Below are 265,460 nucleotides of genomic sequence, written 5' to 3'. Positions count from 1 at the left end.
GACTGGGCGATCACCACTAGTACGAAGTCTGGCCAAGACCAGTGCTGGATTCTGCACCCGGGACAGAGCAACCCTGGATGTATGGACAGACTTGGAAACAGGCTGGACAGCAGCACTGCAGGAAGGGACCTGGGGCCTTGGTCCATGGCAACTTGACTATGAGTCAGTTCTGCCCTGGCAGCCTAGAGAAATTTTAGAGCTAGATTATGCAAGTCTTTCTTTTTAATTTCAGATTGAGGCAATTAATTAGCTCCTGCTATGAAGCCCATGATTACCAAAGTGAATACTGTTCCACCAAGGTCAGATAAAATTAGCATTAAGCTGCTGGTTTTGAATTCAGCAGATAGTTTACTACAACTTTGTTATAAGAAGACTTTTTCAGATACATTCCAGAGACTGCACTATTGTTAACAAGCTCCTATTTCTAACACCATATTTGCTGTTTCCCAATTTGTAGTGAATGATGGAAAATTCTTGATAAAATAGAATTTACTTTGCTTATTCATATTCAAGCTTTTTCAAATATAAAAATCAATGAAAATCTATTTGTCAAATTGCAGAGGGCATGAGTAGATTAAAAACATGAGGAAAAATAGGCAGATGTTGCTACATCTAGAGGCTTATTTTAGACAAAATTCAGATCTTGATTTGTATCAAGATGACAGGCAGCCAGATATACACTCATAAATTTCAAAGTGCAGAATTCTTCCACAGCTTGGCGTTACCTTCGGCGTTATGTCCAACAGCATCCATTTTAAACAAGGTACTTTGGGACACTTCTCACTTGAGAGCCAAGTAAACATTTCAATTTTATGTATTTATTTTCAAACTGAACAGCTGGTCTTCTTTTCATACAATTATGCTATCAAATATTGATTAGGGCAATAAATAAAATAAAAATAGGAGAGAAAGAGGTGAGTTCAAACATCTGGATACACCTCTTCAGTACCAGCACAGGGCTGTTCACCTCCATACCTTGCTGGATGCTGATGCAAACTTGTAGATGGGGGACAGGATTCAGTTTGTGTATCAGAATGCAGATGAAAACACCATGGAAATTACAGACTTTCTATTCTTCTGAATCCCCTTTCCTATACTTACTGGACAGAGAAAATACTATGGAAGAGTATCTATGAAACGTACATATAAATGTAAGAGGCAATTATGAAAGTTTTGATAGTAGGAAAACTACTTTCTTGAAAGAAGGAAAACTTTTCCTTCTTGAGGGAGAAAAGCTTCCTTCTCCTTTTCCTTCTTGAAAATTTCCATCTTGAGGTGACCAATGAAATTTGCAGCATCCCAGCAAATAAAACTTTCATATTAAACTTCTGTGAAAGACAACATAAAGGTAACTGAAGTTTGAGTGCCTGGGGTGGTGGAGGAGGAAGAGCACAAATCAGAAAAGCATAATCAAGTACAGAGGCTTTAATTCTTTGCTCTGTTAAATGATAATTACTACATAGGAAATTCAGAATGGACCTGACCTTTACCATACAATCCTACAGTAAGTTTGTTTGCTAAGTGATGGCATTAAAAGAATGTATCTATGTGCTTTGTGAAGGAAAAACAAGATCTCAAGTTTAACATCCATCAAGTTACATCTCTTTATTTATGCAAGAAGTTCATTTAGAATTCCATAACCTAACAGCAATGACAAGGACAGCTTGTTTGGAAAGAGAAATTAATCTGAATTTCAAACAAGCTAGTTTTCTAACTGGCAAAGAATTTCTAAGGTCACATCGGCTGTTTCACTGCCCTAATGTCTCAAGCCATGAAGTATATCTGACAGACATTCCCTGAAGGGAAGAAATTGTTAAGGTTGAGGCAGCTGGCAGAAAATGTGGAATAAATGCACAAGACAACAAAGCAAGTGTAAGGAACTCATTGAGATGTCACTAAACAAATACTAAGGCAGCACGTACTGATTAGCAATGGATGGATGACCTTCTGGTCATCATTCTTCTAAGGTACCATTCAAAAGACCAGCTTCTTTGTTTTTCCCTGAAAGCATCACAGCAACAGCTACAGCACATACAAATCACTTACAGGAAAACAGCCTTTCAATCTTAACTATTTTGTATTTTTTTTATTGCAACACATAGTAGCTGGAGAGAGTAGAAAGAGAATAACTATGAACAGCAACACTACCAAAAGCCCTCAGGGGTTTTGGAGCTCAGACTTAAGTCTCCTCTGATTTTACAGAGGGCACAAGGACTTCAGAACAAGAGAGTAAAAGTTTTTGCCTTAAGGAGTGTGGGACTGGGGCAAAGCAGAACGTGTAGAATAAGTGATGAGTAGGCTAAAGACACTCATTCTTCTCAGACATGCCAAGTGACAGGATTAGAATCAATGTGAGAATTTAAATATGAGAAATTCCTCTTTAAAATAAAATTTTATTTTATTTTTAATTACTGTCAAGCTGGTCAAACACCAGAACAGGTTTCCCAGCAAGACTGTGGAGTTTTTTATCAAACTGGGCATGACCATGAGCAACCTGCTCAAGGTCTGAGCAGAGGTGTAGGACTACACAGTCTTTCAAGGCCACTTCTAACCTTACCCATTCTGTGGTTCTGGGAAGACTTCTGTGAAAAAATGGGTTAAGGTCAAAAGCACCTAGAGGCTTCTGTAAGAAGAGATGCTTCATTTTCAAGCATGAGGTTGCAACAGTCACAAGATTAAAGGATTTTTTGTGTTGTGTTTTTGAGACTTTTTTCCCATGTATTTTTATCAAATGATAGGAAAATCTAGGTTCTGAAATTAATGCTTTTAACAGATTAAAAAAACCCCATTGCCCTTTAACTTCCAATACTCTCTTTTATCTGTTTGCTAAGTGAAAGAGTGGGTGGAAGAGTTGTAAGAAAGGTACAGGTCAGTGGGAAATAATGAACAGAGGAGGACAGTGCAGACAGTGAAGGATCAGGAAAAGAGTGAAGGGTGATCAAAAAAAGAGCAATTGTGAGTGGTGAACAGTAACGCCTGAGAAAATGAAAACACTGCAGTATGTGATAAAGCCTGGGAGGAGCAGTCTGTGCACTGTGTCAGGAACAGTCAGTCACTGAGGTGACATAGGCCAGGGAACAGAATTTGAGCAAAACCATCCTCAAACAGATGGACTGAAACCATGCACAGGCAGCCCTAGTCTGTTAACTCTTAATGTGAGGCTAGGGAGTAAAGGGGATTAGGAGAGTTTTCTTGGGTAAACTGATGGAATAAGACAAGATAGGGGGAAATATGCAAGATAGCCCGGTGCATAATAGAAAATAGTGTTTGCCTAAGCACAGGACTTCACTGCCATTTCAAAAATATCTATGGTAAAACACATCTCATCTGATTTCGTCAGGGACATGATTTTTCCAACATTCCAGCCTCTCTTGAATTTGACACACTGCCAGAAAGGTGGGGGTCATCAGAGTCCTATATTACTATTTCCACTTACCCTTTTTTTTTCTTTATTTGCTAGAGCACGTTCTATCACATTCTCATGCTATAATCTCATTTTGGAGAAAACACAGACCCAAAACACTCCACTAAATATCAAGCAACTGTTTAAGTCCAATTTAAATACAGCAATACCATCAAGTCCCATGGGAATGCTCAGGGTACTAAAGTATGTAAAAGTGTGAACTGAGGCCCACCACAACTTTGATCATCTCTCCACTCTAATATAGGGATAAAACATTATCCCTATGTATTATCCCTATGTATGTCCAAGAGCAGGCAGCAGAGGAAAATCAAAGTAGCTCACAGAATCATATAGAGCCATTGCCTTTCTTTTGCAAATTTACATTCAATGATACAGGAATATCTTTCTATGTCAAAAGGAAAGGCTTTCTGGGTTTGATACAGTGTGAAAACCCTATCTGAAATCTGGAGTTAAATAAGACAACTGTGATTCTCTAACTATTGGAACTGTTAAAAAATTCAGATATGGACAGAAGAAGTAGTATTACCTCTTTAAAAAATTCTAGATATTTGACTAAAAAGATACAATGAAATTGTGACAGTAGCCTGAAGGACAGAAGGGTATTTTTTTTTAATTGAGAATACACAGTCTTAATGAAGTGTAAACTACAGAACTGCAGAACCTATTAAATCTCTTAGTACAGTTTTACTTTAGTATTTTTGTTTTAACTTTTTTTTTTAATAATTAAGAATATAACCTTTTTTGCAGGGGATTTAAAAAGTTAAGTCTTCTTGTTTTAAGTAAAGGCATACAGCAGATCACAGCAAATCCTTTTTAACAGTGATTAACTTCAGTGTGTTTTAATTGCGGCTGCAGTTGTATATGCAGGCTAAAAGCAAAAAGCTGTACTATCTGAAAAATGCAAAATGTAAGATTGCTGCATAAATATGTTTTAATAGAAATGTGATTAACATTCTTCATGAAAAGTTAGAAACAAGACCATAAGCTGATGTAAGATGTCTTCTAACTTGTTTTAACCAAATAAAAATATATCGTCTTCTCTAAATAATAAAAAAATCTACAACAGTTTACATTCTCTAACTTCTGAAACTCATAAAAATTACATAAATTATTGTCACACTTATGCCATCATCCATATGCCATGTGCCAGAGCTCTAGCCATTTGAGCTCCACATTGTCTGATATAATTGTGCTTAAAACAATAACCCAATGAAATGAAATAGCATCCTGGTGGACAATCTGACAGAATGTTCTTGCTCCTTAAGCTATTAAATAAAAGAAAGCAGTGATTTTGGGGATCTTGTGGCAAAGTGCCATCGAAAACAACAATTCTTTAAGTTTCAAGCAAAGTAGTTTCCTTGTGTGGTGGGTTGACCCTGGCTGGAGAGCAGGTGCCAACCAAAGCCACTGTATCACTCCCATCCCAGCTAGATGGAAGAAAGGAAATATAACAAAAGGCTCATGGGTTGAGGTAAGAGGCAGCGATCACTCACAATTGCTCTCATGGGTAAACAGACTTGATTGAGGTAAATTAGTTTAGCTTACCACAAATCAAATTAGATTAGGATAATGAGAAATAAAAACTAAATACTAAAAACACCTTTTCCATCCTCTGCTTTTTTCTTGAGCTTAACTTGACTCACAGTTTCCTCTACCTCCTCCACCCAGTGGGACAGGGGGATGGGAAATAGGGGTTTGCAGCCAGTTCATCACATACTGTCTCTGCTGCTCCTTCCTTCTCAGGGGAGGACTCACATTTCTCCTGCTCCAGCATGGGGCTTAGGAGGATCATCCAGAAACTTCTTCAATGTGAGTTCTTCCCCTGGGCTCCTTGAACTGCTACTGTGTAGGTTCCTTCCATGGGGTGCAGTCCTTCAGAACTGACTTCAGCTCCAGCATAGACTCCCCCCAGGGTCCCAAGACCTGTCAGAAAACCTGCTCTATCATGGGCCCATCAGATACATCAGAATACATCAGAAAATTATATACATCAGAAATATACATCAGAAAATTCTATACTGAAAAAGTCACTGTTTGTGTCTGTTTTCCACATATTTTTCCAATCAAAGGTTTTGGGTTAATTAGAATAGAGTTTCATGACTAGTTTAACTAACCTATACACTTCTGCATGAACTGCAGTCCCATTTCCCTCAACCAGGGAGACACTACCATTTCCTTCCTCAGGCCAGTCTTTTCTTAGTTTTCTTGTTCTGCCTGGATCAGCTTTCCTAATGCACCTGCTCAGTTTTAAATATCACAATGCTCCCTTCTCCACAGAGGGATAGTGAGAATGTAGTTTGTAGCACAAAGCAAGACTAGCATTCTATTTAAGCACCAATTCTTTTCCTCAGACAAGTGACAGAAGATTTAAAAAAAAAGACTACATCCTGCAGGTAATTTCATACTACTGGCCTCAGTAGTAACAACCTGTATCTAAACCAGTACCATTCTACCAGTTTTAGAGTCATGTTCTTCCTACATTCATGCAGAGGTTTAGAAGATGTTATGTGCAAAATAAGGAAAGTGCTTAAATATAGCAACAGTAACTCTTCAAGAAAAAGTTTAGACATTCTTGAAAATAACCTGCAATAATATAGGATTATATTATCAGTGACAGGACCCAGATGAGATTCATGCAGTCATGAGATTCAGGCAGTCATGAGTTTGGTCTCCATTTTGCTGTTGAATCTAAACACTAAAGCAAAAAACAAAAAATCCACAATCCACTACAACTGGGGAAACTTTCTGTGGAAGTAAAGTTGGTATTAACATTTGTGCAGCTTTAATTAAAGTTGAAACAAAGACAGTACAGCAGAGATTAAACATTGGAAGTGAGTTTACAGTAAAAATGGAGTTGTTCAAGTGATTGAATAGGAAGATTGTGATAGTTTCAACTCTCAAGGAAAGTTAAGCATTGAAACAACTTTCCCAGGGCCATACAGTCTCCATGGCTTGAGGTTAAGACCACACCACATGAACACCTAAGCACTGTGCTATGACCTTGCTTGGAGAAAGACACTGCTTAGAAGACGTCCTAAGATTCCTTTCATCTGAATTATTTTAGGATTCTAAGCTTAATAAACTCAGTTTTGGTTTATGCCAAGCCTTGCTGTGGTAACTTTAATTCTTTAATATAGCACACACTAGAAGATAAAGTTGTTTTCAAATGTCAATGGAAGTATTTGAGTATAGGGTGGAACATATGAGAGGATTCATGTTCTCAAAAGCATACACCAACACACAAAAGATGCCCAAATATATTTATTTGACTCTTAAAAAGTATGTTACTCTTTAGAAAAAAAGACAGCCTAAGAAATCTCAATACAGATTAAAGTATGTCAAATCCTGCATATACCTAGTTCTGATGTTTACTTAAACATCAGCACCATCAAACCCAGCAAGGTAAGACTTCTGAAGTAATGAGGTACCAGGACAGAAGAAACCCTTAAAATAAAGAGGAGGTTCAAAGCCTTTGAGCCAATCAGAGCCAGAGTTCCAGAACACATTCAAGAACCATGAAATATCTCTAATCCTTTTGAACTTCATTTGCTGCCAAAAATACATGAGTGTTATAACAAAGAAACATAAGTATCTCAGTATACAGTTACAAACTGGTAAGCCAGTTCCTTAGTTCAAAGCAGTCAAAAGAGTTCTAAAACTGACAAAGACAGAGCTTGGGACAGAAAGCTTGACAGACTAGCATGAACCAATTAAGCTATTTCCCTCAAGACCTCTCTCCTTGCTCATGGTATTCAGAACCATCTCTAGACAGAAGAAAAAGTTCATCATCACAGGCCAGTAAGATACTTTTTGTACTCTTGGAAAAGTTTTCAGTGTTAGTGCATGAAAAAGTTACTAGATGCTTATTTCTGGATGCGCATGGGGTGAGGTTACTACAACTATGTGCCAGCAGTACAACTGTATTCATTAATGTGTTTCATATGTAAAGTATTAGCTGAAAATATTCAGCCTTAAATTGCTGAAGATGCATTTTTATTAGTATCTCTATAACAATGTCTTTCCCTTGTTAAACACAATAACAACCATCTTGCTTTTACTCAGTGGTAAAAGCCATCTACTTCACTCAATCTTAGTGATCACACTAGGAAAGATACCTCCCATCTGTCATTGGCCCCTTCAAGATTTCTGGGAGGTCTTGATCCAGGAGAACTAGCAAAGAAACAGATCCTCATGGTGGGGATAATAAATAGGGACAATTGTGCTGGTGAGAAGGCTCACGTGGGACATAAATGGTGACAAAGGAAAAGTTTACTTTAAAGGTGCAAGAGTCGAGTCACCTAAAAGTGAGTCCTATTTGGAATGTAGCATATGTCCTAGAAACAAACTAGACACTGAATGTTGTCTTTGTTCCTTTTAGGAGTGTAAACACTACCTTATGTTCTCAAGTAAGAAGACACTAATCAGACTTAGATGCAGACACTCAAGCAAGTGGAATGATAACTCACAAGCTACTCAGTTTCATGCTAAACAAGAATATGTAAACACCCAAATGAGTCACCAATTCAGATAGTACCAGACACCCCATATGGATTGTCACATCGCAGCACCATAGCAGCATTTTGATTTAAAGCAAAGTCCTGCTGCTCATCCCATCACATATACTGAACGGTGGTAGCATTAGCAGCACTGTGATTTACTCTCTGCTTTCAATGGGTCTAGGTCCAGTTTTGGTTTCCCCACATCATTCTCTTCATTAGGAAAGGTTTTGTAATTGGCAAGGATGTTTTCCACCAAGAATCGAGCAGCTTCATCTATGTTGATGTTGTCCTAAAAATGTTGAAAGCAAGGAAGTCAGTGATCTTTTTGAAACAGTCACACATTCCTATTAACAGTCACACTTTCCTAAAGCTATCCAAAAAGAAAATAATTCTTCAGTCTCATCAGTAGAACACAAACAGTTTAGGTGCAAGAAGTCATCGCTCACCCTTTTTTTTCTGAAAAAGTTAGCAGAAAGGTTGGACACAAAATTATTCATCCATATTACAAGCTGAAATCTGATTCGAACCTAGTAGGCAGTCAGGGGAATAAGTGTCACCTGCATTTGGAAGACTGACAAATGCCTAAGTGCATTTCTTCATCAGGAAAGATCCTAGGCAATTACATCATCTGCAGTATTGTCCTACCTTTTAGACCCTTTTTCTGTTTTGGATGGAATTTGGATGCACTTATCTTTTCCATGATCCTCAAAATCACAACAATTTCCTGGTGCCCTATCTAGCTACTCTACATATTCTTGTGCATACTTTGAAAAGTCCCTTGCCATACACCCTAAAGAATGTATGTGTGCAGGACACTTAGAGATGTACTTTGCCAGAATATCCCAGTTTCTGAGGGTCCAAGCTGGCCTAGTGCCAAGGGGCCTCTGGCCACAGGTTTACCTGGCTGGGCCATCTGGTAGCACAGGGCTGCCATGTTTGGAATTGCTCATCTTTGCTTCCAAAGGAATTACCAGCCCAGTATATTACTTATGACTGAAGATCCAATTATCAGTTCCAAGAGAAAGGCAAAAGCAGATTAATAGAATATCCAAGTAAGCAGGACTTAAAGCCATAAGCTGTTTTGGTATACTTAGAAAACAAGATAGTTATCCTAAATTTTTGCAATTTCAACTACAATTCTTCAGAGTTCTAAACAAGTCAATTAATACCTAAGCCAGAACTTATTGCCTGGATTTTTCTCTGCAGCAAGAACCTTGTTTTACACTGTCTCATCTTAAATGCCACCTAAAATACAAGTTGCGACTAGTATTTCACATTAGATTTTTCCCCAATATTACTGGCATTTATTTTTTATGCCATAATGCAGTTTATACATAGCAGTATTACAGGCAGGTAAAGGTTTGGGGAAGACTTTTACCAAAGCAAAAACTTGATTTTTTTTTTGAGTACAAAGAGCCTCAAAAAAGCCTCAAAGAGCTTTTAGCAGCAGATGGGTGAGTTTGAAAATACTTTTCCAAACGCAAACAAATTGTTAGCTAATTTAACTAATTCCTTTAACTGTGTATCCTTCTCTTAAAGTAAACAAAGAACAACTTGTTACTTTGTTTCCTAAAGTCTTCTTAGAGACTCTTTAAGAGTTGTCTAAACATCACTGTGTAACACTTCAGCAGCAGCAGCTGAAGGAAGTAGGCCAGACAAGGGAAAAGCAGGACCTTGAGACCTATCTTACTTTATAAAGGATTTATCAGCCAGACCAGTAAACTGGTCTGTCAGCCACACAGTCCTCATCTAGAGGAGTCCTTCATTTTAAGAATCAGTTGGGCTTTAAGGAAATATTGAATTTCACTTCCAACTAAGCTGCTGCCAGTTTAATCTGTGCATTGACAAAACATCTGTAGACTAAAATTGTATAACACATTAAATTACTCCAAGTTAACTGACTAAAGCAGCTGTCTTTCTTAACTTAAATTACTATACAAAACAATTTTTTTTTCTCCAGTTCAATCTTGACATTGCCTGATAAAATAGAAAAGTGCTTTAGCAACACTGTGGGTAGGTAATAATGAGTAAACAAATAGCTTCTTCACTTCAAATCTTGCTGTTTCTTATATAAAACAGTGACAACAGAAAATGCAATTTAAAAACCTGCACCTAAAGATGACCTGAATTTTTTGGGGAGCTTGATCAGCATTTAGTAGTGTTAACGTCTAAAGAATGACTGATCCTCAGGCATGCAAGATGAAAAAACTTATCAAACTCAGATAATCAAGGTTTCCAGATAGTTTCAAGATGTTCTGAATTTGAGATACCTTTTCATCTAAACCAAATATGCCTCATCTTCAGGAATGAAGCTAGCCAAAACATGAGTTCAAATTTTGCTGAATTTGACTGCCACTTCCTATACTTGATAAATTTATTTCCTACATGATTATATTCACCCTTCTCATGCCAATATTCAAGAGACTAAAAATATTTTTTTATTAAGCTTACCTTGGCAGATGTTTCAAACCATCCAACAAAGCCACCTTCTCTACAGAACTGGTCCATTTGAGAGGGATTCTGGCTGCCATCTTTCTTCTGGTCACACTTGTTTGCAAGGAGAACAGCAGGGATGGGGCTGCCATTGGGAAGTAGTACTTTACTGTCCAAATCATGCTTCCATTTTGAAACAGCCTCAAAAGTGGAGCCTCTTGTGACATCAAAGACCACAAAAGCACCAACTGCCTCTTTGTAGTATACTCTGGTCATATTTCCAAAGCGCTCCTGGCCTGAAAGAGAGGACAGTCACAGAGTACATTTATATCGAAGCACAAACTGTATTCAGTGTAAACAGATTAGTGTAACAGCTTAATCCACAGAAGTTTGGCATTTGGGTCTAGTCACCTAGAGCATAAAACATTGCCTTCTCTATCTCACCTAAGTTCATTGTAACAGCTATTATTTACACTATACATGACAAGTCAGACGCTTAAAGTAGTTTGCAGTCCCAACTATGACTTCAAGTTTTTCTTAAAAAACCCCTCAACTTCTACACTTCTACACTTATATAGTCAACTTATTTGTTGAGTAGAGTTCTTTGACAAGCAATGCCTAAAAACACTACCAACACAGCTATACACAAATCATTATTTCATCAAAGAATATTAAGGCTTGTATTTTAATCTAGTTGCTTCAGCTAAAGACTTAAACTCAGCCTTTTGCTGAATGGTGAGCAACAAGGGGTTTTGCAAGCTCCTAGGCTAACAATCTTCAAAGTATCTTCTGAAGAAGTCACCTATATTATAGATTTTTCCTTAGGGACAAGTTCAAAAGAAGCTGCTAGCTTAACAGTTCTGGCTAAATCTGTTAACTTTGACTTCATTTTTTCAAGTCTAAGATTTACTCTGGATTAATTTTCAACTATAGAAGTTCTACAGCAATCCCAGGATTTAAAGCACGAACAGTTAAAGTACAATTATTCACAACAAAAATCCAAGGGGAAAAAAAAATCAATTGCCCATAAAGCAGAGAAAACGCAAAAAAAGCCTTTTCTTATAAAGTACAACTACTTTAGCCAGAATACTTGAAATACAGAATTAGAGTGTGCCAGTTCACTTTTTCTTCTGTTTGAAAGGCCAGACTATCATGGTGTGTTAACATTTGAGTGTGTCTAGCAGTATCAAGTCCTAGCACATTGTTTGGAAAGTCCAGGCTACTAAAATAGCTTTCTGCTTTGTTTGGAAGTCTTCACTGGGAAAAGCAGTCCCTGAACTCTATGATTTAGTTTTACAGTGTGTCATCACTTGAGCTTTTATCTTTTCATGCATATGAGGTTTAAAAACAGATAAAGGAAGAGCTGTATTTGGAAATCTAGCTGTCCTCTGTTTATAAACATTCAAGTCCACCTTTGATTAGCAAGGACAAACAGATACAAGGAGAATTGGGTGTGTTATCACCTTCTCAGAAAGAGACCAAAATTCAATAAATGAAGGTGACAAGAGATCCTGTTCAGCCATGTTCTTTTCCAGCTCATTTGCCTCATTTTAACGTTAGTAATTCAGAGTAAGATTAGCTCATTCCCTACAGACAGTTTCAGAAAAGGTTGCCTAAGCAGCTACTAGAATGACCTGAAAACAGCAACAGCCACATTAAGGATCCAAAGAACTATAAAGAAGTGGACTTTATTTCTGGCTGTTCACTTTAAACTATGATGCTGCAGAAAGCAGCATCACTACCCAGCATATTCTTCAGAACAGAGCTTATACATTTTTTTTTCCCCACTACAACTTGTGTAAGAACAAGCATGATCCAAGAAGAATCTCTTAACTCCATACTCAAAAGTCAAGTTTTAAAGCAGCATTAATGCCATGGACTTTAAGACCATGCAACAAGCCAGGCACCAAGCCTGCATCTGTGACTGCCTCTGGAAAAGCCACACTGCTAATGGAATTCTCCTAAACAGAGTACACAAGTAATTCACATTGTCTCCCTAGGCTGGACTGTTATGCCTAAAGAGGTTTTTAGAATAGCCTTACTAGAAACCATACCACTGACTACTGTTTCCACTAATCAAGTACCATAGAGGAAGAGTTAGATCAGAAGGCTTTTACTCCTTCTGCATGTCAATAATGTCACATTAAAAGAAACTCCCCCTGTAGAATGTAGGGATTTTGGTTTTGGGAGTTTTGGTTTTTTTAATGGAGTTCCACACAGTCAAATTTAGTTACATTAAGCCAGTCACTGCCCAGGGCACCACACAAGTTTTGAGGAGCTCCTTCTCAGCTTCCTCATTTGTTGAGCTGTCAGCTTCACCACCAATTCCTGCCACATGGGAATACCTTGGACTATGCTAAAGCACTGACCCCAGTATCCAATACAGGGAGATATCCCTTCACATCAAAGGACAGCCCCACAAAACAAACTGTGTAATCTACAATGCCCTCCATCAACCTCAGTCTTCTACAGAAAAAGAGTTCTTCAATTCAGCCCTGAAATGGTCCAGAATTGAGCACCACTTGCTGTTATTTACATGAGACTGAGCATGAATCTGAAGCAGCAAGGAAAATGGTCCCATGAGTCCTCGCTATTCAGTTGCCGGAGAGCTGGGAGGCTTCCAGGCTTTACTTAAGGCTGTTTTTCCAAATATTTGATGAACACTTACATAATAAAATTAAGCTGTATTGATTAGTTGCAGGAAGGGTTACTAGATTGTTACCAGAAGGAATAGACAGAGCATGATTACTACATAGGAAAACTAAGTTATTTAGGAATTGCAGAAAAGATCATCAGTCAGTTACCCTTTCTCAGATAGCTGTGTATGCTGTACATAAACAAGGCTGCAATCACTGAGTACAGTGAAGGACATTACCATCGACTGAATCCCTTCCTACCTACTGCTCTTCCATCCTGTAGCAGTAAAGACAGAAGCAGCTGACAAGGTGGCCAGATGAGCCTCCTATAGCAATAACCATTCCTGAAACATGCACAACACCACATATAAGGTGTACAAAAAGGTGAAATTAGTACAATGCTACATATGGCTTCCAAAGCAACAAAGTTACAAAGCAGAACCAAACCTGAGGAGTCTGCCAAAGGCAGCCTTGTACAGTGGCTGCTCACAATGTAAGAAGACAGCAGTCCTGCTAGGAATGGAAGTCAGCATGGAACTGTATGTTGCTTGATATTCTATAGCAGCCACAGTATAAACCAAGGGCTTTGGCTGTCCACAACAATCACTTAACTCTTATTTCCAACAACTCTTACCTCTCTTGTAGTATGAGTTTTGGAGAAACATCAATACAGATTGTTCCACAGTTTTAATTTGGGTGAAAGTAGAAAACTGATGTGCCTATCAGCAAGAAAGCTTCTATTTTTACTTACTAGATTAAAGCTTTATATTAGGAAGATTTGCTATCTCCTACCCTTAACCACACACAAGCCCAACAGCCTTGGATTCTTAGAGATTAATGCCTTTTAATATGTCAAATATCACCCAATGAGTGCTTCCCTTTTCTAGAGTAACCCAAACCAGGTTGTTATAGAGCTGTTTTCACCTCTAGAATTCACATCCACTAACAATAAACCTGACCTGAACACTACCTTGCAACTGCTCTTTCATCCTGTCTGGAGTCTAATGAAGATGGATATACTGTATTTCATACAAAGACAGAAGCAATAAAACATGGCCTGCCCAGGAGGTAAGAGTTTTGTTTGGTAAAAGGTATACAGCATGAGGTGGGAAAAGAATTGAGTTTAAACTGAGTGGACTTCCTTTATAATCATGTCATTACTGAAAAAACACATGCTGACCTTCCTGTCTAGGATGCAGAACATTCTAGACAGCAATTTGAAAATTTAACAGGAATTTCAGACACAGCTTCTGCAAGGCAAAAAAAAAACCAACTACAAAACAACAACAACAAAAAAAAACCAACAAAAAACAAAAAAACAACAAAACAAACCTCAAACAAATCCACAAACTCTCATATAGAAAAATCAAACTACAAAACGCTAATCCTCCAAATTCTAAAGGCTGAACATAATTCTTTGTTCTTAAAACTAAACGTCTCAGCTTCTGCCATGCACAGTTCAGAGATCTGTCATGCCCCTTCCTCTGTCCAGCAAGATATTTGCTATAATCATTTCTCCATATGTGACAATAGTGTTGAGCAGTACAGAAAGTGGATCATAGCCCCAGAGAAGAAAAAGGCTAAAAGTGATCAGATTAAACTAGACTTAAAATCCCCAGTGTGTATAATGTCAGAAAGAAAAGAGCAGGAAGATAACTAATTGCTTAGTACAGCAGTATAGAAAGGACAGCCCAAGATTAATCATTCTGGTAGGTCCAGTGACTAGGCATAAATCTGAGGCCACTAAATTACAGTTTTTAGTAGTTCAGGTGTAAATGAGGAGCTAAGATACAGGACAGTCACAGGAATCAGAAGTTTAATTTGGGGGTACGGAAGTGACTTCATGTAATGCAAACTTCTGCTTTCTCTAACGATAGTTGCCATATCAAAATGACTCAGCACCTATTGCCACCATATTTTCCAGTAATTGCAACAACCTTAAGTGAAATATTTGCACAATGACACGCATCAGGAACTAATTCACCTCCCTACAGCAGCAACACAGGAATAAAGTTGACTTTAAAACTGCATTAGAACTTGGGAGCTATTCTCACTCCCCAGTTTATATTGTAATGGGGTTGGAATGTAAGTTATAAACTACATGAAATAAATTATGGGCTGTAATTTAAGATTGAACATTAGAAGCTTTATATTTGTCCTTTACTGCAAAAGGTAAGTTATCATTGTAGCCTTGCCTTGAAGTACACTTTAAAGAGTTTCTAGAGCAGTCTTTCTCAGTATAAGGGAGAAACACTAGTGTCCTGTTTATTACAGCAGTGTGACCTACCATTGTAGCAGTTCTTGTGAATATTTAGCAAAAAAGTTACCCTAGACTCCTATTATTTCACTCATAATTTCAACTTGGAACTCCTACATGATGGGAATTGGAGCCAGAAAAAGCAATTTAAATGTACAAATCACTGCTGGACATGCACAATAATGAGTTTGTCAAGCTTCCTTCCTCCAGACTACTTATTATATTAATGTGTTAATAGGCAATATCAACTAGTTAATAGTTTATATCAACTAATGAGTGAAAGCTTCTTTTTTCAGGAACACCTGAGTGACAATTCCAACTCTCAGTAAAGTTACTGTCATCCAGTGTGATAGATTTAAACTAAATCCCCATCCAAAATGGCTGGGAACATAGTTCAATCCTCTAATTGAGTTAGAACTACTGTCACTTTCAAAACAAGCCCTTCAAGAGCCACAGGCAGGAAAAGACCAGACTCTGGATGCCAGCTGGATGTTGGGCAAAGTACCGCAAATACCCAGAACTGCCCTGAGGATGAATCTCCCAGTTCTCCAGACAGCTAATGTACATTTTAGCATTACCAGGGTCAGGTGTGAGTTGACTGAAGTTCCTTTTTAGAGAGGTATATAAACATGTTACTGGCAAGTTACCACTGCTGACAGCTATCCCCCATCTCCCCAAACCAGCACATCTTGTCCCAGAACTGTCCTACCTAATTAGATTGGATCTGTTATTCTGCAAGAAGTAGGTTAACCAAACCACTGTCAATATTACAGCTCACATTCAAGTGTGTCTGCCTGCTGTTTCCCACAGATAGTAGCCATAGATTGAGAGTAGACAGACTCCAAGACTGTTAATACCAGATGGCTCCCCACTCCCCAGTCTTACCCATTTCAGCTAAAAGTGTAAAGTTGCCAGAAGTGAAAACCATGGAAGTGTTGAGCTATGCATTTATTTAAGGACAGACAAATTTGCAGATGACATCAAGGTGAGTGGTGCAGCTGACATATCTGAAAGATGGGATGCCATCCAGAGGGACCTGAACAAACTTGAGAAGTGAGTCCATGGGAATCTCAAGAGGTTTAAGAACATAAAGTGCAAGGTGCTGCAACTGGGTTGGGGTCCCAACACAGGCAGGGGAATGAACAGACTGAGAGCAGCTGGGGCAAGAAGTACTTATGGGTGCTGATAGATGAGAAGCTGGACATGAGCCAGCAATGTGCACTTGGAGCGCAGGAAAATCACATGTATCCTGGGCTACATCCAAAGCAGCATGGCCAGCAAGGCAATGGAGGTCGATTCTGCCCCTCTGCTCTGCCTTTGTGAGACCCCAACTGGAGTCTGGTATCCAGCTCTGGGATCCCCAACGTAAGGACATGGACCTGTTGGAGCGAGTCCAGAGGCAGGCCATGAAGATCAGAGGGCTGGAGTACCTCTCTGGTGAAGACAGGCTGAGAAAGTTGGGATTGTTCAGCCTGAAGAAAAGGCTTCAGGATGACTTGAGGCCTTCCATCACCTAAAGGGAGCCCTTCAAGAAAGACACAGACGGGCTATTTACAAGAGCATGTACTGAGAGAACACAGGGAAATGGTTTTAAATTAAGAGCAGGTTTAGAACAGATATTAGGAAGAAATTCTTCACTGTCATGGTGGTGAGGCACCAGAATAAGTTGCCCAGAGAAGCTGTGGATGTCCCATCCCTGGAAATGCTCAAAGTCCAGGTTGGGTGGAGCAACCTATGGTCAAGTCCCATGGCAGCATATTTGGACCTGGATGACCTTTAAGGCTCCTTACAGCCAAAGCCATTCTGTGATTCTATGACATTAGCAACTCTAGCAGATGTTAGAAACCTGTAAGTGTTAAGGAAGATCCAGCTTGACTTTTACTTTCCACCACTGTGAAAAAGTGTTATTTGTGGTTCTGGTGACAAACACAGGCTAGGAAGTGAGAATTACTAGAATATTATATCTTCCTGTATGAGACAAGTACTAGAAATAACCTCACCGACTGCAGTACTTCGTTTCTGACAGACAAAAGCAGCCTCAGACAATTACAACTGCTAGTGCCCTTTCTTTCTAAGGTCGGTATGGGTAAGTTAACTGACCACTGGATAGACTCTTCCCAACACTAACCCTTTCCCAAATGCTTCAGAACAATCTTCAGGGCAAAAGCCAGTTAATCCCTGTTCAACTGACTCACACTTTATTGTAAGAGACAACCTTTGATCCCCTGATTGTGTCTATATTAGAAAGCTGCAGGATGCAGTTGAAGCAGTTCTGTTTAACAATGCAGTATCAGAGGCTTGACACTGACAATATATACTGTACAGAGTCAGTATGTATGAGAGACCCTGTAGCCATTGAAAAGTTACTGATGAATATCAGCTTAAGTGCAGCAGTATTTTGATTATTTAGATCATATCACAAAGTATTTCCACATGTTCGCAGAAGTCACTATTTCATTCTGAAATGTTAGGAAGCAGTTTGCTTTGAAGTTCCATTTCCCAATACAGCCAGTTTCTAAACTAACAATTTGTTAACTACATGAAACTGCAAAATCAATGACCAGTCCTTCCATTCACTGCTTGCTATCATTGCACTTTAACACAGGACAGTCCTGTTCACTACCCGTGAAACAGCAAGAGCACAGGGATGGCAAGTGCTGGAAGCTAGACACCAGATTTGCACCAGGAGCTATGATCACTTCTACCAACCTAATAGAAAAGGCATGCCATTCTCTCCCACAAAGACAAAGTTTTCCCTCAAATAATTGCACAGCCCTCACTGGGAATTTTACAGCAAGACCGAGACTTTTCATTGCTGGCTGTAGTCTTGGGCTAATCTAATTACTTAATTGTCCAAACTGACTTCAACAGCTTACTTGTGTCTTTAAGAAGTTGAGAGGCAACACTTGCACCTAGAGTTCAGTGGGTTTTATCCAACATTGTGTTTATTTTATGCAGCAGTATGACAGTCATGTTTGTATAAGAATCCATCCTTTTTTTTTTTGCATCTTTGCTAAACAGTGAGAGACAAAGTCACCATTTAAGCACTAGATTTCAATCCCCAGAAAATCAAAATGCAACCAAGCTAAACAATTTCTAACTAGCTGTCAAATGCAGCATGTATAGAACAGTTCCCCTGCATTAGTATTCAAAGGAGTTGACATAGTCCAATTAGTGCCAGCAACAGCATGAATTGGTACTGCCTACCTTGCTTGAACAAGACTTACCCAAACAAGTAATCTGCCAGAGTTCAGCTATTTCATGCCTGCCACCCTCCGATCCATACCCTTTGGTGTGCTGCCCTGCAGCCAGAGCTGCACAGTGTGCTTCACAGTGATGCTGCATGGCACTACAGCATTTCACAGCACACAGGAGAACAATTCTAAAGTCAGTTTGTCTCCAGAACAACTTTATCACGGGACTGAAAAAATGTTAATCTCTAAAATGGTCAATGTGTCATAGCACATTGTGTGTGATTGGAATTTTGTATCAAATTGCTGCCACTTTGCTCTACCCAGCACTCTTAGCCTGGAAGCACTTAAAGAACAAGTTCCCATAAGCTGTTTGCAGTGACATTCAGAGACTACCTCTCAACCTATTATTTGAAAAGCTGCTAAAATCCATACAATAAGGAATATTTGTTTTCATTACCTGCTAATGCAGAACCCACTGCTAGTGAGAGTTTGCCAGACTTCTCTAGACAGTTAAGACATTTATTTCTAAGCAAGCTCTATAAAGCCCTAAAATCCCTCCATTTCTCAAAGCATAATCACACTCCGTTTATCCTCTTTTTGTGTCTCCATAGCCAGAAGAGATCTTTGAATATTGAACACTTGCCACAGTAGCTTGAGAAGCATGCTGTGCTTTGTAGTCACTGCTTACTGCTGGTCATGCTAGCTTTAACATCTGCAGGAATTTCACAAGAGGTATCCCTATATTTCCATGCACAAACATAAACAGACATTCCCTTCCTGCAAATCACGTCTTTCTAACATGGCATATCACACTTCTGAACCTCTGAAGTATTTGGAGGGAACCATTTACAGCAGACTACAAAAGCAAAGCAATGGTTACCACTGGAATTCATGGAGGGTATGTCTGACAGCCGTGAGACTGAATCCACTCACCACTGAGAGGAAGACTTTTATTTTTTACAGAATGCTAATACCTTTTCTGGAACCAGTCAGCTAAGATTATTTTCTTTGCTTTATGACATAAGTTGAGAATTACCCCTTTATAGCAAATTACCCCTTTATAGCACTTGCCAACTCAAATTGTACTTGTGGATATGCACTTTGGTAACACCCTGTCCTAATGTGCACCCAAAGGAAACCAAACCAGTAAGAGGCAAAGTGGAGATGTAAATAAGGTTAAGCACCAAGACTCTGAAGCTGCAACTTCTGAAGATGAAAGGAGAGTTGATAAAGCTCGATTTACATTCATGTGAATGCCATACATTAAGAGAAAAGTGTATATTCAACATTGCCCTCAGAGACAAACTGGTGCAGACAACGTGCTTGACTTGTCAAACCAGCTTAATTTCTGACTACTTGAGTCAGTATTATATGAAGGGCAGGAATTTAATACTTGCCTTCAGAAAAGTGGGTGACCCACGTGAGATTATTACTTCTGCAAAGAACTCCAGTTTTATAAACTAATCCAAAAATTAGTTATGTTGAGCTCTACATACTATTCTTCCTTCTGTCTACTGCATTGCATGTAAAAATTTAGGTATTGTTTGCCTTTAAGGTAGATTTCCCCTATTTGACGTATATCCATTCAGCCATCTCTACTCTCTGTATCAGAGTACTGGGAAAGAGTTTTTATTGTGATCTTGTAGGAAGCACAAAACTTCTGACCAACTGCTGTGCGACATCTGTTTGAAAATAAGGCTGAAGCACCATCTATTCCATAGTGAATAGACAACCAAGCACAAAGTGCTTTTCCATTTTTGAAATGGAAAAATTAGAAGTACCTGTAAGATAAATACACTGAGCTTTATTTTAAGCCTGTACTAGATCAGGTGGTCTTTTAGGATCACATCTTTAACCCCACTTCTCATAGAACACCTTGAAATGTCTTATGAGGAAATTCTAAGCTCATTTCCAAGACAATCAAAGAACATCTGTCTCAATTCTCCCATTTAACTGAACTGTCCTGTCTTGCATAATCAAAATTACCACACTAGACTATCTTACAAAACCAATACCAAGACAGTAGCATTTCCCATACACTTATGGAATTAAATCAGCACAATTGGTATAGGTTTAGTCCAAAATAACATATACAGCACTTTGAGTGGCTACATAACATAGTACTAAGCAAAAGAACCTTTGCCATTATGAAAGCTTTGGTACCCCACTGGTAAGACGTGGAAATTCCTTCATTAGACCAACAAACATACCTCATACCTTAATAACATTTTATTAAAAGTGTATTTAGACAGGACTGCCAAAAAAGAAAACATGCAGAATCTATTTGTATTCAGAGATGTCTGAAAGTTGGAAAAACACCAAAACCCCAAGTTTAACACATTCAGAACTTATTTTGATATTTAGCTGTAGAGCTCCAAGCACAGCAAGTCATTCTGAAGTGAAAGCTCATAACCCAAATCCAGCTATTCCAGAAAAGTCATAAGAAAGGACACCCACACAAGATTTCCCACAGATGGATGGTTTCTAGAAGGAAACAAAATGCACCTTCAGTGCTGTTTCTTGCCTCTATGTTCAAAATCTATGTGAGCAGGCCTTCTACTTCCCATCCCCAAACTTTATCTGCTAGTCTTGCATATTTCCAGTAAGCATAACCCTTAAGCAAATTTTCTCTCATGAGATTTATATTTAAACATGTGTGAGCAGGAAGCAGTCAGAAATTAAGTCTTTCACATCTCCATGAGTCTGAAGACATAATCACATAGAAGATTCCCCAGCCCTGACTGGGAGCTTTGTGACCTGCCTCAGCTATAGGCAAAATGATAGCACTCCTAATCTCTACCTGAAGGCTCCTCCTGGAACCTCCATCACTATATAAACTAGGAAACAACCTCGGAAACTTACAAGTTTCTGAAAAAACTCTGAGCTCCAAGTTCTCCATCCATTTCTGATACAGTTATTCATGTGCACATCCTTCACTCATTAAGACTATTTACAGTGGTGAGAAAAAAACCTCCACATTTGAGGGAAGGTCACACCTGGATTGTCTCGCCTCCACCTTATGCTCACTTGTACCAGGCACATAGTGAAGCAATTTTCTCATGTTTCTTTTTTTTTTCTGCAAGAGTTGCCATTTTAATCCCTTCAACACATGTTGTAGCTAAGGACAAGTTGCAACAAGAATACCTTAACTACTTTAAGAGACTGCTGCCTTCAAATTCTCCATACTTAGGAGAGACTTCCCCACAAAGCAAACGAAGCATACATGCCTCTGGCACAGAGCCAGGTCTGGATACAAACAGCAGAAGTTTTCTGTTTGTTTTCCTATAGACTTTCAGGGATGCAGTAGCATCACTTAACACTTGCTTTAGACCTTATTTTAAAAAAATAAAATCAGTCCATAATTCAAGACACAAGCTAATGCCCCAGTACACAGAAGCAACTTGGCAGCCTCTATGACATGCCAATGGCACAAGTGCAGACCAGCAGGAATACAGAGCTGCTTGAAATAGGGTTTTCATATGGAAGAAAGCTATCTCACGTACTGTAACTGCCTGGATGCCTTTGAAAGTCAACCACATCCATGGTTTCCTGTACTCACTCCCATTTCTCATGGCTTCCTATAGAAAAGTCTAACAGTTACTTAAAAAGTTAACTTGCTCTTAACATCCACTCACATATCTTAACACTTACTTTGTCTTCATACAAGAGATGGGTTATTCCGACTCTTCCTCAATTTAGTATTTAACCAAAATACTTGGTCTGATATCTCCATCCTTTTGGGGTCCTGTGTATACTTATAACAATTTACAGTTCGGTTCCTCTCAAGGAGGCATGCAAGATTTTAGTAACAAATTTACATGCTACATGCTGCTTTTCATTCAGCTCTTGAAAGCCTGTAGAGCATGTTTACAGTACCAAAGTACAATGATTTCTCTTCTGTTTGGCCAACTTCATAGCCATACTCTGCCATTTAAAGCATTATTTCAGTTTCAATAAATATTTATACAAAGAATTTTTAATAAAATCCTGGAAGCAGAATGCTATTACATAAAAGTTAATTTAGAATTCCTCAAAAAAAGCTTTAAAATCAAATTCATCTAAAAGTTGCCCTTAGTGACATTCTTCACAAGAAGCCAACCTCAAGCCACTATCTATGATCTTTACCACACCTGCTCTCAGCAAACTGCACTTCATACAGGCTGATGGGAGTGACAGTGATAGTCAACATGAGCACAAAAGCAACAACTAACACAGTTGCTGGTTTTACTAGATTAGCTCAAATTTTTTTATGATACTGAAAATGCTTTAAGTGCTCTTTCAATATCACCTGACAGCTTCATCAATATGCCACACACACCTAAGCACGCTGTGGTCAGTGCAGTGCAGCACGTCTGTCAAATAGGAATCTCTACTGTTTTGAAATAGATTATAAAAACACTTCCCTATCATTAAGATTTCTTTGGTTTGCATCTCTTGACTACAATGACTCATTCCTACATCCTATTTATTTTGCCAACCATTTATGTCCTTTGATCAATCCTTTAACACTTTCAGAATTTATCCAGAAAGATAATTTTTCATTACTTCATGCATCAAAATAAAAAAAAAAAAAGGCAACAAAACACAAAAGCCAACTAAACAAAAGAACCCGAGAATAATGCCTAAGGGCAGCTAAAGTTCCTGCATGAACACACATATAATCTGTTCACCTCCTTTCAGATGCTTCTTTCTTTATGCTGTAACCAAGATAATTTGACAGTGACTGATCAGTCTTACTCTGAAGCTTTTTTATCACCTTTATTTAAGAAGTTACAACCTGTGTCTAAAAACTAAAGCACCTGACTATCTCTACAATACAAATGTCTAGGTACAACAGTAACCTTCCTCCCTCTTCATTATTTTACATCCCTTCCCCTTTGATGCTGCTGCAAGAGTTTGCACTACTTTGTGCCTTACAACAAGAGGGCTATTTTCAGCAGAAAAAAGAAAAAGCATAAGCAGTGTAACGTGGTCATGCTCTATTTGACAGAATTATCTAATCACAAAAAAAAAAAGACCCAAAACCAAAACAACCTCAGCTAGCACAAGAATTTGAAGTTATCCAGTAACCTACTGCATTGCAATAAACAGCACAACATCCATCACTTTTCCTACAATCAAATCAGAAGCCAGCATTATGATCAGTATCTGCATTATAATCTTTAGCTGATGCATGAACTACAGGGTCAGTTCTTATCATTGACTTAGGTACAAAACCTTAGCTTGCATCACCCAGCTCTTTAAAGAAAGCTTCTTACGATGAACTGTTACGCACAAGCTTTGATCTAGGGAAAATAACATCCCTTTCTATGCTTAAGGGGTAGACTTTAATTCAACAGCCTTTTTAAATGCATCAAAATAAATTCAGAATGCCAGCAGTATATTGCTTGCAGGGAAGTCACATGTAACATTACTTACCATAAGATTCAGATCTCTTCAAGAGATCTAAAGCCGTTTGTCTGCACACACCAGCAGGCAAAATTATCTACAAGCTGTTGAAAGCCAGAAGACAGCTGGGCTGATGAGTTAAAAAGGAATGACTATCACATGCTCAGACACTGCTACACTTCAATAAAGCACTTTAGAGAATGTTGTCTATGATTATAGAAGCCATCTTCAACCTGGTTCTTTAACTAATAACTTCAATATAAATCTGTTAACATCCTCAAGTATTTAGAAATATTCCTGATTGTATACATAAGGAGCTGCAGAACACAATCCCAAGTTGAGGACTACTTCAACAGCTTTAAGACCATCAAATACCCGTACAGACACTAAAATACTCTTTATTTCACTAATTAACTCTCAGATGTCAAGGGCTATAGAAGTCCAAATTGCTGCTGTCACACTGGCTCAGCACAACCCAGTCAAAAATAACCAAGATTACTTCTCTTCTTTGTCTTGTTTTTTTTTCCATTGGGCAAGCTTTCCCTAGCCCTGTGGAAACAGAATACCCTAAACTAGCAGATTAGACTAAGAGTTTGGAGTGCAAACTGAAGAACAGTTGTATCTTCCTTGTTAATTACTGCTAGGGAAAGACTAGTCAGGGGTTTCATACAAAAGTCTTATAAAACAGGAAAAATATTTCAGTGACAGGAAAAATTTTAATTCTTCAATAAATTTAATTCTTCAACTAATTTACCACAAGCTTCCAAGGATTTGTCAGCAGCTCTTAACTTAGTCTTCAGCTAGCTATGTCAAAAATACTCCAAGGGCAATAATCAAGAATGAGAAATACTGTCTTCTGGATGATGACACTAATGCATGGATGTATTGATAGAACTTCCCAAGCTGTAAATAGGTTCTGTCCAAACTTTGTGACAAGTTAAAGCTAAGTTTCTGCCTATGCTGTTGAAACAGATTGCTTTGGCAAAGCACACAGCCTACCCAAGTCTGAGCAATGAAGGGCTGAGAAGTCAAACACAAGGATGGCAGCCTGCCAAACCCCAGGATGCCAAGAGCCTCCCCTCTTCAATCTTTGGAACCCCAGGCTCGCTAAATATACCCAGAGGACTGCAATAGCTTGTGCTGATACTGATAATTGAGTCACAGAAAGTTAAAACTGACTCACAAGAGGAACACATCAGAAGAGAAAGCTTGCCAACATCTTACTCGCTCTTCAAAACAGCAATTAGAAAATATTTTCATTTGCCCTGCAGGCCAGCAACAGAAAGATCCATGGTGTATTTCAGCATATGGCAGTACGAAGGCTTCTCAGTTTGAGGAATCACATTTGAAGCATTTTAGAGCAAAAAGACCAGGAGCTGATGTACAGCTGGTCTGTCACAGGGTTACAGCAGCCACATGTCACACTTCCTCATTTTTGAGCTTCCACTGACAAGCATAAAGTTAATGGAAACAGTAACTACCAGCTTTTTTCCCCTTGTGTCTTCCAGCAGTGTAAGTTTAAACACTAGCATTTGAAATAAAATCTGCTTTTTCAGATACAAGGAGATATTCTGAGAGTGGTAGACAGAGATGAGGGGAGTTGCAGGGTAACACCTGGGTTGCACACAAAACTAGAAATGCAGTACCAACTAAAGTGATTACAGAGGTGAGGGACAGACTTCTTATGAGACCACGTCAAAACAGAGATTGTTCTGTGGCATTTGACTCCACAGCATAAGCAAAGTTAACCATGGTAGGTACACAGTAGGAGTCTTGGAAACAAGAGAGATGCTGAAGAACAGGTTTAAATCATATATAGAAAAGGAATAATGCATGTTTGGACAAGTAGACAGGACTTTTCTGCTTCCATGTGCTCATAGTATGCTTCTAACACACAAATTTGTGACTTGAATATAGCAGGGATGAAAACTACTTTAAAATTAACCAGGTGACTCCAAGCATGCAAAGTTTAAGCATTCTTCCTTTGAGGACAATTTTAGCTGTTTGAATTACCTTTAACCTGTAAAGCATGGTGCATTAAATGCATTACAGATTCAGAACCCTGAATTTATTTCAGCAGCAGCCATAATCAAGGCCACCACCACGCAGACAAGCAGTTCAGGCAGAGCAGTATGAGCAGGAACACTTCAGGAGCCCTGGATCGAGCAGCGAGAGCAAAGCAGCTGCTCGAGGACTGCTGTAAAACCCTGGGCCAAGCCAAGAGCCCCACAAAGTATGCTAACGAGAGAGGGCAAAGCCCGTAAAAAGTGAAAAACTTCACTCCCACGTCAAGACCTCCTTCTACTTACATCTCAAAGGCAAGAATGAGAGGTTGCTTATAAGGGGTAAGACAAAAAACCAAGAAGAGACATTTCCTAGCCAAAACACGCTTTTCTCCGCAGAGGCCGTGTGCCAGGCCCCCGACAGCCGGGCTCCCAGCGCCGCCCGACGCACCCTGCGGGGAGCAGCCCGCCCATCCTGCCCCGTACCTGCGATATCCCAGAGCTGCAGCCGCACCAGGGTCTTGCTGTCCCAGTTGATGACTTTGAGCGCGAAATCCACGCCGATGGTGGCCCGGTAGTGCTGGGAGAAGAGCTGGTGCACGTAGCGCTTGATAATGCTGGTTTTGCCCACGCCCAGCTCCCCGATCACCAGCACCTTGAAGAGGTGCTCCCGGCACTCCGGCACGCCGCTGCCCGCTCCTTCCCCGCCGGCCATCCCTCCCTCCCTCCCGTGGAGTGCGGCGGAGAGGCCGGGCTGCCGGGGCCGCGGCTCTCCCACTTCTGAACTTTCCCAGGCAGCAACTTTCCCCCAACTTTCCCTGGCCGGCTCCCCACAGGGCCGGCCCTCGCCGGGCGGGGGAAGACGAAGCGGGACAGAGGGTGGGAGGGAGCGGGGAGCCTCAGCCACCACCTGACTGCAGTCACAGGACGCGGAAACTCCGCGGGCTTATAGCGGCCCGGGGGAGGGCGGCGGGAGGGGCGGGGAGAGGGAGCGGCCCGCCCGCCCCGCCGCTCTGGGACACCGGGTGGGAGGTGGGACCGGGAAAGGGTCGGGGCGGGAGGAGTTCCCCCGCAGCCGCTTGGGGCGGGCCGGGCTGGGAGCGGCAGGGCAGCGCGGGGTGAGCCTCAGAAGAGGGCTTGGGTTGGGGACGTGTCAGCTCTCTGTTCGTACCTTTCTTTGGTACTTTGCTTCCAGCGGTGGTGGCGGTAGCGGTAGCGAAGTTTTCTCCCGGTGAACTCTCTGAAAGCACCCGGGTTCTCTCCCCACCGTCCGGCAAAGAGTTTTACGGCAGAGAGGTCCATGGGACAGAGGGCCTTGTCAGGATGCGTGCCGATGGCAGGCTTCCAGTGGCCCTGCTCCCTCCCAGCCTGCATTCCCAGGAGCCAGCTTGGGGAGCTATAGGTGCGGGGTGCTGCGCCCCGGCCCCCTCCCCGCCCTCGCAGGCCCTGCAGTGCGGCCTAGGGCTGCGTGTGGGCTAGGCTGGGCTGGGCCCGGCCGGGCAAACAGGGCCGGCAGTGCGGGCTGCGCTGAGACACCGGGGCAAACAAACAGGGCCGGCAGTGCGGGCTGTGCTGAGACACCGGGGCAAACAAACAGGGCCGGCAGTGCGGGCTGTGCTGAGACACCGGGGCAAACAAACAGGGCCGGCAGTGCGGGCTGTGCTGAGACACCGGGGCAAACAGGGCCGGCAGTGCGGGCTGTGCTGAGACACCGGGGTAAATAGGCCCGTGCCCAGGCGGCAGCTGTGACACAGCGATGGCCGCTCTGAGGAAAGGCTCGGGTGAGCAGGGCAGACATCATCTCCTCATCTGCCGGATTGCTATCAAACACCTACAGCTAAATTTGGTTCCCTCCTGTTGCTAAATTGATCTAATAAAATATTTTTATTCTTTTCTGGTTGTTTTAAAAATTATCCAAGGCACTCATAGAACATGGCATGGTTTGGGTTGGAAGGAGCCTTACAGATCATCCAGTCCCTGACATGGGCGGGGACACCTCCCGCTAGACCACATTGTTCAAAGTCAGGTCCAGGGATGGGGAATTCACAGCCTCTCTGAAACAGACACCTTGTTAGAAATCAACATAAAACAAGTTTCCTGACCGTAGGACCGTGTAGTACCATGGGTGCTGATTAGAGGTGCTGGGGAAAAAAATCTTTGCTAACATACTCTTCAAATTAAACCCACAACCCCTGGTGTCTGTGCCAGTAACAAGAGGATGAAATTGTGTGGTAGTGTCTCCATGCTGTAAGGTTTGTTTCTCATGTAAATACCTAAACAGAACTATTTTGTGCCGCAGAGCAATGGCAACCACCCCAAAAAGGAAATGTTACCTGGTTGTCTGGACAGCCTGTGTGTACAGAGGCAGGTAACCCAAGGGAAGATCTAACTAGGACTGAAGGGATGCCCCCAGTGGGAAAGAAAGTAGCGCTTCAAATACATGGTAACATCTGTCAAACAATCATCAGTTGTTCCTGATACTATAATAGTTCTTTGCACATACTAATTTCTTTGCAATGCTTTAAATTAATGGCCTCAGTAAAATGATCCAGATATCCTTAGGTGGCTTTGGAGAATGTGTATTTCCATGTCACACAAAGATGGGGCATGCAGTATAGATGGGAGTAGGTGAATAGAAAAGCTGTTTGGCAAAATAAGGCAAGAAAAGACAGCATTCTTGAAGAAAAAATGTGTTTGGGGATTTTGGTTTCGTAAATTTGTTAATTTGTCATGCTATATTAACTCCATGACAATTTCTGTAATTAGTATTTTCTTGCCCAGCAATAATGATACCAGAATATAAACTGGGGGAAGAATATAACTTAGAAACAAGATTTTTTCTTTTCTTGATGGGAGGAGGCCCGGGGCAGTCCAGGTACCTGCCAATAGATGAGACAAGCAAGTAACACTGTCTTTATCTGGGAGGTTGGAGGCAGATGTGAGACAATATTATTTCAGGTACAGGTACTTTAACCACTATGGGGTCTGGTAAACCTCTGTAGCTATATCTAGACTGAGGTCTTTTTCATCACAATGGTCCATTCAGACAGGGAATTTGGCTGGCATGCACTGAAATTTCTCCCCAGATAGGTGCCAAAGTTTTTCTTTGTCTTGCAAAAACCAAAGTGGGTTGGAAATGAATTGTCACATGCTCATGTAAGGGTGGCTGGGTTTTAGGATGGATGCAGAAGCCTTGTTCCACAGGCTGAGATGGAGTCTTGGGGCCTTTATTCCTCAGCTGTGAGACAGTAATTACATTACTTTCCTACCTTCTGGGAGACTTGTATTAATTGATTACTAGGCACATTCTGTAATTATATACCAGGGTGTGGAATGCTTGCATGTTGACTGCAGGTCTTTCATGACATTAGATAAATTGTTTTCCCTTGCATAGACAGGAGCAAAATTGTATGTATTTCCTACCATTTGTTAGGCCTGCCTACTACCATTTTTGTTTTACATGTCATAAAAATTCATTGATGCCAGAGAAATTAATTTCTCCCATTACTTCCTCCATTCCTGCTACTTTTATTTTTTTCAAGCAAGGCAAGACAGATATTCTGGTTTTGGTAGGGATAGAGTTATATCAACTAAGTGAAATATTATTAACTGTACTACTAGTAGTAAACTGAATACAAGTGCTTCTGGATACTTGAGTTTCATATCAACAGTTCAAAAGAAGGCTGTAATTTAATTTTTTTTCACACATACTGATTTGGAGTGATAAGAACCAATATTAAAACCAAAGAAGTCAATAAAAGTCTGTGACAGTGGTCACAGGGGTTCTTGAATGAGGGGAGAGACGAGAATGTTGACTCCAGGTTCAGAAGGCTCAATTGTTTTATGATGTACATATATTACATTATAACTATACTAAGAAGAAATAGAATTTCCTCAGCAGGCTAGCTGAGAATAGAATAGAAAAGAATGATAACAAAATGCAGCTCTCTCGGACTCTGTCCGAGATAGCTCGGTCTTGATTGGCCATTAATTATAAACATTCAAGATGGCCCAATCAAAAATCCACCTGTTGCATTCCACAGCAGCAGATAACTATTGCTTACATTCTTTTTCTGAGGCCTCAGCTTCTCAGAAGGGAAAATCCTAAAGAAAGGATTTTTAGTTAAAAAGATGTCTGCGACAAAAGTCATCATCTGTTCACAGAGGTGTCAGTATAAAAAAACAAGGGCAAAATATGACTGATAATTTTCCATGATTAATAGTTTAATCAGTACTAATTACATTACATAATGCCAAACATATAGCAGTACATCTTGCCTGAACTAATAATTTGCCTTAATTTCATTAATATTAATTTTCATCAAGCTGGCTGATACCTGTGTGAAACAGCTTGGAAAAATTCAGTGATTTGTAGTCCTGTGTCTCTGGGGCAGTGCAATCAATCGTGCATGAGGTTATAGAGTAAAATATAATCAACACCCACCTAATCTTCATATTGTGAGCTTAATTTCTGTGTCACTTGGTCTTTTACATGTAATTCTACTTTTTAATTGACTTTTCTTTGTCACTTGAATGTCAACTAAAAAGTTCTATTGAACAAGGGCTATTGACATTATGGTACAGTAATTGGGATAAAACCATTATATTTTACCTTCAGTTGCCTGCACTGGGAGACCAGGAAAGGGTTATTTTTGGCCATATTACTTAGCTTATCTGGTTGGTTGCCTTTAAATAGGATGTGTGCTTCATATTTCAAATACAAAATAAAAAGCTCTTTGGTTTTGGTGGGTTTTGTTTTTTTTCCCCTTCTCTACACTGGAGGTCTCAGGAATGAGGAAGAGAAATGTGTATCTTACAAAACAGGCTTTTGGTACCCTCTCATCCTAAAGGCTGAAGTTTGGTCTGAATTTATTTTTTTTTACCGTTGCTCTTTGTTGCAACCAGTGGCTGCCCAGCCACTGGGTTCCTCTTCTAAATTATGTTTATCCACATGTCAGAACACTGGCTTCCAACAGCAGTTGGATTTAAGGAACTGTCTGGCCACTGGAAATGCTACAGAAATTTTAATAGCCTCATGATTGTTACACAATAAATTGGTGAAATAGTTTAGCTTGTAAGACAGCACTTTAGCTTCCTTTTTTTCTGATCCGTAATGGCTTTTGTATCTCTCTTCCTTCAAGACTACTTCTTCTAATCTTTCCCATGTTAGTCTCTCCTCCACTTCCTCTACACACCATTTTGCCTTATCTCCTTTCTATTTTCATCATAACAGCTGCCAATCTTGTAATTCTTTAACAACTTTTCTTTTTGCCTTCTTTTTCTTTGATTTTTTTTTCTGCTCTATTTTTATTTCCTTTTCCCATGAATGTTATTTTTTCCCTGACCTCAGTTTAGGCCTTTCACTTTTTACCTTTTTTTTTTTATGATTGCTTTCTTTCATACTCACTTTCCTATTCTTCTGAGCTTTTTCCTCTCTGAAGGGAATGAGAGATTTTTCATGTTTCTACTTGTCAGCCAGTGCTGAGAAAGAGACCAGCAGCAGGTTCAGCCAGTTAGACCAGGAAAGATGTAGGAGGCACATTCTTGCCTGAAGCAGAGGGATGGATTTAACTTACTCTGCAGTTACATCAGAAGTCAAATTCATAGCTGAAAGGATGGTGTGAGTGGCTGAAAAAATGTATGTACAGCACACGGACAATTTCCCTGTGCATATGAGGATGCAGAGCTGCTTGGAGACTATGACTGAGCAGGTTTGCACACTGTGTTATCTGTGTGCCTCCTTGATCTGTTGGGGGATGCACAGAGCACTTCCTCTGCTTCACAGAGTGTTTCCCAGAAGTCAAGGGCAACATAAATCTGCATTGTGCAGAAATACCATGGTCACAGCCAGAGTGTTCTGCTGGAGCAGCACAGGTGACTGAATGCTTTCATTTAACAGTGGGGATTGAGGGAAATGTCCCAAAGTGCTGTGATAGTAGCATACAAACAGTGGAGACCAAGGCAGGAATAGAAGGCTGGGGATATTTTGGAAAAGTGCTTCTATGGTCAAGTAAACCACTGGACAACAAAGCATATACACAAAAGCACTGAATTAATATTAATTGAAGGTTATATGTGAGCTTACAGTCTACAAATGCATGCCTAGTTTTTGCCCACTGTATGCCATCAGCTGTATGAGAGCACCCATGACCAGAAAGCTAAGATTATGTGATAGTATTAAGCCTGCCTGGGGCTTTGCTTCCTGCCATGCACTATGACACACTCTTGTCTCCTGACCACAAATTTAACTGAGTGATGCAGGCTTGAACTTGTAAAACATTCTCAGCATATAGGAGAGTTCTATTCATACTCAAACTGATATAGTTGGAGAAATACTGGTGCTGCTGTAAAATATATCTTGGGTGCATGCATACAAAACTATTATTAGACAACCATAAATATATATTGGACAATCCAGAAAAATAAATACTAATTTTTATTAAAGCCTGTAAAATAATAGTGCAAAAAGTGTAGTAATGGAAGGATCTTTCTGTCCAGAAGAGTAAGAGAAACCAGCCATGAAGAGGTCATGTCAACAGTGACATTTGCTGGCAAACTCCTGGAGAGGGTCCCTGATGATCACAGGCAGAAGTCTCCTTAAGGAGCCTGATGGTCCTGCACAGAGGATGGGATAGTCTTTCTCACTGTAATCTATACAAGTAAATGATTGACTTGGAATACCATTTTCACGTGGCTATCAAGCTTGCTTGTTCCCCACTTGCAGGCTTCCAAATTCTGTTACCCAAATTCTGGGCTATATCCATTTTATTTTTACTTCTGTTCTTTTGGAAAGTCTTTTGTGGCTTTTCTGTTATCCAGAGGTGAATGTACACCATACTGCTGAGGCACTGAGTGAAGTGACTGAGAGACTCTCTCATCATCTGTGACTGCAACACTTAAAGCAGGAGGAAGCTGTAGCGAAAGTGCAACAGATTTGCTGATTCCTTCCCTGACTTATTTTGGTAAATCTCCATCTGCATGGACGACAGACTGAGAGAAACAGCTTTTGAATTGTCTCCATGCAAATATTTATTTTTTTTCCTCTTTATGCATGAGAATGGTAAACTCTTTGCCTTCATTATGAGCACTCTGAAGAAGATAGTTCGATACTCTAGTATTGAACCAGTACAATGAGCCCCCAGTGTGTTGTTGGCAGGCAGATTTGTGGCTACATAGGTAAATACTTATAGAGCATTGTTGCAAGTGTGAAGACAGGCCAGGAGGGAGGACAGCCATTGACTGGGATTCGGATAAGCAAGATGGAATAGTTATTGAAATACCGAGGGGATTGTTATGATAAGCTTTCTTCCTTTGCTAGCTGCTCACTCTAGCTTCTCTGTGGACATTTATACCCTCAACAACTTTTCCCACATTCAGTAGCCATGCCCTCAATTCTTCTCAGTACTCCCAAGCGATGTGCTAGGAAGGAAACAGAAGTTTTTCCATGCAAGGCCCTTACTTTCCATCCACAGTGACTCCACCTGATCTCTTCCATAAAGTCTGGATCATTTTGATCCCTCATCAGCATAGAAGATGAGGCAATTATCTGTGTGGTGATGATTAACTCTTACATCTACAGCACAAGATAGAGGCCGTGAGGATCTGAAGGTGAGGAGAGATGAGAGGATTTACTCAGCAGCAAACTGTAGCATCTCCAGCTGGGCATGGGTGGGCTCTGCAGTAGGCACCACACAGACATAAGCTGCCCTAGGAAAGCATTTTTTGTGTGGTTTTTTAAATGGTTCTAAGACTGAAGTACTGAAAGGCTCTAGAAATTCCTTTTTATGTTTATGTTGATAACTCATCATAGTGTTTTGTATCCCTCTTAACTAAAAATCCTTATCATTCTTAGCTTATCTTGTTTAAAAAATGTACTTTTCATGTATCACACTGAATAATATCTGCAGCTACAGAAATATGACTGAAGATATGACTTGGAAACATAGATACCAAACTACATAGATGCTTAGAGTGATGAGTGACAACCAGACACTATTGTAAATAAATCCATGTTAATTGACCCATTTAATTTTAAATAATTAAAATTTATTTAATCTGTATCAACCCTTTAAAGCAACAGCATTTATTGCATCTTTCATGGGGAGCAAAGTAGGAAAACTGAAACAAAAGGCATTCTGTGACATTTTGTAAACTTTTGTAGTAAGTTCCCGTTCTGCTTACACACTTAAGCAAGAGAAATTCAGTCATCATGACTCATCCATCCTCTGCACTTTCTTGAGTTCACTCCTATGCATGAACTTCATCACATGCAGCCAGCTTCTTATTTTTTGTGGTGGGACACAGAATGGAAAAGATAACTATTACAGCAGACCTGGAAATACAGCTAATATGCATGTAGACTTAAATACACATCATGGTTATTCACTCATTACACATTCAGTTGAAAATATAGATGTTTTCCATTGCCTTCTTTGCTGCACAATTTCACAGCAATCACAGAAGACATGGAAATGCCCTTTTCTCTCTCTCTTCACATTCAAAAGGGCAAGCTTCTCTAACAAAATAAACTAACCATACTTATGCATTTTTTGTCAACCTCAGTGCTGCTGTGTGGCTTGAACCTGAAGCCATATAATGGAGCAAGCTGCATTATGATAAAAACATATAACAATTTCAGTCTTATTTATGTGCAGTTGTGTCGGAATTTACATTGCAACTGAGTGTCTTTCTTACAACTGGCTTTAACTGTGAGTTGCTAAAATTAATGTTTGAACTGAGGTGTCCAAAACCTGACCAATTTGAAGGGTTTTTTATGGATGCATGAAATTTGATGCACGCTACCCTTTGTCAGTTTTCAAGATCCTACTGCCAAGGACAGGAATTACAACCTTTCCAGTCTAGAGGCTTTTGATCTTTGATTTGGGACAGTCATTTCCCCCCTTTCCCCGCCCCACAATTAGTTTATTATGAGAAATGGTTGAACAGGTCTTGTTTACAGGTTTTAGAGCTTTTCAGCCTGAGGCAGACACCTGGCATGGATAAGGTTTTCTTGGGTTTCAAGCAGGCTAAAGAACAATAATGGAGATTCCCAGTCTTCATTACTGAGAAAGCTAGTAGCTTCTTCTGCAATACTGTATTGTCTTATCCTCATTGCTCCTCTTTTCTGTAGGTATTTGGACCATGGTTTTATAGCCCTGCTCTCAACCATACAAAAACCCAAACAAAACAAACCAAATAAACAAACAAAAACCCAAGCCAAACAAACAAACAAACAAACATCACAAAAAAAAATCTATCAGTCTCAGTCTGTATCAAATTGTATTTGATAAATAATAAATGAGAATGTTTTTGTCTAAACAAAATAGTGGGTTTTTTCAGTCATCATTTCTTAAGGAAAAGTATGGAAATAACATATTTGGAAGACAGTGTGTGACAACTGTGAGCGTGTGAGAATGAAGCTGGGTTTAATGGCCAATCACTTTACCTGTATTTGCGGACAAAAAAATCTTTAGATTTATCATTCACTGAGCAAAACACTGCTTTTTAATTTTTTTTTTATTTTTTAATTGGTTTGTAAGCAGGATTAGAATGCCATTGAAGCCATTTTCTTTCTTCCATGTGTATCCCATCACAGTGTTCCAGTTCTTAACCTGCCCCTGGCTGTATGTGCCTCTTTTGCTGGATCCTTCCTGAGGAGCAGCACCACTCAGCCCACAAAGAGCTGGCAGCCAGGCAGTGGGGTCTGAGCACTTTTGCCAGCTGGCTGATCAGCTGAGGGACAAAGACAATAGTTTATCTATGCTTGCTCTGGTCAGCTCCCAAGACATTCTTGTCCTTCAAACTGGCATGACTCCTGGCTCAGTGCCAGTTTCCATCACTGTACTGCTGTTCTACATGCACACAGCTTCTTTTTGCTAGTTATTTATCATTTTTTGCATAATTTTTACTTTTTTTTTTTTTTTTGTTGGCCATCTAAACAACCCCTGCCTGTTTTCTGCATTGTTAGCAACAGTCAAAGGCTGCTGTCAGGTGGATCTTGTTAAGCTGCAGCTTTATTCCATCAGCCTCTATTCTATGGAGCCTACACACCTCTAAACTATCTGAATATAAAAAGAAATAAAGACCTCACTCCAGGCATAAATCCCAGCAACTGAACATCTGTGTTTAATGCTTTTGAAATACCCTTCTAAAAGGTAGCTGCAGGTGGTTTTATCAGTAAATAATTTTGCACTTGTCCATACATAATATTACAAAAGCCCAGTTTTGCTGGTTTTTGCTTGTTTTTTGTAATCCATTAGGCTCCATAGCTAGTTAGAGAGGTGAGCTAATTAAAGAAAATAATGAGCCATACCCATATCAGATCAATATATTTGGAATTTTTTTTGCAAGCTGAATAACAATCAAGCTGAAAATTAGAATATAAATGTTGCTAATTCCATGAGCAAGGAAAGGGGCATCTGGTTTAATGTCTGCTATCAAGATTATTATTAGATATTTTCAAAGTACTGCCAAGAGAGTACATAAAACTGCCACTGAGTTGCATATTTAGGTTCAGTATTGTTCTTCCAACTGGAGTACTTGGAGCACAGTTACAATCCTTATCTTGCTTTCCATCTCACCATGGTAACATGAGTTATGTACCAAATCTTTCTACTTCCAAGTACCTTGTTTTGTGAGCAGTCTGTTTATGTCAGAGATATATTTTCAGGCTTTCAGTACACTTTATATCATTCACAAGCAACTAATTCAGCACAGACATCTTGCAGTCCAGTCATGATGAAAATTGTTGTAGCCTAAAATTAAGTGCTGATTTTCTATCAGTACCTATTTTTGTTTCTTCAATGTCTCTTTTTTATTTTTTTCTCCTACTTTTTCCTGGTAAGACATTCTATTGAAGAAATGTAACTTCTGTAAACATCTTTTTAAGATACCTTTTAAGTTTACAAACCAAACACTATTTGTTAGTCTGTATTTTAATTTATAGAAACAAAGAGTACCTGAATATTTCAGAAATTATATTGTCTGCAGTTTGTTCCCTTGTTTGTTTAATCTAATCCTGTAACTAATGGTGATGATATCAACAAATTTAAGGGTGTCTATTTGCTTTTGTCATAGAGATAGTTCTCAAATATTAACCCTGCCTCAAGTATCTGCACAGCAAGTTCAGTGGGATGAAGTATTGTGGATGACAAAAGCAAAGCCACTCCTTTTCAAAGCTGTGGCAGCTCTGAGTCAGTGATTTGTTTCTGTGAAAGACATACTAAAGTTCTTCACTCCTAACTTCCAGATGAAGGACATCTTCTTCCTAACAACAAGCTGGCTGGTCACAGAGCTCAGGACTCATATCTTCTGAGCTACTTTTACAGTTGCTTCCTGTCATAGATGCAAAACACCAAAGAATGCAGTTCTTGTCAGAAGGAAAATCACTTACAGAACAGAGAGTCACAGACTGCATATAAAGAAGTTCAATTTAGAACTGAAGGTGTTTTTTTAAAATGTCCCAAAGCTACAGTTGACATTACTTCCTTTTGCTGGGCCTAGCAAACAGTTTCTGTCTTACATGTGATTGCATGTGTGGTAGAGATCAGAGAGCTTTTTTATCAAAATTGGTTCTCAGATGCGTATAAAGTTTTAACAACCATAAGCAGCCTTTTCAAAAAGCAGCTTGTCACATGACATATGTGGATACCAACCGAGTTTTCTTTCTTTTTGTTCTTTTTCTCCTAAATGAAAAAATTTCTTCCAGCAGTCTCCTGTAAACTACTTCAAAGAAGTCTCAAGTCCTTTTTTTTCCCCAAGATGACCTACTATTCTGTGTCTTCTCAGAAAATTACTCAAGGTGTTTGAAATTTGAGGAGTGTGCAAAACAGCAAACTTGAATTTTTTTAAACCAACAATGTATTTCAAGAGTCCTGATTTTATTTTCAATGGTTTTTCAGTTTATATCCCTCCAATTACAGTGAAAACATCTATAAAATGGCCTGCAGAAACTTCAGTAGTTTAGGGAAACTACAAGGCTGGCAAAAAACAGACTCAATCCAACACACTGCTTAAATTATGCTTAGTGTCAAATATATGAGTTTAGTGTAGGAAAGCTGAGAGTCATGCCTCAGAGCTAACGTGTTCCAGTGCTCTCTCAAATGACTGCTGAGAGAGCAAAGACTACAGGTTACCTGCACGGATTTGGCACACCCAAAAGTGGGAGTTTCTTCCATGCCCCTCATTTGCTGGATTTAAACACATATCAGCCAGTGGTCTCTTAACCTCTTTGTTTAATATGCCAGAAACCACTGCCCATTCTAGATAGTGTGAATTCTATTTTTAGAACAGAATATTTTCTATTTTTCAGTGGACTTTTTTGCGCAGTACAAGTGACTGAAACCATTTTTTTGCTTAGTTAGGAAATAATGTTCTACTTGAAAAGTCAAGCATTCAAAATGATGAAATTTCAGAAATGAGGCAGTCCATCCAACTTTAATTTGGCACCATATAAGTGCCAGTCCTTAGTGGCACAACTATATTCTTTCACCTGTTCCCAGCTCCATTCATTGTAGTGCAGTATGCTTAGAGAATCCAACATCTGTTCACTCTTTTTATCCTTGTTGCTTAACTGATGGCTACACCATGGAGTGTAGAATTGTTTCTTTCCTCATGATCCTTTCCAGAGCATACTAGAGTGCAACGGTGTCCAAATGAATCATGAACTTTAATGATCATATGGCTGCTATGAGATGAAATGCATGATTATCTCCATTTGATGTCCGTGAAAGTGGAACAAAATCCTCTCTGGAGGCCACACAGGGAGCTGATGGCAGAGCTGGAATTTGGGACCCAATCCAGTGCTCATTCTCCTGGATGAAACCATTTTCCTCCGGGAAGTGCTGAGCAGCCTTGGCTCTCATTGGCTCTGCAGTTTTGATCATTCATCATGCCTGTTCACCATCACAGCAATGGTAATCTTAAAAAGCTCAACCAGAAGATAAAAGCCCGAATACTTACAGTGGCTCTATGCCTGAAGCAACAAAAGCAAATTCCTCATTTACACAGACTTTTCAGTGGAATGATGAAACTGAATGAAATTGTGTAATTTCACTTTCCTAATGCTTTCTTATTCTCACTTGGAAAACCACATTTCTTCCTTGTGACTTCTTCAGTGTACCCACTGGGGAAGACACCACTCGTGCTGGGGATGGCAGGGAGCTGCACTCGGGACAACTGTCAGGCCAGAACTGGGGTGACCACTCATGAGCTGGAACACTGCTGCCCAGCTGAATGTGGGATGGACCCTTCCATCTGATTCCTGTGGTGGGATTTGGACACATAGCATAAATCTGGTTCCTTACTTCTCTGAAAGTTATGAGGACTTAATTAAGGCTGGAAGCCTCCTACATATGACTGAAATGAATGAACTTCCAATGCCTGGTATTTGAAGGATGGATGGGCAGATGAACATGAAGTCCTTGTAAACACATAGACTATCCTTGGCAAACGACGAGCAATTTCTATTTCCTACAAAAGAAAAAAAAATGTTCAATAAGAGAATATTTCTAGTTCTAGGAAGGCAAAAATACCCACAGATATATACGAGGTTTTGTGCTTTCAATCTCTTTTAGAGGAAGGCTGCTCAGATATTTGCAGGGATAATAGCAGGAGAAAATGTTTGCAAAGGTAAATCAAAATAATTTTCTTTCAACTGTCATGTTCTTAAACTAGACAATACAATGCTAATATATTTCAGACACAAAAAAGTACATAAATTGGTTTGAAAAATCTGGAAACTAAAAGCTGTGCACTTTCATACCAGTGCCTGAGGTCCATGCAATTTCTTTAGATTTTCTGACAAAATATGCCTCTTGGTTAACAGAATTTAGCTCAGTTAAACTTGTTAAAGAATAAAGGTAGCATATCCTATGATAATTGCTGTATGATGAATGCATGCTGATTGTCCATTCTTTTGCTAAAATACCCTCCTCAGTATGTTGTGGAGGGCATATATTTTAAAGGAATTTCAGAAAATAGACCCATTTCCTGGGTTTGTCTAGAATGTGCATTTATCACTAATTATCCAAACCTTCATCTTTTTGGAAGCAGTTTATTGGGCTTGATGTGGTATATGCCCCATAGAATTTTCAGATTAGTTTTAAAACTAAATCCTGTGTGCTCTGATCTGTGGGTATTTGGGGTAATGCAGAGAAACTGGCCTTTGGTGGAGGTTGGCAAACGCCAGAACAAGTCCTTGTGAAACACACGCAGTCAAGTCTGGTGGATCTCCTCCCACTTCAGCACTGACTAGCATGTGCATTTGCTGTCTCTATGTTCATTTCAAATAGTTCATGATGATCAAAACATGCCACTGAATTGTCCAGAGAATTCATTATTTCTTGTGCCATTAGAGACTGCTCAAAGTTTGGATGACAGCTTACCTACTCTGCCTGCCCTAAGTTATCACTGTATTACACCAGGGTTTTCCATTTTGCATCCCCACTCCATGAGAACTCTGAACAGCTGTGAGAAAAATTATCTGGGAGCTTCTGGTAACTGGTACAGTACTTTAAAGAGTCCCAAAATGAAATACTAAATAGCTGGATTTTAAGTTCATGCAGCCCATGTATAAAGACAGAAAGCAGAGATGTTAGCATATGTGTGGCATGTGATTAAACCTCTTTAATGACACACACAGTTCACAGAGTGGAGAAGCACCTCACAGCACTGGAAATATCTGCAGTCACAAAGGGAAATTACTGTAATTGTGAACCCCAACAACTTGCAGCTCACTTGCACATAAAGACACCAAGGAAGGCAATTCTCCTACGCTTTGAACTTCACAACTTAAACAAGGCTAATAGGCAAGCTGAACAGAATTATAAAATTATTCTAACCTGAAGAACATTGTCTATTAATCTCTTTTGTTTTGGTCTGTATTTCACAAATGAATAAAACCTCACTTCCTTGAGTGAATTGGCCTCGTGGATATATTATTAACAAGGGAAAAGACAAACTGTTCCCAAATAATTTAGGGAGCATATTGTTTCAAGAAAAATCATACGATAGGCATGGAAGCATTTGAGAACATTTCCACGCAGCATGACATGCTCCTAGGTTGTTCCAGGACAGCTCTCCCCATTTGCAGTGAAACAAATCCATTCTACAGATGATGCACAGGACATGACTGTCCTTTCTTTTTTGTTCCCCTTTCTGCTTGGAAGGACAAGCATGACTAGGAATGACTTCTCTTGTTGAGCTGCAAACATTGCTTAATGTATTCTTAGTTGCTTGACAATGAGTTTCTTGAATTGTAGGGTTGCTGTGAAATGTAATGAGCAGACTGTGCAGATAAGAAACTTCACACCAGTGGATCTGGTTTCATTATGCAATCATTCATTTCTACTCTGCAAGCTCTTGCTTGTATACCATGTTCCTCAGTTTTGACACCCTTAAATTAAAAACAGGCCTGCAAGGACCTACTTATATTTAATAATGATCCCAATAAGATGAGTCTTCTGAGGCACAAGAAGTATACAGAAGTGTAAATTTTTTCTCACATTCCAGTTCTTCTCTGTAAACCAATCACATTTCCTCATTTAACTTGTTAGAATGTGTAGTTATTAGAATGAATTCATTGCTTCCTGAAGTCCAAAGAGTGTAATCATTATTATTTTAAAACTACGTATGCTACAATTTTCACCAAACATAAGGATACCATGTCTAATTGCAGAGGCATAAATTATTACTTTTATGGCTCAAGGCCCCTGTTCTCAAGGGGGTTTTTTTCGCCCTTTTTGAAGTTCACTGTAAGGCTATGGGTTATGGTATTTTTTCATTCACAATGTTACATTTCTTTCCAGTAATCTGACATCTTCTCACTATGACCTGACTCACAGAAGACTGAAGCACCAATGGCATACCTAATTATCATTTGCATTATCATAGCACGTTGTCACTTCACTACTTGTGTTCGAAGTTTATGTGCACATGTCTAGCTGTTGAATTGTAGTCAAGAGACAGATGAGAAAAGCCATATTATTACTAATTGGTTTTAATGTTAGAACTGTCAGGCAGTGATAATTTTTCAAAATTCTGAAAGAGGTGAAAGCAAACTTGTGCCTAAGAATTATGAAATATAGGAAATTGGATAGTATTTTATAAACCTCTCATTCCTGTGACTTTTTTCCCCCAGGAGCAAAATGATGTTCACATGAAAAGCAATTGTTACTGTAATCACACTCCAGTTGTCTCCTATCTTTTCCATCCTTTTCTCCTGAAAGTATTATGACAGTTTTATCTTTTTTAGACAATTTTGAGATATTTTAAGTAGAAAGTTCAGATACTTTTTCCAATTTACTGACAATTTAGACAAAGAGATATCTCCTCCACCCACACTAAAAAAGACACAAGATCTCCAGAGAGGAGGAATATTCTGCTTTTATGATCAACTATAGCAAAACCAAATCATTAGCAAAATCAACACATTTATAATTTCCTACTGTACACGTCAGACAAAAAGTGTTCCTTGTCCTGTGTTTTCTTCCTATTGCTATTCTGACTCTATTTGCACAGCAGCTTTCCTGAGAAAGGGAAGACACCAACACTTCTGTTTGATTAATGGAGATCTTTCCTATTATTGTGGCTCCCTGACATTCTTGTCATTGACTAAAATGGAACAAGGATCTTCTGTTGATGCAAGGTCAGCCATTGCTGGGCTAAACAGCTCTCAGGTGGAAGTGCCTGAGCAGAGCATTTGAACACATCATTTGACTTCTTAAGGGATAAGGCCTAGTTTCATAGCTGTCAGGACAAATACTTTACAATTATTCTGAAAATGACTGATCAACTATGTTTGCTGTTTTTACAGGCTGACTTAGCTTTTATAGGGTACTACTAAGGTTAAAGCTGGATCTGAATCCTGAGGATGTGTTCAGACTGAACACTGCTCCTTTGGGGAGTAGTGTAGCATGAGCTGTGCAGGGCAGCAGTGTCAGCTGGTGCTGCAGAGCTGTGTCACCTTACTGGGTAATGCTGTGCAACCAGGCCCCCTTGGCAGGTGCAACTGTAGAGAAGGAAGGCAGCTTTTGTCAGCTCCACTTATGTTATCTGTGTGGCTGACACAACCAGACCCACAGGGAAACTATTCATATATGCTAAGTTTCCACCCAGGAATTTTGCAGAAAAAACCTTGTTCACAATTCAAAAATTTTGGTATGACTTCTGCCATCAAAATCTGGGTGTGTGAAACAATAAGGATTGTCACATCCAATCACGTGTTCACTAAGTATTTTTGGTATGCATCAAGCCATCTGTTCTGATAAGCTTTTTCTCACCTATTTCTCAATTCTGAGCAAAGCACTGTGATTATTCTTATTTATAATATTAGCCCAGTTCTCTCTAGCCTGCTGACATCTACAATGTAAATTAGTTACAGCAGCAGAGTCTCTGTAGTGTGAGCAGGAGATCTTTGCCACACCACTCCCAAGGGTGTGCAAAGCAGCTCAGCTGACTCTGCCCTGCATCCCTGGAGGGGAGCTCTGAGGAGCCAAAGCAATGGGAATGAGGCAGGAGCTGGAGTCAGTGCAGCAGAGAGCTCTGAACCTCAGGAAAGCATTTCTCCAGTGGGGCTGTGCCACACAAGGTGAGAGCCAGAGAGCTGTATCAGGTCATTCATTGCCTTCGGTTTCGACTCTAGGATTACTTCAACTTTTTTAATAAAACTGCATACCACTTACAGTGAGAATAAGTATTTGGGCCTTTTTTAATTTTAAAATATCTCCTGGACTCAGAAGACACAAGAATATTTTATTAAGAGCATAAGGAGACAACGTGCCACAGGCACTTCAAAAGGGGAGCTAAGACACGACAAGAAACAAGTATCAGATAAATGAAGCTGAGATTGTATGAAAGAGAGGAGTGGCTGAAAGGATTTAATGGAGATGCAGACAATAATCTAAATCCTCTGTAGGCAGTCTTTGCACTGAGCACTGAGCTAAATAAGTTTTGGATCATGACCAAAAAAAATTGTGTACCAAGTAACCCTCATCAGAAGTTTTACACAGGCATATTGATCCACTTAATGATTAAGGTCATCCAGCAGCATCCCTTCCATTTTTGGAGTTTATTTTGCAGCACACTGTGCATACCCTACTGAGAACTCACAAAATGCATTTTAGTCTAAAAATGATCAGGAAATTGCAATGGACATCTTGAAGAGCTGGAACTCAGGAATAGTCAACAAATACAGCACTTACAGCCGAGATGTTATCAGTCTGACCCTTTCACATAGGAATGGATGAGTTTTCAAAAAACTGCAGAGATGTAAAAAAGTTTGCAGTGCAGGTCTGACAAAAATTTAGGAGCAGGACACAGCCATGTGTTGTAGCCATGGGATGCTCACAATGTTCATGGGTAGGCAGCCCTCATGTATCTTCAGGTGAGTACCATGTATAAATGCATTCTGGTGCTTTTGGAATGTTGCTGGTTTTATTTTTAAGAAGTTGAATGCTAAATCTAAGAAACTGGATTTTTTATCACAGGAAAGAAGTTTAAAATTATTAAATAATACAGCTCTGAGCAAAAAGAAGTCAGTTCAATATGGAAATATTTGCATGCCATTTCATTCCTCTCCTCTAACCTGAGGGAATCACAGTTTAATAAAGTGAAGACTTAATTCAGTTTAATGAAAGTGAATATGACAAAACCTTAATGTAATTATGAAAATAAGATCAAAATAAAGTAGTTTCAATGTGGAATGAGCCTCATAAGAGCAAAATTAAAGCTAGACTCAATTTTAAACATATAGAGAAATGCTCTGAAAATAATTGATCATGCTTGTGAATATTAGGCAAGAGAAAGACTGTTTGGTTCCACTTCAGTGTTATTAAATTTTATTATTATATTAAGTCCAACAGCACTTGGAGGATGGACATTCCATGGGATCCCTGAGCACAGTGGAGTCTCTCCACCCAAGAGACAGAAAGAGAAATGGGATTATGAAGGATTCTTGTTCTCATTTGATAGAAGATAAACTGAACACCAGGTGATGTTACTTGCATAAAGTCAGTTATCAACAGAGCAAACAGTACTAAACAGGATTTTCAATTCATTTCAGGTTGGATAAATTGAAATTTTTTTTTTCTGGAAAAATACTAATATAAAAAATACTTTTAAAATCCCATTTTGAGGGTTCTGAGTACGTAGAAAATTAATTAGAAGGAAATTTAGATAAAAGACATTTACATCAGAAAGTCAAAGGATTTAACCATCAGAATGTTCAAAAAAGTACTAGTATTTAGAGGATTTGGAGTTTCCTGAAAAAGACTACATAAAATGCTTTGGGGTTGGGTTTGTTTGGCTTTTTTTTATCCCCTAAGTATTTCCACTTGCTTTTCTCTCTTGGAACAAAAGGCAAAATAATTAAACCTGTATGTGTGTATAACATGGATATGAACTCCAATCAAATATATTTGAAGAAAAGGCAGGCTTATTTGTAAAGAGGATATAAACTTCAGAGCTAGGAGCTAAATGCCATACTGACCCTGTGCTCCAAGGCTGTCTTACAACCCTGGTTTTCCTGCAAATTTTAAGACTTATACATTCACCTGAAACTCAGTAATATTAATTTTTAGATAGGAATGACTGAGAAGGTATTTTAGTTTTGGCTGGAAAATAATAAGTTAAAAGAATAAGAAATCAATATTTCTGTTTTGATTAAACTTTCATGAGAAAGTAGTAGCACCTACAATGTTTTTTCTGTTCATAATCAGTATAATATTGTCAGGCAATATAAGTATATGCAACATAATAGAATGGAGAACCTCTTGATTCAGAACAGCACCTTAAATGAAGGTTTCTTGTATTATTTTGTAGTGCAAGGTGAGTCACAGCCGAGGACTGATCAGGACACTGATATTTTGTATTTAAAAAAATCAAATGTTCACTTGCTGAGTGACTAGAGTTGAGAAATAGAGAGATTTCTCTACCTATTGTTATTGGTCTTCTTGAACTTGTCCTGCACTGAGTCACATAGCCTGGTGCATCATATGGCTCAGGAGGAAGGAGGTAGCCAGAGTTATGCAGTGGATGCTGTGTTATTCACCCATGTACCTCATGGAGTTCATTCAACATGAAAACCTCTCTGGCAATGCTTTGTGAGCAGCTCCTAGCACCCACTGAAGAGGAAACCTTGAATACACTGCAGTGTCTGTTTGTATTTGGTCTTCACCTTTAGGAAAAGCAATAGAGCACTATGGAAAGCAGTACTAGTAGTTACTCTAAGTAGTATAAAATAAGTAGTAGTATTTTATAGTACTCTAAGTAGTATAAAATAAAAATACCACTGGCAGTGCTCCTTCTAGCTGAAAATTCACAGCTCCTTATGCAGGAGGGTATAAAAATCTCCAGTCTCCCCCCTAACCTCACCTGCTGGGATGCTTACAGGAACAGGGCAGGGTGTTGATGGCTCTGTTTCCCAGGAGGACAAAACAAATTCCAATCCAGTCACTTCTTGATAATGTTGCTGTGTACCTGCCTCCAAGTGCAATCCCGGGCATAGGCTAAAGTCTCACCATCACACCCAGCACAGAAGCTGGCTGTGATTTCTTGTGTGGACTGAAAACTACATTGTGCTGATAAGAACTCTGGGGAGTTAAAGGGCAGGGGTGTGGATTCTTTGCTTCTTTCTAGCCAAGGTCAGGATTAAATGAGCGAGATGGTATTTCTTTTTTGGAGTCAGATATTTATTAGTTCTTATCTATATTACAGTCTCACAAACCGTGACTTCTACAGCACTCACTCTAACAAACTAAAAATGGAGCTGTATCTCTCTCTCTACAAGGCCTTTCAAGGATAAACTGTACAATTAAGAAATGACACCTAAATTATTTTTACTTTTAATCCAGTAACCCATGGCCTGCAATGCAGACTTTTTTATCCAATTACACAATACCACCCAAACCATGAAGAAGAAAGTGAAGAGAAAGGACCAGCCACCACCCTAAAACCTCCATCTTGCTGTATATATATTACTATAATCTAAAACCTTAAACTCTTAAATTTTCCACAATGTGATATTACACACTTCTATTCAAACTACACACCCACAATCCCAGTTCTGTCATTCAATTTTGGAAGCCTTCTCCACGGCCTCAGGTCAAAAGCAGTGTTCTCTTGGAGGTCAATGCCTGTCAGCACAGAAAGTCTAAAATTCTCAGTAACCAGGGTTCCAAAAACAGGGGGAAAACAGACAGAGAAGTATTTTTTTCTGCACTAACCCCAAGGAGGGCCAATGATGAGCATTTCATCCAAGCCCAAGGGAAATCAGGAGTTTCTGAGAACTGGTTTTGCTCAACAGCAGGTTGATGCAGGCTGGCCTGTGCATAGCCCATCCACATCTGCTGGGTGCTGCTGCTCTCTTGGCGCTGCCATTCTCTGTCCTTGCCACATGTGATGGATAATCTGTCATGCCAAGCTTTGTTTCCTGCACCTGCCTCCCTCTTTAATATCCAATGTCTCTTGAGCCCAGGAGCTTCATATCAAACTGGCCACAATTTCTAGGACTTCAGCCTCCTGGCAGACTTTGAAATCCTGTAGTGTCAACAAAAATAAATCAGCATAATAGGCTCCATAAAGAAAAATATTTTAAGATTCTCAGTGTAGAAGAGTGTTTCTGGTGAACAAGACTGGTCCTGTGTGGTGCAGGTACAGCACCCATTGAGTACCAAGATCAGTAGCCCAATTCCTCCTGACTGAGAAAGTAATCAGCTTTGGTCTTGCCAGCAGTGGCTCAGAAGCATGGAAGTGCACTGAAATATGTACCTCCCCTGGGGAGAGAAGAGAGTTTTAAACCAGAGAGGACTGGAAATCTGGAGCTTGAGTAAGAATAATCTATAGCACTTCCAGATTCTGTCTATATTTTTCTCCAGATGTCTGCCACTATCCAAGTCATTCTGGCACCTTTGAGCTTGAAAACATTGTGAAATTTAAAGACTATTGTTTTAAATTAAAATGATGCAAATGAGACAAGGCATGGATAGTGCCTGAAACTAGGGCCAGTGCCTGAAAAGAGCAGGCACTAGGCAAACCACCATCTGCACAGCCTGAAGGATAATAACACTGAAATGCTGATCTATGGATTGGTGTTTCTATCTGCTGTGGCTTCCAGCAAGCTTTCATTGAATTTTTCACTGCAGCTGATACCTATTGTCCTGTATGCTCTAAAAAATGCCAGTGATTGAGCAGAATAAATTTTTATTTTTTGCGTGGCACTAAAATACACAGAAAATTAAAGGGAATCATGCTGCCACCACCATTCAAGTGCAGTTCTGTGTTTCTCTAACATATAAATTTTTGCATTTCTTAAGTTTGTCAATTTCAAACCAACCAATTTCAAGGACTAAGGAACTACATAACTGTTCATATTTTTTCTTGTAAAAGTAAAATTAGGGAAGATGCTGTCTTTTTTGGTATATGCTGTTAAGAGCTCCCCAAGTATGGTGACCTCATTGTTGGTCAAATAGCATCATGGGACAGGATGTATCCCCAAATGTAATCCAAGTATGACGAGCCTGTGTTGCAGAATAAGGAATTTTAACTGCAGATGTTTGAGCTGTGCTGTTCCAGTATGATTCAGGGCCAGGTGTTAAATCTGATTTATTTTCTTTAGCATCCCTGTAGCTCCTGGGGCTTCTGTGTACAGCAGCACACGTCGAGCTGGAGCTGCAGAAGCCTCACCCCTTCCTGCTGCTGCCTGGCACTTGGACCCAATAATTGTCTTTGTCACATTTGGTGCATTCTGCAAACACCTCTGACCTGCTCCACATGAAGCGAATTTGAAAGGTCACGCACTACCAGGTACCCTGGAAGCAAATTCCCTGGTATTGGTAAATTGTGTGCACCTGGGAAGAAACAAGATCAAGCCCCCAGCAATGTCTCAACCTCCCATCAGAGAGGCTTATCTGCAAGGAGAGCTCTGTAATGCTGACCTGCCTTCTTACCTGCAAAAGCCTTTGTCCTTACTGGAATGTTGGTGTGATTCTGAAAAGCCAGCTTCCAAAGTCCAGAAGAAATTGTCCTTTGGGGTAACACAAATGAAACATCATTAAGAACATTAGCATGGACAAACTCAGACCGTGGATTTCTCCAAGAAGTCTTATCAAAGCAGATTGTGTGCAAAAACTAATGGCTTTCTTTGTATTAAAAAAAATCATGATTTACCACCCTGTGCTTTAAAATCATGTCTTAAATTATTCCTGGGCCTATGTTTGGAGTTGCCTTTCAAAGAATACCATTAATGATGCCATTAATAAAAATGGCGCTTCAAATGCCACTGTAATTGTATCCTTTGATCTCTGACTTTTGCTTATTAGTACTGCAGTCTGTTGAACTGACATCAGAAGGACAAAAGCTTTTGATAGCTTCTTTTTTCAGCTTAGATTTAAATGATATTGTTCTTTATAAACAACCCAGTGAGATCTCTGCCTTTGTCCATCCTTCTGTGAAGAACTGTCTATCTAACAGAAGTTAATTTCTTTTTTGTTTGTTTTGTTTTGTTTTGTGGCTTTTTTGGTTGTTTTGTTGAGGGGTTTTTTTGCTTGTTTTAATCTAAACCAAAATAGTGGAGTGGCTAAATTAAAAACGGAATTATTTAATTATGGTCCAAATTACAGAACATAATTAAAGCACACTTGCCTTCACTTAATCTAGCATTAAAATATATAGTGGTAATATTTTTTTTCTTTTGACGAAAGGGTTTTTGTATTATTTCATCCAAATGATATAAATAACTTTAAAGTTCACTTTTTACTCTAAAAAGAGAATAAAAAATTATTTCTTTCTACTATTATGCAACCTTTAGGCTCAGTATCTCACCATCAGGTTCACATAGCAATTTGGAAATACAATGAACAGTAGCTGGGTGTTTCAGCAGTTCTAAGCTAATCTCCAAAAGCAGCAACATCATCTCTCATTTTTGCAACACCCTCCTCTTCAGTCTAGGCTAGCCATTTGTCTTGTTCTCAACAGGTGTTTTAGATAATACCCTGTCAATCGTGTCATTATAAATCCCAATTGCCAAATGTTTACACAAAGATTATTAACATCCTACAGTTTCTCATGTCTCATAGTTTTTATTGGAATGTTTCCTTCTGCAAAACCCAGACAGGCACCCTGACCTCAGCACCAGCAGTGCAATCATAAATGTATAAATTGCAAACTGCTGCTGCAGATGGTGAGAGAGGTATATCAGATGCTGCCTTTGCTCTGACTGAAAATGTGGAGGAAGGAAACCCTGGCACAGTGGGAAGATACAGGGCTTGGTGCAAGGCTTTGCCGACAGATGATAAAGGAAACTCAAAGCTTTCAAACTACAGCTTTCATCAGGCACAGGCAGATGCAGATTAGCAGCCAAACCACCCTAAAATAAAGCACTCCTGTGGTTTCTTCATGCAAAATGATGGTAGCTCCTCAGTACTGAGGAATACTCCATGTGGACAATTTTAAATGTGCTGAATGCTCATCTTCCTCAGATTAAGCAAGATGCACAATTCTGAGCTGTTTTACCTGGATAAACAAGGCTGTGTGCATTCATATTCTGGATAAATGTATGAAGCTTCACAATTAGATATTTTAATGGATCAGCCAGTGCTCTACTTGGCCTGGAGGCATGGAGAATTCTCTAGTTTAGTTATCCTCTCATGTAATTTTTCAAGTTATGATGTGTCCTGTGATATAAAAAAGTGGTGATGTATCTCTCTAGGCAAGACACTTAACTACTTATTACAGAATTCCTCCCTATCTCATGCAGAATTACAAGTGGCTGACTGGCATGGAGCTTTTAATGAAATATTTATTCAGAAGAAAAACATATTGCTTTGTCAGTTCCAGGTCCCACCTACCTTCATTAAACCCCTGTTCTCTCTCCTAGGTTCAGGAGAGAGACATTTAATAAACACTGAGGAGGTGTGAAGTTTATGGTCATGACCACGTGGCCATTTGCAAAGCTTCTGGGCTTGTTGCATGTTGCTACCAGAGACTGATTTTATTAGTTCCCACATTTACAGTCAGACTTGCTATTTAGCTTCTTGTTTATCAAGAGAAGAACCATTAGAACCATGTGCTTGATGGTGTCTTTAGAACTTTAGGACTGTGCCTTTGGACAGGATTCCTTTGCCAGAAATTTATGGTATTCATTCCCTTTTTGGGAAAAGAGGATTTTTCAGTGGTGTCATAGTAGAACGGTACTGGAAACAGGGCAGTGGTAAAAGCAGCAGTTGCCATCAAGAAAAATTTAGCAAATAAATATTAATTAATAAATGAACTCAGAGCAAGTTTCCAGAATTATTAAAAACTAATAGTGAAAAACATTATCACCTGTGTTTGCAGTCTCCCTATTAGTATGGGAGGAAATGTGTTGCAGGGTACATTGTGCCCTAAATTTAAAAGAAGCTGCAAAACTTTTTGGAAGAGATGCCTCCTGTGCTGTGGCAGTAAGGCAGGAGATGTGCTTGGAGCTTGGATCTTTTATAGAATTTCGCTCTGGCAAAGTTTCTGTGGACAAGGCAACAGTTACTGAAGGGATTGCCATATTCTCTGCAGGCTTCATGCTTGTGCCAGTTTGAATCATTTAATATTATTTGAATAGGTTTTTAGATGCATATTGGATGTGTGTGTGTGTGTATGAACAGATATTTTTATCTTACTGGAGATTTAATACTTTGGCAGTCAGCTCTCAAGTGCTTGGGAGCAGAGCCAAGATAATACTTTCTGAAATCTTTTTGAAGTTTTTCTTTTTTGAACCATGAAAATGCTTCATTTTTTTCACCTCAGACTTTTTGTTTTTTTTTAAGAGGGTACTGCCAGCTTTGTCAGCTTTGTCAGCCTCACATTATGTATCACCAACCACACTTTGTGAACAACCCCAGATGAAAAGAGGTCTGGCATTCAGCTGCATGTGTACATTGGCATCCTATGGAGAGAATGTGCTCAAGGACTCCCTGTGGATGTCTGGAGTCTCAGTGCATCACTGTGGAATAATAAAATCCTGCCTTCTTCCTGATGTTATGAGACCACAGGGACTGATCAATGACCTTTTATGAATTCCACTGACTATGAGTGATTTACCTGTATATTCCACTGACCCTGTAGGTGAGATACAGCAGTCAAAATGGATTCATACAAATGAATCTGGTTTTCTGTCTTCCAATAACAGAAACATTATTTATTTATTTATTCAGAAATAATGAGCTCTGCATTCATGGAATCCTAAAATGTGCCAGATTCCCCATCTATAGGATAAAATCTGCAATTCTGAGAGAATCAGAAAATGAGAGAAAAAGGGAAGGAGCATCCAAGCAAACAGATAAAACCACATCTACTGTTTCTTCCTGATTGCCCCCAGTACCACTTGCTGCATACTTGGAAATTACATAAAATCCCATTTGATTTATTTATCTATTTATTTAACTTTCCTATTGGCTGATATATACATTCCTTTTAAGTTCAGGTGAGTGAAAGGGGCAAGAGATGTACTCTTTTAAAGCTAATAGAATGTTTAATTAAAATTTTAAAAATCCCAATCTTTTTGACTCTTACTTCTTACATGTTGCTAAAGCTATGAGGAAATTGCCTAAGTAATGAGAGTTTACAACATTTTCTCTTTTTTCTCTCACTGTTTTTCTTCACTGAGATGCTTGTCTATCTTAATGAACATGGGATTTCTTCTATTCCATTTTAGACACATAGTACTATTTGATTTTTCTTCCTTTTCAGATTACAGATTAGAAGGCTTTTCCCTTGCCATAGAGAAGTTTACTGAGTTTATTTTAGATGTGAGAAAAGAAGAAGTTGGCAATACCAATTACTTGTTATTTGTTAATCATCCATCAGAGACGATTATCTCATGTTACATCTGTCTGCGCTAGGTAAGCAGCATTCCTACCAATACTGTAGATTATGAAGTAAACTTTTTTGGTATTCTCATATGTCTGTCATTTATTTCACCAAAACAGAGACACCAGAGATCTTATGGCTCCTCTGTGGCTTCTTACATCATTCCCCAGCAGGTCCCTTCCACTGGAAGTGTCTGATGAAATACCAGGGCCCCACTGCACATACACAGAACTAAACCAAAGGGAAATGGGTGGGAATGCTGTCAGGTGGAACAGGCTGGATGTGCCTGCACATGGAACTAGCCATGGGGGAAAGGAGCTTTATCAGTCTTTGCAGTATTTTTTACATCCTTCATTTTATGTCTTGCCCATTAAGCCTGAGCATGTGACACTATTAAAAGCTGCTGCAGAGTCCTTCTTGCTAAATTGATAAAAACTGGCTTTTAACGGGACTGAATACAAAAGCTAGCACTACTTAGCAAAGGAAGTTGCCAGATTTCTTAAATAAACTGTAGAATAAGCAAAAAAGAAAAGAAAAGAAAAAAGCAAACCACCAAACTGATTGCCTCTTGATTAATTGTAGTGGCAACAAAAGCTCAAAATAGCACCATTTATATTGTCAAGTGATTCCCAGATGAATAACTTTTCTTTCATCATAATAGCACACTGTCACAATAAACGTCAGGGGATAATGGATGCATCTAGATTTTCATCCAGAAAGACTGCTTGACAGTAGATTGGGACCGAAAAAGATATGCCACTGAGCAGGAATTACAGCAGGAAAGGAGCTTTCCTTTACTTCTGAATTTGGCTGATGGTCTACTCTGACATGTGTTGCTGAGGAATGCTACTTGGCATTACCTTAAAGCTTTAGAGCATCTCCTGCTGTAAGATTTTTCTTGAAGCTGCTGGAAACATCATTAAAGTATTTGGGCTGTGATTTTCCAAGAGTTCAACCAACCCGAATTTTAAATGTTCAAATAAAAGACTTCCTTTTGTTCACTTAAAAAAAAAAACCAAAACATCCAACATTTCTTTAACAAGCACTGAAATTCAGTCTGAGTTTACTATGGAGATTAGGCCTGAGCTGTGTCTGCCAGAGGGATATGAGGTACTTGGCATGGAGACTGGGAACTTCTCCCTGGAGCAGAGAAGTTCTAGGAGATCAGTGGGGAAGCAGACCCATCTGACACAAAGCACTTCTCCCAGGGTGAGCCAGAGATCCCAACACATGCTGTAAACTCCCTGGCAAAAGCACCCCACCATCCTGTAAGGCTGGGCTGTGCTGGGGTGAGGATCCCTTGTCACCACTCAGGTGCTGCAAGGACTGAGCAGTGAATCAACACAGCCCAAGCCATGAACAGCAGCCATGAGGCTGGACCTGCTCTGCTGGTGAGTGCAAGCCCAGGCCATGTCACAGCTTGAAAAAGATGGTCAAAATGGTCAAAAGATGCTCCCCATATAAATAGTTTATGATTAAATAGCATAACCTTGTTTTGTTCCTTTTGTATAGACAAGTGAAGACAGCTTTTAAAGATGGGAGCAAACACCATTTTCCTATGGGCTATTTTTCTATTCAGTAGCAGGATTAACTTGTTTTGGGAGTGAATCACGTTCATGTAGTAAATAAAAATTATGTAGTAAGTGAAAATCATGTAGTAAATGAAGAGGGGAATTGAAAGACATTAGACAACTATCTTTCATCAAGTTAAAACATTAGGCTTTATTTCCATCTCTGGGCAGCCATATGTGGTACCAAAATAGCAAAGCTGTGATCTTATTTATGACTTCCTTATACTATTATAAGATTATGTAAATTGAAGTAGCTTAGCCAGAATGGGGACCCACAGTTAATGGTGTGACCCTTCTCTCTCTGTCTCAGTTTTATATGCATCTTTGTGTGACTAAGCCCCATGCCTCACAGGAGAGTTATGGCACAAAATTAGTTCGATTAATTTGAAAGAATTTGAATAAAGAAAGCTTGCTCCCCTTCTCATCACATGTTGGTGGAAACCAACAAAGCATTGGGAATCTGCTCACTATCTGAGCACATTCCCTGCACTGCAAGAGAGGGAGAGATCCTATAAATGGCAGATGGTTTTGTGGTGACAAAATTAAAGTCTTTGACCTAAGCCATGTCAAAAAAGAAATCTGAACTACAGAATAATAATCAATCTTATTTTGGACATGCCCTGTTCCAGAATTCTAGGTCTGGAACTAGATCATACCAAGGGACATTAGTGTAGGCTTTAATGTTCAAGATGAGTATAGATAAAAAATCGTAGGGTAGAAAGAGAAGAATCTCTTCTCTTTTTGCTCAGTGCCATCAGTCCTCATTTGTGCTACAGGATCCTTGCCTTGAAGCAATAGTTTGAAACATTTTTGCAGAAGAGTACCTAAAACCATTAGAAGTGAGACCAACAGGTCACATTTTATATATATGTGCTTAATATCTGTAGCTGCCATTAATTTCAGGAGAAGATAAGAACTGAAACAGGCTATTTTTTTTTTCTTTAAATGTCAAAATGAGAACTTACTGCTTAGCTTTAGGAAAATATTTGCAAATGTTGGTGTTAGTATACGATGTGTCAGCCTCCTCACCTGCCAAATGGGGAGGACAGTGCTACATCCCACACAAACACACTGCATTACAGACAGACTGAATCCATAACTATTTATGCTCTGTAAAGCTCTAGGAAAGGAATGCTCGTAGCCTTCCAGATGCCTTTGAAGAGTTGGAGTGTCTTGTACTGGGATGAATAAAGACATGAATATCAGAGGCAGAAAGGACCTGGGGCGTAGCTGCTCAAGTGTAAACACATATTCTGTAAGATGCCATGCCATCAGTTTAAAAAATCTCAGAGGCAATTGTGACAGAAAATGCAGAGGTTCATGAGGCTTAAATCTCTCTTGACTAACTTCAGTGTTTCAGTTCAGGCATGGGAAGGTAAATTTGTTTAGTTCCTGTTTTCAAATTAAAGTTCTGATTATCGACAATTGAAAGGTGGATTCATGTCTCTTAATTACTGGATTAAAACCAGTAAGTACCTTTTCACCATGGCTTGATGTGAGTGTCAATGATGAAGACAAATGTAGTTCAATCGTTTTGCAAAGATATGGTGTAAAGTGTAATTTTTTATGGTTTTATGCAGAGCTTTCCTCTCAAAATAAAGGAAGTGCCCAGCCTTCTATTGAGGACTCTTTTTCTTTTTCTTAACCTTGACAACTGCATGTTAGCCACTCATGGCAGGTATGAGTTCCCTGCAAGAGAGAGAGCTTTTGGAAAAGTTAGCAAAACTGGCCTGACTGGATGACTCAGCATCAGGCTTTAGCTGAACATATCGTGTGTTAGGCAACGTGGAAGGCCTGCATACTGAATCTTTACATGTAGTTGCTTTTGTAGAGAAGAAAACATGACCAAGTGTGTTTGGAAAAATACTCCTTACTGGAGAATCCTCTCCCTTTTCTTCTTGAGATCAGGTAGGACATAACGTGCTCCCCAGCTGATATGACACAATTTCTATACATACTCAATGTAGGAGGCTAATTTTTTACATTATGGTAAACTAAAAAAATAAAATTAATATTTTACTGCTTGAGTGAACCTTTCCTGGTTGGAAATAATACAGGTTTCCTTTGAATTACTCTACAGATGCAGTTATACTTTCAAATACGGATTAAAGGAGAAGAATACTTTTTATCAATCTCCTGTAACTTTAATATTAAGAGCTGGATCCTAATTCCTCTGTCTTGGTCATTTGACATTAATCATCCTCGTGAAACTTGGGTGTTAGAGTTCCACTTAAAAATTTTTAAAGGGTTCAGATTGTCTCAGAAAAGCAGAAGATGGAGAAATTCTTGTCATGGTGTTACTACAACAGGACTATGAGTATTTTAGTTTCTTGATACTCTGCTAAGAATTACTCCTAGCCTTTGGCTGGACTGAGCCTAACACAGTGGTAGAAGAATAACTTGTAACATCTCAGCTATTAAGTCCAATATCTCTTTTAAGAATTAGCTCTTCTTGCTGACAGATGCACTTGTTGCCTAATTGGGCTCCTTCTCTTCTGTGTTTTCCTTCTGTTGTCTTTGCCACTGTGACAGTGAGTACAAACTCGGAGAGAATCCACTGCTGACAGGGATGTCTGAGCTTGGGCCATAAGGAGCAAAATATAAAGGTCTAATGGACAGCATGCACCACTTCTCTCATCCAGCCCAGTCAGAACTCTGGATTTTCATGATTTAGCCAGGATTTCATGGACATCAGAGTGAAACAACTCACAGAGGCCTTTCATGCAGCTCCTCTCCCTTTGTTTCTATCATGTGCTTTGTGTGGAATACTTGCATGGTTGGGAATTGCTCTCCCTTCCCAGCCAGGACAGGGACAGCAGACCTACCCCTGCTACTTGTGCCCACAGGGACAAACACTTGTTCCCATTTCAGCTTGCATTTTGCTTAGAAGCCAGATGAAAATGCATCAGCAGAGACCTCTGGAGCAAGCAAACAAAACAGCCAGAGTCTTGCAACTCCCTACAGGCATCTTCCCCTGTGGAAGGAGAGAAACAAGTGTGAAGAGCTAGGGCTGGAGCTCAGGAGGGTCTGAAGGTGAGGAGAGGCTGAGCCTTGGTGGGCTGTAGGCCATCCCAGACACAGCAGGAAGAAGTCCTACACTCACACAGACCCTGTGACCTGAGTCCCTTGAAGGAGGATGTCAAGGGGGAACTTCCCATCCTTGTCCTTTTCAAAGCTCTTTGTCCCAAACTGGTCACACATAGATCTTGATTGTCTTGGTGAACAGCACCTGTAAAATTCCCTGTGGTCTCAAGGAGCCTGAGAGGGCTCCATGTGCCCTGTCTCTCATCCTCAGCCAGTGACAGTGTGGGCACCTTGTCTCCTGTGCATGTGGGGGACTCTCCTGTGGGACATGCCTGATCTCTGTAAATCAGTGTTCCCTGCCTTTAGCACCAAGAGGCCTGGCATAAAAAGTGTTTGTCTCCCCTGTTTCTTCAGTCAGGCTTGCCCTTTTGTGTCACAGGTGACAAGCTGTTTGTGACAGCAAGATGGAGCACATAGATAAGGGAAAGTCCCAGCAACAGAGCGAGTAAATACTGCTTGCTGTGCTGTTTTTGCCAGCTGTGTGTTGTTCATGCTGCTATGAACAGAGGTGCTGGGGCTCAGAGAGCTCTAAATGCAGACAGGAAACACAAACACAAATGTCTAAAACAAGAACACTGTGCAAGAAAGCTTTTGCTACCCGGGTCCTGATCCTGCTTCCAGCACTGCCCCATGCCCAGCCTGCCATGGACAGGGTATGCCTCACACAGAAGCTGATAACATCTATCTTAAAAAAACAGCTTTAAGGAGAGAAAGGCTTTGAATGTTTTGTAAGTGCTGGGGAAAGGTCTGTGCACAGCAGCCACTGAAGATGATGATATCTACCTTAAACAAAACAACCCAGCACTAAGGAGGAAAAGGCTCTGAGTGTTTTTCAAATGGTGGTATTGCAATCTGACGACACAGCTTTATTCTGGAGCTGAGACTCAAAGCCTGGATTTTGCTGGGAAAATTAGACCTTAGACCTGCTAGCATTTCTGTCCTCCTGAGGATTAACTGTGTTGTAGACTATAGTCTTATTTGATGACTTTTATGGCTGCAGCATCTAAGCTTGCCCCAGCTGATGTGACTGTTGTGCCTTCTCATTTTGTGCTCTTTTTTATTCCTTAAGCTTTCACAGACATCACAAATCTTCCTTTAACACTGATCATGACGTAACTGTAAATACAGAAAATGATTCAAAATTATTGAACTGCATGGTGCCACTTCCACAGTTATGCCATGTATGCTATAAAAAGAGGCTGAGTAAGAATGAGCTGGAGTAAACTGGCATTGAGATCAAGGTGAGAAAGAGAGTAAAAGGACTGTGAAAATTTTCTTTTATTTATACACCCTTCTCCTGTGTTCAGGCCTGAGTTGAAAGGAAAGACCAGCTGAGTTTTTAAACATATCTAAAGGTTTCTAAGCTCAGTTTTCACTTGTGTCCATTGTAAGGGAACACAGTTCCCTTATGCAGCTTTGAAATACCCTTGAGTAGATGAACATGCCGAAGTCATTGAAAGAATCAAGAGCTGAACTGGGGTCAGAGCTGAGGGCCAGGCTGTGATGCACCACATTCATGCCCAGCAGTATGACATGTGCCAGATTGCCCCAGAAGAGCACAAAAAACACATTGGAGGGCATGCAGCATAGCCACCTCTCAAAAAGAGAAATGGAACTCAGAAGGAAAATCTCTTGGCACTGTTGTGGAGCTGCAGCCTGACGGGCACTTCCCCCTGTAATTGTGCCAAGGCTGGTGCAAAGGCATCGCATCAAATGACAAGAACAATGAGCAACAGCAGCCTCAAAAACAGAGATAAGAACAACATCTTCACAACTGCAAAATGGAGCTTGGGGTGGGAAATGAATCTTGAAGAAACTCAAAAGTTAACAGCACAGGTACTCAGCCAGCTTCTCAAGGAAAATGACATAATTCAGGACTTAACGCTGATTCACACACATTGAGGATCTTGGCACTGAGAGGCTTCAGTTTCTAAATTAGCATCACACAGATGCCCATGAAAATCCTGGCACAGTTAATAACCTTGCTAAGTATTCTAGGCATTATTTTTAAGCAGAAAAGAAAAAACATCAATCCAATGCCCCCCCCCCCCCCCAAAAAAAAAGAAACAAACCAGCAAAAAATCAAAATAATTACCAAGGTGCCTGCCAAATTAAAATACAGTTTAATTGTTCTGTTTAAGTGTTCAAACAAAACATGTATAACACATCCCAGGAAAACACACTCATTTTTGCTTCCTTCCCTAAATAAAAAGACATTGATTTGTCAGTGCATTTTCAAGTCTAAGATATATTAAAAAACTCCTATAGCATACATTTTTGAAAACATTGCTCAGATTCAGCTTCCATGAGAGACATCACTCCCAGCAGTGGTATTTAAGCATTTTGCCTTGATAATTTTGCAGTTTGTCTATTATAGTGTTACCTAACAAGAGTAGCTAAAGAATGAAGAGCCAACTCCATATGTCTGTTGAGATGCAAACCACAGGAGCTGTCAGGACTTTGTCAGAAGCCATAAGGGACACCCTGCTGGCTCCACGGCACAGTCCTGCCTGCCTTTCTTGCGAGGTCAAGTTGTTGCCTTTCTTTTTGCTCCATCACTTTCCCTGTGTTATTGGGAACAGTGAAGGCCACAGTGGGCCCTCAGTGCCACTCAGACCTCTGAGTGCCAGCAGCTCGGGGAGCAGCAGCGTGAAGCTCCCCCCAGGCACCTGCTCAGGGCTGTATGTACAGCACCGGCAGGGCAGCACGGGCTGCTGGGCACGCGGAGAGTGATGGACCATCACAGCCTGGATTATGGCTGTGGGACTGACAGTCTGTTCAGCTGTGGGGCACACCTCACCAGGGGCTGCTGGAGGGCAGCTGGGGAAACAGCTCCTTTTAAACTATTGACTTATTTTGAGGCATTCCAAGGCACCGAACTTCCCCATCTCTAGGTGACACTTGCAAGGAAAATACACTCTTGGTGCACTGCAAAGATACCCTGTGTTAGAAAAGCAGGGACCTGACCAGAGACTGGTCTGCCCTGAGCCAGTCCTTCAGGCACACCATCTTTCCAGGAGGGAGGTCCTGCAGATCTGTTCCTGGTTCAGGCTCAGAGCAGCACGGGGAGGTAGGAGTCCCACACACCATACCGTGGCGTAGGTGGGGGAATGGATCTCATGCCACCTACACATTGAACGGTGTGCAATAAATAAAGTGGGTGGATTAAATGTCATAGATACATACCACTCCTAAACTCTTATCTGTCTGCACTGGTATCTGTGCCAGCTGCTTCTCCACCTACCTAGAGGCCTTTTGGTTATGGAAACCCACAACTCACGACGATATTTTACTTCTGTAGAGATACATTGCTTACGCCCACAGTGAAACCAAGTAGAAAACAAATGCTCTTGCTTGGTGCCAAAGAGTGACCTGCTTTCTTGGGGGAGCAGTCCTGTTTTGTGTGATTTACTGAGATCTGGATGTTAAATTAAAGGCAAAGAATAGTTTGCTTGTTTTTTTAGTAGGATACAATTTACCTGTAGTACTGGAAATGGCAACCAGTCACTCCTGCTCTCTTCTACCATCTCTGCTTGGGAGCTTGCAGGGTTTGCCAAAATTTGAGTCCAGGTCCAGATATGGGGCCTGTGGTCGTACCACACACTTGGCAGTGTGGCATTCCTTATCTTCTTCGTTGCTAATATCCCTGTTGGGAATCTTACACAGATAAAAATAGGCTACAGTGTCTGCTTCTCCTTCCCAATGATTTGCAGACAGATACTTGCCAAGTGTCTAGTGACTCATTTATTTGGTAAAAAAAAACCGACCACAACAATGCAATCTGCACTCTTTTCCCACTTCCATATAAGAAGCATTTTTAACAGTCACTCAGACTTGTGTAGTATAGATATTAGCAACCTGTTCCCGTTTTTGTCTAAAGAGTGATGGATACAAGCCCAGGGGCCAAATTTCCACTGCCTTCTTTTGATAGCCACTTACTCCATGCACAGTGTACCTGACAGCAGTCTGGAGACCCAAGTTATTGAGCAGAGGTTGGGTGGAGGGGCATGGGCTGGGCTGGTGGAGCTGCCAACACTCTGTCCTTGACAGAAGGATGGAGACTAAATCTCATTTGTGCTTTTCTTCTCTGTGGTTCTGGTCCAGCCATCCATTTAGCCAGTGAAAAATTGCTCTAGATTTTTTTTTCACCAGCTTGTGCAGCATTGCACTGGGTGCTCTGGAGGTGAGTAAGTGCTGTGTTTCTCTGAAGATGTTTTTGTAACTGAATACACTTGGTCAGCAGAACTCTTACTAAGACATAGACAGAAAAGATTTTGCAAACAAAAAGAAAAAGGGATAAAAAAGGAGAAAACCTCTATGAACAAACAGACCAAACTTTTGGCACTTACCACAGAATGAAATGTTACTGTCTGTACTCCTACATTGCAGTAGTTGTAGGTAGACTGACTCCTCAGACATGGGCTCTTGCAAGGCCAGATCCAAACAAAGGAGCCACAGGCCTATTCACAAGTGTAAAGATGAAAAGATCTAGGTTTTCTATGTTTAGTGCCACTTGTTTCTGAAAAACCCAGCAGCCCTCCAAGAAGCATCTTGCTGAGGCACAGAGCAGTTCAGGAGACACCAAAAAGCCACAGTGCCTGTGAGTTGCAGAGCAGGAGCCAGGAGTCCCAGTACTTTGCTCTATCCAGAAGCAGTAAAGGTAGGACACAAAATGCCAGGGTGGATCAATGCCTATCATTTATAGCTGTCAAGAAAACATATTGCAATTTCCCTGATGGGAGAAGCAGACATCTCAAAGACGATTTTTAGAGAAGGGCTGGTGTTTTCCCATGTCCTTGGGAAGCAAAGTTTTCTGTAATTTCCTATTGAATTCTCTTCCACTACTTGTCTGCCTGAACCCATAGTTACAGTGCTTCTGAATTTTATTAGGAAGCCAAAACACTGAGGATTATTACCTAAGCAAAAGTCCTCCAACCCTCCACCATCTCACCTTCATGACACAATTTAATCAATACCTACCTCCATTTAAATATCCCACTGTCTCTTATTCATGATGCTGAAAAGCCCTGGAACAATGAACTACTATACATGACTACTTCCTACTCAAGAAACAAAAAATTAAAAATTGTGGCATTCTATTTTTAAATAATAAATAGAAAATATTTATTTTACAGCATTTTCAAGATCATTTTGACAAAAAGGCAGTTTTCATCAAGCATTTGACAGACCAAAAGAAAGAACTTCTACAGAAAGCTTTGTAGCTCATACAGCTGCATACACAAGGTGAGTTCTTGTTCTTTAGATATATTTACGTATGTGTATGTTTCCAGTTTTAACAATTACAAACTAAAAGCTAATATACTGAATTTCAAGAAAACTCCTACTCATGATATAATTACATTGCAGTAATAAAATCAGTGCTTAATATGCTCAAAGCAGACAGATATGAAAACAGTATAGTACCTTGCCACATTGCCATCTCCTTGTCTATACAAATCTGCTGAATTTCTTTTTCTTATCTCTCTCAGATCTTTAAAGACTGGCTTCTTAGTATCTGTGCTACTGACAATGTATGTTTTTGGAAACAGCACAGCAGATCTTATAGTACAATTGTTAGCAGATAGAATTCATTGCCAGTGCAGTGATCAGGAAAGATGGCATTTTTCTCACTGCTTTAAGGAGTAATCAGCATTTTAAATAAAAGAAACAGCAACAGAAAATATCCCCCTAAAAGCCCCAAGCAGAGCAAAAAAATCAGCTGACTAACCCTCAGGTGTCTTCAATTCATTATAGAGACATCAGTATACTGACAAAAACTTGTCTTTGGGCAAAGTCATTTCATGCTTTCCACATCAGGACAATGATAGCAATTGGCCACAAGTAATATTGAAAGGACCAAATATTGTGAAAAGAGGATGAGAAAAAAAGACTGTCTCTGGTTTTGAATATGAGACAAACATTCCAAAACCAGTACTGCATAATTAGGGAAAAACTATGAGATTTGGATCTTCAGAGATGAATTGATAACAAGAGGGACTTTTTAAAATTCAAGTGAAAAGAAAAAAAAATACTCGAATTATGATTAATTCAGAAAAGCTCTGGTAGAATATTCAAAAGAAACATGGTTAAAATCAAGGTTTGCAACTATATTAACAGGAAGACATTCCTTTAAAATATTTTTTGAAATAAAGTGTGGAACTGTGGGACAGATCGTCGTCCTCAGCTGAATTCAGCAGCACTAGCAAAGATCATAGCAGCTAAAATCCTGATCTGTGTATGTATAATAAACACATTTATAAATAGGTAATCATCATTATAATTAAGTTCAGATCGCAGCAATTAGACCTGGACTTCTATCACGCCAGTCATTAGGGAGCTTTAGATTAGGACCATCTCTAGGAAACACATGAAAGATAGAGGAGGAAGAGGAATAAATGACAGAACTACAAATGCCCAGAAGTGACCTTTAAGCTATATTGTATATTAAACACAAGAAGTGAATGCATAAGAGAAGAACATGCAACCAAACATCATAAAGGGCTTAAAAGAACTGTCAATAGCAAAACCTGGGAATTTATGCACACATTAAGCACTGATGAAATTTCCTGTCCTGATATGATTTCATTTTAAATTATCAGTGAAATAGTTGGTTTACTTTCCTGTCTCTCACCTGCAAGTTCTAAAACAGCTTTCTTTTTGTTTGTTTTTTTTTTTTTTTTGTTAGCCACACTTGCTGCAAAACATGTAAAATAACAAGTTCTCAATGCACTGGTTATTAATATCATATATCTACTTCATAAAATATCTGCAAAACAAAGCACCCTATTATAAGGGTAACGACTGTCTCAGCTTGTATATGAAAAAAAGGATGTGTTAGCACAGCATACAAACCTTCAAAGATCTATTGAATATTTGTACCAACGCGATATAAAAACATGATTTAAACATAAAAATATTCATAGTATATAAGACAATCTTCCAGTGGTAGTTATTGGATGTTACTCTTCACACACACCATACCCACGCATACAGATACACAAACGTACGCTCACTCTGCTGCCTGGAGGCTCCATAACCCCCAGCGTGGAATTGCCCTTTCTCCAGACTAACAGTTGTTGCTCTAAGTAAACAGCTATTTCTCAATGCATTTTTTTCCAAAGTAACACAAAGGAATGATGCAATGGCATGGCAAAATATGTTGTTTTATGAAAAGATAGTCAATAAATATTGTTCTGCTACAGGAAATGTTGTGTAACAGTTTAGCCACGTGGTTTGCAACCTTTTACAAAAGGGCAGTTTTTCTAGTCCTTATCATGTTACAAGTACTATGGCAAGGCTTTCTTCAGAAACCTCTTGAGTCTTAACTTGATCATATTTCTTGCTCTGTTCACAATCAGCATTAAAAGAAGCCCAAATCCCCCAAAAAGCAGCCTAGTATGAAGAACAAATCGTTCAGATAGGAGTCAGTAAGATCCATGTGCTTTCACATTATCTCATCTCCTCTCCCCAAAATTAAGTTCCACAGTTATACCACCTGTAGAAAGTTCCACAGTTATACTACCTGTAGAAACCAGGAAAAAAGTATTTATGCATATATGTCTCATATACAAGTAGCTTTGTTCCCCCGCACCACACTCTGCCCGTACAGCTCCTGGGGGTGTTACCCCCATAGCAGACAAACAGCAGTCATGAGGTGTGCTAATGACTTCTCCAGGTCACACTTACCAGAGTCCTTTTCAAGCATTGCCAAGAAAGGGTGTGACTAAGTGTGATTATATTTTTTTTTCCTGCGTGTTTATTCTTTTTATTTATTTTTTTTTTGCTATAGAAGTTGTTCCTTTAGTTTGTGCTTTGTTGTGGTTTCCTAACATTTTCCCAAAGTACTTTTATTTTTAACAGATAGATAATCTTGAGCCCTCAGAATGGATTTTTTATTATCTTTTTGCCTCATTTTAGTTATTTAAGTGCAGGATGAAATTTTTGCCCTGTCATTTGTCACTTTGTTCTCTGCTCTCTCTCCTGCAGCCCTGGGAGGCTTGTCTCCACAAGTCCTCCCAGTGGGCAGCTGCCAAAGTCCTTCCTGTCTTGTCTCTTGCAGCATCTAGAGGGTGGACGAGCTTTGCTTATAATCCCTCAGGATGACAGAGGCGTAGGTCACATCTGGGGGTGTGCAGAGCACCGACTCCGACACGGGGGAGCTGGGCACGGAGCTGCCCGAAGCCACTGAATCCCGGAAAGGGGATGGGGGCGTCAGCGCGGGAGAGTCTTCGAGAGTCAGTTTGCTGGTTGCCGGCTCCTCGTCCTCCTCCTCCTCTGTGCTCTTCTCATACACATATCCCTGAATGAGCTTTACCTTCTCACTCTCGGCTTCCTCAGCCGGGGGAGACAGGGGCTCCTGGCTGAAGGCAGCCACCTGGAAAGGCTGCAGGGGCGGCTGCTGCGGTGGCGGGGGTGGGCAGGGGGGCCGCATGCCGTTCCCTGAGCCGGGAGTGGGGAGGACAGCGTTGAAGTCGGGGATGCCGGTGGCAAACTTGTTGACCACTCCTTGCAGCTGGTTCATGAGAGACTGTGGCTGCAGGGGCAGGGTCTTGGGGGACTGCTCAGGCAAGAAGAGTTGAGTTTCCTCCGCCGTGGCCTGCAGCGGGGGGGTCGTTGCCACCCGCCTGTGCACTACCATGGAAGGGCTGTTGGACTGGTTGAGGTGAACGGGCTCTCTGTCTTCTTCCTCCACCACATTGTACAGAGTCTTAGTGCTGATGTCGGTAAAAGTCAGACTTTGGCCGTGGCAGTCTTTAGTGAGGGGTTTGATCACCGCTGTCTGATTGCACCCTGTCTCCTGGTTCTTCACATGCACTGAGAGTCTGTGCCATGTATGTTCCCCCTTTGGATCTTGTCTTCCACCTGGTTCAGACCATGACACAGACTTTCCATTAGAACTATGAATAAAATAAAGATGGTTTATTTGCATTTACATTACGAAGACACAGGCAGTATAACAAACAAGCCTACAAAAATACTAATTGCTTTGCCTCATTAGTAAGCCTCCCCCTCCAGTTTTTCATGTCCTCCCAGAAATACTACATGAGAAAACACTACGATTTTCATCCAAAAGTGATGCTGGTTATCCATCCTACAGCCAACCTGGAAAGGCTAGCCTGCGGGAAGGGCTCTGGGAGGGCCATCTGTGGTTTGAGGACTTGAGCTGTCATTTGGTACCTAGGTTTGCTCACCATTTTGCAGGGGAGAAGAAAAAAAAACACAGGAAAAAGGTCACAGGAAAAGATTTAATTAAGCCTGATTTGCAGCTATTAGGAAATATTTTCAAGCTGTTGGAAGAAAAACAATCCACAGTCATAGCCTTTGGCAAACTGAGTAGAGAGATAAATTGTTTCTAACCCCCTCTTTCCCTTTTACTCCCTCTTCCCCTTAGAAACAGATTAGCTAACAGAGAAATGAAGGACTCCCAGGGCTTCTATCAGGTGGGAGGTAAATGCACTTCTTCCCGGGTGACTGTTTATTTACAATCCAGGCTAAAATTCTGGGACTGAAAACAGTTGGTTTGTGTGGGAGGAGGAACCAGCAGCAGCATGACCATGGTGAGTCAAATCCTCTTACTCCTCATAGGGGCTGTGTCCCACCAAAACGCTGGGCAGTTTGGCTGAGTGAAGATCTGAGGGTCAGGTCCCACTCTGAGGAGCTGTAGGTTTTTGCATTTCCCTGTACCCTTGAAGTGAGCAGCGCTCAAAGCTAAGTGGCAGCTTGTGAGCAGCTGGTGGGACAGGGAGCTGAGCAGTGCTTTAGAGAACCAAGCAACTGTTTAATTGCAGGTCAGGCAGTAGAGATGGTTCACAAATTCTAAAATACATAATCTGGGTGCAAACCAGAGATGGAGAGAAATTCTGACATGATTTATTCGAATCAACCTTATCTCGGGGTTTCATCCCTCAGGGACCAGAAGCAAACAAAGAATTACATTTCAGACCCTGAGACTGTCATGCAGATGGGAGACAAAGTGAGTGGGAGGCTGGCACAGCAGCCTCACCTCCTGCTACTGCACACACTAGAGGAGATCGTTTCCCCTACAGTATTGCAGTATTGTTGTAAGCATTTTGCTTCCCTTGCTCAGACTCTCATGGTTCTCTTTTTTAAGGAGTAAATAATTGCCATTTGTATTTTATAAAAAAAAACCCCCATATTGACTGACTTTGTCATAGCTGGAAGAGACTGGTACAAGACATACAGCGTTGTAAATCTGTCAAAACAGAAAAGAAATATACATGACAATGTGTCATTTTTCTGTCAAGCAGTAAGTACTCCTGGAGGAAAAAAAAAGAATTTTAGGTGGATCCAAGCTGGGAAACTCATCTCCAACTCCAGACTCCAAATGCTGGACTTGTGACTCACCACCTCTGTTGGAACTGGGGCATATGAAAGGGCCAAACTAAAAAAATCATAACTCCCCAAAGCGTGTAGTTGGTTGCACCTGGAGTTGTTTTGATTTAGAGCTTTAACCTAAGAGATAAGAAAGTCATGTTCACAACTGAAGAAGGAAACATCTATATTATAGTGATCAATGAAAAGATAAGAATGAAGGCTTAGAACTATTCCTGTTTTGATCAAATAAGCTATGGTATTACTTTTTTTTTTTTTTTAATGTGCTATAAAGATAAGCAAATGAGTGTAACTCTTGGGTGTGAAAGTTTTTTAAAGTAATGTTTAACATGCCAAGAACTGCAAACTCTTCACACAGAAACACATTTGGTCTACTTTAACTTCAAAACAAGTATCTTCTTCTAGTGAGGAAAATAAGTCAAGCGCTCTTGTATTTTGCTGATGCTGTAGCTTACAATAACTGCAAACAAAAAAAAAAGTTATGATTATCTGCTGCCTTTTGTGCTAAGTCCACTTCTGCATCACTTATTTCTTCACATCTAGTTCTGGTGCATCACCTCACTTTTGAATCCTTCCTCACACCATCTGTTTTTTCTCTATCTCATTTTATTTCCAAGATTTTGTATTTTACATCAAAGGCAAGCACAGCTATTTCAAGGAGCTCACTACCTCTATCTTCAAGTCTTGCTCCTATTTACTTCATTTCCTTCTCCCTCACTCTCAAATTCTGCTCTTACTTCTTTCTTCTGTAGCACTCTCCATAGTCTCAAGTCAATGGCCATGCTTAAACTGTGCTGGGACTGCAATGTCCAAATGTGAGCTGACCATTTCATCTAAATTTGTCTGGTAGCAACTTGCTCGCCAGGGAGAGCTGGTCCTGCTTGCCTCTGCTCGCCAGACCTTACTGCTCATGGCTCCAATGGCCTCATGACAAAGAGCTTTAGGGCTGCAGTGGCTCTCTGTGGGATCCATTTGACAAGATCCATGGATTATTTGCCTCAGATTATTGTTCCAGCTCTTTCTCTCTAGTTCCTCTGTCCAGGCACTGCTAGCCTGTTAATTAGTCACATTTTGAGATGGAGTCCCAAGACTGCCATAGAAATACCTGGGCTCTGTCTTGCTGGATGGCTGGCAGGGGGTCACATCGAGTTTGACACTTTCTGGAAGAATTAATCATTAAAATGCAAGAAGAGCACTTGTTATGCTGGAACAAAGAGCAGCCATCTTGAATATCATTAATTCACATTTAGACAAAAACAAAGATGGGTCTGGAGAAGCTCAGACCTGAACTGAGTCTCTGTGAGAGAAGGAGCTGTCTCACTTGTGCAAAGCAATGATGACAATCCTGACTGTGTGGTCATCACTTGCTAAGTGATTGCCATCTCCTTTTTTGAAGGAAACACCCATTGGAGAAGGCCAAGATCAAAATAATCTGCCTGGGTTAATGGTAGAAGGGATGGTTTAACACAAAAAGGCAAGAGAGGGTACCAAGCCAGGTCACAGTGGGGGTATTGAAAACTTGATGTTCATTGGCACAGTGACGAGACGGCACCAAGTGGTGGTTTCTTCATTTTATCAGTAGGGTGATTACCCAGTTCGTGTCCACCATGTGTTCATTTATCTTTCCTAACTCTGTCCTTTCTCCTGTCAATTTCTCATAGGATTTAGACTTCACACTTTCTGCACAGAAGTGAACTTCTTGGAGTCTCAAGGGATCTTAAGGTTTGTACTTGAGTATACCCAGTGTAACACTCCACTTACTATTTCTCCAAATCCTCCCACCTAGTCTACATGTACAGGCAGACTCCTGGGTATCCTATCAGCACATAGGGGGGGTTTGCTTTTGCTTATAGGAAAGAACATGCTTTGAATTTAGATGCTTTTTCTCAATTTTCACCACAACTTTATCTATGTGTTTTGTATTTTAGGGGAAATAGAAGTAAGTATATTTTTGGTGTGAGTTATTAATTTCATGAGCAGAGGTTTTGCTATTTTTGGTAATTCAAAATTTTGCTTCTAATGCATGCATTGATCTTTATAACATACTCTCTGTATGACTCTGGGGCACTTTCAGCTTTCTTTCTTTATTGTAGACACTAAACAAGATGCAAAACAACTTCAGATCCTAATAGTTACTTCCTGAAATTCTTTGAAAGAACTGATGCACCCAAGTCTGAGACTATGGTTCAAAATGGTTCAAAATGCCTGCCCAACAGGAGGACATGCCTATAACTTGTTAGACAGCTCACTGTTCATAGTTAAGTATCTCCAGATGACCAAAATCTGGTCCCTCCTTGTGACCAGGAGTTCCCCAGACCCAAGTCCAATCTCAGGCCAAGAACAGAGTCCTGCTCTTGTCACTTCCTGGAGGATCTGACCTTTCTGGCTTTCTTGGAGCAGTGTCAAGTCTGAGTAGTCCACAACAGTTGGCTTCTCTCCATACTTCAGGATTCTGAGGATGACTTATGTTAGATGTTGGATAGAAAAGGTTTCTTTACATCTCAGAGGCCGAATGCTTCTGAGATGAAAAATTATTGTCACATTGGTCTAAGGTAAGTTAGACCTCTGATCCTTTTACCAGAAAAGTTATAACCTGATATCAAGCATAGAGAATTAAATCACCTTTGAGTCCTGTGGGCCTGAAACTTTGTGTCCTTTTTTTTTTCCTTGAGTGTTTTATGCATAACAACCCCTAATTGATAGCACATGAAATAGTTAAGCAGGGTAGTATGTTTTCTGATGAGGTTAACTCCAGGAACCCACAGGCTGGAAAATGGCTTCAGGTCTGGCTTCAGATGCAGTCAGGAAAAGTGTTTGTGAAAGAGCCCTTTCTGTTAAAACAGGAAGGGACATTCCTTGATCTGTTAAGAGTTTATACCCTGTTTTGTCCTTTCAGGATGCCAGAGTTTTGGTCTGCTACCTTCTTCAAGTGGCCATGAGCTGAGGAAGAACCTTAATTAAGATTCTTAATCTTGCTGAGATGAGTGATGCAGTCATTTGAGCCAGCTTGGTGGTGTTAGACAAGACACAGAGCACAGATTTAATATATTCAGCTGTTTGTGTTTTTTTTAAACAACAATGGTAATTACCCAGAGGAAGAGGAGAATATTATGGGAGAAATAATAAACATTACCCATCTTTCATTGCCAGCCCAATGTTTTGGCCCAACCTACCTCCCTGTAGTCACTGTGGTAACTGAAATGCCACAGCCAGTAGGAAGCACTGGGATAACCTGGCAGTCCCTTCTATTACAATAAAATTTTAGGAATGAACATAAAATGTGAACTGAGAAGCCTATCAACTTTGTCAGGAAAAATTAAGTCTGAAACAAATCCTGAACTGTCTTACCAGCAGCCAGAGGAGGTCAGTGTCAGGTATTGCCCAGTGACCAAATGCTGCTCCTCCCTTCAGAGAGCCCAGGTACAGCCATTGGCAGCTGGCTCTGGAGCGTAGCACATGCAGAGCTGTCCCTGAGCACTGACACAGAGGTGACCAGCATTTGGAGGCATTGGTGTGCAGAACAAAAAGAAATGCCCTGTTCAAAAGCTGTGCATTGGACAAAACCTTTCTCATCCCTACACAACACTTGCTGATGGATGCCATCCTAGGGAAACCAGTGGAGGAATTTCTGCCCTGCCCAGAGAGAGGCAGTCAGTAAACTACAAACTTTCTCCAGCCCTGCAGTCAGGTAAGTGGTAATGAGCTTGACTAAAGCTCTGTCCCACTGCTGCCTCACAGTTCCCAGGGCCTAAGCTAACAAGCTGAAAATTTAAGGCTAATACCTGCACTGCAGCACACTGCAGGTGCTTTGTTGGTATCCCCAAGGTCTCTTCTGTTATTGTCTCCATTTCAGTAAGGCCACTGGGGCATGAAATGTGATTAAGGGAGTGAGCAGGTTTTAATCCAGGGTAGTGATACCTCCCTGCACTGAGCAGCCACTCTCAGAGCTGCCACAGCCAGCTCTGCTGCTCATTAGCAAAGCAAGCTGTGCTGGTCTGCGTGTGCCTGCAAGTCTAACCTCTAGAGCACTGGTTCTAGGGACCCATCTCTTAAACCTGGGTTGGTAAAATTTCTCGGCACTCTCTCATCAGTGAGGGAGCCATCACCAACCTCAGTCCCTATCTGGTGTATACTCAGGATTTTTGCCTCATATAATCACATAAATGAAAAAAGAAATCACAAACCAATTTCAGCCTTAGCTCGTTTACACTATAATCTCTATCTTGGTGACAAGAGGAACTTAAAACTGTTCTCACAGCATGGCTCCAATGCTTTTGTTAGTGCTGTATAATTAGAGCAATGTTTAACCTCCCACTTGTGTTTCTGGAAATTTAAATTACTTAACTAACTTTTCCTTGTTGCTCCCCTCCTCCCTTTACCTGCCTGCCCTCGTCCCTCCCTCCCCCTTTTTTTTTTTGGACAAAATTGCCTTGAGCATTGGACACAATATTCTATGTTAATTAGAGCACTGCTTTAAATGTACGATGCAAACAGCTACAAAAAATACAGGAAAACATAATGATGTCATACTGTCTTGCCAGGGCAGAACCTGATGATACTTAGAGATGTTGTGAGTGAGCTCAAGTCCAGAGCTGCCTTTCCAACTCTCTGTCTGGCCACTGGTTTATGTAAAACTAAATGTAACCAAATAATTTCCTTCATAAGCTACTCTAATGCAGAAGTTAAGCATTACTTTATGTGAGTTGCAGATAGGCTTTCTAATGTATATTCACCCTATTGATAATTGGGATATTTTTCTCTTTTTTAAATTGAAATCTTAATATTATACAGTCTGTAATGTGGATGCAGTAGCTGTGCCTAGGCTGAGTACCCTGTGATGAGATCCTGGTTTCCATCCACGGGGTCTCCAGGTTGGGATCAGACCCTCGGGCAGGATCAGAGGTTGGCAGCCCCCCTCACCTCTCTGCTCTGGTCACCCAGACAGGGAAAGCTGGAACCAGGGTTGGGGTCACTCACTTTACATTTGTGCTACCATAGAAGTGGGTTGCTGCTAGGCTTATACCTGGCCCTAGGGGTAGGGAATTACTTCCAAATCAAACAGCTCAGATCTAGCCAAATGTCCCAAAATAAGTAGATTTATTTACTTTGAGACGTAACAATAATTTTTATGTACACAAGCTTTCGTAGAGTTGTGAATATGGGGAGAGTGGGAGGTGGTGAGAGAAATGGTCAGTGCATTGCTTCAGTGTAGTTGAAGTCCCACAAGTTCAGCATGTATCACAAATCTACCTAGCTCAACAGAGGTGTGAGACTATTATGCTGATAATGTGTATGAAGGTCTGACTACTCATGATAATTACTACTAGAAATTTGTAGTCTCATCTGAAATAAAGAAGCTGTGTTATATTTCAGTCATCCAATATTAGTGAAAAAATTTTCTTCATTAGGTGCTTTGGAAAAAAAAATCAAATAACTACTAAAGTGTTGCTTTGAGAAAACAATCTAATAGATAATAGAGAGTTCAGGATAATAAACAATTTGTCAGAAACAGCAAGAAAATTCATCCAGTGCTCAAGAAATGAAGATGAGAAACCTGCAAATCAAAGTGAAATTAAAAAGTGCTCTTAGTAGTTAATAGCTTTTGAATCTGTTTATTTCGTTCTTATTAACAAGTAAAGCCCACTGAATATTCAGAATGAATTCATCCTACTGAATTGTTTTTGTAATTTTTTTAAGGATAATAAAGTTAATGCATGGGAAAACATGGTGTAAGCCATCATAGGTCCTCAGGAATCAACAGAGAAGCTCATTTGGGTTATCTGAAGGTGTGTTTCATGCTGCAAATTCAAATAAATGTTTATGACAGTGCAGCCAATGCCAATGCCTGACCTGAAGCATTTATTCTTACAGGCTCAGAAGGGAGCACAGTTGATAGAACCTGAAAACTGAAAAGTACAATGTTTTGAGCAAAGGAACCTAGAAAGCTTAGGAACATACAAAGAAAATGCTACAATTAAGTTCATTTACAAAAAGTGTAGGTGGGTGCAACTAAGGCAAAATAATCTGTAGGACTGGGAGGCTGTGAAGATCAACAACCTTCAAAAAATATTACATCAAAAGAAATGCCATGGAGTTGCTGTTGAATAAGAAATACTAATTAATGAACTTGAATAGAATAAAACCACAAAAATTGCCCATGAATTCTGTATTCCCCACTGAAAAGCACCACACCATGGTGCAGAGATCAGCAGATCTTTCCTATGAATGCAGTTTAATAGTAATTAGGACAGCTGGAGGTTTTTCCTTGCTTTCTGTAATCCTCTGTGGTTCTGATGGAAAATTATTTGGGCCACAATGTTTTTTACCAAAAAGATATTGACAAGCTGAAAGCTGTATAGTGAACAGCAATAATAAAACACTGGGGACATAAGACAGAGTGCATGAGATAAAACTAAAATATGCGAATATATTCAGGATTTTTTCAAGCATCTCGAAGGCATTAACACCAAGGCTGAAAAGTATTTCACATGGCATAGAGATGCCCAACTGAGAGCTCTAAATGAAGCTAAAAAAGGGCCAAATTATACTGCATGGCCAGAATATTTCCTAGTCTATAGCTGTATCAGAAAAGGAGCAATTCCTTATGAACAGAAAAACCTGTTTCCCTGGATATTTCCTGCCAAAAAGTGTGCAACCCTTGCAGGGGTAGTGGTCAATGATGTCATTCTTCCACAATAACTTGTCAAACTCTCTGGTATACTTGAGAATAAAATAAATTCCCAACAGTTTAAATGGGGCTTAAAGAGCCATCATAATTGCCTTAACATGCCAGCATTTGGAGTGCTTAACCCTGTGGCAAACTTAGCCAAGTTGCCACCGGAAGCTTAGTCATGAGGCCTCCTGTTTGTGGTGTACAGCTCTCCCTAATATGCTGCAGTAGATAAAGCAGCCTGTAAAGCCTGTGGGTTTTTGGGTGTATCTGAAAGTTTCCATGGTAACAAATGTGCAGCTTCAAAAGAAAAAAGCCCTGAAACTCCAAGCTGATGCTTCTGGGTTTAATATGATAATAAAATGTTATGATTCTATATTTTGATGATTCTGCATTTCTAACCATCTCCAGCATTGCACAGAGAATGGAGATGAAGATTGGTGAAACAAATGATACTAAGTATTATATGCATCAAAACACAGGACAGTTTCAAGAGTTTACATCTACTTGCTTGTAGGTGGGAGCAGAGGGAAACCATAGCACATGTGGTGATTTCCAGCATGTTGGGGTGATGAAGCAGGGCCTCCTAAGGAAATTCTGGACTTACAAATTGCTGGAGTTCTGGTGGATGAGACTGAGGCTTGAGACCAGGTGGTGGTGATGGGCAGCTGGTGATATGATGGACAATTGTCTACTGCTCAGACTGGGCTGTGTGGCCACAGGGAGCTCAGACTGCAGATGGAGGACGTGCCCTTCCTTGAGCCATAGTGCAGCCCTGCCAGGCCTCTGAACACATCAGTCCTGGCTGGAGGGAGGGGGAAGCCTGAGGGGCAGAGGCAGGCAGAAAAGCCAAAATAGCAAGCTTCATGCTCAGCAGATCTGAAAAACTCCCCTGCTTCTTGAAGGTGTTCTTATCTGGGCATTTGCAGACCCATTGACAGGTTGTAGTCCCACCAGAGGTGTTTCTCAGAAGCGGATAAGGATATTTTTTCAAAACTGAAAAAAAATATCCAAGCAAAGTGGTCATGCAAAAAGCAAGAGGTTCAGCTTTCCCTATGCTCAGGAGTTTCACAGCTTGTGTTCATGCTTTTTTGAATAGAATCTGTTGTTGCAATTGCTTTTACATCCTAATGGTATGCCTGCGTTGGACTCCCATTTGAATTTCCAGACAGACAATTGGTGATCTGTACCCTGAGAATCTGCAGCACTTGTTCCAGTTCAGAAAAAAAGAGGCATATTGTTCTGACTACAAGATAGAAACAAATAGTTTGTGCTGCTCCCTACACTGCCTATGTACAGTTCACTTTTCAGGGTGCCAAATCTGGTTGCTGCACAAGCCCCATAAAAGCCATCACAACTGCTCCAAATGTATGATGCATTTGTGGATTTCTTCTGATCTGCAAATCAGAGAGGCAGGTTGGATTGAATTAACATCGTTGCTACATGCCCACAGATTGCATAGACTCTCAGAGACATACACATACTCAGAGCAGTGCAACGGCATCTCTGGTCGCAGCTGGGAACACTGCCCAAAATGCTGTGTCAGTGGATCACAAGCATCCTTCCACCGAGTCACTGCACAATCTTCCCTGGGGCAGGGAGCAAGACTGTTACACATCTGCTGCTTATCAGATGGAAAAGAGCATAGATCTGGGAGAAATGAGGTGAAGTCTTTCTGTTTTTGCAACAGCTTGCTTGTTTTCTGCACTGTGTTTGTGTTTGCTCAGAGAGGGCAGTATTTGCACTTCTTGCTTCTGAAGAGCAGAACTTCGCTATTGTTTGCTGAATGCACAATCTGAACATCTTTCAGAAATTACAACAGAAAAAAGATTCACTGCTGTTATTTTGAGATGCTGTTTGTTTCTATACAAAATCCTGCTGGTTTTATTTACATGTGCCTTTTTGTGATTTCCCTGTTTTCTGCAAATCCCACCAAAATAAATGTTTTCTGTGCTCCCTCAGCTGGGTCTGCAGCCTCAGTTTGCTAACAAGCATGGGTTAGCAAGAGCTGTGCACAGCAGAGGTGTCTTGCCATGTAAAGCACACAGGATAATGTCATCTCTATGCAAAACTACAAAAAGGAGAAAAATGTTGGCTGAATGGAAAAAAGAAGATAAAATTAGTACAAGAAAGAGGACATATTTGCAAAGTTGTAGGCATTTAGAAATAAATGTAAAAGGTTCAAAAAAATTATTTAATGTCCTCTTCATCACATCTGGACAATGTTTAAAGTATTGTGTGAAACAAGGGGACATAAGCAAATTTCCCATATTTAATGGCATGCACCACATTTGTCCCATCATTAGACATGATAAACCAATGAGAAAAAGAAAGCAAGGGGTAAAACCACTCTTTGTCATGCAGCTTCTCTTACACATTCACTGCAGGGATTTTTCAAAGCTGCACATGTGCCGACGGACACTGGCTGGTGGGCGAGAATTCTGGCTGCCTCTTCCTGAAGATTGAAAAGAAAAACACACCCAGTGAGTGGCTATACACATGTGCACACATGGTGGCTATACCACTCAATAGGTGCCTGTCCCTGACCTATGTCTCTGGGATTTCCCATCTTTCATCCTCTTGTCACCTCAACTTCCACACAGCTATCTCCTTGGCTCCAGCACAATACTGGTTAAAACAGATTTCCATGATGTTCATTCTGCTTCCTGTGCTGAGCCTTGATGCACTTTACATACCAGATGGCAAGGGCTGCTGTGCATCTAGCTGTCAGAGGAACTTCTCCCCTGGTATTCTCAACTTAGGATGAAATGATGAAAAAAGGAGCATCTGCCCCTCACATCTTATTTACAAAAGAATTACCAGATGTTTTTGTTGGTGGAGTTTTTAATATATACTCAGCTGCTGCTTTTTCCTCTGTCTCTCTTCCCCTAATATGTTTTTCTAAATGTTTCTTTTACTTTGGAATTCTGGCTGAATAGTCACTAGCTTTCATTATATGTGATTTCACTGCTGTGCTTCTTTTTTTTTTAAAGGAAGCATTGGGTTTATTGAGGTAGACACAAAATGAATAGTCTCCTAAGCACTCTATCTGCAATGGTAATTCAATACAGAATTGCAGATTGCAGTTTGGGCTGTTAATATAGGATGATTTCTATTTAATTTTTTTTTCTTCCTTGCCCTGTCAAGCAGATGCAAATTCTCATTTGTCTTCCCCAGTATCAATAAAAATAATATACACACAAGCACGTGCTTTGACAAAAATCTCAGGTATTTTTGCAACTGAAATGTATCACTGAATTTCTGAAAAAAAACCAAAAAAACAAACCCAAAAATCATTGTATTGCAAATAAAATGCAAATAGAAATTCAGCATTTCTCCCCATCAAACAGTCATAGTGCATGCTTGCCAGACCAGACTTCTGTGTACCTCCAAATGACAGATTCATGGATGGTGTGTGCATGTAATACGTACTCAGCACATGAGCCCAACAAGCCATTCCTCTCACCATGTAGGAAAGCACAGGAGCACAGCATGATGTACACAGAACACATGCATACCCATTTGGGAGCAGTAGATGCCTTGAGATGACTTCTGAACTATTATGAATAAAACACAAATAAGACATTCTGCTGAGCAATTTTGCCAACCTGATTACTTTGAAGCCTCTAGAAAAATTTAATTCCTTACCAGGTTGTAATGGAATCACTGAGATTTGGAAATTTAAATGTGATCATGACTAGGAACATATCTAGCATGCTCTCTCCTCCACCCTATTAAAGTCGCAGGGATTATTAGGCTTCTGATTGGACAGAATATTCAGCATTTCTACAGTCTTCCAGTTTTCTTAATCAATTGAGAGAATAAGAGCTTTCTACTTCCTGTGCTTTTTGTTCAGTCACAGGAGCTGATTTTACAAAACAAGTAGTGACACACAGTTGATTATCTGAGAGAAAAACCCAGAGCTAAGTGTGCTTCACACACGTTTTGCTATGCACTCAATGGAGGGCACACAGCCACAGACAGCCCTGCTAGGACCATGGAAAAGGTTTTGTTTCAGAACATGGCTTGGAACTTGGATCCCTCTGAGTCAACAGGCTTTGGCAGCCATCATTCCTCAGCTGCTGCCATTTGCTGTCACTTATGGGTTACTTAGCTGCACCCCCTTTGTGCTTCTTCTTACTCATCTATATCCCTGTAGTGAGCTCAGAGCAGTTTGCTCTCCAAGCTTTGGGCATTTGTTGGTCTTTTTATGAAATCCTCCTAAACTGAAAGGAAGAAAGAAGCCTGCTTCTTCAAGCAGTTCAAAATGCCTCAAAATATGTTCAAAATACAGCAAACTTCTCTCTTACTGGGATTTCAGTTGAGCTGCTCAGCTAAAATCAGACACAGATATTGCATCTAATAGAGTTTGCAACCCCCAGATGCCTGGCCAGGTTTGCATTCTGGAAATTGGTTTGCATTGTTGTTGTTAAAATACTGCCAAGCTCCATCAAAGCAGTGGTCTGACTTTTGATCAAGGTCAAGGGTGATCCCCACACGGTGATGCACAGCATATACCTAGCAGAAATCACCTAAATCTCAGGGTTCATGCTTCAGTAGAATTTGAATTTACAGTGAAATTTATATTTATAAAGTGGGAAATGTAGTACATGTGTTGATAATATTTCAGTGAATTATTTTCCAATTATCAAATCAATGTCAAGTGTGTAAATATTAATAAACACTTTTGATGCATTGAATAAGAAATATCCTTGTAGGCCTTCTTTTATCTTCCTAGTAGTGTGTGCTAATATTACAGAGCTGTGATTCAGAATTAATGCCCACATCTATATACCTTTATTTTTTTTTCTTTTATTTTTAATGATGGCAATGTATCCCTGCTTCTTTCTCCTAGCCTTGCAGGCAGTAACAGCACTTATACATTTCTCTGGTTATAAAACACTAGATACTCTACCCATCTTTACTATATGAGGATTAATGAGTCATTTTGGGGGCAATCTTCTCAAGGGTAATTCCTGCTGAGTAGTTATCTGTATCCTGAGCCCAGAGGCAGGATGGATCTTCTGTGCATTTGAACAAGGAGCTGGCATACCATCATGAAAGTGTCTGAGTTGCTTTATAAGGAACCCCTGGGTGCAATAAAAGGGAGTCTGGCAGAGGAAGCAGGGTGGCAGTGCAGAGGGTCCCTGAAAGAAGTGGCTTAATTGCTTTACTTTATGTTCTTTGAAGCAGAAAAATGCTTCTGGCTAGTCATTCAGAACAGGGTAGGTAACAAGCCTGTTGAAATCTGCAGTGAGGAATATAAAGCATCAGAGGGAAGAGTCAGTCTTGCCACCATTTTTCCTCTTAAGTGTAAATGAATCATCCCACGAGGCAAACAGCTGTGTCAGGTCTATAGGAAGTGTAAATTCCTATCTGCAATGTTTTATATCTGTGCAGCTGTGAAACTAGAAACATTCATCTTCTGCTCTGGAATTATCCCCTCTGTTCAATCAGACTCTCGAAACAGAATGAATCTATCTGGTGCCCAAGAAAACTGAGATGCAGTACACTGTGCTACTTATCATTTGAAGTTGTGGTCAGAGATCCCCCTCCCTTGGTGTACTTCAAGCTGTAAAAAATCTTTCTCATTCCCCATGTGAAAAAAGTACAGAATAGCATATCACCAGAATTTGCACAATCTCATTTGAAACAACTGACCATCAACAACATCAGGAAAAAAAAGTAAAGTGGGGAGGATATTCAAGGGAAGTTGAGTGATAGCCCTGAATAAACTCGTTTTTAAGAACTTATATATAACCCCTAGCTTTAGTACAGGAAAGGAGAAACCTTGTACCATAAACTCTTGGCACACTGCCTCACATTCAAGAGTGGTTCCTGCTCCAACACTCAGACTGGCTGCCCTCTGCACTCCCAAGAAATATCTCAGCAACACCAGAAACTTTCTGGCCTGCATTTCACCTCCTCAGTGCTCCAGCAGTCTGCAAGGTGACTGGGAAGGTAAGCAAACCTCACGTGATGAACCAGACCACTGAAATGTTCAACTAAACTCTCATCCCAGAGCCTCATGCCTCTCCAGTTCTAGCATCTTCCTAGGAAGAAGCATGTTCCTCTTCAGATGTTTGTGTATGTGAAAGGTCAGGTTTTATGTACAGTTGTCATGGCTGGATTAAAAGATATCTACAAAAAAAGAAGCAAGGTCAGGTCCTTTTCCTGTAGGATGAGAAGCTGAATTTTCAATGCCTTTCGTATGACCTAGGACCTGATAAAAGATTTCTAAGCCAATAGAAGTTGGGAGGATGGAGAGATTCTTGGTACAATTTAGTTTTTTAAACACAAGGCCTGAGTTCCAGTCTAAGTGATGTCTGGAAATAATTGCTCTGGGTTTAAAATTAATTATGCTAATCAATGGCACAGCGACAAGTTTTGGAGAGAAATGAAGAGCTGTGGAGCAAAGAGCAGTACAAGTCTATAGGGTTATTCACCCTCACCCAGCAGAGTGAGGTATATGGGTAATTATCAACCACAGAGGACTGAGAAGCAGGAGGGATTTCATGGCACATGCTCTCTGTTGAGGTGTGAACATCTGCTGAAAAGGACAGAAGGGTCAAGATCACCAAGGAGAACATAATCTCAGAAGGATGCTCAGAAAGACCTGGCACTGAGCTGGATAGTGAAGATGGAGCATAGGCTGTGTGTACTTCAGGTCACCCCAGGGCAGCAGGAGCCAGCTGTGTGCTGGGGGCATGCTCTGGCCCTCCCCAGTTGCTCCCTTCTGCTGCTCCACCTTCTCCTCTGTGTCAGCACAACCCTTGGTGCAATTATTCAATCATCTGGCAGGGAATGACAGGGACAACTAATCTAGGTCACAATCACGCCAGAAAAAGAAAGGAGAAAAAAAACCTCTCTTATTTCCCAAATTGATTTCACAGCATGGCTGTCCAGATTCTTGTCCCTGTGTTGGCAAAGTGATGGCATAGGATAAAGGAAGGCTTTGAGTATCAGTTCTGGCTTAGGGCAGCTTAAAGCATTTGTGGATTTACAGGCTATGATAGCCCAAAGTAGCTGCATGAAAATCTCTTGGTTGTCTGGGATGGTGGCAGGAGAGATTTTTGAGATAACTTATATAACACTAAGGATTAAGAAATGTATACAGCCTTATGTTTCAGAGCATATGGGAAAGCAAAGGAGGAAGGACTGCTCCCTGGCTGGGGAGCACAGAGATGCCTGGGGCCACACTTTGTGCTCCACCAGAGCCTGTAGCGCCCAGGCACAGGAGCTGTGACTGCCCACCCACGCAGTCCCTGCTGAGCCCACAAAGGAAGCTGCCAGCTGGGCACGGGAGCCCGCGGCTCAGCGGGGCTGGTGCCACCCACACCCTCATCAGCTCGCCGGGCACTGTCTGCACGGGGCTGTGCTGCCCTGGCTGCACTTTCAGGTGTAGCTCCCTGCCAGTCTCTGTCAGCCTGCCCGAGGTAGATAATCCCTCTGTAGGGGTTTCCACAGACTGTGGGATTTGCTTTCTTTGGTTTGATTGGTTTTTTCCTGGGTGTGCTGGCTATCTGGTTAGTCAACTTGTCTGGGGGGCTTTGAGATGCAAAAAATATGAGAAATGTGAAATACGACCCAATTTCCAGACAATCCTTTCTCTGGGAAGGCACGGCTTGCAAGCCAGCCAAAACAGGCTGAATGGAACCATCTGAAAATTTGGGTTGTGCCAGGAAAATAAATGGCCAGAAGATAACATTAAAAAAAAAATCCATTCAAGTAGAGGGGAAGACTAACAAGAACTCTAAGTAAGTGCGTGAAGATCCTGGCTTTAATGCACCAAGGATGAGGAAAGATGAACAGTGTTGGGTCAAGAGAAGGAGGATCTACTAACTAGAAGGTGGCTTGTAGGTAGTTATTTAAACTGAACCTGGGATTCTCTGGGGCTGATCAGACTGAAATTGCAAACACCAGCAAACAATTTACTAGCAAGGAGTTGCTATAATCAGATCAAGGGGCACTTGTTTTGATAGAGTTTATGATCAGCTTTGACATCTCTGGCTGTGGTGCTGCAGCACAGCTGTGCTAAACTAATAATTTGCTGCTGAAGGGGACAACTCTCACCCTTGTTCCCCAAACCATGGGCATCAGGCACAGTTTCCCTGGTGCTGACATTAGTGTCTATCTGACCTTGAAATCTGGCTCGAGGAATCCAGCAGACAGTAATTCATTTTCTTTTCTTTTTTCCTCTTTGTAAGGATAGTTTTATAGGGTGGAAGAAAGCCACATCCTGCACACCACAAAAGAAGAACCAGAGAGAGCAGAGAAGGGGAAGCAGCTTAAGAAGAGATAAACTGAAGCAGTAAGCTAGAAATGGTAAATTATCTATAATGAACTAACAAGAAACCTGGTTTTAGTTGTCAAGTGGGCTTGAAAGTGACAAATTGTGTGATTGCTTTCAGCCTGCACAATTGTTTGCTGTTTACAGTGATAATGACTTTTAACCTGTGCTTCTCAGGTGTGGGAGGCTGAATGCCAGAGCACATATATGCTCTGAAGAATTAGTTGACTTGTTATTTCAAAATTAAATAGTCTCTTAACAACTTTAGTGTGGAGGCAGATGTTATATTGATACAATATATTTTCAACCCACACTGAAGGTGGTTTCTTAGAGTCCTTTTGCACAGGAGAGAACCTAGCTTCTCATGCTGGCCATGTTTATTACTGACTCTTTGACAGTCTATTTCTTCTGTATGGTGGAGTCTGTTCTACAGCTATATCTTGGTCTGAAAACCCTAAAAGAGATCTGACAATGAAAGACAATAACATTCAGAGTCCTTGAAGCACAGAGGTAAGAACACACAGAAGAGAGGGCAATGTGCTCAGATCTCTGCTCTGGGTGTGAATAGTTTTCAGTGTGTTTGGGACAGAGGGAAAACAGAAGACAAGTAAAAAAAAGCATCACTCCATACTAGCTAAAACAAAAACAAAAACAAAGCAAAAAAGAAGTCAAGCAGAAAGCCAATAAAGAGATTTTTAAATTTGTCACTCTTCCCTTTACGAACTCTTAAAACCCCAAGAAAAAAAATATAAGAAAGCAAGTTGCCCATTACACATGTCTGAGGGATAGATATTTAGCAAAGACTACATCCAGATTTTGGACTGAGTAGTGCACCAGAAGTTAGTCTTTGCTTTGCCTTATCCATAATATCTATACAGAGGTATTTGTAAATGAACATGTCTGAATGTGCAGATTTTATTTCTAAGAGGATGTAGAACCATACTCACCCTACATTCCCTTAACAGAGACAGACTACCTTCTCTCTCTGGGGATAGGATTCATTTGTGAATTACAGAGTCTGGATAAAAATCAGATGCTTTTTTGGCATGTGATCATAATATCTGCAGTTTTTCTTGTGGTGTTTTGCTTTATGAGGCATCCCTGAACAAAGGGGTGAGCACATCACAAGAAGGGATAAACTCAGTGGACAAGCCAGAATGCAAAATGCCTTTCACATCAGTGAAAGAGAAGACATGCAATTTTTTTCCCCTTCTTGGGCTCCTATGTGCCTCTTATGTGCCCCTAAGCAAGGAAAAGGATTAAATAAATAAGCAGTAGTTCTGCATTTTCCATTAGTAACTTTGCACTGAATTGCTGGGATGAATCAAAAGTATTTTTCAGATGTCTTAACTTGAGGAAAAAACACTCCAGTATTAACTGTATATAGATGTGTATAATACTTCTGCTGTTTTACAGTCTTGTTCTTATTTATAAAGAATATCAGGGATCCACATGATACCCTTCAGTACCCAAATTTTTTCACCCCTAAACTAGTTCAATGATGTATGAAATCACAAGGTGGCTCAGAGACCCCTGCAGAATAAATGCTTGCAGAACAGCCTGCATGTTTATTCTAGCAAGTATTTTTACATGAATTATCACATGTTTGTGCAATGTCACAGCTCTCTCTTAGTTTCTGCTGAGGTGAGGTGAGCACCAGTGGCATGGGCTGAAACATCACACTTTGAGAATAGAAAGGAGGTAAATTGCATTCTTCTCTTAAAAATTGTTAAATTGACCTCTAGAAGACTTGTATGTTCTTCATTCCATTTCCATTTTACATTTCAGAGCAACACACACACAACATGGGTATGGAGATTGGTTTTTTCAAGAAGGGTATGCTTATGAGAGTTGGAATCTGATTTCTATATGAAATATAAAGAACTATCCAGGGGTTTAGGTGCTTAACTGGATGTAACCTTCAACACCTATTTATGTATCTGACACTCTTTAAAGGTGAAGTTTTCTTCCTTATTTCTCTCACAGAGACAATTGTAACCAAAACAACATGTGAGTGTGTAACAACAACATGTAACACTTGCTTATCCCTACATGGGAACACAATTGTTTGTATCACTCACTAATGAGCTGATGCACTTTTGCAGCATCTTAACTGGATATGAATAATGTATACAAGTACCAAAATACAAGGAAATGTAATAAGTGATCCAGTCAAGCAAGAAATTAAATTACGAGTGGTGTCCTTATTCCTGTAGTTTATGCCAAGATAGATACTAGCTTTCCCCAGGATTTCTGTAGTGCTACCTTTGCTTCCCCTCAGTCAGAAAGCAGAGATTGTGGTAGATAACTGCAAAGCTCCCCTCTGATGTGACTCTGTATCTTTCTGTCATTGTGCTTAAGTATTAAGATTCATTAAACAAAGCTGCCTGGTGCTACTGCAGTGCCCCCAAGCAGAAAAACATTTTGTGATTCAGCATCTTGAGAGCTGTAAAACAAGAGGAGGAGTAGTAAAGTGAAGTTCTCCAGCAGTCCTTTGGCAAGAACCAGGATAGATTTGGAGACTGTGCCTTAGATATATGTCCTGTCAAAATCTCCTGGGAGAACAAAGTTGTGCCCATCCCTGAGAAGACTGTGGTAAAACTGCCATAGACTGGGAACTTCTGAGAAAAGGAGGAAACTGCATAGTACCTTACACAACAGCCCTCTCATTTAAAGTACCCTGGACATAAAATGTGACTGGTGATAAAGAAGCAGAAGTCTGGATGGGAGCTCAGGGTGTAGGCAATGTATCCTGTAAATTTATTCAGTATATGGGTTTTGTCTTAGGGGGGTTTATCCCCACTCTTCTTTCTGGGAAGTCACTGCAGAACTTCATAGCTTTTTCCAAGTTATTTCTCCCAAATGTAGTCTCAGACAGCTTCTGTTTGGCTGTGCAAGCAAGCCCAGAGGACTGAAATTAAATTGCCAGGCCTTTTGGTTTTGCAAACATCCCAATCATAGCATGTCTTTTTGTCCACTTCTTCTCCTCATTTTGTTTTAGGAATGGCATGTAATCAGCTATGCATGAGCTGGGACTCTCTTCAGCTGGTATAATTTGCAAGGAAACCTTTTACAGTGCTTTATGCAGCTATGCCCCTTATTTCTCATTAGAAGGATTAAAAAACCCACTATCACCAGACTGGTTATTTTGCACTGGTTATTTTGTAGATAGACACATTGTCTATCTACACCCAGATAGACAATTTGGTGTATAATTTGATATATACATATGCCATGCCTGGTTTTTAAATAAGTATGGGTTTTAGTAGTTATTTAAATGAGAAACTCTTTTATCCCTTATTCTGTATTTTATTTTTGGTCTGTGGGCCAGAACTAGAATATATGTGTATCATAATCCAATGCGAATTCAAGGCTATGGAAGACAATATTAGATATAATTAATAGATCAAATTTAACAGAGAAACCCTGCAGCAGGGCTGGAAAAGATTGTTATTGGAATCTTAAGTTTCACACTCCCCCGTTATTTTTTCTTTCTTCCCAGTTCTTTAACGTTGGTCGTAAGAGTCTCTTTGGAACCATGTAACTGTCCTCTGGGAGTTTTAAATCAATCTGGGAGTTTCACTTAAATCAATATACTGACAAGGACAGAACAGCTTGACTGGGTTTGTTGTATTTTCTTACATGAAATTCACATCACATTCACAAGAGAACTGGGTAAGAGCTGTTACATGTCACAGTGCTATGTGCCTGCAAAATCTTTCATGGTTTAAGACCAGTAAAGAGCCCAGCATAGCCAGCAAACATACCAGCTGCTGAGAGAGAGATGTTTGGCATTAAAACCTACAGCTATCCTTTGTGAGCATGCAAGAGGCTTTCCCAAAAAGGCACTGCAACCTCAGAAAAGGGTGGAGGACTACACTAAATATAGAAGCTGGGTAAATATCAGGGAGGGCTGAAATAGGAAGATGAATCAGGCCAGGACAGGGTGCCCCCTGCCTTCCCTGTGACAGCTGGGTCACCAGGAGCCCTTCTAGAGCTGCCACATCTGCAACAACCTGTGAAGGAAGCAGACTCCTCCTGAGTGTGATGCAAAGGTGAACCAAATGTTCAGTGGTTTTGGAGCCCTATGCCCTGGTTGGGAGCTGGGAGCCTCAAAGCCATGGACCAGGACAGCACCTTGTGCCCCATGGTGCCTTTGCCCCAAAAACAGGGTGTGGCTGTCAGCATTTTATCGGAGGTTAATGGAGAGATCAGATATACAGCAACAAATTGTTTAAATAAATGACCTTCTCTGTCCTGTACAATTTTGCCAATTTATTTTTTCTTTTCAATCTCTGTGTAAACTTCCCACTGGCAGAAGCTCACATCTTTTCTGCTGTTCCAAAATTCTCTTTCATAATATGCCATTTCCCTCTGGGGTAAGCTTCAGTAGGATGGCTGTGCAGGCAAAGCAGGCTTAAGGGTCTTCTTGAAAATCCCTTGGAATATGGTGTTTTCCAAGGCCTGTAATGGTAAAAATTAGGGTCTGTCTTATTGTGTCTGCAATACTAGTGCAGGACACAAGAAGTTTACCCGCTGCATCAGGTTTCTAAATTGCAAAGCAAGGTAGTCTACCATCTCCTATCAGATTCAGCAATTGTCTCTATACTGGTTTGGCACTGTTGTAGGAAGGTAAAACTACACGAGATGCTAATTTGTGTAAGAAGCATTTAAAGATAATTCTTGTGTGCTTCAGGCTAGATGACACGCTTCAGGACCAAAAAAAAATACTTCTCACATTGGGCCTGTCCTGAAGCACAGGATTTAATATATCACTTTTACAAGAGAAGGTACAATGGCAACCAGTTTTTATTAATCCTGCTTGCACTTTCCACTAAACCTACTCCGAAGTTTGGATACATTTTAGCCAGACTGAGTGAAAAATTACCTCTGTGGCTGTTGCCAGGTTAAAATAGATTGGTTTGTTTCCATTTCACCTACTTTAGCCTGTAGAGATCAGGACAAAAGGCATTGTTTTACTTACATTGCAAGTGCTTTCATGTATTCTGTTCACACTTTTCTCTCTCCCTCCTTGCCTCTGTAACCCCTGCTTAAAGACAGAATATTGACTGTGCAGAATAATAGCATAATAGTGAGAAGATGGAGTACTCCTGAACACTATTTCTGTGACAGGGCTGTTAGGTTGGATTAAGTGACAGGCTGTAAAATATCTACATTTGAGCAACTGCAGCAGAGCATGCTGAACATTTACTCTCTGTGTCTGGAAGCTACAAGCCTTGCCATGCTTCGTTGTGCACTTTCCTCCTCCCACACCATAAAAACCAGTGAAACAAAATCTTCTGGACATACTTGTGCTAAGATTCCCCTCACCACGTGTCTGTGGGAAGCTTTGAAAATGAAGGAGGTGAAGAGCCCAAAAGCCTTTATGGACTGTCAATGGCCAAGGGAAATGAGCCCAGAAAAGCACAGCTTGTAAGTACAGTTTGCTCAAGATGAAATGGCAACTCATCAAGTCAATGTAAAGAGAAACATCAACTTCATAATACCTGGAGATAATTTTATAACTGGCAAGACAAAAAAGTAGGTGGTTCCCTAAGCCATGTTAAGGAAGAGACATGTTACTAGACGTCAGTGAGACCATGATTCTCAGTTAAAAAACTCTGTAGGAAGCCAGCACACAGGAAGAAAGGATAAAGGGAGGCAGGAAGAAGTTACTAGGGGATGTTGGGTTGTCTGCAAATTTTTTTTGGAATAAAATAAATACATTTGAGATTTCTGTGGCCCAGGTGACTGGATGCCTGTGACAGCAGTCTAGAAGCATGGACTGCTGAAATGTGTGAAAAAGATAAATTACATGTTTAGAAGTACTTTAAATCAGCTATTCATTCCTAAAGGCAGACAGCTGGATGAAAAATAATTAAATGTAAATATACTAAAATTACAAGGTGTTGCAGTGTGATGTAATACCCTGTTTCAGCTATCCCAGTTCCTCCCTCAGGTGTGCCAACAACCTCTCCCTTCCCCTCTCCCTTGCCCCCTTGCTAAGTGCTGTCTGTCAATCTTAATGTTCCAGCAAGGGGCATCGTTTGATTGGCAAAGTTCTAAAGATGTCTCTTTGAGCATCTGGCAACATTGGGCTATCCAGGTGTCACTTGTCCCCTGAGACTTCCCCCCTCCCACCTGGTTGGTGGCATACCTACCCCTTCCCTCCCCCTCTCCCCGGGCTTAAAAGACATGGCGACCACATGGTTTGTGGTTCTGTTGGAGATGTTGCTGGATTCAGAGGTCTGTGTGCTACGAATAAAGCTCTGGATCAAAACCCTCCAGCAGGACCCATCTCCTTTTCCTTCACTTCACCTAAAGCCTTTCCACCAGAGGTAAACCTGAGTTCCTGCTTGCCTGGACTTGTTCCAAGTGCCAGCTGAAACATCCAGCCAGCCAAAGGTGTCTCTGAGGTGAGACCACCACAGCTGCCACCTCTGGTCAAGCAGCAAGGGCCAGACGAGCCCAGGCACCTTCCATCTGCCAATATTGGGATCTAACTCCAATAATATGGGAAAAGCAGATAGCCTATGCATTAATGGGGAGTCCTGGCTATTCAGTAAGTCTTGCTAGTTGGCTTCCTTTTAACTCAGATTTTGCTACATAATGCATGTCAACAATAAAATGCTTACTAACTCTGATTCAAAATGCACTAAAATTGTGTTCAGACCTGGGGTCTCAACCATAAATTTTAAAATAATTTAGATATGAAGACTGAGGAAGCAGATAAGTATCACTGCCAGACCTGGAACTTATTATCCAAAGACAAAAAATGAGCTTTCTCTCTGTGGCAACCCCCTACAGCACTCCTGGAGAAGCCACTTCCTGAACCCTCAGCAGAATCAGCATCTGAAGTGTCACTGTTTTGTTTTTTTCTTCATCTAGTACAGAAGGGAGCATTCAGGCACTGTAGAAGTGTCTTTCTTTTCAAGCTCATTGACCTCCTCATAGACCAAAATAACTTTTGAGACCAAGAAGAAGGATAAAAATCACAGCAAGATCCATACACAAATGTTTCCCTCTCACATCTGGAAAAAATAAAAAATAGATGCAAAAGGCTCTCCTAACAAATGCTGCTATGCCATCATCCTATAACAGCCAGGATCTTGTAATACCTTCAAGCAGCAAACGAACAATAAATGTCCCCACAAAGCTTCAATACAAGCAGCAGATATCCCTCTCTCTTCATCTCTCCTGATGGAGCTGCTCCATTTTTTTATACATATTTAAGTATTCATTTGACAAGAGGGAAAGAATGACAGTTGCTTGGTACTGAGGACACTCACAAGGGATCCCTCAGACCCAGATTCAAGCTCTCTCACAGAATTATACCAAGTATTTCCCAGGGGTCTGCACCACAATATTTTTATCTCTGTTCCAAAGTACTGCTGGACAAGAACACACAGAAAAGAGACTTGCCCTGGACAGTGCACAATCCAGTTATAAATCATCTACCTGGGAAATGAAGGAGATACTCTTAGCCTAAGTGAGCACTTTAACTATTGGGGTAAGATTCCCTCATAATTTCCCAATGTCTTCCTCTCTCCTTGGGAAAAAATGTCCCCCCGGCCCAGGGTAAATACTTATCAGCAAAGCCCAATTCTATGAAGTGTTTTGAAGGGCCAGAATTTTCTGGTAGAAAACATATATTCCACTGGAAAATTCCCAACCAGCTCTATGGAAAACAGTGCTGGTTGTAATTGCTCCTGGTTTAACTCAACCAAAGTAAGAGCAAGATCAAACCCCCAAGACTGCACGTAACATCTTGAGAGTGCAACAGATCAGTAAAGGCAGTGTGCTCTGTTATTTATGTGAACACCAGTGTTACTAAGAAATTTATTTTCACTGAAACTCTGTTGGCAATGCAGCTGGGAGAGATATTTTTCAAGATGACTTTTCTGACCACTACGTCAGCACCAGAGGCAGCTGAAGGGTTTGAATTGATTAATTGATCCTGTGTTAGGAGACTTCCCTGGGGTCTGTCTTAATTCTTTTGCTCTACTTTAGGAAGGAGAAAGTAAGAATGTCTCATCTTGCTCTAGTCTCCAAGCTATACTAGTTAAACTAACAGCACAACATTGCATGAAAATGCTTTATGAAGGCTTATATAAGTTTTATCTGTCCTTGTAAATGTAAAACAGTTTCCATTTTTAAAACTAATTAAATTTAACCCTGTATCTCCACACCAATTTAATTTAGATAGATGCCACTTTTCTGTTTAGGAATTGGAATTCAATAGATTAAGCAGAGAAGAGATTTGATACAGACAGGAAAAGAGATGAAAACTGAAAAGCAGAAAAAGAAAAACAAACTAGGAAGAGGAAGAAGGCATAACAAGAAGATAGATTAATACATCTAGAAGAGAAATCTTCTGAGTGCAGAACTGCTGGCCACTTATAGACAGAAAAATGTGGCCACAGTGAGACACTACTGAAGATTCTAGAAACAGAGCAACATACTTACAGAATTACTGAAAACATCACAAATAAATCCCAGATTTTGGTGTTTGACAAACAAACCAAACATAAAAGAAACCCACCCAAACCAAACAAAATCAAAACCATCAACAAACAAACCAAACCAAAACCAAACCACAAACAAAACCATTGAAAATCAGTCTGAGATCATTCCTGTGGGCATTGAGCATGTACCAGCAGCTTTAAGTCCTGTTTCAGGAAGGACCTGATTACACATTTGAGTTATCTAAGTGCTCCCAAGGCTGCAGCAAATTCTACTTTTTCCTTCTTGATTCCCACAGCGACTCACTTTTTTATTTGTGTTGTCACAGTGTCCTCAGAAACTTTGCAATGGACTCAGCAAGGAGCTAAAAAACCCATCCAAAGCCCTGAAATTACTTCTTGTTTTGCCTTGTGACTTTATTTCCAAAGCTTCATGTTTATCTATTAAACTTCTTTCAGTTCTGCATGCCCATGAACAGAGCTGTCCTTTTCCATCAGCAATCCCAGGGTGCCTCTGCACCTGAGCTGGTTTAGGTGAACAACATGCAGTAACTGCACAAGAGCTTTAGGACAGAGGTGGGAATTTGGCTGTATAAAAGACACAGATGCTTAACCTGAGGGAAAAAAAGGCATATTAGCTAGGTATTGAGCTTTTAGTTTAGAAAAGCAACTTAAAACTCTGTAGACCTTTTTTTGCTTCATAACACTCATGCAGGCTTAACATAGAGGTCAAGAAAATCTTACTAAAATGATGTAACAAATAGCTAAAAAACTCAGGTAAGCCCTGTTGAGTTTTAAAGGTGACAATGATGAGGAAGAAGCTTAACTTTTGAACAAGATATAATATTCTCTCATAATAAGATCCGTGTTCTAAGTATATCACATTTGGATCTTTTAAATTACTTTTTTTTTTTTTAAATAAAGGTAGAAGAAGAATAAGCAGAACAGAGAATTAGTTATTAAGTCTGTCACGACCTAAAATATTCAAAAGTCCTCTTTTTTTGACAGGCATAACTTAAAGAAACCAACACTGTTAGCCAAAAACCACACTGCAGGGACACCACACTAGTTTCTTACAGATGTCTGAGTCCCTAGATAACTATAACTAAATAACTACCATAGAGTCAGAGGAAGGTGGATCAGGCTCCATCTTTCTATTTGCATGGAATTCATGCTCTTGGGCTACAGAGAGTTTTGGCCACCTCCCTGTAGGTGGTGGCTGTTAGGGCTGCTCCCTGCTCTCTCTCTGGCTAGCTCAGGAGTCAGCAGCCTTGCCTTGATGTGGCCTCTGTGGCACACTGAGCTGTGTATTTGGGTCACTTTTGTCTCCATTCCCTTCCCTTCTGACCCCCTGTCTAGCAAAAAAAAAAAAAATAAAAAAAAATGTACTGAAGTAGCATAAAGACAGAATTGATCACAGCATGGGTTTTCTACAGCATTACCTCTATCACCAGGACAGATCAAAATAGTTCTTATGAAAACTGAATCAAAACCAACCTGAGTGACTCAGAAAACTACAGATCCCAAAAAACTGGAAATTAACTGAATTTTCGTTCTATTGGGAAGCTCAGAAATGTAGGTTTCACTGGTGCTTTTTAATTTTTATTTTTTTTTAATTGAGACAAAAAACATCTAAGCTCATATGTACCCCTATAGTGCTTCTTTAAAGATTAAAAAACAGTAAGATAATAAAGAATGCAAATTTTCAGACGGGTCCTCACAGGGAGATGCTGTTTGAAGTAACAGTTCTACCTCCTGCTCTGCTGCATCTGGGTTGCTTTTAATTATTAGCAAGGAAAATAACGAGTTCCACAGATGTGAATGCAAGTTCATTTTCACCATCAGTTGACTTCTGCAACTTTCACACCAACGCTGAGTTTGAGAACATGGAGAGATTTACACAAATGATGAGTAAGAGTATTGCTCATAATACTGAGTATTAAATAGAGCACAGGGATAGTATGGAGGATGGTTTTGAATCACAGTCATGAGGACTGTCACAATACACTACCTTAAAAACTTATGTTCAGTCCTCAGCTTTCACACACATTCCAGTGGCCTTAGGCAAGTACATGTGATTTATAAACATTTAGACAGAGATTTCTTTTCTAAAAGGCTACAGTAGCACTTCAGTTTGAACATAGTGCAGAGAGACTGCACATCAGGGCGTGAGATCCCTGTACACAGGCACATGTGACAGGGAGATGCAAGAAGCTGCTATGGAGCTTGGTCACTCTGCCACTGCCTGACCTGCCCCAGCAGTACAGGGAGCTGAGCACAGGGCTCCTTCAGAGTAGGAGAGAAGATAATGAGCCACATACCAATATCCATCTGAGGCTTAGAAATAAAGGGTCATTTCCACCTTCTCTGCTACACATGAAATGAAAAACTATTACATACCTTACTATTCAGCAGACTACAGTCAACCAAGAGAGGATGGCAAAGAGAGGGACATATATAGATAGATGTGTACCTGCAGTCAATCTACTTACTTTGGATTTCCAGCCCCTGGCTTCTTTCTCCGGAATATGTTGAGGAAAGTGTTGGACTTGCAAGGTGCCTTGCCATCCCCGACATGCATACGCACCACATCTGAGGTGGTGAAGGCACTGCGGACATTCCTCTCGGGCTTGGCTATAATGATATACATCTTGGGAGTGAACATGCACCCCAGAGCCACTGTCACGCTCAGGCTCACTGCGAAACAGGTGGTGATGATCTTGTAGTTGCTCCCAAAATAGATGGGCACAAAGGCCAGCCAGATGATACAAGTGGTGTACATGGTGAATGCAATGTACTTGGCCTCGTTGAAATTGGCAGGCACGTTGCGAGTCTTGAAGGCGTAGTACGTGCAGCTCATGATGAGGAGTCCATTGTAGCCCACAGGAGCCACGACGCCCAGGTTGCTGGTGTTGCAGATAAGGTAAACTTCCTTAATGCTGGGGTAGGAGAGGATGGGCATGGGGGGCTCCAGGATGATCAGCGTGATCACCAGTGTCAGCTGCACACTGATCAGGATGGAAGCGATGACCACCTGGGCCCAGGCGCTCATGAAGCGGGGCTTGCGGGTGCAGATCTTCTTCTTGCTGCCCGCCAGGATGCGCGCGATGCGGTTGGTTTTGGTCACCAGGGCGGAATAGCACATGGCGGAGGAGAGGCCCACCAGGAGGCGCTGGAGGTAGCAGGAGGTCGTGGTGGGTTTAGCTATAAGGGTGAAAGGGCAGACGTAACCCAGAAAGATGCCAGCCAGGATTATATAGCAGAGCTCGCGGCTGGAGGACTTGACAACAGGGGTGTCTCTGTAGAGCACAAAGATAAGGGTGACAAACATGGTGACCAGGATCCCCAGGCAGGAAAAGACCACAGCCACAATAGACTCTATATTGCTCCACTGGAGATACTTTACAGGGATGGGTTCGCAGCCTGCAGTGTACAGAAGAGAAACAGAGTGTTAGAAAGGCAGCTCCTGGAAGAACCCTTTTTTGCTGGATCTCAGTATAATCCAAGCGTTAGCATATGTCTATGTGATGTGGATTATTAAAACTGTTTTACAAAGGAGTGAACTGCATGAGGGAAAATTTTGGATTAATATGTTCAAAAAACAGCCATCCATTTAAGGTGTCCCAAACATTTTCTCACGATGCTGCAACAGGAAATTAGATTTGGAAATATCTACTTTTAGAGGTACCTGATTACAAGCACAGAAGACCAAAGGTACAGCTGAGAACAGAACACAGACAAAGTCACCATCATCTCTTCATTTCAGCAGGGAAAGCATTGTTGCAAACAGGTAGTTTTTTTTTACCTTCTCAGATTAATTTATTCAATCATTACCACAATCATTATAGTTTGATCTACTCCATTTTTTTGAGAGTGATTTTATAAATGCCATAAATTAATCAGAGGTCTGTGGATGGAAAAGTGGTAATAAAGCCAAAATTTTAACGGAACTATATCATAGATACTACACCTTAGCACACTTCTGCTTTTTTTCTCTTCACAGTATCTCATTCTTATTTTGTCATTGTTTTCCCTCTAAATAATATAATTTAATTCTCTTGGAAGAGTCAAACCCACAGAATATGCATGCCTTTAGATAAAAACTGGAAAGACTCTCCTTTCTAACTAGTACAGATGTGCAAATATATGTATCTGTTAAGACAGTACTTAACTGCTCTCTCCCACACTCAAGTTAAAGGAATCTCTGGATATCTTCCTCACTGTGCTGAAGTTATACCAGCAATAAACACTACAGAGAAAATAAAATCCTTGTGTAACAAGATGTTATGGTTGAGAGGCTGTTATGGACATCTTTCATTACGGCATTTTCTAATTTCTGTTCTTGACTTAGTAGTTCTAAAATGCTTTAAACGTGTTCCTTTATCCCAAGGGAAGTATCCACAGCCTCTTCTACTTCTTGTTTCTGTCCTCCTCCAGTTTCCCTTTGACACAACTCAACTTTTCTGCCTTTCCCCCAACTCTCAAGTATCTTTCCTCCCAGTCCCTCACCATCCTGTCTCTGTTCACCTAACAGTTCAGGTTTTTTAGCCACCTCTCCACCCAGATATCTTCATTACAAACTGCTGCTGCTCCAGCTTTTCTGGTCCTGGACTGGCTGCTCACAAACTCTGCCTGAGTTCTTGGACATGGCCAAAAAGAGCAGGGAATAGATGGTAATGTCAGCAAGCTTGTGAGAGAAGCATATTTTCCTCTAATTTTTGCTACTAGATCTTAACAGGGGCCCTGATGTTGTGATGGGCAAAAGTTGTGCTCAGTCCCTTCCTCCTCAGTGTGGAGTGTATTTGGAGAAACCATCTATGAAAAAAAAGTTTCTGAGTCCCACAGTTTTGCCTAATTTATATGCATTTTCCATATGGTGACAAAAAGTACCACTAGATATTTCTACTCTAATGTAGATACCTGTATTGTAATGTAAAGTCCTTCCTTCCAAATAATTGAGAAGTAAGATAAGGTATGGATGAGGGTTGAACAGTTTTACTGTAACCTCATTTTGAGAAACAGGAGAGAATTTTTTTTTTGTTTAAATTAAAAAAAAAAAATTAGCCCAAGGCAAAGTCCTGACATGGAAAATTTCTGCTTGAACTTTTAATGTCTGCCAATGTCATGTGAACTGAAAGAAGGTTTTGTAATTCTGTCCACTGTCTTCAAGCTGACTTAACTACAGGTGCTGTTCTCACATACGCCCGTAACATGAAAAACATTAGAAATTATAGCAATGGCTACCAGAGGTCTTATTTTATAAAGAAAATATTATAAAACAAAGAGAAAATTTTATAAAGAAAATTAATTTGCTCAATATGGTCTGTTCAAGACTCAGGAAATCCGTACTTCTAACCAATACTCTTGTGGTGAAATAGGAAGGAAAACCTCTTTATTAGAAGTGTGAACCTTTGGCCATTGGCTTTGGCAGGCCTGACTGGAAGCTGGCTCCTCTATGATTTAATAAAAGACTAAGGATCAGAAGCTCCTGCTTATTGATTAGTACATGTGAACTCTTCTCATACAAGAATCTGGTCAGTCATTGTTGGAAGGGTTAAGTTTTAATATGGACTTTAAACTTAACAACATCAAGACATACTCGCATTACTCCATTTTAAACTATATTTTCAGGGGCTTAACCCAGATCCAACATGGTAGTTAAGCCTATCATTTACTCTAAGCTTATCCCATGTAAGATTTGCTTAGAAATGTTTCATTAAACCAGTGTAATTCCTGTGTACCAGCAAGCCCAAGAACCACATATTGTACAAACTGCAAAAAGTTCCCTAGGCTGCTTATTACCAGCTAACAGTTGTTGGTTGTCAGCACCTGTGAAGGTGGGTCATTTCCCAGCTAGGAGAAAGTGGGCTCTGGATGCCCACTGAGACTGGGGGAGGACACTCAGGAAATTGTGCATGCATTTACAAAACAAAACAAAACAGCCCCCTCAACAATTAAACCAAACCACAAAAAAATCAGAGCAAAAGCTTCACAGTTAAAATTTTCTGGTAAAAGCTATCTGGTAGTTTTCATGTACTATTTTCCCTGCATTTTAACTGTGAATAATTTCCAAGATCAGAAGGCTAATAATTTTTTTTTTATTACTATATTCATAGCACAAGGACGATAAGAGATACTATGATCTTTTGTGAGGTCATTAACCCATCCCAGGGAACTGTTGGCTCCAAAAACTTATGATTCTTTTCATAAGACTATAAAACTTCATTTCCTATCTTGTTTTATTGCTTATTTAAGATTTATGTAAACTGAGTTTACTAGTTTGACATTCATCCATCTTATATTCTGGTACTATAAAAGATTTCTCTTGGCACAAGGTCTAAGGTACTGGCTTTAGTGACTATTTCTCAGGTCAGGTTTTCATCATCTATGGTGAGAAATCCTTTGTGTCCACTGAGTCCATTTCACTGCATTCATATTTAAGGGAAGCAATCTAAAAAAGTTGTGTACATTCAAAAATAAAATTAAAATGTCATGAAATGATTGCTGAGCCACAGAGACTGATTTCAAATGGAGAAAATGAGCACCTTGAAAAGCATGTCTTACAAAATAGGTTAGTATGTGCATCACATTTCTTAAAAGGATTAAGGATTTTAGAGCCTCCATCTGGGATGGAAAATGAGTCTAAAACCACATACATGTTTAGCATTTAAGATTTAAGGCAAAGGGAAAAACAATCTGCACTGTGATATGTTACTGCCTGTGTCTAGATGCTATGGTGACTGTCAGGGTATGAATACAACACATAAAATCAAGCTATAAAAACACATTTGATGGGAGTCCTGGCAAGAAAAGAGAATTCCAGATTAAATCATACCAATGGTGACTCCCACAAGGTTCAAGAGACAGAGTTTATCTAGATAAATCCCCTTCTTCTAAAGATTAGGATAGCATCAGCTTCCTTTCACAGCTTTGTACTTTGTAGTATAGTTCAAGTAAATCAATTTTAGGGGTTAAAAAAGAAGGTTTTTTTCTTCAATTAGACAGACTGAAGAAGCTGTGCAGGAGCAGACTGCCATTTCAGTGTTCTCTAGGAAATAAGTCGATGGCTATGCTGTCATTTGGCTGAGGTTACTGTGATTTCAGAACAGCAGCAGTCCAGTCTCCTTGCTGAGAAGAAACACAAATCAGCAGGTCATCTACTGATTTCATTAAAAGTTAATAGATTGCAACATGCCCTGGAGACTTTTTCCAGCACTGATTCTTTCCGCAGCTCTTTTCAGCAGTGCCTGTCATTTTGACATGACCCCTTTTGAGCAACTCTGAGCAGCTGGTAGCTCTGAACCATATTCTTTCAAGTGCATATTGATCTCTCACCAGGTTTTTGTTCTGGCTTCTTTTTAATCAATAAATCCCTTTTTCTTCCCTGAAGAGTTGGTACAAGCAATTCTGTGAACCTCCAAGACCAGCAAAACCTGATTGTGTATGGATATGTCCTAGGAGCAGGAATTAAATATGGGCTTTTCAAATAGTCAGGCCATGTATGAAAGGTTCTGTGGATTTTTTTGTGTCTATTAATACCAGATGTGTTTCTGTGATTTGGGCCCTTACAGAATATATTTTTCATTAACTCCTCTCCTTACAACCCACTGACCTGAAACCTGAAGAGTCTGAGAAGATTTCTGTATCCTGACAAATCTGTTTGTTTAGCTGCATACCAGAGCACGGGCAGAGCAGGGTGGTGGGAGTGGGAGTTATGGAAAATAGACATTTACACACACACATCTGGGACACAACCATAACTTATTTTCCATGGAAAACCAAGTCAGACAATGGGTCACATTTACTGATCTCTTGTGATTAATACTGTATTTTTACCTGGAGAAGTAGATAGTTTCCCTCTCAAAATACATGCTCTGAGAGCTCATTTGGCTTCAATTACTAGCTTGAAGTATCTTATAGAAGAAAATAACTGAAGTTTGAGGATTTTGTCTATGTGCTAAAAGTTGCAGCAATATCTGTCAGCCAGTCATGGTAAAGGACAAAGACGTGTTAAGTTGCACATTTGATCTTTGGCTAGGTGTTTAGATTGTTTCTGTGACTAGAAATAATGTCCTGCTGAATGCTGACATCCAAGATTTGCAGAGGTGACATGGGGCAGAGGTGACTCTAATCTTTCATAGTGATACAAAGCAAATGTTAAGGTCAGGGTGATGCTTCTCAATGTGTTGTAGCTTTTTTTGGGGGTAGTGGCTGCTGCAAAGCCCAGAGCAGAAGTGGAGGTTGACCTTGATAGGTAAAAAATAAACAGAAGGGTGCCAAAGCATGCAACTCATTTAAGGCATATACACAAGGGCAACTTAACTTATTCCAGACAGCTTTTCTCAGGATTTTGTTAAAAGTCCTCTTGCTGGTGGGTCCAGTGAGAACGATCTTTATACCAAACAAGAGTCCAGTAATCAGTTACTGAAGGTCCTGAAATCCCAGATAAAGTGCTACTAATTGCATGGTAAAATGGTCAGAAAAGAGTATCAAGTCAATATGACAAGAATGCACTGAACTCTTGCAACAGTCACTGCTAAATTGCAGCAAATGCTGCTGAGGTCACTAGAGTCTTAACAGCTTTATAAATACTTGTGCCGAATGAAGGAAAGGAACAGACTATAACATTTCTTTTTGGCAGAAATTTTGCTGTCTTTATTGTCTCTGCTGTTGCACTAAGCTGAAAGACAGTCACCCTAAACTGCAGTGGAACATGTGTCCAAATATGTACCTTTAATATCTCTGCGTGCTGCCACCTTACTGTCCAGCACACAGCACTCTCCTCTTGTCCTGCAGGAAAAGAATGTGTTTGGAGGGACACATGCCTACCTGTCAGGTCAGCATTTGGCCACCAGCCGAGCTCACAGGCTTTACAGGTGAATTCATCCTGAACAAATTCATTCTCCTTGCAAGCAGTGCAAATCCAGCAGCAGCTCACTTCTCCTTTCCTGATCACCTGCAATACAAAATACATCCTCGGTTCTGATCCTCTATCAGAAAACAAAGAGGCACACACCATCACCCCCCAGCAAACACATAACACAATACAGTGTTTAAAACAAGACAGGATTCCTGGGTATGGCACATTTCAAACAGCTAGAAAACACCAATCACGTTTTTGTATTGATCCCTGTATTAAAATCTGTGATAAGGATTTCAAGGATAACCTCTAGGGCCAATTTTATTTTGTTTTGAGGAGAGCTGTTCTGAGTTAAAAGTACAAAACCATTTTCCCTCTCTACAGAGGCATGGTGAATGTCATATTTTCAATCAAACTTGAGGCTTAATCTGTGAGATGGCAGAGGTCAGGACAAGCAGCTCAGCCCATGCTTAATATCTATTGCATAGTAAAAAGCAGTAAACAAATTAAAAGGTTAGAATCAGGAGTAATTAATGCATATAAATACATGTCTATACATGTACACACAAGCACATTCACATAAACATACATTCCAATTGATTTGGAAGTCTCCTTGGGGTTCATTACACAAGCGAAAATAGAAATTAAAATAAGAACAAATTAAAAAACATCCTGCTAAAAGGATCTATTGGGTTTTAGCAGAAAAAAAAATAAAAAGCAAGCAGTGACCAACCTCATGCTTCACAGCAGCTCTTTTAGGGACAAATGTCCCTGAAAACTTTCTTTCTTTGCTGTGAGGGCTGCTAAATGTCATGATCCAATGCTGAAAAGATTATTTCTTTGTCTTGATTCCTAGTTTCATTACCCTGAGGCTGAAAGAAAGATTAAGGATATCTCTGGCTCCTAGGGCTCTGACAAAATTCTGTCCTTGTTTGCCAGGAAGGAGGAATCCAGTCTTTTCTTCCAGGTCTTCCTATCCATCTATATGCAGAGATGAGTACAGTAATGAAATGCAAAATTTTGTTTTATTGAATACTAGCTTTCTGGGCTTTTTTTGTTTGTTTAACATTTCCTCATGCAGTCTGTGGAGAGAGTCCAATAGGCTTCAAGAAGAGCTGAAGCTGGCATTTTTTATGCATAGTGTTTACATATACACACATACACAAACTGCACAACCTCAAAAACAGAAAAAAGATGTTTTGGAGGGTGGTAAATACCAATAATGTTTCTCCTCCAAGATGTTGGAGATTGTCACTGTGCCTTTGCCAAATCATCAGTTGCTTATTCTTTAGAGTAGCAATATAGAAATAAAAAGCAGCAAATGTGCTTATTAAATGAAAATAGAAAGGGAAGTCTACTCTAAGGAGATTTTGCTGAATGGCTTCATGCCATTTTAAACTTAATGCATCCATACCATTCTGAGAGTGGTGAAACATGTCTTTATATCATCCAGACATGACTGGTAACAAATTATTTGTAGCCTGATGCAAGTGCTACTGTTTGGTGAAAACAGAGTTATTTCATTTGTGTTTCCATACATCCTGTTGTGAACATGAGATATAAATAGGCATGGGGCTTGTTGGAATTTTTTTTTCAACTTTTCCTTGCAGGTGTAACTGCTGGAACAAAATACTGGACTCCCGTGGGTCACAATATTTTCAAGATCAGCCCCCAGGTGAATCACAGCCACTGAATGTTGTAGGCAATGACTAAGTGAAAATCTTTCTCACATAAGGTGAAACTCAAATTCTGTCACACTAGAAGATTCTGCATCTGTACAACGGGTAATTTTAGAAAACATGGGCCTGTATATGCTGTTGTTAAAGAAAGATATTAGTCTAGGATTCTATCATTTTGGCATTCCTGAAGGAAAGGAAGTCCTACCCATTGGCTGGAAAGGAGCTTGCTTGGGTTTAGGAAAAAAACACTGACTGGATATTCCTATTTCTACAGCAGAAAGTAAGTGTCTGAGGCACACCTTGATCTGGCCCTTCAGGCAAGGCTCGCTGCACACTGACCGGACCATTCCGCTCTTATTCATCTGAATCCTGTAGTCATCAATGTTGAGCACGCCCTCGTGCCAGGTCCCAACGAGGACATAGTCGTAGCGGTTGGGCTCTATGTACTGCAGGTTCATGATGTCATATCTGCAAGGAAAAAACAATGAGTCACCGTTCTGCAACATAAAGGACATAAATTTACCTTGCTCTTCTTCTTCTGCCTCTAAATATTCAAGTTATCCCCTAATTCCAGGGACTTCTGTTTCACAAAAACCCAAAATCCTTTAGGACTTGCAGCAGAATCACAGGAAGTGTCAGCTCTGATTTGCACACAAATGCTGATTGCCTGCCTTCCTTGCATAAAATTATAGCTAAAAAGTTGCATGTCCAGGAAGGACTGTACACCAAAGACAGTAAACTCTGCTGAAGATGCATGTGTAGGCAATGTCTGGGTGCTGCTAGTTCAAATAATTTGTGAAAACTTCTTTAACCTTCACTTTGTGTCTCTGTGCAGGCTGGTTGTAAAATATAGCCCCTGCTGGGAGCTCTTAAGCAGAAATGCTCAGACCAATTGAACTGGTTTGCCGTAAGTTAGCTGTAAGCTCTAAGTTCGACCATTCATTTCATGCAGCCCAGTGATGCTGTCAGGAAAAGTTAGCACCTCAGTCTCAACATTTACTTCTCACCCTAGGCAAGGAGGAGAGCACTTCCCAAGGCTAAGGTAAGGGAAGCATAAAAAACTGCTACAATAAACATCCAGCTTGCCCCATTGCCTTCGGTGTGTTGGACCCGAGGTGTGTGCATCCCTTCTTGATATTTATCATATTCATTCTTTTACCCACAGAATGTAACTTGATTCTTAGTAGAAAATAAGCAAGAATGGAAGAATGAATGTTGGAGCGTGTACAGAGAGGAAGAACCACAAAAGAGGCTAAACCCACATCCTGGTCTCTTAAGATGGGAAGGGGGAGGACTTTGTTTAATAAATGACAAGAGAAAGAGCACTGAGAACAAGAAATCACCATTAAAGCTGAAAATAAAGCATCTTATATTTTCCAAGCCTGGGATTTACTGCCTTGCTCTTCTGTACTGGATTGTCTCAGTCTCTGGAGAAAAAAAAGTCTTTTGTTTATAAACGGGCGTTGCTAATCTGTACATGCATTAAGAATGAAAGGTAAGGTAAGCAATGTACAAGCCATAAATAAAATTGGGATGTTTGGTTGTGAGCAAAGAGAGACATCCATTTGTTTCTTTTCCATTTTGAGGTTCAAATATGCAAAATTTCAACTCTCTCTGCACTTCACAGAGGGAAGAGGTGCTAGAATTATTCTCTAGAGTAGAACAGAGTAATTTTCCTAACTAAGTCTTTGTTGAAGATGATTTAAAGAAATGCTTATTTACAGCTGTAATTAGACCTCAGTTTTGCAAATACGCATGCTCAGATAATGCCAGTGACACTGCAGAGCTCCACTGAATCACGTGTGAAAAGGAACCCTGCCACTGAGTTCAATGGAGCTCCAAGCAGGAGGCAGCTCCATTGGTTGGGAATTGGCCACTAATCAAGGCATTGCTTAGGAAACGGGTAAATTTCAAATTCATTGGAGAACAATTGCTTCTCATATCCCAGCTCTAACACTAAAGGAAGTGCCTAAAAAAAGAAATGCTGTTTCCAGGCTTGTGAAGAATCAGGATAACAAGAAGCAGTGAAAGTCAGGCATTTCATAATGGATGCTCAACAGACAGGAGTAAAGCTCAGTAGAAATGAGCATTCCTCTTCCTAGCAAGGAAAATGTACTTGGATTTCAGTTTGACCTTATATTAAACTGACACAAAATCAGTTACTCTGGGCTGGAAAATTAATTCGGGAAGGGGAATAAAAGATTGCTAAAACCTCACATTCCCTTAATGGAATTTTTGAGCCCACATACTTTTTTCATTTTTACAAAAATACATCACAAGGCACAGAGTGACATTAATGCAATATCAATTAAGAGGTTCTCCTGTGTTCTTGTAAACTATTCCCTTTCCTATAGGTTACCTGTCAAAGAATAAAGTATGTAGATTAAAAGCTCTTACACAGCCTTGCGTTATGACAAGTTGTAGTACAATGTTTGCAGCTTTGATATGCAGCTTGAATTTTAAGTAGAAAAATGTGGTCTAGCAAATACACTTGGTATATGGAGATGCGCTTAAGTTCTTTATCCTTTCCTTCTTTTTCTTAATGAAAAATCTGTGCTTTGAGCAAAGACAAATTCAGTGCTGGAATACCTCTCCCCATCCCCTTTCTCACATATGTACAACTTGAACAACTTTGGGCTGTGTCCATGCTAATAATTATGACCCCAAAAGAAGATTTGAGAGTTGTGAGGCTTTCAGAGAGTAAGACTTCTTGGAGGCAGTTGTATTTCACACACATGGCAGCATTTAAAGAAGCCATTGACACATCCAGCAGGTAAAAAAATTAATCCTTCTTTTAACATAAGAGCAAGCTCTCTGGTATATTGGGAAATGATGTGACCCAGTAGGTGGCGTCTTATGAGCAAGTTACTTGTAAGGCAAGCCAGAATATAAATCAGCTGGTCACAGGCACACTCTTATTCCAGTTAATGTGAGATAGCTGAAGTTACCTTTTCCCACAGCCGTAATACCTGACTGATACTGATGTTTGCTATCCTGAAAGACAGGAGGGAAAAGAGATGCTGAGCAATGCTGGGATGTAAATGGATGAAATAACCACCCATTAATCCAGATTCTGAAATAAAAATGCATATTTGAAAAAAAATTGTTTACATGCAAGTTTGAAGGCCTTGAATAAGGCAAAATTTGATTATTCATTCAAAGCACTGGGGTAGGTAGCGTTTTCATGACTGAAGCCTGAACAGCTGTTGGAAATTTTTAACTAAATAGACTTACATGGTTCTAAGTCCAAGTCTAGTTAAGATGAAATGTTAGTTAGGTGAAACTTTTGTCTTAGTTTGTGAACCTCAGCATTTCTCCATATATCAAAGGTTCATTGTTGAGGCTGAAAGTTCTCCTGCCTGTTGTCACAAAGCATTTTATGGTCAGAGGTCTATGCAAATCATTTGCTCTAGAGAGGAAAGGTTCTTCATACCAACCACAAGATAAAAGGAGGCAATTACCTAAAATAGACCAGAGCTAAAAGATATGTCTTATTCCAGAGAAGGATGTTGTGTTGACTATTGCATCCTTCACACCTTCTCCAGCCATTTCTGGAAATTTGAGTGATGGGATTGCTACAGAGGAAGTAAATGGGAGCTACTCAATGAAAGTAAAAAGTGCAGTAAATTTACCAGCATGTTTTTAATGACAGTATAGAGAGCACAGACAGCTGAGTTTCCAGAGTTATATCCACATCATTTTTTCCCAGAGGCAGTGCAGCCAGCTAAATGACTGCATTTGTGCCCTTCCGATAAAAGTTTCCTTTGTATTTCTGCATAAGAGATATTCAAAGAAAAGATTCTTCACAGAAGAAATACACACTTTGTGTTTTCCAATCTCATTTTGATAAAAACCTTGAAACAATGAATTGAGCCCGAGATAGAAAAAGAGTTGCGTCTAAACAAATGGTTAAGGTTTCATGAAGCTGTATGGGTTTCAAAACAGAAGATTATGGGAGCGCCACACTAACATAATTATAGGCAACTCTATCTTCTCTGCTCATCATGATGACAATTAAGATTTTGTGGGAGTCAACTGCTCAAAGAACCTCACAGATTTTGAAAATTATGAGAAAGTTTGCTGCCTTCTAAGAGGAATATTATTTCACCTTGGGAAGTTGATTTGTTCACATGATTTGAGGACAAGATGTGTAAAAACATTTTACACATTTGTGTGACATTCTTGCACTTGCATAGAGAAGCCAAAAAACAAAGAAATTTCATAGCAGACTGACTTTGCTATATTTAGGTTTTGTATGTGGTCCGTTTTGCTAAGGTACAAAAACTCCTGGGAATTGACACAGTGCTATGGTCTGTTCACTGATGCATGAAGAGACTTTCCACACAAAGCTGTGGAAGCACTACAGCCATCTGAAGCTACAGATGATTATATTAAACTGCTGCTGCCATACAAGGATCTGACGGACTGTGCAGGTCACAGTTCATATACACACAGCAATTCTCTGATACAATATTGCCCATGTTATAAATGCCACAGATTGATTCAAGGATTACAGAATGAATAACAAAAAGGTTAATTGAATTTCCTTGCCCAAACTTGCTAGCTACAACTGTGAAAATATAAATGAGGATCAATAACAAAAAAATTCCCTACCTAAAATAACCTATCAAATTCTAAGTAGGCCAGGGAATCAAGAAAAATGAACTTTGCTATAGACAAAAATGATGGATGGAATAAATTCTATCACTCTGGCATACTCAGAGGAATATCCTGGTATAAACTCTCTTATGTTTTAAATTCAGCAACTGTTCAATCTAATTTTATGCTTGGTACTGATGAGAGTTGTGGAAATGCTCTTGGGTGACAAAATAATAAATCAGAATTAGGCTAAAATTGGAAAATTACATCTAAACATCAAATCAAATAGCTAACAGACAGAAAACGTAGCATGTGCAAAGCTGGAGTAATGCTTTTATGGACACAAATAGCGTTCAAAAAGCATAAAGCTACACTAAGCAGTAATTTCTCTGTATTATCTAAATTATATGTGCAAAGACTTGATTTATGCATTTATGATGATAAGTATGTGGTCAAATGTAAGGGAATTTCTTGCTTTACTTTCAAAGTCTAACCTCAACTCATCTGTATCTTCAACTAAAAAATTCTGAAGTCAATGCTCAACAAGACCAAACTGACTAGTTTTTTATTACTAATTAAATGTAACAAACTGTTTAAATGTATATATGTTGTCATTATATTGCAAAAGTTCCATATTGTTTTCTCCTTCGTGCAAGAGTTTCATACCTCCTTGATATTTCCTATGAGCAGCTCCTCTAAGCACTGACTCTTCCTTCTTCTCACAGTAGCCAATGGACTCCAGCTCCCCCTTAACCAACCGATCCACTCTTTTAAAGCACTCTTCTTCTTATTGGTTACAGCTGTGGCCTGTTAAAGTCAGGCCTGCTCCTAATCTTTAATAATTGGCCCAGCTACAACTCTTTAGGGGTAAGGTTACTTTATATACAACCTTTATTTTCTTATAGTCTATGCCCCTACCTATATACTGTTTAAATATGACAATAGAAAAAAACCATAACAATCTAGAAAATAGAAAAATATTGGCCAGTTTTGCTAATAAAACCTAGTAATAGAGATAAGAGTTGCTTTAAGACCACTGTGTCTTATGAATACTCATTGGAGGCATGGAAAGACATGAAAACTCTTGTTTGCTCCAGAGCCCTTCCTTTGTGTGGTGCTGGCACTCAGATGCACTTATGCAATAAGCCCAAAGATGGAGTGAGAGAGCCTTTTATAGCACTTCAACAACTCAGTAGGAAAACAAACTTCAGTGAAGCAATCCCTGGGTAGGTTTCAATTAATAATGGACTTTGTACTTCAGCAGCTGAATTAAATGTATTTGTAAAAAAGAAAACAAAGAAAAAAAATCCCTGTGTTAAAATGGAACGCACAAAACTAAATGAAAGGAAAGATCTCTGCCAGTTCACTACCATAAGAGAAACAAAGGTGACATCCAAGTCCACAAAGGTGCTGCCTTACCCACTGCTGGGGTACATCCTGTGTCTGCTGGGGGGGCTAAACAATAGCAGCTGCCACAGCTGGGACCAGACCCCAAATGAGTGAAACACAGAAACTTCTGCCAAAAGCCCCCTATTATTTGTCCTGCTCTACACAGACCTATCTTTAAATTCAAGGACTTATCTGATTCTATTTGGAGTGAAACAAATTAAGGAGATCATAAAGGATCTTACCAATCAACACTAGTCTCTGGCAAGGTTTCAGCAGAGCTCCAGTTGGAACAGATGAGCTCTACAGCCCTCTCTTCAAAAACATGTCAGGTAAATTCTTCATTAAATTCCAATCATTTGTAATAGGCTTTATACATGCTAAAACCCTGGTACTGAGACCCAATAGTACCTTGCACACCAGAAGTCTGTGAGTTACAAGGTTTTTCATCTCCTGTAGCACCAGAAATTTATAAGCTCTACTGGAGTTCCTGTCCCAATATAAGATACCATGTGTTACCAATGTTATTCCTGGCTGTTGGAAAGAATGGTCCATGCTTCAGGAAAAAAAGCCAAAGAAATCTACATCTCCAAGCACAGTAACATTCCCACTTCCCACCCTCTGGTTTAATAGCTGAGATGAAACCTCTTTACCTTCCAGGGGCATCTCCCTTTTCATCAAACCAAACTTCTTCTCCAGAAACACCAATGAATGAGGATTTGAGGAGGAACTCCAGGAGCTTGCTGCCATCAATTGGCTTCATAGCATCACACAGTCCAACGTGTCCGGGGCAAAGGGAATGATGCATGTTCTGCAGCCCATAAGCCATAGCATATATTGCATTGATGACAAATCCCATTTTACTGTCCTGCACATAATTTTCTTCTAAGCTCTCATTGCCTACAATGGTAAGAAAAAGAGGGTTGTTATAAAGAAAGATCAAATTACATGAAGATATGAAATAACAACGATATCTAAAAAGGATTTCCTTCTTTCTCTTACAAAGCTTTAGAGGCATAAACAAGGTGCCAGTCGAGGATTTTTAAATAAACAAACAAACAAATAAATAAAATACATAAATACATAAATAAATAAAACACATGCCCACCACCACCCCAGAGATCTTGAATTCATTAAAAGTGAAATGCTTCATGAGAAATCAACTATTTAATCAAGTTGTCAGCTTTTGATTATATTTTGTAATTTTTTAAAATTTTTCCTTGTCATTCCACAATATTATTTATTTTAGGAAAGGTTAATCAAGAAGATAGATTTCCACTGAAATAATTTTTAAAGTGATTTCTTTGAAAAATTGACTTTTTTTTTACATTTGAAGTTTTTATTTTTTAATCTCCTGTTTTTGAGGGTCAAGACAGCAATGTCCCTTTCAGTGTTAATAACTAAACAATGTAAATCAACATCACTTCTCCAGTTACCAGAAACAATCCTTTTAGTTAAAAGTGGTACTAGATATGCCAGTATGGGGTTGCAAAAAAAAGTCAGCCAAAGTTTGAAACACTAAGTTTTTGTGCAAATGCAGCAGGAGCAGACACTGAAGTCTCCTTCCTCTGATCAGAAACAACATGGCAGCAGTGGTTTTCTCCCCACATAGGTTTTCCCTCTGATCTGCAGCTGGGCCAGCACTGTCAGAAGGTGCTGTTTTTGGGCTGCACTTCACATCAGAGACCCTGCTGGGTCCTGGGCTGCTCCCTGCTTGCCTCCTGCCAGCTGAGCTGCTGCAGGGCACTGCCAGTGCTGACCCCAAGGGACTGCAGACCTGTGCTGCAGGGCCCAAGGCAGCTTGGAAGTAAGAAACCTTCCAGTTTTGCTTGTTTCCCCTTGAGTCATTCAATGACAATATGCTCCAGACTGCAAGTTGCTTTTATCTGCAGGCCTCCCACGTTACTCGATGTTTAACAGGCAGTGGCAATCCAGCCTCTGTTATTTTGTCTCAGGAACACCTTGTGTACACCAGGGAAGTAGGATGTGTGAGAGACTAGCTGTTAACTGGCACTTCTTGAATCCAGGCTGGAGAAGATGTTTGCCATTTTAATATGATGGAAGGAGGTAAAAATCTGCAAGTTCACCAAAACTTTCAAGTTGAAAAATAGTTCCTTACCCCAATGCAGCTATTATATGGCTCTCAAATCAAACCATGAAGACTGTCCTTACATTTATCATTGGAAAAGGCTCTGATTTGGTAGGTCTTTTCAGCTTGCTTGCCCTAAAACTCAGAAATTTCAGTTGAGAATTCATAGGACAGAGAGAGTGCAAATGCAGGCATGTCTATCTTGCTTTCCCTGGGTTGCATTGCAGCTGGGCAAGAAAATTTTGCCTCAGTAACTATTTCACAGATGAGCTTAACATAGCAAACAGACATGATGGTGAATTTAAAAAGCTTTGTGAATATAGCATAATCTGACTGAATGAGTTCATGTGCTCCTCACTACCATACATTCACCACCAGCATCACCAAGCAAGGAGCAGCTTGAAAGAAAGCAGAAAAAAATTCTTTCCAGAGGCAACGTATCTGTAACTTTCTTTGTGAGAAAAGGTTCACAGCTCCCATTCAAATCACATGAAACAAACACCACTCAGATTCATGCTGAGAAACACAGAAAAAATAAAAAATTCTTGTATGCAAGATGACAGAACATTCACCCAGGGAAGCAGAGAGCATGCCAGTGCTTGTGCACCCTCACTTATGTACAGCATGGCTTGACATTTGTATGCCTGTATATGCTAATATATAGTCTCAAAAAATTATCTGCCAGGGTGTTCTATCAGCTGATTAGTCCCATAGGACTAGCAGACAGTGAATTTATCAATGATTCTGCTTTCTTCTAGCTAGAAAATGAAATTGTTCTCAGTCCCTAAGTGAATGAGACACAGGAAGAACCTGGGCTTGGCACAGCATTCCTCTTGTGAAGCTTCTAAGCAGCGAGTTATGGAAGAGATCACAAAAATCAGATAGTGCACAGCACCCACTATATACCCTTTCCTACATGAAATTTTATCTCAGATCTTCCTCATTTTTTAAAATTAGTTTAAAAAATGAAGCATAAACATCAGTAATGCTGGCAGGAGATAATGGTAGCATCCATGTGTTTCCTGAGGCAAGCCTTCATGTGGGTGATGGAGGTAGAAAATGAAATGTAAAAGGATTTGCCAATGTTTAAAAACAGGCCACTCCCTTAAGTGTGTATTGACTCAGTAAAACCTGCTTTGGATTATCATATTTCAATATGATATGCACACCTCCAAAGAGAATAAATAGTTGTTGATTGAAGAATTTCCTTTTGACTATTTTGGAATGAAAACCTAAATTAAGGTTGCAAGCATATAGTCTGACACTACAGAGGTGACTGCCTCAATGTCACCTATCGAAATAATTGTATTGTAGTGGAAAGCAACATGTAAATTGTCTGAATGAATTGTCTCCAGATCAGTAATATAAAAATCCTTATATGTAAATAAGATATTTTTCAGTAAATCCAGAATGAGAAGTCATGTTTTCCCTAAACTTAACTTCCCAGAGTCAAAATCCACTCTATTTCATTTTCATCATTATAAATTATTGATACATTTATGCATTTGAATTTGTAAAATTCACTTAGGACAATCAGTTAGAAATGTGTGGAGTTTTAAAACAAAAGAAATCATGTAATTGTGTTCAGCCAGAGATAAAACAGTGTTCAATTAAGTTTTCATAGGGCAAGTTTATATAAATGCAAAAGTATAACAATATTTGTCATTGGCCATCTCTATAAAGTTGTATTTTTCTTCAGTAAGTCTTTGAAATATAACAAAAAGCAAAGCAGAACCCTGAACAGTGAAACTTCTTTTTTTTTCTTTGTTTCTCAGCCCTTGGAAGAAAATATCATTGATCTACAGAGACTAATAGAAAAATATTTTGTTAGCTTTCTTACTTTTTTTTTTTAATTTTAGAGACCTTAGCTTTCACTAAGCAAAGAAAAGCTGTAAGTCATAAGTCCTGTGAATATTGGATTAATTGAAGTCACTCAAATTAGACCATTAATTTTTGAATGACCTTGAAGAATTCAGGTGTCCTAAATATCATACTTAATTTTCTATTGGGCGTAATGCAAATCTTCCTTTAATAATTTAAGTTTAACAGCTTCTCAGTACTCTTGGTCATTTTTTTTATCACAGCTTTGATTTTAGTCTCTGTGTCTGTCAGTAAATCTTAGAGGATGAGGGCACGTACACACATACACTACTAACCAGCAAGGAAAAGAAGAAAAAAACAGCAAACAAATCCCAACAAAAAAACCAAACACCACATCCTAGCTGCACACTGCTGAAAAATCTCCCAATAGTGCTGAAAGATACTGAAGGACAGGTAGAGAAGGAAGAGAAAAGAGTCCAAATTTTCATGAAAATCACTATTAATTTTTCCATTTACTGTAATGCATCTCACAGCAAAATAATCCCAGCTTCAGCTAAGTCCTTAGAAGGATGTGACTGTGAAGCAGCCATGAAATTAATTTAGTGCCTTTATTGTGAATTCAGTGTGGAGCTAACAGTGCTCTCAAGAACAGAGAGTGTATTTTGCAAATCCCACTTGAAAAACTGAAATAAAGAAAAAATGGGCTATTGGAATTATGGCAAGCCATGAGTTAACTATCATGTAAAAGTAAAGATAGGAGGTGTCTCTTCTCTTGATATTCAATATAAAACTCAGCACCAAATATTACTTGTTTGCAGTCCTCAGAAAGGTTAGGGCAGGAGGGAATTTGTGATGGAAATAAATGTAAAAACATTTTGGTTGGGGAATCTAGCCAGTTGGCAAATTTTGAGCAAACATAGACATTTGATAAAGAACACAGTCTGTTCATAGATGACTCTTGATTAGCTTAAAAAGCCAAAATCTGTTCAGCAAAATTGTTATAAAGGACAATATTTCATCTGGAATAGGCAGATAGTTTTATCATTTGCTATGGTCATCTGCTGAATATTTAGGGTGAAATAAAAAAATTACCAGCTGTCATAAAAACTGTCTTCATTTCTGGTGACAGAGGTATGAAGGTATTAAAAATTGTATAGACTGCTTTCTCAATTTCCAGTTGTCCTTTACAGGACTGCCATGCTTCATAGGAAGGCCAAATGAGATTTTTGCTTTGTTGTAAGTTACAGCATGGGTGATGGCTGCATTGAATATGAGTGCTAATTTATGCAAAAAATAAATAAATCTGGAAGGACAATTGGGGCAAAATTTTATTGGGAAAATGAAATGAAATGAAACAAAATGAAATGAAATGAGATTAAAAAATCTGCCATACTTGGGTTGCATAACCCAAATATGGGTTATGCAAGTATAACAAGGAGTAAAGAGGGCTCCCCTCCAAAAATACTGGGTATGAACTGGTAGAGCAGCACTCAGGCTGCTAGCATATCCATTGGACAAATTGTGGAGGCAGGTTTCTTATTCTCCCCTTCAGTCCCAACAAACACTGCCTTTACCATAGGGTGGCCAAACACTGGAAGAGGCTTCCTACAGAGATGGCCAATGCTTCAAGCCTGTCAGCAGTTGGAGCCATTTGAACAAAGCCCTTAACAATCTGCTTTAACTCTGGTCAGGCTCCACAGAGTTGAAATTAAAAAGCTCCATTGAAACCAAAGAGCCCCCAGTGGCTCTGAGAAAATTTGCTCATCTTCCTCTGTGCAGGTTTGTGTAGAGAGGTGCTAGGGTAATAGCATGTCCTTGGAAAGCACTGGATGTCACATATGTTGCAGTGTCTCATGCTAGAGAAGACCTGACAGACTTCAACCACAACAAATTTGTGTCATAGGATCTTGCAAGGAGCAGGGCAGAAGGTCAGCATTTTGACCTGACCAGTCATTTTAAATCTGGGACTCTAAAGGTAAGAATTAAAGATTATTCTAGAAACCAAATGGCATGTTAATGGTGATGAAAAAACTTAGTTAATGGTGATTTTTGTAAAATTTTAGGGTATTTGGCTACTTAGAAAAGTTGGAACAGTTTTAGTTAGATGCTTAAATATTTAATTATGGTTTTATCTTTGTACACATAGGAAAGAAAATGTGCTCCAGATTGTGCTCCAGTTGGGCTTTGGCCCCTCTAATTTTCTCCCTGTATAACCTAATGAAATCCTTGTAGTCTTGCTGAGTTGGTTTCCCCTTTACTCAAATGCCATAAACTCTCCTTTACTATCTTGAGTTCCAGCCAAAGGTATTTGTTCAGACAGGTCAGTCTCCTTCCCTGGCTTATCTTTCTGCACATGGGAACATTCAATAATGGCTAATCCTCTAACAACCATGCCAAACTATGATTGTATAAAATATTTTTTCATTTGTTTTAACTCATTTGCCATTATTGATTCAGATGTTTTAGAAACACTGCCAGCTCACTCCCTCTTATATTCTATTTGTAACATCTTTTTACATTATCTAACTTCAAAGATAACAACAAAATTATTTAACAAATTTCACTTCAAGGCACTGCAAAATGAGTAACAGAGGTTATAATTTCTCTAGATATGATAAGTACAATGATGGTGTGCTTAAAACCTGTGCATCTTTTGTTTTTTTCTCTTTGCATCGCCTTGTTGATAAAAAATACATTCTGTTCATTATTATTGTATGGCTGAATGAAATCTGCACATCTTAAGAATAAAAATGAACTTTTGTTCCTGCTACCGTACTCACTATGTCCAAAACCAAGTCACAGGCAACAAGTCATTTATTCTATATGAAAACATCCAAACACTTTTTCCAGCCCACAGTCAAATATGGAGTAAGAAGAATTCCTGAAGTTTTATTTCCTATGTAACCGCCTGCTTTCCAAGACAGTTCAAGCTGTAGCTCACTACCTATGAGGAAGAGGCCAGGATTTGGTGACTAGAACAAGCAATTGTGGATCAGGAGCACAGGTTCCACTTGTTGTGGGCTGTCTCAATGACTTTGCTGTCTCTATGTGCAAGATATAATGTGACCACCAATAATTTGTGGAAAAATTATCTTGGGGGAGCATATTTTCCCAGCCAAAATATGTTCAGAAAAAAACAAGGCTTTGCTTTGTTCTCAATTAAAAAGAACTTTTGCAATTTTCATGAGAGAGAATTGATAGGCTGAAAAATTTCACACAGACCATAATATGTGTTTCATTCAACCTACCACAAATGATCCCATCATGGTAAGTTATTGTTTTTTTATGGTTTCTGTTCCCAGAAAAACAGTTACTATTCTGTTTTCAGACAGAACAGGATATGTGCAATGGTTGCCACTTTACTTCTCACTTTGGTGTCTGTATTCTAGCAGCAGGGAAGCAAGTCCAAGAGGCAGCTAAATACAGTGAAAGAGAGGAGAGATCCCTTACAGGGATCCTATGCACAGAGGATAGAGCTATCAGAAAGGCAGGAGATGAAACAGGTAACTCAATTTCCTTTGTATGTGAACTATTTGTTTGTCTGGACAGAGCTCCTGTATTTGTAAGGTAAGGCTGAGGAAGGATGAGTATTTTTATATACATTAAGGAAAAGATCTTTCCTTAATGTCCCCCGGAGCATCATGTTGCCACTCTAAAGGAAGCAATGCATTTCTCTAGAGCTGCAAGTTCTTCCCCCTTTTGGCAAGAGAGGAAGCAGAGCTTTCACAGGAGAAGCTAAAAGGAAAGAATATCTTACAAAATGCAGGTTCTACACCAGATTTTGAAACATGCTGATAAACATTTGACATCTTACAGTACTCATGAAGCAGTAAATGAAGTGCACGGGGTTTCAGACTTTGTTTTCAGAATGTCATTAAATCGGAAAGGTTTTGCTTCTATTCTTCAAATGGTTTTTATTTCCCCAAGCAAAGAGATTAAATTCATGCAATTACATTTGATGTATTTTTCCCTGAAAAGCTAGGATACAATTACAGTTACCAGTTGAGACACCCTGCTATTTTCTTTCTGAGCGTGGTAAAATCTATGAGACTCTTAGATACTACTGCTTTGTTACATCTGGTGAATGCTGTTTTTTAATTGGGATTACTGTATTTCTATTCTTCTATATAAAACTAGAGAGAAGAGAATAGAAACACCCATTTGAAAGCTGGGTATTCAGCAAAAGCTCCTCAAAAATTTGCACTAGAATTCTCTAAGGCATTAACAAGATGGTAACTGCAGCAGTATTTGTATGGAGGGTTTTTCTTTTTATCATTAGCAAAGTTATTCAAATCACTGATGAAATGTCTTCTCTTGAAATAAAGTTGATATTGAATTTAAAAGGATTTGGGGGTTTTAGATTTATTTTTACCAGCATATCTTTTACAGATGTCAACTGCATGGCTAAAAGAAACCAGAATGTGAATTCAGCCATCAAGGTACAGGTTCTCCTTCATTTCAGATATCTAACACCTAAACCTTTGAAGATTAGTACCCATTGTATATATATAGTATACACCACCAGTGTCTTCAATTTCCTTACTGCTTTTGTGAGTATGCCACGTTATTCCCCAGTGTTCTAGAAGAAGTTCCTTTTGTCTCTTCCTGTGTGTCAGAAGAAGTGGGGAAAGATTTAATTAAATTTACTTTCGTGGTTCTCCATATCATGTTATGTAAGCACATTAGGGCTTTAAGAGCTTAGTGTCAAAGACTCTGGAACAAGTCTGGCATACACAAATACAACAGTGCCACAGTGAAGCTGAAACATTGTGAGGAGAAATGACTGTACTAGTCGCTGACTCACTCATTAGTCAGATGTAGAGCAAGTGTCAGAGTCTCTAAGCACAGGGCAGGAGAAAGGGGACCCAGCAGTGCTGCCAGCCCTATGCCAAGTCTGAATTCACCACATGACTTGGGAGAAAACAGAAGGAAACTGATCTAACTCCTCCTTCATCTCCCAGTCTACAGACTTTGCTAAACAGATACAAGAGTCTGAAGTTTGCTCCCCCCTCTGCTCCTTCTGCCTCTTTGCATGGGCATTCAGACTCTCACACAACTATATGATTCCAGGAGCAGCAGCAAGTGACAACGCACATAGCTCATGCTTATACTGAGGAAAATGATGAAGATGTGTTGTAGTGTGCCTTTGTCCAGGAGAGTAGACAGACTCCTTTCTGTGACCCAGAGAAGCCAAGCAGGGGATGAGAAGACTGTCACCTTCCTAGGGCTGTCCTGCCTGCAAAATCAAGTGAATGTGAGGACTGGGCATGCCTGATGCCACAGGACAATGCAGGGATGAGCAGACAGGGCATGTCTGAATGAGATATTACGTATTCACCAGCACTTACAGCTGATGTGCAATGCTGCTGCCCCTGTCTGCCTTCAGGAGAGGCTGGAGGAAGACTGGAGGCCTTTGCAGTAATTGCCAGTATGGCTTTGTCACAACTGCATCAGTGGAATGGGAAGCTGTGTTGGAGAAAAATATTCCTCTTCCCCTTCTCCATGAATCTGCATTTCCTACTCTGTCTCTCATGTTGTTTAGCAGTGAAAGAAAGGACTTGAAGGCAAATATAATGCACCACCTGAGGGCTATGCTAACAGCACATCTGTCTGCATGCCAGGAGCCCCAGGAGAGTGCTGTCTCTTCCTTCATTAGGCTGCCCCTGGCAAGGTGTAGCTTTCCAACACCACGGGCTTTGCAATCTACACAGATTGTTCCCGTGTGTTTATAACTCCTGTCACTGAGAGCTGAAGAAACTGATCACAGAGTTGAAAAGTTGCAAGATGTAAGTCCACAAAAGCAAGAGGGAAAGGAGAAAGAAACTAGGTAACAAGCAGAGAAATTCCACAAGTTCATGTACAGGGGGACATGCTGTTAAGTGCAGGTCTGGAGAAACTGACTTAGAGCAGATGGCTTGACAGAAGCTCATCAGCCTAATAAAGCTTCTGTAAGGGATGACATGGCCTGAAGCCTCTGAGTTTCTTCCCATTAGGATAAAGTTCCTCATAAGAAATTTTTCTTACCAAAAAATATAGGATTTATCACCCTATGAGGATGATATGCTGAGATTCCTTCTTCTCTAAACAAGCCTGCAAGCTGGCATTTGAAACCCCTTCTGTATACATCCATTGCTATGGACTGTTAAAGGTTTGGCAGGACATTTTTGCATTGCTTCCCCTTGTTCCTAGCTTTCAGTGGAATGATCTTGATGAAATAGCTCTGCAGCAAGGACTAGTTTTTAATGAAATAGAAATAGAAGGATCTACAAAGTACAGCTCAGTGCAACGTGAAAAAACTCAGCCCACTTCAAAGAATAATAAAAAAAAAGATTCATACTTGTGATGTTTGTGTGTGAACTTCAATGAAATCAGCTTGAGAAGTACAATTCACAGAATGTTCAACAGTGAAGCAAGATAACAAAAACCTACCAAAAATGCTAAGTTTTGAAGTTATTGTTTGCCTCATTTTGGCTATTATCTTAATTCCTGTTGTTTGGAATTAATACACTGGGAAACAACAAAAGAAAATAATTGCCCCTATTTAAAAGAAATCACTTCCTGTATCTTATACTCCCAAGTAAGCATCAGTACAAATGGTTTGAAAAGAAGCATGACTTTGTATTGATGTGCCATCGTTTTCGTGGCTGCAGTCATGTGCCAAACCAGAAGTATACTTAAGATGCCATAATGAAATAAAGTTATGGACATTCATTTTTATGCACACTCTAATAAAAATGTTTGGAATCAACTCCATCATGAAGCAAGTATGCTGTAAAAATATTTCATCTACTTGCAGATCATAAAAATAATCAATATTCAGCCATTCTAGCTTATGGAAGTTCATCCCTGATTAAAATATTGTGATCACATATTGGAAGGCTCATGGAAATGACCAGGAAATCACATGGAAATACAGTGGCTTATGATGGTCAAATACTCAAACATGATACTCAAGGCTTTAAACTGGAAATCAATAAAATATTGATTCTGAACTTGGGATTCCATCAAGTCAGAAGCAGTTTAGGCTTAAAAGAAATCTACACTAATTCAGATAGTTAGGACATAACATTAAATTACATATTCATTCTAGAAAAAAATAACCAACATAGAAGAGAATATGACGTGATTACAGCATCTTTTTTTTTGAAACAGAGAGCAATTACTATGAGAGCTTAACAAATAATTATTATGATTGTTTTCCTCAAATGCTGGACTGTGTACAGTCTGCCTGTAAAATGACCACAATATGTTCTTTTACTTATTTGAAATTATTATTCACCTTCTGCAGCAACATATTATTTCTCAGTTCCTATTTTAATTGGAAATTAATATCTCATCCTATAATCAGGAATAAAATATGCCAGATGATCTTTTTCTTTGATTGAATGGTTTGTATATGTAATCAACAAAGATGCTGATTTCAAATTCTAATATAGCATTTGATATCCATCTTGTTATTTCATTAACTGGCTAAAATTTAATGCCAACAAAGGCATTTGAACAGTCAGGCTCAGCCTTTGCATTTAAAGGACATAGGCAGCAGCACAGTTACTTTAATGGAAGATTCGCAAGCAGTGGAATGGAATGGAATGGAATGGAATGGAATGGAATGGAACGGAACGGAACGGAACGGAATGGAATGGAATGGAATGGAACGGAATGGAATGGAATGGCTTTTGATCTGTCTCAGCCTGTTCAGAGGCCGTATTCTCATCTGGTGTCATGGGTTTTGTTGGGTGGTTGTTTTGGGGTGGTGGTATACTTATTATTATTATTATTTTCTCTTATTTTCTTCTGTCCCCTTCCTTGGGAATATGAAAGCAGAGGATTTAATTTGTTGCTATTACAGTGTGTTACATAGCTACCTCTGTCAGTTAGAGCTCAACAATAAACTGTCTCTGAGCCTCTCTCAAACTCTGCAGGGTCCCACAAGTGTCCATGCTCCCAAGGCCTCAGGCACCAATTTAATCCTAATATTATTTAATCTAGTTATTATCACAGAGACCTTGGATCTGCCTTCATCTTTTGCTTTCTTCACAGCCTTCTCCCAGTGCCATGTGGATCCTGACCAAGATTCCCTAAGAACAGGATCCCACAGAGACCATTTTCTACATGACCTGAACTCCTGGGGAGAAACAATTAAAAGAAAGAAATCCCAATCATGAGTCTTCCCCTCTCCCTTAGGTAGCTATATAACCTTGCTGCCTTACTCGCATGCTCAATTAAAGACATATTTAGAACTACTATTCTTAGCAGATCAGTTATTTGGAACAAGCCTAGCAGATAATAAGTTGCTGCTATTCTTACATGAGACAGGAATGAACACACTTAAAATCAAATTCATTTACAAATGTAAAAGAATGTGTACAGATTTTTATGCTATTTGGCTAATTTTAATCAAGTTTTCACTCTTAATAAAAAGAAAAAAAAATTGAGTTAAATACTCTTGTAGATGTTCCATTGTAACACACTACAATAGAAAAATAGAAAGTTCAGGAAATAGGACTGATTATATTTCAGGTGTCATGCTTTTTATATGAAGCCTGAGACCTTATCTGAAAGAAGGAGATGGAACTCAGTAATTGTACTGCAGCTTTCAGAACATTATCCACCATGCAATACTTAAATTAAGAACCTGAATTCAGGCACCTAATTAATTGACTTGATTAATGCCTGAACTTCTCTAGCTGCTGTTGACTTTCATAGAAATTATGGGAGAACAGTACCCTTAAAAATCAGGCCAATTTTTCTAGGTCTCAGAACATGCACTTGAGGAGCCTAATTTTGAGCATCTTCATCAGAAAATGCTGGTTCAGAGCTGAAAATAAGCAACTTTCATATGAACCACAGAATGTATTACCCCCAAATGGGGCAAAGGAATTTACAAGAGAACTATTCTCAGTATATGTTAAATATATGGCACCAGCACAAAACCCAAAACAAAAGTCAGGGTCTTTAGATTGGAAAGTGGAAAAATATGATGATTGTAATAAAATACACATATTCATCTCTGCCCTATGTGGCATGGAGACAGAAAATGGAACAAATCACAAAATCTCTTCCCTCCATTGATATAGATTTGTAAATGTCTAAGTAGTGCCAGTTGTGGTCAGTGTATGGGCATGAGATTCTGAGGACTTCAAAAGTGTGAGTCAAAATCTCATGGTAATAGACCAAGTACTCCCCTTATGGTAGGACACAGACTAGCTGGCATAATTGATCTTTTCCTATCTTAAATTCCAGTGGTTCTGCATAAGTACAAAGAGTAGCCAGGAAAGATACCCTCTATTTACTGTGGATATCTTTAAATCACTATTGATTTTAGAAGGGCTTCAGAATTCATGTCTGTACTACCCATCAGCCAGTACTACTGGTTTTTTCTTTCTTTTAATGTTTTTTTATTATTATTCTTAGAGTACAAACCTTCTTCCTCAGTTCTGTTTTTAATGCTAAGGTGCTATTAAAACCACCAGCATTAGCTGTCAGAATACAAATGAACACAAACACCAATGTGCTTTACTTCTGCAGAAATATAGCTTACTCCAAATTTCTCCTTTGCCAAGTTTGCTGTTGGTTTTGGGTTTTGTTTTGTCTTTAATAGTCCATATCCTGACAAAGACAGCCTCTGTGTGAAGGGCTGGATCCTGGAGCCACATGAATATCCAATATGCAAGGACCAGGCTACACAGCAGTCCTGCAAACATGCAGATTCTTACAGAAAAGCCCCTGGCTTCCCAGGACCAAAGCCAGATGATGCAGCTGCTCTGGAGCTGCAAAGTGGTCTTGGCCACCCTAACCAGCTGGGCTATGTTATAAATTAGCAGAGTACACTCACAGTTTTTGGTGAAATTAAGCATCGTTTTGAAATGATTGTTAGGAGCATCCATGGGTTCCCTTTAAACCTTGCAAAATGTAATCATTTAATCACAAATACACAGATCACAAAGACCTACTTTATTTTCCCTTCACCCAGACACCTGCCCAGGGCTGTGTTCAGTAACACAGAAATGATCCTTCTTAAAGCTAAACTAAGATTAGGAGTTTCTGAAAAATGTCTGCAGAAGGACAATGCATCAATGACTAGCAGCAAAGTAGAGCTAAGCAAATCAGAAGATAAAATAAGTGGCCCTAATCTGTAGTCACATGTCGGATTCAACAGAAAAACAGAAGCAGAATTCTTTCTGATCTGAAAGAATTTTAAAAGCATCCATTTTAGCCCACCTCTTGTTTTCCTGGGTGTAGCCAAATGTGACACTGCAGAAAACACTCAGGTACTTGGGATCTCACAAGAAAACAGGCCCTGTAGTATGAATTTTTACACAAAATAAGCCTAGAAAAAGCTGAAGATTAAGCTGGCCTCTGCAGAAAGTGAAGAGTTCACTGCCTAGCATGATATGTACAGTGCTACTGCTTCGAAGAAAACAGCTCTGCTTTCTCATTCCTACAGAGCTGAGCCTGAATCCAGAGCTAAATGGAAGCTTTGAACTTGTGGGTTCCTCCAAAGCTACTTTCTACTGTATGAATCTCAAAAATCTCAGCTAGAGGAAACATTTTGACATCATCTGGTCTAGTGCCTTGCTGTGCTACAGTGGATTTCTGGCTCAGCCAGCAATGCAGTGTCAAGGCAGTATCTTATCATTTTTCCCTAACTCTGTCCACACAAGCAGACTTCTGCACTTCCCCAGACATCCCAGGATGAATGGGAAAACAGAGATTTATTCTAGCAGCACTGCTTTTCAGACCACACACCTTCCATCAGATTATTCTCCCTGTGGATACCAACACAGCATATTCTGAATAGGAAATTCTGTGGTTTTCATGGTTTAGATTTTACCACTCAGGCTCATAATTTATTGTTCTTTATGCCACTACTTGCCCACAATCTTTTAAGAGGCACCCATTTATTTTAAGAACACTACTGACTATTTTTCAGAAAATATCCTTGTGTGCAAAGAGTATCTCTAATCTGCAGCTAGACAGGTGTGAGTATGTGGGACTGTGCCTACGTGTGTTAGCCTCCACTGCTTCTCCTTTGCACCTGTATTTATGGGGTAACGCGGCCAGTAATGACAACCTGTAAAATTGCAAGCTGAGTTTAAAACTTTCCACCTACAGGTAAATGAGAAAATGGAAGATATAATCTAATAAAAGACATGGAGGGCTGACAGAAAGCAGCTTGCTTTGTATTCAGATCAGTTACTTGTGCTATTTCATCTGACTGACTTCCTGGTTTGGTTAAAAGTTTATATCTCTGCTAATTGTTCTGATGCACAACCTGCACAAACAATTGATTTCTAGGAACAAGTCAATTTTTGTTTTAATTGTGTGCTTTTGTCCTCACTGTGCTCCTGATAAAAGTTTAAATCATCTATGGCAATCTGAGCAGTCAGGAGTGGCCCTGTCTCTCTCTAGGCACAGGAGACCAAAGCCCTAAGGAGGCACAAGAGAGCATGATTCAGGTATCCTCTTCCTTAGTAGCACCATCAGTTTATCCATATAATGGAGAAGGCTCAGTGTTACACGCCCACATGAGGACTTTTTAATCCCAGAAATGCAAAATTTTACTGTTAAAATTCAGAATGGAAAATGGAAAACTTTTGTCATATGCTGCTGTAATATGCATGGTTCTGTAAACTGTCTTCTATGCTGTTTACAAAGGCACATGTATATTGTGCCTCTCCTTTATTTCACGATGATGTCATTTTTTTGTTATGGGTCCCAAAAGAAGAAAGATATTTATTTTTATTGGATACTTGTAGACAGCCTGGTTTAAAAGTGTTTTTGGAAATAGAAAATGTAAGAAAAATATAACTGCTTTTTTTTCCAAACATGGACACAAAAATGGAGAACCAAATGAACAAAAACCTGGCCATTATCTCTTTTCTGACTAATTCACATGATTTATCACAGTAAGCACATTATTAATCCTCCTCATCTTTAATCCTTAAAAGCTGCCTGTAACATTGGGAAACAAAATGAAACTACAACTCTCCTGTCTTATCTGCTGTAAAAAAGACTTGACTAAGAAAAGTAGCAACTAGAACATTTTCAGACAAGTTGTCCCCAGTAGGCTTTGTTCTAGGTGCCAATGAAATTGCTATCAGTTTTGATCACTCCTGGGATCACTAGGATGTTCTGCCTCATACTGAGGAAAAAAGAGTGTGATACACAACCTAAATATGTAATGAGAATGCAAAGCAGAGGTGAGCATGGACAAGTCACAGGATACTTGATGTAAAATATATTTTGAAGAAATTATGGCATGTCAATAACTTGATTCCTTCTTCAAGAGCTTAAAAATATGTCTCCTATACACAACAAAGTTGATTTACCAGCAGTGGCTGACTTGGAAGAGTGTACACCAGGCTGTTATCTTATAATTACTTTTTCTGAATTATTGTAGTGGCAGTAATTCCTACTGTAGGTGCTTCTGCTGATGAAGAATCTCATGGGAGAGGTGCTCCGTGGGGGAGCCCAGCAGATGTTGAGATAAAAAGAATGTTCTTAGAGAAACACCTGCACACTTGTCTGACACAGCAGGATGAGTCCTAATATAGTCTGCTGGATCTAATTTGTTCATCTCTGGAAACAACTCAGATCAGCTCTCACTGGAAATGCATTCTCTCCTTCAGAAAAGTGTAGAAAAATCAAGTAGATATCTGGAGTGCATTGTCCACTGAGATGAGAAAAGGAGAACCTCATGTCATCTCATATAGATTTATTAAAAGTAGGGTGGGTCTTGAGAAAAAAGTTCTTGATTAAGAGAAGCTCTGAACTCCATTACTGGTGGCCTGGATGTAATCCAGATACATTGGCCAAGTACAACTGTGTCTCAGGATGGGAATAGGCAGCCATCAGTCTTCTGTCTCCCCATCTGGTGCAATAAATGCAATCAAGGAGAACATCTCAAACAAAAACAGAAAAACAAACATCATGACATGAGTAGGGGTCCTGTAGATCTTCTAAAAAATGTGTTATTATCCTTGTCCTTTTTCAGCCAAAATCATTGGGAGGGGCTGTAGCCAAGACTGTAATGTTATTTGATACCATCTTACATCATTGCCAAGGTGAGGGGAAGCAACTTTCTCTTCTGTTCCCCTCCCATGGGAGAAAAGGTGGTGTGGTGGGGAAGAGTTGGTTGGTATTTGTTGCAGTTTTTCATGTAAATCATCTCTTTGTTCCTTTGTCTTATACCTTCCATTGCTATCATTGTACTGCTTTTGTTCGCTTTCTTATTTCATTTTTGTTTCCAGTAAATTTTTTCTTATCTTGAACCATGACTTTCACCTTTTGTGCCTCTAATTCTCAACTCCATTCCTGGACCAAGAAGGGGAAGGGGTGAATAAGTGAGTGGCATCTGGTTTGGGAGAATCTTGGTGGGGGCACTGAACTGGGGAGTACCATTTTTAAACCACAGATATCCTATGTCAGGAAAAAAACCCAAAACTTTTCACTAAAATTATAAGAACTGTGAGTATGGATAGGATAAAACTAGTTACTTTTTAATGAGTAGGTGATAATGGTGGCAAACACTTAGGGATGCTTTTCAGAGAAATCTTAACTAGAGGCTAACAACCCCACCTGACTTCAGAACCAATTGTTGAAATGACTGGATAATATTCCACTATATAAATATTAGATATTTATATAAATATAAATATAGATATAAATACACTATTTGAGCTGGTATGTCCATGTAACACTGCACTGCTTTTTGTATTGCTGTGTGGGTCACTAATACCTAAACCACCTCTGCCCTGTGTTCCACATCTCTTTCAGATTATGGCCATACCAAATGTAGCCCAAGGTCTTTACAGTCACAAAATAATCTATATTCACTGACATTTACATCTCAAGAAGTATGACTCTGTTTTATTCATACCAAAGCATAAATTCCTCTTCTAGCCTTCTTCCCAAGCTTCTTCTGCTATCATTATGTTCTGCGCATGATTTAATATGCTATGACAATTTGTGGTGGTCTTTCAGAACTGGCCAGGTGTGGTGAAAGCTTATGTCTGCTGCAGAGAGGAGATGGGAAAAGATACACCTTCTTAGGTCCAATTTTGACACAAGAATAAGGTGGACATAAAGATTTGTGGCAGGAGTGATGGCAAGCAGCATCCTGTAAGCAGGATGGTAACAACAGCACAACCAGTGACTGAGGCATGTGATTATCTAACCACTACCACCATCCTTAACTTGGCACTCATCAGGCTGCACCTAGAACCCTGCATGTGGTTTGTGAATCCCTAGTACAGAAAGACACTGTGAACCTGGAGTACCTGCAGCAGAGAGCCATCAGGATGACCTGGAGCTGCAATCCTTGCCTTTGAGGGCAGGCTGAAGGGCCTGGGCTTGTTCAGCCTGAAGAAGAGATGGCTGCAGGGGAACCTTACAACAGCACCTCATACACATGGAGTGGTTGTGAAGAAGAGAGGGGCAGGTTTTTCATATTGAGGCCTGGTGGAAGAATGAGATGATAGGCATATCTTGAAACGAGAGAGGTTTAGACTCTTTCTTTAGATATGAGGCCAAACTTTTTCACAGTCAGGTAGTGGAACAGATTGCCCAGACACACTGCCAACTGGTTTTCAAGGCCTGATCAACCTGGTCTGTACTGATGACTTACCATGCTTTTACAGGGAGTTGGACTACAGTCTTCCTGAGCTACCTACTACACTGAGTGATCCTATGATCCTTGTGACTCTGGATGCACTCAGACTGATTGCTTGCAGTTCTCTTGGGCCAAGACAGGAATTAGCAGATAAAGAAATCCTTATGGCATGACCAAAGTATGAGTAAGCATCCTGAAGGGAACTTGGACTATGACTTCCTTTGGAACAAAAAATATCTACAATTCTTGTTCTTATCTGCAACAAATACATTCACTGACAAATAACCCTTCATCACAAAGATCAATTGAATCGATGAATGAATCATGAATTGCCCACTTTGTTCCACTTTGCTCTATTGAAAAATGTTTGTGCTGATTGCCTGCCAATGTATTTTGTTGTCCCGGCAGATGAACTGCTGTGAGCATAATCTGTTATTTGCATCAGTTCCATTACCAATTTCATAACTGTCTCTTGTGGTGCAGAGGAGGACTCAGCCCACCTGGTTTACATAAACTCCAGCCACTGTATTATCTGCCAGGAGGAGGATAAGGCATTTTGTAAAAGAGCTTTCAGACATCCCTACAAGTGTTTGCACTGCAATGAGTTTTATATCATTTCTGTGTGAGTATGACTTGTATTTAATTTTGACCTATGTGGGCTCACCACATGCAACAGAGAAAGATTAGCCAGTGTATTTTTGTGTGGAAAGAAAACCCCCACCTTCGTTTGGGCTATCAGATCTGGGAAAACATCCTACAAGTCTGTTGGAAAAATATCTGAACTCTGTTGACTGGCATACACAGTCTATCATCTGTGTACAATCTACAAAATGCAGAAAAGGGTGTTTTCTAATGAACTGAGATAAGTAGGGACTGTTCCTTGGGGCAGTGCTTAAGGCTGTGTGCTAAGGGAACTTTCTGTCAGGTCCATCCTGAGTCAGATACTGTCTTAGTACCTCAAATTCAGAAACAGCCTTTTTTATTACAGTTGAAACACTCTGTTCTGTTCTGACTTCTTATCTGAAGGGCATGAAGAATGGTGTGAATTTCTGAATTCTGCTGTGTGTCAGGGGTCCATGCAGAGTTGTAAGATGTTTCCTACAGAGTGTAGCAGCTACATGGGATACATTACAAGTACCTTAGGGGCACAGACAATTTAAGAACAACTTTGTACTGGAAGTGGTTATGGCCTGCTAGATATCCAGAAAACTCTAGGAGAATATCCACATACAAATGTGTGTTTTCTGCTGTGGTACATTGACTTCAGCTGGCTAGCAGGTGCCCACCAAGAATTTTCTCACTCCTCCTCCTCAGCAGGACAGGGGAGAAAAATACATTAAATAAAAATTAAAACCGCATAAGTAAAAATAAAGTTAGTTTCATTAAAAAACCCCAAAGAACATGTGTGGTAGAAAAGGAGAATGTATTCTCTAACTGTGTCAGCAGATGGTGTCCAGTTTCTTCCTGGGAAATAGGGCCTCAGTGTGTTGCTTTGCAAGACAAATGCCTTAATAACAAACACTCTCCCACCTTCTCATCCTTTATTGCTGACCATAACATCATATGGTGTGGAAATTTCAGTCAGTTTGGGTCAACTGGTTTTTCCCCCTCCTGCTGTCTTGCTCACTCCCAGCCTACCAGACTCTGAGGGTGGGGGTGTGGGATGGGAGAGAGCTTCAATGCTGTGTGAACGCTGCTCAGCAGCGCCCTAAAAAACTGTGTGCTACCAACACTCTTCTAGCTACCAATACAAAGTACAGCACTCTGAGGGCTGATGTGGGGAAAGTTAAGCCAACCTCAGCCAGATCCAATACATCTACATGTAATAAAATTTCTATACTTGAATCCTATTGAGGAAGAATATTTCCTATAGCAGCAGGAGAAAGAGGGAAGGAGAGAAGGATAGGGAAAGGCATTCTGTTACAAGAGGCACTTGGCTAAAACATTGCAAAGAATGAGTCAAAAAGAGCTCCCACTCATTTGGCTGCCACCCAAGTGGGAAAAGTAAGTTGTTTAATTTTTGCAAGAAGGGATGATCTAAATGAGCAGTAACTGCAATAGTCTTGATGGATTTCTTCTCTTCCCAAGAATTTTTGCTACTATTACTTAGTTCTAGTAATCCAGATGAGCTATTGTGAAATTGTGGTAAACTGTTAGGCATCCTACAGCCTTCACGGAGTAGAGCACCCTCAGACTTGCTTCTTTCCAATGGCGCTTAGAGCAGATATACTTTTTTTTCTTTTCCCCAAAATATGCATGTGCACTCAGGGCTCAGTGCAATATGAGAATTTCTGAAGAACAACATCAGTCTTCTCAGAGACTGAATGAGGGAATTCCAGCAGTAATTCCTGTCATCAGAGAAGGGAGATTTCTAGGAACTAGCTTTCCCTTGCTTCATAGGGAGTATGCAATCCTGAGCTAATGCTGACTCAACAGTAATAGGGTGTGAGAAATTGCAGATGCAGCAGCTGTAATTGCTCGAGGAGAAGTCCTTGCCTATCCATGAATGATAAAAATTGAACCTCACATGCCAGTGGCAATTTTCAATAAATTACTCAGTAAACTGATTATATTGTATGCGAGTAAATTATAATGGGCAGGCAGTAACTGAAAAATCTCAACAGATACAAACTTTGCTATTAATCTCTTTTTCAAAACATAGGTTGAAATATTGTGAATATATTTTAATAAGGTATTCAAAGAACAAAACCGTCTTTTCTATTTTTTTTCTTGCTTCTGTCTGCTCCTAGGAAACCCCTTGCTGTGTAAATACAATTACACTATGCTTGCCTATCACAAGAACTTTTGCACATAGTTCTTTTTTTCATGATATAGTTTCCTGAGATGTTAGCTCACTAGACATGGAAAACAAACTTGAGCAGTATTGCCTTCGATAATTGCTGTCTGTGTTAAAGTATGGGTGTGTTTTGTTCTGAGTAAGGACTAACAGAGCACTTCTGTAATACAAAAGAGGTCATGACCCAGAGATAGTCAGAACACCTGTTAATAATGTGCATGGACTCCTGGGACCACAGGGGACTTAACTTTTTCCATGATGCATGGCCCTACATTCCTTTTCATAGGAATATTGAGGTTGGAGAAAAAGCTCTTAGATATACTGGAGATAAGGTGCTTGATACCAGTACTGGTTACTGATTGTTTTCCTAGGGTGATATAGGAGTGGCAGCAGTACTTAAATTTGTAGTACCACAAAAATTCACATCATCTATTGGCACTTTTAATGGGTTTCAAATAATAGTGCTTATTGTTTATTGAGCACTATATTGAAGGATTTTCTCCTTCAAATTTGTGTACATAGATACTTTGTGAAGGAGGAGAGAGGCAAGAGACTCTTTTTTTTTTTAACAGAGAGTTTGTGAAAAGTCCTGCCTCCAAATCTGTGAGAGATGAAGAAGGCGGTTTCTTGGCACTGTCATACTAGACCTCCTTGGAGATAGTGCCTCCACCAAACAGCTTTTAAGCTGCTAGTATTTAAAGTGACATTCTTAACCTTCCAGAAATGTCAGATAAAGATATGTTCACAGAAAGCTTTGGTGGTGCCAGACAGTCAGCAGTCAGATCTGTGTAGTTAAGTAAAAATAAGTATTGTATTGCCCACAGATTTGCTGGGGACATGGAGATCTCTTGATTCTGTAGGTATGTCATTACTGGGAAAGATACATTGTGATGCTTCCCTTTGGTGACTTGAGACATTTACGGATTATTTTAGTTGTGTGTGATAAGCCTGAGGGTTGTCTGTGGTACACGACCAAATTTAAGAGCTGATTGCTTTTCAGCAAAGCCTAAGAAGTATCGCATATTTTGAGGTTTCATGCAAAAATTGACAGCTTTCTAGAGGAGAGAAAGATATCTGAATGCCTGACTTGACACTATTAACTGTCAGAGTCTACCAATGTAGATAAATGATTTTGTGTTTCACTAGTATTGTCAGAATTTAGTGGTCCCTGACACCTTGAGAACCCAGAACACTGGGCAGGCATGTGATGATACCTCTTCAGAACTCCTCCAATGTCCAGAGACTTCAAACCTGGGATATCCTGAAAAGTTTGGAGTAAGACATTTTCTTAATAAAATTGCCTCCACTACTTTTCTTCCATGATATTCTTTTCTTTTTTTTTGGCTTAAGTACAATTTTAGGGTCTACAGCAATCACTGTCTGAAAGCTCACCTATGCATACTGTGCAGAAATACCCCACGCTCATCATTTTGAAGTCACCATGTGGGGAGTTCCTTTGCTTTTGATCCACCAGATAAAAGGTGACTTTTATCACCTTTTAGTGATATCAAGTTTTTAGTTTCATAACCAAAGAGAGGCTGGATTACAAACTACCCATGTTTATAACAGCTGCTGAGATGTCTTGAAATGGAACCTTTGTTCATCAGCATGAAATTTATTTGTGAAAATGGAATGAACAAAACCATGCAATTTTAAATTTCTTTTCTTACAAAAGAAGTCTGTGCATTTGCACTGTGCATAAATCACTCAACTCTCCTTAGCAATTTTTGCCCCTGTTGGCCTATATCAACTTCTTTGTCTGAGTTGAAGCATTTCTAAAGCAGACTAAATATTTACACAAAAAAAAAAAAAAAATCAACATTTTGTAAAGACTAAAGTTAGTAACTCATTGAGGAAAAATTATCACTATAAACTCAATATGGATTTAGCCTGTCTGGCCTGCTATTAGTCCCTCAGCGCCCAGACAGGCCAGCCTGGCTACCAGTCAGCACATCAGGCCTATTTAAAGTCAGTTGGTGACGTGCCTCAATGGTGAATAGAACAGGGGAGAAACAAAAGGTACTGTGGAAGTCCTTATTAGGAAGTATTTCTGATGGAAAAGGGAAGAACTAGAAACTATGGGAATGCAGCTCAGAGAGCATGAGACCAACTGAAATTTCTGCTGGGCGATACAGGAGGTCAAAATGTAAAGAATATGAAAGAAATGGATGAAAAGTAAGGCTACATTAGTTTTCTTTCTAAGGAAATAACTTCCTTACCATCAAGTATATATTTTCGACTACAAATTAAATATTTGCAAACTACAAACAAAATATTTGCAAGAATAATTCAGGAAATATTTCATCAAAATGTAATTATCTCTCACTTAATTTACTAATAAATTTAATCTTACTGAAATATTTTAGCTCATTTTCTCAGATTCTGAACGGAAGAGAAAAATTATCTATGCAGAGGCACACTTCTCTTGCTATGAGGTAAGACTTACTTCCATGTGTAAAACATGTTTTTTATGTGAATGCTATATAGTAGAAACAAACTGTGTATGTTTTAATAGGTTAAAAAGAAAAAAAAAGGTAAAGCAGATGACCGGACAAATTTAAAATTAATAAATTTTCTCTAAAATTGGTTTTCTGCTGTAATATTTTCTGTGAATTTCCTGCTTCCTCAGTTATCAGAAAAGCTGCTTTTGAGGAAAGAAAGTATAAATTTGTTCATATTTTTGTTGAAATTTCATGTCTCTATTTTTTACAAGCCATATTACAGACTTGGGCACTCAGACTTAGCATAGCCCTAAAACATAAAATGGTAGCAAGTCGCTCTATAACAGAGCAGAACTAAATTGAGAGAAGGCTGTGCAACAAGCACCAGATATACTCCCACCAGAGCTGGGATTATTATCTGTACAATTTGAGGTCACCATCTTTCTTTTCACAAATTAAACAAAAAAAAAAACCAAACCCCCAACAACAAACATTTAATGAAAAACCAACCAACCAACCAACCAAAAAAAACAACCTCAAAAAACCAAACAAAAAGCCAATAAAACAACAAGAAGAAAAACCCAAACCAAGATCCAAGGAAATTTTTTTTGCCAGAGCACAGATTCAAAAACTGGAAAAAAATATTTGAAATGTTTGACAAGTTACCAGTGCAATTCTTCTGGAAGTTGAGATTCTCTAGCGGGTGCCCTGGGATGCGGCACTGGAATCTGTGCTGCCAGAACTCAGGAAACCAGGGGTTGCGGGTGTTGGTGTCCAGCCGCAGCTTCAGGTAGTAATCATCGAATGCCAGCACCTCAGGAGACTGCAGCTTGATAGTGATGCCTCCATTTGCTTCGGGTTCATAGCCTTCAATGACCTCATCTCTGTCTGCCCAGCCGTCACTGAAAAGAGGCAAAAAGCCGCTTATTACACAAAGACAGAAAGCTGGTTTTGGAAAAGCTACCAGCCAAAGGCAGGCCGGCACCCTTGGAAGGAAGTGATTAATGGGGAATCTAAAGATGAAAAATCCAGGCAGAGAAAGCAGAGTGATAGCGACTTGTAATGAACAGTCTGACTGATTTCGTGCAGAGTCCTCATTAACTCATCCAGAATAATGAGGTTTTATCCTTGTCCTTCTGGAAAGGTTATTTAGGCATAGCTTGTGCTGTGATATCCCTGTGACTGAAGAGATTCTGCCTAATTTCTGCTGTCCTGTAAGAGGTGGAAACTGAGAAAATTATTGTTGTTGAAAAGGAAAACAAGCTAGAATCCTGGATTTTTTTTTCAAAATAGACCTCAGCATGCATGGATCATACAGGTGGAAGAGCAATTCAAATAAAACATGACATGAGAATTGCATTCTGTTGGAAGAGAATGAAGTAAGACTACTTGACCAAAACAGAAAGAAAACCAAATGCTATCCTCCCACTGCATGGGATTTGTGATAAAATGCCTTTTTTTTTCCCCCACATCCTTCTTCTTTTTGTTTTTTTTTTTTTTTAATATTTTCTTTTTTATTAAGAAAAATGGCTTTCTGCTTTACTTCCCTGTTTTTCATATATGAGATGCTTTTTAAAACCTGAAGATAAAGCTCTTTCTTGACAACATTATTTCATGGAAAGTCTATCTTAACAGGTTTGAATAAAGTCCATTGGGCTTAGCATCTGAGCTTCAGTTTAGTTCTTTAGTTTTTTTCTCTCCTTCTTTAAGTGCCCATTGATTTAGTGTCATTCTGCAGTTCTTATTAGCATCCCCTAAGAACAGTGCTTTTACAGTCTAATTTAAGTGCAAATATAAGTCTGACATTGCTTAATCTTAAAATGCTGGGCATGTAATGAGAGAAATAGATTATTCTGGCACCTCAGATCCAGGTCTATTGCATTCAGAATCAAATCAGCTGCACTGCTTCTGTGAATAGCAGACAGATGAAGCACTTCCAGTAGGAAAGAGCTCAAGAGAAAAAATGCAATTCACCACTGAGAGAAGTCTCAGATTCACCCAAAAGAGAGTTGCATCCTGAATTCCAGACAGACTGAAAGAACGTCTTTGTTAGAAGCCTTTTACACACAGCCTTTAGAAGAGTGTTGTGGTGCAGACCATTACCAGTTGAGGGCATTTATGAGACACTCAGCACAGGTGTGCCTGGATTGCCACAAAAGAAAATATAGATGATTTGAAGTAGCAAGCTCTGTCACAGTCCTGGTCAAACAGTTGTAAAGTGACTGTGTACTGGACATATGTGAGCTTTTGGTCCTCAGCCACCAGACTAAACAGCTGCATGGTTTAGTTGGCATTCACATTAACTGCTGCATTTCTGCTCTAAGCACCCAGAAAGGAAATGGCAATTTTCCATGAAAATACAGGAAAACCCATGTAGTAAATTCTTTCCACATCTGAAACACAACACATGCCTCTATTATGGAAGTTATTTGAGACATGCGGCATCTGGCAGTGCAGAGTAATCAATGCATTCCTTTCAACCTAGTCTCAGTATCTCAAAATCTATATTTTGAGATGGCACTCCGTGGCATCTTCGAGGCAGGATTTCTCCTCTGTTTCCCCCTTTGCCAAGGCCTTGCAGTAGAACCACCCAAAATTTCTGAGTTTACAAACTGCTGACAAATACCTTCATACAGCATGAGATACACGTGTGTGCCTGTTGCATTTCAAACACATTATAAAAGCAAAGAGCTGGGGGAGATGCAGGGTGTGGGTCACAGGAGGGAGACAGAGATTTTGGAAGTGTCCCAAAGGGACTCTCTCTGTCAAGCTGAACCTGTCAGAAGCTGCTGGTCACTTCTTCCCACAGCCTGAGGTGCAGGTTACTCAGTGTCTTGTACCAATACAGCCCAAGTGACACCCACCTGGCTCAGCCTTGGCCTGACAGCTGCACTTGAATTGCCTCAGGGGTGCACAGAGTTAAAAACCTACCATTTGTCCATCCCTGCTCCCTGCCCCAGCAGACTGCCTGAAATTCTGGAGAGGGAAAGATGCCATGGTTCAGCTTCTCTGCATCACCCTACTCTCCACTTGTCCATATGCTGAGGACAAACAATAAAATGTACCATGCTCCCCTGACTACTTCATGACAGACCATGGTCTAGGTGATCCTAGTCTAGATAACCTATACAAAGGTAAAACCAAGAAAATTAACTTTCTGTATTTCACATAATTCAAGATGGAAATTTTCACCAGAGAGGAGAAAAAGGCACAATACTTATTTTTTTCTTATGTGGGGGAAAAGTAAGAAAGAGATCACTCTTACAGTATGAGTAATTAGCTCCTAATTACTTAATTAACTCACTATTTGTCACAATGTTTTTGGCTTTCAACAGTAGACTCAAGCAGAAACATTAGCAAGACATAGGAATTAAGTAAATTGAGCCGTTTTTTACAAGACCTTGTTGAAATGAGGTAGTTTTGCTACTGCTTGGATTCCTACCAGCCAAAAAATAGCTATTTATTTTCCTCTCCCCTTCCCCACTATGTTTAGCTTGGAAAATGGCCACATAAATTCTGAAGACAAAATGGAGCAAATCTCCCAAACAAGAGAAAGTGTATTTTGAGTTCTCTGAGGGCAGCTCATTGAAAAGTTCCCCTAAACTGGAACACAGATTGTCACCTAATGTTTCTTTGTCTCTTTCTGGCTCCAAATATTTTTTATTCTCTTTTCAACTTCCTCAAATTGTTAAATCTGTCTGCTAAGTCTCATCCTCAGTAAAATGTGAAGAAAAATCATTGGAATCAGAGAAAAAATGGTTCATGGGTATTGAAGTTCATATGGGAGCTTAGTTCTACTTTCAGTAAAATCAAGGAAGCAAAGAAGAATCCTCTGGTTTCTTAGGGGATCCATGCCATCCTGGCAGCTGCAGGCTGACTGAGGTGAAATTTGCTCGAAGTGGGATGTGCAGCCCTCCCTGCAGCTGTGGGAGGATTATTAGAGATCCAAGATCCCGTTATAACACCTTTCTGGATTCCTTTTTGCTGTTTATACACATTTTAAAAAGATTGTCTGGAAGCACTGCACCCCTGGCGTCATATGAATAAATGGATAGTGGTCTAGAAGGTAGTGGGGAAAGAAATTATATTTTTTTTGCTTGGTGACAGCATGATACTGATGGTCAGATGACAGTGACAGAATCACAAGACCAATAGTTGAGTAGTTGAGTCAACAAAAAAAATGAAATTTCATTTTAAATAGGAAGCACATACTATTCTTTTGTTGTCAGAACAAGTACATTCCACCTACTATCCTCCTTTCATCCTGCTGAATAGCAAGTAGCACTACACATAGCACTTTGTGCTAGCCTGTTTTTCTGTGCCTTTGCTACAGATTTCAGGAGGTGGCCCAATATCCATTACCCAAACTGCCATCCCTGGTAAGTGTCCATGTGTGTGACAATCTAGCCTTGAAAGGTGCTGGGTGCCTTGTGCAACTGTTGATCTGAAGCACTGTGAGGGAGTTTCAAGAGTGATGACAGAAACAGTGAGGGAGGGAAAAGCATGTGGGTGTCAAACTAGCAACCTCTTTTTGCTCTTAGGAGAGAAAGAACAGCTTTTGTTGTGGTTTTCTGGTGTTCATCACAGTAAAAACGGTCACTGATACTCTGCAAGCTGCTCTTGGTCCAAGTCCCAGTCTGGTGGCTGACATTAATAATACCAAATCCAAATTTCAATGTTCACTCACAAACAAAAATCAGGTGGAAAGGGAAAAAGCTCAAAGCTACCCCAGAGGATCAGAAGTCCTAGTTACCACTAGCACTGGTGAGATTTGAAGAAAGAAAGCTTTTTTTTTTTCCAATCAGTTTACTGTTCTGTTAATATGTGACAATGGACATTACTGAATTGTGGCTTAAGCATCTTAGCCTCTCTATATTTTCTGAACTGCAGTCACATATATTCTTGTGACTGAAACACTGGGAGAAATGGAATGGATTTCCAATTTCCTCTCCTCTTCCAAACATGAATACTGTCAGCTGCTTTTCACAAGGGCTGATGAGACAACCAGCAATCAGCCTTTCTATTTTCATCTCTTCAGGGCTTAACTCTTAAGTGATGCAGCAGCAGCTCTTCTCTGCTTCTCAGCACAGTGCTCAGAGAGTTACTCATCCAGATGCTTTTTCCAAACAGGAAAACCCACAAAAGTAAACACACTGTTTATGAGGACTGCTTTCCCTGTGATTATTGTTGAGTTAGCATCCTTTCACAGGTAAAGAAAATTAAACGCATTTGTTAGTCACGGATACTGACTGGCAATTTGATCCCTGCACCCTTGAATTGTTTGATCTGACTGACCAAAGCTATAGAGGACAATTGATTTAGAGTCCTCTGACTGGAGAGCTGCAACTCCCTTTTGAATTAGCTGAGGTTATGTTTTCTTAAGAAGTTTTTTTCATTATGAGATATTTTCTTTCTCTATGGACAAGTTATAAAAGAGAAGAAATTAAGAGCAGGAAGCCCTTTTAAATGCTAAATGAATTATTTCTGCAATAATCCTTCTGCCTACAGCAGATATTCTTGTCATTATAAAACCAAATAAGTCAATCATATTAACACGATTTCTATCTCTTTAGTTTCAAGTATTCAACCTTCACAGCAGCTCCCTGCAGTTATCCCATTCAAACAGGGTGGCAGGGAACTACGTGACCGTAACTGTCACACAAAAGGCTCAGAATCTACATTAGTGCCTTGCCTCCTTTCCACAAAACTAAAGTCCATGGCAGTACACCTCCCCTGTCATGTTGATATATGTCCCTGCAGAGCCCAGGGCTGAGTGCCTTCTTGCCACACTCTCAAGGTCGCCAGCTGGCCTGCTGTTCTGTCAAACCTCTATTGCATTTAAGTATGAGGACAGCACCACTCAGAGAATTCAACATTCAATCAAGTGCCAAGACATTTTGTTGATATGTTAATAGCTGTATTTTTAAAAACAAATCTTATATGCTGGCTTATATACATATGTTTTTAAAAGGCTGGACATTTTCATTGCAAATACTTTTTGCAAAACCATTCTTCTGTGGTGTAGTCAGACACTTTTTTAGGGGCTCAGACACTGCTTACGTAGAGGTATTTCAAAATGCTACAAAACCCAAAATAGTGCTAAGGAGCATTTAAATAATTTGTTATTTGATTCTGGCAAATACCAGTGGTCTCAATTTCTAGAGCTGGTCAGACATGGAAGCCTGCAAATTTCACTTTCTCATTTTACAGAAGTCTTTTCTGACAACATCCCACTGGAAAAGTCTGCACACATTCTCCTGTCTGCATGCAAGCATTGTATAACTCCTTTTCTTTACTGGCAGAATGGATGGAAACAGAGCTCAGCATAAGGCCAACCCAAAAAGTAGCAGTGTGGCAAGTGGAATAATTTCATAGGAAAAAGAAAAAAAAACAGTGTTGCCACTTGCTATGATCACAGGTGGTAGAATCAGGCCCAGAGTTACTCATGAACAGCTCTGTAGCTGACTGCTCAGCTGCCTTCTTCTGGAATAGATTTTTTTTTAAAAGAATCCTTTATTTCACCAGCCTGATGCAAAGAAAAAACACAACTACCTTATTGTGAAGGACGATGAGCCTATTTTCTGGCAATAGGAGCACTACCAAAGATACTCAGTGTCTGTGTAAAACATGCCTTAAACAGAAGATGCCATGTAAAGGAAATTGAGACTGTCCAATACTCACAAGTCAGCAACTCAGAAAGTGACTTTCCTCCTTAGGCATGTGCATTGTCAGTCAATCCCAGCAGTCAGCAATGTCAGCTAAAGGGTGCTGATCATTATTGCTAATGAGTATTGTTGCAAACATGAGAAACAAAAGGTCATTTTTTGCACTTACTCATTTGGCTAATTCACCAGAATGACACACTTGCATTGAAGAGTGTGAGACCGTTCTTTAGTTGCCAACCAGGAATTTTTTAAAAAGCATAGTTTTACTTTCACCTGTGTTATAATCCTAGCAATACTAGGAAATTAACCCCATGGCTACAGATAAGCCTGTATGTCACTGCTGACAACAGCAGGCTGTGTATAGTCGGTCTGTAACCTGAGCCCTGCTGGCAACTGACTGACCTCCTCAAAACCAGAAGAATCAAGTTCACTAAATTTTCTCAGCTGAAAGGAAGACAAATAAGTGATAACATACAATCATAGAATAGCTTGTATTGTAAGGGACCTTAAAAGTCATCTAGTTCCAGCCCTCCTGCCATGGGCAGGGACACCTTTCACTAGACTAGGTTATTCAAAGCCACGTCCAGTCTAGCCTGAAAGATTTTGAGGAATAGGGTATCCCCAGGTTCTCTGGGAAACCTGTTTCAGTGTTTCACCACTTTCACAATAAATAACTTACTCCTAATATCCTATCTAAACCCACCCTTTTTCAGTTTAAAACCAATCCTGCCTGTCCTATCACTACAAGCCCTTGTAAAAATTTTCTCTACATTTTCTTGCAGGCCCTCTTTAGGTGCTAAAAGGGGCAATAGGCTCTGTAGTCTTCTCCAGGTTTAATAACTCTCAACCCGTCTTCACAGGGGTGGAGCTCCATCCCTCTGATCATCTTGGTGGCCTCCTCTGAACTTGCTTCAACAGGCCCAAAACCTTCTGGGTCCCCAGAGGTGGACACAGTACTCCAGGTGAGGTCTCACAAAAGCAGAAAGCTGGAAAAGTCTCCTATGATGTAGGCCTCAATATAGTCCAGTAGTTTGGCTCCTGCATGTAGAGATGGAAATAGGTAGGAGTCATCACCTTCCCTAGCTCCCTGTCTTTCTCAACCAGTGTCATACTTTGGGATTCATATCTGTTTCCTTTTTCCACAAACTCTGCTGGGGTCAAATGTATCCTGAATTCCAGCCTTTAGATTTCTCCAGTTTGCTCACCTCCATAGATCACTCTTGACTAAAGTGAGCTGAAAGCATGGGAATATCAGTTCTGCACACTAGAAGCATAAGAAGAAAAGCACTGAAGCTCCTTCTGGGAAAGCTTTAGAAAGCAAAAAGTAATCAGAAGACTGCTGCCTTGATGTCATGCATACATAAAAGAAGGTACAAGAGGAGCATTTGGTGCCAGACTGCACAGATTTTAGACTGAGACTGGAGAGCATGTCAAGGATCAGAATGACTGAAGAAGAGACCAGTATGATTTACCAGTTAACCCTGCTCCATTTGAGACAGCTCTGTGTACCCATTATGGTTTCAATTCTAATGTCCTACAGGAGGCGCTATTTCTTGAGAGAAATTGATATAAGAAATTTTAAAAGTTTAAAAGTAATTCCAAGGCCATTTCCTGGAAGTGATTTGCCACATTTCTTAGTAAAATTTCTGTCCTTGTCAGGTTCTGCTTTGTGACATTGCACACAACAGTTTTCACTTCCCATTCATCATTACTGAAAGCTCACAGTCAGAGTAGCACATTAGTTATTATATTTCACACAAACAAAAAATGTTGGTAGGGCTTGAATCTTTTATTTAATCAATGAGATTTTTTTTTTTTGAATGAATGACACTCTGTAAAGAACCTAAAGTTGGTAAATGATAGTTCACAATGTTTCAAATTATCATTCACTTTCATGTGAATGTTCAAAGTTTTTGCACTGCTCATTTAAGAATGTAGATTATAACCTTGTGGACCATGATGGATTGTATTTTGCAAATATGTATTTACAAAGGTTTTAATTATCATATGTTGTGAATATATTTGCATGCAATTTGCATAATGTAATTTCACTGCCTATCATGCAGGCACTATCTTGGAGAGTCTTTACTGTAAAGACTCTTGATACGTTTGGCATTTTTAAATGTAGTTGCTGCTTTTATGCAGGAAAGGTTTTACTGTTCTCAAGGGTGCACAATGCCGTATATCTTGGAAAATCAGCAACCATTCATGCATTCCCTAAGGCAACGGCTGATTTTTCAAAAGGGATGCACATGCTTTCACCACAGACTGACAAGTGGATTAAATCCTTGCTCTGCATGTTTGAAATTCATAACATGAGGCATCACTAAAGCATGGTATCTTTTCCAAATGGAAGCATGTGTGTAGAGAAAACTATCTAATTTTAAACAAACACGCACAAATTGGAAACTTTAATCTTAGCATCGTGCCTCATCTAAGGTGCTCCTGGGCTTCAATATCACAGAAATACAGAACCACAGAATAAGCTGAATTGGAAGGGACCCACAAGAGTCATCAAAGTCCAACTCCTGATCCTTCACAGGACACCCCAAGAGTCACACCATGTGTCTGAGAGCATTGTCCAAACACTTGAATTCTGTCAGTCTGGTGCTGTGACCACTTCACCCAGAAAGTGTTTGGGCACGCACTGGAACAGGTGCCCCAGGGAAGAATCTTTTCCTGGTATCCAACCTAAACCTCCCCTGACAGAACTTCAGTCACATCCAGTGAAATCCAAGATTTTTATCATCTTATTAATACACATAAATGTAAAAACAGATTTTTTTTGTGCATCTCTGTACCAGTTCCTGGTGATTTTTTGCATCCCCTTGCTGCTGCTTTGCTTTGATATATGTGCAAGAATACTCCACCAAAAAATGAACATGGATAGTAAGGATATGATGGTCATTCCTGCTATAAAGAGCCCAACTGTAATCCCTTTTCAGGATGGATAATTAGGAAGAAATATTCCTGCTGGTTCTTCCAACCAGCCTGAAAGTTAGAGACTGAAGTCTTTTCTGTGCAACCATGTAAAGGCATCAAAGGGAATGGAATCATTCGTGCCTCTACTCTGGCCAGCTACAGTCTTGGGGCTGGATCCGAAGGACTGGAAAAAGAGAGAACATATGGAGGGGGACAGACTGGAAATACATGGAAATAACAGACTGGAAATACATGGAAATATATGTGTATATATATATAAATACAGGAAAGTGATCAGGTAAACACAAGTCCCTCTTTGCTCCATGTCACTCCATCAGATCTTGCTGGGTGCTTGAATATTAATTTTTTGCACTTTTGAAAATACTAAATCATAGATGTCTTCCCTAACCACAAGCATAAAAAGTGGAAGCATAGTTCCTTTCTTCCCTCCTTGCTTTGTTTTTTCTTGCCAAGGAACAGGAAAATAGAGAAACATCTTAGAATCCCATTTCCATACAAATCATACTTTCAAAATAGCATGAATTGCAGCCTTCAGATCTCTCCATGATAGCTGTTTACTTTCACAGGATAAAAATCCAAATTTTCCGTTTAGGGTTTATGTTTTTAGCTGATTCCCTCAAGCCATCACTTACTGTAACCATCTCATATTACAAGAGTTAAGAGAAATACACAGAATTTATAGGCCTTTTCTCAATATAAATCAAATTTCAAATATGAAGACCTAAAGAGTACATCACATATCTTACATTAGCTTCCTCCATGGTTGGCATGTAAACTATTTTTCATAGCTGCACAAGGTTTCTGGAATGCCTTTTCCACACTCATTCTTTGTTTAGGAATTGCTTTTTTCTTTGCTAGCCCTTTAATGAAGCTGTGTCTGCAGAGGACCTGGCAGCTGTCAGTGAGAGCCCATTATCCATTCGTACCAACATGTACTAAAGTGGACTTTGAAAATCAGATTGAATAAAATGAAGAACAAAAGAAGTATGATTGAACCCATGATAAAAATCACAAAACCCATGAAGATATTAATCAAAGTTATCACATCTCCCTAAATGACTGTTTTTACCAAAACTATTTTAAATTTATCTTCATCTTCCATTCTCTCTTTTTCACATTCTGTGCATAATTGAACATCCAGATTACTATGAATGTTTATGAATAATGTAATCTCCACTCAAATATTTATGAGTCATTCATTTGAAATAACATATTGATATGGGAAATATCAAATTCATATTATGCTAGTGAGTCTCCTAAGCACCTAAACCATTCCAGTGAGAGAATCAAGTAATACTTTAAGGCTTGAATAAATAAATGCAGAATAAATAAAATTATTATACTTCAATAACCTACTAGCACAGCATTGTATTGTGTCAGTAAAGAAAAGCTCATGAACTGCTAGGAGACCAAGAAACCAATGAATTATTTGAATAATTAATTCACCTGAAAATTAACCAATTGTTTAATGAACAATTGCTGAACATTAAACCTGTGTAATAGCTTGAATTTCTTTTATAATACACTTTGTTCAGACAATTCTATTATATTTGACCTGAAGCAAATGTTACAGAGCATTTAAAAATGTAGAAAAATATTGTTGATTTACCTTTCTGCAATTACTGATGTCTTAAAGTTGTAAGTGTCTATTCCTGTATCTATACACTTATGAAATAAGAAATTTAAGAACACTTCTATGCTTGTCTAACCAAATTTAGTTCAATACTGCCTGGCTAACCTCTATGCCTTAGAGTCCCTGCTGCAGCAAGCAGAGCTAGAGTAGGACAGTAGCAGTCTTTTAGGCACTTAGGTCCCACATATCCAGTCCCTATTAAAACCAAAAAGGTTCTAAATATAACTGGAAATTATCAGATATCTTTCTCAGAGGAACCACTGAAACATGACATCTTGTTTAAATGCACTTATTAAAGACTAGATCACAAGTTTATCATTCAGATTGTTCAAGTGGTATTCCTTCCATGTGTTGTGCTGGTATCACTTGGAAAGCTAAGGTTGCAGATACTCACTGACATTAGGAAAAGGTTCACACAGGCTCCTGCTAGCATGCAGAAGGATGTTATAATATATCCCACAGTAACCTCATTTTGTAGCATGTGGGACATGGAATAGCCATAGTGAGGTGCATATTTAAAAGCTGAGTTTGCATGCAGCAATACCTGCCTACCCTCCTGACTATCTAGGGATAGGAAAAGGTGGCTATTAAAGCATTTGCTTTAAAAAAAAAAAAAAAAAAATTAATATGCAGACTTACTCAAGTGTAAATGTAAGTGAAGATCCACTAAAAGTGATGGGTTTCATTTTAAGTTATGCTAATCAGAAATTTATATTGAAGATTTTATTTAAAAATATTTAAAACCTACTTATTGGCTATAAGGATTAATGAAAATCATGAACAGCTGTATATTTAGAAAGAGTAGAATGATTTGCCAAAATCTTGCTCACACTAGATGTATCTGTACTTTAACATGCTTAAAACTACAGGAGTAAGAGAGTTTCATATATTTTTTATATGGCCAAGCCAAAGTGAAATTAAGTAAATGTACTTTGAGGAAACTACTGACATTTCATTAGACTAAATAAAATACAGAAATGCATCAAAGTCACATCTGAGAAGGCCTCCATTCTTCAAAGTGCCTAATTTACCCAATCACCAAATTAATGCACAATATAATCAGATTCATTTCAAAATGGACAAAACAAATATCAATTCTTGTTAGTTCTGTACTGGAGATTGAGAAAGCTTTTTTTTTCCTTCTAAATCCCAAGTTGTATGTGAGTGAATTGGAAGATTTCTTCAGGGCAATATGTCTGGATATCTTTTCTGATATCAGATATTTTCCTGGTGGAAACTTGTCTCAATGACCATCTGTCCCAAAAAAGATGGAGGTTTCGCTTCTTATGTAGAAGCTATGTATGTTTGTACTCTTTATTTATGCAGTCATGGAATAATTTATGTTGAAAGAGATCCCTGGAGATCTTATAGCTTGGGAAGATCTACGGTCCATGCAATATCCCTTTAAGTAATTTGTCTCATTCCTGTCATTTTCTTTGGATCATTAGAGTCATGTAACTTGGGAGACAACAAATGTGCTACTATAAATTAAGTTTTACACTTTTACTTACGAAGATAAAGCTTCTTTTGTATTTCATTAATCTATTGACCCCTAGTAATCAAAGTGTTCCTAGGATCAAATTCTATTAATTAGTGATGATGTTACAACTTAGTAACGGAAAACTGAAGCAACCTTCTTAAAAATAGTACCTGACTTTGTCTGGCTTTTGAACAAAGGTGCAACTGTGAAAGATTAACCTGACTTTCCTCCTACAAGATACAATGAGAGCTCTTTCCTCTTCCTTTCATGAATCTAGCCAGAGAAGAAGAATGTGCATGGAGCAACAGAAAACACGTACTTGTCGGCTGCTTCATGCAGTATTGGAATATGCAAAGAAAATCTGAAAGGCAATGTGCAGAAACTTCTCTCGAGTAAAAAGGCTGCATTTATGGACAAGGAAAAGTGTGAGAGTAAAAGCCAAATGGAATCAAGTAAAGGCTACTGTCAGGATGGCATGGGCCAGCTGCTCCTTGAGGGCTGGGGAGATGGGAGCTGAGGGGGAGCCCTAGGCAGGGCCATGCCAGCCAGGGCTCAGTCCAGCTGTGCCAAGGCCAGGAGAGCCAGGGACACCCAGGTGCCGTGGCCAGGTTCAGCATCCATTCGGCTTTCACCCTTTTGAATGATTTTTAAAATCTCTTAAATAGAGATAGGAAACAATGCCTGCTTAATGTTTCTGTCCCACAAGTACAACTGCTACAATCATCACAAACATGCAACATGTCCAGGCAGAAGAGTGAATGACCCTCAAGACAACAAACTGGACCATTGCCATTTCCTGAAGGTAAGAAAGAAAAGGAAATTCAAAACCATGGAGAAGGGGACAAGTCCCCAGTGCTGTTATTTCCTTTTACTCTATGGCTGAATGATATGCAAAAGGTTTAGAATTGATCTCAAAGAAACCACTCACAGAAATCTACTCTACCGCTATCAACAAGCTCTGAAAGCAAATTTTTAAATCCATGTTTACATGAAAATAAGAAAAAAACCAGTTACTTCTAGGGAAGCATTCAAAATAAAAAATACTTGCTGGTATTCATCCATTGAAATACCAACAAAACCTACAGAATTTAAGGTTAAGTCACATGCAAGTTAAGAGAAAAGAAACAAAAAAATCCCCAAGCAGAACAATAACAATAAGAAAAACAAAATCCCTAACAGAATAATGTGAGGGGGAGAAGGAAAATAGCCTTTTCAATAAAATTACTCCTGCGGGACTCTGTTGTAAGAATAGCAGTCTGAAACTTTGAATACAAGGACTGTTCCTCACAAAAAGGTAGAAGGGATAAAGAAGGAAAAATTGATTAAAGCAGAGAGAGCCAGATAAAGAGCTCTAGATTTTCTGTATTTTGTCCTATGAGTCGTAAGTAAGGGAAGACTGCACAGTTGGTACTACCTCAGGAGAAACCTGGGATGTGATTAAAAGCTAGACAGGCAGAGTATTTTCATCTGCTCCCTGCTGTCTTAGAAAGGACAAATGTTTGAGTTTCCCAAGACCCCTTTGACCTTTTACTGGTGGCCACCTGTGCTTAGTTCTATACCTTCCTCTCTATTTGATTTCAGGTGCATTAAAACTCCTTCTTTCCCATCTCAGTGAGAACTAAAGCATGGGGAATTTTAATGGGTCCAGTCAGGAAGAATGGGCACAAAGGACAGTTCTATAGAAGCCTGAGCCTTGATAGACCAGCAATTCTACATGCAGCTAATTACTTATCCCTTGTGAATACCATGGGGTTAATTCTGGATCCTCTAACTATGGTCTGGCAACACCTACTTATCTGAGGGATACAAAAGGAATAATAAATGAGATTGCTCAGGATTAGTAAACTTCAGTCAGTTAGAGAAATGAAGGAATATGAGGGCAATATCAGGATCACTTCAATCATGGTGCTTTTCAGAAAGTCCATGGCAGGCGGAGCACACAACAGTAAGGAAAGAATGCAGGTACGTCAGTATTTTGAGGGTTTTAAAGAAGAGTGTATAAATACAGAAGTATAAAGCCATTGGCAAGAAAATAATTTTCTGAGTGAATTAAAAGAGAGAAGTCAGAGAGGGAAAGGAAATGTAGCAAATTCCTACATTGCAGTCAATGTAATTTGAAATATAAATACTTCATAACCTACCCGATACATATTAATCATATTTCCAGTTGTAGGAAAGGGAAAATATTTAACCTAATGATCCATTTGACAATACTAATGGAAACAATACTAATGGAAAGTATTGATACTGTATCTTTATGAAATAACATGTTGTTTTTACTTAAGAGGGAATAAAAATATAAATACTCACCACATTAACCATTACTGAAAATCAAAAACTGTTTATTAATTAATTAGAGTAATTTTTTTTTAAATTGTGCAGTGAAATCCCCTCTGCAGTTGTTATTGGGGGAAGAAGGAGGAGATGAGACAACTCTGCAGATGTGAAACCTATGTATCATCTAGATAGCAACCACAGATAAAAGCTAAAAGGGAATTTACATGAACAGGAATGAACTCTGTTTGCCAATGAGTTTTCACCTGTCCTCTAAGTCTTCTTTGTTGTGATATAGGGCCACACACTCTGTCCTGGACATTGACACCCCCTATGACCAAGCAATTCTTTACAACCCCACCCTTTTCTCTTTTTCATTTGCTTGTCTGTTATTTCCCCAGTTATTCTTCCTTTCTACACTACACAACCTTCACCCTTTCACACTAGATAATGGAAGTCTTCCATGAAAGCCTCTAGATATTGCTGTGATTTAAGTGACAGAGGAACAGCCACTATTTTGTGCACAAGAGGCAGTATCTCTGCAGGGACAGCCAGTGATTGCACACTGAAAACTACATTTTAATCCCTACTGAAATGCCACTAAGTAGAAGGATGCTGCATCAGTTGAAAGAATTAGCTGTGAAAGACTGGCATTGTATTAGTGGGAACTATTCAGTTTTGGCAGAGGAAAAACAGAACTATCCCTGGAAGTCTGACTTAGTAAAAGAAATGAAATTACTATAAAAATGTTATTTAGTTCCATCAGACATTCCATAATCAAGTTTAACTGTGCTACAAGACACAGAAATACCACTAAACTATAAATTCATGTTTGTATTCTGAGTAGCAATTTCAAAAAATAAATCTGTTTTACAAAATTAGAACTTGAACCAATATTTGTCACAGAGCTGCTTGAACTGTCTAAAATGTAAGTGGTAAAACACAATAACACTCTTACTGTGAATTCAATTATGACTTGGAAACTATAATTTTGCATAGAAAACAGAAGGGAAACAGAAACTATATCTTGATTATAGAAGTAAAATATCACTCCCAAAATAAGATAGCACTCTGTCATATTCTAGTCAGGTACATATATATGTTATATGTGTTATTTATGCGCACCACATAATTCTGGTAGTCAAGAAAACAGGAAGGCAATAAACGATTCTGGGGAAAAATAATATAATTAACAGACAATTAAAGTAACATTTACTAGGCCAGGTTTTACTACCTTGTCAGGGAAATCTCTACCTTAGGACTCAAAACCTGTGGACATAAATGGATTCCAGCTTAGGTCTGTGTTGTCTGATATCCAAAGAGATCAGAGGAATTACTTTTTTTGTGCATCTGTCTAATCAATGTCCAGAAATAGCAAAGATTATTTTTCAGGGCAGGTTTTGCAGAGAAGTAGGTGGTGGGAATTGGTTTGATAAGACAACATTCTATAATGCTATATTCAGGAAATCCTTAGAGAAGCTCATACCAACATTCATTTGACAGCCTTCTCTGTAAAAAAATCTTTTTTCTCTTTAAAGAAAATAAAAGACACAAAGCTTAGTAAGCACAGATTTGATTCCCTCCTTTTTTTCTATTTGTTTTTTTTTTCCTTGAAATCAAAAGTCTAATTTACCAAGCCTAGAGGTTTTTTTATATTGAAACAGAAGCTCATTTAAAACCAACGAGCCCATTCAACAATAATGGAAATAGATACTGCTGCTCCATTGTCCTCTCTGACGCCACCTTTACTACATACCATCTTATCACCATAAACCAACTAACATCAGCCCACATTGGTTATTAGCTGCTTTACAAAGAACCTTCTGTTTAATCAGTTACAAACAGAAAAAACAATACTGAGAAAAATTAACTCTTTTCACTGCCTCAGAAAAAGAGGTGAGCAAAACCACCTATCATACAATGTTGTCATTATAATACAAGAGTTCTAATATCATTATGCTGCAAGGGTTCCATATTACTAGCTTTGTACCTCCTTGATGCTTCTTGTACACAGCCCTTCTAGGCACTGACTCTTCCTTGTCCTTGCAGTAGCCAACTGACTCCCATGTCTACCAATCCACTCTTTTATAACACTCTTCTTATTGGCTACAGGTGTGGCCTGTTAACATCAGGCCTGCTCCTAATCTTTAGTAATTGGCTCAGCTGCAACTCTTTAGGGGGTAGGATTATATTCTATACCACCTTCATTTACACATACTGTATCCCCCTACAATACAACAGTAATTTATTCTGTGTCCCAACTAAAGCACAGTACCCAAAACCAAGATGCTTCACCCTCAGAAGTGTTGCCATGTTGAAGCATTTATTATTGACTGTTCACATCTTCTTCAAATAGGTTGTTGTAGGGGGATACAGTATGTGTAAATGAAGGTGGTGTAGAATATAATCCTACCCCCTAAAGAGTTGCAGCTGAGCCAATTACTAAAGATTAGGAGCAGGCCTGATGTTAACAGGCCACACCTGTAGCCAATAAGAAGAGTGTTATAAAAGAGTAGATTGGTAGACATGGGAGTCAGTTAGCTACTGCAAGGACGAGTCAGTGCCTAGAGGAGCTACCTGCAAGGGGCATCAAGGAGGTACAAAACTCTAGTAATATGGAACACTTGCAATGTAATGGTATTGGAACTTTTGTAATATAATGACAACAAGTTGTCCCTGCCATTTTTACATTACAAATAAACCAAACACCTGATGATTACAGGCTATACAATTGTAAGACATGTAAAAATTGTGATATATTAATATACATAGTGTTTTCAGAGACTATTTAGAACCTTTATTGTTTATGCATTTCCTTCATTGAGGTGTTCTTTGAAATCATGAGAGTTAAGCAATTGCTTTATATTAAATGAAATTGAAGATTCTTGTGTTAATGTATACCTTCAGTAACTAAAATAGAGCAGTAATACTAGAGAATTCAAAAAATTTAAAAAAAAAAAAGGCTGCTCTGTCCCACCCCTCCAAGCACAGTGATGCATAGTTAGTAACTGAAGTGCACATGTAACTCTAGGGCTAGGAGAAACCATTGTGTTTTATTCCACAGTTTGCTCAAGTTAATTTCCCAGAAAATCTATTCACTAATATCAGAAAGTACTTATGCAAGATATACCTGCTGCATGGTACTCCACTGACAATATTAAGTAATTCAAAATCCATCTTAACTTTGCATCTTCATAGTACAAAACTCCTTGAGTCCTTTGACTGATCCTACAGACAGGTTTGTAGCCCAGAAAGATGGACACCAGCTACTCCTTTGTGTGATACTAAATTCCTAGCTATTTAACTTCTTAATGTCTTCTCTTCTGGGTTCTGAAACAGCCACTGCTATCCTGGCATTACAGAAAAAAATCAGTTTACAGCATCCTGAGAATGTCTGGGATAATTATGGGTATAATGTCTGAGTTAAAAAAGAGTAAAGAGTATTTTTTTTTTCCCCAAGTTGAAAAGAAAACAAAGGGTTTATGTTCTCTTGATTCAAAAAGTCTTTGGAACAAAGAGTGCATCTGAGATCTAATATCTAAAATAAGATGGAACAAAATAAAAGGAGATGGAAATATTATTAGCGATTGGGTTCACGCTTCAGACTACTGGGACTTGCTCACTGCTGTATGATGGAAAGTTTGAAAGTTTACTTCTAGTTTCAAAATTCACATCTACATAGCAATACACCCAGAATTCATCTCCCCCTTTTACATGTACTTGTCAGAATTTTATACATATAACAGTCTTCTTCAGCGTGATTTTACACTAATTTCTTTACATGCAAAACATAAATTTTAATCCTTCTTCTGCCTGTTTACATCCTTGGCATTATTTGCCTCATTTCTTTCTCTTATCTCAGCAGCTATATGTGCAATGTCCTTTAATACTTTTGCCTGTGTGTCTCATCTTCATTTGTCTTGAGAAAGATTAAAGCAGGAGCTAATTTAGTCATTTTAAGCTCATTACCTATCTTTATTTATGAGTTTACTTCCTTCCTGCTATTTATTTTTTCTCGTTGTATTTGAATAAGTCTCTCCAATTTTTCTTAACAAACCAGCTATCTCCTTTTATATAGGTTGCAATTTCTTTTCTTCACATATGGTTCTTGTTTGGCTTACTATTATATCCCTCCACTTGGAAGAAAACAGGAATGCTCAAATAGCCAGGCTGAAAAAATCATATTCTTCTTTATTGATATATATTGCTTATATACCTTTTTCAAAAGTTGTTCTTGTAATTTATACTGCAAGTTCCTTGAAGAAAAAGAAAAATAATCTGCCTTTGGAAATTCATTATATAATTTGAAATAATGCAAATCAGAAGCAGGGCTTTTAATACATATCTGACTTAATCTTCGGGCATATGTATATTACTTACTACTTGAGGGGATAAGAACCCTTTCTTTTGGTAAGCAATCTTTCAAACCCCTTTTAGCCTTTAGAGAATCTAACAATTTTAATATTGCTATTTCTCTATATGGTTATGTATGTGTTTGAACACATATTCCTATGTGCCTGTACTTAATGAAAAATATCAAAAACTGGTTACCTATTTACTGTAGTAATTTCTTTCTTTACAGACCCTCTGCTCCCCAGCTACACAGATATCTCACTGCTCAGCTCTGTTCCTGTTAGCTTTCCCAAAATCTGTCTTGGACTTGGCAGGAAAATCACTATGCCTCAGCATGTGCCGCCACATATGCCTCTCCTGTGTTCAAATGGATTTGCTCTCAAATGGGAGGTGGCTAAAGGACATTACCTCTGTTAGTGCATCTCCAAAACACCACATGCCACAGCCAAAGCTGCAGACTTTAACCCAGCTCAGTTCCCATCTCTGTCAACTCAAAATGTATATTAAACTCTCATCATGAGTGCAGAAAGGTCTGGGCTCATAGGGAAATGGGTAGGGGAAGGTGGAAAAGACCTGAACATTTGCATCTTAGAACTTTTGCATACCTGGTTGAAGAAGAATTGCACATGGGAACTGGAAGATCACTACCTTAAATGCCTGGGGTTTGTGAATCCAGGTCTTTGCCAGTGTTAATGGCCTCAAAAAATGATTTGGAATATTTTTGCTTCAGAACTTTGATCGAAGAGATGAAAAGAACCCATTAGGATAGTGCTGTGCTCAGGAGGAAGCCCAAAGCCTCTCACTCACAGTCAATTTCTCTTTCCTAAGAGAGACAGAAAGCAAGCTTGTGGGGCTTTGTGGAGTTGTTGGCTACTTGGCATTTTCACAGCACTTAGGCAGTGCAATTCAGAGATTAAGAGAAATTGGGAGGTCAGAAGGTAGTGGCAAGGGAGACAATCTTGGGTGAAGTGATGACCCAAATAAAGTCCATTTCTGTTTACCTTATCTCTAACTAAGAGTTTGTGCCCTTGTGCATGCCTAGTTGTGGACAACACAGTCCCTTTATAAACAACAACAAAAATGGAGTACATCTGGCTGTTCTGGCTTCTGCCACGAAGCTGGCAAGGTGTGTGAGACCAAGTAAGCAGCAGCCATCAGTGACAGTTACCAAGATTATTATTATTATTATTAGGACCTGGAAGCACAGGGCATTGGTTACGTTGGCCTCCTACAACTGAGGACTGGCATCTCCAGCTCTGATGAGGTTGGCTGCTGGGCAGATGTGTGTATAGCACAAAGTTAAATCAGTGGAACTCCAATATATTATAGGACTAACAGCGTCTTGTCAGTGTGTCTAATGGAACATGTGTTGCTTATCTGATATGACTTTTGTCTGGGTTATTCTTACATGTGTGTTTCCAAGCCTTCCCTGTGCATACGAAGTCCTGTTGCTTTCCAAATTTGCATCTGTTCCCAAGGTCTGGGTATGTAACTTTGAAGATGCTTGTATGGACTTTGAAGTGGGACAGAATCTTTGGGTCAGTTTGTAACAGCAGAATATGAGGGGCACTCCAAACAATGGAATCAGAAACAGAAATACCTAATGGAAAATTCAGTACAATTGAGATCTTATCATGTGAAGCTGAAGACTTCAATTGAAAACAAAAATTGAAACAATTCACTTAAAATAAGTAGGAAGAAATAATTCTGCCCAAACTCTATTTAAAACCTGCTGTAGCCAACATGAGATGCAGAGGTTGTATGTCATGAAAGAGTCCAGAAAGGGTAATGTAGAAGACTAGCTGTCCTTAATGAAATGTGTATACAGGCCATAGATCCTGTTGGTTCACAGATCTCTAAGCTAGAAACAGAAACTCAACCATTTAGTTAGCAACTGACAAGAGATATTAGAAATGGATTCTCAATAGGTGCTATTAACACAGAAAGGAAATCTGCCTTATCTGTTTTTGTTTAGATCTAAGAGAACTAAATAGATTGAAAAAAAGTTTCATGAATTGAGGTATTATTCTTTCACTAATTTAAATGTATATCTGCTTTGCTTTTACAAGTCTTCCCCAATAAGAGGAATTCAAGGCAAGCCACATTCAATGCACTACACAGGAGGAAGTAGTTTCATGGGCTTCCTCTGGCTTAAAATGTATTCCTGAGAATTTTCACTAAGTGCTACATATTTCTTGAAGGAACTGAATCTATTGAAATGCACAGAGATGATGTTCTGACTTTTGAGAGTACAGCAACAGAACATCACAAAAGACTAAGAAGTGTGTTTGACAGGGCTATGAAATAGGACCCAAATTATACAATAAATGTAAAGCTTCAAGCTCCAGAGATATTTGAAAGAAGCCCTAAAGAAGGCAGTCAATTCCTAGGTATTCTAGACTTCAAAGAAGAAAAGACAAATGAGTGCAAAGTGGGAGGGATGGTAAAATCTGTGGGAAAATTCATGCCAAGCTTGACAGTCTTTATTAGTAGTTGTCAAGCACTTAGAAAGAAGAGCACAATAGCATTCAAGCTTGGACAGAGACTTTCGAAGTTATAGGGTTAATAAAGTTCCTGTTTTGAATTATTTTGATAACAGTACACAGACCTAGGTATTTTCAGATGTTTTGGAAAATTGAAGGATAGGATGCTTACAGAACAGGCTGAATACAGGGCACCTATGATATCAGAATGCCCCTATGCTTTAGCAGAGGAAGAGGATATGTGAAAGAAATTTTACATATTCACTTACAGAAAGCTGCCAATAGCAACAACTAGTCACATGACATTGGTGTTCAGCGAAGGTGTCACTGGTTAAATATAACTGCAAAATAGAATGGGGTTTTACTGACTGCAATTATACTGTTTGAAAATATATAATGAATCTGGAATAATGCAGATAGAGACAAGATGAATTCTTACAAATAAAGGTGTATTGTTGCACATTGGAATAGTAAAAAAAACCCAAACACTATTTCAGAAGCTATATTGCTGAACTATTATTTGTGTTACTATAAGGCTACATGAAGAAATTTGTTGCAATTTTTTCATGGGAAGAATTAAATCTGCATTTTCCAGATATGTCCTAGAAACTGCTAGATCTTGTCCTGGTCTACCACCTGATAGGCAGAAATCTCCCCAGCACCCATGTACAGCAAATCTGCATTGGTTACATTGACCAAGCTTTGTGGATGTGTTGTAATTGACAGGGATCAGGCAGCTGTGGAAATGTGAATCTGGTTGGATTCAAACAACTCTACAATTATTATACAGTCAGTTCTCATTCAAAAATACTGGGAGATGAAAAATTCCCATAATCTGTGCAATCATTTTAACTTTTTACCCAACATATAAGCTGATTTCTCATGTTGCTGGGACTAGAGTCAATCAGAACCAACTGAAGCTAATAGAGTTATAGTACCATGTACTAGAAAAAATTGTATCAGAACTTATATTTATGTCCAAAATTGGATTTTTTTTAAATTTAGAGTTCCAAACGCTTCTTGACATGAGGCTTTACACGAAACAATGCACCAGGATGGTATTAGCTCCCAGCACACAGCTGCACTCAGCATTAACCTGCTGTCTAGTCTGTCTCAGCTCAGGTTAACCCAGATCCAAGGGGTGTAGTGGGATAGAATATAAGAAAGTAAAGATAGTGTAGAAAGTAATCTTACCCCTAAGGAGTTGCAGCTGGGCCAATTATCAAAGATTAGGAACAGGCCTGACTTTAACAGGCCACAGCTGTAACCAATGAGAAGAAGAGTGCTATAAAGGAGTGGGGTGGCTGGTTGAGAAGGGAACTGGAGTCAGTTGGCTGCTTTGGGAAGAAGAAAGAGTCAGTGCTCTGAGGAGCTGCCCCTGAGAAAACACCAAGAAGGTATGAAACTTCTGTAATAGGAGACAACAGTATGGAACCCCTGCAATAAGATGACAACAAAAGGGTAGCACAATGCAGGACACTTTGGGCCCTATCAAGCTTTTAAAAGTCCTTTCTTTCCCATATGCATAAAATTTCCTTTGTGGAGAATATATGCTTAGGTAACCCGGAGGATACTGTGGCAATGCAAATATGTGTAGAAGAGGTGAGATATAATGATGTATTTTGAGAAAATGTATATCCCTATCCTAAGAACTACATCATTTCTTGAAGTAGAAAGCAATAAAACTGAGGTGATAAAACCAGCAAGAACTCATAATTTAAAAGAATGTGTTGTCTTTAAAAACCAAGAGAAGAATCTAGGTCAGTGTTACTTGCAGCATAATGGAAAATAGCAGCCAGACACACAAAAAAGGAAAGAGGGGAATAAAGGTTTATTGGGCAGTGTCAGGACAATTAAATGTCGAAAAACACCCAGTCTTCATAAAAGATCAGTGATAAAAATACCATCCCATAAAAGTTGAAAATAGCAGAATAACCTTACAGGAATAAGTGTCCCATTTTTATGAATGTGACCTATAGGATGAATTACTAAAATCTTAGCATGGGTAACAGAAGATTAGAAGGACAGCATGTAGATATAAGTTGAGTATGTACTGGACTAATAACCTTAAAATATGTGACTAAGGAAACTCACAGAATAAGCCATAATCCATTTAAAAAGCTTTAGATGTAAAAGGACAGTAGTAACAGGTAGAATATCCATAGTGATGCTATATTTAAAGACAGATGACATATACAGCAAATTAAGAGAAAGTAACTCTTCCAACAGTTTTTACCCTTATGAAATAAAAATCAAAGGCAGTTTGTGACACTTGAAGATATCCAGTGAAGGTTGTAATGAAGCATGCAAAAAGAAGCATACTAAAAAAAAGTCAACTGAGGTAGTGGATCAAAACCAAATTAACTTCATTTCATGAATTCATCATTTGAGCCATTCCATAGCTGTACTTCCATACCTTTCGGAGATGTGCATATTTCTTCTAATCCAAGGCTTTTATACTCCTCTAGAGTGAGACAACCTAATCATTTCCATTCTCTATTTCAGCTGAATCTTTGAAAGCTTTTTTATACATGAAAGACTCTGCCTAATTTACTTCTGCTGCTTTTCAGGGGGTGGTGCTGAGTTCACTGTCTTAGAGGTGTCTGTGGTCCTATCAGAAAACCAAAAGTTTTTCCTGCAAACTGTCAGGAGTTTGAAAAGACTAACCAAACTTCCAGTTGTTGTGATGAGGAGGCAAAGCCTTGTATTTTTAAACTGAAGATGAACACAGATTACCGAGACTAAATCCAGAATTAAGGAATTTAAACCTCGGTTTATTTATGTTTTCTCAACAGAGACAGGAAGATAAAACACCCTCTGAGAAAAGAAAAAATTACAGTGTGTAAGGATCTACTGTGCTTTGACCCGAACTAAGAAGCATTACCTTAGGTTAAAAGGTACTGCATAGGTACCTAAATCTAGTCAATGAAATGTGAAATTGAAGAGAAAACATGCTTCAGATGAAGAGATTCCTGAAAGACACATTAGAACAGTCTGGAGTAAGTACGGAGTGTGTGCATGTTAACAGTTACATATGTCTAGTGAAATGAATTTAAAACACATAGATCACCCACACAAGTTTATCCAAGATGCTGGGGCACCATATGATTATTCATTTACTCATCTTTAAATGGAACTAAGTTCCCAGAAAGCAAAAGTGTGAGGTCTTGTTGGAGACAGCTTTAGAGTTCCTTCTATCCCCTTCTTTCATTTATTGCCAGATAAAGTCTTATGCTGAACCCTCTTCTGAACTGTAGTAATCACTTTGCTGAGGGGCGCAGGGAATCACTATGAGTTTTCAAGACTGCACTAATTTGCTGTCAAGGCTAAAGCCCTGTCTGACACATCAAGGACCAAGCAGCAAATAGCTGACATACATGGCAGTTCACTAAAACCTCTGTTAGCTGTATGAAAGAAAGCCCCCAAATTTTGGAAAGATGCTGGCAGTAGAGTTTGAGGGTACAGGTATACAGTACTTCCTTGGATTAAAGTCTACCAAAATAATGTAAACATTATTATTATTAATGTAAATATTATTAAAGCCCTACTGAAGGAAAAGAGACGTCCCAGAATCTATTCGCATGTTTGTTTGAAAATATAGCAAAAGGAGTGCTCTTTTCTTACAAATTATAAGCAGATTTGCAGAGACATGCAAATAATACTTCAGTTAAACTTACTAACCACTTCCATTTGAGAATGATTAAAATATGTAACAGTCATTTAAACTGAACTACTTTACCAGCTACTACTCAAAAATCAACCACAAATGCATCTTTGAACTGCTTGTGTAGAAAAAAACCCTGTCTGTATCTAAGATGGTAGCACAGCACAGCTGAGAAACTGTTATTTTGCAAAAAAAAAAAAGACCATATAGAAAACATATACTGGTCTAAGGTGATGAAGGCCAGTCAGCAACTTGGAGCACAACCATGCAAGACCTGTTTCTTATGCCTGGAAGTTTTTAAGGGGAATATGACATTCATATCAAGCCAAGGTGAAGATTTTAAAATTGTGCTAATGTGTTGAGACAGTCAAGTATCACTGAGATTTTTCAGACATTGCCATTTTGTATAAAGAGGGTTTTGTAAACAAAATGACCACAAAGACCACATCAAGACAAATTTGCCTGGATCTTTCCTTGAAAAAAACAGTTGTATTAACTGACTCAGGGTGCCATTTAAACCACCAGGAATCTTGCATTCAACTCTACATATCACAGAGATTAGTAAAATAGGACTGGTAGACCCAAGTCTACCAAGATTAGACTAATAATATGTGAAGAAGAAATCTTGCATAGACAGAGATTCTGGAGGAAAAGCCTCACATATACTTAGAAATTAGTTAGGTTATTTCTGTTTTAATATTATAAAACTACGGGACACCCACAACTTAACAAAATGAAAGCTTGCCATCTGAAACCATCATAATAAACACAGGATGTGACAGAGTTAGAGAAATTGTGACATTAATGCTAATTTTAATGCTGCATAACTCAACCTGATAGCATCATCAAGGAGCAAAGGAGAGGGACATAACATAATATAGTGTTCTTGGCAAGCTGCAAATTAGAGCAGGGATCTCAGAACCTGAGACTCATCCAACCTATTTCAATACACAAAACACAAGGGATGCAAATAAACCGTAATAATAGTGGATTATAAAAATAATGGTCTATAGATATATCAAAAAGATACAACCTGTGAACAGGGAAAACAGGTGATTTAAGTAATTTTTCATCACATTAAGTACTCAAGGAAAAAAGGATCCAAAGAAAAACCATATTGTCCTTTCCAGACCATAAAAATGCATTTTCAATTTACAGAAAAAAACCCAACATCCTTTATGCTTTGACGCTTTTGTTTGTCTTTGATGGTCATTTCAACAAGGGTTTATGAAAAAATGTATTTTCTGTTCACCATGCTTGCCTGGGTATGAGTGCCTGGGGATTTCATGCACTGTGGTGCATGCATAGATATGCAGTAGCCACTATGTATGAAGATATCTAATGAGTGGAACATTATATAAAACATTTGTAAAAGCATTTACTGAATTTATCAAGCTGTAATCACAGCAAAGTTCCTGTGATTACACATTTCAAATGGCTTCCTGTCTGCACCAACTTAAAATTCACCAGATCACATGTGCATTAGTACTAAGAACCACACTTTACTTAACCCTTTGCTTTTTATTCCGACTAATTTCTGACACTTAAAAACCAATTTTGCTTTCTCTCTGAATCAGCCACTGGTAATCTCCCCAGTCATCAAGGTGTCACTTTAAGCAAGTTTAAATCAAAAATATGGCAAATTGTACAGATAAATAAATGGAATAAAATGAATAAATTAAATAAATTGAATAAAAAATGAGTAAATAAACTAAACACAAGAGACCAGGCTTGAGATAAGAAAACCCTACTGAATTGGTCACCACTGAAGAATACAGATTGTTTGAATTATCTCACACTTTTGAAGCCCACTGGTAACAGCTTCCAATGAACATTTTTGCCTAGCTGGCATTTACTAAAACTTGGGCTGATATTGCTGTTTATTACTAAAATTGCCTGTGACTTCCTAGGGTAAGATTTTGTTCACAGTAATTTGTAACTTGGAAAAATACCTGTCTCTTTGCCTACTGTTTACCTCAGGCTCTCTTTTTCTATTGATATTTTTTTTAAATATCCAGAACAATTTTGTAATTCCTATTATCACAGCTGCAGCAAAAGATTGTTTTGCCCTTGTAAAAATTCTCTTGTGATCTTCCTTTGAAAAGTTCATGCATACTCCATCTTGAAATTTGTGAGGGCATACAGAATTTTTATTAGACTCTCCTTTGAAAATACACATTTAGTCAATGCTCATCCCCCTTTTAAGTGTTCAGAGCCCAGGGAAGGGCAATGATCAACCTTCTGCTCAAAAGAGGATAAGCTCAGAGGTTAGACCAGGCTGAGATCCATGATAAAAAGTGTTGGAATTAGGGTCAGAGCAAAGAGATCAAACAAGAGAGTCCTGTGGCAGCTTGAAAATCTCCTTTGCCCCAAAGGTCACTTCCAAAAGTTTTTACCTAGATGGTATTGTTGCTTGTAGAGATTGTTGGTATAGATACCTGAGACCTACACTTCATTTTCCCAGAAAAAGAATTTTTACAAGAACAGCAAAATCAAGACATCTAAAGACAAAATGGTGAATTTTCCAATGGTTAGGCACAGGCAAAAATATTCACTTTTCATTTATGTCTAAAACTTAAAACTATGCCATCCTCCCCTCTGAGATCTCTGTATTTTTAGGCTGCCAAAAAGACCAAAATTCTTATATCAAATAAACTTAAAATACTGTTAAAATTGAAATTATTTGTTTCAGTATTGGGTTAACATTTTCATTCTTTTTCTTTTCTAACATGGTTCATTTTTTAAATGCAAATTCCTCTCAGATAGAGGACAGAATTTTCATTTATAGGAATCTGAATTAAAATATTTCAGTTTTTCATAGAGAAAATATTTCAGCTAGGAAAGTAAAAAAAAAAAAACTTTTATGTGTTCAAAACAAACATCTAATATTGTTCACTCTCAAATTTCTGTATATTTTTGGTTCCTTCAAAATGTCAGTTACATTATTAAAAATTAGAAAAAACTTTTCACCACCACTTATGCATTTTCTTGCACAGCTTCAGAATATGGATTTCTTTACAATGAACTTAACTTCAGAACACACTTGCAAGATGGGAGAAGAGGGTTAGTTATTTCTTTTTCACAGAAACTGAACTGAGACATGAGAGAAAACTAGTAAGTATAAACTAATTTGGGAATCTAATAAGGACACCTACTAACCCATCTTTCAGACTACTACTCCAGAAATATTTTATTTAATCGATTCTGTATGTGTTTTACATTAATTTTTATGACAGATTAATACACTCAGCAGTTTTGCAAATCATACCTCAATGCTCTAAAGCCTGGCCACCGTCTAAAACCTTGTGCTACATGACTTTGTCAGCATTACACAGAAATGTGATGTAAGCAGGGTGTTGTGGCAGAGACAGGTTTTTTTAAAAAAAATTATCACAAATGGGGACGTTAAACTGTTTTATAATAGACACTTTCTCCTTAGGAAGGGACCCATCAGGATCATGAAGCCAAATTCCTGGCCCCACACAGTGCCATCTCCAGGAGTGACACCATGTGTCCGAGTCCATTCTTGAACTCAGGTTCAAGAACTCAGGACAGGCTGGTGCTGTGACCACTTCCCTGGGGAGCCTGTTCCAGTGCCCAAACACCTTCTGGGTGAAGAACTTTTCCTGATATTCATCCTAAACCTCCTTCCCCTGACACAACTTCAGGCCATTCCCTCAGGTCACTGGTCCCCACAGAGAAGAGATCAGTGCTTGTCCCTCCTCTTCCTGCACAAGGAGATTGCAGGCTGCAGTCAGGTCTCCCCTCAGTCTCCTCTTCTCCAGGCTAGGCAGACCAAGTCACCTCAGGTGCTCCTCACATGGCTTCAATTCCAATCCTTCAACATCTTTGTTGCCCTCCTTTGACACTCTCTAATAGTTTAATGTCTCCTTTATGTTGTGGCACCCAAAATTGCCCCCAGCACTCAAGGTGAGGCTGCCCCAGTGCAGAGCAGAGCAGGACAATCCCCTCCCTTGCCTGGCTGTGATGCTGTGCCTGATGTGCCCCAGGACAAGTTTGACCCTCCTGGCTGCCAGGGCAGAGCTGACTCAGAGTCAACTTGCCATAGACCAGGACCCCTGGGTCACTTTATGAGGTGCTGCTCTTCAGTCCTTCATTCTCCAGTTTGTACACACAACCAGGGTTGCTCCATCCCAGGTGCAGAATCTGACACCTGCCCTTGTTAAACTACATATAGCTGGTGATTGCCCAGCCTTTCAATTTTTTGAGGTCTCTGCCTTTAAGAGAATAAACAACTTCCAATTTAGTGTCATTGGCAAGCTTAGTATTCCTTCAAGTCCTGCATCCAAGTAATTAAAAGAACTGAAAAACTCTAAGAGATTTTGAAGCACACAGGGCCAATGATGGAGCCCTGTATAACCCTACTGGTGACAGGTCACCAGTCTGATGTCACCTCACTCACTGTAACCCTTTACACCTGACACATGAGCCAGTTGTTCACCCACTGTGCAACTTGGTTTTCCAGGTGTGTGCTGGACATTTTGCCCAGAAGGAGAGATATTGAGAGATTGTATCAAAAGCTTTACTGAAATCCAAATAGATTATATCAACTGGCTTCCCTGGATCAACCAGGTGGGTTACCCTTATTGTAGGAAGAAATCAGGTTCAACAAGCAGGACTTTCTCCTCACAAAGCCATGCTGGTTGTGACCCTTGGCTGAGCTGTTTTCCTCCAGGTGTTTTTCAGTACTTCCCACAATAATCCTTTCCATGATTTTAACAGAGGTGACTGAAGTGAGACTGACAGGCCTGTAGTTTCTGGGATCCTCCTTCTTGTCCTTCTTGAAAACTGGGACAACATTCACAAGCTTCCAGTCAACTAGAACCTCTCTGGGTTCCCAAGATCACTCAAAAATCATTGACAGAATCTCTGTGATGGCATTACCTAGGTTCTTGAGGATTGTCTGATGAATCTTTTGAGATCCCATTGATTTGTAGGGATCCAGCTGGAGTAGCAGATCCCAAAAAAATTGAGAGTTGCCTGCAACTTGATCATTCTTGCAGTCTTGGTCCTTCAGCTTGATCCTCCTTGTCCTCTTGCCCTGTGATTTGTTTATTATATGTGTGATATTTCAGTATTCCCTGAGGCAGAGTTACTCCAAATGGCAGTTGCCTTCTGACACAGCCTTGCCTGTACCCAGAGGAGGTCTGCAGCACGTACTGAATAAAGCAGTGTCTTATGGAGAAGGAACCTTACAGTTAATTAATTAAGGAGTGCTTCATGACATTCTTAAATGCCAAGTGATTTACTTCATAACTTTAGGAATAAAGTCAAGAAGCAGTTCTCTGTGTGTGAATGCATATCCTCATCACAAATGTCTTCTTCCTCCAATTATTTATTCTCTTTTTAAGAATGTATTTTCCCAGCAATCTCTTGCAAAAGTATATAAGCTGTATGTTATCTCCTCTCGTGAAATGATATCAGGCAAGAAATAAATTAAGGATCTGAACACAAGTTTGATGATACATGCATCATTCTATTCCTCCACAGTTATGTTCCAGATCCTTTTCATGCTATCATTATTTTTATACCAACAAGGGTCCTCCTAACAAGAAATTAGGCCAAGTACATGCAGACTGGCATAAATAAGTATACAACATTGAACATGTAGATTTTGTCCCATATTTCATGATGAAAGCATTTGATCTGTACATATAAAAATTTGGTGAACAACATGAATTTTGAGAGATCAGAAAAATAAATGGAAAGCCTGTGTTCAATTAAAATGTCTTTGAGGACAAAATAATGATGATATCTGTTCTTTTCTCAAGTTTTCTCTTCAATGAAATGTCTCCAGGAGTGCCAACAGGTACTGACATGCTTGGGGAAAGGTGAAGGGCATAGCTAATCCCTACCCTAGACAGATAGCATCTGCCCACTGACTAGCAAGCAGTCTTGGGTTTGGTTTCAATTTATTTTGGTATTTATTGGGCAGAGAGATGGCTCCATGCCAGCATTTTTAACTGAGTATTCTTACATATAAGTGTATTGATTCGGTCATGTGTAACATTGTCATATGCTGCCTTATAAAGGTTCTTTCCAGCCTTGAACACATAGACAGCCTCCAGGTCCCCACAGGAAGTGAGGTTCTACCTAAATACATGTTCCCTTAGTGCCCTCTTCAGTGTTTCACCTCACTGAAGGACATCTATTACCTTCAGTTCTATTCATATTTTTTAATTCTTTCCTTGTACATGAGACATTTTCAAATCATTCAACACTGCAGTGTGGAAGAAAAGTTCAGTGCTGACTGCCACAGTTGACAAGAATAAGCTTGAAAGTATAAGTGAAATTAAATGGGAAAACAGTACTGTGCAAAACCAAAATGCTGGTCTTAAGCTCAGGAGATTTAGTTTTGTGTTCTGAGTTAGACATCAAAATTCTCAAGAAATCTTTTTTTTCCTGAAAATCCACCTAGTTTAGGAAAATGTTGGTTCTTATAATCCATATGAGAAATGCATTATAAAGAAATTATTGCTTAGTGTAGAGCAATTACAAAAAGAATTGCATTGGGTTTTATTTGTTTTCCTCTTTTGACTTCCTTTTTCATGGTTGAGATTTGATTATCATTTAAAAAATAAGCAAATGTTTTGTTCAAAGTGCAGTAAGGGAGAAAAAAGGAAACACTATTTTAATCTTTATGTAGCTTACAGGGTTTTTTTAATCACCTTAGAGCTGACAGTGCAATTGGGGCCTATCTCATTCAGATCAAATCTGACTACTGTAGATGTTAATGAACAGATTCTTTGTTTTTAATAGGACATATCTATTGGAATAGTCCATGAGATTAGGAAGTTTGCTTTCAGATTTTTCTGTACAGCATCTGCTGACACCCTACCCCTATTTTCTGCTGCTTTGTTTGTCCTTAATTTTTTCAATGAACGAGTAAAATATTTGCTGTAGTAAATGACAACAAAACTGATGTCATGCCTCAGCTGAAAATTTTGTATGATAATTTGGAAAACTCATACCAAATAATTAATAATTAGCAATGTCCAGAAATAAAATCCTGATTCTTGTATTGACTGCTACAGGCTGTTAGCATGACATTGTTGCTATGTACTTCCACCTCCTCAGCACAAATTTAAAGTTGCTAGGCTTGACTCAGTCATATTGTGAAAAGAATATTGAATTCCACAGCTCCTTTCCTCAATAGAGGGATATTTAGGGAAAGGATCTAGCAGGAAATTACAACTGATAAATACACACCTCGGACTTGCTTTTGGCTATGATAAAGAAACAGATTCTCAGGTGAGATGTGTAAGTGAAATAATTAAAAACCCACAGAATTTATTGTGCTTTTTTTCTGTTTGTTATCAGTCAAAAAAAAATCCAAGGAGTTTCTGCAAGTTAAATGGTGACTGTGCCAGTTTCCAGACATGATATTCAGCTTCAGAACTTTTTCCTAAGCAAAAATATTGACCCTATCCAACAGTACATTCAATGCCTAGCACGGAAAATATTCACATATTTTTTATATATTTAGGAAACACTTGAAGTGGATAAAAGTCAGGCAAGGATATGATTATGAGGCTAAAATGCTTATGTTTCACTCAGAACAGAGTTTAAGTTTTTGTTCTTTCACAGTGACCTTTTCTTTTTTACATGGTAATGACTACAAACCCATTCCTGCTAACAAGAGTAACAATATCCAGTACTTTGAGTAACCTATTATCTGGCAAATAGGGTTCATCCTACATTTACCATTCAGTCTACAGGGGCAGATTTTCAAAAGCCACATAGAAAATAAAGAGAAATTAAGCAATTGTACTTCAATCAAATTCAGCAGGAGTCAAGGAGCTAATGCCTTGGACACAGCTTTAAAAATGTTGAGATGAGCACCAATTGACTGGGCAGCACTGGTATCTGGCAAAGGATCTGGATTTCAAGGTTTTTTAGACAGCATGAGTTCTCACAACACTAAATTAGAATGGGCAAAACTGGAGTTAAGCCACTGCAATGGCCATCCCACAAAATTTGCTCTCAGGATGACCCCCACTACGGGAACTCTTTCCTCTATGAACTGCCCTTGCCACTCAGCAATCAAATGACTAAATCATGTTACACTGCTGTAGTCTTTGCAGTGGTCTTTGTAAGCCAGAATCATTTGATGAATGTGATAAATGTACAGAATTTTCTAGCACATTGAAATGATTTCTGGATAATACCAGTACAGAGAAACTTATTGCTAGCCATTCTTTCTTTATCTGGGAAAAGAATAAACTGAAGTCCCAGCAACAGAGTGATTTCCAGGGAGGACTTAGCCTTGAGATCTGTTGTTACATGAAAAACTGGAGATCACTTCTTTTTGTGCAGGAGAGAGAAGCCTGAAGCATCTGCTTCTGCTTGGACATATCAAAAACTGATCAGGTCCTACAGCTGTAGGGATATTGCTCCTCCCTTGGAATACTCTCACTGTATATGCTGGCAAACACTATAATGCACAAAGAACAAAAAATAGCGAGCAATGGTGAAATTCTAGAGCAGGACCAAAATACACTTTACACAAGGTTTGAAAATGCCATATACCAAAAATAAATCATTCATCTGGGTGAAGTCCTGCAGTATAATTATATTATAGAGAATAAGTTTGCCTAACCTATCTGCAGCACAAAGAACTTAATCTATCAGCTGTTTTAAAACATTCTTCATAGAAATGCTAGAAGTATTCTATTTCAATTATGAAGTACTTGGCTTAAATAGCCAGTTCCTAGACAAATCTCATGGACAGAATATCTAATTAGATATCTCTTTTGGACAGATGTTCTCCCCTACTTTATACAAATCATGATTTTTTAAAATTGATTAGCAATAACCCACAGTAGAGGAAATCTGAACTGGACAGAAACATATAATCATGAGCAAATGTTAAAGAGCATGACAATGTTGGATTGGATTCAAATTTTGCATGACTTTCTCTATTCACTTGAGAGAGGTTTGGATCAGCCTGAGCAGCAACCTAGAACTAATGAATAGAAAGTGATATTCAGATTACATAGCTACTGGTAAAGTGCAGGGAATGAAGTAAAAGAAAATAAAACCAAGCAAAGTTGGAAATTAGGATAAAAATATCTACCAAAAACTGTAGCTTAAAAAAAGATGTATTTATGTCGCATTCCATCTTTTGAGAACTGTTGAATGCAAAAAAATAAAAGCTGAGTAGTAAACTTGAGAGGAGATCTGCTGAATGATTGTGTATCACAGCTGCAACTGGAATCTGACCCTGTATCAACAAATTTAAGAGTTAAAAAAATTAGAATCTGTGTATATTTCTAAGGAACCCAGTTGCAGAATTTTCTCCAAGTCTAGTTTGTATTATTACAGGAAATTTTCAATATATTTCAAACTATGAATATTAAAACATCTTTGAATTTAATTTGAGGCTGAATACTTGTATTGGTACCTGGTATTGGTCTAATCTCACAAATAACCTCCTCAGAGACAGGCTTTTACAGCCCTTCAGGAACTCGCTGATTTCAGTGGTTTCTCTGCTACCTATTCAATAGATCACTATTGCGTTACAAGCTCAGGTCTGTGCTCAGCAGAATATTTAAGAGCACACTTAAATCCATACTTACTCATCGGAGCACTCAACTATAAGCACATACTCAAACCCCTCCAGTATCAATATCACTTAAATATTTTACAGACTATGGGTAGATATTTCAACTGGGACACTGGCTGGGTGTGCCAGCACATATACACTTCCTTTCTCTTCTCCAGCAAGGAATATGGAATATTTGTTGTGACTTACACTACTATTAAATTGCTGGATGTGGTTAAAAAATTGTCAAATTGCGTTTGACCTGACACATCGATATTTTTACCTTTAAAAACATTTGTTGGAAACATAAGTCTTATACACCATTTCTGTGATATTTTTCAAAATACTCAAGTTTGATAAAGTTTATTGTTGCATTGCTGCGTTGGACAAATTTGATAGAAACAGATGGAAAGATAACCCACCTATTTTCACTGCCCACTTCAAAACAAACACCAACTCTCAAAATGTACATGGAAATATTTTATAATTAATAAAAACCTGGATGTTTTAAGCTGATTTAATAGTAATTTACACTTTTTTAAGCTAGAGTAATTGTTTTGAAACTGCAGAATATCTGGAACTGTAAATAAAGTACAGTTAGGATTGTTAGCCTGAAAGTGTTTCCTATGTCTTGATAGTAACTAAATTAAAAAAAGGTGAAATATTGCATTTTAGTTTTTCACGTGACCTCTTTTAAATAGACTGCTAAATAAATAATTACCCACAAATTGTCTTTAAAATAAGATTTGTGCCTCAAATCTAGAGGTTGAAAGAGGACTGCATTATTTCTACTTGTAAGGGAAGTGGAAGATACATAGCATACTGCAAAATTTTCAAAACAAATAATCCACAAATCACTAAAAATGAAAGATATTATAATTCTGTTATAAATTAAAACCAACTGTTGAAGAAAGTAAAATAACTATCCTTTGTGCATAATAAATGTCAAAAGTAATTATCCTCTTGTATGCAACCAGCTGAAGTCTCTAGAAAAATTAGTTGTGTCAGTCACAGCCCAAAACAAATGCCAATTTTACCTCTCTTTGATCTAAAACCTTTCCCATTAAAGAGTTGGCATTTCTAAAATCCAGTTTGGCATTTCAATGCCTCTTTTAAATTCTGTACATTTAGAATTGTTAGTGTTTGGATTGTGTTTTGATAATCTGACAGCTGCAATAGTATTTGGAGTAGTAAATTGTACACACAGAACTACAAGTTGTCTGATACTACTACAACCCCCTAACACAAATATCTGGGACAGTTGAAATAACTAGAAAGAAAACCATTTTGAAACAACTAAGGCCCATAACTAGTTAAAATAGGTTGAAGTTCTCATATTCTTGTGTATACTGCTAGTGCTGTAGCAAGCTGGTGTGACAGTCTCATCTGAGTGAGACATATGGGGTCTGTACTGAAGGCACTTAGCAGCAGCCAGAAGAAAACCCCACCACCATCTCAATGCATGTTCCTCTGTGGGTATCTGCAATTGCTGTTTCACATTCCACAGAACAAAAGGGTAACTTTGGGTGAAATATTTACAAAATATTATGATGATGGAAAAACCTTTTCCATTTTATTTTTTGTTTTAGGTTAGTAGATTGCATTTACACATATGGGCAGCAGACTTTGCACAGTGTTTTCAAAACAATAAGCATTTTGCAGACTGTGAAGAATAAAATGCCTGTGATTAGCTTCTTACATCTGCAAGCTTAAATTGAGTTAATAATCAGCTTTGCAGTCTGCAGGTATAGTTGAAAAGGCATGAAGAAATCTGTATTCTAGCCAATATTGTACTTACAGAAGAACAGAAAACCTGAGTTTACCTTAAATAATGTTAATAGCAAAAGCAGTTTGAAGTTCAGGCTCTGTTCTCTGAAGCAGTAGCCAGGTGTTTATGAAGGCCACCAAAGCTAACAGTAATACTCCAGTCCTTATGGTACCTTACCAGAACTGTAGAAAAACTAATCACTATTACAAATAGTTTCGGTGGTTGAGTAATTTGATAATAACATTTGGTTTAATGTCAAAAAGACAGACCCTATCTTCATGTTATTTTTAATGTAGAACTGGCAACACTGAAGGCCTTTTAAAAAACCAAAACACTATTTAAATTTATTTTCAGCTTTCTATAAATGCATCATTTTAGAAAAGTAATGTTACAGGAACAAAGGAAACACATTTTTATAAAATTAATACTAATCTATTTGTCTTAACTATGTCACGTAACTTCCCAGAAGACATTTCTTATATTTTTGTAAATATTGTTATAAAATATAGGAAGAAAATAAATATTTCATGAAGGAAATTCTTAGAGGCTGTCCTTAATTCCAAGCCTTTGCATTAGCAAGACTATATAGTTGGTCAAGGTGCCATTCAAAAGTTTTTATCACTGGGTTGTCCTCTTCACCACTGAGTTCAGCCAGCCCTAACACAGGTTGCCTGGAGTTTCCATCATTGCAGATACTCAAAAGCCATCTGGATGGTCCTGGGCAATCAACTTTAGGTGGCACTGCTTGAGCAAGGGATTTGGACCAATTGACCTCCAGTGGTCAGACCTTCCAACCTCAGGCACTCTGCAATTCTGTGCCAACTATAAATTTATCATCTTTCCTATTCTCTTCCTTAACTGTGAATATTCCACTAAGCTTTCCTGAAAAGTTCTTGGACAAAACCCTAGTCATACAATACAAGTTCATTTTTTGGGTACTACTTTATGTCCCCCTTCTTCCCCTGAGCAGAAGGCAGGGGAAGCCTACAGACACTATGAAGAACGTGGGACACTCAAACCCTTAAATGGCTTTTGTGCTGCTGACACTGGCAGGCAAGCAAGCACAGCGCTTTTGGGTGCTCGAAGGGAACTCACTGACAGATTGCCAGGTAAGCTCAAATATTTTATCAGGCCAATGTCTTGATCCATCCCATTGTTATTTGCTGTGCATAGAAAAAGTCATTTGGAGAAGGCATCAAAGACATTGCAAGGCTTTAAAATTCTGTGCAAAATGCAGTTCAACTGGAAGTGACTGCAAAAACAAAAATCTTCATGGTTGCTGACACAAACACAAGGAGACACCAATACAGAAATGTGCTTTTGCTTCTTGTATTCTACAGACCAAAACCTGTCTCAAAAAAAAAAAAAAGAGTTCAATGAGCTATGTCCATCTGGTCCCTCCTGCCCAAGGTATTGTTAATCTTAAAATATGCCAAATGGAGGCCATGAGCCTCTCGGCTCCAATGCTGAGCCACATGGCAAAAGTGATCCAACAAAGCACTAAAATCTGTGCAGTTCTGTGTGCCTTTCCCTCGTGGAAAAGGGAGCAAAGTGAAGTGAATAAAATGAAATTAAGGGATTAGCACTCAGCAGCCAAGGACCCCTACAATCTTTGTATTTAATTGTCTTTTTCCTGGTAGTATGAACACACTCAAAAGGCATTCAAAACCATTATCTTTAGAGAGCTCACTTCTCAGTAAGCCCTGCATGGCTAAGAATCCGTCAGGAGCCGTAATAAACTCCCTCCCAACTGAAATGTACCTCTAGAATGCAACAGACAGGTTTGTACACAAAAGCACTATACAGCACTATACAGTTTGAAAGAGAAAACTAAGAAGGAAACTTACAATTAATGACAAAATTCCAAAGGAGGATAATAGAGCTATGCAAAATGTTGTGATTCACACAGAGGCTCGAAGAAGAGTTTGTGGGCTCTGTACAGGCTTATTCCACTCTGCATAGGATAGCAGAGACATGGAAAATTTGGTTTATAAATCCATGAAACTTAAAATTCTACCTGAACCTAAAGCTCTATCCTGAAACATCTTCACATTCCAGGGCTCAGGTGAGTGCTCTCCTTGTGGTTGACTCTGAAGCGGTGGCAATGCCTAGAATTGACCTTAACAACTCTCCTTAGTCCTTCTGATTTGACTCTTGGAAAAGAAAAATCCCACATAATAACATTTGTTGCTCATATTGTGATGTCTCAGTGATGCACAGATTTGAATCACTAGAATTACAGGACTGGATACAGCAATTTTGTACATGCACCTCTATCTTAACAATTTCTGTGTTAGAGCACAGGGGTTCTTTGGCAGTTCCACAGTCTGACACTCTTCTCACGTAATTCACATATCTGTTTGTATTTCCATTGAAAACTTCACCAAAAATATTTCACATACCAAAAAAGCACGTGAAGCAGTGGGAGAAGCCATTCCCTACCACAGGTTGCCCCCAGCCATCTCCCTGGTAGCAGCCTAGAACATGAAAGGTGTTTAGATTCTCTCTTGGGGAAAAATGTGTGCACCTATACCCATAGAAACAGTTGTGATTCACACCATTCCTTGAGGATCAGGGTGAAATTTTCTTCTCAGTGTTTGATTGGAAAATTATCAACAATTCTTCTGCATTCCTTCTCAAACTTGTGGTAAACAAGTGCATTTCAGAAGAAAAAAATAATCCTCCTTCGTTTACCTGAATGTAAGGTTACCTACCTAACCTAGTAGATTGCTCCATTCTGAATATCACTGTAAAAAAGACATTTTGTGGTACCAAAAACATTTTGAGCACTAGAATAGTGGGTCTTCTGTATGTCTGTTATTTCAATTTTATTTTATTTTGGGGGCTGGAAAGGGAAGGTTCTTTGCTGTTCAGAGTTTAGTGCAAAACTGTAAATGTAGGTTGCCTGGCAACTGCTTTTAAAGAGTGTTATTTGCTCTCCAAGAGACAAGCTGTTATTTCTTGCCTTTTAAAACAAAAACATAAAAGAAGAAAAAAATTGAATAAAAGCAAAAAAAAGGAAAAAGGTAATTTCTTCACCAGCCATTAATATAAATGGCTCCTTTATATGCATATAGTGGCGACATGCAAGGTCTTCATCCTCCCCACCACACGATTTCCAACATGTAGCAAAGAAGAACCTGTAGCAAAGAAGTGGTTTTCTACAAGTGCAGCCAAGTGGAACTGACATCTCATACTAACTCAGAAAAATAAATTACATGCAAGACAATGCACAGTGGGGGAAAAAGCTATTAGATGCCAAGGTCAAAGCAGCTCAAAATTTTCTTTTTTAGAAGTTCCTGCCAGCAGCCTCTTGGGGAAAAACTGTACAGACCCCTGTGCATATCCCCCCATCCAGCTGTTTAATCCTCTGTTTAGAAGAGGCTGTGACGGGGCAGAGGCTCAGCAACACCAAGCCCACAGAACTCACAGAGCAGAATTAGGGAAAGCCAGCTGAAAGAGACAGGATCACTGGGCTCACTGGGGATACCCCCCATCTAGAAAGCTTTCACACCTTTTCAAGAGTTGATGCCCAGAAAAACAAACTAGCAATGGCTGCTCAAGAAAAAAATGCAATGGGTCCATAAATTCCACCGCTTCCATCAGCCTCCCTTTTCTTCCTTATTGAGTATGCAAATCTTAAAACTGCTTTTGCTGAATTTTGCATGTTTTGGTTTTGTGAATGTTATGTCACGTCATTAATATCAGCTATTATTTAGCTGCAAAAAGACAGCTTCCAAAAACACATTGAAGAACACAGAAAGTGATTCAAATTTATTTGGTATGTGCAGTTAGGGTTGCAACTTCACATGACAGAATGTGTGGCTTATAAAACAAGCATACTTATCTTGGAGGAAAATTTATACAGGGCAGAGATCCAATTCAGACTACAGAGGCTAAACACTTCAAAAGAGAGCATTTAAGGTACACATATGTCCTCAACAGTCCTTTAGCTCAAGGAATATATATATATATATATATATATATTTTTTTTTTTTTTTCCACTCTAAGCAAGTAAGTCAGCTACCTTAGGGGTAAGAGTCAACTATATGAATGTCTCTGCAGGACAAATAGAAAGGAGAAGAATTGGTAATAAAAATTAATCTGAGTAAATACAGTAGAAAACTTTAAAATTGCAGGCCACAAATCAAATATACTATCAAGATGGACTATGCAGCAGTTTAATATTTTTCTAATACTGACAGATGAATAGAGGCTAATAATAATCTGGTTTCTGTCAAGAGTACCTTGCAGATGGTGAAAGTTCCCAAGTCAAAACAACAGCTAGGTAGTCTTCAGAAATATTAATTCTCCTGAAAGCATTATATGACTGGAGTTAGCAGGTTTCATTTCATTGGCCTGGAAGCCTTTGTGCCCTGTGCATTTCAATACCTGCTAGCTGGCGAAAAAAAAAAAAAAAAAAAAAAAAAAAAAAAAAAAAAAAAAAAAAAAAGACAGAGACTTATGTATGAATTGATTAAGAGGCCAAAACTCACCAATTAGGCCTGATTAGTTTTCTTCTTCTTCAAGCATGCCAATTGTGTTGCACCAGAAAAAATTTGTATTCAAGTGATGGACCTATATCTCTTTCAAGTCCAAGCCTGAGCTACAGCAGCACAACTCTTTGACTGCATGTGGATTTAACTTTTCTTACCTTTTTTTAAAGTAATTTTCGTGTGTAAAAATACAGTTCTAGCTATAATTGCTTAAGAATTTTGCAGTTTCTTTGATGGTCACCAAAACAGTTTCTGATTTCAATATCTTATATTCTCATTTTCAGATGACGTTTTAGGATAAAATTTGCTTCTGCAGAGGGGAACTAAAATACATTCACCTCAGAAAATGGATTAAGTGAAATCCCTTTCCTGGTGTGGTTCCAACACTAAAAGAAGAAACATCTTTTCTGATATAAAAGCTGTTCTTAAATGAATGGCCCTAGGAATCTGTATCTAGATTCTGTTTGAAAAAAATATAAAGAATGCTTAACAGCACTATGAAAATGAAACACATGTAGAAAATGCAACTTTATTCTGAAAGGGTGGAAATTATTTTTTCTTTTGCTTTTCATTCAGAAATTACTTTTAGTAACTCGCTGTACAGACAAATGTGACTCGTGACTTCAAGAGACAGCAGAGAAGGTAAATTCCTGGAGTTATACAGCTGTGATCCTATTCAATTTTGTCATTGCCCCAGCAGTGGAACCAGCAGTAGCAGCACTACAAAACACTTTTCATGGATACTGTTAATAGAGCAGAACCTGTAATCATCTTGGCCAACTTTTAATTTGTTGGGTGTTGTGCAAGACCTTAATGATTGTAGCAGACATTAGGAAAATGGGGTGCCAGATACATTTTAGATGGGCAACTGAGGAGCTTGGCTCTGCCAGACCTCTCAACACAGCAATGGAAAAGTTGTAACCATGTCTCAATTCAATTTTCATTTAATCTAAAACAATATACAGGGGAATATGGTGAGAAGTAATGAGCTTTTTTTGCTTCTGTAGAAGTCATAATTGACTGCAATAAAGCCCGAAATGTTTCTCCAGTGTGGTCCTAGTGCCAGTCAACCGGGTACCAAGCACCTTAGTCCCCAGATATGCATTTTCCCCAGGAAACTTTCAATATCATTCAGAAGCATGTAATATGTGCAGTGGTTACTTTTTCAAGAAGCAATCTATTGACTCATTTCAGGCTGCAATTATTGTCAGAGTCAGCTTGAACAAGTTGAAGTTTTTTTCCCAGAGCTGGAATTAGAGTAAATATGCATCTCTTTAGACTGCTCAGCCCTTTATAGCCCATGTGCAATATAATAAGGGCCAGATTCAGAGTAATGATAGTGGTCATTCAAATTCTGTACTGCAGAAGAACAGAAAAAAGGAATGAAAACCATCAAAAGACTGATTTCGAGTTCTAAATTTAGTATCTGAGCATTGTCAACTGTGGTGTAACAATCTCTATTGGGTGGTTGAAGGTCCTTGATTCCCAAGCCATTAGACTAGGAATAGACAATCTGGTCTTCTCAGAGGACACCTACTTTGGGCCTCTCAAGGCAGGCAGCAGCAACGTGGTTGGCAGAATCTGATTAAGTAGGGGCATTGCTCACTTTGCACATTAACTCAGTGCTAAAGCTGTTAACACAGACAGAAACTTGGGTTCACATTCTTTGTCTAAGCAATTTGAAAGGCTCATATTTCTTCCCAGGTGTCTCAAGGCATTGGTCAATCTAAAGGGAACTCTTAATTTTTTTTGCAGCAATTAGGCTGAAGTGTAGAAAAGAAGCTAAAAGAAGAACATGCAATGGAGTCCATTTCTGTAGCTTGGAAGCAGGCTACAAGGTCAGGGGGAAGATTGTAGCTTTCACTCACTGTTTCCTGGATTGTTTACACATTGGCACATCTTTTTTCTTTCTTTTTCTATTTTTTTTTCCCAAAAAAAGACTGAAACAAGCCAGAAAATTCTTAGAACTATTCAGCATGGTACATTCCAATTGCATATTCACTAAAGTGGAACAAGAAAATCAGGAAAATGATGGAACTCTCTGAGACACCTTTTCAGGAGGTAGAAAATATATCTGGATATAAGATTTATTTTTTGTCAGAACTTTAACCAAAAAGTATTACAGAATGGTGGTCACTTGATGTTCCATAACATAGGTACTGGAACTCTGGTTTGGTGCTTTTTGCATTCTCATTGAGGGAGTGTTTTTTGTCTGCTTAAAAAAACTGCAATCACCTCTCAAACAGCATCCCAAATCAACATTTGGGGCTTCCATTGATCTAAGCATTGCAGCTAAATTGTAGCAATAAAATTACAAAAGACCATTTTTGACATTATAATGTGACATTATAATGTGACATCAATACACACTACATGTGGAAACATTAACATTTACATAAAAATAATTATTACTTTCATTTAACTTAGCCTTCTTTCAATCAGAGGCACATCTATTAGCAAACAGACTCTGCATTAGCTCAGCAATTCCATCTGAGGTTTAAATAAAGAACTTGAATTTTGATACTCTTTTGATATTTGGATAACATTCAGACTTTATATTAGATTTTTTAGTGAAGTGCGATCCTTGCCTGTAAACTGGCTGTAAAATTTATCCTTCCAGTAACAGCCAATACTGAACACAGGTTTGTACTTCAGTAAAAACTGAAAGGTAGGAATTAGCATTCTCTCTTGATTATGAAAAAATACATGTGCTGAAAAAAGATGCTTGAGCCAACAAAATGAATGAGTAATGCAGTGGGGAGGGAGAGGCCTGAGCTGATCTGACCCATTGAAATGGGCCAGCTCTGTTTGTCTTGTCAAATTAAGCTGTTTCCAGTCTCCCAGGCTAGTGTTTCATCAGACCACAGAAAGATACTGGCACAGGAACACTTCCTCCACAACAGATAAGACTTCTAAGGGATAGACCAGACTGGGCAGCACCCCTAGAGGAAATTTTTCCTTCTCCCTCTCTCTTTCATGAATGTTTTTTTCTTTTCTGCAGTCCTCCTCTCTACATCAGAAACTTCCACTGGTTTTCTAACATGAAATGAGCTGTGTGAACCCTCTCCAGCCTTCCTATAGTAAAGTGAATAACAGTGCGATTGAGTAAAAGCACCTAGGTTTGGAAAGTGTATTTAAAGAAATTTAAATCAAAATTAAAAACTCAGCAAACTACAAGCCACTGATCAGCCTGAAGTGTCCTTCACAAAAAAACAGTTAATGCAATTTTTCTGTCCCTGCCTGGAAAAGGTAGTTGCTGAAGTGCTCAGAGAAAGAGAATTTCTCCTGTTTCAGGCCCCCACTGTAAAGCTAATTGCTTGAAATACTGTTAGATGATACAGCAAAAGGACCATATTAGTTTTTCTTTACTGTACTTTTTGCCTTTTCAGGATGAGCCATTAGAAAACATTCTACTTCTCTTTCTCTTTTCAAGGATTTCTCCTGATGACAGGAACATTTACATGAAAATACAGAACACGCACTGACTGACACTGTGTTGAAGCTCATAAAACTATCAAATTATGTTAGGTTAGAAAAAATGTCATTGGCATGCAGGAACATAGCATGCTCACTAAAGCTTCTGCATTATTAACTTTGAATATTTACTTAAAACTAATTAAAGATAGTGTAACAGTCTGTTCAAAAATAGGGAGTTCAGTTTGGGTTTTTTTAGAGAAAGAGAAACTACAATTTAATTAAACTACTATGACAGGTGATAGCTGATTAGTTTTGTCACACCTCACATTTCTAATGGAGACAGGTTTGAGATTAAGCTGAAAAATGTATTCCAGTAATGAGTTATTTCCCATTCTGTGTTATTACATCATGTAAACAAATACATCTATATATATGGACATTATAATGTGAGTCAAATTTAAAAATAATGGATCAAATTCTAATAAAAGTCTCAACTTTTTTGAACTACTTATAGTTAAGATGTAGGATGGCTGAATCTCAAAACTTGTTACAGGAATGATTTGCAAATCTCACAGCAACAAACAATTCCTATTTCAGGAAGGCTGAGAATGGTATGTAAAATGCAGGATGCAATGAGAGAAAGGCTTGTCCAATATTTTGCATAGATGTAAAAGGAACTGGAGCAATACAGATACAGCCTACTGACCACAAACAATTTGAACCAGATAGAGTGGCTGAGGCACTCTTGGAGGGTGAAGGCACAGGTACCAGTAGTATTCTTTCCTTGGGAAGGTGGATGAAGTCACCTTTAAATGACATTTTAAAGTTGCTTCCAGCTAAAAATGAAGAATTTTTTTGAGAATTCAGGGATATAAATTTGGGACCAAGCATTCATGAACTGATACAGAGCACTCTAATAACATAAAGAAAGAATGAGAGCTGCCTCTCTCATCCAGTGAGCCCCATTCAATTCAGGGAGCAGGTGGGTATATCAGTAAGGGGATGTAATGCACAGATGTGTGTGAAAAGTGTCATTTACTGAGAGACACAGCATCAAACACTGAATGGCACTACCTCCTGGCACTGTGGAAACTGGTAAAACCAGACAAATGGCAGGTGTCTAATATGGAAATATAAAGAGGAGTGCAGATATGAAGGGGAAAAAAAGATATTTTAAAAAATAATTTGGGAACTTTTGGGAAATGTCACATATTATGAACATTTGATGGGCATGATTTTTCCTTACTTTAGATCATTACAAGAGAGAAAAATAAGAACATTTACCTGAAAAAACAAAATCTTCATGCAATACAGACCATAAGAATAAAATAACATATCAATGTTGCTGTAAGTGTTTTAACCCAAAATTCTGAAACACTCATAAGCTGAAGCAATTTACATTGGTATAATAATCTTTAATTTACCAACTGGGTTAGCTCTGCTCTAAGTTACAACAACACTGATGTATCTGACTGCACAGAGAAAATTGTGGCACAGGTCAAAAAGTCCAGTCTCTAGATGATCCATTTTTCTTCAGAGCAGGGCTGACTTGTAAGATATTAATGTGCCAATGAACATTTCCAACTACAGAAAACTTACATAATTTGAATTTTTGCTCCAATTCATTAAACCTTTGAACTGGAATTTCTAGGATAACATGCCACTTGAAGAAAGACAAAGGTTCAGCATCCTAAGAATAGATATTCACAGTGAGGGAGAACATATATCAGTATCTCCCCTTGTATCTCATGGAGACAAATGCATAAAGCCTCTGCTAAAAGACAAGCAATATCTTTAGCTGAAACTGTGAAAATTATACAGATAATTCATGCTTTGGCTATCTAATACTAAAGACACATTTAGCTCTAGCCTCAAAATCACAGTTCACTTAACAGTTGGCTGTGGTGCTTAGGCAGAAAAATGTTTGTTTAACTCACTGAAGCAATTATGAGGAATAATATGCTTCTTACCTATTTTCTTCTTAAGGTAAGAGCAGCTGCACTGGATTTTATCCAGGGAAAACACCCAGTTTCAAATAAAAACTATGTGGAAGAAAGTAGAAAGCAGGAAATGAACTGTAAGGGGTGAAATACTAATGGCATTTGAGCTGCCTGGTCTAGTGGAAGGTGTTGGGAGAAAGTAGCAGGAGAGACTGGATGAGATAATCTTTAGGGTTCCCTTCTAGCCCAAACCATTCTATGATTTTATGATTACATGTTATTCTGTGTCTTGGTCAGGGACACGCTGTACGAAGCAGTTCTTGGGACTTTGAGAGGCCAAAGCAATGTTATAATTCAGACTTTGAGAACAAAATGTATTTACAATTTCAACATTTCTTTGCTGCCCTAGTCCCCAGTCTATGTTTATTTTCTACCCTCACTTTTATTTTTCTACTCACACACCATTCCAAAGGATTCATTTCGCATCTGCTCACAAAGCTGAAGTCCTGATCCACCTGCTGCTTAACTTTTTTATTTAGGTCTGTTTTCACAAAAGCCCTTGGCTTGGCAATTGCACAGGTCAAATCACAGCATTCTCAGGATACAGAAAATAAGGCAGCTCTCTCCCTATGCTGTGAGTTAGATAAACAAAATAATTTTGCAGATATCTCTGTAATTTTACAGAACATTTTCTCTGTGTGTCATCCCCTTTCTTCTAGGTACCTGTGAAATAATTTCTGGGGTTTTTATAATAAGGCCTTTATACTGAAGATCATGTCATTATATTTGAACTTTGCCATTCCTGCTTGTGTTTTTTTCCTCAGACTTATGCAATAATGGGAGTGCTGAGATAATAATAAAGAAAAGTTCTGAATCGTAATGGCAGGTGTAGAGGGCATTAGTTCCTGCATTCAATATTAAGAGAAAAAAACCAATGCAGAACTAGACAAAGCAGCTGGAGAGCCAAGGCAGGGCTAGGGAAAGGTACTGAAAAGCCAAGCTGGAGGAAACTGCTGACTTAGACCCTGGATTAAAGCAGAAGACCTGTGGAAATGAGGCACGTGCAAAGCAGAGACCAAAGGCAGAACAGGCAATATCAGGAAGTTAAGGCTGAAAGTGGAAGCAAGGAAGGAGGGCAGATATACTGCAGTGGACAGAGGAAGGTTTGTGTACCACCTGGCATCAGAGGCGCTCAGATCTCCTGCTTTGTGAGAGTCAACAGAAATACAAAAACACCAGTGAAGATCTCACACTTCTCTTCCCACCATGAAAGAAAACAGAGTTCTTTGAATAAAGACAGAAAATCTGTTCAAATAGGGGCCAAACATCACTTACAGTAACCAAGAAAGCTAAGAGTACCACTGATTAATTAGCAAATTAATTTTCTAGAAATGAGTATACAAATAAAGGTGGATCTGGAAGGGTCAAACAGACTTAGATCATAAACACCAAGATTTTTCACAATAGATTTATGGAAAGGTCTGATAAAAAGATACTAATTTATCAGATCCAGAAGAGTAGGGATACAACAGTGAGCAACTCCTACCAGAAGGATTGAAACTTTGTCTTAGTCTCTGCTTGAAAATGAGGGCTTGCAGATCCAGTCCAGCCGAAACCATATCAGGCAGCAAGGTCAAATGGGGAAACCCATGACTTGGGGAGAGAAGGTAGAATTTCTACCAGAAATATTACTCAACTCTTCTATACAAATTCAGCAGAAAAATATTCAATCAACTTGATGATAAATTGATAAAGCAAGATAAAATTTGCTTGAAATTTTGATTGGCTCATTTCATTTGTCCATTGACTTTTGGAGAAAAATTATAGCTCCTTCCATAATTTAGAGATGCACCAAGTCCTTTCTTTCAATCCTAGCCAGCTGAGAAGAATATTAAGCAGTAACTATTGCATCCTGTGTTTGGCTTGTACATAATTCAAGAATTCCACTCTACAGTGTCAGACAGGTACAGGTATGCCAATGATTCAGTTTAATTATTTTTAGCAAAAGATGTACCAGTATCTCCCAAAGTTCACAACTAATATCACAAAGTTTTACAAGTTGACTACAAAAAAAAATATTTTCAGTCATTTTCTACACTGTACATTCTTGAAAAGAACAGAGTTTGGCAACAAAGTCTTTTCTTTATTCCTTCCTCTTCTTTCAAATTATTGAGTGTGGTTCCTGTTTTGACCAGTCAGGTATGAGTTCTTTTCTTCTTTGTAGCAAATTGTTAAAGAAGGTGGCAAAATTATTCATACTAGCAATTAGATGACTCAATGTTTATCTTTACCCAGTATTTGCAATAAGGTAATATGCATTTTAGCTGGTTGCTGGGTGATGACATCATTGCTGTCCCATTGCAGTTGCTATAGAAACACAACTGGGCTTTTTACAGGCCAGGCAACAGAAAAGCTGTGGAGATTTGCTTGTTTCTAGTTTTGATACATGACTTGTCAGCCAAAGTATAAGATCCTATCACTATGTACCTGATGGAAAACAGAAGTATTCAAGGGTCATCTATGTCCTAAGAAGAGTGGATTTAGTAAGGTCACTACTAAGTGATCAGTTTTTCCTGCAATTCAATACATATAAAACAGATCATGATGCCAGCTAGGGAAGGCTGTACTCTGAAGAGAGCTGAGTACATGTGGGTACCCTCACACTGACATAAAACAGCAAGTCCAAGTTGTAGTGTTTATACCTCTCCATCACCTGTACATTTGGATGATACCAGCTACATGCATATTTTCCAATTGCTTAGAAAAGCCTAAGCGAGCATTAAAGGCAGATAGACTCCTGTTGAAATCTCACACAAAAGTGAAAATACTGAAGAGATCTTTGTGGATTTTAGTCTGCACTAGATCCTGCATTTCTATAAAACTCACATTGCATAATCTCTGGGGTTATAATCTCTAAGCATGCCTCATTTTCTGAGTGTGCAAGGTTTGGTATTTGCAGTTCAGAGAGAAGACTCAAAGATACTACAAGACCAGGGTCGACCCCTTCCAAAATATGATCATAAATTAAATCACATTTTATACTTTCATGGTTTCATCACAGTTGTAAAAGACAATTGTACAGATTTCAGAATTTAGTTTTAACTTATGTATGTTTCAAATTTAGAAACACAGAAGTTCTCTTTCAAGGAAAACAATGCTCTACAAAATTAGTAGTGTGGTTTTTGATTTGGTATTTCATAAGCACTTATTTCAAAGTTGTTTTGAAAGGAGAAACTAAGACTCCATGTTTTCCTAGAAGGTCTGAAAATGTGACTTCACCATTGCAAGTCTCAAAAAAATCTTTCAGAAACACTTTTATTCAAATCAATGCAACCTATATTCCATGCATCTTACAAGATGCTCCACAATCTTAAAAGAGATGCACTGGTTGTGATTCAGTCTCACAGCACAAAACCTTGATATATGTCTATGTGGAGGTGTGTTTACTTACATGCCTATAAGCAAGTTAGGTGCCAAAGTTGCAATTATAAAGAAAATTTAATCAAATGCAGGCAACAGAGACTAGATGATGTTTCAGGTAGCATGTGTCTGTTTTAGGGGACTGGACTGGTTTAAAGATTGTCTTGACTTGCTCTGAAGTAGCTGTAGTGAGATCTCAGTCACATAATACACTTGGACATCTAACTGAGACACTTCCATTTAGATGTCTTAATTTGTAGATAAATCTCAACTATGTATCCAAAAAAAGGGTATAATCATTACAGATTAGAATAACACAATAAAGGGGGCAGTTGTAAAGGCAGAGAGCAAACACTCCTACAGTAAACACAGGTGTTGTGTTTGGGTGCTATTCCTCTCTTCCATAGTAATAGCATACTGTTATGCTTTCATCTGGAAACCCAAAACTTGGCTTTGAGTACATGAAACTCCAGGCTCATACAGAAAAGGAGGTAAAAGAGTCTTGGTGTGGTCTCCTACAAAGGCATGAACATTTTCTCAGGAGTAGCTTTACTTGGCAAAGTATCTAACTTAATTATGCCATTAAAAATTTTTTCTCATGTGATAAATGAGCTAGGAGAGACTTCCTGTCCTTACAGCACTTTCCTCTCTAACAGCACTGACCAGCTTAGTTCAGCCTCAAGGGTATTTACAGAAACATAGGATCATAAAGTATGGTGATTTGGAAGGAACCCATCAGGGTCATGGAGTCGAACTCCTGGCCCTATGTAAGACACCCCAAGAATCACACCCGATGCCCAAGAATGGTGTCCAAATGTTTCTTGAACTCTGTCAGGCTTGTAGTTGTGACCACTTCACTGGGGAGCCTGTTCCAGTGCCCAAACACCCTTTGGGTTAAAAGCCTCTTCCTGATAGCCAACCTAAACCCACTCTGACAGCTTCATGCCATTTCCTTGGGTCCTGTCACTGGTCCCCACAGAGAAGAGATCAATGCCTGCCCCTCTTCTTCCCCTCACAAGGAAGTTGCAGACTGCAGTGAGCTCTCCCCTCAGTCTCCTCCAGGCTGAACAGACCAAGTGACCCCAGCTGCTCCTCACATGGCTTCACCTCCAACCCTTCACCATCCTCATGGCCCTCCTTTGGATGCTCTCTAATTGTTTAATGTCTTCTATATATTGTGGCACCCAAAATTGCCCCCAGCATCCGAGGTGAGGCTTCCCCAGTGCAGAGCAGAGCAGGACAATCCCCTTCCTTGCCCAGCTGTGATGCTGTGCCTGATGTGCCCCAGGACAAGTTTGGCTCTGCTGGCTGCCAGGGCAGAGCTGACTCAGGTTCAACTTGCCCTAGACCAGGACCCCTGGGTCCCTTTCCACAGTGCTCTCTCCAGCCTCTCATTCCCTGTTCTACACATACAACCAGGGCTGCTCCATCCCAGGTGCAGAATCAGGCACTTGCCCTTGTTAAATTTCATACACTTCCACAGTTAATTCAGTTTAAAAAGAAGCAACAGTGGAAAACCAAGCACAGTGAATTTTAAACTTTACCATAACTATATTCAAATCCACTTTTTCCTAGAATAAATATTAAGCATATTTTCCAAGAGAATTTTTTTTGGTTTTGAGGAAGAAACACGGTTCCAAAGCAGACACTGCTTTTTATCTGCGTTTTTATCTCTTTTTATCAGAAATGGATCAAAAACCCATAGGAATTATTCATTAATTACAAACAACAACCAGCCTAGCACATCTGTACTATCTTTTTTTAGTTCAGCAGTGTTGAAAGGCTACGTTTCCTTTTATAGTACTTTTTAGCCACCCCACTTTGAGACAAAATTTTTTATAATTTAATTTTCCTTTCTTTTTTACATTAATACAAGTAACACCTGTTGGCTAATTGTCTAGCAAACACTTCTATGGTGAAAATTAACAATATAAGCAGTTTTGGTTAGACACCAAAAGTGATACATTTTGTCAAATTAAAACATTTTTGGAAATCCCAAGTGACTACCTAAGGAAGATTTAGAGAAAATGCCAACTCACATGTAATTGCAGTGGTAGCATCTCTGTGCAACCATGCATTTATTATGGCATTTAAGCAATGCTATCTCCCAAAATTAATAACACCAAATGGCTTACAGGCAACAGTGAAAAATAATTCGTTCTCCTTTAAAAAACCTCTTGCAAAACATATTTCCTCTCTGGTTTAATTAAAGCCATATGAATGTCAGTCTTTCCTTTTTATTTGTTCACATCATTTATTTAATGCTGAAATCTTTTATTTATATGAGGTTGTGCAGGTAATTTATTTATAGCAGACATCATTTAACTGGACTAGCAGTGAATTGTGCATGAGAACACCTGTGTCCCTAGAGAACTCATCTGCTGTGATTCAGATCCCATCAAAATGCAATCAGCCTTTGAGCTGTGACCTTAGTCATGGCACTTAGATTTTCCTTTTTATAAAGGGTTAAGAGGGTTCCAATACAGAGGATGCCACCAGTTATACCATGTTTCCTAGATGAGTGTTGCCCATTTGTTGTTTGAAAGTTATAGGTGTCAATGCTCATCTCTTACACTAAAAATTTTGTCAAGGAGAAAAGGAACGCAACTTATATGCAAACGCAAGAATTTATTGGCAGCTAATTAGTCTTAAAAACCTGACCCATTATTTTTAACCTAGTTGCAAAGATACTAAAATTTTATTACATACATATATGGTATAAAATGTAGTATGATGTATTGCATACATATAATTATACACAATTAAAATTATATATATATCCAAACTTTCATGTCTTTGATGTTTTGTTGACCTTCTTAAGGTCAAAACTTGGTGGGGGCAGGGGCGGGGAAATGAAGGGATGCAGGAGAGAGAAGAAAAGAAGGGGAATCTGCAGCATCCAGAGAATTTTTTCCAGGAGGATAGCAATTTGGATAGTTCCTTCTCCTTCACTTAGAGTAATTTTTAGGTTTGATAACACATTCTGCAGACATTGTTTTTTCTTCACTGTTCAGCAAGACCACAGAGCAAGTCAATTTGCTGTTTGTTTGGTTTTGATTTTTTTTTTCTTTTAACTACTCTTGGTAAATCTGTTTCTATAAGTTTGTATAACAAACTTGCCAATGTTTCATTCCTCTGCTGGTCACTGGAGAGCTGCTTACAGCCCAGAGTCTCCAGTATAAATCTACCAGTGTTTTTAAGCCCTGAGTGTCACACTGTGTTTTTACTTCTCTGTGCTGCAGTTCACTGTAGCCTTACAGGTCATTCATTCCACACAGAATTAACACTATTTATTGTGTACTACTTGCAGAAAAGCAATAATTATCACAACTACACAATATAGAGAGCTAAACAAACACCAAAAAAAGTAGGTGATAGTCAGCTGGTCATTAGACAAGTAGTGCTGCAAGCTAAAACAAATCTCCAGATAGGCCAAAATAGAGCCTAAGGGAAAATCTGTGGCCTATTACAAGCAAAAATGTCCTCAAATTTACTGGGCTACAAGGTTACATATGTCATTTGAAAAGATAAAAATAAACTTAGCTGGTGGTTTCTAGGACAGAAAAAAAAAATCAGTGACAGATTTCTACAGCAAAAGTGCATCTGGAATCTACCTCTGAACACCATATGCGAGAGAAAGCTGACAGTAACATGCTTGAAGTTAAGTCCATTGTGGTTGAATTATGCATCCATGTAAGATCCAGGAAATTTTGTAAGTCACCTACATACTGATACACATAAGGATGCATTTGTATGTCTAGTTGACTGTACTTTAGAGTAACAAGATGCACATGTATAATATTTTCAAGCCCATCCCAGTCTTTCCCTAGCCCTTTTGACCCACCTGTTTAGCTGAAAAATACAACAGACCAAATCCCAAAGGAAAAACCTGGAAAAGGATTTTGAACCTTGGCTTCAGAAATCTCAAAGACAACTTGCTCTTCTAGTCTTCTATTTGGTCCCATACAGTCATCACAAACCCAGAGCTTTTAATTTCACTGCCGCTTGAATGACATACAAGATTCCATTGGGATGGTGCTGTGCAGGCCCAGAATTCAGACTCAATGATCCTTGTGGGTCCTTTCCAGCTCAGTTGAGTCTGTGATTTTGGGATTCTACTGTGTGACAGGCAAAATTTTTCATGCAAATCTTATCTTGATTGCTGCACATTGACACCATCCTGTGATTTCTTCCATATATGAGTACTTCCTTCCTGCCCTTTTAACTACCTTCTATCTACATCCAGATCTATTTTCATTGTTTACTTATAAAATTTTAACACAAGCCCACACTCTGCTAGGTCTGTGATTAAAATATTTATGGATGTTGCACAGGTGTCCTGGGAACCAAAAAAGGAAGCTGTGATTTGTATATCCACCAGGTTGCTAAGCAAAGAAGCATCTTTTCCTTTACAGACTGGATGACTACAGGAGATTTAGGGAAGATGCAATCTTTATGGAAAGGAAACCCGCAGGTCATCAAGAAAAAATAACTTAAAATAAGTTTAATGAAAGCTTACTGTTTGAAAACAAGGAGGGCCTGGGAAAAAAAAAAAAAAGATTAAAAAAAGTGTCCACTGCAAACCCCCCAGCTCATTAGATCTAAAACTCCCAACTCATTAGACCATATTGTTCCTTACTTTATTCACACCACATGAAATGATCAGTTTATTTTCACATGTGGTATTGCCCTTCATAATACAGGATTTCACAAGATTTGATCTTATAAAAAGTGAATAGGAAGCCAAAATTACTGAAAGGAAAAGTCCTTCATATCCAAGACAGACATGTCTAGCAGGTTTCAGCTTCCAACCAGACTGTTGGTATGGCAACAAAAGACATTCATAGTTCAAAGACAGAATTGATAATGTGAGATATATTGCATATTCACTTTCAAAAATACATTTTGAAGCCTGTTATTTGATTAGTTTTAAAGACAGATCCTCTTTGGGATATATATCCCAAGTCAAATAGATCTGATAAAATTCTTCCAAAAATTACTATAAATAATTACCACTCCCTCAAAAGCAGTAGGAAAAGACATAGTTTACTGATCAGTCCCACATAATTTAAGTTGCTCATATTTGTGAACAGAATTTATATCTTTTTCTTCTTCTCTGTCTGGCACAGTTTCTGAAATTTCACTGCGGGGGATTCTGACATTAAAGTAACAACATATCAGGTACAACAAAAACACTGATACCTTATAAGTGCAAGTATATAATTTCAAGTAAGTTCAAGTATATAATTTTCAATAATTTCAAAAACAAGAATGGTATTAATGAAAACCAGCCCTTAACTCAAAATAGTATCTGTTGTAGTATAGTATCCATCATAGTATCTGCAAAATCCTTTTTATATAATAAAGCAAGAAGCTCATCTAGATGTTCTGAGAGAAACGATACATAGGGCAGTCATCTTCAGGCTCCATTCATCTATCTAGATTAGTCACTCTGTCTTAAACATGCTGAACAAGAAGATGCCAAAAATGTCATCAAGGCATCATTTAGGCCTCTGACACTGAAGAACATTGAGGATTTTATTGTACCAAGAGTACATACTGATAGATGCTAGGAAGTTGGGCTCATTTTCATAATACAAAATTAAAAGACACATCTCTGATGTGCTCCACATGTAGATCTTAGCCCACAGCACCCATCAGTCCTGAGCAAAGGACATCCATCACCCTGATTGGCTGGATCTATAGTGTCCCATCTTTAATAATTTTCCAAAAGGCTAGTACGACAAAGGTCCCTAACTTTTCTTGTTAATATATGAGAGCAGTTGGAAATGTAAAACACCAAATACAACACCTGAGTTCTGCTGACAGAATGGCCAGACATTTAAATCTATGAGGTGTATTTATCACATATGCTAGTTAAAAAGAATCCCAGAATTTTTGACTACACTCTTTACTGAAGCAACTAAATACTCATACATGGTTGTTTTTTGGGTTTTTTTTTCTTTACTGCAAGCTACTTTTACTTTTTACATTTGTATTATTAGAGCCATAAAAGGTAACCTCGTGCAAATCACACATCACACTATGTCCTCTCCAGCTTGTATTTGTGCAATGTGAAGATGTCTTCACAGATAAGTCACTAAAGCATATTGGATCAAATTCACAGGCAGTGTAAATTTTCTTCCTAGGTTACTCTACTAATGGAAACACTCCAAGAAAACTGGCAAAAGATGTTGTTTGTTGGCAAGATAACCCAGTGTGTGAAGGCAATGCATCTTCAGAGAAAATAAACAAATCAACAACAGCCATTTCATCACTTTCAGAATTCATTAGCTCATAGGAATTTAATTTCAATTCCTGTACAGGCTCAGTATAGCAGAATGTGTGCATGAATGTATGTGTTACACCAGCTTTCTGGTAGATTCACTTGGCACTACTCTCTGCAATTCAGCCAAAAGCTTAACTAAAATTCTCTGATACAAAATCCCTTTCTTAAATAACATTTTCACTTTTTTATGCCATAGTGTGTGGATAAAATTTCTGAGCAGCCAACGAAGGTAATATTTTTTATTTTGAACCAAATTTACTTTGGCCAAGACTATTACTGTATTTGACTTCACTTTGTATCAGTCTGTGTATAAAGCAATCAATCTTCTTTAGATTTCAGAGGTCTTACAAGGTCTTTAAATACTAACAATAAAAAAGAAATAGCTAACTTTTTGTAAGAGTTAAAAGTGTTTTCAACAGTGTTTATTTGTTTGAGTGCAAACACAAAGCTGGAAAGCTGAAGAAATAGTAAACTCCATGTGAAATGCAAATTGTTTAACATTAAAGGACAATATAACTTTAATCTTTTCTTATATCCTCCTTTTACACCAGAACTCACTGTATTTTTCAGGTCACTGAAATGAATAATTTTCCTAATGATTATTCAGCACTAAGTTATTTATACCAATTTGTTTCAGTAACAAATGAATTCCAAAGCACCACAACTAACAAAGCACTTATGCACTGTCTATCTGGTTTCTGTATTTCTACCCAGACCCCCAGTGAATAACCACTGACCCCCAACTTGGCGCTTCCTTTCTTTGACCTCAGACTCAGCAGGAGTCCCTCTGGCCGCATCCATGCTGGCTGCCTGGCCAAGAAGCAGAAGGGGTAACTTGAGTTCCTGTGGAGTTAAAGAGCACGGCTTTGGGGTTTCCCCTCTGCACAGATGTCAGCTGTGGTAAGACTGATACAAATTTTAATTCTGAAGAACTTTACTTGTCTACCAAATCTGTTTGAAATTGGCCAAGATTCTTAATATTTATTCTTTTTTATACTTATTTTTTCCTGTAGAAGTCAAGATAAGTGAAAGTGAATTTTGACCAGATTCCTTCCCTTTCACATTCATTTTCAGAACTAAAATTTTAATAGCTAAGAATTCAGATGTTCAGCCCTTGCCAGTAGAAAGTGTGATTGTCCATAAAGTAAAAGTTATATTACATTATTAAAGAGTGCACTCAGAAGTTTTCTTCTCTTCCCCCCTCTTTTTTTTTCCCTTGTGAAAGAGAATCGTGTGTTAAATTTAAAAGCATTCCAGCAAGACTGTGAAATAAGAAATTCAGCAAGCTTAAAAATGAAATCATTCTTGCTAATGAAATGTCCCAGATTCCTAAGCTTCCCTAGGACACAGCCAATTCCTATTAATATTATTAGTAGTAATAATATTTAATGACAGCTGGATGATAGACATCTTTTCTTTTTGCATCTTTCACCATTGTAGCTTTTATTAGAAATTTTTTACATGGTATTTCTTATTACTGACTGATGGTACATTTCTTGCCAATACCAGATACTTCAATTCAGAACCAAGTTTTATATCTATACTTTTTTCTTCAAAGCCACAAGTTTTTCCTTTGATGAGAGGGAGTTTTTAATTAAAATAATCAAACAAAAAATACCCATATAATGGTTGAGAAACACTTAAACATGTATGTTAGAGACAGTCATCTCAGTGCTTTTAAATAACTGCTTTTTAAAAAATCAATATCCAGAAGAACTGGATAGTTTATGGAAAAAAAAAAATAATGAGATGTGAAGATTTCTACCAGTATTTAGTTCCATCCAAACAACTTAAAATAAAAAATTACTGAGATCACCATATCAATGAGTGTCTGTTATTGAATGTTTACTGATGAGAATCCAGTTTCTCAGGGAAAAAAGCAGTCCCATTGGAATACAAATGTAGCTGACATATCGTTTGGTATCACTATTCAGGAGACAAAGGCAGTTGTCCTCTTTCATTTGTAACATTGTGGTTTTGGGTGTTGCACTAGATCTGCTCAGCCTGTAAAGGATGTAGATTTCTGCTGATTTCCCTCTAGTATATTATAAAGAAACTAAAGCCCCTTTTTTCCTCTGAAATAATTTTAAAACTTAGTAATACATTCCAATTAGATAGCACACATTTGTCCCTTGTGATCTTCCTTATGTAACCAAAGTACCGTTTGACTTTCAGCATATTTTTACTTCAGGACAATGGAGGAAACATACAGTCACAATCAGTATTCCTAGATAATACCTGGATATGTAGATCTAATCTATAGAACAACAGTAAAGCATCAACACATTAATTCTCAAAACCCTCCTGCAGAGAAACAAAGACAAGAAAGCATTAGACTGTCCATTTCACAGACTACAAAAAGACCAGCTATTTGCAATTTGCTATATGTTCAGGGCAACAAAATAGAAATAATAGTGATAAACCAGCATTTTCTTGCTATCAAGCTTTTGATAAAGATTGCACTTTCCCTTCTTCAAGCTGAAAACAACATACACTCCCCAGTTTGCACTCAGAAAAATTAGTCAAAGAGAAGTAGCAGCACAATCTGTACAACTCTGAGTTTTAAATAGGTCAATAATGTAGCCCGTGGCCTGATACAACTACAGATATTGAACAGTATTGTTTCAAAGAACAGGTATTTGTGCTGATGGGAATAGGGATGAAATACAACACTTGTTTCTGTTCTCATAATAACTCCTACTTCATGATTTTGGTCATCAATCTTAAATGACTCTAGATCTTCCAAAATTCAGCTCTATTAGAAATGTCAAGCAGTGATTCAAAAACTTTCAGTGCTAATTCAGCAGCAGCTGCCCACAAACACAAAATTCAGGATTCAGATAGTTTGTCTCAGTTCTCAGTCTGATCTGAAATAATAGAAATCATGGTTGCCACAGACTTTTAACCTTTTAAACAAATACAAGCCACAGAGTGGGAACATACCCCCAAAAAAATCTCTAAAGAATATGTATTCTGATACATTAAAAGGTTAAAAAAAAGCCATTTGATTGCATATGTTGTCCACAAGTGCTCTACCTTGCCATAAACAAAACACTTGCCAGACTGCAAGGCATAAATATACTTTCTTATGAATCTAACATTCTTTTCGCCAGGCCTGATCACTGTCAGCAGCTGTTCCAGAAATTTGGTTTGCAAAGCATGCTAAATATTCATTACTTCACTATAGCCTATTTTGATGAGTCTGTGTCTGTATCTCCAGCACAGTATTGCAATCCCTCCCTCACCACATACACTGAGACACCAAACAGATTCTCTAGGCTCAGCAAGCCTTGCATCAGATCCTGCTTCTACCTGATGGTCTGGTGAAAAGGGAAAGCAAGGGAACTGATGCAGAATAATTGCAGCTGCAAAAGAAACCGATAGTTATGTAAACCTCCGTGCTTGAGACTCTGACAGACTCACTCCATTATTAGAACATGTTAATTAGCATATGCTCTCTGATTTTCTCTCTGCTCCTCTTCTTGGCACACAGGAAAAAGAACATGAAAATAAGTGTTAATTCACCTAATAAATTAACATGTACCCAGTGGGAAAGGCATTGTTCGGATATTTTTGGGTAGAGTAACTTTATATTACATAAACTTTAGTCTAGCCTCATAGCTATGTTAAATAACCAACCAATGAGGATGTTGTATCAATATCAATTGTAATATGTTGATGAACAGAGTTTTTAATTTTGATATAACTGTGGAGCATGTCAGTTGGTAATTAAGAAAGTGCTTGGCAAGATTTTCTTATTTGCCTTGAATTCCAAGAAAGACAGAAGGTGTCTGATGAGAGACCAAGAAGGAAGAAGATGGAAGAAAGGAAATTTAGTAGATGAGAACCTAGAGAAAAAACTTGTCCCTAGGGATGTTGAGCAGTTGAGAAAACTCTCCTGCACCACTAAAATCCAGGCTAGTGTGACACTGATTAATGGCAAAAGAAGGAATGAGAAGTGCTGGCTTCCCTTCTCAAGAATTATTCAGAAGTATTTGTAAGCCAGCCATAAGTACCCATCAAATATATCTTTTGGCTCTAGCAGTACAAAGGGGACTGTGCATTTTATCCTGCAGAGAAACCCAAAGCAGGGACAGGAGACTTTGCCTGAGAGATGTGGGACCTGGAAAGACTCTACCTGGAACCTCAGCCACTGACACTTGAAATGGCATTAGCAGATTTTATGCAGATGGCAGCCTGGAATATACAATTGATCATTGAGAGAATTTTTCTATTAAAAATAGCGGAAAAAAACCCAATGTTCAGTGTTCTACAGATCTTAAATGGCAAAATTGGTAGGATTGAGGGACCCTTCAGAAACAGGTGCTGTTAACTACAGAGAGATGATGACGATAACATGCTGTCTTTGTTGGAAATATCAGCCTTTGTTCCTCAAAACACAGGGCTGCTATTTAAATGTTAGTTGGAGCCAAGGTTCCGTTTCTGCCGTATGTCAGAGCAGAAGATTACTTAATTACATACTTCTATAAAAGAAAATCACTGATTCACATCTGTCTTTGTTTTAAAATATATCCCCCTTTCAGCCAGCTGTATCAATTGCATTAAGTATGCCTAGTCTGAGTGCTGGTGTAAATTAAATGTACATAATCTAATTTTGCAATAAAAACAATAGATTCAGGAAAATTAGTCTTATTTGAAGATGAAAAGTTAAAATTCTCTTCTTAATTTGCAATATGTATTTATACCAAACTGATTGTGGATGTAAAGACAAATTGCTGTTCTATTATCTCAAATATTATACAGTCCTTAACTTCAGCATAGATAAAAACCCAATCATAAATCTAAGTCCTGTTTTCTCTCTAAAATAGCCCAAAAATTCTCTCTGACATTCATTCCCTTTGAGAAACTTCAACTACTAATTTGTAGAAGAATTTTTTTATTATTTTTCCATATAAAATACCTAGCACTTAAAATTACATAATTTTTAGTTGAAGTAAAGCTCAATACAGTGCATCAGTGACAGGTTCTATGTCTACTGGGTGTCAAGATTCAGGAGAAATCTGGTTTACAACAAAAGAGAAACCAGAGGTTTTGTGCCTCTCAACCAAAACCACAACCCAAAAAGGAGTCCAGATGTATCAGGGCAGTTGCCCAAGGATCCAGAGATTGACCAAGCTCTCAAGAGATTCACTCTCTTGAGGCTCTGTGACAACAAAAGAACCTCCAGCACTGCTGGCCCCAGCTATGAACCAGCTTCCTGAATCACCACCCTGAGGTCAAGTGGTTCCCATACCAACAGTACCACAAAAGACTGGAGACAGCTTCAGGCCTTTCTCTCCCTAAAAAGGGAAGCCACAAGGACTCTTCAGGTTTGGTTGAAGAGCCCCAGTTTCAACTAGTTTTCCAGGGATTGTCAAGTACAGCTCCACGTCCTAGCAATGTTAGTCCCATCTCACAAGTGAATGTAAAGTTAACCAAAACAAAAATGCCTCAACATCACAAATCTACCTTCTTGTTATGTACAAGCGAGGAGTCCGGATGCTACTTCTAACAAAGAAATGCATGTAAATTATATAAACACATATTTCCCAAACTTAAATTCATTTTGTGAAGGGGTATAAAATAGGAAGCATACAACTTGAGAAATGGCAAGGAAGCACCTAACTAAATGGACCTTTTTCACTTCTGAATGTTTGGTTGGGTATGTCAATAAATTTTGGGTATGTCAATAAATTTTATTGACACAAATTTATCTTCTGGTTAACAAATATTTTGGTGTACAGACATGCCTTTGTCTTCTCAAAACATCATGAGCTTTTTTGGCTAACAGATATGCTCCAGAAATTATAGGAGAAACTGTGGAGGTTCAATTAAAGATTAGCTCTTTGAGCATGAGACAAAAAAAAGAAAGAATTTAAAGAAAACATTAAATATAGCATAGAGTGAGTAAATGAATAATAAGATGCAACAGACTCTTACAACAAGGAAATCACGCATGCCAGCTGTATGAAGTATGTGGCTATCAAGACAATATAAAAATAAAGATTAGACCAAAACCATATTCTGTCTTTAAAAATCCCAAATAGGTCGCCTATTTATTCTATTTATTAGAACAAACTGTTATCTCAATTACACTGAATTTAGAAACAAAATTACAAATAACCTCTTACTGCACACCTAGAAAAGGACCAAGGCACTAATGCAGGTAAAAGAAGCACAAAAAATGCTGGTTTTCAATTTCTTCAACACTTTGTCACTGCTATAAAATTATATCACTTTCTTCCATGACTACAGCTAACACTTTATTCTATACAAACTTATAAATACATCTATTGGCTTTTTTAATCAAGTAACTTCTTTGACCTTTATGAGTGCAAGTCACAGCTCGTTTCTGAATCTTCTTCCCTTTTGTGCTGTAGGCATCTTAATTAGCATGATTAGAGTCAAGCTAAAGATATATTGACAATAACTTTGCTCATTCTTTGCTACCCTACTATATGTTACTCTGTGCCACTTTTTAAACTGTAATATAATCTTACTGCTTACATTTTATACTAGTAAATTGCTATTTAGTAGTCCAGAATAAAATGTTAAATCATAAGCGCATACTGTTGGAATAATAATTTAAAACCAGAGCCTAATTCATATTTGCTGCCTTTTTTAAGCAAATCCATCCAGAACAAGAATGTTGTCCCTGCCCTTGCCCATATAACCTCAGTAAGAAATGTGAGGACAAAAGTGGGAAGCCTACATGGGAGGAACCTCTACATATCCCAGAGGACCAAAGTGTCCAAGATACAAAAATCCCTACACCAGAAGGTGACCTACAGCTCTCATTTACTTTAACAGGGATCCCTCTATTAACCAGGGTAAGAGAAATGAGATTATTGTCTCTTTACTGAAAAAATTCCCTCCTTTCTCAGCAACAGAAGGCATGGTGCCAGAACAGGATCATTTTCTGTCCTGAAAGGCAGAAGTATTTAATGAAAAAATGATTTCTTTCTTTCTGTATAGATGCTTTCTAACCTCCTTATCTGATGCTGAAGTTCCTGGACTTTTGAATGACTTTGCACATGTCTTATCCCTGTAGCAAATGGAGTAGGGAAGCAGGGAGACAGGGGGATGGACAGGCAGGAAGGTGCCTTTAGAGGACAATTTGGCCACGTGTAGAGAGCTCAGCATGGCTGCTCTCCTTGCTCTGGTACTGGAGGAAGGTCCTAACCTTTAAAAGGAGGACTGTGAAGCTGGGCAAGCTCCTCTTTGGGTGTCTCCTCCTTTTGCTGGAGGAGACACAATACATCATGGAGTTTCTGTGCTGCAGCGCATGTTTGCAGCTATTTCCTAGGGACATGTTTAGGGAGTGTTCATTCTGTGCTCTCATGCACATATTTTTATGAGTGTTGATAAGAGAAGCCAGAAGCTAAGCTGCATACCTTATACCCTATCTCCTAAGGCCAATCTCAGACAGAAGCTTTGTATTTTCACAGCACTGCTCCATGTTATTACAGAACACTCCATTTTGGCATTTTGGACAAGGACATCTTCTAGATAGCTTTGCCAAAGATCAACACTTTCCTTAAGGATAAAAGGAAAGCTGACATTACATAAGGATTTTGAAGCTAAGTAATTCTATGGGGAGCCAAAAAACCAGATGATGGTTATCAGGAGCAGCATATTCCATGATGCTGTGAATGCATGTAGCACTCTCCCATGCTCCTGAGAACTTCCGTCCACATAACTTACATTGCATTTGTGTAGGTCACAGAAGAAAAAAATGGAGGATTGTATTATTATCATTATCCATAGGAGCAGGATGGAGTCTCAGACTAGTGAAAACAGCGATAGATTTTGATCTGTGGAGCCACTATCAGCCAGGATTTCAAAAGCATAAGTAAAACTAAAAAAATGGATGAATAACACATCTGCTGGAAATTACACTTGTGAGGAGATCAAAATTGTTTACCAATTTGGAAATGATGCAGGGTTAAATGTTATGACAATTTATTTTGACATTTTCTAGAAGAAATCATTTCAGCATTTTCAAAATAGGAGCATTCTGACTTTCTATTTTGAAATAGCATATTTGTTTTGAAATTGACACAAGATTGCTCTGGATTTAGGAAGAAATGTTTGGGTTGGCAAAGAATAAAATTCTTCTTCCTGCTGAAAAAAGGCAACAAACTATTAAAGTCATTAAAATTGTTTCAGGTTGCTATAAGCATTGCCTCCAGAATGCTTAGTTCAGCCACTAAACTTTCAAAAAGATGATAAAATCGATCATTTGTACAGATCTTTGAAAATCCAGCAGGGAGAAAAGCAACTGGAGATGCATACCTTTCAAAGACCAAGGAAGGCCCTGAGGTTTGTTTTTCCTGGGCTACCACCTACTGCAACATAAATTGGTTTTGTTATGTAATAAAGCCAAGAAAACAGATAGATATAATTTGGAGCACTGCATATCTGCTTTTCTGTCTGTACGTCTGCCCTTATCATTTAACTCTTCATATACTCCATAATGATCAGTAGACCTGACTCCTTCAAGAGGGATGCAAATCACTCCCTGCCTCAAGGGGAGACTTCAGTTACACAGCAAGGCTCCTTCTGCTTCTCAGTCTGAAAATTTCTGGCAGTTTCATTTAATGGATCCCAAAGCTCCATATTAAGTTACATACAACATGTAATAACACAGAAAATACAAGAGTTGATGTCTCATTTTTATGTTAAATTCAATTTATCCTTGGAGTGTCTCCACTATTTCAGCTTTTACTGTGCTGCAGATTTAGGCATTAACAATGTATGAAGTTTATTTTAGAGGCTGCCAGGAGCAGAGAGTTGGAGAATTTGGATAGGTAAGGAGCAGGTATATGAAGATCTGTTTGTCTAGGGACTCAAATGGATTTGAGGTTAACAGGAAAAGTAAATTTTAATCTGGTAGAAGACCTTGCAAGGAAACAGTCACATTCTTTAGTGGAAAATGCAATCTCAAAATCATTGATTACAAGGAACTCTGAATATTACAAAGGGATCACAAATCCAGTTTTCTCTAATCCAAGGACTCTGGCTTAAGGAAAGCTTCAATTTTTAAAAGATGAAGAAATAGATTTGATAGCACAACTTTCATTGCCTTAAGCCAGGAAAAGGAGACTTTAGGTATGTCTCCATCTCCTTGCAGAATCTGTTTCTGGAGCTCTGTCGGAGAAATGGAAGCTTTTATCAGTGTGCCTATACAGTCTGAAAGAACCACAGCACCTTAATAAACACTTTCTTCTCCAGGCTCCAAGTCAACCTATTTCCATGGTTATCAGGACTTGAGGAACAGCTGCTCCTGCTGATATTGAGCACCTCCACTTTAGCAGTGGGCCATGCCCTCATGCAACATCAAAATAACATTTTTGGAAGCACACATAATTTATCTTCCTCTTCTGCTTGGTGTTTGGTCTTTCCTGCACATTCTTTGCTCAAATATTTTTATTCAGCTTTAAATATTATTACTGTTTGCATGAGTAGCAGGAGTATTTAGCAAACTCAGTTATGAGCCAAGGTTACCCCTCTTTGTATGGCATTTCACTGACCTAAAATATTGTCCTTTCCCCAGAGTGTTTGCATCATGCAGGACTTTAAAAGCAGTGCATTTAGTTAGAAAATGACATGAGGACAAACATGATGCTATGCCTAACATAAATTTTGAAAATTAGTCAAGGTAGACTCATATTCCCTGATCCATTAGAAAGACTTGATTTAATTAAAAGCCAGCAGGTGTAAAGTACAAAGACATTCTCTTATATTCATACTAATATTGGGAACTCATGGGCACCACTTAGTTTTTCTCAAAGTTAATAGGAAGTTCTAAACAAGAACAACATCTGGAATTTCTATACCAAGGATGAAAATTACAAGAAATATCAATCACCTGGTTTGAAAACAAAATAGCCAGACAACATTCTAGGAGATATATTGCTTCACAAAGGAAAAAAGAAAGAGTAGAAGTAAAAGATCTTAATTTGAATCACAGGCACTGAATGCTTACCACTGACAAACACAATCCTAGAATGTATGGATGTTTCTCTTTTTTACAGGTAAGATCTTCATATCAGGAAGATATTCTTATTTCACACTTGCTTTAGGAACCCAGAGTGTCACTCATTATTCACAGCAGCATGAAAACAGAATTCAGCCCCTGATATTTTAGTGGAGAGGTTCAGTTCAGCAAAAGCATTCTTGTATGGAAGCCTGATGGGCTAGCAGTCCACCACTTTTTCTGTTTGGAATCACGATTCTGCTTTTTCATGTATCTTAACATACCTCAGTCTAGATCAGAAAAAAATAATCATTGCCTGTAACCAAATCTCTATCACACTCCATCGCTGTCTTATATAAAGACTTCTATAACTCATCCTCCCCCACTTCCACATTCTATTTGCCTCCCTATAATGGATGTTTTTCTTCCTTGCATTTTAGTGCTACCTCTTCTCCTTTCTTAGCCTTTTATCTTTCCTCCTTCTTAATTCTGCCTATATCTCTCTAAAACTGCAATTGTTACCCTGCTGGAATAGCTGGTTGTACAATTACTTGATTAAAGTCTCCCCATCTAAGAAGTATTCCCATAAACATAATGGCAAACAGATAAAAGAAATCAGTCATACTTGGACATAGACCTCTCAATGTGCTCTATCATCTTCTATTTTTTTTAAACTTAGAGACAATGGAGAGTGTCTTGTAAATGCTGCAAGCTCCCCATTGCCGTTCAAGGTTCATTTAAAATATGGTGTAATCACCCAGTTGAGACAATTCCTTTGAGATGCAAGCAGATTAACACTTCTAGTCTTGTTCTTTAGGTATTCCACTGGAAACCAGTCTGGGTGCTGGCCTTAGCAGTGGTGCTTTCAATAGACTTCAGCATTTGGTTCTTTTGCTTACATTATGCTACCCCTTAGTGAGTCCCCACATGCACTCAGCTTGCAACTCTGAGAATGATCAGCTGTCAACCTCCAAAGTCAGAGCACTGGCCTAGTTTCTCTCCCTTATACCTTTGCCTCTCCTCTGAACTTAGTTTTAAAATACCAGGGATAGCTTATGAGTCCAGATTCAAGGCAATTACAGCATTTCAGGTCTTTAAAGGCAACAGTGGTTAATATGATACCAAATCCATCTTGTATTTTTAATAGCAATAATAATACAAAGTCCCATCAAGAACAATTGAAAACAACAAAAGGAGCAGTCTTACACAGCTGCACAGATACTTTTGAGTGGGAGGGCCTCTTTTTTTTGACTGCTTGTTGCACATCTACAAACAAAAAGAGGCTACATCATTCCTAAATTGGTAGGTTTATTTAATTATGGCTTTAGGTGTAGGGTGCTCATCTGCCTAACACAAAAGAAGAGTCATGAAATTAACCTGTTCCTCAAGCATCTCCTTCATATGAGTAAGATTTTCAAGAGCAAGTTTTGCTTATCTCCATTTCTGATTAGGGAAATGCTAAAACTCTTCATGACTTAACAGAAAGGAAATTACACCAGCACTATGGACTTTTTACTACACAAAATAGCAGGTGCTTGAGGGTTCAAGAAAGTCCAGACTTGGGTAAATGGGGGAGAAAGACCAAGAAAGATGATGAAGATGCAAGGAACAAAATACAGTATGAAAGGAACTGAAGAATGCAAGTAATATATAACAATAAGGAAGCAGCTAAAAGTGTATATTCAGAGCTACACCAAAGGAAGAGTAGAGAAAATTTATACATTATAAATGGCAACTCATAATGATTCACCCTGCTGTGAGAAATAAGCAGAAATCATAACTGGAGTCACATTCACATTCTTATTTCTGCATACAGAATTGCTTAAATCTGACCTATTATGCAGCTTTCCTGATCCTCATGTTGACATGCAAGAGATGATTTTAAGCCTCATCTTAGCAATGAAAAGAAGGAATTGAGTTTGATTCTGCAAAGCAGAAGAAAGGAGATCACTCCATTTCTATTAAGCGAAACAACAGTAGTGTATTTTTCTTTCTAGCTCTGACTTGCATTACATCCTTCCAGTATTACCCTCAAAGAGGGCCAGGAAGAAAAAACCCCTTAAAACTGACTCTCCACAGAATGAATAAATAAAACCAAATCACCAGCATGTAAAATAACTGTATGAGCCCTAGGTATCAAAGCTTACCCACAAATAGCTCATAGTGAATAATGCATGCGGTTTAAAGTCGGTTAAAATAAGTGCCAGGTCACTTATCAGGCAGCAGTGAATTTGCAAGACTTTGAAGCAAAATTCTTCTTTTGATTCTCCCTCTCTGAGGTACAAATAACTGAACTAAGATGCAGATAAGTAAAGACTGGAACGATATGTGGCCAAGAGCTGGCCAGTCTTTAAGTCCACAGTCTTTTAGTCCCATAGCAGGACTATTGCCTTTTCAGCACCACAGGCTGGTGGTGCTGAAAAGGCAATAGTGAAACATGAAAGAGCCAGCTTTGACTTTGTGAAACAAGTTCTTGACATCATTGGGTCCTAAAGCCTGACTATACCTCAGAAACTGAAAGGATTTTTCTTGGCTGAAAAATTCAGCAGAAAACCAACAGACTAAGAATCTATCAACATGGGTCAATTGCCTGTAGTCACTTTAATTTCTGCTTTTGAGACATAATGTATTTGGCTGCCAGATTACAACATTAGCATGACCTAAAATTTTCACAGTGCATGTTCATGAGGATGCTTCAGGACTAGCCTCCCTTCAGATGAATTCAGCTCCTCAGACTGCTGAAAGTTGTGCACATTTTCCAGCCTTGGAAATGTACCAGGGTTCTCCAGCAGAGGCCATTAGGGTAAGGGCATTTGTAAAAGGAAGGAAAAAAATTAATGAAAAACAGGCAGTATATAAATTATAAGGCCTTTCTCCACAGCATCATACCCTGCTCTTTATTTTGCCTTCTCTGCTTAATGAGCCAAAGGTTTAAACAAGCACTAAGTTTCTGCACTGAAAGTGCAGCCAACTGATTAGTCAAAGGAGCTCTAAAGCTGTTCACTCCCTCCTTTCCAGAATGCAGGAGAAAGGTGCTTAAATTGCAACATAAATTATTTTCCCCTTGGTGTGCTTGTGCCTGTCAAAATAAGTGTTGTTTGTATGGGTACAGCTCAGGCAATTACCATCATCTTCAATCAATAATTTAACCCTATTATCAATGTTCTTCTAGTGACCCAAAAACTGGAACTGTTACTAACAGTTGATGATATATATTCCAATATTGCAAGAGAAAAATCTATTTTTATACCAAGATATATCAAGAAACAAGAAAATAATTGTTCTTAAATAATAATTCATAAAAATTATTATGATGATTCCAGGTAAGATTAATCTTCAATTTCTGTTTTTCCTCTTTAAAAAAAGCTGATTAATTTGCTGCTTAGAATTAAGAAAATAAACCTTACAAAAAATGATAGAGTTTTATATTTTGAGCGAGGGTTTTGCTCATGTTTTTTATCAGAACTTCTATAAGTTTCAGTTCTGTTTGCACACTAAAAGGAACTGAAAGTAAACTAGAAATTTGAAAGGTCACAGTATTAGGGTCTTATTTTAACTGTTGTGAGAAAAACAAACTTTGCTTTGGTTCTTAACCATTTATGAAGAACCTCAGCCTCACAGAGATGTGTCTGACAAAGTCTGGCCCTACATAAATTATGCAAAGACCCTTGAAATAACATAATTCAATATGATTCCTTCACATAAAAGTACAGCATCATTTTCCAGATGAGCAGCAGCCATCCAACTCCTGTTTTCTGCAGGGGCATGATAAAACATATACTGCCTAATAAATAAACCCTTAACACACAGCACTACTTAATAACTCAATTATCTAACATCCACACTAGTTCATAGACAACAAGCAGACCTTGAAATTTTGCACATTTTCAGGGTTGGAAACCTTTGCAGAAAACTTCAAGGTAAATTATTTCTGTCAAGGTTGGTCTTTCCTTGCATTCATTTGGACATTACTAGCTTAGATACCTCTTCCTGCAGAACCCATGCCAAGACAACTTGAAAACACTGAACTTTGCTTTCCTTTCCTAAGTAAGAAGCATAAACTGTGCTAGAATCCCAGAAGTTTTAAGAAATCTAGAAATGTGAGGGTTTTTTCCCCACAAATTTTACCATCATAAAATTCAAGCATAACATTTGGTAATTTTATTAAGACACTTAGTTGTATGTTTTTGTTTCCTCTCCTATTCCAGTGACTTAAGGAAGTAAAAGATACAATTCCTTTGCTTTGATAATCAATTCCATTACATCTTCAGAAGCAAAAAACCACTAGTCCTTTACTTTCTCTCATTTATGGAAAAGGTACGTTAATGGCTACCATTAAACAGTGTATATTGCTTTAAAACAGGTATTAACATCCTGTTTGTCAAGCCAGAAAGCTTTCATATCACTTTAAAAAACTGAGTAAGTATTTGCTTTATTAAAACATCTTAACTTATAAATTGGTATTTTAATAATCATTTGCAAAACACCAATATCTTACCTACAACTTCTGTACATTTCATCCTCATTTAAAGTGCTGAGTGCATACACAGAAATAGCTAAGGGTTACTACATGTTTTTAAAACTAATTCTGGATGCCCATATGAAAGAGGTTTAGTTACATACAAAACCTAGTTTAACTCACATCACATAGAAGCAAGAAGTAAAAAGACAAAAGAACAACCCCCATATTTTAAAAATTGCCCCCTGCAATACATAAATCCCACTTACCATAAAAAATATGCATTCTTCTTGTATTCTTTGGTCTCTAAAAGTGAGTATTGCTTCTTTTATTAAAACTCAAAATGCAGTTCTGCTCAAATATACTGCTATTTAATTGGCACTTAATATGCAATCCCATTTTAACACGGATTGATGTTATTGTAGTTTAGAGGGTAAACAAAATATGTTTGCTCAGTCTTCTTGCATCATGTAATTCTGTTTTCATCCACACAGATTATAAATTCTTGTCATAGTAAACAGGTGATAGACTGCAACTACCAAATGAACCATGAATAAGGTATAAAATTTTCTAGGGATATGCTCTGAGGTCTCAGACTTTAAAGTTAGCAGTGGATCCCATTACAAACCTGGATAATATTCAAGAAATGGTTAGATGTTGCCAGGTGGGACTATCTTAATTGACAATACTTTGCTAAAATGTCAACTTCAGTTAGACTCTGAAAGGATTTGAAAAATGATAATGACTTATTTCAGCATTTCACAGAAGTTACCTCAATTTTAATCCATGAATTTGAATCCAAACCTAGCTAAACTTCTGATTATATCTAAACATTTATTTAAACACAGTCTTCCATTAACCTGGAGTGTCAACAACAGAAACATTAAAAGTAGTCATTCTAAACATCTTTGGTCATGGAGGTACCAGGAAGAAAAAATAGTCCCCTTTTCTGCAGCAAAATGTATGGAAAGTAAACCTTTGGGTCTTAAATTACTATTTTTCTTTTTATTTTCAGCATGAAAATTGTCTTGTCATCTTTACTTTGTACTTTCAAACCTCTGAGTTTTACCACCCAGACTGCCCTTTCAAAGAACAGCGCATGGAATATGAATGGTTTGGGTTCAATCATATATATTTGGCAGTGTTAAATTACTGCCAGTTTTCTTAACACGTTCCCATTCATAACAAGTTGGCATAAAACAGTATTATGAGCAACACTCTACCATATCTACTATTTTTATTAGTTTTATAAGGTCCAAAGCTATCCTAGATAATCTGTGCTAGAACAAGGCAGGGGTTTTCCCCCATTGACAACATATTGTTGGTTCTTACTGATTTCTTTGTAATCTCTTAAGTACCTAAAAATAGCAATTTTTATTCTTAATGAATTAAACACATTGGCCCTGCAAAACATTTCAGCTCCTTTAGGAGAATGAGGACATTTGTCATTGATTTTTCAAAAATATGGGGCAGCCCAAGTGATGAAGACATGGAGAGCAGAGTACAGCATCTGTACTCTGCATTGGAGAGCAGAGTACAGCATCTTTCTTTCAGCTAGTCAAATTTAAAAGAACAATCATATCCTCTGATGGTCATCTCCCTTATGAAGAATATTCCATCAACAGTTGAACATTCTCAGTCATTTGATAAGTAATGCATGAGCCAGGGACTCATCAGGGAGCAAGAGGCAGGCAGTCTTCTAAGCCACATATGTGAGGTGGTATTTGTGATACTCTTATGTTATTTGTGATGTCAGACCTGAATGAAAGAGAAATACATCATGCTTTTGGCACTGCAAGCTATGTCATCTGTAAGCTTGGTCAGCAGCCAAATGCTCACCCAGCCACTTGCCAGCCACCCTACTGAACAGAACAAAGGTAGAAAACAGAGAGAAAAAAATCTCACAAGTTAAAATACAGAAAGGGAGATTACCATCACGGGCAGAAAACTCATCTTGGGGCAAATTAAAATAATTTCTTGCCAATTAAATATATTCAAACAGAGAGAAACTTTGGTCACTTCCTTCTCCTGCTTCCTCGCAGAAAGCCCGGCTTCCTGACCAGATTCTTCCTCCTCCCTCACTAAATGATGTTATGGACCTGTCAACTTCTGCTACCACTTTTTGACAGCTGGGTGATTATTCTGCATAGGGTTTGGGTGCCTGCCTTAGCCATGGTGTCCTCAAGAGCAGAGGCTCTCCTTTCTCTGCTGTGATGGAGCTAAAAAAGGCTCAATAGTCTCAGTGCTAAGGAACTGAGGGGTCTGATTGGGGTAGGCAAAGCATTCCTCTGTCAAATGATGTCAAATGCTGTACTAATTCAGTGAGATTACATGTGTGTTCTGCCATAAAATCCCAGGCCTTGGAAGGTGATAACTGCCCTAGGCATCTGCCAAAATCCTCCCACACACCCTGCTGCCCAGGGATTAACCACATCAGGTCACATTTCTCTGTCAACTCACCAACAAATTGTATACTCTTGCACTTGGATGCAATCAAGTTCTACACATCCAGACATATCAGATAATAGGACCAAAGAGTTTAGAGTGATAATGCCTAGTCAATATTTTAGAAAGTATGAATTTAAATGCCAAACCCATTATTTATATTGGCTTTTGAAGGGGGAACAGTCAGAAAAAATTTCACCACAGTAGGTACTCTGAAAGCTTCATCATCCTATGCTAAATGAGTTTTATTAGATACATAGAAAGAACAGACTTGCCCTTCAAAATGGGTTGACAGAGAATCCAACCATACCTTCACTGCTAAGCATTCAAACTTTGAGAGATTGATCTACTGACACTTAAAATTTATAGTTCTACAACAGCCCATTCAGCAGCTGTTGTAGAATATTGGAGACTGTAAAGCATCAGAAAGCCTACAGAAGTAAAGCAGTACCTAGTCCTTTACAAAGGACTGTACTGAAAACCAGCATGTGCACTAATATAACCCTTCCTTTGTAAAGTTCTTTGTACTTCTACACAGACCATTGAGTGTAGGAGTTTGAGAACAAATTGTGAAAGAGCATTTTAATTTCCAACTATTCATCTAAAAATTTCTCTTCTCCAATGAGCTCAGAGCATCTCTTAAAACTGGTTATTTCATTTGTTTATCATCTGCTTTGCATTACCCATATAGATTCTGAAAATTCAGTTACACACCTTTTCTTGACTCATAATCTCAAGGGATATTTAGGAGATTCATCAATCTTGCAAAATTCTCACAAAATCTAACTGATTCTTATAAAGTAATATAAAACCCAGTGGCCTGCATAAACCTGATTAGACACATGAAGTTGAGCATCTTCCTACATAATCTCTTCACATCAAAACTAATTTCTGCTAAAAGAACTATCACCTGAACTCCCTTAAGAGTACAGTTAATTTTTTTTGCATAATTTTTGCCTTTGCTTACTCCAATTCTATTCTATTATTTCTTTTTATACAAAAAGCCATGACCAAGTTTTGCCTTCTTTCCCTTTCATTATCAGTCTCTTTCAAAATTTATCATCATCATTTCGTAGTTTAATAAATTTTCTTACTCATTCTCTGCTGCATTTCAACACTATCAATTTCAGAATATCTGCCATTCTGCCTCAGGCAGTATTGTAACCTCATCTATTGTACTGTTTTAATTCCAGCTCCCTCCAGATTCAGAGAGAGGAATTCCCTTCTCACTAAAATAACAGACTCCCACTTCCAGTAGTAAAGGAGACTGAACTTAGGATTAAACAGAAGTCAAATTTAGTTCCCAGATCTCTTTCTCATAGCATGAATTTAGTTAAGCTAAGCTGTTCCTGTCTACTTTGACAAATAGCAGTATTGAAGATGTAGCAGGAAGAGAACTATTTAGCCAGGTGTTCCTTTGCAAAGGCTGCCTCTTTACAGTGAATCAGAGCAGAGTGTGGGGTTGATAAAATGTGGCTGATAATAAACCTGTGGGTAAACTAAAGGCTTTGTTTAGCTTATTATTGAAAAAAAAAATCTTGATTTCTCATTCACTCTCACTTCCTTCAATTAAAAGAATGTTCTTAAAAGGCTCTTAGTTTTTTGCTTAGCTGGGTACTTGAATAAAAAAGACTGAATAGCACATCAAAGTAACATTAATGTGTGCCTTGGTTCCTGTTTGTATATAGATGACCAAATTCATAGCACTGCAGTTCCACTGCAACTTACTTATTCACAAGTTTGCTAATTTGCCATTTTTTAAAATCACTTAATTAAGACAATTCAAAGAAAATTTCTTTTCTTTTAGTTCTGCAAGCACATAAGAACATGTGCAAGCCCTATAATACTTTTTATTTCAACCAGCTGTTGTGCACAATCTAGACTATGCAAAGCAATAACCAGCCTGCTTTACAACTGACAGAACCCATTCAGCCCTAAAAAGGAGTTTCCCATACTCAACTACCAGCATGAAGGAAGGTGTTGTGTTTGGGGGCTCAAAGTCAAAATTTAAAGCTTAAATATTCCACATATCCAAGGAGTAGGGGATTGAGTGGTTTAATAGGAAACCAAGGTTTGTGGCCTAATGTAGGAAGTTTAATTTATTTGGTTCTCAGTATGATCAGCATCAAGAGGGAGCAACAAAATCAGTGAACAATGAGACACTGGTTTCTTTGTGACAATACACAAAGAAAGCACAGCACTGTCCAAAGCTTCAGGGTGTTTGCTAAAAGACAAGGGATGCTGTCACTGAGACTAATTTTATTATATTCAGTTTCTTCTATTCACTGAAAACCCGTACATAAAATGTGTCACTCCCAAAGCCTTCCATTATTCATTTCAACTGATGCAAACTAAATGATGCACTTGAACTAAATGTGCACTTGCATGTGCACAATCTGGAACACACCATTTTCAATACATTCTTTCTGTTTGTTTTATTTTAGTGCTGACAGTTGTCCAAACGTGCTACATCTTATTTTCACAACCTTCTGGAGATACTCTAGAACCTCAGCTTCAAAAAGATAGCAAACAAGGACTGCAACAAAAAATTGATGAGATTGACTTAATGCTTTCAGTCTATTCCTTAGGCCAGAGTAGGTATCTGACTTGTAGAAATCATAACTGTGGGTTTTGAGGAGCAATACAGTCAGGGGAAGACAATATCCCAGCAGAGACCAAAAGGAGAGGATCTCAGTCACAAACGCAGACACAAAGACTTTAGGGAAAGAACGGGACAAATAGAAGTCAGGATCAAATGACAGCGGAAGCTAAGTAGGCATGGAAACAACTGACAAAGGCCTTGAAATAATTAATTTAAACATTCCTTCAAGGAATGTTAAAATTACAAATAAAGAAACGAGAGTAAATAGAAGGATTAAAGCAGACATTATCAATCCAACATGGAAGACAGACAATATCCATCCTCATCATTTGAGCAATGTTCATCAAGACAGAAAAATGGTCAAAGACATTGCAGAAATCAAGGTGAAAGTCAAAGAAGCCTCAAAATAAGAAATATCACAAAAAATGAATTGTGGATAAAATGCATGATAGAACTAAATGTACTATATTTCAGTGATTACCTACAAAGATAAACTCTAGTAGAGCAAAGCAACCATTCTCATTTTGATAAAAACAGCCTTTTTCTGTCCAATACACACCTGCACTGTTACTTTGGTGATATAAAAACACACATACATACTCATTTAGCCATCAACAATTCTGACATTTTAAAAACCAAACCAGTCTGCATAATATCAGTGCCCCAGCTTTCAATAGCAAAGATCACAGCAAAGTGTACAACTGAGAATGCAAGGTTATAATCATGAGACTGGAAATCCAGTAATCAAAAACACTTGGTAATTGAAGTTTCAAATTATGAGGGGTCATCGTTACTCAAACACATAAAATTTTGTCACATGCCACAGATCATATACTGAAATCAGAATTCTTCACTCCCTGCTTCAGGTCTAAAAATATGTCCATGAAACATTCATCTAGAGTGTGCAAAAGCACAAAACCAGTAATGTCATATATCCATATAAAAAGTTATTAATTAATATTTAGTTCAGCAAAAGCTATCACCACTGATCAAGCTGGCACACATCATCATATCTCCTTCCTGAGTATCTGCTCTACCATCTTGCCACTTTTCTTGCTGTAAACAATTAAATATGGAAATCACCGGTAGCCTAAGCTGCACAGCTCTGAAATCAAAGGCCTGCGTACAGGACAAGAGGGAGAGGACAGGCAGAGAAAGCATGCTCAGAGCCTTACCTTCCAATGAGCAGGAACTCCCCGAGCACCCCCAGGCGGCGCATGGCGATGAGGATGCCCCTGACGGTCATTCCCTCGCAGAAGCACACCACCACTCTGGCCTTGGGCAACCTCTCCCGCAGCTTGCGCAGCAGGCGGTCAAAGCTCTTCTCACCGGCGTTGCTGTAGATCTTGTCAGAGTGAGCAATGCAGAGACCCTCTTGGGCAGCCAACTCTTTGAAGGCTTCCATTCCACTTTCCCCATAATTTCCTATAAAAAAATATATATCATGCATTTAACCAATTGAATTGTGATGGGAAAGTGATAGTTTCCCCCTTCAAAATCAAGCAGCATTAGCAGAAGGAAGAGCAAAAGAGATCCATCAAAGTGAACGTCCTCAGAGTTCAGTGGAGCAACAGGATATCCATGTATCAGTAGGTCTTAATAGAACTGGAGACTGCAGTTCTGGGAGGGGCTACTTACATTGACTTACAACAGAGAGTAAAGGGGACTGCAGTTCTGGGAGGGGCTACTTACATTGACTTACAACAGAGAGTGAAGGGGATATTAAACAAGGAATGGATAGGTAGAAAAGGGGACAGAATGGACAGTAAGAGTGAAGTTTGTTGACATTTCTATGGCATAACCCACAGGCGAGCTAATTTAGCAGAACAGTAACAGCAGAAAAGGGGGAAAAGGACTTAATTCTAACATGCAGTCCATGTTCACAAAAGTGAACATGAATGGTGGATGCACATTTAAAACATACTGATCTGGTAACATTTCCAAAGTCTAATTTGACCAAGCAATTTTTATGACAGCTAAAATTTAGGCTTGATGGTGTGTCTCTTAGAATAGGAGACTTTCTAACTGAAAGAACTTCAGAAATAACCCTTTCCAAGGCAGAAATATTTAAACTGTGTGGTCCAAACTATGTATAAGACCTGATTCTCAAATTCACATCTATTTATACATTCAGCAAGCCAAAACAACAGTTTTACAAAACTCAGAGGGCCTTCTGCTATGGAAACAGGTGAAACCCCAAGTTTTCTTTGAATATTTTATGCCTGACATGAGCACAGGACTTATGATGAACACCCATCATGTAAGAGGAACAGATGGATTAAAAAAAACCCATATCTATTAAAAGTAACAAGAAATGGTTCAAAAAGAGAATAATTAATTTGATGTTATCCATATCCATAATGTTTCTTTCATCTAATGAGGGAGTAAAATCAGATATGCTGATCACTTCTAGACCCCAATCTTTTCAAGCAGGTGGTGATTGAAGAGGTCCCACTTCCCTGTTTCCAGCAACTGTTTGAAACAGCAAATTGCAAAGAGGGGGACTTCTGAATAAGGCTAAATTTCTTAAGAAAAAAAAAATTAAAACTCCTCAAAAGTGTAGTCATCAGAAAGAAAATGCAGCAGGAGACAGTTCAGGCATTCTGTATAAACCCAGTAGAAATGTGTGCATTTTTCCAAAAACATGGATCATTTGCCACAGATCAACACTATGCAGACACACTAAGACAGTCATTGTCATACTAAGTTGCAGACAAACCTGACAGGTCTAGTGTCAAACACAAAACTGAAGTTCCCCGGCCCTTTGCACTGAGCTGCCCTAGTTTCTCATAAATTCCAAGTGCAGCAGAATGGCCTCTTTTCTAGCCTGTGACTCAACATCATACTCAGCAATCAGGTCAATTCTGCTTTTTTTTCTGTGAGCCAGAGGTACTCCTGAGCAGCAGTCCTACATGGGTGTGGGGAGGAGAGGAAGATCTATGCCTGGTGGGAACACAACACCAAGCAGCCCAATCCCACAACCCTGTACTTGGGTAAACCGTGTGGCCTTGTCATATGCTGAGAACAACCCAGATGGAGCCATTTCCAGGTATTTATAGGCCCAGACCTGCACTCACCAAAAGACTTACTCCAAGGCAGTACAGTTTGAGCCGTGCTGCTTTGATGACTTGCCTCAAGTTCCAGACTTGAGGCAGGACAACCTCACCCCTGACTTGTCATTAGCGAAAACTTTATGTTTCAGCAGAATATATTTCCCAATTTCATGTGGAACTTTGTTCAACAGAGACTCCTTTGAAACCAGCAAGGTTATTCCTAAAGTCCTATCTAAGGAGGGACAGGAGACTAAACTGAATGCTATTAGATATTTAGGCAGTGCATATTAAAAAAAAATATATGTAGCAGGTTTCTTACCCAAACTTTAAAGAAGGGTTCTGTCATACATCAGTAAAGCACTAATTTTGCTGTAGTTCAAGTTAATGGTTGCAAGAAATGAAAAAATAAATCCATTTGGATTGATTTTTCTCAACTTTAATTTTGATGAAATCACAATTATCTCAAACATAGTTTAACCCATACTAACAGTACATCAGCCTACCAAAACATATGCTAAGAGAAAGATTGGTGTCTATAAATTCAGTAAGTGTGATAGAGAGTCTAGAAGGGAAAAGCTAATTAAGATCAAGAACAACATGAACACAAGATGAAATAGGCAAAAAGCAAGGCAGAAAATCTGCAGCTCTAAAGGAAAGATTTCCAATCCTTATATGAAAGTAGCATTACAGCTGTCCAGTAGCAGCACAAAGTCTGATGTTTTAGTGGAGCTTGCTCAGCTCACAAAAGCATTGTGTAAAGCAGGTTTCTGCAACAGGCCAGAGATGAGACTTGGTGACCCTGGAGGTTATCTTAAAATCTGTTTGCCATGCTCCCAGAGCAAGACAACATGCTGCACACCTTTCCCCTCCAGGGAAAAAGATCAGAGAGAAAAAGAATATGTGACATAAGCTACATAGATTGTTCAATGCACTCAGCTACCGAGGTATGGACAATGTAAGGGTGTATATGGAAAACACCAGTTAATTCTGTGCAATAGCCAAGAACACAGCCATCTGTACCAGCTTGGTGGGTACATCCATTTCAATACACACTCAGACAGCTGAGAGGGGAAACCTGTAATGAAAGAAATCTCTTCGTGATTGTAGTCATTGAAGAGTTACATCAGGGCCCCAGGCTAAGACCTTTCTTCCTTTGAAAGGGCCATTGAATAAAAGATCTAATCTTATCTGAAACTACCTTTTGCTACCAGGATCAGCTGTAAAAGGCAAAATAATTATTATTGTGATTTTCTTTCTGACCTCTACTCAAAACTAGGTGAGACAGTAACATATTTTAAGCCCTACAATTGGGGCTCAAACAGCCTTTGCCATTTTTTAACCTTTTTTATGGTTTGTTCAACTTGTACCCTAATCAAAAAATCACACATTTTCCCTATATGTTTCATTCAGTCTGTACAGCAGTATAATGGTAAATTCTAAACCTGATATGACTACAATTTTGCCAAGAGGATTTTTATAACACTTTTCTTTCGGGGCCAAAGGAAGCTTTGCTTCACCTCTGAGGAAATTCAAGATAAGGCCATTTCTGAGAGGGATCCGCATATCTAAAGATACTGCTGAGAGTTACATATAGTGGTAATTATTCTCACTCATTGCATTACATGCCTTAAATATCTTAATAAAAAACATTAGGATGCTGTAGTAAAAATCAGAGATGTTATCTTGATCAACAGAAGACATACAAAAGAAGAAACTAACAAAAAATTCAGCCTCATAAATTGCTCCTGTGAGCCAGTAAGTATTACATTTGTGCCACAGCTATACTGAAACCAGAACTCTTTGGTTGTATTAACACTTTAGTAGCATGGGGAGAAGAACCCATGAGCTCCATCTAAAAGGTTTATGTTCTTTTTCTTTATTACAGCTGTTTGGAAAATTTGTCCCCATTCTCTTTATCAAGAGAACCATTTGGTTTTCATTTATGAAATGAAGCAGAAACAGCTCAGCAGTGAGGTGCTTATGAGAATCCTGGAGACTGTTTTCTTAAGGGACGCATAGAATGTCTGTGTGGGTCTTCCCAAGCCATATAACTGTTGTGTTTTCAGGGGGCTTGAAAACAAAAAAGTGTGTCCCACTTAATCTCTATATTTGAATGAAATCAGCCATTGATTTATTTGGGTAATAACATAAGGAAATATGAATCATTCATATTTGAACTGAACATTTCCTTGAAATATAGGCTAATCACCATTTAAAAGAAAATCTTAAAGACCATAATGCTGAAGAGAAAGACTGTTCTTTCTTGCTCTGCTTTAAGTGTCATTAGGAAATACCAACTACTTTCTTAAGACCCTTTTAGAGAGACACCTACAAAACTGAAAAAACCCTCAGCAGAGAACTGTGCCTGGAAGAATACTCCAATGCACTTAAAATGACAAAAGGTAGGGAGCAAGAGTTACTTCACCCACCTCAGCCATGAGTAATCTCTTCAGGTGAGGTCACCTGTTGTTCACCACTAGGGACTTATTTGCTGCATTTATTCCTCTAAACCATGACAACCATTGTGGAGGTATAGAATGTAAGACAATAAAGATAGTGCAGAAGGTATCTCACACCTGAGGAGTTGCAGCTGTACTAATCACCAAAGATTATAAACAGGCCTGCCCTTAACAGGCCACAGCTGTGTCCAATAAGAAGAGGAGTGCTACAAAAGAGTGGGTTAGTTGGGTGAGGGGAGAGTTGGGTGGGGGTTGCTGGCTGTGTTGAAGAAAGAGTCAGTGCTGTGAGGAGCTGCCAATGCGAAACCACCAAGAAGGTATGGGACTTTTGCAATAAGATGACAACAAACCACAACCTGGATCAAAAGTGAACACACAAAAACTCCCATATCCTCTGCAAGCACACAACAAGGGTAATGCACCAAATAATAAAACCACAAATTCCGGTTTGACTGCAGGGTGCTACAGAGGCAAGTCATATTGCAAGAAAGTTCCCCTTTTCAAATTAACAAGTGAGAAACTATTTATTGTCCTCTTCTTTCCTCTCTTAGTGTTATGATCTGGCTTTTTTCACCTCTCCCAAGCTTGTAAACACCTTGCTGGAGGTATGAAGTCTGTTTCATTTTTCAGTATTGATTTACTGCAATACATCTCTTTTACTCAACTAATTAACCAATTTTTGGCAGAGGAAAAAAGATAAGAACAAGAGGACTGCATGACATACCAGCAAGTAATAACTTTTTAAAATCTTCACTGCTGCAAAGGCAAATTACTTGGGAAGAGCAAAGTAAGGACATGATCTGATTGTCAAGTTAGTCTCTGACATATTGCAGTAAGTAATTTGTAAAAACTAGTGATAATATTAGATAGGACAGTAACTATACAGTAGTCAAATACAAATTTGAAAAGACAGAAAAGTTTGGGACCACTGAACAGAAAAGAAAAATAGGCAGAAAGAGCATCAGTTTTCTCTCCTGTAATATGGTATACCTCCCTACACCACAGGAGCATCTTTGAATAGGGTCAGTAAACAAGAGAAAATTGAGTTCTCTACCTTTAATGGATTTGTTACAAGTACCATATTAAATAATCACGTGTATACTGTTAGTTGATTACAAACTAAAAAATTTTCACCATCAGATTTAAGCTAGTATGTTAGTAACAAGTTGGGAGCACGTACAGAATCATCTAACTTTCAGAATCTGAAATGACAAGTAGTCACTTTATAAGCTGTAATAATTCAACCACTCACATCAATTTGTCCACACCTTTGATTGGGACAGTTACAAATAAAAGTCCATATTTATTCCCTGAAGGTACCTAACTGACAAAAAAACTCCAAAAAATTGTGGAAATGGATCTGCCAGTGTATGTTATTGTGGTCTATCCCAAACATAAATGCTGTGTTCTTAGAAAGCAGCCTTGCTGGCACACAGCTTCCTGGGCCATCAAACTGACACTATGCAGCCTCTGCCAGACTTCTTTGTCACTGGGAAAAAGGCAAGGATCCAACACTTCCATGTTTCTTTCCTTGGAATATCTTTTTCAAGGCTATCCCACTGATGTCAGGAGTGGCTGCATTTTACCAGCTATAAGTTATTCCAAGTAGGATTTGTTTTTTCTTTTTCAGTGAACTCTTTACACCTAATGTTGACTTTGCTACCTAAAGTCCTTTACCACACAATTTCTTTTCAGAGTTCAGGTAGAAAATTACGTTGAGAAAGCTTCCTTTGCTCAGTAAATTTCACCTCAGGTATCTTTAAGGGACAACTTCAAAAAAAGTAGCCTATGAGGGTACATCACAAACTCTAAAGTACTGGCTATTTTACAAAAAGTAGAATTCTGTGTGGATGTGGGCTCTGATACTGTTACCAGTCAGGACAAAACAGCAGAGAAAACATCAAAATTACAAACTTCACTTGACCTAAAATCTCAGTCAAACTGCAAAGCCTAAAAGGAAAACAGCTACCACTTCCTTCATTCTAAGTGGTTTACAGAGGAAGGAACAATCCAAAAGCTGCTTTATAAAGAATGCTGAAGTGGCTATTTCAGTTTCTCTAGGTGTGGTGGCTTTAAAGAGAGAAAGAAGTCCTGCAAACTTAGGTCCCTAAGGACAGTTTAATACAGGTTGAACATCACTGCTACTCACTAGAGGTTTTCCCCTGTCCTGAAGACCAGCTGGATTGGTTACTGCCTCCTACCCCTTCGATTGGGTCCAGCTGCCCATCTCCTCAGTTCTGAAGTTGCTTTTAGCCTGCTACCATGCATCAGTATCAAAGTCCTCCTTACCACCATCATCTTGCCTTCGAGACCGGCCCATGGCTCTCTGGAAGTCAGTGTTTCCCTTACATTTCCCTAGATGTTTATCTTTGACATTGTCAAAAGGACTTTGTATTGGATGGAGGCCTTACCATCTTTTAGCTAAGGAGAAGAAAACTCATTATTTGAAACTGAAACTACACTGCAAGCACTCTGTCTTCATTTAAGCTTAGGAAAGTTTTTTTATTCTTTCCAAGGAACTGCACTCTAGCCTTACAAAGGCCAGAAGGATATGTTAAATGAATGAACTGAGTCATCTTTAGTACACTACAGATCTCAGCCATCTGTGCTTACAGCCTGTTTCCTTCAGGCCCTTCTAGAAATGCAGAAAGTGAGCTGTTAAGGCCAGACTATCTTTTTTTCATTTCCTAGTTTTTCCTAACCAAAATTGAGTACAAGGGATTTTTTTTTAAAGAAAAGCTGAAATGATGAATTAGATGATTATTACATCCATTAAACAATACACTATGCCTAACATAATTAGAGAAATGAGATTATATTTCAAACAAGAAAATTTACATAATTTTATTAAATTCTAGGTTAGTTCTTGTCACTAATTACAAAGTACATTTTGCCAATAGCTCACCACAGTGATGTGTTACCTCAGTAAAGAAGACACAGAAAAAGGTACAATTCTGCCACTCAGTAAAGTGGTTATATTTAAGCCTTCATCCTGAAAGCAGCAGGTGCAATATCTTGAACAACTACTTGATATTCTTGTCAGAAATACAGCCACAGGTGAAGTCAGCCTGAAGTAATGAAACTACTAATGCTAAATGACACTTCCCTAATAAGACAAATGTCAAAATGTGGTGTCATGCCGGTTTTTCCCTAAATGTATTCAAAGCATACACCCAGTGATTATTTATTATGTATCTATCGAGGAGTTTGAGAGGTTTATATTCTAATGAAGCTATTTCAGTTCCAAACCTAGCTGACACACACTACTTTTAACAAATTTGCTTGCTGAACTTCATCTTTCTGTTCATGACTTATCAGCAAGGGGCTTCCAGTTTTCTTCATAAAATATTAGAATTAATCTAGTAATGCCTAGCATTAACTGTTGATTGGTTCTCTTGGTTTGAATCAGTAGAAAAAAGTCTCACACTTTTTTTTGTGTGTTTCTTGATGAGTCTGGGGAAAGTAGAAGTAAGAATAAAGTTTCAACTCCTATAATAATGTCTTTTTGGTTTAAGCTTGCTGTGAATATTACACTTAGTAAAATAATTTACAAAAGTAGTTATAACAAGGATACCCAAAAGTGACATCAAAGTAGGAGAACAATATTCCCTTTTTTTAATATGAGCAGAAATTTCAAGAAGAAGGAAAGAAGTATATCTGTAGTTCTGATCATGCTTTGGCAGTTTTGCAATTAGATTAGCTCACATCAAGCACAAGATTTAAAACCTTGAGCAATCAAAAATCAATAAGAGTACCCTATATGGGGGTTTGAACATAAAAGAATTAATGAAAATTTTAAATCATATTTCTAGTGGTTATCTGCTTTCTGAACCTGAGGACACATAGCAATCGGTTTCTGACCTTTCCTTAAAATTTTGAGAGTTAAAGATGGCTATTTTGTTTTAGTGACTCAAGATACTCACAAATTACATGTTTTTATGGGCTGGCACTTAGAAGTTCAAGCATCATGAAATACTCCATAAAGAGTCAGCAATACTATGACCACTTCTCAATAACATGCACTATCAATAACTTCAGCAGGTATCTGGAAAGGATGCTAGAAATGAGGTTATTTTCTGAGGAGTATTTTGTACTCATTTTCTTAGGAAGGAGAAGTTAGTATTCGGACCTACTCCCACTGAAGTGAGATTTCAGTGGTAAAACTATTGGATATTTATTAATTTTTAAGAGAGACAAACAAACTACTAAATTTCATTCTTCACTGGCTGTTAACACTCATCATTGAAAAAGAAGTCCAAAAAGCTACTGAACTACAACCCCAAAGCTAAAAGTTCATGACCTTTAAGACAATTTCAGTTTACATATAATTGTTATACACTGATACATTCTGTTCATGTGAGTCACAGCTCTAGATGTGAATTATATTACATCTGGAATAACATATAACTGATAAATTTTAGTCTTTTGTCTAAAAAACTATACCTTATCTTATCTTATCCATCACAAGAGAAACTGTGTTATCTAATGGGAATAGAATCCTGCAGGTTTTACAAACCAGAAGATAAATTTTTTGATGTATGCTTTATCAAATCTCTGAATACTGTAGACTTATTATTCAGAAGAATATTATGCTATTTTAGAAATAATTGTGGTTTAAATTAAATATGTTTAAGAAAAACAGTGACTGCCTTGGTGTACAAGTCTATTAAAGGTTTTATGAAAATGAATATAATTCCATTATGTGAAATAAATTCAAAACAAAAAGCAAATCCAAATCCTGAGTTTGAAAGGTACTCTCAGTTATAAAGTTGAGGAGAGATAATCATACCAGCATTTCCAATTGAGTTCATAACTGCAAGGATTGACACAAGATAAATGTTTGAGTTACACAGTGTTAAATGTCATGTGTGCTGCTGAATGGTGAAACATTTGAAATACCTTTTCCCAAAGGCTATCGCAGTATCTGCATATGAAAAGGTGATTTAATGTTGGGAATACAGGCAGAGCTAGTACAAGAAATTAATGTAAAAGCTGAATTACCACAAGTAAAGAACAAATTAGTAGTTTACTTTACACAGCTCCCACAGAGGTAGTATAAAAGAACGAACTCTGGAAGGGCAGTCCTGAGAGGTAGAAAAAAATGGCCACATGCAAGTAGGTGAAAGTGATAAGCCTGAACATGTGAGATAGTGAGATACTGCACCTGTGCAGCTCTGCAAGGCTGCACCCCAGGGATGACACCTTGGACAGGTTGAGTCCTCCCATACCCCCACCCATGTCCACATTCAAGAATGCTCTCAGGTCACCTCCTGTGCTCCAGGACCTAATGGGGGAGGTCTCAGGACTGGCAGGAGGCCCTTGCAGCACTCCTGATGCAGTTCTGAAAGCATCCTCGAGGAGATGAGGGCAGTGCTGCCACACAGACCTGTACAATTGCTTAATGGAGGGAAAACAAAAGGACGTTTTTCTGGGCTAAGAAATAGAAGAAAAAAAAAAAAGACAAATCATGGATAAAGGTGAAAATACTGTTTTTTTTCCCAAACATTGCAGACTCTGAAGTCTTGCCTACTCTACAGCCAGGGCTTACAGATAGATCCTGAGGAATGGCTTCTAGGTACTCACAAGTTGTGCTGCCATCCAGAAGGTCCCAGGACCCTTCTGTTCTCAGCTCAAAACAACCTGAACCCAGGCATGTCATTCCATCATGGCTTCAGCTGCTCTGACCTCAAATAAATGCTCCTGGTAAAATGCGCTGAGGGCAAGGAGCGGCCCTCAGTCAAAGGCCCACAAAATGCCTGCAGGCCCCGGATGTACCAGGGAAGCTGGACAAGCCCTGCTCACTCCCACCACCTTGTCTTTTCCCAAACTGTTCCTCTGAGGGCCAAAGCCCACAGAGAAACTGGGCACCAGCAAGGTGGCCAAGGGGAGCTGGCGCTGGTGCCATGCCCTGGGACAGGGCAGAGCCGGCAAAGCAGCCATGCTGGCCCTGGATGGGGCTGTGGCAGCCTGGCACCTGAGCCACCCTTGCTCTCAAGGCAGGCTGATGGCAGGGCAGGCTCCTCTGCCCCACCAGGTCCTGGTTATTGGGAGGGGAAGCCAGGATGAGAAGGAGAAGGAGAGCAAGGGGAGGCATGACCACAGATGGAGCAGTGGCAGGTGTGACATGGAGGAGAGAGGCCAAGGCTGTGCCTGCACTGAGCACATCCAAAAGCAGCAGCTACTGAGGGCAAGGCAGCCGTGCTTGTACAGCTGGCTGAGTACAAGCTCTCCAGGAGCAGTGTCAGCCACTGCCAAAGCAGGCTGTGAGGTGGCAGAGCGAAATGCAGATTTGGGTGGCCTGCTGGCCTCAGCTTTGGCACCCCACTGGCAGTGAAGAAGCAAAGCTTTTGGCCTTGACAGTGCCAGAGGGCAGCATTGACATGGCTGGCTCTGATCTCACATCTCAGAGCCAGGAAAAATACATCTGCAGCTGTTCAGATGTGAGCTTCATGGCAAAAACATTATGGGGGACTCCTCAGCCATTCCATGTGGTTGCTCCAGCATTGGGAAACAGCACAGCCCCCTGTGTGCCAGGAATTTTGATGAAGGTATTCATCAAAGAGTGATTTTCATTGTGTTCAATATTTCTGCTGTGACTGAATCAATAAATGATTGACATAGATGCCTCTTGATCTTATGACAGCCTGTGTGGTAGGTCTGATCTGCACACTAAAATATTCCATATATTGCTCGACAGCAACAAATTTTTTTTTGACAACAAAGTATATAGCAGTTCAACAGATGTACTTCTACCACCAGGAGTGTCAGAAAATCCATCCCTAAAGCACTGACTGGGCACCATGGGCATATATAAGAGACTTAAAAATCATAATTGCCTTAAACACTATCCAAGATCACTAACAAGATTACCAAAGGACTTCGGGCAAACTGTATTAAGAGGCTGCTACCATCAATGCCCACCCTCTCACCATCACTGTCATCACCATTCCACCCCAAATATGCCTCCTGGATTTGGGGAATTTGGACTGTGAGCTTACCTGATGGGAACTCGAGAGTAAAGAAAGGTGGCGCTATTGTTCAATTATCTTTGGTCTGAGGAGAAGTAAACAAGGCTGAAGGAGAAGAATGTGTCCCCAAGGAAAGCCAGACCCAGCAGCTGTGCTGAAAATCAACTCTGGCTGGGTTTGGGGCAGGTCATAGTCCACAGACTCATTTACTGAGGCCAGGTTTGCACACTCTCCCTGCCAGCCAAGGGGGAGGAGAAGAGTTTTTGTGTATGACAGCAAAACCTCCCATACAGAGGGGTTGAACACCCATCACCAGATGCTACAAGCCAGATAAGAAGCAGATCCTGCAGAGTCTTCCCTCATACAAACTGGCTCAGTTGTAAAACTCCTCCAGCCACTGGGAATGTCACATTCACACAGGACATTCATATGAGGTGTCTTGTTTTAAAAAGGGTCATAAACCATCAAAGACCCCAGAAGTACTCACCAGGCTCATTCCTAAGGCCTTCAACAGGTCCAGAGTGTGTTGCAGAAGACAGTGTAAAACTCCCCAATGCAAAGAAAGTGCTTGGCATGTTCCCATGGATATCTGAATGTACTGTATATTTCGTGGGACCCCCATCATCAAGAGAACCAGAAAAGGACAAATGGGACACTGCTGGATCCACAAGGGTGGTGAATATCTTTCTAACTAATCTTCTCTCTGTCACTTTTTTTCATTCTCTCTCTCACCTTTCTTCTGCTTTTCCTATTTCTTTCTCTCTCTCTCTGATCCAGAAGCACAAGACACTACAAGTTCCATTTTGGCATTGTATTACCTGACATCACTAACCTGCCTCTGGTATGAAATAGCATGGTGTTCTGTGACAAGATGTAAGCAAGAATGAGTGAGAAGATACTGAATCTTACAGATGTATAGAATGTTTTCAGGCCAAATATCATCAGCTTCTTGTATCTAATCCGAATATAAATGAGTGAATTGGTGCTGATAGAAAACATGTGAGATAAAAACTAAACAATTATTCAGTTTCTATTATATTGGACGCTTCATAATTTCTTTCTTTCTTCCTTTCTTTTATTTTATTTTTTCAGAAAAAAAATGTTCACTTTCTCTTCCAATTAAAGTAATTACCATTAACCTTCAGTAACACAAATTGTTGTTAAGCAGAGGTGTTAGGTCGGCCAAGTGTTAAAAGAAAAGAAAACCAAAAGAACAGAGAGGGCCCTTATGACAGCAAGCTCATAAAAGTTTCATAAAAATGTTAAATAGATGGAGAGGAAAAATAGGTCTTCTTAGAGAAAAAAAATCAGCAGTGCAAAGGCCAATGCAAATTCTGTATACCACTGAGGTTTCACACAAACTCTTTCTCTCTCCAACAAAGCATTTCTGGAACTTAAAATAAGATCTGTCTAATATAGAAGTCTCACATCATCTTCTTTCCCCCATAATATTTATTAGATTTGATGACTGTTAGTACAGAACCAAGATTTCATCAAAATAGCCTGGAAAATACTAATGCTTCTCCTGCTATTGTGGAAAGAAAATAATGATTCTTCTTAAGATTTAACTAAGAGATATACAAGTCACATGGTACTTTGGATGGCACTGATATGTCCCTTTTATTAATTGTAAATGTTTTCCCTTTTTTTCCATGCAATTGAATCGTTTGTTTGTATGGTTTGCATGCACTTGTCCTTTGAGGAACTGATAATGACACTGTGATCTTATAGGACACCTTTAATGAAATGAGGTTTGTCTTACTCTATTCTGAAGAGCACTCTCCTGTTAGACTCTATGATTAATTGGGTTAAAAGGGTGATGTTTCTATATGTAATTGAATAAAGAAACAAACCCACAGCTGCTTGGAATAGGGAATTTTGGGGCATCTGTGAGTGTGCACTACATGAGAGCAGAGATGCTCAAGGACTGGGTAGATCCCACTTACATGACAGGGATTCCCTCAGAAGGTGCAGAATGCATTTAACAGTTTCCTTTTCAGTAGTGTTTCTCTGTTTCTAAAATGCTGGTACATTTTCACCATCTATGTGTTCAAAAATAGTGAACAGTGTTTTTGTTTAAAATATGGTCTGAATGCAAATTTTTCTCTGTCTCCTTTGAGACTGTTTGAGCCTCAGAAGGTAATACTGAAATTAGCCACTGCTCATTTCCTTTGGTATCGTCAGGATTCAGTTCAAGACTTCCTGATTGCACAAATAAAACATCAGTGGGGAAGGGAGAGAGAAAAGACTGTCAGTCTAAAACCATACACAAATTGTTGTCACAGATTTCAGCCTACTTCCTTCAGGGATTCAGTTAAAATCCCCCTAGGATGGTTACCCAGATAAGAAGATAAGAGACTCCTTCATGTATGCAACATGAACCAATTCCATGAGCAATGCATTGCAACTCATTCCAAGCTGTTAATCTCCCACTTGGAGAGCAAAGGATGCCCCCAAAGGTGGTCTGGGCTGACTATTTGAGTAACAAAATGGCCTCTCTCCCACTGTCACTGCAGCCCTTTCCCAGGTGCAGGGCGGAGGGGAGGATGTGAATGTGCTTTGGATGTGTCTGGGAGGGTGAATACAAATGCAGAAGGCTGCTCTTGGAATGTCAGCCTGACGACAGGAATTACTGGCACAACCACGAGCAAGCCCTTTCCTGCAAAATCATTGGCAACAACAAACTTCAAAATTATGGACAGAACTTGTATTAGCTTAAAGTACATTTGTTAGACTTCTCTACAGTCCTCCCTCCTACATAACAACAATTGAGTTTCATGTTTTATGCGTACCAGATCTTGTGTCTAAGATTAGCTCTTCCTCAAAAACATATTTCACATTGCTATGGTATTTCCAAATGAACTACAATCTTACCCTATACATCTGTCCAGGTTTTAATATAATCAGAAAAGCATATGGTTATGCATATTAACATACTATGAGAAGGAGATGCGTTAGGCAGACCTCAATTTTCAGCTTTGATAACCCGACTATTTATAACCTGTTGAAAAGCACATTAAATGACAGAGTGAGGACAAAAAAACTACTGTTTTGAGGATGCAGATTTAACTTATTGAATCTGGATTTACATGAATATATAAGTGCAAAAACAGAAGAAGGACTTGGGACTTACATTTCTGACAATTTAAAAAATGCTGTTGCAACTTGATGCAGGGGGAGGCCTAAGGATGAAGGTTGTGTAAGTTTGGAGATTTTAATAAATATAAGCAACACTCTCTTCTCATTTTTGCCTCTCATGATTCCAACATTCCTCTCTCTATTCTTTGGGTGCCTGTTGCAAGGGGACCGTATTTCCAGCAGATACAGCAGTACAGCAGGGCCATGTTTAAAAGTACAAAGGCATACTTGACAAAACCCACTCATAGACTTTTGGGCATCTAAGAGATAAACCAATTATCTTTTGAGATTAATTAAAAGAACTCTTAATGTACAGAGTGGAAAAATCTAACTGTATAAGAAATCCCCAGAAATTGTTACTGAACTTTGGAAAATCATAAAATACATCTTATTTACTAGTGAAAGAGCAAAGGCAAGGTTACCAAAGAATCAGAAAAGACAAATGGCCCTGTAAAAAAAGCTTTTAAAGTCTGCTAAAGGTCAGCTGAAGTGAAAGATATATCTTCCACTTCATCAAGATATATCTAAAAATGAAATGTGTTCATTTTTCTGACCCCTGTATGGACCATTCACTTAAGAGCTGGACACAATCCTTGTGTGTGCCTTCCAACTCTGAATATTCTGTGATTCTGTGAAAAGGCTTTACTCTACAACAATAACAAAGGCTGATGACCACTGGCTTTTTGCATAAGGATTTCCATTTTTATTTAAATAGTTTGTCTGCCCTAATCTTAGGTTAGTGCTTTCTGAGAAATTTCAAGCTCCTATTAAATTGAAAACAAATATTTCCATGGTGCCTCTTTAAAAGAAATTTAAATTTATCTGATTTTTTAATATATCTACTGATTTTTTTTTCAAAAACAGAAGCTCAAGACTTTTTCAAGACTGCTGAAAAAAATGAGGGTTTCAAGCTTATACAGTGCCTCTGAGAATTCTCACAGTATAGAATGACAGTATTTCCAAACTCTCTTATTCCATCTTCTTTAGCTAACAAAGTAGACATATCAAAACTAATAAGACATGCTAAAAATAAAATGGAGAGATTAGAGAGGAAACAAAATAGGATCTGATTTAAAAAATGTAAATCACTAGACTCAACTAGGGGTAAGTTTAACTTCTTATTTAAAGATGATATTTGAAGATAGTACTTTTAATGCATTTCCTGACGCTTTACTGCAATTATAAAAAAAAGTAAAACCAGGCAAACTTTATTTACCAAATTAACATACAGAAATCTTCTGAAATAATCTATTGCATAGCAGTTTGCAGCCAAAGGAACTGAATGTGATTATCCTTTTTGTTAACAAAGATGTTTTCATTGCTCAGTTGTGAGGGGAAAGCAAATGCTCTCAGAAAGACAACTGAGTAGCAGCTAGGTTCTCAGTGGGGCTGGGACCAAGTTTGGTAGCACACTCCAAGTACACCTGCCTGAGAGAATCACCTCTCTTCACGTAAGCCTTAATTGACCTCTGAAGTAGTGCAGTGGTCTGGCAGCTTTGTGTCCTGTACTGCTTCCTAAAATAGTTGTGGCTGATGCTGTCCTTGTAACCACTTCCACTCAGTGAGCATTAGAGAAGCCTCATTGTAACATCTAAAGAAAAGCTCAGGAATGGCAGAGATTTAGCTGGACTAAAACCCTGGTGTGATGATTTTCACTTGGCACTTCTCAGCCAAAGATTAGAGTTTATCTCAATAACCAACAAACAATCAAGAGTAAAAATGACATCTGAAAAACCTCTGCAATATCTTGTTGGAACACTCACTAGCAGCCTTGCTGTCAACCCTACAACCCAAAGAAAGCTGTAAGTGAAGTCTTATAGGAAAGTGATTTTTCAGGAGTTCCACTCCAGCACTCAGTCTTCTGTTAAGTCTCATCAGCAGCTTAATAATGTTTGCATTTCCAATTAAAAAATCCAACCTGAGACAGAAAATGCTGTTAACAATATCATACTTGAAAGTGTTATCATGCATATTGCCTGGGAATAGAGGTTAGATGGGACAGTTTTCCTTGGCAATATTAATCAGATTAATTGCTTCATTTTTCTTACAATCTAAGAAGGTAATGATTTTGCTATTTTTGTAAGTATGTGTCTGCCTATAACAAAAAGTATTGATGATCAAAGATAAATGGATTTAAGAAAAAAGGAATCCAAATCTGAGTTATCTATTACATTGACATCATAGTGCTAGGAAAAAAAGATGAAACATTACTTCCTGAATTGCATCCACTTTATTCACATTTTGTTACAGTTGTCAGTTCTGCCAGAATATCATCTGTCTGAATGAATTAGTGCAAAATTTAGTACTTCACTTTTAACAAAAAATAAGATTGTAATGGCATTTCAATTTTCCTTCATCCTCTTGTTAGCACTTGATAAATGCAGTCTCACAGGCACTGCTGCTCATCTGACATGATGCTTGCAATTTTAATTTAACAAATCTGAAGAAAATGCAAAGGCAGAAAACTTTCAGGTTTTCTTAAAATTTCTTGAGATTTTCTGCAAACTATTTTTTCCTTGACAACTTAATTTGCGTGGATTAATAGGGGCTTTTCTCCCCCCCTCCCACCCCCAAGCAATGTTTTATTCTGAGTGGGCATTCATATTAACAGAGGTTGAAGAACATAAAACACAATCTCAATGAAAAACATCTGAAGTACTTCTGTATATTCATGTGTGTATACAGAGCAAGAGACAGACAAGCTGGTTTTGTCTCTTACCAATGGAATGCTGTGAAGTAGTTTTTTTAACCACAAATGAGCATTTTTCTTTCTTTTCTCATAGAGTTATGTCAGAACACAACACTTGGAATAGACACTTCCCCTGAGAAAACTGCTGTGCTTACCATCCTTGAGAAACAAAATACCATTGCTCCTTCAATGCAAAACCCAACTGCAGGTTGTGCCAACTAAAGGCACAACAATGACTCAAGAACCAAATGTTGGCTGGACAATCTTTCTGAGCAAGACCATTAGAGATTTTCCATCTTTTGAGCACACAGCATCACCAGCCATCTGCTACACAGGGAGCTTTGTAACTGGAGCTGACTCAAAGTTAGTCAAAAGCATTAGCAGATGACAGGAGGGGCCCTGGGATTTAGGGACAGGTGAAAGTTTTGGGGCAACAGGTTGGTTACTCTCGGCAGATCCTAAAATGTGGATCCGAAAACTGGGCAGCAAAGTTGGGCCTTCCTTTGCCTCTCCCAGTAATCCCTCCCAGACACTTTCTCTGCTTATCTCAAATTGGCCTCCTTCTTACAGAAAAAAAATGAAATTATGCCATTTGACTGGTGATATTGCAGTCCAAAAGGTAAGAGAGAAGCTTTGGAAGTCAGAAACTTTGGAAAAGAAAGAAAAAAAGGGACGATGATGATGGGTCAGTGCTAGAAGGGATTCTGAAGAACAGAATCTTTTAATAAGTTTTTATTTTATGCATTTTTGGAAAGAGACATATAATGTATACATACCGGAAGATGGTGACGGTGTTGATGGTGATGATGAATGGTAATGTCCCTTCCCAACTCAGAAGGAAATCAAGTGGCAGCTCCAAAAAGTCAGGCATTTTTAAATGGATGTGTTCAGATAACTTCTGACAGAATTTGCTGATGAGCCTCTAAACTACTAGGAACTATTTTTGATAGCTGTTGAAAGTTGTGAAGTGCCAGAGGTCTGCAACAAAGGCAGTGCTGTGCAATATTTAAAAGGATACGTGAGTTAACCTGAGTAATTGCAGGTCTGTCAGCCTGACATCCATTTTGGAAAAAATAATAGGTTATTCTGTCAGCTGACATGGAATTTGTGTACAAAGAAATTAAGGGAATGGGGCAATGTAAGGGTTGCCAATCATTTTGTGTATGTGGAAACTAGGTGTCTCCAATTCATTTATCCAAATCATCTCTTATAATTGAATTTATAATCTTGGTTATCAAGAGTAATATAGCCAATGCAATGTTATTTAATTTCCACAGGACATCTATGTTCATTTTGCATGACATTTTGGCTATGAACCTGGAATGATAAGAAATGTACTGCAGACATAAAATAGATTAAAGTCTGGCTGGTAGGTTTCAACATACACTTGCAGTAAAGGAACACTAATTGATTGGGTGTCTCTTTATTGTGTCCCATAAGGATCTGTCCTTAGATTTTACAAGTTAACATTAAGCAGTGACCTGGAAAAACAAAAAATACAAAAGCATTACCAATAGTATTTGCAAATGACATCAAGATTGGGAGACAAGTTACCAATGCAGTCTGATCTAGGTTAGTCAGGAAACTGGACATAGACAAAGAAATATGCAGTTAAATACACACATATATTTGAGCTTTCAAGAACTAACAACTCTGCACTTAAGGGATATTGGAGTCCACCATGGGATGCAATTACTGGCATGGTAATTATAACAGATAATCCCTGAAGGTAATGCTGTGGCTAAAAAAAATAGAATTGGGGTTTAGTTATGCGAATAACTGTGGTACTGTGGTAACTGAGATTATACCACTTTACCTCTAATTCACAGTATTATGACTGCTTCTGCACTGATATCCAGCATTACAAGATAATGGAAAAATGGTGAAATCTCAAAGAGTAGTCATCAAGATCATGAAAGACAGAAAGATGTGACTTTGAGTGAGCTATACAGAGTCTCCTTCTCAGATCAAAAACAAATGAACAAACAAAAAAACTCCAAAGCAACAGTAAAGTAAAGCAAAAGTAAAGCATTCAGTGGGTTTTAATTGTAGAAGGAATTATATTCTAGAACAACATTTCAAGATAAGCATTGGTATTAAGGAACTTACCAGGCTGGATTTCAAAATGAGTTAACTGTACACGTACAATTATACAATGTAAGGCATCCTTCAAGAAAATGTCTGGAGAGTTGTATGATCTTTAAGTTGAATTTTGTCTTGTGAAACTTCTGCTCAAGTGGCACTAAGGCTAGAACTCTGTCTGTACTCTGTATTCCTAAAATATATCTCCTATTTCAAAACAGTTAAAGTTCTCATAGCACCACAACTTCTACAACCCTTGGGAACATCTTAAAAATGGAAAAACTTTCCAACCTAAGTGCATAAAATGTCATTTATCTGTAATATATTCCTATATCTCACAAGTACAGTTGGTCACACAGGTATCCAGGCTACTTAAGCACAAAGCATGCAATGTAGGAATTGTCCATAAGAGTGCTCTAGGCTGTAAATCAAGATTAAATAACTTTACACTTCTAAGTCCTTGCGTGGCTAGGGTTTGAAATGTTAATGCCATTATCTCTAAGGTATTAGTTGTGAAAGTTTCAGTGTGATGTTACAAACTCAATGAGGCTTCAGCAGACATGAAAGTTCAAATCAAGCAGTTCTGCTTTTAGAGCACTTATCAGAGAAGTGGGCAACATAGCTTCAATTTCAATCTGAGAGAGTAAGAAAATACATCTTTCACATAGGAGAGTGGCTTAATCACTGAATAAGGTGTTTCTTGACCTGGATTCTACTGGATCTGGCTGCAATGCAGTGAACTTTCCTCATAGCAGTCTGTATGGGCCATGAGTTGGATTTGCAGCTGATTGGATTCACTGTTGTTCTATCTATTATCTCTCCTTGTCCCCTCTGTACAGAGTGGGGAGTGAGTGAGTGAGCAGCTCTGTGGGTGGCTGGCTGCTGGTTCCTTATTGCCTCCACAGGGAATAACAAACACATAAATAGTTCTTGCAAAACACAGCAGTGTCACATTTGACAGTAATGCTTCAAAAAATGGTCTTCTCCTCTTCTCAGGGAAAGGTTGATCCATAACCTCTTCAGTTAGTGTGATCAGTGAGATAACATTTATAATAACAACTCCTATCATGTGTCCTTTCTTGGCTCTTAAGAGTGCCCCAGGATAAAACATTTTCTTAACGTTGAAATAATTTCAGTTGTCCTTTTCCATAATAAATAAATTTGCATGAATGAATCACTTATCTCTAAAGCCAAGGTGCAACCAATCACCATTTCAAAGTGTGTTAGGCTAAGAGAAAACATTTCTTGTTTTGTTGTGTTCTTTTCATTTAACTGTGACATGTATTTAGATCCCTCTTTTCTACTGGGTCTTATCCTAATTGGCAGGGAGCACAACTTCTTGCTATATACAGAACTTAAATGCTCTGAGTGAAATCAAAGTTGCAGAAGTTAAGAGTAAAGCATCTGTGCCTGCAGGTGTGCTCTGCCCCGTCCCTCTTTTATTAAAATGTATGCTTTTGCCTATTGGTGCTCCTGACTACAGTATAGAGAAAACCCTTTTCCCTTTATTCTAAATAACAATGGACTTTGTCACCACAACGATCATTAGTAGCAGCATAAAGTTTCCCTGAGACTGAAATTCAAATTTACATTACCATGGAGCAATTCTTTATAGAGATTAACACTTTTAGAATGTATCCCTGAAATCTTCCTACACAAAAAAAAGGCAAACTGAAGCAATTGTGTTTCTGTTTGTAAGATATACAGGCTTTCTGTTAGGTTCTGTGTTTTATGAGGAAAGAGGGTTCTCTTTCCTCATATACATGTACAGTTTGCTTATATGCATGTATATTTGCCTTGAAATTATAATATATAATATAAATATATTATATTGTATAATTAAAACCAAACTTCTTCCTACACAAATCAGTGGCAAATCTTCAGTGGACATCAATGAAATCACATTGAAAGTTATTCGTATATTAAAATTATCTAGAGGGAAAAAAACCCAATGATGATCTAATTGTAATGACTACAAAGCTTTTTTTCAAATTCTTTGCCTGTCTGAAAACTAAGCTCGCAGCTCAGCTCAGGCATTTAGTTTTTTCAGTCTAAAGAAAATGCACTTGCTATTGGTTGGGGGCATGATCATACATTTTCTGTGGTTCAGAGATGCTTATGCCTTGTTTTCCAAGCTACAAAAATCTGGTGGATTATGTTAAAAACATGAAAAGAGCAGCACTGAAGATGATTTTGCAGTACTTGTGTGCTTTTCCAGAAGGCACTACCTTCTGAAAACAATAAAAAGCCAGCTGAGCTTTTCAGAGATTGTTCTAAGTATCAATAGGGATTCTGAGATACTAGCCTGGGAGAGGGAGTCCTTGGAAAAACTAGGAGGCAGCATACAGAAAGGTACTGGCTATGATTATTATGGGATGGCATGATGAGACCTGGAGTCAGAGGCAGAGACAGTTAGAAGATTCCTGTAGGATATTTTCCTTTTTCTAAGGTGCTGATTTAGCAAAAGCAACTGATTCAACAAAAACCCTATCATATCAACAAATTTCCCCCCAAAACGAGGCAGCCCAGTGCCGTTTCATGATCGCTTCCAGTCACCTTCTGCATGCTGCTGTTAGAAAATGAAACCTGCATCCTAAGAAATGAAGCACAGATAGGGCTTATTCCAGATATTATCTATATCTTTTTTAATTTCTGTTTCACAAAGCATTGTGTGTTCCAAATTTTAAATTAGTATTTGTTAGAGGCTAGACAAATTAAGATAGTATCTTTGGGAGTTAAAGTTTGTAGAAGTAGAAGAAGCCTGGCAACACCAAAAAAGCCTTTTACATCAGAAATCTTTGTGTGGCAGAGACACAGAAATTGTTTCTTTCTTTTTCCGCTCTGTGTGTTATTTTCCTGCATGCATTATGATAAAAGAGCTGCCTAAGCTTGACAATTTAAGCACATTCCAATTAGCACTCTAAGATTATTCATTATAACAGAGAGAGAGGAAAAAAATCCAGGTGACGTTTACCATAGTGTAATACAGTATAGCAAATGAGTAATTAAAGCAAAACTAACAAAATACTTAAAAATAAATAATAGCTTTTACATGGGCAAATGCAATTAAGTTTCAACATTCAGTTAGCTGCCTAATTACCTTGATCTTCTATTCATAAAATTAGAAAATAATTAGAAATTAGAAACCCAACCTAATCAGTTACTTCAGTACTCCACTTTAAATTAAGAAAGACAGCAGCAACTAGCTTTTACTGTAATTTCAAAACAGCACATCCAAAATCCTGCCTTTTTTCTCCAGTGGGTTGCAGGCTGTCTTCATTTAACCCACTCATCAATTTTCATAATCCCTTGATATACACAGTTCTAACCCCTTTGGTTTCCCCCTTGACTAACCCACTGCAGAGTCCCTTACAAGGCTTATAAATATCTGCTTTATCAGTAGAAAATCTGTCTTCAGTGTGAGATAAGCACACCTGGCCTCATCCTGTAAGGCACTGGGCACTGTTGTGATCCCATCTACCCCAAGAAACTGTATTGACTAGTGTATGGTTTGTTCTTACCCTCCAAAATCCAAGTGCATAAAGTTAAGAGAGCATTCACTTGACATTTGGGATCAAGCAAGAGCCTTCTGCACCTTACAGGATCATCACACAGTATCATCACAGCTAAATTTCAGTCAATAGCTCCTATTGACTTCATTACAGTCAAACACAACTCTGAATACAGATGTTTTACCAGAACTTTGAAGACAATTTTATTATTCATATGTCCTCAGGATATGAACTATAAAAAGCAGTTCTGTGACTCCGGATATGGTACCAGTGCATTCCTGTTTCTCACTTCACAGACAACAACACATCTGTGACAAAGGTGGAATGCATTATTTCACATATATTTGGACTCAGTAGAAAAGTCAGAAGTAGTTGTGACAAGGACAAAGGATTTTACAAACATGTCTATACTCTAAGTTGCCTTGGAAAAGGACATTAAGATGTTCATTGCATGAAGGGATTGTGTCATAACATGTTGGTTGGGATCTGAAACAACCAGAAAATATTGATGTTCATATTACATCTGTTAAAATTAAAACAGATAATCAGAAATTCAGCACTGAATTAATTTCTAGAAAAGCTGCTGGGTAAGAATGTTAATTAACCTAGCTATCAAGTTCTAGCTTTCTTTCATAGTGTTTTTCAATTTTTTCATTTACTTTGCATGGGCTGTCACATAAATTAAATCATTTTAGGTACAAAGCAATATTATAATTGGTGAGACCACTGGAAAATGTCATTGCATCTTTTTAGAAAACTTGCAGTTTTCTTCAGTCAAATGGGCCAACATCTGTGTCATAAGTAAGAGAATAAGTGAAATATAAATTCCACATGCAAATAGAAATTTTCCACATGCAAATAGAAATTTCCCCCAAGCAAACAAAACCAGTAGGAACTGGGGCTCTGTAGTCTAAGAGCAAAATGCATTACAGGCAGCCCCAACTGCTGATGACAGGACAAATACTGACTTAAAATACTGCATGTAAACTGAAAGAGTGGGCTGAATTTGACTGATGGGACTATTTTGTCCTAAGTTTCTCTTCCTCTACAGTGAGTATCCACAGCACAGAACACTTTGTTAGGATACAGTTCCTAGGCAGCTGAATAAACAAAATATTAAGCTACTCTTTTCTCACCTCCTTACATAATTAAAACTATTCACAAATGAACAAGATTTAATGACAAAAGAATTGTCTGCTCTTATTATCTGTCCATACCACCTATCAAATTCCAGCCCATACATTTGCTCCGGATCCAGCTGTGCTGTCCCCAGTGACATGCATTCCAAATAAAACTGTTCTGGAATATCTGCAGCTAATTTTGATTAGACAACATCAAAAGTTTGAACTTTCCTAAGTCATTTATCTCAGTGATTAATCAGCAACACAAGTAAAAACATTGGTCTTTTTCTAATTGGAATTTGTTGGCTTACCAGCAATCAGTGCATTTAACCATTAGGATGCAGAGCTTTGTTTGCTTGGGGGAAAAGAAGCATTTTTGTCACATAAAACTGCATCTCCTTTTGAAAAACCAGACAGATTAAGCTGGTTTGGATTCCTGCTATTAAGCAGTTTTTTCCAGCCCTCCAATCATTCAGAGGTTTATCCCTATCTCTTTTCAATATTTTCGTACTGACTTTTAAAGGTTGATAACAGAACTGAGCAAATACCAACATTAAAAGTAATAATCCTTAGATTGAGGTGAAGTTCCCACTTTCTCAAGGGTGACATTAGCTTTTGGGTTGGGACTTTTTTTTATACATAGTTCCTCTATAATCATAAAGTGTACTAGGACTTCTTTCAAGGACACAATTCTCCTGTGTAAGCTGCACTTGATGGTCACCCTTGACTTGCTGAGATCAGTGTGCTGAGTTTAAATTTATGGGACATCTGTTTTTCTGACATTGCCCAGTGCTTTTTCAATGAAAATATTCTATAAGACTGGTTCAGTGCCTGAAAAGAAATCTAAGATACTCGATCTGCACTTCCAATCTGTAACTACCAAGTTTGCATTTTCATCAGGGAATAAAATCAGGTTTGGCTGAGAAGAGCTATTCTTCATAGCATCACACTGATTTGTTTTAATTTAATTACAGTTTTTTGTCAGTTGAAGTCTGCATCACCATCCTACTATTATTCTGGGGATTGCTCTCTTGGTAGCCAGAACTGTCTGGCATAGCTCATTTGTCTTTTGTGTTTGGATTTTTGGTATAACTCAATACTGTCCATTTTTGGCTGCTCTATAATATATTGAAATCAATATTTGTTGACTCACTCAACTTCAGAGCATCAGTTTTGCACATTAGTGTCTCAATGCCACTTTTACTACATCCTTATCCTAGCCTTTTTCAGCATGCCAACATTGAAGGACACAACTAGGGCATGGTTAGGGGCATATGTTTAATAGAGTATTGTTTATCTCTTTCTGAGTTTGGTGACAAATCCATAAGGAACTCCTGGAGAACCTTCCTGTCGTAATGACATTTCCAGGTTGGCACTATGTGGGAATGGAAGGAATTCTGCCTCTAGGTGACACACTGGCACCATGTCACTTAGTATGCCCAGACTAAGTTGTCAGATATTGGTGTCCTGGTCTAACTTGACAGAGGACAAAGAATGGTTTGAGTTGTGCAGGTATCCACCTGAAAGAGGAAGGTTAAGCCTATTTAACTGGAAATGCAGTGACACCTGAGAGCCACAATTGTAGTGCCTTGAGGGTGGAAGGGAACAAGAAAGGACTAAGTGACACCCAGTCTGCCTGGGCTGCTGTCAGGGCTGCTGTCTGGCTTATTCTCCCTTCTCAAAATCTTCAACACTTTTGTTCCAGTGGAGCAGCTGTCCCAGCTCAGCACTTTGCTTCATATAGCTGACAGCTGTAGAGTTTTAATCCGATGCTGAATAGGTTTATCCTCCCAGGATATATGGCCTGGAAAATAAGGGCATCCTCCAAAAGAATGCTGTCAGCCTGCCACTGTAACCCTTTATGAATAGTTCAATAGGAGTGGGATTTTACTTTATAAATAATCCTACAGTTTTCCAGTGCTTGTAACACAGAATTTCTTAATAGTACTACCAATATTCAGTTTCACATATTCGCTGTTTTGGCAAGAGACTGAGATCTACTCATGTGGAACTTGCAGTTAGGGAAATAGACTCTCAGGAGGAGGATCACCAATTTCAATATCCAGCATGAACTTCTACATGTCAAATTTTCATTTTGAAGCCTTTCCACAACACCACATGGGTAAGAAAGGCTCATAAACAAGCTTCAAAGGTTTTCTCGCTTCCTGACAATTAATTACAAATTTATCTTTTACATTCTACTCCACCTAGGAAAAGATAGTCAATGTTCAATGGAGCATGGCCAAACACTTTAAGAGAGTATTTATGAACACTTATTCAGATTCCCAATAGTTGTCATTTGAGCAATATTCATGTCTGGTTCTTATTGCTGTTTTCCAGGATGAGTTTTGTTTGAATAAATGTGTGGGAAATTACTAGCTTGTGCAAACCCATCTGTACCCGCAGATTAATAAGGATGAACATTGCTGGTTAAACAACTGCATTTAAGAAAATGAAGGCTTGTTCCTCAAACATTTTGTAAAGAGAAGCAAGTGTTAAATTCACTGGGGAACTTGAATGGGAAGAACTAGATTCAGCCTCCTTCTAGTTGAAAGGGAAAAGTTATGTTATCTGAATATCTTCTAATATCAATGCAAATCCAACAAACAGAGTTTTGTTTTCACACAATTTTGCACTACTCCCAATTAACTATGGCATACACCTAGATGTGGAATTCACAACCCCTGCAGATTTTTACAGCTTTCTGAGTATTGGCAGCTCAATAACCTGAAAAGACAACATCTGATGGCTGTGCTGAGCTCCATTCAGAATCCACTGGTCTCAACAGAGGGCCACCAATTAACTTCAGTGAGCATTTGATAGGTGCCTTATTGCTCTCTGCACCAGCACAGGACATGACCTTCTCTGCTTTGTCTACCAGAACTGCCAAATGCACATGCTTAAAATAATACTGTCAAATTTTCAAGGGACTTATAAATCATTGATGGCTGTTAACATAATTCAAATATCCTTTAAGAAATTCATTTGTCTATAAAAATATTCAAGAGAGATTATGAATTAAAATTGTTTGAACAAAGGACCATGATACTACAGAACAAACAATATGACTTGTCAGTAAAATGAAATATCTGGCTTTTGATAGACACACACCACTTAGGCAGTGGCTCAGCAGAAGAGGAAACAGCTTGTGATGCACAATGCCCATGTCACAAAATGCTATTAAGACACTCTGGATCTGTAGGTAGCAGTGCCAGACTGTAGGTTAGATAATGAAAAATGAAGGCAAATCCTACATACTGTGTATTGGTTTATTTTTCATGTGTTACTTGTGTTATTCATTTGCTTATTGAACTCACAAAGGAAGAAGCAACTCTTGATTTAGTCTTAAGCCATATACAAATTGTTAAGACTTAACTATCCAAAAAGTGGTCTGCAATTGTGACTATACTTTAGTGATAAGACAAAAAAGAGCTGCATGTGAAATAAAAAAATCAGTAAAAGTAATGTTTGATTCAAAGCAAAATAAACTATATCAAGATGAGAAAGCTAATTTCAAGGACATTAAAAGGAGTAGCCAAAAGACTGAAATACTAAAAAATTACATAATGACTAGCCAGGAATAGTCAGAGCCAAAGTTCCAAAAGGATTTTAAAAGCTGGCATGAAAAAGCAAAAAAGTAAATTTCCTAATGCTATTAAAATAACCAAAACCAAATAAATAAAATTTAAAAAAATACTTTGAAAAGTCTAGGTTGTGCCCTAATGAGGGAAAGAAAACAGAGTATACCTTGACAATTGAAATACAAAACCTGAAAAAAGCAAGATGAAACAATTCTGAGACATAAAGGCATAGAATCTAATAACCCACCATTCTTCAAATATTCAAGAAATGGGAAACTAGCCTGATATTCAATGATAGCAAATTATATAAAGAGAGCACTCAAGGAAGATAAAACCACAACAGAAAAGTTAAATTAATTCTCTCAGTCTGCTCTGCCAGTGAAGGCAGATAGGACAGTTCTCACACAATGGTCATTCCTTATGTAGGATGGAAATGAACCATTGTCTCTGAGTGTCAATAGAACATATTTTAGAACAAATCCAATTCATAAGGTGGACTTCAAAAAATTTCCAATACCAGCTGATGTTCTATTGGGGCATGTTAATACCAGTTACAGGGGCCTTAGCACAAAAGCAAGCAGCAAAGTAGAAAAAAGCAATTTTATATTTCCACATATCAGTTTTCATTTTTAACTGAATTTATGGAGAGTAGAGAGGCATAGACGGTAATCCAGTGAACAACAGACATGATATTTCTGCAGACTTCAGATATTTCTTCACAAAGCTAATTGGTAGGAACAATGACAAAACAGTATTAAGGTTACAAATAAATAAATATGTCATATCAGGGAAAAACTAACATAACTTTTCAGAAAATCCCCACATATCTCAGAAGCTAAATACCTTCTTTTTGGAGCAGGTAATCGTATGAGTAATACTATACTAAGAGTATTTATGATTTAAGAAAGCTTTTGATGAGGTCTCTTATTAAAGTCTCTGACAGAAATAGAGGTAGTACAGGATACTACCTGTAGTCTTGGATTAATAATTGGTTAACAGATAGGAACCAAAGTGTAGGAAATAAAATTTGTGTTAATAAAGTAAGGGTAACACACGAGGATAACCCTGTGTATAACAGCCTCTAAAATAAGCCTCAAAATTTACAAAGAAGATTTTGTGGTAATTTTAAGGTATTTTCTGACAACATTCATTCAGTGCATGGTGATAATTAAAAAAGTAATGGACAACTGGAAGTTTATCAGGAAAAGTCTGAGAGCAATACTGAAATTTTTACCTTATGAGGGAGTTTAACCATGCTGTACCCTTACCCTGAATACTGAATGTAGCTTTGCTTGCCCACATTTCATATTGGAATTAGAAGGACAGAATAATGATCAGGATTAACAAATGATGAATAGTTTTGTATGAACTTCTGAAGGTAATGCAGTTATCAAAAAATAGTTTTAAGGAAACATTTCTTCACACAAGATATAATTAATTTATAAGATTGAGGGAGAACTTCTTTATAGGGAGTGTTACTGAGCACTGGAACAGGCTGACCAGAAAGATTGTGGAATCTCCTCTCCAGGAGATATATAAATAAAAGCCATCTGGACAAAATCCTGAGTAACGTGCTTTAGTGGACCCTGCTTGAGCAGGGAGGCTGGATTAGATGATCTCTGGTGGTCTGTCCCAACCTTAACCATTTTGTGATTCTGTGAAACTCTAGAGACCAAAGTATAAATGATACAAAATGGGATTGGACAAACTCCTAAAGGAAACAGTCATGGGTGGCTGGTAGCCCTAGGACTTGGGAACTTGCTACAGACTGGAACTGTGGAGATATGCTCTGTCCTGCTCTTGTTTCTTTTCATATTCAGCCTCTCTCTCAACAGCCAACTTTTTGCTGGCAAACCAGATTTAGAAATTGTACTTTAAGATGTACATTAATAGCAATAATAGTAATAATAGTGTTTGAGAAAACACTATTGAAAAATTAGAGCTGACCTGCTAATCTGAGCTGGTTACACACTGGAGGGCATTTGTGCCTTGCATGCCTCTCTACAACCATGTCTGGTGATAACCCTCAGCATTCCTTAGATACCTATGGGTGAAAGGACAATTATTTCAGGTGCAATCATGTCCAATGAATTCATGGCCCTCCAGTTCAGACTGCAGGCACACATGTTAATTACTGCCATCTGTGACAGTGGTTTATGCAGCAAGCACTTCTGCCACCCAGAAGATAAAGTGAAATCCCTGTATTGCTTCACGTGGGTCAGGGAGCCACAGTTAATAATGACTTTGTTCAGCATTTTTCTGGGCTGCATGTGGCAGGTGCAATGCTTCTGGTCTCTCACTACTGTTACCAGCTCACTGATGTATCAGGCCCCTAAAGAATCTTTCTCAGTGGGTGACACTGCTTTAGTTATAATTTTACTCCATTTTACTCTAGATTTTTAGCTTTTTGTTTTCTGTCTAAGAAACCTCAGTGCAAGCACCTCCATGTTACAAACCTAAGTTTCAAAGGTATATTTTAGAGGCATTTGGACATAGCTTTTTGAGAAAGCTAAGGTCATTTAACATTTTTAAAAGTCCTCAGTGAGACAAGAAACATGCAGGAGTTAACAAGGATTGTAGGACATAAAAATCTGATAGCAAGGACATAATGCAGAAAAAAATAAAGCACAAATGAACACATTGTGCTGACTGATAAATATGAACTCTAGCAGTATTGCTGAGAAGGCAGGCACAGGAGTTCGATGAACCTTTTGAGCTGATATAACTCATGCAGCTGCCAGTTGTGTAGTTGAAAAGCTTTACTATTTGTGAATTTAGGAGTAATGCAAAGCAATATATTTTCAAGAAGGAATTTCTCTTGATCTCTATGGTGTTTGTCACGAACCATAATTTTTTCAATGTTAATCTATGAAAATTATTCTCCCAGCACCTTCTAATTAATACAATTAATGGGATCCATCCAATGTAGGAATACTTGTTTTGAAACTAATTTCTGTTTTCCTTGGGATATATGTCTTTCCTTTTTTTCATGTCACAAAGCCTCTGAAGATGATTAGTGAAGCAAGTTAAACATAAAAAAAATAGATTGAAATCTGCATTTATGAACACACATCTCAGCCCAATTCATACCACTACATGAGCTTAACCTATAAGAGCATTTTTGTGATTGTTGTTATCTATAGAAATATTTGCACTCTCTAGAATTCCAAATATTTGAACTGGAACTCCTTAATCTGTTGCCTGACAATAATTTTGTCAAAAAGTATTTATCATTGAGTGACACCATAGAATTAATAATAAAACATCATCAGAAACACCTTTGAGAAATTAAACACAATTTTATGAAATCCATTCCTTTGAGCTATTTGATCAATATAGCCCCACTTATCTTCAAACAGAAGTGTTATCTTCCACCATATCTAAAGCTACTTTAGTAGGTTCTACTGAATGAACTTGTAAAAAATTCACAATTTTCTTGTGAAATTTGCAATAAAGTGCAGGACTCAATACTTTCCATCCTCTTTCCAACACATATAACCATGTTTATGATTTTCCTGTACAATGGATAGTATGCAGCAGTCAGGTTATCAAAAATCATTGTGAAGATAGTATACTTACCATCTACTTTGATCTGAAAATCTTTACAATTGTGCCATCTGCTTCATCATAATTCATTTTAAGCCTTATACTCAAGAAAAACGAACTGCCTGGCAATACAAATCTGACAAAATTTAATCAAGACAAGAAACATCTCACTGTTCTCTAAAATTAATTTCTAAACAGTCCAAATTTGGTGCAATTATCTTAATCATTCCATTTCCAAAGCTTTTTCTGCAAAGTCTGCATGTTAATCTGTTGGAATGGAAACCTTGTTTATAAAGGGGTATTTGTACAATAAAGCATAAGCATGGTCCATAAATTGCAAACAGCATTCAAATGAATGCTCATATACATTTTAAAATGCTCAATATATTTTATAAGGCTAACAGGTAGGCAATTATTGAAATGTAGTCCAGGTAGAGGCACTAAGTATTTCTATTAGCTTATTCAGAAGTGGCGTACTTGGAAGATGAGGTGATAAAAGGACATTTACACCATCATCTCTCCTGCTCCCTGTACAAGAGGAACAGGAAAAGTGAGGAATTTGGTGGAGCCTTCATGCTGATCACTAGCCGGGGTGCAGTTGTCTTGTGGGTTTTGGAAGTCAGTGTAACCTACAGTGATCTCATAACCACGCTGCACTTTCTCATGGCAACCCCAGGAATTCATTTTCTCTGCATTCAGCATGGAAGTAGCACAGCAGTGGTGCTCGCTATCTCTTGCCTTGTTCTGGGGGCAGCCCGGGGGCTCTTCCCCAGGAAAGGAAGAAAGTGTCCCCTGTAATTCTTCACAGTGCTACCAAAGCACCAGTGGCTGCCTGGTCTAAGCTGAGAATCCCTGACTCTGAGGTTATCTTGCTAAAGACCAGAATATCTCACTTGGAAAGTTACCCTTGGCAAGTGTCACTCCTTCTGCCCTTATCACACTAAGGATTATGCCTAATTTTAACCAATGGGCTTTTTGATGCCTTTGATTTCCATAGGAAGTTTGGGCTCAAAGTTAAGCGTCCATTTAGGTGCATTTCAAGATAAGAATGACTTTCAAGCCTAAAATTTCAGATGTAGACATGCCAAAACTACAATATTGAATTATCTTTGAGGAAAACTTAAAAAAAATAATAGCCTTGAAAATTCTTTGCAACTACTATATGGTCATACAGCCTTACACTGACAGATGCACAGATTTGTTACAGCATTTAACGACTGTTGCCCACTCTGGGAAAAAATTTACTCTTATATGGGCAACTATGCTTAACTGATACATAATAAAATAACTAAACCTCTTTCTTCTTTAATGTGGAGTCTTATATGCAAATTTTAATCTAAGATAAGCAATGTATTAAATGGACCTTTGAAAATAGATTTTATTGACTGAGAAGTTTTTACCCAGATAATGTTTATTCTTCTTAATAAACAACTGTGTAAAAAACCCCAACAGGTCTGGCACATTTCCATGCAGCTTCATGTACCTACCAGTGGAGACTGAGTGTAGTTAAAAGTCATCATCAGTAATTAATTATCATTTTGGCACATGAAGGATAAATTTTCATGTCAAATGCAAACTATTTAAAGGCAATCTCCTATATGGATGACCTCTTTATGTTCATTCTTATGGCATGTACAGATTTCATTGTAAAGATTGTAAAGAAACTTGGGCAACAAATTGTATGCTATTTATTTCTGATTATCATTAAAGCTATAATTGTGTACCCAGGTATTGGTTTGGGCATTCAGCCAGCTTCAGGTAGGCTGCAGGAGCAGAGGAAGGGTAAGCAGAGGAGCTGGATGGTTCAGGCTGGGAAAGGGCTCATGTGTCTGGGGAGTTTCCATGGCCCTGCCCTGGGTCAGTGAGGACTGAGGAGTGTGCCTTGCTGGCACAGGCAGTCAGGCAGCTCAGTGGTCTCACTGCATCCCCTTGTGGCTGGGCGCCTACAAGAGCTAAACATTGTCCATTCCCATGAGAACCAGAGGTCAGGTGGGAAGAAAGCAGCATTCCTGCCCTGGAAAGGGGGACAAACTGGATCTTGGAAGGGAAAGCAATTAACTTCTTCACAATGCCAACCTGTGCATTTCCTAGAAACATGCCCTTTCCTCAGAGTCTCTGCTGAAGAGATTCTCCAACCAGTGATACCCCAGAATTCCTCCCAGCACATTTTGCAGCCCACCATAAAAACTGTGTAAAGGCCTATGAGTAATTGTGGAGGAGGAATGTTTCTGACTACACTTTATCCCCCTATTTCCAAACATAGCATGGATGGAGCAGCTCTACTCAGACTATTATTCAGAGTGGCTTTGTGTTGTCTTTGAAGAATGATTTCACTTTTAACAATACAGTGAATGTATGGGATTTGAAACAACAGAAATGCAACCATTTACACCGATTTTCATGAATACTAACTTCACTTTAAATAGAAGGAAAAAAAGTCTTTGGAATCTACCCAACAGCAATTGGGTAGGGTAAATAACTTGTCTGTCTGGAAAGAAATGTGAAGTTACAGCTTGTTACATAATTTCAGTGACATTCTTTGCTTTAACTTAACAATAAATTAATGGCAGACACAGATTAATAACAAAAAAGCAAATCTGAATCTCAAGCTGCACGATCTGTGAAATTGTGACCTTTCCTAAGAGAAGGGTTGCCCTGTGGGCTACCCCTATTTTCAAAAGTATCAGTTCAGAAGTCTAAAAATATCTTGCAACAATTATTTTTCATCAGTCAGTAACATTATAAAAATAGGTATCTAATTAAAATTTCTCACAATCAGTGACTGAAGTTGCTGCTTACAATGATCTTTTTTTAAAATGAACCTTCAGAGGGTGTTGTCTGTTCCAAAAGAGATAAGGTCCACTAATGTTAACAGGAGTGAGACAGAGATGCAGCCAGTCCTTTGAGGTAACTCTTCAGGCACAGTGAGTTAGCAGAGCACTCCAGAGTGCCTTGAAGGGAGAGATGGCTATTTAGATCAACAATGGATTTACCCCTTTCATGTTTATTTGTCATCCTGGCCTTCCACAGGATCTAATCATATCTGTCAACAATAGAAAATCTTAATAGCTCATGTTGAAGTCTTGCTAGCAGCTCATTTTCTCATCTGAACAGGGCATAAATGAACTGCAAATGTCAGGTCATTGCTTCATGCTCTCACTTCTTCCCCAGCCCCCTCAAATTGCAGCATTTTCTGGTTTTGTGTCCAGATCAATCCAGTTCCCTTCTAAATGTTGTAAATATGTAACCCTTCCTGGAGATTCCTTTTCTTTTTTTTTTTTTTTTTTTTTTTTTTTTGGCACAATATATGTTCTTACCTCATTTTATTTAGTCATCTCTGTGAGAATGAAAGGTGTGGAGTCAGCTTAGTAAGCGCAGGGAATCATAAAAATCAAATCCATGCAGGACATACACTCAGATAAACAGAATAGTTGCAAAGCTATAGCAATAATGTGGGCAGATTTGCAATTTTATACTTAGAAATCCCATTTTGAGGACCACAACTGGACTACAGAAATATCACAATAATATATCACAAGTTTATTTTCTATCAAATGCAATTACTGCTGCAATTTATGTTGGTCCACCTAGCCTGGCTATAAACCAATGTCTCCTCTTTAAAAAAACTGCTATTATCGCTATTTTTCTTTTGATATTTAAAATTAAGAGGACCTGTTGACTATGAACAGATTGTGCAGAGCGATAGCTTTGACTATTACTCAAGCTGCAGATAAGATGCATGAGCCTCTGCCTACCCTTTCCCACAGCGCCTGGCTTTGCAGGGACTACCTGGACAGGGGAGGAATTTTCAGGTTTCTTTCCTCACTATTCGCAGAGCCAGGAAATCAGTTCACACGCAGCAAAGCCAGCAGCTAATCCTGAGGAGTCAGGATTAGTCACCTCGGAGTCCCCGCCGAGCCCCGATCCCGTTTTGTCAAACTCCCGGCGATGGTAGCGACCGGGAGCATCAGCCCCACGGGCTCACCGGCCCCACGGACCTACCCCGGCCCCTTCGGAGGGGCGAGGCCTCCCGCCCCGCATGCAGCTGCTCACATCTGTTAACTTTTATTTACAAACACGCGAACCGCCCTGTGTGCGAACAGGGACAGAGCCGGGGAGACGCCCGATCCCTTGCGGGCGCTCCTGCGCCGCCGAGCCCCCTTCCCGCTGCCCGCAGCCGGGGCCCCTCCGCCCCCCGGAACGCACCCCCGTACCCCTCCCGCCTCTCCACGTTCGCCGCACGGTGCCCGCGGGTGGCAGCGGCCGGCGCTCCCCCGGGAAGGAGCCGCACGCCCGGGCCGGGTCCCGGCGGGTGACCCGGCACAGGCGCGTCCTTGCGGAGCCGCCGCGGAGGGCGCAGAGCCCCGGGGCCGGCCCGGGAAGGCGGGGGCTGCCCCATACCCACCTTCCGTGTGCACGGCGGAGACGTAGGTCCAGTTGTACCGCTTGACGATGTCAAGCATGGCCCTGGCCTGCAGCGTGTCGGAGGGGACCACCCTGAGGAAGTATTTGTACAGCGTTTTGTCGCTCAGGTCGATGCTGGTGGCAGAGTAGGCGATCTGGGGGATGTCGAAGAGCTGGAGCAGATTTTGGACTTGGATAGCAACTGAGCTGGAGCCGGGGCCGATGACCCCCGCGATGGGCTTTTTCACTCTGGTCTGGGGCTGGGTCTGCGAGTCGGAAATGCAGCGGGTGCCTCCATCCCTGTCATCCCTGATGGAGATGAGAGAGTCCCGAATGAACTCAATGCTCTGCTCCAGGGCCACGGAGGAGTGCCAGCAGGAGTCTCGGATCTCGCTGCCCAGGGTGATGTTAGGTAGCAGGACCGGGTCTGCGTTAATTTTATCCAAAGTGTGAAACATGGCTTCGACTCTCTGGATGCCGTATTGCTCCCGGATTTCCCCGCACTTCCTCTCGGGCACTTTCTCAGCTGGTGGCTGGTGATGGACAGAGAAGAGGGCCCCAATGATGACATCCCCGTCCATCCGAGCCACCGACCGCTGTGAGGAGGCTGCAGAGAGAAGAACCCTCCGACCCCCACTCTTGGGCAGCACGTCCATCTCCAGCAGCAGAGCAGGGAAAAAGACCAGCAGCACACCAATCATTTTGTTGCACGATGTCATCCAGACCCAGGTTACAAATTTCATGGGCTCCCCTTGCCTGCACATGGTTTAAGAACATGTAGGAAATGGCATCTGCTTCTCCCCGATGACGGCCAGGTTGCTCCAAATACCATCACAGCGAAGCCTCACAGCATCACTCTTGAAGGTGCCAAGACTGCCGTCATCCTAGTGACTTTTAACCTGGTGGCATAGAAAGAGGGGATAAAATGGGCTAACCAGGAAATTGATGTCAAACCTGAGCTCGATAAAGCAGCCCTGCACAGTTAGAGATGTCTGCTTTCTCAAAAGCCCAGGGCAATGTGCTCCGATAAGACGCTCAACAAGAAGTTTCAAGAGGGATTAAATCATGTACTTTTTGCCTTGATATGCGATCATGCATACTCACATATGTTGAGTTTCTACAATCCTTTTTGCGTCTGCATTTCAAGCCAAGGCAGCTACTTCCCACATCTCCAGCCAGCACACACACCCCCTCTGCCCCCGGGAAGTTTTAAAAGTTTCTATGGGTAGGCAGCTCATCAGAGAAGAGCCCTAGCCCGGCCCCAGCGGCCCCAGCCCTGAAAGCAGAGTGACAAGCACTCCTTTCTTTGCATTCTGATTACCTGAAGTCATCTTTCTCAGTTTAGACATTTCCTTTCTCCATCCATAACGTGAGCAAAAAGAGAAAGCGAGTGGTCTGCCCTGCCAGCCACGGGAAATGTCATTTAAAGGTCAGGGAAGAGAGGAAGAAAAAAAAGCACTCTACAGTTTAGATTAACTTTTCCGTGTGTAGGGGGCAAAAACTGTAATCCAGTCAGGGGCACACACATGAAGGCAGGGGAAAATACATATTAGTTACTAAGGCAACCGCGGGCAAAGCCCCGATGTGCCTTACCAGCACGCCTGCCGTGCAGAGAGGCTTCGGGCGGGGAGCGGCGGCGAGCCCGGCGACAGGGCTTGGCGGCTGGGAGCGCCGTGCTGGGAGGGGAGATGGAACCACCGCCCGGGAGCGCGGCCGAGCCTCGTCCCTGTTGCTCGAGGAGCCGTCAGCACCCGAGACAGCGCCCGCAGCCGGGGCAGCCGCGGTCCGCGGGCCCCAGCCCCGCTGCACCCCCGTCCGCCGCCTCCCTGTCCCGGTGTCCCCTGCCCGCAGCCTCCTGTGTCGCTGTCCCGACACCCCGCTGCCCCGGCGCTCCAGTGTCCCAGTGTCCCGCTGTCCCGGGCCCGCCACCGCCGGCTCGGCCGCCCGCCAGCACTGCGGGGCGCTTCCCCAAAACTTCTGCCCCCCGCCAGGCGCTGCTGCCGCGCTGTCCCCGGATGCACACGCACGGTGGCTGGCACACGCACACGCCCCGCTCGCACACACACTCACACTCACACACCCGCACACCCCTCCCGGCGCCCGGAGCCCGCCGCGGCACGCACCGCTCCGCGCTGGCCGCCGCTCCGTCCCTCCCCGCCGGGGCCAGGGGTGCCGGGGCCGGCGGGGCTGCGTGTCCGCCGAGCGGCGCGGGGGGCTGGGGACGGTCCCGAGGAAGGCGACGCTCCGAAGGGAGCCGCCGTCCTGCTGCGGGTCCGCACCCGCGGGCGAGCAGAGCCGCCCGGAGCCGGCTCCCGCGGGCAGCCCCGCAGCCCCGGGGCCGTCTGCCCGCCCTGCCTGCCCCGCGGGCCGGCCCGCGGCCGAGCCCCGCGCTCCGCTCGGAGGGTCACCCCTGAGACGTACCTGGCCGGGCGAGGCAGCGGCTCCCTGCCTGCTGGGAGCGGGCATTGGCGGCTCTCCGGCCGCCCCGAGCTGGCGCGCTGGCGGCGGGGCGACGGCTGTGGGCTGGGCGCGGGTGCCCTCTGTCTTCAGCACCGCTCCACCGCAAGGAAAAAAACAGGTCATCCCGGGCTCATCCATTATCTCATACAGAAGGTTCAGTCATTTTCTCCCCGTCCTTAATTTTTTCGGCTATTGTCTTGTAAACGAGTAAGAAAACATCACCCGGAGCACGCTGCGGCTGTAGGGGAGGCGTTGGCTTTCACCTCCCGTGGCTCTTAATTCATTATCTCCCTGCCTCAATTAGCAAGAGCGAGTGTTAAAGCAAGAGGCTGCTGCTAGAAGGGGACCCAGACCACGCTCGGGAGACCTGAGACAATGAAATGTGCTGTTCGGCCTCACGGGCAGGGCTTCGCTATTTAAATAAATATTTATATTTGGGAAAAAAAAACAAACAAACCAGAAAAAATACACTGCAACAAGGTAAATCACCTGTAAAGATAGAGGCATAAAAGGCATTGAGATTGCAGTTTTCAGGTCAAGATGAACCTAAATGAAGCACGTGAGAGGCATGCCAGATTAAAATAATACCAGATTGAATAATCATAATTCAGACGACCTGCTTGCATCCCTAACACAGGTCTCGGGTGTTTTACTTGACTGTATGAAAGTTAAAGTTAGATTACCTCCCCGCTGGGAACTCTATAGATATTTGCCCTACTTTTGAAAGAAAGAGGCAAGGACAAACATTTAACTATTGCTCATTCAGAGATGGGTTTGCAGTGAGTGCTGCCTCAGGGGTGTCTTCTCCTTGTGTCAATATCTGAGCTGATTTTATTGTCACACAGCTAGTTATCTGCATTGTGTTTATCCACGAGCTGTGTTTATTATGGAGGACCCAGCCCAGGGGGTTGCTGGTGCCCTCTTTCCCTGCAGGTGATGTTTCCCGAGGATCAGGGTCAGAAGGGCTGCCTGTCCTCTGCCTGTGGGCATGAAGCTTCCCCAAGGCCAGCCTAGGGCAGTTCTGCCAGGGTCAGATCTGGAGAGACATTCAGATGTGCACAAAAGGGGGAACAAATTCCCTTTCACCCATGTTTTAATGATTAAACTTTAGTTTCTGCCCTTGACACAACGAGCCTGCAGCACGCCAACAAATTATTCCAATGGTTAATTTTGGGTTGCTTCTCTGGCTTTGGCAAGGGAAGCATTTGCAAATGCTCCCACTGGTTCTTCCTGACTTACAGCACCCTGTAGCCTTCATCCCCTGTAACCTGGCACTCAGAAAGACAGCAGGTCTTTATGCTGAGGGTTGTGCAGAGCTGTCACACAGAGCTGTTTTCCCTCAGTGATGGTCTGAGTTTTGCTGAGACTGGAAAGCAGGTCACTGGGTCCTGGTGCCCAGCCATGGCTGCAAATGCTGCCTCTCCCACCCCTGCAGCAGCAGGTGGGAGTAGGTGGAAATGGGCAGAAGTCTGGGGCTCATATGAAGACATCTGGGATATTTTTAGGAAAGGCCAGGGAAAGACAGCTCTGGAATTGCAGTGGCTTTGATCTCCCCTTCCCTAATGGGGAAAGCAAAGGTTTTGCCCAAGGGGAAGTAGCCGTGGGTGGCCACCAGCACTGCTGTCTTTGTCCTACAAAGAGTCATCCCACTGCCTTTTCTCCCTGACTCCTATACCTCCTGATCCTGCTGTGTACCACAGATCTAGTATTTCTCCCCTCAGAAACAGCCCATGTCCCCAGTCCTACCACCTTCACAAATTTCTTAACAGATGGTCCCTTTATCATCTGGTAACCATCCTTGAGGCACTACATGGGACTGCATTTTTTGCAGAGATATGAGCTGCCATCAAGAAGGGAATCAGGACAAAACCAGAGCAAGGCTGGAGCTGTCTTGTAAGCAGCAATTCCTTTCCAAGGGAAATTGCCTGCTGTTGAATATTTTTTCTCTGTGAAATGAAGGACAAGTGAATAATTTTCATGTTCCCGTGTTACACAATTTAAAAATCACTTGGAGGTTGATTGAAATATTCTGTTTTGATGGCATCCAAAGTGTTTTGTTCTGTTTTCTTTTGAAACATTTTATACAATGCAGAACAGTTTTTTACTTCAGATAAAATCAATCATTAACATAAAATGGATGTTCCAATATTTCTTCCAAAAAAAATTTCTTTTTCTCTGCGCCTATTTCATCAGAATTATCTCTTTTAACAGAAAATGTTCTACTGGAAAAGTTCTGTACAGCTCTTATGAGAAAGGCCAGTGTATTGTAGAAAATGGTTTGAAAGGAGGTTTGTTTAGAGTAGCAATAGCTGAATCCTGGAAACCTGGTTTGTTGAAATCCCACTTTTGGTTTCCCTAACAGGGCTACTCCCTCCTCTACTTCCTACCAAGAGAAACAAGCCAGATTGACTGCGTAGCTGTACAGACTCTCCAACTAAATTATTGGGGAGATTTAAAGCTATTCTGCAAGGATCAATGCTGCTAAAGTTATACATTTTATTCTGCCTTGGAAACAAGCAGAAAGCTCATGTGTTTCTGTCTGAAATAAATTGAAACATATATATATATCAGCTATCTGATAAATTGTCTCCAGTCCTTTTTATTCTGCTCACTTACCTGCTTTCTTTTCATGATTTAGAAATGTCACCTGCTACATACAAACAGTGTGCATGCAAAACATGCATAGGTAGCCCACTGCTGTAGATACTGAATTGTTTGCTTGTGACCAAAGATTTGGAATAATCATCTAGCAGGCTTGTTCAGATAAAACAGGGATTTAATCTTACTAATATATTTTTTATTTTTTGAATTTTCTCCTTTTCTCTTAGCAAAGTAAATATTTCTCATAGGTTTTTGTTTAAAACATGTGCCAGCTACAGCATTGGTTTTTACCTCCTTTCTTGTATTTAGGCTTTCAAGTTGCCCTATCTGTAATAAATAAAGCAACAGCATTTTTAAGTTTTGATTGCTTACACTTATCTGCTGCAACAGCTAAGAAATGAACATAAATGGATCGATGTCCATATATACGGAGCTTTGTAAAGGTCTGATTGCTCAGCTGTTCCTGTACTAGTAGATTCATTAAAATTAAATAGGATTAACCCATGAAATTTAGGACTCCTGAAATACTTAGAAATTCACAATAGCTTCTACACAAACCTATGACTGTATGGGCTTACTCTCCATTTCCTTTTTTTTTTTTTTTTTTTTCTTTTGGGACGGGAATAGACACCCATTGAAACCCAAGGATTCCCAGAAATTTGAAAGTTAACATTGGTAGTCATCCAACACCCTCTTGCCCACTGTCTCAAGTCACACTACTGTCAGCATATTTTACAGATTTAGGTTATTTTACATCCTTTACAAAAGTTCCTCCACTGGGGCTTTCTCAGGAGGAAAGTGTCTGTCTGGTTATGATTTCAGATGTCTTTCAAACAAATGTGAGATCCAAATCAGTGCAAAATTCAGTATTCAGAGATGTCTTGTAAATTTTTTACACTGTCTGAGGATTATAGACTCCATGAAGTGATAAATAGAGCAGATTTATTCAGACATTCAGCAGTTTTCATCTCTGGCTAGCAGAGCTAGTTAATAAGCTACGAGTAATTATTTTTATATTTAAAAATAAGTAACTGATTGCTTTTATAACTCAATATTAAAAAACTTTCAGCAGCAGTGCTTCATGCCGGCTGCTAAGGAGAGAGACTGGAAGAACGTGGTCCAGAAAACAAAGGGCCTGATCTTTCCTGTGCAGAAATTCACCTCACAAAGGGTTCCCTTGCCACAAGCCTGTGCCCTCCAAGCAGTGGCCTGCGATAGTCAAAGGCAGCTGGTTTCCATTCCTTGCAGAGAGGGCACATCTCAAATCTTGAAGGTTTCTTGGGCATTTGCTCTTGTGAAACCCAAAGACAAATTTTGGTGTCATGGCAATGGGGATGTTCCCAAATAGCGAATAAGAAGTCAGCTGAATGTCTCCTTTGCTAAACAACGTGACTGTTTAGTCCTGGATAATGTTTGAAATAATTCCTGTATTTATTTTCTATCTGCAAAAATGTACTTAGGGTGCCCCCTAGGCCAAAATGCTCCACAATGTTTACAACATCCACTTACATCAATTCTATCCAGTTAGATTAATTTTGATAAAACTCCATTGCCATGAAATCCCCTGATTTCCCTGAAATTCCCCCCTGAGAAACAACATGAGTAAATAGATAAATTTCTGCCGGGACTTGTATTCCAACAAGCTTACGCTACACCAGGCCAAAAAGAAAAGTGCATTTCAAAGTCAAAGGTCCACAGTTCCTGAGCATGAGACTGTCCATTTAAAATCCACAGACTTCTAATTTAATTTGGAAATGTCAGTCTGAATCATTCTGGCTGAACTCACCAGGCAGGGACTTATATAAGTGTGAAGGGAGAGACAGTACCTTGGATATATGGGATTTAATACAAATTAACGAGACAGGTCTACTTAATTAGATTGTAACTAACAGGACAAGTAATTTAACAAGAAGTCACCATCCCTTATGGAGACAGATTTGGTACTCTGTGGGAAATATGGCAGCTGAAGCATCCGCTAGCCAACTTTTCCAGTGATTTTCAAGGACAGCTCCTTGTAAAGCCATCTGCAGGAATTCAGTCTGGTACCAGTGAAAACTGGTAACACCTACACATGGAAAGGAAGTCCTTGCTGTGTGGATGAGGGAAAGGTGTTTCTGCTCTCTCCTGCCATCTCAGCTTTCAGGCTGCAGCCGAGGGTAAGAAAGACCTTATGCTGCAGATTGCAGTCACAAATGGCACCAGTGACTTGTGAAGATGGAAAGTTTACTCCAGCTGTACAATATAACAACACAGCTCTGCACTGCTCTGAGACAAACTGCAACCAGCTAGTAATTTCTGAAATTTTCCCCATGACTACAGTAAGCACTGAAGAGAACAGCTTTGTGTTTACTGGCTGTTGTGCCCTTCATTTCTCCACACAGAACCCTTATGAACATTCTGTAAAACAGAAAGAAGGAAAAAAATACTAAAAATCACAAATATCAGAGATGGAAAAGGCTAGCAGTCTTTTCAAAGTGAGAATCTTTTACACGTGACTAAATAATCAGGGGAAGTTTTAGAAATATCAGTTTAGCTACAATGTGTGATAAATACCTGACATACTTTAAAGAACCTTTCCAGTGCTTTAAAAAAATTTAGAAGAGGAAAAAGAGTGCAAATTAACATGTTGAATACCTCTGAATGTTAATTTTTCCGTTTGCAGTCTGTTGCTGTTTATGTAACAGTGTATACAGGATACTTTATCAGCTTCCCTAAATACCGATTTTTAAAGTCTGTAATAGCAAATAAAATAAGGAGGGATGGAATACCTTAAAGATTAGTAGGATTTTTTGGTGACCTTTAACTGAAATGATCTCATTTTCTGCACTGCACCTCCTTTATGCATTTGCAATTGTTCAGGATGCATGGAAAGGATGCCTAAAATCACTGCCAGCAGACTGGTCAGCTTTATTCACTTTTTTCTTGCTATACCTGGTTGTAAATGAACACAGAGATGTCAGCTGGGGGAACTTCCAGCCTATTGTTCTAGTTTCACAATCATTATTTTCATTATTTTTCTAAATGCATGCAATGTGACAGAATGGCACATCACTGTGTAGTAACTCAACAAAATAACGTAAATCCGTGCTTGTTTTAGCTGGGATAGAGTTAATTTTCTTTGCAGTAGCTGATGCAGGGCTGTGGCTTGGATTTGTGCTGGAAACAATGCAGAGATAACAGAGAGGTAACACAGAGATGTCTTTGTTACTGCTGCACTCATAGAGAACCAAGGGCTGTTCTGTCTCTCACCCCACTCCACCAGCAAGGACACTTGGGGGTGCACATGGATTTTGGAGGGGACACAGCTGGGACAGCCAACCCCAAGTGACCAAAGGGATAATTCAAACCATGCAACATCATGCTCAGCATATAGAGCCAGAGGAAGAGGGAGGAAGGAGGGGCAATGCTGTTTTTCTTCCCAAGTGACTGCTTCATGTCATGGAGCTCTGCTTTTCTGGGGATGCCTGGACACCTATCTGCCCATGGGAAGCAGGGAATGAATTCCTTATTTTGCTTTGCTTCTGTGAATGGCTTTTGCTTTCCTATGAAATTGTCTTCATCTTAACCCACAAGTTTTCTTATAAAATGCCATGTAATACTGTATCTATTTGCAGTTTATAGCTGTTACTTAAAGCAAGACATACACAACAAGAATCTGATACCCAGAAATAGAATGAAGATATGGTGTACAAACTACACCCCTCCAACTATTTGCAAATTACTTGATACATTTGTTCAAAACCTTGATGCAGAAAAGCACTGCTCCTACAAAACAAGAGGATAGTTCACAGCACTATAAAAAATAGTTCTCACTAATGCTTACACATTTTCTGACATCTTCTGTGCTATAACAAAAAAAAGAGAACAGTATCAGATGACATATGTTTCTTTAAGTACTTATTTATCGTCATCATAAGGAGTTGCCTTGATGACAGAAATTGCACAGACTTTATCATTTTGACTTTCCATCTAAGCAATGCATTTCTGGAAGCATTTCATTACTTCAGGATCTATTAGAATTATTGTTGTAGCTCTCTTTCCCCTCATTTCCCTGACAGTATGCTGCTGTGGCTTTGATGACACATTAATTGCTTTTTCTCTGTGACTTCCTTCTGATGAAGTGGCTGCACTGTCTCACTGGCCACCTGTCACTGCAGGGATGTCAAGACCTTGATCCTCACTGGGTTACCTGGCTCCTCAGCTTGTTGCTATGACTGATTGGTCCTTGGGGCGCTTCAAATCCCAGCATCCTGGTTCCTCCAGAATCAGACATTCTCAGTCTTGTCCACCAATGCAACTTTTTTTGACCTAACCATGGATTTATCACAAAAATTGCATTTATTAAGGCTGGAAAGCAAACATCAAGTGTAACACAACCACGGGTGATAAAATGTTTGAAGTCCAGCTGATCCAGCAGCTTGAATTCATTGCCTGTCCTCAGGAAGTACATCCAAATGCTTTTTATCTTGAATTTCTATCAGCTAGTTGCCTTTTGTCATCCTTTCTCAAAGTAGGCAACATTTCATTTATATCTCTCATCCACTTTTGATTAATGGCTCATATTTGGTTCATGGATTAGATCACAGAGCTCCAACCATCATACGTGGATGTTTGCTCTCCTGATTATCTACCTTAACCACTATTAAAATTTTTGGCTCCACCTGAGCAAAACAAGCTTACAAGGCATTAACAGATTCTGATTTTCTATAAATATTGAAGTAACAATGTTCTGAAATACCAGACCCTCTCATACACTTTGAATTGGACATTAAGAATGCACCTAAAACCATTAGTTTCTTTAAAAAAAAATCTTACTTACTATTTGTAGACATGGGGCTCAATTGAAAATGATCAAAAAGGAAGGTCAGGAGCAGTGAAGAAAACTCAAAGAGAAGAGTCTCACTCAATTAAAGAAGACTTTTATCCTCATTGTCTGAGGAAATATAGCCAGCATGTTAACTGTGCCTATTGCCTCCACAGCCCTTCCTGACAAAATACCAAAAATATTCAGAAGATGATTGAGGAAAAAAAATCACTGAAATTTGGAAAGGTCTCAAAGGTTAATACATTTGTCCAAACTTTTGAATGTCAGTAGTCAAGTAAAAGAAGTAGACCAACAAAAATACCCACACTGGGAGAGAGACAGGTAAAATTCTTCACTCTGAGGGAAGTGAGGCACAGATATAGGTTGTCCAGAGAAGCTGTGGAAGCCCTATTCCAGGAAATGCTTAAGATTAAGTTGAATGGAGCTTTGAGCAACTTGGTCTAATGGAACATGTCCTGGCCTAGGGCAGGGGGCTTGAAACTAGAAGGTCTTTAAGGACCCTTCCAACCCAAACCATACAATGATTCTATGAAATAACCAGCAGTTGCAAGCTGGTGCCCAGGCAGCCCAGCTCTGGGCCAGCTGCAGGAAGGAGTGTCTCTGTCCTGGGGAGGTACAACTGAGTCCTCATGAGAGATGACTTTCAGGGGTGGAGGATGGAGGCATCATTAGGCAGGCTGATGATACATGCCTGATTACAAGGTTTGTGTAGGAAAGTGGGGTCCTCACAAAACCCCTATTCCCCTCATATATGTAAATCATGTAGATTTACAGGTAAACCATGTCGATTATTAACTGTAACTCACAAGGTGATTCTTGAATCTTGTTTAGCAATGACCAGATGAAGGTACAGAAAGAATACATGGCTGAGTAGCTGCATTGCCATACTGTAAATAATAGTCATAGGTAATCAACTTTTGCTTCAATAAATTAGAGAACTCACTAAAGAGAAAATAAATATGTCTAAATAGCAGTTAGTTGCATTGTTTAGAGATGTCCACATATACAGGATGATTCTATGTAAACAGTGTGTCCTTGAGGTTTTCAAGTTTTCTGTATAAGTCTGTTGTGAAAGCACATACTAATTTCATAGCATAGTCTTTATTTTTATTCTAGAGGATGTTTTCTCAATAAATATAGTATGTTCTTGTTTTCATATGCCTGGTTTTGTTTCCTCTTTTCTTAGCAACAGCTTCTAAAAAGACTCCTTTCATCACCACTGCACTTTTTATTTAGCTGCAAACCATAAGTCGCCAATAAATTAACCCAAACCAGCTCAACCAATTTGGCAGCTACTGTCACTGCAGTAATAGACAGTTATTGATTTCCAAGTCTTTATTTAAATTCAACTAATGCTTGTGCTGCAGTTTATGCTGTATCTCAGTTCCTATTGTGTTTCTGATTTCTAAATGATACCTGCACTTACTTTATCTTTTCTTCAGCTGGCTTTTATTTTTCTCTAAATTCCAACCACTGTCAACAGGGGATACAAATCTGTACCTCTCTCTTTCTTCTTGCTCTCCTTTACCAGACAATGTAATATGCACCACTCAAATAGCACATTTTCAATCAATTTTCTAAATCATCCTAAAATTTGATTCTTCAGCCCAAACCCACATGAAAAGTCTTTGTGTGCTTTCATTTTGTGACTGCATGTACATAGACTGATGACACACGTATAGGACTTAATCCCAAAGAATATTTGCACATATACTTTACTCCACCCTCATTTAACATAGCTTTTAAGTTTTTGCCCTCATTTTTTCTTTTAGAAATTGAGAAGGAGGGTAAGGAGAGGAATTCAGGATTATGTGGTGAGAAGACTGCCTTCAGCTTTGGTTATGTACTCTGTTTTTAGTTTTGTTCATTCATTTCTAATATAGTAAATTACAAATTTAATTTAAAATTACAGTAAAACCAAAAAAATAAGTCTACCCAGTAAAAATTCAGAGGAAGTACTATTCTGTGAAGTGAGAACCACACCTGTTTTCAGCTATACTTTCCACCTCTGCATATACTTTCTAGTTCAAAACCCTCACAACTGATGAAAGAGAAATCTTGGCCCATTAGGTGTCAAAGGAAGACCTGATGCTGCAAGACCAGAGTTCACAGTGGCTCCTTGAGGCTGCAGGGTATGTGTGAGAGTGTGGAAGACCTCTAAGGAGTGTTAAAAAAGTCTCTTAACATTTCACGGTTGTAAATTGTACTTTTTAGAATGCTGAGATTAAACTGCTTGATCTCTTTTTCCGATTTAACTATCTTGGTTGAAGATATGAAATGTGGGTGAGAGGAAGATGTTATTCAGTTGGATGCTATTTTTAATTTCGTAGTGTAGATAATGTATTCAGAAACGTTTGCTTGGAAGGCAATCTGCATTCAGTGCTGGTAAGGAGTACCAAATCTTTACACAGTTTATGGGATGATTCTGATTAGATGCAGTTCTTACTCTGTGGACAGAAGTGTACAATACCTACAGTAATTATGGTAATTGTGTATTGGCAGTCAGCTATTCAGTAGAAAGGTATTTGTTTAGCATATAATAGTTCAGGCCTGTGAGATAGGGAAGTATCTGCAGCCAAAGGACAAACAATAAAGGCTGCTTGGGAGCAGGTTGTTCTTATGTTACCTCACTTTAATATCTTGAAGATCACTCAAATTGAAGTTTTCTTGCTCCAAACAACACTAATGTCACCAGAACCCCTCAGAAATGCAAGGCATATATGGGGAACTGTCACCCTGATTTTTTAAGATTTTCTAAGCTTTCTGATGTTGACATTCTTGTAGTAAACTTTCTCATACACTTCCTGTAAATAACTCATTGTTTTGCATTCCTTTATAGAAGAAGAGAGAGTTGATAGACTGTTGGTTTGACCAGTGTCATTGGAGAGGTGTCACTGTCACCCTCCAATCCGCTGTCACTTTTGTAAAACTATAAATATTAGAGTCAGAAAATAAACTTCCCTTTTTTCCTTCACCTTGAGAACGGTGGTGTGCTTGTGTTCTTTCCTGTCCTATAGCGACAGGGAACAACTTCATCAGCTTGGCTCCTCAGGAAACAGCCTTGCCTGGGCAGAAGCAGACGTGAAAGGGGCATATTGCCTAGGAAAGGTCGCACCAAAACATCAAACCACACCAAACTTTCATCAGGCAAACCCAACCCAAAGAAAAATTTTGACTGAGTTCAATCATGCCAAACTGCACAAGCTTTCAAGTCACAAACAAGAAGTTGAAACAAAATATCTGTGAGGATTTACTTGGTGTAGATGCTACCTCTATTTCCCTTCTCAAATGATGCTGGGTTTTGGCTTGAGAGCAAGGAGCAAAAATTTTGAAACAAGACCAGCAGCTGCAATAATTCTTCTGGAGTTACCAGGGTAGCACAGCAAAACAAAACTTGGCATCCAGGGTTACTTTTGGTGGGTAACTCATAAATAATGGTGAGTGCCTGGTTCTCTGCAAATAAGCTAACCTTTCTGCACTACCAGAGATGTGTCTTCAGGTCTTCTGACATCACACTCTTCAACAATGCCCTGATATGTGCCCAGAGCAGGACCAACCCCAGGGCAGCAGCAAGTGCAGGGAGCTCACCTGACTCTTCTCCTTTCTAGGATCCCATCAGCAGCAGCACGTGGCACTGCCATACTTCTAACCACTTGGGTTAAAACTGGATAATGCAGGTATCTCCCACCAGGTTAATCTTTTCTGGAAGGCTTCCTGAAAAGTGTGGTTTCCAAGTAGAAGTGAAAGGAAAAGCCACCCTTGGCCTAGGTGCCCTCACTGCTCTCCCTGTGGATCAGATATTGTAGGGGTCCCAGGGAGCTGGTGGTGGTGGAAGACCTCAGCAGGTGTCTGCCAGGGCAGAGCCTGGCAGCCAGGACCCATCCCATCTCCTCAGCCCAGCAGGGATGACCAGGATGAGTCAGTCTGGGCTGGCAGCAACATACCAACTTGTGCTTTGGGCAGGAGCCAGAACTGTTGCAAAATTGATCAGCCATAAACAAGATGCTTACCAAGCCAGCAGATAAGCATTCCTTGTTTTGCTGATATCTCTACACACAACATTGTAGTATTGTTATTTATATCCTATAACATCTTAATCATTTATCACTTTCCATCTGTGCTCCAGACCCAGGATTTCATCAGCTAGGAACATCTGCAGGTCCATAAGCATCCCAGGAGAGTATTTTTGCAAAATTTTTGTATTATGTTCCTGTTGCTTAGAGAAACAAACCATAGTTAATGAAAAGTAATACTTTGTTGGGAAAAAGGGAAAATATTTATTTTGTTCTGACCTCATTACTTTCTCTTGCAATCATATTTCAAATAAAAGCCTGTTCTCTCATCTCTCAATAGCTTCCAATTACCTCCTCAATTAAAAAGGTTTATTTTTACTCAAGGAGGGTCATGAGATGTAATATTTCATTGTTTCATTGTGTGACAAGGTGGAGTTTTTTTTCCCTGGGACAGTGCTCACTGATGCACAGTAATTTCTGCTGACTCATTTCCCCAGTCAGAGAATGTGGATGTCACCAAGCCCAGCTAGGAAGCATGGACCCTCCTGTGGTACACAGATGGGGCCATGTGTAGGACAATGCCTTGGAACAAAACCAGTCAAAAAAGAAAATCCCGCAGAGCACTGAAAGCAGGAAGGAGATTGGATTGAAGCATGGTTTATTATTGACATTTGTGTACAAACTTTGGAACTGTAGGGCTACATTACAGGTTATGCATCTACCCTAGTGAAAGCACAGCAGACAGAATTATTTTTTGTTGTTTTACAGCTAGAACAAAATCCATACATCTGGGTTTGCCTGGATGTGGAAAGGCAAAGTAGAGAGTAATAACAATAAAATATCTACAGTTGCTGGAGATTATAGAAAAATATTAAAATTTGATTACGTTTCTGCAATTTGAAGCGGCAAATATGTATGGAGTACTAAAGTGTATACAGATATGTATAGAAGTACCAAAATATAAATACAAATATGTATAGAAGTACCAAAATACTTAAATTGCTTGCACCACTTGTGCTGGTGATAAAACCACAAACCAGAACTGCACATTTACATGGGCAATTCCATCAGCCCCCATTAGGTTGGGCTCCCTGGGGTACTCTGTAGGAAAACAAACTAAAATACACATTTGGTGTCCCAGACTAACTTCTTATCGCTCATTGCATTTCTAAATTTTAGGCCAAGGACAGGCAACAAAAATATAGTTTGATTAATAAGCCTCAGTGTACACACATTTAGAAATACAATGACATTTATATCCAAAGAAAACATCCTTTCTCATTAGCTAAGGTTGTTGCCTTAGTGAGTTAATGCCCAGGCCAAAGCAAAATCTCCTCTCAGGGATGATTCAGGTGCCTGTCTACAGAGACTTGTTCCAGGGACCCACATGACAGAGGGTCTAAAGGCTTCTGCTGCCTTAACATTTCTCCCTGAACAGCAGCATCAACCAAGTACCACCACACTCGGGCTTCTCCTGTTCCAGATTTACTGTACCTTCAGGGAATAGTTACAAGGGACCAGGTGCCAGTAGCAGCAGAAAGCAGCCAGCTCTGCTGCCCAGCTGAGATCTGCCTCTCTGTAATTCCCCTGTGGCTCAGTGTCACATGGTCTCCACCTCCCCAGGACACTGCAGAGAGAAACTTCCCTCTGTCTCCCACAGAAATGCAGCCTGGCACTTACAGAACCCAGGTAAGGTGCAGCTCCCCCGAGGCACCGGGCAGTTTGGTGACAGCTTTGGGGCATCTCCTCGGCTCTGCCATGCCCTGTGCATTCCATGAGTCAGCACTGCCTGCTCCTGCAGCCCAGAGCCAGAGCAAATGCACAGGCTGCCCTCTCTGAAACTGCTGCTTTTTCTGACTCAGGTAGTCACCCAAGCGGGCTCAAAGGTGAATTTTGGACAGACAATTTAATGTAATACTCCTCTGAAGAGAATGATTATTAACCCCCTGCAATGAAGCCACATCAATATTTATGTGCTTGTTTTAACATCAAACCTTGTCAAACTCAAAGAAAACATCTGTGGAGGCAGATTTTCATTGGTGCTAAACAAATACAAATTGATTTCTGGCTTGAGAACTGCAGATCTTTCTGTACTTCTAAGTTGATAAATCAAAGAAATAACAACCCTGATGAAGTTCATATATTCTTTGACAGAAACTACCAAGGCTGCTTATCACTTCTTTATGAGAAAAGAGGCCAAAATAAAATAGTTCCAGAAGATTTCTGGACTAAACAGTTTCATTTTTGTTTCAAATTCGATTTTATTTGCCTTTTTTCTAAAGTATAAAATATAGGTAAGAATTCTGCAAGCAGTTTTGTTTTGCTTGTTTTTTATATTACAGAGCATGTTATGAATTCAAGTCTTCTCTTGCCAGAGTGTGAAAATCAGCATTTTTCACTGCCAAGAAATATATCTCTAATAGATAACGTCTGAAATATCTCTTTGTTGTGAGCATCCTTCAGCTCTCTTTCAAACCATTGTGCCCTGTATTATGTTACAAACATCTATATTTTGATCCTAAATTTCCAAATGATTTTACTGATTTTATTTTAAAGATTTTATTTATTTAATTCCAGTTTTATTAGAAGGTTTGGTTTTTCTCAGGAACTGCAAACTTTTCCTTTATGTATTTTTGTTACATTAAAAAAGGCTTATAAAAGGAATATTAAAGCAATGAAAACACCTTATTTAGGTATATATTTAAATAACTCCAAGAACTGGATTCCAAATCCTACATAGTAACTCTAGATGATGTCCTAGATGCAATGACATGGTTATTTTTTTTTTTCCTGCTCTATATTTAGATAGTCTTTTTAACTGTCCTTTTCTCTTGGAAAAAGGGAAATGGGCTTAACTCCCACCAGTAACAGATCAGCTGCTGCTGTCAGTCCTGGGGTCAGGTGTATCACCTGGTTTTCACAAAAGCAGCACGTAGCTCAGCTGAGTGGCAGATGGACCAGGGTGTACAAGAATTGTGCACACACGTGAGCTGAGACAGATGGCCTGCAGTGTGCAGTTCTGTGGGGTGCAGGTAGGTTCCCCCAGGAAATGCTGTGCTAAGAGGCAGAAGGGCACAAGTGATATGTTGAACTTCTCTGTTTTGAGGAAACAGAAAAGAGTGGAGGCCCTGAAGAAGTGAAAAAGGGGAAGTTTGCCATCATAGCTCCATGGTGTTTTTCTTACGCTGCGTTCTTAGCTTACTGGCTTACATGATGGTTTCTGGCACACAATAACATGCTGCTCTTTGTAGCTCTCCAAAACATATTTAAATCCTCCACTCTTTTGTCCCAAGCAGCATTATGCACTGTGGATGATGGCAATTATATGATAACACTTTCCAAGTCCCACTATGACAGTTATACTATTTTCTATTATATATACACCAAACACTCTGGAAGTTAGGTAGAGCTTAACCTACGAAAAGAATTTCCTACCAGGCCACAGAATACTGCTCACAATTTTATTAATCTGGAATAGACTGGAACAATATTATGCCTCCACTGGGGTCCATCTTGCCATTTCTGTCACATGGTGATTTTTATCAAAGGAGCTGAATAGATTTCTCCTAATAGTTAACCACCAGAGTAACACATGGGTTTATTGAGGCATAGCTTAGCGTACAGCCATTGTAGTGCAGGGAACAGAGTCTATCTGCCCTCAGGTTCATTCATTTGCTACAAACATTCACATTTCCTGCCAGAACCAATTTGGAGGCGCACAATTTTGATTTTCTTTAGATTTCTGCTTGCCTGTGCAACTAAAAGAGAACTTTTAAACACCATAACAACTAGCATGCTGTTCTCTCCAGCCTCTCTCAAAAAAGAAACCCTTTGCAAAGGAGCACCTCTCCTGATTTTATTTGCTTACTCATTCTGGGCTTTAACAGTTGCTACTGAAAGCATAGGGGAATTTTTATTCATAGGCAAGGGAGGCTATGTTCTCAAGTGTGGTCAAAAAAAAATCACATGATCTTATTTTATGTCATATTCTCTTCTCTTTATACTGCTCCTCTTTATTTTGTTAGATTAAATGGCAATTATCTTCCTTAATGCACTGAAGTTCTTTAGAACAGTAGAAAAATTACTGAGTGCTAATCCCTAGGATCCTTAGTCATTGGCTGCTGAATAGAAACAGGGATTTTTCCATCTGCTCTCAACCCTTATTTCAAAAGATAGGTTTGTAAGTAGCTAGACAGAAAAGCAAAACTCCTTCAGACAAAATATGGACACAGTGGGTGGAGACCCCTTTGTATCCTCCTAAGAAATGCCTCAAACACTGCAGTGGAGCCACAACAGGCAAGATAACAGTCAAGTGTTCCATGAGATATGTCACAAGATATGTAGCCAAGAGATTTCCATGAGATATGCAAATGCTGTGCTGAGGGAGAGGATGATCCTTTTCCTTGCAGCCAAGCAGAAGAGGGAGTGCTGCTAAGGTGTCATGGCTCTGCTCTGCCCTTTCACTAGACCCACAGTCTTTGTCATCCTTCTCTTTGTTCCTTGTTGTCATCTTATTGCAGGGGTTCCATACTGTTGTCTCCTATTACAGACGTTTCATACCTTCTTGGTGTTTTCTCAGGGGCAGCTCCTCAGAGCACTGACTCTTTCTTCTTCCCAAAGCAGCCAACTGACTCCAGTTCCCTTCTCAACCAGCCACCCCACTCCTTTATAGCACTCTTCTTCTCATTGGTTACAGCTGTGGCCTGTTAAAGTCAGGCCTGCTCCTACTCTCTGATAATTGGCCCAGCTGCAACTCCTTAGGGGTAAGATTACTTTCTACACTCTCTTTATTCTCTTGTATTCTATCCCACTACAGTTCCTAAGTATAAATTGTTACTTTTACATATAAATTGGTTGCCCTGCCCCCATTTATGATGGCAGCATGGTCTCACCTCCACTTCTTCCAAAAGTAAAAACTGGCATTTGAAATCCTTCATAACAGAGGCTGAGAATACAACCACCTTACAGACAAATCAACAGGCCTGCTCCTCTTTCTTCCCCAAAGCAGGGACAGCTCTTTGGTAAGACTTGTGCCTCTGACTCTGTTGGAGTGTACTTCAGAACTAATGCTCCCGACACTCAAAGATCTCCATTGCTCTTAGAGATCTCCAAGATCTCTCTTGCTCTATGATCTATGCTGCAGGACAGATGATCTCTCTCTCTTCCCCCCTCTTTTTTCTTTTCTCTCTCTACTTTTCATCCTCCTCTTTCTCATATGATACTGCAAGGTTTACCAACGTAGTGTTTTGCTAGCTGTGTGCCTTCATCGTTGTGTTAACAAATGTCAATTTTTCTTCAAATAAAATCATTACTTGTTAAAGGACCTCTAGTGTTGTTTCAGTGCACATCTACCCAAGGGTATTTTTGAATCTGAGTCACTTTTCTCTCCTTCTTGAGTTGAAAAGTTCTAAGGGGTACTGAGTCTTGACCCAATAAGTGGGCAGGGAGAGCTGGGAAGTGACTTCTCAGCTTTAAGCGAGGAGGGGTTTGAGCAGTGCCAAGACAATGGTGACCTAGGAAAGGTCAGAATGTGACTGTTACCCTGTCTGGAGTTATCTCTTCCTTCCTTCGGAAGGAGGATCATGCCAAGGTTGTTTACCCTGAGAACTAGGAAAGATACTTCTTACCAAACAAGGGTGAGAGAAAAAGAGAGGCTCAGACAGATATTTTTAAGTACAGCAGGCACCCTCTTGGGGCCATTGTGTTTTCCCCCTCCTCTGAAAGCAGAAATGTTACTCTCTTGCTTACTAGTTTTCACGACATACAGATGAGAAAATAAAGTTCAATTTCACAAGTGCTTTATATTCTAAATCTCCAAAAACCATCATCACTACCAAAGAAAGCAAAAGTCCCAATCCAGGAGAGGAAATTGTTAATGGAAGACACGGACAATATAGAAATAGAAGAGCTAACTAAAGGGCAAGATTCATTAAGAGATCCATGGCCCTGTCAACAGCCCTGTAAATGAGTCTGTGAACAGATCTCACTGAGTCACAATTTATTGTTCACTATTCTTACAAGAGTTCTGGAAGTGTATGATTTTCTTTCTTGTTTCCCTTTGCTGGTGGAGTCCAACTTCACCAAGTGGAGGAGGGTGAGCAGCAGTCACTTGTGGGACTTTCTCACAGCATCAGGTCATCAACAGCAGCTGCAGCACACTCACATGAGGAGTCACACCTTTGAGGTCCCACGTGGGGAGCATCTACATCACCACAGACTCACAGCACGCCCCCCACCTCAGTAAATGTGATGGAAGTTGTCCTTTGGCTGCCTTCACTCCTGCCATCAAGAGAGCCAGTTCACAAGAAAAAATTTGATATTCACATCTTGCAACACAAACCTTGATGTCACACCTTTAAAAGTAGCTGCCTGCCCTATATCCATATGTATAGGGATGCACACCAGTAGTAGGAGTGAAACAGGATAGCTTAATGAATTCCTAGCAAAGTGCATCACTCCAGCTGCTCGCTGTCCCACAGACTGGCATCCTAGCCTGTATCAGCACCGGTGTGACCAGCAGGAACAGGGAAGTGATTCTCTCCTGTACTTGTGAGGCCACACCTCGAGTTCTGTGTTCTGTTTTGGGCCCCTCTCTTCAAAAAGGACATTGAGGTGCTGGAGTATGTCCGGAGAAGGGCAATGGAGCTGGGGAAAGGTCTGGAGCACAAGTCTGTTGAGGAGCAGCTGAGGGAGCTGGGGGCGTTTATACTGGTGAAAGGGAGGCTCAGGGATGATCTTAGTGCTCTCTACAACTCCCTGGAAAAAGATTGTAGCCAGGTGGAGGTCAGCGTCTTTTCCTGACAACCAGCAACAGGATGAGAGGACATGGCCCCAAGCTGCACCAGGGGAGGTTCAGGTTGGAGCAATTTCTTCACAGAAAGAGTGATCATACATTGAAATAGACTGCTCACAAGAAGGTTGTGGAGTCACTGTCCCTGGAGGTGTTTAAAGGAATGACTGGATGTGACACATAGTGCCATGATCTAGTTGACAAGGTGATCAGTCAGAGGTTGGACTTGATCTCAGAGGTCTTCTTCAACCTAAATGATTCTATGTGTCTTCCCTTTCATCTCTGTTCTGCAGCAATTTCCTGTTGTAACATAGGACCAAGTGATGCTTTTTGAGCTAATTTTAATCTAGGAATGTGAAATTAAACATTGCGAATTAAAACAGCCAAACCACATAAGGCTGGTGTAAGGGCCAACACTCCAAAGCTACTGCACACCATGGTTCCAAGCAGCTCTTCTGAGCCCACCCTTTCAGAAAGGCTGAGAATGGCAGAAAATCAACACAGGCAAGTAAGGAATTAATTTGGAAAAACTAATATGAAAAAATGGTTGAACTGTTATAAAAGAGAACCCCGCCTTGTTGCTGTAAAGGGCTCTCTATTTGCGTATTTACAGCTGTCTCCAATTATCAGCCTGTGCATTTCACAGAATCACAGGATCACTTAGGTTGGAAAAGACCTCTGAGATCATAGAGTCCAACCTTGGACTGAATACCTTGTCAGCTATACCATTACACTGAGTGCCATGTCCAGTCTTTTCTTGAACGTCTCCAGGGACAGTGGCTCCACCACCTCCCTGGGCAGCCCATTCCAGTGTTAAATTGTTCTTTATATGAAAAAATTCCTCCCATTGACAAACCTAACCCTCCCTTGGCACAGCTTGAGGCTATGTCCTTTCATCCTGTGGCTGGCTGGCTGATAGAAGAGGCCAAGCCCCACCTGGCTACAGGCTCCTTTCAGG

General features: G+C 39.3%; 2 protein-coding genes and 1 long non-coding RNA gene across 7 annotated transcripts; all 3 read right to left on the bottom strand.

Annotated features, from left to right (window-relative positions):
* Positions 1 to 6,670: 6,670 nt before the first annotated feature.
* RAB32 (RAB32, member RAS oncogene family) lies at positions 6,671 to 26,779 on the bottom strand. The gene is made up of 3 exons (XM_054629277.2): positions 26,321 to 26,779; positions 10,375 to 10,652; positions 6,671 to 8,212 (listed from the first exon to the last, which is right to left on the bottom strand). The coding sequence occupies exons 1-3, from the start codon at positions 26,547 to 26,549 to the stop codon at positions 8,063 to 8,065; spliced, it is 657 nt and encodes a 218-aa protein (XP_054485252.1). The 5' UTR covers positions 26,550 to 26,779; the 3' UTR covers positions 6,671 to 8,062.
* A 32,649-nt stretch (positions 26,780 to 59,428) lies between these two features.
* GRM1 (glutamate metabotropic receptor 1) lies at positions 59,429 to 246,750 on the bottom strand. 5 transcript variants are annotated; one of them, XM_077175525.1, is made up of 10 exons: positions 246,235 to 246,749; positions 243,815 to 244,712; positions 208,436 to 208,685; positions 132,052 to 132,287; positions 108,277 to 108,523; positions 101,938 to 102,106; positions 99,929 to 100,055; positions 93,592 to 94,522; positions 76,722 to 76,802; positions 66,048 to 66,186 (listed from the first exon to the last, which is right to left on the bottom strand). In XM_077175525.1, exons 2-9 carry the CDS (start codon positions 244,575 to 244,577, stop codon positions 76,742 to 76,744), a joined length of 2,784 nt encoding a protein of 927 aa, XP_077031640.1. In that variant the 5' UTR covers positions 244,578 to 244,712; positions 246,235 to 246,749; the 3' UTR covers positions 66,048 to 66,186; positions 76,722 to 76,741. The 5 variants fall into 5 exon arrangements, with proteins under 5 accessions (XP_077031635.1, XP_077031636.1, XP_077031637.1 ...); XM_077175523.1 differs by having other exon boundaries at positions 66,083 to 66,221; positions 246,235 to 246,750; XM_077175520.1 differs by lacking the exon at positions 76,722 to 76,802 and having other exon boundaries at positions 59,429 to 66,221; positions 246,235 to 246,725.
* On the bottom strand, positions 225,090 to 229,372 carry LOC143693574 (uncharacterized). The gene is made up of 2 exons (XR_013181397.1): positions 226,344 to 229,372; positions 225,090 to 225,318 (listed from the first exon to the last, which is right to left on the bottom strand). It is a non-coding gene; the product is annotated as an uncharacterized LOC143693574 (long non-coding RNA).
* Positions 246,751 to 265,460: the final 18,710 nt, after the last annotated feature.

The sequence above is a fragment of the Agelaius phoeniceus genome, chromosome 3 (genome assembly GCF_051311805.1).
Source record: "Agelaius phoeniceus isolate bAgePho1 chromosome 3, bAgePho1.hap1, whole genome shotgun sequence".
NCBI classification, from domain to species: Eukaryota; Metazoa; Chordata; class Aves; order Passeriformes; family Icteridae; genus Agelaius; species Agelaius phoeniceus.
The sequence above is the reverse complement of the archived record's forward strand: the minus strand, read 5'-3'. Positions and strand labels throughout refer to the sequence as shown.

Coding starts and splice junctions, on each gene's coding strand:
- GRM1 (XM_077175520.1), bottom strand. CDS start 244,577: ATGTGCAGGCAAGGGGAGCCCATGAAATTTGTAACCTGGGTCTGGATG. Junction 102,107..108,276: donor AAGGGAGATGCCCCTGGAAG/GTAAAGAGGTTT, acceptor TTTTCCTTGCAG/ATATGACATCATGAACCTGC. Junction 66,222..93,591: donor CCAGGGGCTGGAAATCCAAA/GTAAGTAGATTG, acceptor TTTTATTCATAG/TTCTAATGGAAAGTCTGTGT.
- RAB32 (XM_054629277.2), bottom strand. CDS start 26,549: ATGGCCGGCGGGGAAGGAGCGGGCAGCGGCGTGCCGGAGTGCCGGGAG. Junction 10,653..26,320: donor GCAGCTCTGGGATATCGCAG/GTACGGGGCAGG, acceptor CCTCTCTTTCAG/GCCAGGAGCGCTTTGGAAAT. Junction 8,213..10,374: donor GGTTTGAAACATCTGCCAAG/GTAAGCTTAATA, acceptor CAACATTTTTAG/GACAACATCAACATAGATGA.